The following is a 288,358-nucleotide window of genomic DNA, read 5'->3' on the forward strand; positions in this document are numbered from 1 at the left end:
TTTGACTGCATAGGGAGGCGAGCGTTGAGACCTCCTGAGGGTATTCCGAACACCTTCCAGTGCCCTGAAAATCATCGGCCTTTCCTGACTAATCTGAAACTAAGGAAGAAAAGAAGGGTGCTCAACTGAAAGAATCCACAGGCAACCTCCCCTCTTGACACCTCTGTGGAGAAAGTCAGGGATGGGCGGGGGTGAAGGGAGAAATTGTGGGGGCAGAATCCCACAAGGATTTGCTTTTGGCCCCTCACCTGCAACTGTCCCACATCTTTGCTGAATCCTAAGTGGGGGGGTCGAGGAGGCAGAGATTTGACATACAAAGTTATTAGGGGTGATTATTTGTGTAACCTGAAGATTTTATTCTTCAAAATAATCTATAAAGGGTTCTTAGAAACCTGAAGCGCTAACATATTTTAATTGCCAGTTTATAGAATGAGGACATTAAGGGATAGAAAACTTGCAGACCGGTATGAACCGACTAACCTTTTTTTTTGTTTTAAAAGAAGAGCATATGCATCCATATAGAGATGTGGGATATTTGAAAGGAATAGAAAGAGCTGGAAGGATACATGACAAATACAGTTAACTTCTGAGCAGTGAGTTGAAGAGAAGGCAATAAAGACACTCAGATTTTCACTTAATATATTTCTGTATTCTGCATTTCTTTTTTTTTTTTAAAGATTTTATTTATTTATTTGACAGAGAGAGAGACAGCCAGAGAGAGAGGGAACACAAGCAGGGGGAGTGAGAGAGGAAGAAGCAGGCTTCCAGCAGAGGAGCCTGATGTGGGGCTCGATCCCAGAGCGCTGGGATCACGCCCTGAGCCGAAGGCAAATGCTTAACGACTGAGCCACCCAGGCGCCCCTGTATTCTGCATTTCTTAACTAGTGTGTGTGTGTCTTTTACAATTAAAGGGAAGCCCACAGGCCCCTCTTGGTCTTCCTCTTCCACGGAAGTGCCCCCAAGCCTCACAAGTGTGCCGAAGGCCGAAACCCAGAGAAACTCTTTTTGGAGGAATCCGCCTTCTGATCGATTTCCACTGCGTCTGAGATGACAGGTGCCTCTGGCCTCTTCTCCCCACTGCTCCCTGAGAGAGTCCCGGTGTCCCGTCCCCTGGGATGGTCCCCAGTGCCATGCAGGACAGGCCTCTCACGGTATGTCGCTGATATGCAGCCTGTGCCTTGGCAGGCCCAGTTCTGCCCTTCACACTGCCACTCTCTGGTCTCCAGCAGGAAAGAAGGGAGCCGGCAGCATGGAGTGGGCTGGGAGCAGGTAGAGAGCTCCAGCCGTAGGCCCAGAACTCGGGTTCAGAGCCCAGCCCCTATCACGAGCTTTGGGAGCCAGGGCGAGCCACAGAAACTCTCCAAGCCCCAGTTCCTGCATTTACAGAGTGGGGGCCCTAGTACTAACATCAGAGAGTGGTTGTGAGGCCGAAATTGCACCTAAGTGCTCAAAAATAGTCACGGTTATCTCCTGGGCAGTTTCTATGCTTTGTACCTTGCATGTTATCTCATTTTAAAGCAGTTGCTTCCCAGGGCGCCTGGGTGGCTCAGTCGGTTAGGCATCTGACTCTTGATTTTGGCTCAGGTCCTGATCTCAGGATCCTGAGACTGAGACCCACATCGGGCTGCGCACTGTGTGGGGAGTCCGCTTGGGATTCTCTCACTCCCTCCCCCTCTGCCACCCCGCCCTCTCTAAAAAAAAATTATATACACATATATATGTGCAAATAAAGCAGTGGCTTTATTCTAGTTATTCTAGTGGTCTGCGGAGTACCCACGGACTTCAGAGTCTGATAGAGGAAGGTCCAGAGCTGAGGTATTTCATCACCGAGAATGGATCTGTTTGGAGGGAGGGATTTTGCCCGGTAAGGAACCAGCCACGCCCACTGGCCACTAGATGTCAGCGTTGTGCCACGTTGTGAAATAAGACTGGCCCTGCCGGCAGTGATGCTACCTTCCCCAGGGCTTACTAGCTCCTGGGCTGTTCTAGACGCCTGTTTCATCTCTCAGCTGCCCTCACAGGTAGGTACTGGTACCCCATTTGATATGTGAGGGAACAAGGTCACAGAGGTGAGAGGACTTGGTCCCAGAGCACAGAGATTAACATGCTGGGAAGTGGTGGAGCCCAGATCGGATTAGCCGCAGCCTGGCTTCCGAGCGCACGCCCTCAGCGTAGGTAAAATGGGGACATTTGCGGGCTTCCTGGATCCTTTTCAGCTGCGTTAAAAAGGGGGCCATGACTTAAACTTCAATAACGGTCATCATTTTTTTCCTCTAAAATTGCCCTGTAAAATGCTGATTCTAAACAATCAATCTCCCTTGGCTGTCGTGTGGATTCTGTCAGCTCCCGAGGTCAGGACTGCTGCCCTCCCCATGGACACGCCGTCCCTGGCCCAGCGCTCGGCACGTGGCAGGTGCTCCGGAAGCGTGCCGGTGGCCGAGCGGAGGCGTGGATTGTGCACGCGAGCAGGACGGCGGTGCAGGGGTCGAGTGCAGGGGCTCTGGCGGCCGTGTTCTGGTTACAGTGCGTCAGGGGTAACCAGACCATCCGTGTGCTTGGTTTGTACCCTGGGCGGAGTGACAGTACCTGCTTCAGAGGGCGTGGTGTTGATGGAGTTCACCTCCAACGGCGCCTGGCGCACAGTTATTATTCTATTCCTGTATGTGCCATTTATACAGTGGGAGACACTCAGGAAAACGCCCAAATAGGGCCAGAGGTCCTGACTCCTCCATGTCACAAATTGTCTTTTTCTGGGGAAGCATAGGTGACAGATACCGGCTCGAAAAATCGAGCCAATATCTCTTGACCCACGTGCTCCTCTAGAACGTGGCCCACGCTGCCATCGAGGGGTAGCGTCTCGTCCTCCACCCGTTGAATCTGGGGTGCTTATGACTTGCTTGTAACTGACGTAAAGTGGCGGAAATAACGCTGTGCGGCGCCCACGGTTCGGTCTTCAAAGGCAACGTCGTGCCTGCTTTGTTACCCGGAACACCCAGCTTGGGAGCCGAGCCCCCGGGGAAGAAGGTCGCCGCGCCGGAGGCTGCCATGCCGTGAGGCAGCCCGAGGCCACACGGCGAGGCCACATCTCAGCCCTAGCTGAGGTCCCCGCAGCCAGCATCGACCACCAGATGAATGAAGCGGACAGACCCCCTCCGAGTGACCGCAGCCACGGAGTGGTCCCGAGCTTTCAAGCCTTTGCTGAGGCCCAGATACTGTGGAACAGAGACAAGCTATGCCCCCGTGCCCTTCCAGCTCCCAAGCCACAGAATTAGGATAAAGATGGTTATTACCTGAGTTTAGGGCAGTTTCCTATACACCGCTCAGCGGTAACTGGAGCAACGTGCAGCGTTCCTGGACTGTGGACATGTTACGTATATACTAACATACGTGCTAAGAGAAGGACACCTGTCCTGAAGCCCCTCTGCCTCTCCTGAAAGGAGGGGCTCCACGTCGGCGTCGGTGAATGTCTAACACCTGTCAGTCCCCTGCCTGAAGTCCCCTTGCTGAGAAATCCTGTCTGCTCCCATGTCTGATGCATCGGTCTTTACCAACAACCTCTCTGTCCCAAATGAAGCAGAAGCTGTGGCTGAAGCCATTAGTGGGCCTAGGATTTCTGCCCAGAGAGGCCCTTTCCTGGAGTAGCCACCAGTCTGTCCCCGCATGGGCCAGAACCCCTGTGTGCTCACCTCCAGCACGTTCAGAGCTGCTGGCCCGCCACCTGGCACAGGAGCTGGTAAGTGACAGCCAACCCTGCAGAGCTGTCCCTGTGGGGCGGGCACTGATGTCGGCCTCAGAACAGCTCTGTGAGGGAGTCTCACCGCCCCTTCTGTGCAGACGAGAAAGTACACGGGCACAGAGGGGCAGCGATGTGCAGAGCAACGGAGAGGTCACGGCGGGGCTGACCTTCCAGGGGCGAACCGAGGTTTCACTGATCTGTTTTTCAGGTCCGTCCCAGGATGTAAAACTCAAACAGCACGAGCGCCTTTCTAGTAAAAACAGTCACCCCAGCAAGGGCCTCGGCAAAAGACTGTCACTTTCCTTAACAGGACAAACAGCTTCCTCTTATTGTGCCCTCGCTGTGTGCCGGGTGCTGTGCCAAGTACCTGTGTGATCTCACTCATCGCCCCGGTAACCTGGGGAAGTAGTTCCCAGCCCCGCTGTGCAGATGAAGAACTGGCAGGTGGAGGCCTTGGGCGCTGCTGCCGAGTCCACCTGTGCGCTCGGATCTTCTGTCTGGTCCGTGGCCCGCGTGGCATCGCCTGGGAGCCAGTTAGAAACGCCCAGTGCGGGGCCTTACCCCGTCCTGCTGAATCCGAATCTGCCCTTTTCCTCAAGACCCACCCCCGGCGCTAGGGGCTTGTGTAGTTTGAGAAGCTCCCCCGGCCTCCACCGCCCCCTGGAAGGCGTTTGTCCCAACTGCCACGCCCGGCCGTGTGGCACACGGAGGACGCCACCAGGACCGTCCTGAGGCTGGGCTTGCAGAGCGAACTCACCGCTGGGCGCTGAGACGTAAACTGGTGTCTAAACCGCAGAAGTCCCGCTGCTTCAGGGACAGGTGCGGCCTGCAGTGGCAATAACGCCACACAGAGGTGCTTATTACCTCCAGGCCCTGGCCTGTTCTTCACTCCATGAATGCACAAAACAGCCTTGAGGAGACAGGTACTATTATCCCGTCTTACAAATGAGAAAACTGGGAGCAGGGATGGTAAATAATTTGCCGAAAGCCCTACAGCTAGTGGGGGGGTTGCTGATCTGAGGCTTCATAGCTTCTGGATGCTGAGCAGAGCCTAGTTCTATTGCACGTGATCGGTAGGATTTCAGACGGTCCAGCTTTACATTCCACGCTTTCGACGCTTAGCCTCTCACCCCGCACTTCGCGTCTCTTCGGAGGAACGCGCTCTCCATCCTAGCAGCGCCTGTCCGCCTCAGAGCGAGTGGTCAGAGATCACCTGGGAGGAAAGCTGCATCGAGGGGTTCACATCCCTTAAAAAAAAAAAAAACCCTGTCGGGGTGCCTGGGTGGCTCAGCTGGTGAAGCGTCTGCCTTCGGCTCAGGTCACGATCCCAGGGTCCTGGGATCGAGTCCCAGGTCGGGCTCCCTGCTCAGCGAGGAGCCTGCTTCTTCCTCTGCTGGCCGCTCCCCTTGCTTGTGCTCTCTCCTTCCCTCTCTCTGACAAATAAAATCTTCAAAAGAAAAACAAAATGCTGTCTTGAGCAGTGACTCAGCACCTCTACTTGAAGGCGGGGGTGGGGAAGGGTGACAGAGCCACGTCCAGCTAAGTACTCACATCCAGGTTGAGAGCTTCAAAAGCTAAACATTTAATGAAAAGGATCGCCTCCCATGTCAGCTCTGCGAGCCCCTGCACTTTCCTGAAAGAGGTCAGAGGTCAGATTACACACCAGCTGTCAAAACAAGGAAGCCCTTTGCTCTATTCTAGGATACTCGCAGGACTTTGTAAGCATTCCAGAGAAATCTTCTGGAGTTAAGCTGCTGGAATAAAACAATTACCTGGCGCCAGGCCACACGACACTATCAGTAAGTACGCCAGCAGGACGTCTTAAGTAAACAAGATGGAGTGAAAAGGCCGGATTCAAGGAGTAGGCTTAGGTTGCTAACGTTCCCACCCCACGCCCCTGCGCCGGGCTTAGGGACGAACAGAAAGAGGCGGGCCCAGGAGGGGGAATGAGGCAGGGCACACTGAGCCCCCCGTGTCACTGAAATGTAGCTCCCTAAAACATTTCGTACGAAGCGTGGCACACAACACACAAAAGGCACGAAGACTGTGTCGGTGAACATCCGTGGACCCAGCGCCCAACCTGAGAAAACACTCGGGTCCCTGTGTCGCCTCCTCGTCCTTCCCGGCACAGTTCATCAGGATCCTAACTTTGGTGTTTCTCGTATTGTTCTGGAGGGGTTTTTGTTGTTGTTGTTGTTGTTGTTGTTTTAATGGAGAGGAAAAAGTGAACAAGGCTAGAAGGAAACAGGCTCCCATGTGCCGAAACGGGCCGCAGACCTTTCTGCCAGTGGGGAGAATGGCTCAGTGTGGCCGAGGGGAGATACAGAAGAGTCTAGAGAAGAAGCAGACATTGAAAGTACCTTTTATTAAGTAGAGAAAAATGGGGAATCTACGACGTGATACAAAGGTTCCAGTTTGAGCAAATCCCACAGAAGCCCTTCCCATCTGCGGGTGCCTCTAGCAGGGGAACCGCCCCGCCTCCCTCAGCACAGGGACGCGTGGAAAACGGCTCCCCGGAGCTGATTCACGCCAGCGCGCACATGCTCGCCTCCTGCTCGGCCCTGGGAGGCTAGGGCAGAGGGCACAGTGCTCCTTGCAGAGCTCCTTCACACGTGCGCGCACGGTGACTTTCAGGATCTCTTATGGGACTTTATCTTCTGAGGTCTGAGCAGAGGAGGGCGGAGGGCTGTGTAAGCAGTGTCGTGCGGCCAGTGGAATGTCCCAGTCCGGGGGATCGTGGCGGGGGACCGGCCTGATCAGGCATTGTAGGAAGAGGACGACACGCTGCCACCATGGCCTGTCCAGTTAGTGTGGATAAACTGTCCAGGTTTGGCTAAGAGTTCGTAAGTGTGAGCCCCGAAGTAATCCCGCTGAGCCTGGAAAACGAGAAGTCGGTTTGGTTGGAATAACGCGTGGACAGGCCGCCGTGAGGCACCAGCCGGGTTACCGTCCATCACCTGCTCGGAAAGCTCACCTGGATGAGGTTGGCCGGGAGCATCTCGTGTCTGTAGCCGTCATAGAAGGAAAGGGCCGTGGTGAAGCAGGGCATGGGGATGCCCGCCTGGACCCCGGTGCTCACCGCCCGCCGCCACGAGCCCTGAGCCAAAACAAGCCAAAGACGAGGGGTCAGCCCACGGAGACGAGAGCCGCTTCCTTTCTAAGCGACAGAACCCCATGTGCACCGAGGCAGGGAAGTGAAAAAACAAAATTCCCAGCACCCAGCTCTGCGCGGCCTACCTGGCAGTCTTCGACAGCTGACTTAAAGAAGTCGTCGAGTAGCAGATTCTGAAGTTGTGGGTTCCGATCAAATGCGTCCTTTATCTTTCCTAGGAACACGCTGAAATGATCAAGAGGGAAGAAATCATGAATCTTAACCTCCGCACGCTGAGTGCCCGGCAGAAAGCAGGGGGACAAACCGGAAGCGGACACGCACCCTAGCGACACACCAAGTTACTCCTCACCCCTCAGAGCCAGCTGTTCGCTCAGTGAAAACAGGGAGCCAGAGTCCCAAGACGCAAGGCCAGAGGGCGCGACGGTTCTCACAGAGCTACTTTAAAGGGTGTAGACAATGTAGTCAGAACGGCTGACATACAGGAAAAAAGTGGGACGTGACCACCTACACCTGTCCTGTCGCCAGTTAGGGGACTCACGGCGCCAGTCCCAGGGCCACCGTCCACACAGATGCAGAGACCACCACTCTCAGCACGGTGGCGTGGTGTGTGGCCCGCACTCACCTCCTGATGATGCAGCCCCCTCTCCACATCAGGGCGATGCCACCGTAGTTGAGGGTCCAGCCAAATTCCGTGGCCGCCTGTCTTAGCAGCATAAAGCCTTGTGCATACGAGATGATCTTGGAAGCGTAGAGGGCCTGAAGAAGGACGGACACCCCAGAGCTGGAGTTAGCCACGTCCTCCCCGCCGGCAGTGCGGGTCCTAGCGTGGACAGTGGTACCAGGACAGGGCAGGACTCTGCCACCCCCGCCCGGGCCTCCCGCGTCCTCCCATCCCCACTGCCACCCGAGGCACCCACGACCACCGCGGAACGGACTGGGCCCCACCTTCCGAATATCCTCCAGGAATGCTTTCTTATCGCCTTCAAACTGAATCTTTTGGGGACCCTTCAGCTTTTTGCTAGCTTGAATCCTCTCATCCTTCAGAGACGATAAGCATCGAGCAAACACTGCTTCTCCTGCGTAGGGGAGGGGATCGAAGGTCACTCGTAAAACCGGAGAGAAAAGAGTACACGCAAGCCAGAGAGGATGAGGAAAATTAGAAAAAGAGCTGGATTTCCAATTGTACAAAGAGCTGGAAGTGTCAGTGTTAGGCCACAAAATTTAACCTGGCTCAGAAAGAACTTTTAAACTTATAAAAAGTTTTGAACTTATAAAAACCTCTAGACAGTTAATTTGGTAACTAAAACTCCAAACAAGTCAATCTTCCAACATAAATGTAGATATCAATCCCAAAGACCAACATGAAATTCAAAAGGGGAGTTCCGAGAGCCTGGCAGGCTCGGTCGTGGCTCCTGTGACTCATCATCTCGGGGCTGTAAGTTCGAGTCCCACGCTGGGTGTGGAGATCACTTAAAAATAAAATCTTTAAAAAAAAAATAAAAGGGAGGAGTTCTGGGGAAAAAACAAGGAAGCAAAACCACTATTATTCAGAATTACTCTGTTGGGCCACACGTAAAATTATAATTTCACTTGACAGGACTTTAATTTTTAAATGCTCACCAAAGACTCTTCTTGAGAAGCACTCACTACCCCTTGAAAACTAGTTAGTAACAGGCAGCCTTGGAATTCGGCCAGATGCTCAACGACGGTGGCCCTGCCTTGACATGGGGTTGTCTGAAACTGCAGGACACTGAGAAATAACAGACTCGCCCCTCAAAAACTCCATTTTCTTTTTTTAAAAGATTTTATTAATTTTTGACAGAAAAAGAGAGAGAGAGCATGAGCAGGAGGGGAGGGGTGGAGGTAGAGGGAGAAGCAGGCTCTCTGCCGAGCAGGGAGCCCGACGCGGGGCTCGATCCTAGGACCCCAGGATCATGACCTGAGCCGAAGGCAGACACTTAACCGACTGAGCCACCCAGGTGCCCCAAAAGCTCCATTTTCTAATTATTGAAGTTTAGTTTCCAGTACACCGATGACCACAATTTTGTTTCATTTGAGTAAGCATTTCAATGCAGTACTTTAATGTCAAGACACTTAACATCTTCAAAAATTAGCCTTTGGAAAAGGCGACCTGCTCAACTGATAATTTATAGAATCAGAGTAAATTACTCTAACTAATCCTTCCCCTGCACAAAATGAAGTAAAACCTCCGGACTTCGGTTTCGAGGAACGGGGACGGCCATCCACTTGACAGCACTGCCCACACTCGGAACCCACGAGCCACCATCGCTGTCCTCGGGCAGCACCCCCCCCCCCGGCCGTGCACACTCACGATGACTGGGCGCCGGGGCCGGAAGCGTCGCTGTCACACAGCTGGTGCAAGGAGGCCGGGGTGGCGCAACCCTCCCGGTTACCCAAGCGTCAGCTCGAAGACGTGCTTCCCCATGAGTTCAACGAACACGAAGGGCGCCCCCCCGGGGATGAAGCCTGGCCTGCCTTCCACTGGGGGAAGGGGTGCGGAGCCCCTCACACGAACCTACCATACTCTCCAGAGCAGTCAGCGGACACTCCTGCCACTGTCGTGCCCTCGGTCCCCTGCCCGCGGCCCAGAGCTGCCTCAGCAACGCGCGCCTCCTCACGGCGCCCTGGCCGCAGGGAGCCCCACCGCACGAGGGCAGCAGGGAGGGCAGCAGGGAGGGCAGCAGGGAGACAAAGGCAACTGTAACCGGACGAGCAGGGAGGAAAACCTCTGTTTTATGGGCGGGGGAGCCGTTCTGCCAGGAGCAAGGATGAGCCTTTCACTCAGCACGCGAGGCACCTTGTTTCACTGTCCGTTTTCGATCCTGCCAGAAGTGCACCTATTTTATTCCTAAAGGACCAACTCGTGGTTTTATAAATCCTCTTATTATTTGTTCTCTGTTTATTTCTACTTTCTAGGATTTCCTTCGCCCCACGTCTTCTTGAGTTTACTGCTTAGCTCGCTCCTCTAAAAGAATCGTGTGAAAAGGACACACACCAATGGTCAGGATAGTGGCTTTCTTCTAAACAAAGGGGAAGGAGGGGCGCCGGGGTGGCTCAGTGGTTAAGCGTCTGCCTTCGGCTCAGGGCGTGATCCCAGGATCCTGGGATCGAGCCCCGCATCGGGCTCCCTGCTCCCTGCTCCGCTGTGAGCCTGCTTCTCCCTCTCCCACTCCCCCTGCTTGTGTTCCCTCTCTCGCTGGCTGTCTCTCTGTCAAATAAATAAAATCTTTAAAAAAAAAGGGGGGGGGGAAGGAAAGAAGGAAGAGAATATTAAAGGACCTGAAATGTATAGGTAATATTTTATTTTAAAAATATCTGGGGGAAGGGCGCCTGGCTGGCTCAGTAGGAAGAGCATGTGACTTTGATCTCAGGGTCATGAGTTCAAGCCCCATGTTGGGTATAGAGATTACTTAAAAATAAATAAATAACCTTTAAATAAAATAAAGTAATAAATAAATAAAATATTGGGGGGGAACCTAATGAAAATATTAACAATTAATGCTGAGGACGTGAGCTTATGTCATCTGGTGAACTCTGGTATGAAGAATTTCGTTACCGTGACCTTCCCCATTAGGAAGTCATGGAGGTCACTGACCACAGCTCAATCCTAAGACCACAGCTATCCCAAAGGTCGAAGTGGATGAGAAAGCCAGGAGCTCCCACCTGCATCTCAAAGCCCGCGTGACTGGGAGAAGCTTATCAGGAACAGATTCAAGAGGGTCGCCTCTCACGCCGCGGAGCAGAAGGCACCGCGCGCTGACGAAGGCTGCACACGTCCTCCCCAAGGCCCCGTCCTCGGCGGCCGGTCTACACCAACCCCCAGAAGGACAGCAAGAGCGAAACAGCGAGACGAGGGGCTTCGGCCGGAGGCCGCACGTTACCGATGAGGGTGACGGGAACGCCGTGCTCCAGGGCTGAGATGGCGGTCCACTTCCCCGTGCCCTTCTGCCCCGCGCTGTCCCTGATCTTCGGCAGCAGGTGCCCGCCGTCGCCGTCCCGGAACTTGAGAATGCTGGCCGTGATTTCAATGAGGAATGAGTCGAGCTCCGTCTCGTTCCACTCCTCGAACGCCTAGTGCAGGGCGTGAGACGCACAGCGTGAGCGGAGCCGGCCACGCGGAGGCCCGACCTGGCTCACCGCCCTCCCCTCGGGTGCTGGCCGGGGCTCACGGTCTGCTCCGCCCTCGAGGCTCACGGCTCTGAGCCCAGCTCCCCGGGTTGCGTTTTCTGCTCCCCACGAGTCGGTCTGATTTGATTTGAGCCTGGTGATGCTGGCTGCTGACCAGCACGGTTCTCCCCTCAGACCCACACCATCGCCTCCTCGGAGGCCTTCCCTGCTCACTGACCTACTCCTCACCCCCGTTTCCTCTTCTGTTTAACAGTCACTACCAGCTGGTGTTACATTGTCCGTGGAGTTACCACCATGTCTTCCCAGCTCCGTGCGGGCAGGGACTTGGGTTTTCTCGCTACCACATCCCCAACACTTAGGACAGTTCCTGGCATACAGAACAGCGCTTGTATATAAAAATACGTTACGTTTTAAGTAAATCAATTACATTTGAACACACAAAAAGAAAAGCACTGTTTCTATGAAAATAAAGTTAAACTGTTTTGGAAAGAAGAGTAAAGGCAAGCCAGTGAAATGAAGTGGGGACGACACGTTTGAAAGTTAGGAGGAGGGGCGCCCAGGGGGCTCCGTCAGTGGGGGGTACAACTCTTGATCTTGGGGTTGTGAGTTCAAGCCCCATGCTGGGTGTAGAGATTCCTAAAAAAATAATAAACTTTAAAACAAAAAAATAAGGAGGAAAAGCTGTAAAATACCAGGAAGGATTCTGCAGTGTGCACCTTGCAAACAAGTGTCCCTAAATCATGTTCCACTCAAAGTCACCGGAAGTGGAAATTCTAGATGATGAGAAAGAGGACGATGATGGCCAGCAGAGCCAAACTTCGAGGAAAGGACTGGACTGGCGATGAATGTGGCTTCCTCTATTTTCAGTTAAAATAAATGTTTACCTAGGAACGATGCTGAAGTCTTCAGAGAAAAGAGTACTGGTGTTTACCTTGAAATGTATTTTTAGAAGATCAACTGATAGAGGGAGGGACAGACATCCGATAAAGCACGAGTAGTAAAATGCTAGCCGGAGAATGTGGGGGCGTGTGCACCAGTGTCCACTACCAAGTTCTTTCAGCTTTGCTGTGTGTTTGAACATCGGGCTCATAATATGTTGGGGGGGAATGTTTGTTTCCCCCACTCTGACTAACTTTTGATTAACTGTCAAACAGCCAGTCCCAACCTGACCAGGAAAGCGAGCTTCTTTGCCACCTCCCCTACAGGACAATGGGGGGAACCAAACGAGGTAATGACCATAAAAGGACACAGGCCTGACACCGGAAGGGCCACTAAATGGTGGTTAATGATCACCGCCACGATTCTCTGGGGACTTCCGGCTCAGGGGCTCGCTATCCTATGGGACAGCTTCCCTTAAATCAGCTGGGTCCATCTTTTTTTATTTTTTTTTTAAATTTATTTACTTAAGAGAGTGAGAGTGAGAGGGAGAAGGAGGCTCTCACCTAAGCAGAGAGCCCGACGTAGGCCTCGATCCCAGGGCCCTGAGATCGCCACCTGAGCCGAAGGCTGACGCTTCACCCGCTGAGCCGCCCGCGCCCCTGGGGCCGAGTCCATCCTGCCACCAGCAGGACCACATAAAGGAGGTGGCGGAAGGCTTCACTGTCACCGGCAAACCCCTCTCACCTGAGCAGGGCTCGGCTGCTGCAGCCCGGAGGCAGGGCCCAGGACTCACCTTTGCCATCTCGTCGTGCCCCATGCCCAGCACGTCCCTCATCAGGTGGTACGCCTCGCAGATGAGCTGCATGTCCCCGTACTCGATCCCATTGTGCACCATCTTCACGAAATGCCCCGCTCCTTCGTCTCCCACCTGTCGGGGCGACGGGCACCAGGGGGCCTTCAGAGGCAGGGAACACCCCAGAAACACCCGCATCAAATTCTTTGGCGAGGCTCCCTCCCCATACAAAAAATAACAAATAGGAAGCAAATATCTGTAGTATTTTTAAAATTAAGCATCACTATGTAACAATTCAATACAAGCTTCACACCCGTCCAGTGTTCCTTCAAACTCACTCTGAATTCGTTCCTCCCAAGGCTTTTCCAAGCCTCCACGCCCACAGCTCGTCAGCCTGCATTTCCCACCCTCCCTCGTTATGAAGGCCCCTGGCTCCCAGCCCTGCCCTCAAGTGAAAGGCCTCCTCTTCCCGAGGTCAGCACTCTCCTAGCCACCGGGGGTTACGGTAAGTTGGCTAACTAAACCACTGGCACTGTTAAAAATATATAAATGTGTTGTAGTTGTTTCTAATGGCTACCAAGGGGTAAAATGACCTGAGACCCTGGTCTGGCCCGCAGCCTGGTAAGCCCAGAAACGTGTCCGTGCCAGCGTCTCACAGCTGACAAGATACGGATTTATAATAAAGTCGGCAAGATGTCTACAGTCAGAATGCCAGCTTATGAATTTAGGGTAAGAAACTTAACTATGGATTTTAGTAGTTACAAGTGTTAGCCCGACGGCACATTCTGTCCCTACAGACGAGCTGCGCGGGGAACCAAATCCTCTGAAAATCGCTTAGTGGGCCAGGAATCAGAACAAAGGGAGTATCGGGGTCAAATATTCGGCGGCAGCGGGCTCTGCATCAGCCACACCCATCTCCACGACAGGCGTCCACCCGCGCCGTGGACCCGGGCTCGGCTTGACCCGAGCGTCTCTGCTGTCACCGCCGGGGTCCACACGGTGGAGTTCACATCAGAGACTTCCGCCGTCCGAGCTTCCACACCGACCTGCCCCCTTCTGATTCTGACACCTCTGTGGCTGCTTAGCAACATGGCTAATAACATCTTACTTCACCCCATCCTTCCTGTAACTTCAAGAACGAACGAAGGAGTGCCTGCTTTCAGTATCTGTACCCGTTTTCTCAATATCCTGAGAGTGAGCCTTGAGGCCATGGAACGTCAACCCCCGACTCGATCAAGACACAGCAGGGCCAGTCCTGGTTTTCCTTCATGATTCTGTCCTAAGTGTGTCTACAAAGGAGTGACCGTGGCTGTCCTTTTACTGTAGTAAAATCGACTGTCGAGGCCTGAAAGTTCCCTTCCCAGTCCTTCATACTAATGAGAAAATCCTCAACCCTCCAAATCCAGCCCAGCCTCTCTCCACCCTAAGCAGACTTTGCCCGACTCAGGAACCACGGGTTAAGATGGAGGGACCAGCACCGGGGTCTACAGCTGCCATCACCGGGTGTGGTCAGGCCTCCCCTCATTCCTCATACGCCTCAGGACTTCTTCCATCTTTTACCCCCCTCATATGAAATAAAACTAATAAAGGGGATTAGGAGCTAAAGAGACCTCGGAGACCACCCAGCCCACCCCTCATATGCTACGGACAAGAACACTTTTCTGACTGACTCGCTAATGTCCCACAGTGAACAGAGAGCCAGAGTCACAGGTCAGGTCTCTCAGCCTAGTGCTCCTCCCGCCCACGGCCTGGACTGAGGCTGCAGTCGGGATGAAACTGGTTTCAGCAGCCACACAAAATGCAGGAAGGGAGGCCTACAGGAGTGAGCACAGGCCTCCCTCCCGTGTTGTGAAGGCAAAAGGCCATGCGCCGCATACTCTGTTCCAGCGCAGAATACCTGCGTCCCAAGCTACAGGAAAGAGATTTTCCACATCCGTGGCCAGGACATCGGACAGCACCAGCCATTCAGTCCTCCTTCCATGCAGGCCGTCAGAGCCCACCTTTGATTCTGACATTTTCTTCATTTTCATGAAGTCACGCTGCTAATAAAACAAGTCTCACTTCACCTCATCCCTGCTGTGCCTTCTTAAGAATTCCAACTCTTACATGAACTGAGGAGGGCTGTTTTTAATACCAACCTCAAGGCTCTGAAATAGTCAGATAAGACGCAAGGACACGTAAAACAGGCATGAATCTTAGGCCTCAGCTGTGCTAGCGACTTCAAGATTGAGAAGCTTGTCACAAAACTAACTGTTGGCACCAAGGTGGTCCTGGCTCTGCGCACTTTGTCATGTCTGTGCCTGTGTTACCGGCTGGCTTGAAAGAAGAGCCAGAACTTGCCCAGTCACAGCAGGGTTCCCCCGTTCCCACTTTCGCAGCGATGCCTTGGAAGATTGTCTTGATGTGGGGCCTGTGGGAAGGAACCGTGTAGTTTAGCTGCTGAAAAGAGGGACTGATATCTCAATTAAATACTCAAGGACCCCCCCCTAATCTTTTTCTTTCAAATGGGAGGTGCAAGTGCCCTCCCACCTTCAAAAAAGTAATGACTGTGCCAAGTGCCCGAGGTAAGCCCTCAGAGGCTGCAGACTATCTGGTTAGAGAAGACAGAAAGGCCAGCTGGAAGCATCAAAGCCAGGAGAAATTTCTTTTGCACTATAAAAGGAGCTGTGACTCCAAACAGCAAGCAACAGGGAAGTTCCTGTGGAGACGCCTTTCCTCGGTCTGCCAGCGTGTTATCAGGCTCAGCATGACTCCGCATGCGCAGAACCCAGCAAGACTTCCCAGAGAAAAAGCAGCTGCGCTCCACCCCCCCCACTGCCCCACGAGGCTTTCTGCTTCTGTTCTCCTCACTACTGACCAATACAGGCTTCTTCGCGAAAAGTTTTTGGTAAAGACACAGGCCTGCCGGGGTTGCTCAGGGTCAGAGCTAAGACAGCTGCGCGTGAAGCTTTAGAACTTCACTGAACTCGAACTGAGCATTTCAGGTAACGGCGCCACTTCTACTTCCGCTGGGGCTTGATCTCACCACCCTGAGACCGTCACCCGAGCCGAAATCGAGAGTTGGACGCTTAACCGACTCAGCTACCCAGGCGACCCCACATTAAGCACTGTACTAACCATCATTCCTGTTACTTTTAGCAAACGATTTGAATGAGTCTTATATATGCTCAAGTTTGCCAGACAGTCTGAGAAACTGAGTCAATGAGCACCTGGAGCACCTCTGCGTTGTCAAATATTTTCATGTGTATCGGCTGCGTGTCCACCCAAGATAAACGTTTGTAAACTTCTGAGAAGCAGGAAGGCCTCTATCTACTTCTAGATTTCACATACTGCAGGGGCGCCTGGGTGGCTCAGGGGGTTAGCCTCCGACTCGATGTCAGCTCAGGTCGTGATCTCTGGGTTGTGAGATTAAGACCGATGTTGGGCTCTGCACTCAACGGGGAGTCTGCTTGGGATCCCCCCCCCAGCTGACATGCACGCGCGCTCTCTCTCTCCCTCTCTCAAACAAACAAACAAATAAATAAAATCTTTAGATTTCACGTACTGCAGAGAATCCCCAGACTTACTCATCAGAGGTCATTTGAAGAATAACCTTCCCCGGGAAACCCTTCGCCTCTGGGAATTAGGTTTGACCACTCCTTACTTTAACACATACCACAGTTTTAGCGCATCTGGAAATCAAACTCCTCCAGAAAAGAATGGTACCTCTCCACATGTCCCTCTGAAGGATGCCTCCTTTTCTGTTTCTCTCTCTCCTGCTCACCCCCCTCCCTCCGTCCGGCCGCCCCCTCTGCAGTCTCAGCAGCGGCTTCCCCTCAGTCTGCACGTCGGCTGTGACTATTCCTTGCACCTTTCATTTTGATTCTGTCCCGCTCAGCCCCCTACCCTTATGCCTTATGCACCCCCGCTCTTACATCACCGCCACCCCCCCGTGACCAATACTTCCTCTTATGTACAGCACAGTGAACAGTATAAAACTTGTTTTCTCCCCAAGTCAGATACAAAACTTCCACCTCACTTTCCCAGGGACAAAACAGGCCCTGTCAGATTTTTCCATTACTCAGACGATTATTAAATAAACAGTTATTTTAGGGTTCTACATCACTGAGAGAGGCAGACTTGACTTCTAAGTCCAGACAGTGCCTAGGACATTATTCGAACGGCTTCCTTAAAGCCTCTGAACTCTGTAAGCCTGTGCAGAACTTCTAGTATCAGTCTTGGAGGGAATAACAGAGAACACACACATATATGATGTCAAAGCAGCAAAATGTATGGAGAAAGGAACAATTCCCATCCTCTCCACCGCTCCGGCCCACAGAGATCAGGGCGGCAGAGATGCCCACAGCCCCCCTCCCCCCGCCACAGCTCAGGCTCCCTTGTGCTGAAATGGGGGTGGCACCTTGATACTCACCAGGCTTCTTTGTCCCCTCCTGGCATAAGTGAGGGACCATACCGGGCCCCCTCCTCTCCACCACTGACTCCGCTCCCCACAAACAAGATTCCCTTGGCCTTGAGGCTGCGACATCGTCTCTACACGAGAGAAAAATAATTTCATTATGCTTCCATAAACAGTTTCTCCCAGGGGCACCTGGATGGCTCAGTCAGTTAAGTGTCTGCCTTCGGCTCAGGTCATGATCTCAGCGTCCTGGGATCGAGCCCCGCATTGGGCTCCCTGCTCAGCAGACAGTCTGCTTCTCCCTCTGCCTCTGCCCCTCCACCTGCTTGTGCTCTCTGTCAGATAAATAAATAAAATCTTTACAAATTAAAAAAACAAACAGAACAGTTTCTCCCAATGAATGAGAGGAGGTGTAAGACAGGTATGGAGAACCCACGCTGGACTTGAAATGACCCAAGGATCCAAGAATGACCTGATCATTCAGGGAACTTTATCCCGGGGCGCCTGGCTGGCTCAGTGGTAGAGCACGCAACTTTTGATCTCAGGGTCTTCACTTCAAGCCCCATACTGGGTGTGGAGCCTACTTAAAAAAATAAATAAATACTAAAATAAATAATTTTAAAAAGAAATTTAATCCTCTCAGTTGGGAGTTAGGAAAAAAAAAAAAAATCCAGGGAGCCTGGCTGGCTCAGTCAGTAAAGCATGTGACTCTTGATCTCGGGGTTGTGAGTTTGAGTCCCATGTTGGGTACAGAGATTACTTAATAAAAAGAAAAAATAAATCTATGGAAGTTTAAAATAGCTAACCTTCCCCCAAAGGGAAATAATAAATAAAGCCAAACATACATCCTCGTTTTCCTGGAAGATCTAGGACCATAGGACCCCATTAAGAGTTGGTGGATTTGGGGAAGGTGTTTTGGTTTTTAAGAGCTGGTTTCCTACGAGTATGACTTCCTGCCACTCAGCACTTGAGGTGGTACAGGGTCTCCCTCCAGCACACGAGGCCACTCAAGCCGTGGTTCTCAACCACGCTGTGCGCTGACGTGGCGTGGGCTGCTGGTGGAGGAGGGAAGAGCTAAGCACGAACCGCCTGCCTGCTGCATCTAAGCAGGAGTCCTTCCTAGGAGACCTCAGGTACGTCTCAGCAGAAGCAGAGGCTGAGGACAGCAGCGTCCGCACAAAGCCCCGGGATCAGCACTGCAGAAGGACAGTCCCCTCTTTCATCACGTGTGTTGATACTTTTTTCTAGAATGTTGTCAGAACTGGGAAGAATTTAGACTGAAGAATACTTACTGTGGTGTCTCTGTATTCAGAATTTCCTCCATCAATGATGATGTCACCAGTGTCCAACAATGGTACCTGTAACCAGACGCTAGCATTAAGTTGGGTCAAAGAAATGAAAGACAAAATAGAACGTATCTTGACCAATTAAAACAAACAAGACTGTCTCCCAGATAAATCCAATCTAAAAGCACATGTTGTTTTCATTTTCAGTAATCCTCCCTGTGGCTGCAGCTGAGCCTTAGGCGCCAGGTTGGGGCTAGCTACCCTGTCAGAACTCTCCACAACGAAGATGGTTCTCTTTAAAATTTTACGACAACCAAAACCTAGTTGAAAAATTTTGTATTTCCACTGTGTGCCACTGGCTGCTTTCCAGTCCCGAACACTGGGAACGGGACTCATTCTAAAGGATCCCATCATTTCCTATAAAATCTGACCAGAGCAGAGTAGGGCTCCAGAAGCAGCCATCAGCTGGTTTGGTGCCTGACTCGGTGACGTGATCAGCCCTGTCTGGAGATGGCAGGAGACCAGGCCACGAACAAGCACATCTTCCTGCAGTGCCCAACGAGGCTGACTTTATTAGTTATTATTCAGTCTCCCTGCACAAGGATCCGGTGAACATGACTTCATATTTTCTTATGCTTTAGAATAAGCTACCACCTTCCAGTCCCTTCCATCTATAGCTAATCGTGACCAGCTTACATGTCGCTACACAAAAAGCTTGGTACGTCCTTCCCTTATCACAGTGTTCTTCCTTTCTAGGTCATTTTTTCTTAATGGTAGGGCACTGGTTACAAATTCCTCTCCCTGCAGAGTCACGCGCACTGTTAACAGGACTCCCGTAGAAAAGGAATGTTCATCCCTTGGCTTTGTGTATTGTCACTACATTCTCACAGCGAAACGTTTCTTCCCATCAGCTAATGCTTTGGTTTTTCCGGAGCTATTACTGAGAATGGTTTTGCGTATCTCCGTAAGTTATTTCCACACGTTCCCCTTCACCCATATGCTGTGTGTGGTTTTGTGGGTTTTGCTGGAGGGAGAAGCACCCAAGGTCGCAGGGCACTGGCAGTGAGCTTGTCTCCACTGACGGCCTGTCAGTGAGGTGTGTTGAGGGAAGGGGCCCCAGAGGCGCCCCAGAAACCACGCGCAGCAACAGCGCTTCAACCAGACGCTGCCGGGCACATTCCCTTGGGAAGAACCTGTCATCGTCATTGGCTCCTCCTCTCCCACTGCCACCCCGGTGGGTGAGTGGCCATCGGCCCTTCTGTGAGAGGACAGCTTGGGGAAGACAGAGTGAGCCCACCACCCCCTAGCCCTAGGGCCGTGGGGGAGAGACTAAAGGAGGGGTCAGACTAAGATGTGTTAAAGAACCAGAATTAGCAGCTACACAAAGCACGGCCCCTTCAGCTAATGCTCAGGGTCAGAAGTGCAACAAAGGCCCGCTCTGGGGCACTCAGCCCCGGGTCACCCGCCTGCCCTAGCATGCCCACTGCAGCCCATACACATATGTTTTCTCTTCCAAAAAAGATATATTTTCTAGAGCCAACAAATCATTCAGAAATAAGTACCGAGCACGTAGTCCTAGGATTCCCTAAGGGGATCTCATCATTTATAAATATTAAATTATACAACGATTTACATACTGTTACTTCATACAAACGCTGAAAAAAGTGAAATCTACGCCTAAGTTTGGACACTAAGTTTATTAGTGAATAGCACTAAACATGCATAGTGCACACCCAAACAGTAAGTTTTTTGGAGTATCAAAGATAGACACCGAGGTTACTACTCTTCTGTTCCTACTGTTAATGAATTCTAATTGAAATGTCTCTTGGTGTCCCAGAAATTCATACATATGGCATTATTACCACCTGAGGATAATTAGTGGACTTACTTAGTGCCAATCAAGTTAACCAACACTGAGACACTGAAGCACTGTTGTGTCTGAACTAAGCAGTTCACATCCAGACATTGAAGAGAAAAAAAAAATCTCTTAAGGAAAAACTGGTGAAACAGCTGTAGGACTGAAGGAGAAAAGCTGCCCCACCAGCAGCAGCTGGGAGCAGAGCTGGCCTCACCAATCTGTCAATGAAATCGTCAACAGCCTGACCAGCCTTCACGAGCAGTATGATCCGCCGCGGGGTCTTCAGCTTGGAGACCATCTCCTCCAAGGAGTGAGCACCAACCACTTTAGTTCCCTTTGCCTCATTGGCCAAGAAATCATCAACTTTGGAGACTGTCCTATTGAAAGCACAAACCTAGAAGGACAAAAGGTCTGATTAGGAGATCCAGAACCCAGAACTTCAGATCCTGGATTAAGTGACAATGAAACTTCTACTCATACCCACGCAGAGAAATGACTATAAGCAAAGGTCAGCTGCCCGAGGAAAATCAGGCTGCAGTCTGTCACTAGCTGATTGGGACTCACTCAAATCAAGGAAGCAGCTGCTGCAAACTGTTATCTTTTGTCACCCATACTCTTTGTATCGAAACAAGCTCCGAGTTTATACTATTTAAACTTTCACTCACCCCAGTTCTCATTAGGCAATAAAGTTAGAGTTCTAGGAACCCAGTGTGGATTCCTCCTCCTTAAGATACGGGTAAGATGGGGCACCTGGTGGCTCAGTCAGTTAAGTGTCTGCCTTCGGCTCAGGTCATGATCCTGGGGTCCTGGGATGGAGCTCAGCAGGGAGTCTGCTTCTTCCTCTCCCTCTGCCCCTCCCCCGCTCGTGCTTTCTCTCTCCCTTTCTCTCAAATAAATTCTTAAAAAAAAAAAAAAAGATCTGGGTAACTTTATTCAGGCTGCAACCTTACAAAACTGTCAGATGTATTCAGCAAGACTGTCCTTCAGAGAACGGTGGAGCTGCACACACACACACACACACACACACACACCCCGTGAACTGGTGCTTCTCCTTCCTTTGCAAAAACCTCATGGGCAGCAACAGGGACTACATCAAGAGAAATAAGTTCAAGTTGTATAGGATCTTGGAGATCAGCAGCGGTGCTCCAATGCACACCAAGAACCCACAAGAGGAGTGTGTGTCCTCCTGACTTACCACGAAGCCATGGTCATTCATGTTCAAAATTAAGTTCTGGCCCATAACAGCCAGTCCAATCAGTGCAATGTCAGCTCTAAAAGACCAGGAAAGGAAACAAAGAAAAATGTATCAGTTCCACCTAATCCATTCCAACTCAGGGACCCAAGAGTGTCCTAGTTCTTGCTATGAATAATCTGCCTTCCTTTTCCCGTCCCCCTACTCCCTTTCACCTCTGAGAACCCAGGCACGCACCTCCCAGGCCACTACAGACAGGCCACCCTACACTCTGCCACTTCAAAGGACCTCAGGTTCTCTTGAGATCAACTAATCCTGCACGGAAGAGGGCACGCAATCTTTGCTGCGCTCCAGTCTACCCGGTAATGACTCATTGCGGGTGTCCTCGTCTCCCACACTGGGGAGAAGCCCCTGCAGGCACAGCCGCCGACCGTCCAGCCACTTCCCCTCCGGCTCGGGCCCTGGCTTCCCTCGGCCATGCCGGTCCCCTCCCCGCCGAGCCCTTTCTGGAAACGGGGATCCGCCCGGCGGCGCCGCGAGGGGCAGAGGGCCTGGGCCCGACGGGGCTGAGACCCTGAAGGTCCGGGGGTCCGGGCGCCACGAGGCCGGGCTCCCGCGACCCCCGTGGTCAAGGCGACGCCAGGGGTGGCTCCGCCCTCCGCGCCAGCCCTCGGAAAGTTCCCCAGCGGTCTGCAGGCCGTCACTCACTGGGCCATGGCTGCAGCAGCGGCGGCAGACTGGGAAAAAGCGTGCGGAGCCGAAGAACTGAGAGCGCGCGGAGCCGAAGAACTGAGAGCGCGCGGCGCGGCTACAGAGGCTGAGTTCCGCTCCCGCAAGGGCCCCCAGGCCCTGGCCGCGGCCTTCCGGCGCTGACCAATCGGAAGGAAGGGGCGGAGCTATGCAGCTACGCCATTGGCTCTCCCCAGCGCCTGTTAGCCCACCTGAGGCAAACGGGCCCGCCCACTCTCGGGGGGCCGGCTCAGAAGAGTGCCGAGCACATCGATGGCAACGCCGAGGCAGGGGGTGCGCGGGGGCGCCTGGGACCGGCACAGGGGGGCTGGGCGATGGGTTGGGATCCTGGGACAGGTGGAGGAGGCCGGGTAGGGAGAAGGGGGCACCCGGGACGGGCATAGGGTCCTGGGAAGGGCGAGGGCACCGGTGGAGGGACGGGGGGGGGGGGGGCGCCCAGGACAGGCACAGGGGGGCGGGGCCGGGGGTACCAGGGACATAGTGAGGCTGGGGGTGCTAGCCGAGAAGCACTGGGACAGAGGAGGGGGGCCGGGAGGAGAGCAGGGGACACCCGGGACAGGCACAGGGGCCTGGGCGGGGCACGGGCACCAGTGGAGGGACGGTGGGCGCCGGGACAGACACAGGGCCAGGGGCTGGGGCGCCGGGACAGGTGAGGGGGCCGGGTCGGGAGCGGGGACGCCCGGGACTGACCCAGGGGCGGAGTGGGGGGCTCCCGGGACAGGCAATGGGGACCGGGTAGGGCGTGGGCACAAATGGAGGGGGTGGGGGGCGCGAGCCTAAAGGCGCTGGGACAGAAGAGGGGGATGGGCACGGGGGGCCGGGGGTGCGGGGTGCAGGGGGCCGGGCGGGGGGGGCGCCCGGGACAGGCAGAGGGCGTCGGGGGTGCGGGGCGCAGGCGTAGCTGCCCGGGCGGCTTGGCGCCTCGCGATCACTGGTGGAGGGGGCGGGGGACGCGAGCCAGGAGGCGCTGGGACAGCGAAGGGGGTCGGGCGCAGATCCGGGAGCCGCGGCGGAGGCCGGGCGGGCGGCTCCACCCGGACCCGGGAGCAGAAGACACGGGGCTCGGTTGGAAGGATGGCAGCTCACTCCGGGCTGTGCTTTCCACTGTCCCGGCACTCAGACGCCCTTTGCCTGAGTGTCCCTCGTCCCTTCCTCCCAACGCTGCGGCGCACTGTGGGGTCAATCCCGTCGGGGACCCGGATTCGTTCTGGCATGTGGGTGTAATGAGTGCCAGGAAATGTGGCTCCTCACCCAAGACCCTGCGCGGGGAACGTGCGGCCCCTGCTTGCTGGAGAAGCAGCAGGCGCAGAGCGGGCGGTGAACGAACTTGTTGGGGTGTGATGGAGGCGTCACTGAACTTCCCGTACAGCTGAGGCACTAGAGGCGACCCCACAGCCCTCTCAGAAGCCCCCCCCCCCCCCGCACACTCCTCCCCCGCCCCGCGTTGCTCCAGGCATCTTCTCATCAGCACTGAACCCTCCTGCCTCTCACAGCAGATGCTGGTGAACCAGGATTGGCGCCTCCAGTCCATTTTAGGATTTTTTTTTTCTGTAAATGCTTCATATCTCTAACATGCCCCTTGCACATAGTAAGTGCTCGCCAGAAACAAAAGTCACACAGCTGTTTAATGGCTAGTTAGTGGCCCAGTTGTGCCCGATTCAAGGCCAAAGCTAGTTCCATCACACCAATTGCACAAGTTACTTTGTAATACAGGTTTTAACAGATACACTACAGTAACTTACATGTAAGCCTGTGTCCCACTATCCTGGTTTTTTCCTACTAGAAGTTGGGTATGAGTAAATCACAGTTAATATTTTTGAATCCAGTATGGAATCTCACTCTGAATATTTAAATGCTCACAATCTATCTTACATGTAAAAATGCTCCTGTATTGTTTCTGCACTAAAGGCATTCTGTTAATCTGTTCTTTTCCTTGAGTTGCTTCCCTTTTGCTGGTTTTGTACCCACCAGGGCTTACACTCCTGAAGGTCGACTTTTCCTTCCGCTGCTCTCCGGTGTGGAGCACGGTGTTCATGGGCTCTGTGGTTGACTCGCTGTACAATGTCCAGGTGGGGCCAAGATTAGAACAGAACTTCCTCCTGAAGAACAAAGTCCCTGTCCCATGAGGCCCTTCCCTTCATTCCTTCTTGCTTTTCCTGGATGCAGACATATACAACTGGAAGCAAGCCCAGAATTTATTCTGACTATTTATTGGTTCAACATTAGTCATTTTTTAAATTCCAGTATAGCGAACATGCAGTATTATAATATGTCTCAAGTATACAGCGTAGTGACTCAATAATTCTATACATTACTCAGTGCTCATCGTAATAAGCGTACCCTTTTTCTTAAAGTAATCTTTGCCCCCAAAGAGGGGTTTGAACTCATGACCCCAAGATCAAGAGTTACACGCTCTACCAACTAAGCCAGCCGGGCGCCCCACAATAAGTATGCTCTTAATCCCCTTCACCTATTTCACCAATCCCCCCACCCACCTCCCCTCTGGTGACTATTAGTTTATTCTCTATAGTTAAGAGTCTGTTTTTTGGTTTGTCTCTGTTTTTCATTTGTTTTGTTTCTTAAATTCCACATGAGTGAAATCATATGGTATTTGTCTTTCTCTGACTTATTTCACTTAGGATAATACTCTCTAGATCCATTCATGTTGCAAATGGCAAGATTTCGTTCTTTTTTATGGCTAAGTAATATTCATATATATATATATATATAACATATATTTACCACATTTTCTTTATCCATTCATCTATCGATGGCCACTTGGGCTGCTTCAGTGGTTTGGTTACTGGAAATGATACTGCTATAAACATAGGGGTGCATACATCTTTTCTAATTATTTTTTTCTTTCTTTTTTTTCAAGTAGTCTCCCTGCGCAGCATGGAGCCCAACTCAGGGCTTGAACTCATGACCCTGAGATCAAGACTGAGCTGAGATCAAGTGTCGGATGCTTAACCAACTGAGCCACCCAGGTACCCCTCGAATTAGTAATTTCTTATTCTTTGGGTAAATACCCAGTAGTGGAATTATTGGATCATAGGGTAGATCTATTTTTAATTTTTTGAGGAACCTCCATACTGTCTTCCAGAGTGGCCACACCAGTTTGCATTCCCACCAACAATGCACGAAGGTTCCTTTTCCTCCACATCCTCACCAACACCTGTTGTTTCTTGTGTTTTTGATTTTCGCCAGTAAACCCAGAATTTATATATTTATTTTAAAGACCTTATGTATTTATTTGACAGAGAGACAGTGAGAGAGGGAACACAAGCAGGGGGAGTGGGAGAGGGAGAAGCAGGCCTCCTGCCGAGCAGAGAACCCAACGTGGGGCTCGATCTGAGGACCCTGGGATCATGACCTGAGCCGAAGGCAGATGCTTAACGACTGAGCCCCCCAGACCCCCCAGCCCAGAATGTATTTTAAAGCTACACACGAGATGCCTGGCTGCTCTCAATACTTCCTTGAAAGGAGAAGGAAGTGAATATGGGAGGTGATGGAGCCAGGCAAAACCAGGGAGAGCAGAGCTGCTTCCGCCACTGGCCACTGGTCATTCTGAGGCATGGGGACCTAGGTCTTAACCCCAGTTTTGGCGACTTTATAGTTTTGGATGAACCAGGCTGGCAGGAATCTTGGGGCTCTCCCAACCAAGTGTCTCCACACTCCAGTTGTGCAAGGAAGCTTGATAAACGTGAACTCCGATTCCATAGATCTGGGGTAGGCCAGGAAGGCGTTTTATCACCCCTGGTGATTCTCACTGCAGATTGTCTCTGGGCCACCTTTTGAAATAGTTCTTAAAGGGTGGTCCACGACCCCTGGAGGTCCCTGGTATCCTTTCAGGGAGAAGTGGGCACAAAACTATTTCAATAGCACTAGCAAGATCTGACTTGCCTTTTTCATTCTCGTTTTCTTACAGGTGTCCAGTGGAGTTTTCTAGAGGCTCTGTGACACGTGATCTGGAAGAGATTAAATGCAGAAGCAAGAGAATCCAGCTGTCTTAAACTGTAGTAAGCCAGACATTAGAGAGACTTCAAAACTGTCAAACAATGACACATATCACTGAATTTCCTTTTGTTTGGGGAAATTGTTACTCAAAAGTTTCTCAGTTTCAATTTCTAAAATGGTAAATATTGATAAAACTCACAAAAATGAAAGCTCTTTGTCTCATCAGTCCTTTTTAAGAGTATAAAAGGGTCTGAGAGCAGTGGTTTGTGAACCACAGATCTAGCCCAACTTCTGTTTTAGAGAGGAGGAAATTGGGGTTCAGAGAGCTGAGGCTTGCTTAATCAGAGACGCACATCAGAGCTGCCCGTCTGGGGACAGATTAGATGCTCTCCGAGGTCCCTCTCAGTGGCCCCGGGGATTTGGAGCCGGATTCAGTGGTAGGACAGCACCATATCGCAGGAGTCAGATCAGACAGCTGCTTGATAGAGAAGGGGAGGAATGGGTCCTGGTGTCACTGTCCTTGGCGTGCTCTGGTTCCCCTTCTTTCGAGCTGTGCAATTTGGGGCAAGTTACTGATTCTCAAGAGTTTCATGTGTAAAACAGGAAGGACAAAACCTCAGGGGCACTCTAGGGTGAAATGACACAGACAAGGACTTGCATCTGGACTGAGTACCCAGATGCTAGCCTCTGTCTTTTTTATGGAAAGGACACAGAAGAGACACAAACTGTAGAGGAAAATAGGATTGAATCAAAACACTTCTCCCAGGCTTCGCTGTGCAACCTTCTGGGGACAGAAGCTGAAAAGCAACTCTGCAGCTTGCAGCAAAGCGTCTGAGCAGTTCTAACTCAGCTGGTGATAAAATGCTCCATTGAGTTGTTTGCTATGGAAAACCTTCCCCTTTGACAATGACTGACCCATGAATCTCGCAATACCTGTCTTCCTCGTCCAAATGCCTATTATCCCAAGCATCCTATCCTCTTCTCCATAGTCATTACCTCTGCTCTACATCCCTTTAGGGGGCCCTAAGTAGGGTGCGCCAGCATAGACACCATGTCTATCTTGCTCCTGTGTGTTTCTGCCACCTTCCTGTGCCTTTTACACAACAGATGGCCACTAACTGTTGCTGTCAGATGTCTGGTTTATACCAGTTTTTTTTGTTTTGTTAAGGGGTACGATTCATGCAGATAGTATGGTTCGGTTCTCATTCACCCCTGTTTTCCTGCATAGCTTTAGTAGCAATCCTTTTCACTCTCAAAATTGTTCTGTTTTGAGGGGCTCCTGGGTGGCTCAGTCAGTTAAGCATCTGCCTTTGGCTCAGGTCATGATCCCAGGGTCCTGGGATTGAGCCCCACATTGGGCTCGCTGCTCAGTGGGGAGTCTGCTTCTCTCTCTTCCTCTGCCTGCCACACCCCCTGCTTGCGCGCACTCTCTCTCTCTCTCTCTCTCTCTCTCTCTCGCTATCTCTTTCTCTGTCAAATAAATAAAATCTAAAAAAAAAAAAGAATTGTTCTGCTTTGAATGATAAATTCTATTGGCAACCTGCCTTAAAATCGTATGCTGGGGCGCCCGGCGGGCTCAGCTGGTGGCATGTGTGACTCCTGTTCTCGGGGTTGTGAGTTTGAGCCCCACGTTAGGCATAGAGCTTACTTAAAAAAAAAATATGTCACAACTTCTTCATAGTATTGTCCCTAAAAAAGAAATGATCTATTGAAGTCTAGGGGAGTGGGGGAAAATAAGAAGAGACCGGTAAAAGGATACCAACTTTCAGCTATGAGATGTTCAAGGTCTGAGGATCTAATGTTAACGTGGCTACTAAACTTGGTAACACTAAACTGTATAACTGACACTTGCTGAGAGAGTAGAACTTAAATGTTTTCCCAAAGATACATACATATACAAATAATATGAGATGACGGATGTGTTGACTAGCTGGGACGTATCCTTTCACAGCGTATGCGTATATCAAATCATCAGGAGTACACGGTACATTTCTCACTGTACCTCAATAAAGCCGAAACAAAGATTTCTGAGGTATAGTTTACGTGCTGTACAATCCCTAGACTGTAGGTGTACGGTCGACGACTTTTAGTTAATTTATGCAGTGGTGTGACACTCACCACAGTCTGTCACCCCCAGAATGTTCGCTTGTGCCTATCTGTAGTCAACCTCTGCTCCCAACCCCCAGCCTCAGGCAACCTCTGGTCTCTACAGTTTTGCCTGTCCTAGAAATTTCGTGTAATTGGACTATGTAATGTTTCTGTCTGGCTTCCTCCACTTGGCGTGTTTTTGAGGTTGTCCGTGATGCCACACAAATGAACGGTGCGTTGCTGCTTACTGCTGAGCGGTACTCCATTGTACATCATTTATCCACATCACTTGTTTGTCTGTTGATGGACACTTGGATTCTTTCTCCGTTGGGCAGTAAATAAAGAATAAATCTTGTTTTGAACAGTCACGTACAAATTGTTGTGTGGGCATGTTTTCTTCTCTCTTGGGTAGACCCTTAGGAGAAAGTGCCGGCTCCTGTGGTGTGTGGTTCACTACGGAGGAGCTGCTAAGCTACTTTCCCCTCCCGCGAGCAGTGCGTGAGGGTTCCCGTTTCTCCACATTCTCCACTCGCCGCACTTGACACTGTCCGTGTGATTAGAGCCATCCTAGTGGCTGTGAAGTGGTATCTCATGGTGGCTTCAATCTGCATCTCCCTAATGACTGATGGTGTTGAGCATGTTTCCAAATGCTCGCTTGCTATTCACATATTGTCTCTGGTGAAATATCCATTCAAATCTTTTCCGTGTGTGTGTGTGTGTGTGTGTGTGTGTGTGTGTGTGTGTGTGTTTAGAGAGAGGGAGGAAAGGAGGGAGGGAGAGGGAGAGAGAGAATCTGAAGCAGGCTCCACACCCAGTGCAGAGCCTGATGAGGGTCTCGATCTCATGACCCCGAGATCATGACCTGAGCCAAAACCAAGAGTCAGAGGCGCTTAACCATCTGAGCCACCCAGGTGCCCCTTCCTTCCTTGTTCATTTTTAATAAATTTTAGAATAGATTTATTAAAAAGTCGCAGAAATTCAGAGAGTAACCTTACAGGCTTTACCTAGTTCGCCCTGTGGTAAACATCTTGACATCACCATGGTATATTTCTCACAGTGAAGAAACCAACATTGGTATAATACTGTTAACCGAACTCCAGACTTCATTACAAGTGCGTTTTCTACAAATGCGCTTTTCCTGTTTGGGGCTATCCAGGATACATTATAGTTAGTTATCTTGTCTACTTAGTTTCCTCTGGACTGTGACAATTTCTTGGTCTTTTCTTGTTTTTAATGACCTTCATTTTTTTTTTTTTAAGATTTTATTCTTAAGTTATGTCTGCTCCCAACGTGGGGCTTGAACTTACAAACCCGAGATCAAGTCGCATGCTCCACCGACTTAGTCGGCCAGGTGCCCCTCGTGACCTTCGATTTTGAGGAATGCTGGTCAGGTATTTTATAGAATGTCCTTCAATTTGGACTTTTTGGGGGGGATGTTTTTTCCCCATGGTTATCCTGGGATTGTGGGTTTTGTGAAGAGTACCACGGAGGTCAAGCGCCATTCTCTAGACATCATATCAGAGGTACATGCTATCAATGGGGATGATACTACTCCTGACCACTAGCCAAGGCAGTTTGTCCAGCTTCCCCACTATAAAGTTATTTCTTTCCTCCTTTCCATGTTGTATTCTTTGCAAGCCATTCACTAAGTACAGCCTACTTCTGCCTGTTTCTTTCTTTCTTTTTTTTTTTTTTAAAGATTTTATTTATTTTTATTTGACAGAGATAGAGACAGCCAGTGAGAGAGGGAACACAAGCAGGGGGAGTAGGAGAGGAAGAAGCAGGCTCCTAGCAGAGAAGCCTGATGTGGGACTCGATCCCATAAACGCCGGGATCACGCCCTGAGCCGAAGGCAGACGCTTAACCGCGGTGCCACCCAGGCGCCCCTGCCTGTTTGTTTCTTAAATACACTTGTCTTACTGTTAAAAGTTTATGTGTATTCTATTTTTTGTTTTTTTACAATTTTATTTGACAGAGAGAAATAGTGAGAGAGGGAGCACAAGCAGGAGGAGTGGCAGGCAGAGGGAGAAGCAGGCTCAACGTGGGGCTCGATCCCAGGACCTGGGATCATGACAGTCGCTTAACCGACTGAGCCACCCAGGCACCCCTTTGTGTATTCTAAATACAAGTTCTTTATTAGATATATGATTTGCAAATATTTTCTCCCAGTTTGGGGCTTTTCATTTTCTCAGTGGTGTCTTCTGAAGAGTAAAGATTTCTGATTTTGATGAAGTCCAATTTATCATGCTTTCGGTGACATATCTAAAAAATCTTTGCCTAACCCAAGGTCACAAAGATTTTCTCCTAGGTTCTCATCGAGAATTCTTAGTTTTAGCTCTTACATGAAGATCCGTGATCCATTTTGAGTTAATTTTTGTATAACATGTAAGGTAAGGGTCTAAGTTCATATTTTTTGCATATGGATAGCCAATCGTTCAAGCAACACTTGTCGGAAAGACTTTTATTGAATTGCCTTGGCATCTTTGTAAAAAATCCGTTGACCTCAAACGGGAATTTGTGTTTCTGGATTTTCTATTGTGTTCCACTGATTTGATGCCAGCACCACACTGCCTTGATTACTGTAGCGTACGGTAAGTTGTATGATCAGGTAATTTAAGTTCTTCAACTGAGTTTTTCTTCTCCAATTTTTTTTGGGGGGGGGCTATTCTAGCTCTTTTGCCATTTCCATATAAATTTCAGGATAAGCTTGTCAATTTCTACAGAGAAGCGCCCTGGGAGTTTCTGGGGGAGTGTGCTGCATCTATAAGTTAATTTGGGGAGAATGGCCATCTTCAGGATATCAAGTCTTCCAAGCCGTGAACGTGTTATAATGTTTCCATGTATTCAGATCTTAATTTGCTTCAGCAATGTGTGTAGTTTCAGGGCAGGGGCTTTGCCCTTTCGTTAACTGAATTCCAAATACTCCTTTTGGTTTTATTGTGAATGGGACTTTCCCATGTGCAGTATTAGACTGTTTTCATTATTGGTACATAGAAACACAACTAATTGTTGTTCGTTGATCTTGTGTCCCGACGCCTTGTCATCTGTGATCACGTTATCTGTGAATGAACACAATTTTAACTCTTCCTTTCCAATCTGACCGCCTTTTATTTTCCTTGCTTTTTGCACTGGAGACCACCTCGAGTATAATGTCATGTTGATGCAGTAAAAGGAGATACATTTGCCTTGTTCCCAATCTCAGGAGGAAAGCTTCCATTTTTCACTACTGAGTATGATGTTTTAGGTTTTTCGTAGGTGCCTTTCACTATGTTGAGAAATTTCTCTTCTATTTCTAATTTGCTGAGAATTATTACCATGAATTTTCAGTTGCCCGTTCCTCTTTTCGCTTGTCTTTGCCTCACGTATTACGCCCCTGATGCTAGATGCACATAATGGTTATAATGGATATAATCGATGGATACATCGATCCCTCACCATCATGAAATGTTCCTCTTTGGATCTGTTAAGTAACAGAAATTCAACCAAGTACTTTTATTTATTTATTAAGATCTTATTTATTTATTTAGTGATCTCTCCACCCAAAGTGGGGCTTGAATTTACAACCCCAAGAACAGCAGTTGCACGATCTGCTGACTGAGCCAGCAAGCCGCCCCCAAGTACATTTTTTTTTTAAAGATTTTATTTATTTATATATCTCAGAGAGAGAGCACAAGGAGGGGGGTTGGCAGGCAGAGGGAGAAGCAGGCTCGCTGCTGAGCAGGGAGCCCGGCACGGGACTCGATCCCTGGGCCCTCGGATCATGACCTGAGCTGAAGGCAGATGCTTAACTGACTGAGCCACCCAGGCACCCTTATTTATTTTAAAGATGTTTATTTGAGAGAGCACGCGCGCACCAGAGAGAGAGCAAGCATGAGTGGGGAGAGAGGAGCAGAGAGAGAGGGAGTAGATGACTCCCAGCTGAGCAGGGAGCCTGACGTGGGACTCGATCCTAGGACCCTGAGACTGTGACCTGAGCCAAAATGAAGTCGGCTACTCAATCATCTGAGCCACCCAGGCACCCCCCAAAATAAACTTAATAAATAAATTAAATAAACAAAAAAACCCACCCATGTTTATTAGCGACCCAAACTTATCTGTAGTTTCTCTGTAATAAGGAAGCCAGAAGTAGATAAACCTATGTTTAGTAACTAGTATTTTAGTATTATGTCTTATTTGGAAACGATCTACATATTTAATGAATTTAACTTATTTCATCATTTAACCTAACTCAGCAAAACTTCAAGATTTTAGATTACCAAAATCTCTATGGGGACATAGAAACGTTAGGAGACATCAAAGTTCATCATTCTTTTGAGCTATTTAAAAAATACACAAAAACCATTTTGTGTAAGAGATCATGATATCAACCTATTTGAGTTTCCATAAACCCAGGCAGAATGAAAGCTCTAATTTTAATGCTGGTAACTCTAGAGACAAGTCTATTTTAATTAAACCAACTGAATATTTTCCCAGGTCACGTGAACTTGAAAAAGCATTTGGACTAGCTTTCGTGTGTCTGAGAGTTTTAGAATGCCCCATCCTTACAAGCACCTGTCCAACTAAATAGAGCTCTTCGACAAACTAATTTTAGCAATACTATCGGAGGTGGAAAAATCTAGTTCTAATATTGGCGAAGAAGATTTTCAAGACTTGTCTTTGTTCTTGGAATTGATGGTAAGGAAGAAGTGCTGGAGTCTGGGCAGGAGAACCCTTTTAGCAGTTTATATTATAAAAAGGCCTCTTTCCCTCTTTTCCCCCCTCAATCTCAGGTGATTGTGGGCTATGTTTACATTTCAAAGTCCTGACAGGATGTGCTAAGTTTGAGGGACAGAGAAAGAATGCACGTTCCTCTAGAAGGACTTTGGTTTCCTAAAGCCAATAGTTTACAAGGGGTTTAAGATAGTTAGGAGAAGTTTGGGGATTGGGAAAGGAATAGGGGAACTTTGAATTGCCTCTAGAGCTGCATTTCTAGTTCTGTGAAGATTTGAAAGATAAGGATAGTTGCTTTCAGTTCCTCAAACAATCGGATTATAACTTAAATGATATCATGGGTCATCCACCTACCCAACTACAGTATCTCAATTTGCTTGTTTCCCTCTGGGTACAGAGTTCTTTTTTTTTTTTTTTTTAAAGATTTTATTCATTTATTTGAGAGAGGGAGAGAGCATTGTGGGGGGGGGCAGAGGGGCAGAGGGAGCGGGAGAAGCAGACTCCCCACTGACAGCAAGGAGCCCCATACGATCGAGGCTCTATCCCAGGACCCTGAGATCATGACCTGAGCCAAAGGCAGCCGCTTAACCAACTGAGCCACCCAGGCTCCCCTGGGTACATAGTTCTAATTTTAAATATTTCTGGCAGTATTCAGTAATCGCCCCTTTGGTGTAAGACGGTCCACAAAGAGGGTGCAAAGGATAGTAGCTTTCCAAGCTCCAGAGTTACTCCCAATGAGAGCCAAAAGAAAGAAACACAACCACAAAGTCCCGGGCAGACAGAAAGCCAAGCCCGGCTGTGCCAACAAGAGGAACAAGGCGCCGGCAGCTGGGACACGAAGGATCAATGACCAATGGGTCTGGATTTGGAAAGGGACAACGTGAAATTTTCCCCTCACAACTGGGCACTGCAGACAGAGACGCAGGAGAGCTGATTCCGGTAAGAACTTCCACCCTTTGCTGGCTTCTGCCAGTTTTTCCAGGATCCCCTCTGCTGGCTCTGGGATCTACCAGAGTTTCCCCTTGGCTGTTTACCTAGAAAACCCCTCCGTTTGGTCAACTCTGGAGGGACCCATGTGGCAGGCCTTCTTTGAAGGTGGATATGGGGGCGTGTGTAAGGCCCTTCACTTGGTGGACTTCTGTTTACGGTTCTGTAGTCCTTTCCAAGTGTTAAAACAATTCAGAGGATGAGTACAGTGAGCACTGAAAGGATGACAGGAGCAGAGGAGTGGGGGCTTTATCAGTCTTCCAGGCTTTTGTTTTAGGCCCCTCTTACATCTGCAATTTTTCATTAGCCTCTTGCAATGAAATCTTTTAAAGAAACCACGTTGGGGTTTTGAAACCTTTTAGAGGCTTCTGTTTGCCAATTAAAACAGGTATCCCATTTGGCTTAATTGGGGAACCTTTGCTTCCAAGGGTGCTTCCTAAATGATCTTTTCTAATTGGAATGTTCCCCATGGGACCATTGTATTTTTAGGCTGTAATTCTGACAGCTTGCAGCAGCTCCCTAGGACCCTGGCTGCAAATGGAGTTAACTCCCATTTTTGCACAGCCATATCCAACCGCCCAAGGGGGGCAACTCACATTTCTGTCTGGCCTTGTTTTGGGGCCTCCAGCCTGATGGTTACAGAACCAAATTCCACAGCACACAAAAGAAGCCCAGTAAGATTTTGCTGTTTTTGCTAGCCATCTGCAACTTCTAAGAAAACCTTCTGTTTTTCTTAGACATAAAATAAGCAGGTGTGCTGGAAGGTTGAGCACATGACTCTTTAGAATTTAAGGATCCCATTAGCTAAGACTTTGGGTTTCTCGGAGCCAAAATGATGCCTAAATGGGGTGTGCGGCAAGGCTGAGGACTGTGTGTGTTTGACAGTGTACCTCGTTGCACGGAAGTTTTCTTGAGGCTGGTGGGTGACCTGATGTCAATCTAACCTGGTCTGTGACCAACTTATCCTACCACGGGAGTCTTTTGAAGGTGGCAAGTACTCTAACTGTCTTCAAATGTTCACCTTGGGCCCACTGATTTTTGTGGCTTTTTGGGCCCCTTCTGAGAACCCCACTAGTAAGCCTGTATCTATATAAAACCAGATAAACAAACATGTGCATCTTAATGCATCGGCAGTAAGAGACGTTACAGTACCCTGGCCGCAAGATGGCCCCGTGCACGCCACCACCACTACCTGTGGTCACTTGCTGAGGTTTCCATCCACAAATCCATAGGGCGATTTGTGACCGGAAAGGCTAGGGGGCTTGGCTCTGGGCATAACTCTCCGCCACTCAAACGGACCTGCCCTGTAAAGAAAAGCTGATTAGATCAGGAGCCTGAACACAAAAAGGGCAGAGCTTAGATCCGGGAGGAACTCACCAACAGCCCTCAGAAACAGCGAGAAAGGCAGTGAACTCAAACGGTTCACAGGTATCACACTAGTTTTTCGTTGTCCCCAAATGCTGCTGGAAGTTTGCTTGGATCCCACTGCTGCCACCAAATCTGTTAAATAACAAAAATTCAACCAAATACATTTTAAAGATCTAACTGGCTCTCTTAATTGATTCATGAATCGGCAGCATCCTGTCTAGCAAGTACAGGGGAGCTCCAAAGGGCTACAGGAGAGGAAAGGCTTTTAAAGGTAGAGAGGAGAGTGGAAAAAAAGGAAATTGTTAGCAAAGAATTTGTTATTTTAGGCAAGGTCGCCCTCCCAAGGGGAACTCAAGGGTCCACCAGTACCTTTCGTCATGCTGACCAGGAAATTCCCACGTTTACTGGTTAACAGATACATTTCTAGGGGGTTTCAGGTTAGGTACTGAGGGTTGGTTTACTGATTTGTGCAGGTCCCTGGCAGCCTGGGAGGTGCTGAGCGCTTACCCATTCCTACAGCACTCTCACTTCCATGGTCTCCCCGATAAATTTCTGACTCCTCGGCTGCCTAGACCTCAGGCTAGCAAGCCTCGGGTTTTTCCCCATTCATTTCTCACCGCCTTTGCTGCTTTGGGCTGATAAAAAACCTACAGCTCTCCTCCGTGACCCTCAAACAACACATGATCAAGTATGCCCCCTTCAGAGCAGAGCCCTGATCTGGTAAAACTGCTTCCCTTACCAAGAGAGAGAGGGCAGGGGTGGGCAGCAGCCCCAGGCAAGAGGGCTGCAGGCCTCCACTGCTCTTACATGAGACTCAGTAGGTTTTCCCAAGAATAAATGTTTTTTAATTTGTCTACATTTGGTTGATTTCCAGAGCCTGGAAACATTTTTTTTTTAAGACTGATTTATTTAGAGAGAGAGAGAGAGCGAGCACACAAGCGGGAGGGGCAGAGGGAGAGGGAGAGAGAATCTGAAGCAGATTCCGTGGTGAGCATTAAGCCTGATGTGGGGCTCGATCTCATAACCCTGAGGTCACGACCCAAGCTGAAACCAAGAGTCGGCTGCTTAACCAACTGAGTCACCCAGGCACCCCACCTTGAAACATTTTTAATACTTCTTCCAAATGTTATGCTTTTTAAATTTTTTTGCAGAGAGCACTGCCTATCCTCTCCACACCGCCAGAGCCCACAGTCCCTCCACAGCACTGTCCTTCTGTCTGCGGTGAGGGTCTTCACCGTGAGTCTGCCAGAGAGTGGTCCGGGCCTGGGACTTTCCAGACACGGATCTGGGGGCAAACTGAGACAAACAGACTCTGTGCTGGGGCTGCCTCCACTGGTATTCCTCTCTTGCAAGCTGCATTCAGCACCTCAGCCTCATAGCAGAGGAGGAGGGCCACCAAGAAGCAGAACATGCAGGGAGAAGCTTCGAACCTCCCCCAATTCTGGTTATTCTCCAGGGGCTAACAAGAGCTTGCAGGGTCCTTCGGGTGCCTGGCTGGCTCAGTCAGTAGAGCATGCAACTCTTGATCTTGGGGTTGTGAGTTTGAGCCCCACGCTGGGCAGAGTTTATTTAAAAAAAAAAAAAAAAAGCTTGTAGGGTCCTTGACTGCAGGGGTACCACCTCCTGTCTGTCCTGCCTCCTTCCCAGGGTGGGCAGATCAAAGTGAGCTAATATATAGGAAAGTTCCTTGCAAACTTCAAATTGCTACAGGGTTTGTTTTGGGTTTGAGAAAGAGCATGGGGGGCAGGGTAGAGACAGAGAGAGAGAGAGCAGCAGACTCCTCACTGAGGGCAGCGGAGCCCAACATCAGGCTCCATCTCACAACCCTGAGATCATGACCTGAGCAGAAATCAACAGTCGGACACTTAACTGACTGAGCCACCCAGGCGGCCCTCAAGATGCCGTTATTATCTAACGTGACAAGGAGACTCAGCGCGGGGAAGCTGACTTCCTCAGCCAGTTAGACGCAGAATGGAACTTAGGCCAAGTCGGCTAAGGCAGAGCCCAGCACTCCGTCCTCATGGGAGTAGCAGGCCATCGTCAGGCAGGCTCACAGAGATACGTTTCCCCGGCGAAACTGGGTTTAGCTGCATATTAGTGACCTTTAGTTGACTTTAAAAGGAAAGCCAAATCAAAACGGCCTTTCTGTGACTAGTTTTGGAGAACAAACCACCCTTCTGGAAATTGTACAGGTAGGACTTGACACGGTGGCTCCCTCCAAGAGGGCCTCGGTGCCCGCACACCTCTCAGCTTTGTTGCAAGGATTCCCCCTTTCTGTGGGGCTCGGCTGCAAGGAAAGCTGACCACCAGGTTTCGTTGCAGGAACAAATTGATTGCTCTAGTCTGAGATTTGGCAAGCGAGAGAAATTATGCTGAGTCAATGTGACTCAACATCTGGACACACCCAAGTTATTACTGAATAGGCGTTGCTTTAGGCAAACATGTTTAAATATCTAATCCAACAGCCCCCATCTGCTTCCTTCTATTACTAATGTTACATGCGGCATAGCCGTCCCATTTCTTTGCTAAGGTGCTAATAACCAGCAAAACACGCTGTTTCCCAGGACTGTTGGCAAACTACCGCAAACCCGTTTAGGAGAGGGCAGGTGTCAGGACAGTGACAATTGGGGTTTCTCTTTTTTCTAAGTGCCTGACACTTAAGCTTTGATGGCGCTCTCAAAAATAATGCTTTACCAGCCAGGCCACTAGATAAAGAGCCAGTCCCCCCGACCCCACCCGACTCCCCGGGCTCCTCTGTTTTAGAGATCTTGGTTAACTGACCATTCGGGCCACTTGTTTTTTCTTCCCCCTTTAAATTCCTGCTTTTGTTTTAAATTCACCAATAAAGAGTGAGCCCAGCTAAACCCTGGATCCCCTCCACCCCTAATAAAAGCAGAACCCCAGGCCTGGGTGTTCTAACTATAACCTTGCTGGGTGGCCCCAGGAGTGCCAGGTAATTTCCAGGTCCTGTAAAAATAATGAACCTTTTTTGTTGTTGTTCCCCAGTTTCCTGATTGTTACTGCTGAAGGGCACCTTGCAATCAAAATAACCCCAGGGCTGGTCTAGCCACAACATTGGTTATTGATAGGCTGAGACCAGCACACGACTGCAGGGCTGGGACAAAGGCAAGTCTCTCCCAGAGACGAGTGGAGTAGAGCCAAGGCTTCCCAGAGCCAGGGCAAGCTGACCTTTAATTTTTAGAAAATCCTCAAATGCTTGGCTTACAATGCTTAAGGAAATCAACTCACGTTATTATTCACCTTAACTTTTCGCCTTGCCCTAAAATCCCCAAATCCCAAATCAAAACATGGGCATGAATTCTACAAAAACAGCCCTTCTGTGCAACTCTCCCAGGACAGAATCCTTTGTTGGACTTACGTAAGAGGGTGTCTAAGTTAACAAACATACTAGTTGGGGCAGATTTGATAATCTCAGCTCTGCCACTCACTCGCTGTAATTCGTGCAACGAACTCAAAGGACTCGTTCGCTGCCAGGTAGAAGGAGCAACTATGGAAAAAACCAGGAGACCATATATTCAAACGCCAGAGGAGCAAGCAGGTGATGTCCTCAGAAAAGCTAAATTAGAGGGACTGTGCAGAGACAAAGAGTTCCTAAGGGACGTGAAGAATCTCCCCCCCTCCCCGCCCTGACCACAAGTGGAATGACAAGAAATACCAGGTAGAAAGTAATGCATTCAGTGTGCACCGTTCCGGGGGACCTCGTGATGTTCCGTGCCGTCAGCTTTGTGAGAGACACGGCGACTCTCAAGAGAGCGACCTTGGTGAGGGACCAAGCCTACGCGAGCTTGGGTGAGGTCTGGTTGCAGGAGACCCCCAACTCTGTAAGACTAAGTCAGTGTCGGCGCAAATCCAGTGGAGTCCGGGAAGGCACGGCCCGACATGACCCCCCGAGGGGACTTACCTTCTAAGGCTGAGGAGTCCCACGGAGGGAAACTGTAGCCGTCAGAAGAGGCCCGGGCGTGTAGCACTGCCGCCCACCGCGCCTTGCCTCCGGGGGCCCCCCAGGGGACCTGAGACCCAGTGCGCCACCGCACCAGCCTACAGGGTAGGGATCTAGCAAAGCGCTCCACGCTGGTCTCTTCCCCGTGCCAGGTTTCCCTTCCTGCTCACTCATCCAGTCTGCGCGCACACACGTTCATATGGAAAGCTTTCCTTTCTTTAAACAAAAACGTCTCCTTGACTCCATATCCTCATCCTTCTCCCCTGTATGGTACAAATCTCGGAAAGAATCATCTGTACTATTTCAACCTCCTCTCCTCCCCCTTCCCCTGGAACCTACCCCAGGTATGCTTTCTGTGGCACCACTCAAGAAAATGCCACTCTAGCCACCAATGACCTTGCTAGGGCAGAGACACTCCTAATGTCTCCTCCCATGTGAAGAGGGCTCCATTACTGGAAACTTCCTGCTCCTGCCAGCCCCTCACAGACCCCCGGGAGAGAAGTGATAACTGCGAGTTTGGAAAGCATGGACAGCCTGGCCGCGTCCTCCCCTTTAAAAAGACTCACCTGCCTCCCGAGAACAGTCTGTTCTTCCTCTATCCTTTGGCTCCTCAGAGGAGACCCACGACAGCAGCACTGATGTCCCCCTTGGAAGCTGATAAGAAATGCAGAATTTCGGGCCACACCTCAGACTGCTCGGCCAGAATCCATGTTCAGCGTGACCGCAGGCGAGTCTGGCGCACCAACGCTCTAATCGTCATGTTCTCGAACCTTTAATAGTAATCAAGGAGACTATTTTGATCTGCCATGCGCCTTATTGTTTCTCGGTTGGCTCTGAAACTCAGAAAATGTGATGGTATTCTCTGGCTCCCTTAAACTTCCTAGACCTCCCTGTTGCCAAAACCTGTGGTCGCTGCCCAGTTCTGACCTTAACCTGTCACGGCTGCACTGGACACAGTTCTCACTGCCTCCATCTTCAAACAGGTCCTCAACCTGGTTGCCAAATGTCCCTCTCTCTCCACGGCCCTTCCTTCATGTTCGTCTTCTCCCTCCTGACTTGTCCTGGTGGCGGTGTTCTGGGACCTGAGCCTTGGTTCTCACCAGCTACTCATTCCCAAGCCTCGTCGCCTCCTGCCTTTCTCTGTCACCCTCACAGTGACAACTCCCAAACGTGCGTCTCCGGCCCCACCTCTCTCCCCTGAATCCAGCTGCCTCGGCAGCTGTTAAGTCAGGTGGAAAGGTCGGGGTCGGGGTCTCCAAGTGAACATGACCAGAACCAAATCCTTCACTGAGCCCCCCCCCCATTCTCCCAATCTTCATTTCAGGCAATTGCCACGCGTTCTTCACGCTCAGGCACATGTCCCGAGTTACCTCTCTCCCTGACTGCACGCAGTGGCTGAGCCAATCTGTTAGCTGACGTTAGAATGTCCTGACTCTGACCACATCTCCCGCCTTCACTGCTGCTACTTGGGTCCCAGCTGCCACCGTCCCCCGGGGACATTGGGAAACAATTTATTTTGTCTCCCTTCCTTCATTGGTCCCCCATCTGTTGCCCCCACAGGCTGTTTTTCACTCAGCAGTCAGAATGGTCTTTTGAAAACACAACTAGGACCATGTGACTCATGTCCCCCAAACCCTTCACTGGCTTCCTGCTTCACACTAACGAAATTAGAGTTACCTAAGCCTTAAACCACCAGATCTTTGGCTACTTGCTGCCGCCAAGGCTCTAGCGCTCTCCTCCTTACCCAGCAGGGCCTCTCTGCCATCTTTGGAACCCACAGAGGACACTGCTGCCCCAAGGGCTTAGCTTCTCTGCCTGGAGACCTCCTTGCCCAGGGCTTTGCATGCAGATGCGTTCCCTCATTCAAAAGTCCTCTGGCAACACAGGCCTTCCCTGACGACAAGATCTAGAAGGATGCCTCCCTCCCATCCCTTCCCACCTCCCATTCAGCTGCCATTTGCTGTCACCGACCGCTTGACATGACACATTCCACATTCATGACACAAAAGTCTTTCCTCAAGGGGACAGGAAAGCTGGGGCACGTTCTGTTTGCTGCTGAGTTATCACAACCTGGGTGCGGGCATGGGATGGGCGCTCAGATGGGCACTGACCCAATCACTGACCTTTGCCTGAACGCTGCTTCCCCCTCCCTTCTTGTCTCCCCCCAAACAACCAGGTCAGTGGTCCCTGCTCATGCTCTGCTCACAATGGGAACTTGTTAAATGAAGCAGATAGTGTGAACGATTCAACCTTTCCACCCAGAAAAACCACCACCGGAGAATCACTGGTAGGTATATAAGGAGAGGCTTCAGGAGAACCCAGACAACACTCGAGAGGAAAACACTGTCAAAGAAACAGCACAAAGAAACAGCACCTGACATTGTAATAACCCTACTGTGAATGATCAGAAAAGAACAGGTAGGTCACACCACAGTAATACCTTTGCAAGTCAAGAAAAGAAATCTTGTGTAACTGCCTTTCAAAGGATGCAAGAATAAATGCACATCAAGAGCCTTCTGATGCACTGGCTGTACCTTTATTATGTTTACCTCGTTCACTAAGAGTTCCGTGATGCAAGGTTACCATACACAGTTAGATAATGTCCGCATTGCACATCTAAGGCTATACAGCAAAAGAACCAGAATTAGTACAAATACAAGAACTATATTTACATTCTGTATACTCAAGCTCCAAACATCAGATAATATTTACATAATAAAACATGAAAATGAAAATCCGAAATTAATAATGTACATTGTTGCTAATGTGCTCAACTCCTTACTGGGGAGAGATCAGTTTGCAAAGTCTTGGTTCAAAAAGGCCACATGTGCTCCACGGGTTCCGTGGCAGCACACATGGGTGGTGAGAAGAGACCCGAAATCCCGCCGGGTGGCGCCTTGCACGCGAGAAGGCTGATGGAGTCCTCAGGCAAACCGATGCCAGAATGTGCAGCCTGGAAAAAGGGAACTTGAAGACATGAAGACGACACGCAACAGCCAGGGTTTGGCAAGAGACCAACCTCAGCTCGGACTTTCTGAGCACAGCTTTTAACATGACATTTGTATCAACTCTCATTCTTTCCTTTAAATGATCAGAGAAGCTTTCCTAAGATCTCTTGGGGCTCAAATCCGAATTTCATGAATGGCCTTTTGAACAACTGTAGATAATCTCTCAGCTGACATTTCCATTTCCTAAGGAAGCACTATCAGTACAGCCCTGCTACCCAGTCCTGGTTTGGCCGCACACTGGGCTGAGTGGTTACTGGCCGTGCCGGGCAGCGCAGTGCACACGAGTCAGAGTCCTCTTACAAACACATTCAGCAAACCTTCTGAGAGCAGCAGATTCCAGAATTAGTGTCTTCTTTTTAAGGAGCAGGTTAATAATCACATTTTAGAAAGGGAACCCAAGCGAAAACGAAGGACCCAAGTCACACAGACAGACAAGCCCTGACCCCATCCTGGACGACCCGAGTGGACGCAGCGTGAGGAAATGGGAGCGTACCGGAGCTGCTATGCACTCGGTCATCCGTTCTTTCCCAGTCCAATGTGCAATTAATTACAGCTGTATAAATATACAAATACCTTACAAAATTAAATATCCCTGTAAATCACAACAAGCAGCAGGCAACAAAGTCTTTGCTTTGAAATATGTGCCAGGAGAAGTCATTTTATTTTTAGATCCCTAAAGATCTTTCACAATGATTTAACTTATTCCTTCATCTTAAAAGAGCTGAAAAACCCCACTGAAAATATGAGTAGTTGTAAAAATTCAATGCACTTAAGGGCAAAAAAATGTAAAACAATAGTAGTTTCTTAGCCGGGAAAAATCATTTTCCTTCCCCTCACAGTGAAGGCTCGGGGGTTTTAACGATGCACTAGAATTTGGGTGCCCACCCCGCTGCCCATAGCAGCCCTTCCCCACACCCCTGGCTGTGTGCACGGCTGCTCGGCCCTGCACAGCCTGGCCCAAGAGCTGGCTGACTCCCAGGCAGGCGCAGAGGTGAGGAGGCTGTGGGCACTGGTTTGCTGTGGGCTGAGGTCATGTTTTGCTTTGGCAGGAGACAGGAGGGCCAGGAAGGAGGGGAGGACATGATTACTTTCAGCTAGCACTCAGTTCTCCTTAATTTGTGTAAGAGCTTTTTCTTTCCTTTTGTTTTTTTGCTTGTTTTAAGGAGTGCTTTAGGAAAAAAAAAACACGTAAAAAACCCTCAAAAGGTAGTTTCCTTAAATACTAATATAATATTAATATTATATTAATATTAAATATCAACTTTCCTGCCACCATGGCTTCAGCTAAAGCCTAAGTAGTTCCTGCCATAAATACTCTCTCAGCTTCGAGGTGGGGATGGATCTGTCCAGAAAGGGACATTAATCCTGAAACTGTTCCAACTCCGACCTGGACATGAGCCACTAGAGGAAAAGGGGTGAACAAATAAGGGCTGTCCTCAGATGGTGGAAAGCATACCCGCCAGAGACCCCTGTAGGACGCAGACGTCCTGCTTCCTCAGGGGCCCTCTCACCCAGGGGCATTACCAACAGTCCAGTTCTACCCGTTCTAATCTCTGACACCTCCAAAGCAAAGACTTTCCAAGCCAGTTTTGAGTTAGAAGAAAAACCAAACGTTATTTCAGTGTATCACATGATTTTACTCCCCCTCAGCCCTCCCCACCTCCCTCTGTCACAGACATGGGTCCCTCTGTCAGACTTCGTGACAAACAGCAGTGGCACCCGTGACTTCATTCTAAAATGTAACCTTCGAATTTCATCTTCATTTCCCTGAAATCAGATTTCATTCCAGGCCAGGAGCAGTCTCGAAGCACCAACAGATCCTGGATTTGAGTCTACACCAGAAGGGCATATTGTGTCCATTAGACAATGAAGGAACCTCTAACTACATTAAAAATCTCACGCATCGCTTAGAAAACAAATAATATCACAGTTAATGACCTATGTTTTAAGGAGAGGAAGGAAGTTAAAAAAAAAAAAAACCTACTGTAGAATTTTTATTGATCACTTTTCAGCTAAGGTCACAGCCTGGGATTTCTATCCTTTTAAGTGCCACAATTCACTTTTCCTCCTCTTTGCAAGGCAACTCTACCGAAGCCAGGAGACCTCTTCTTAGAGAAGAGCCCAACCAGGAAGTCAGGAGCAAGGGTCTGCTGACACGCACCTGCCCAGCTCTGTTCCACAGCGTGCATGCGCCCCGCCCCCTGCTGCCTGAAGCAGAAAATCCGCAGGTCCCCACCTCCTAAGAGTCAGCAACTTCAAGGCTGGAGACCCTCAGTCTCTGCAAGGTGGGAGAGGGCAGACACTTTCCTAAATGCCCGAGGAATGGTCAAACAGAGGTGTGGTGAGGGAGGTAAAGGATGGTACAAAATACCCCAGGTCAACTGGCAAAGCAACTGAATTAACCTGCAGGACTTCTTTTCCCCAGGCCATTCCTATAAAACTAACGGGCAGCTCAAGGAGAAAGAGTATCTTCTTCCATGATGGTGTCTGCATGCAGATGACCCTGTTCTGTCAGAGAAGGAGACTGTCAGCAGCGAGCTTCCTCCTTCCTCCTCTGGCAGTATTTCCACATCCCATGAAGATAACCAAGCTCTGAGGCAAGGCGGAGGCGGCAGCAAGCCACTGGGGCCCGGGCTTAGGTGCTTAGGTGCGGCTCTTCTCTGCCCCCAGGTGTCCTTTTGGTTTTTTTAGTGGTGGGAGGGGATTCTTTTAATCCCAGGATCCAGAAGGCAAAGCCTGCCGTGTCTGCTGATTTACGATTATAGGGGGAGAAGCATTACTGAAAGTATTTTCAATTTGACAAGGATCATTGGAAATGACCACTGGATTCAGGAGACTTCCAAGACTCTCCTTGAAAGTCACATTTCTTTGTGCAAAGGGAGCTACAACAATGACAAGGTCACTACTCAGCATTACCATAATTATAATGACAGCAAGGACCATCAAGTTCAATACCGGAAAGTGAGTCACTCCCCCCTTGTGGGACCTTTGTGTATGACAGAGCGCTAATTCCAAACTGTACCACCATCACTAATGCCGAGAAGAGAAATGAGAAACGGAGAGAAAAGCAGTTCACGGAGTGCTGCTGTGAGGAACTACCCTCATCCCAGCGTCCGCCCGCCTTCATGACCCACTGTCAAATCCCACGGTCCTCTCAAATCCAATGGCAATATCCTTGGCTCTTCCCTTTCTTACAAGGTCAGCAGCAGCCACAGTTCCAGGCCCACTAAGAAGTCCTCCCTTCTCTCTTCCACTAAAAGAAAACTGCATAACTATATTCTACATAAGCTTTCAGAGAACACACCTGTGCCATTTGTAAGCTCACCACAACCTCTTCCCTGAATGGAAAATGCAGGGATTAGCAATGGTAAAAAGAGATGGAAAGGGAAAAGGTAAGTTTTTTCCTTTTAAGGTTCTAAAAAAAGCCAGATGTTTCCTCCCGTAGTCTCTAAGCCACCCCCCACCCAAAATTAAAGTGATATCACAAATACAGAAAAGGAAAAAAATATTATGTTGTCTTAAAAAACAGACAAAGATATCCAAAGACAGCAGTACAGACATCACAGGTGGTCACAATGGGGACCTATCATACAGAAGGAAGCCAAAAGATGGAAAAATAACTTGGGAGATTCACTGGGTCCCCTCTGGGTTGTGTTTGTTTTTCTTCCTTTTGTTAGGCCACATGCTACTACCAAGATTCTCAGCACAGGAAAAAAGAGAAGGGTACACAGCAATGGAGACGGGGACCAGGAGAGCTAGAAAGAATGCTGACAGGAGGGAAAGCAGTTACTCCACAGGCTTACACACGAGAGGGGCCATCAAGAATCACAGAGAGAAGTGAGAGGCAACACTTTCTTTATCTCTCGAAGGCGAGCGAGGGTGCTCAGCAGTCACTTAGTACTTCGGTTCGCTGGGGCATCTGCGGGACAGTTTTGACCTACAGGTGACAGAGGAAGAGGACGGATTAGAAAGCTGGGTGCAGATGTCCCCCCCTCACAGGTCTCTCTCCTGTGCGGTTCTCTTGGGCTTCTTCCCCTTCAGCACTCCAGGCCCAGGTCTCTAGGCTCCCTGAAGAAGCAGGCTTAGCTGTGGGGGCCCCTGGGACAAAAGCCCCTCACAAGAGCAGAGGCTGGATCACAGAGTGGAATACTGGGAGACCACGAAGGTTCTCACCACCTTCCCCTGACTCAGTCAAAAAATAAAAAAGTAAAATAAAATCTTGGGAAAAAAAAAAATCAAAGCAGGACATTAACTGAATGCAAATGTGACCAGGTTCCCTTAGTCATTCAGGACACCAGGTGACACCTTATGAGAAGTGGAGGCCTCATCATCACCTTACAACCACACTTACACCGCTGTCCTTCCTCTATCCTCAACCCACCTTTTGGGAACAAGACTTCCTTCTCGATTAACACTGACCAAAAGCCAAGAGGAAGAAGGAAACACGAGGACAACTTCTTACCGTATCGTGCCAGCAAGGAGTGGGTTAAAGGCATATAACCAGTCGTTCATGTCTTTGTCATTGAGAGCCTGTAAAAGGACCCCACGATGCTTTGTGCATACAGCAAAGATGTTAGGTGTCTGAAAGAGACACAGGGAGACAGGAAAGTTACGATGGCTCCTGACAACGGGGACCACCCTGCCATATTCCCAGGCACACAGCACTGCACACTGAAGGGTCAGGGAGACCAGACACATAGGAAGTATGCCATACCACACAACGGAGAATTTAGAACTCAGAAGGGAAGGGTGCAGGTGGCAATTAGTAGCCAAGAGAGCAAGACTGACCTTCACCATGGCCTGCTGGTCCTCACTGTATTCCACCTGTGCTGTGGACAGGTTAATGATGCCACGCTCCACTGGGTCTTTGTCACTGTTATAGATGAAGACATAAGGGCGACGGACCACGACAAAATGTTTCGCCCAGGTGCTGTAAAGTGGCTCCTTGAAATGCAGGTATCCTTTCTTAGAGACCACGGAGCTAAAAAGGACAGCATGAGAGACGTTAGTTTCTCACAAAAAGAAGTGATCATGGCCTGAGGAACGTGAAAATACGTCTCACCTAGGCCCAGCCCCTAGGATGAACAAAACAGGCAAAAGATCTGTTTGGCCTAGAATCTTCTCTGCTAAAATAACACAGCAAAAGAACACAAAGTCCCACCCCCACAGCATACTGTGGTGTGGTGGAGATGCCTGACAGGACACAAGCGGGGCAGGAACCCGGCCTGGCTCTTCCCTCCAGATTCCATTGGCATTAGACAGTAACAGTCACCGCAAGTACAAGAGCAGAGAGTAAATTACCGCGATTTGTCTTTTATACCTGGCATCTCTGGTCAATACAGTACTCACCCTGGTCTAATTTCTTCAATATCTGGAACAAGATTGAGAAATTCATTTTTTCCTGCTCGGGCCAAATAGGGTGTTTCCACAGTTGGGACAATCTGAAACTGTTCAAATTCTGGGCAGGGACTAGAGGCCCGGGAATTGGCTTCTGGGGTCCTTTAAAAGAGAAAGGTTAGGGGTAACAGGAGCTTCAGCAAGGTCAACGCGTAATGTGTACAACCCTCTCACCGGGAGGAACAAGCCCTCCCCTTAAGAGCAGGGGCCTTGCAAACATCAGTTTCAGAGAGCTCGGCTGAGAAGACAAGCTGGTGTCAGAAAGTTAATTCCAACTTCAACTGGGGTCATCCTTTAGAAGTTACAGAAGTCACCAAGTCACGCAGTCCCTCTTCCTAATCTGAAGCCCTCTGAACGGAAGTGTCTGGGGCAGGAACTCCATTTCCTTACGTGTTTCTATTTCGTTCCAAGGCCATAACTAGGGCAGTGGTTCTCAAAGTGTAATCCCTGACCAGCAGCACCTGGGAACTTGCTAGAAATTCAAATTCTCAGGCTCCAACCCAGACCTACAGAATCAGGGACGATGAGTGGAGTTCAGCCACCTGTACTTTAACAAGCCTCCCAGGTGACACTGGTGTGTGCTGACATCCGAGAACCACCGCCAGAAGGGGCTGGCAGGGAAGAAGCTGGCTTCCCGAACGACCAGGGACCAAAAGCAGTCCGGACCCTGACGTGAGAAGGAGCTCCTTCCTCCACTCTGCACTATGAGTTATCATAGAGCAGCTTAGCCTGATGAATTGTATCTCCCCAATTCTAAAAAGCCCGTTTTTTAATACTTCACCATTTCTTGAGTTGGGATGCAGCTTACAATTGATGACAGGTCCCATTTTGGTTGGCAGTGCTTTTTTCTTTCTTAGTGGCACATAAAATAATGTTATGGTTGATGACATCCCAAATTAATTAAATTACCTGGTTGCGTTATTTTCTCAGCCACACTCAACTGTGCCCATGTTGGTACAGTAAGACAGACAGCTGGACAATACCCAGGTGGGCTCTGACAGGGGAGCACAGTGAACAGAGATGGGCACAGGAATGTGATGGTGGGTCACAAACAAGTGATTATGGTGATGAATTCATGGGCTCTAGACTAAATTTGTCTCTATTATTCTTACCAATATGTTTCGTTGTGCCATCAAAATATTTTTTCCAAATGAGTTTTACACCGTTTTCCCCAAGATGGGGCTTGTTCTGTCTGGTATGACCGGGGAACCAAGCAGGAGTGGGGACAGAAGGCCAAAATGGGCAGGGGAGGGATTCGGAAGAGGAACCAAGGGTTTTCATGCAGAAAGCTGGTCAGACGTGGTGTCAGAAGGTACAGGAGCATCTCCCTGGGGCTGTGATATCCAGAAAAGGCCCCCACATATTTCTGAGTGCTGCCGAGAGGGACAGTCCTGCTCTCAGAGGAGAACCACTGAGCAAGAGGAAGCCTGGTGTTTCTTTGGTTCTTAGACTTGCTTCTCTCAGTGAAGTCTGGGTACTCGTGGCTTCTTTTGTCCCCCAAGTTTTTTATCGATTGATCGATCAATTGATTGTAATCATTACCACCAACGTGGGGCTTGAACTCAAGACCCCAAGATGAAGAGTTGCATCCTCCACCAACTGGGCCAGCCAGGCGCCTCTTTTATTTTACTTTTTTTAAGTAAACTAGGGTACTTACTTCTGATCCAGAGAGTTGCTCCTAGCCTCTACCAGAGAAGGGCAGGTGGAGGAGGGAGTGAGGGTCGCACTGCTGAAACTGGACACAGAGGGATCCCGTCCAATAGGAGAGATATCAGACAACTGGAGGCAAACAGAAGACAGCAAGTGAGATTCAGCTGAAAGCCCAAAATGCCTCTGCAACGAGGAGCTTTGACACCCAGTGACCTCACGTTCATAAATCTGCTGCAGGTCATTCAAGAAGGTGACTTATGGCCTGAGTGTCACAGCAGGAATCATTTACAAAAGAGGGAAGACTGGCTTTTTATTTTGTGACTGTCCTGCATTAATTAAATGAGCCTATCTCTATGAGCCCACTATTTAGAACAACAGGCACTAGTCTAAGAATATGGCACAAGCCCTGCCCTCCTGGAGCTTACGTTCTACGTGGAGAAGGCAGGCAAACAAATCAACACTTCGAGCAGTATCAGGTAGTCCTTTGATCCAGTAATTCTACTACTGGGTATTTACCCAAAGAAAACGAGAACACTAACTCAAAAAGACATACGCACATGATGTTCATTGCAGCATTATCTACAATAGCTAAGATGTGAAAGCAACTCAAGTGCATCAATAGATGAATGTATAAAGAAGATGTGGTCTACACACATGATGGAATATCATTCAGCCATAAAAATGAACGAGACCTTGTCATTTGTGACAAGATGGATGGACCGACGGGGTATTATGGTAAGTGTATTAGAGAAAGACAAATACCATATGATTTTACTTATATGTGGAACCTAAAAACCAAACCAAACCAAAACAAAAAAAGCAAAAAACCAGACTTTTAAATACAGAAAACAAACTGAGGGGAGATTAGTGAGGGGATGGGGAAACAGATGAAGGGGATGAAGAGGTACAGACTTCCAGTTATAAAATAAATAAGTCATGGGGACGAAGTACAGCATCGGGAATATAGCCAGTAATACTGTAATAACATCGCGTAGTGCCAGATGGGGACCACACTTACCGTGGGGTGAGCACTGGGTAATGTACACAATTGTTCAATCACTATGTTGTATGCCTAAAGCTAATTTAACACCTCATTCTTCGTTGAAGGCAACAACATTTAATGCCACCAAGAACTTCGGAACCTCTGGTGTCCTGCCACGCAGTGACATACCAGCCTCTACAGGATTTTCTCCGTGGGATTCGGGGAAAAGCCAAAATGTTTCCCATCTAATAACACTCTAAGAGACACAGGGTGATACCTTTATCTGCAGAAGTCAGTGTTCTGACTCTGAAAAGTTGAATACATACAAGAGCCGTACACTCGTCTGAAGCCACCTCAAAGCAGGGAACCTGGGACGGGAAATCCGAGCTGCTCACCTTACAGTCACTGACGCTGCCGTGCACCTGGCTGAACTCTCGGTTGAAAGTGTGGGTGAGAAGTTGCAGGCACTAGGGAAGAGAGGAATTATGTGAGTTTCGATGGTTAAATGAAGCCCTGGATGCAAGAGAGGAAGAGAAAACAACAGGCTAACATCCACAGTGGGGCTCAGGTGCTGCCCCAACAGCTCCAGAATTAAGAATTCAGCAAGGGGAGCCTGGCGTACGCCTAAGAAAGACAAATTAAGTGGATAAAAAAGCCATTCTCAAGACGACAAAAGCTGCCAACACCACAGTTTAGAAGTGCTCAAGAACACAGCAGTGTCCCTTCCGATTCACCTTGGTACTAAAAGCCATGGAGACTTCTGGATGGACACATTTTTCTAAACTGACTAGAAGACTGTTCGGTTATTGAAACAACACGACACGAAAGCCCTCTCACCTCTATATTCCATGTGAGCCAGTTGCCCAGACACCATATGCCTGGGAGTCATCCTCGGCGACACCTCTGTCTCCCCCACCCTCTCCAGGCAACAAGGAGTACCGACTCTACCTCCCCAATGTCTCTTCTGTGACGACTCCTCCTCTTCACCCTGCAGCCTCCCGCCTCCGATGAGACCCACACCATTCAACTGGATCACCGCAGCGAAGAGCTCTTTGTGCCTCCAGTCTTTGTCACCCCAAACCCACCCTCTTTCTTGCTGCCACAACAGCCTTCCTAAAACATGAACACCTGTTTAAAATATTTCCACATCAACCCCAGGACACGCTACAATCTAGTCCAGTCCTCAGATCCTGCAAGAGCTGCTCCTGCCCCATGTCTCAGACTCCATCTCCTGCCTCTCCCCACGTCCCCCGTGTGATTCCCTAGCGCGGAAGGTGTAGCCCACGTGGCTCCTGCTGGTGCAGCCTTCTGAGCTCAGCTCACCAGCACCAGCCCATGGAGGCCTCTCCTCTGGCTCCCCCAGACTCCAGACACATAGCTCCACTATATGCTTGTCACCAAGTCACCTGTGAGTTCAGTAAGGGTAGAAATGGAGTCTTCTTTATTTCTACTTTCACAGCTAGTACAGGCCTTGAAACAGAGGCCCTCAAAGAAAGATGAAAATGAAAAATCCAACCAGCTCACAGGGCTCTCACGGTGGGAAAGTGCTCAGCAAATAGGAAGGGAGTCACACCTTGGTAGCTAGCTCCTTCTCTCGATCCACCAGGCTTTCAATGTCTGCCGAGTCGTAGCCGCTGCTCTCGCTGGGGGTGATGGCGCTTTCAAAGGTGGTGGTAGAGATCTGAGAGGAGATGCTGGTGGAGGTGCTGAGGGTTCCACTGCTGAGGCTGGGGGACAACGAGTCACTCAGGGATTTGGGGATGCTGTCACCAAGTCTCTCACGCAGCAGCAGGAAGTGGCGAGTTTTCTCCACCTAAGAAAATCAACACAACCGCCTCAGCAAACATAAAGCTTGTTAAGATTCTTTTTTTTTTTTAAGATTTATTTGAGAAAGAGAGAGAGAGTGCACGCACATGTGAGCAGGGTGGAGGGGCAGAGGGAGACTGGAAGGGACAGAGAATTTTCAGCAGACTCCCTGCTAAGCAAGGACCCTGACATGGGGCTCGATCTCACAACCCCAAGATCATGACCTGAGCCGGAATCAAGAGTTGGACACTCAACTAATGAGCCACCCAGGTGCCCCAAAGCTCATTAGGATCCTAATAAGCAATATATGCCTCCATCATGACTGAAAGCTGAAAAGCCAAGATCACAAAGAGAAAGTGAGTGTGTGTCTGATACTTCGGGAGTTGTGCTCAAGAGTTCATCTGAGCGTTTCCTGCCCTTGGATACCTCGTGAAGGAGCTCCAGCTTCTCTAACTCCCACTGGTGCTCAAGGATGAGACTGTCCCCTCGGGGCCGCCAGCCTGCTAAGTTCTCTTCTCCCCGCACATACGCCACTGATGTATCCAAGATTTTTCTTCTCCTCCTCTGCATGCCTGAGACAAGAGGAATTTTTTTTTTAAGAGAAAAATCTGATTGCATTTTTAGCTCAAAACAAATAAATAATTCATATACACAGCAAACCGAGACACTTAGTCAAGATACATGGGATTTTGTTTAATAAAAATTCACCCCTTTTCCCCCAAAGCAATTCTCTGAACTTCTTTTAAAACTGAGTTTTATATTTTTTGATAACTATGAAGATGCAACTTGAGAAGATGCCCAAGTTATTGTGTTAAGTGAAAATATAGAAAGACTGAATAGTCTATACCCTATGGTTCCAAATATATGGAAATACACCCATATGAAAAAAGTAGGAAAGGACCATTCTCCATCCTCCCCACCCCCCGCACACACCCCACATTCAGGAGCACAGGACTGCAGATGACAGAAGGTTTCAGCCCCATCATTTCCCATTAATTTAAAAAAATGTTATACCGTTTTTACATATCAAAGACACAAATTTATGTTAATTAAGAAAGTTTCTCAAGGAAGTATCTGGACACTATAATTAGCTGCTATTGAGACTTGGATTCATACTCAAATTCTTTTTTTAATCTAAATCTTACCTGTTGGACCTGACCTTCTTCTGTATGTGTTCTCTAAAATGATTTAAACTCACCTTAATCAAATGTGTTTTAAAAACCCTGACTTTTGTCCACGTTCTGGTTTACAAACATAGAAATGCAAAGGGCTGCTCAAGACCACCAAGCTAGAGGAACAGCAGCAGTCCAAAGTGACATCAAAAAGGACCAGCACAAATTCAACTTAATAATTTGTCTTCCTAGAGCACAGGAAGTTTGAATTCTAGCTTGACAGCACCTGTAAAGTTACCCTGCCAAGGTATCTTTGGCGCTAACGTGGAAAGGGAAAGGGTTATGAAGTTTGCCAAGCCAAATTTTTTATAATATGTTGCAACCTCGTGACATTTTGTTCACTACAGTTTTTATAACAGTTTCGCAGGTCACAAACCAAACGGTGTTGTAACTCAGAAAAAGGTAACTCTCACTGCCACCAAAAAACTGGCTTATAAAATATATCTGGTTTCTAAAGAATTTTCTATCTATCCCACATGGGTAGGAGAGATTTTTGACATAATATACTCCAAACACAGGCAAAGATAATTATCACCTCCCCAATCCATAAGCGCTTACCTGGACTACCCGTGTCTGCCATTTTGCATAAACTGAGTTCATAAATTCCAGTGACTCGATTGCTATTCAAATTAAAACAAACAACTGTTTAACTTCTTATAGCACAAAAACAGGAAAATCTCAATTCCTTCTACTTAAAACACTGTCTCCTGTGTAGGGACTGCAGCCCACCCTCAAATATAATTACAGACATTTCTTGTTTCATTTCTTATTCTGAACTTAAGAAGCATATTTTTCCTAGAAGGAGTTTGTTTTCATCCCAATCTTTTGAATTACTTCAACAGGAGGAATAAAATTGAATGATAAACCAAAACCTTATAATACAAATATAAAAATTAAAAATCTGCCTTACCACAAGAGAAGAGATGAGGGGGAAAGTCTGACTAGAATGAAATGAGGAGCATCGAATTGGGCGCATGTGATTGTGAAGGGTACTGAACCTTCCACGTATTAGTAACACTTATTGTTTAGGCTGGGTAGCGAGGCACAGGTAATCTGTGTTAGTCTTGACATATTTTGATATATCTTAAATAGGAATAAATCTTTAAAAGAAGAAAATCCCAGTGGTAATCAGTTAGAATTAATGACATCTGAAAGAACATTTAGTCCCTGCAAAACTGTTCTGCGAGTGTTCACAATGTAATACTCCTTCCTTCCTTCACACACTCATGTATCCGTCAGGATTTTGGTAAATGCCAACACCTCCAAGTTACCGCACTCCCGGTAGCAGGTGGCAAGCCAACCCGGAAAGAGCAAGCCAGGGACCCCGAGGACTCTGCTGATTCTATAGTGGGCAAACCAACCGGAAGCTACACACAAATGTAGCTCAGAAACTTACGAGTCTGGGGACTTTGAGTAGCCGCTGCCAAAGAGGCTGCGCAGAGAGCGTGGCGGCGAGATCTTGGCATCCCGGGAGTAGAAGACCATGCACACGTCCTTAGTGATGACCGCTGGCTGGATGCAATGATCCAACTGAAAGCACAAGGCAGTGGCCTCCAGTTAAATGCAGACAGAGCATCTGCGGCAGGACTCTGAGCACCAGCATAGTCGGAAAGCTGGTTGCAGAGGTGCGGGCTGGACGGTTTCAGCTCTACCAATGACTTCAACAGCAGCTCAGCAGATAGTACGCGCAAGATCAGGTTGTAGTCCTTGCAGCTGCTTTATTTTCCCCAACTTTTTAAAAAAACTTTCTTTTGAAATAATGGCTAATAGTTATTATTTGTTATGTGCCAAGCACTGTTCTAATGCTTTTGTATATGACCTCTGAGGTAAATGCCATCATTATCACTCCTATTTAAGAGATGAGGGAACTGAGGCACAGAGAGAGTCCCTGTGGAGGGACACGCTGGCAGTAAGTGGCAGCACAGGGACCCGAACTCAGACAGGCTGGTTCCAGGGTCTGTGCTGTTAATCACTACAGGCTCTGCTCACAGCCGTGAAAACAAGAGGCCAAGTTTTCTTAAAATTGTACCTTCTTTGAAGAAGGTGATTAGGTTACTAAAACTGAAGTTATAATAGAAGCCATATGACTTTCTTGAAGTTTATTTTTTTTTTTTAGTAATCTCTACACCCAACATGGTGCTCGAACTCACAACCCCAAGATCAAGAGTCGCTCACTCTTCTGACTGAGCCAGCCAGGCGCCCTGTTGTAGGACTTCGTGATTACACAGAGACTAGGAACAGAAGCTAATACAATCAGAACAGTAGCAAACAGCTGACCAAAAAAATCAGTCGAATCTTTCCTCCTCCTTTCTTGGGGTAACCTGCCCACTGCCCAGGCCTAGCCATTTGTGGTGATGTAGGCGCAGAGTCTCCTCACCTCTAGGTACGCTGACAAGGTCATGTAGATCTTTTCCCCGTAGGGCGTCACTCGGTTCAGAAGGAGAGAGTTATGGAGGGAGCTGTCCCACACGGCCTCGAAACGGTAGAAGGTCCTGAGGTCAGAAAGGCAAGAGGGAGTCATCAAGAAGCGAAGCCACCTTAGTCCAGGTACTCTGTCGATAACACTACCGAATTCTACACCAACGAAAACTTGCAACATATCAAAGTCTAACGACACAGTGGAGCCCTTATCCTCTGGAAGGAAAAGGCAGGCCCCCAGTCTCTGGCCCCACCCACCATCCAGGAGCACTTAGCTATGTTTTTTTTTTTCTCGACAAGCCTGCTTCTCTGCCTATAAACATAAAAATAGATCAATCAAAGAGATTAAGATGAAAAAGATAAGTGCCTGTGGATAGAAACTAAAGGAAGAAAGCCTAAGTAAGCACCTCTGTCAGTCAACAAAGAGCAGAAAGCAAATCCTCAGGAGCCTGCAAGCCTATCTTCACATCCCAGTCCAGCTTCACTGGGCCCTCGAGATGTCACCAACACCTGTGAGGCCTGACGGAGGAAACACGCAGAACAATTTAAGTACAGAGAATCTAATTTTAAATAAAGGAACAAGAGGCTATTCTCAGCTGATGTTACAGTAAAAGAATGATTTTATTATTTTTTTAAAAGATTTTTTTATTTATTTATGTGACAGAGAGACAGCCAGCGAGAGAGGGAACACAGCAGGGGAGTGGGAGAGGAAGAAGCAGGCTCCCAGGGGAGGAGCCCGATGTGGGGCTCGATCCCGGAACGCCAGGATCACGCCCTGAGCCGAAGGCAGACGCTTAAAGACTGCGCTACCCAGGCGCCCCAAGAATGATTTTAATACGAAAGCTGGCTAACTACTATTTTTCACTTTTCAAAAAAAAATCCACATGAAAACCAATCTTACGCTTCCATAACAACTAGAAGCTTGACTTGGTAAGTACCCAGAAACTGTTTAAGTTGTTCTAATATCTTCCTTTCTTCCTACTGGTAAAGCCCTGCAGACCTGACCTGACCTGACATCCGTTGTGCAGCCTCGTCCAAAGCGCTGCACTGAGTGACAGCCCAGCTTCCAGCTCTGCCCGCGGTCCCCACCCGCCCCGGGGCCCCATGAGAAGTGTCTACTCTGCACATGTTCCATCACTACTGGCTCTCACCCGGTTCAGAGAGAAAGACTTCCTGCACACTTTGCCTCCTTCCACATTCCTCCTCGCTCCTTCCCAAATGGTAGCCTTGTTATTGCTGTCTTTTCTAGATTTCCTATGACAAATAACTTCCCTCGATGATGAGAGATGGGAAAAGACTTCCTTCACTACTGAACCAGGATCTTTTTTCTACCCCGAAAGAAGAAAATAAATAGAGACTAGCAGCTCTGACAGCAGAAAGAGAAATGTTTAAAAATAAACAAGCTATTTCTCATAGACTCAGCTGCCCAAATAGCCAAACTGGTCTCTACTACCTCACAGACAAAACCAAGAAAACAGTGAATAATTATGCAAAGCTACAGAGCAACAAAACTTCAAGCCTGTGACAGAGAGAGGACAGACAAAGAGAAGAACAGAAGACTCAGCCTGAGATTCCATATGAAAGGAGGGAGGAACACTCTAATTCGTTATCTTGCAGAGGAAAACCTGAAGGTGCTTAAGAATGAAATGGACAAGTTTAGTCCATGGAACGAGAAAAGGAGAGCTCTACCAATCACTAAAAAAGCTGTATGTGAAATTGTACACGCATCAGGAAAAGCCAGGGCACAGAGGGTACAGGATAAGGTGGGGCTGCTCTATCCTAGGTCTGCATGGGGAAAAACTACTAAATTAAAACAGTAGTCTAAGCAACATAAGACATAAAGCATTTGATAAACTAGAATCTTTATGTGCAAAAAAGCAAACAGAAAATACCTAGGAATATCCTTATCAAGAAAGAGCCTGCAAAAACATAGAAAAGGCTTTCGTTAGTGCAGTAGCAGAAAAAAAAGCAAAGGAAAAAGGAAAGAAAAGCAAAAGAGAAAACAGTATATAAAAGAAGACAAATTTGCTGTTAAGCAAAGTGAATCCAACTGGACAATTAACAGAGAACTCCATGGGGCACAATTTGATAGACAGCTTACAATGACATGGGTCCCTCTCCTGAGACATTTACTTAAGGAACATGCTGGGCATAGAAGGGATGGTGGACACCACCTCTATTAACACCCTGTCTGCAGGCGACTCAGTACTGGAAACGGTAGGAAGCTGCTGTGGAGTGAAGGGAAAACCAAGTCAATCAGGTAACACAGAAGCAGGACTGGGAAGAAAAGCAGCAGTGGACCCCTGTGGGCTACACACCACTATCAGGATGCCGGAAGAGCTCTCATAGGTAAATGTGCGTCGCACACCCACACTGGAGTTTTTTTTTTTTTTTTTAAGATTTTATTTATTTATTCGACAGAGATAGAAACAGCCAGCAAGAGAGGGAACACAAGCAGGGGGAGTGGGAGAGGAAGAAGCAGGCTCATAGCGGAGGAGCCTGATGTGGGGCTCGATCCCATAACGCCGGGATCACACCCTGAGCCGGAGGCAGATGCTTAACCGCTGTGCCACCCAGGCGCCCCCACACTGGAGTTCTTTAAGGTCAACTTTCAACATTACACCTTAGGCAAACAGAACAAAAGCTCTCTTAACCAAATTCCACTTAGCAACTTGCCAAATTAACTTATGCTCTCCGTATTCCTAAAATGTAAAGCAGGATGTCCATTTCGCCCTGAGCATCCTAAACTAGTGGTATCTCATATGCCAGACAGTTTGCTTCCAAGAGCTGAGTGGTGCGCTTATCAAGTATTAATAGTATTTGGTCCTGAACCTGTTTATAAAATCGTACTTACTATAATCATCTAATTTAATCAAATATTAGGCAAATCCATGAAACACGAGGGCAAAAGGAATTTTTGTTTAGTGCGAAACAAAACTAAGTTGAATGTTTTTTGTTTGTTTGTTTGTTTTTTGAGAGCAAGACAGCATGAGCGAGCAGGGGGAGGGGCAGAGAGAGAGAATCCCACGCAGGCTCCAGGGTCAGAACGGAGCCAGACGCAAGGCTTGATCTCATGACCCTGAGCTCATGACCTGATCTAAAATCAAGAGTCAGACACCCAACCAACTGAGCCACCCGGGCGCCCCAAGTTCAACGTTTTTTAAAAGATGTGATAACGCTGAGTTGTTTAAAAAACAATTGTTTTTTAAGTCTGGGTGCAATCAATATAAAAAAAGGGGGGGCAAATAATAAAATTTTAATGATAAATGAGAAAAAGTTTAAAGGATTTTGCATTTAGATTCTTTATAGGTTTCTAGTTCTTGTTCTACCAAATTAAAAATCAGATGATGAATTATGGGCATGGTCTTGCAAGAAAGACAATCAGAAGTTCAGTAAGTAAGGCTACAATTTAAGGAAAGGCCTTGGCCCTACACTAAGAGCTTCACAAATTAGTGCACATTTATATAGCTTAAATTAAAATGTTTAAAGTGCATATCCTTTTATTATACTTGACTTTAGCTAAGTTTTTTGATTAATTAACTCTCAACTTCTTCTGTGAAAGAAGCTGCTTCTAACAAAGGCCAAATTAATCTCCTACAGCATCTGATCCATGGCTGGGTATGAATCAAAGGACTTCTGAAGGTTACTCGAATGTAGGCAACCAAACATCATTGTTCTGTGTATTTTGCTAAGTATTCTAGGGAAATTAAAGATCTATTTCTCAGAGTTGCAAAGAAAACATGGTGAATGCCGGCTGAATATCTGCTATTGGTGTCCAGCTGGAGAAAATACCCTGTGGGGTTAGTGCTGACTTCAGAGAAACGGGTTTGTTCACAATTCTGCCCAGGAAGAGACCGGGCAGGGCCACAGCATGCCTCTTGACCTCTGCCCCCCTCCATGCAGGCACACTCTCAGATTCCTTCCCTCCCTCTCACAGTGCCTGCAGCTCCTCCTACAGGCAAAAAGCAGACATTTGCTTTTTTTCCTCTTCTCTATGTAAAACTGTCACACAAGGAAACAATGGGGAAAAAATGAATCCTGGCCCAAACTTTTTTTTTTTTTTTACGATTTTATTTATTTATTTGACAGAGAGAGAGACAGCCAGCGAGAAAGGGAACACAAGCAGGGGGAGTGGGAGAGGAAGAAGCAGGATCCCAGCAGAGTAGGGAGCCTGATGTGGGGCTCGATCCCAGCACCCTGGGATCAGGCCCTGGGCTGAAAGCAGATGCTTAACAACTGAGCCACCCAGGCGCCCCCTTGGCCCAAACTTTTAATCCTGTTTCTGCTTTTTGTCTCATTTTTCTCCTCTCTCTAACACAGATGTGAGCACATTTTTCAGGAACAGACAGAGGTATAAAGAAGTCCTAATGTAACACAGAGGCCACCCCACTTCCCAGCCCTTGCCACATACTGGACTGGGGTCTGCGCACAATGACATATCTTCTTTCCTGGGGAAGGAGTGGGGGCCCCAGTAGATTTATCTCCAGTCGGACATGGGAAAGCAGACTGGCTAGGTACTTTACGCACTGTCATCACTTGATTATAAAATGGAATTTTAAGGGAAACTAATTTAAAATTAAAAATAAAATTCCTTATTTATAGCAGACAACCTTGTTCAGAAGAGTTTATATATATTAATTTATCATCTTTATGAGTAAATGAAAATGAAAAGCAAACACTGAGACTCCTGGAGTCTCTGCTGGCAGCAGCCAAGGCTAAACACAAGAGGGTTTGCTATGCTGGGGAGAGCACGTTTCCATGACACTCAGGACCAACAGACCTTTCTCCACAGCAACCCCTTCACAGGAAAACACTCAGTCTCAGCAATGATTAATTTGTACTTTTAAACCCTTGGGTAGCATGCTGCATTTTCTTTTTCTGTTCTTGTCTCTCAGACTGTGTTACATCTACTCAAACTCCACACACGACAGAACGTTTTCATTCTATACGGGTAGCTGACCCACATCCCCGATCTCTATTGACTTATTTACTTTTGGAGAGCAGGGCAGCAGGGAGGAAAGGGATGTCTGAAGTAAGAAAGAAATTTGTTTCTGCACCTGAAGCACAGTCACTGGTGAACAAGGAATCTGATGGAGGAGCCACCAACTCCCCCAGGGCGGACTCATCGGGCTGCACGGGGGCCCTACCTGCTGGAGTTGTGGGAGGACTTCAGGTACTTGGCAGAGATAATATTTAGAGAGAGGATGGCATCAACCGCAGCCTCATCCACCTCAGCCTTATTCCTGATCCGGCCTACAAGGAAGAATAAAGAAACTAGGACACGGTACACTTAGAAACACAACAGAAATTCATTCAGCCAAAGAGAGACTTTTAAACTCTGGTACCTTTGGGTGTTGGAAGGGTCACGTGGCTCACCACCGAGTGGTCTCCCACGATTCTCCGTGTCCCCTGCCACTTAATTCCCACCTTTAGTCCACTGTGAAACCTGGCTGATTCTCTGTTCAAAAAGTTTCTCATATTCATCTCAACTTTTATTTCCAATACCACCACCCGCTCACAAAGGCCATCCCCTTCCTGTCCAGAACACTGCGGTGGCCATAGCACTGGTCTCCTGGCTGCGCACCTCTCCCCCTCTCCAATCCACGCTATGCTCCAGTTACATAAACTTCTTAAGCCCCTGCCTTCATTATACCGCCTTCTTGTTCAAAACCGTTTTCAAATGAACACTAAGGGAACCCCAGGGGATGTACGGCACAGAGGTCAAGAGCACAGCCTATGGAGCTGGACTGCCTGGGTTCACATCTCAGCTTCAACACTTTCTGGCTGTGAGGCTTGGGCATATTGCTCAACCTCTCTGAGCCTCATCTGTGAGGTGGGATTAACAATTCTCGGGGCGCCTGGGTGGCTCAGTCGTTAAGTGTCTGCCTTCAGCCCGGGGCGTGATCCCAGGGTCCTGGGATCGAGCCCCACATCCGGCTCCCTGCCTGGCGGGAAGCCTGCTTCTTCCTCTCCCACTCCCCCTGCTTGTGTTCCCTCTCTTGCTGGCTGTCTCTCTCTGTCAAATAAATAAATAAAATCTTAAAAAAAAAAACAAAATAATTCTGCCCTCACATGATTCTTACACCCATGTTATATGTTTGCTATGTTATATGAAATAAACTAATATTTTCAGAGCATTCAGAAATGTACCTGCTACGGAGAAAGCACTATACTAAGTGTTCATTAAAAAAAAAGCTTGAAAACAACTACCCTAGACAGAAGAGAGTACAATCTCCCTTCTAGCAGTTCTTAATCTGGTCCATAGATACTCAGAGTCTATGTATAGAATTCAGGAGGTCCATGTGCTTAAATGGGAAAAAAAATTACAACTTTATTTTCATGAACCTCTGACTGAAATTTCGCATTTCCTTCAATTATGAAGGGAGGGGTCAATCCACAGGAAAATCAGCAGTACCTGTGACTCTGTCCACAGTAGAAATCACAGAAGGTTTCATATCACACTAAGGTAAAATATCCTGACATTCATCACACCCTGAATGATAGAAATTAGACCCACTGCTTCTTTAATGCACTTAATGCATTAATATAAGGAGCAGTTTATATTATAAATCTGTTTCGTATTTGAACAATTTCAGTACCATTAGTTCCCTGTGCAATCCTGTATACAGCTCACCCTTGAACAACATGGGCGTGAACTGCAGGGGTCCACTTACACACAGATTTCTTTCGATAAATACACTCAGCATTGTACATGTATTTTCTCTTCCTTCCTTTTCTTTTTTTTTAGAGAGAGTGCAATTGCCTGAGCTGAGGGGAGCAGAGGAAGAGGGAGAGAAAGAATTTTAAGCAGGCCCCAAGCCCACCACAGAGCCCGACACGGGGCCTGATCTCATGATCCTGAGCCAAAATCAAGAGACATTTAACCGACTGAGCTACCCAGGCGCCCCCTTACAATTTTCTTAATAACATTTTCTTTTCTCTAGCTTACTTTAAGAATACAGTATATAACACATAATAACATACAAAATATGCGTTAATTGACTAAGTTATCAGGAAGGCTCTGGTCAATAGCTGGCTGTTAGCAGTTAAGTCCTGGGGAGTCAAAAGTTACAAGTGAATACTCAACTGTGCTTCAACCCTCGTGTTGTTTAGGGGTCAACGGTACTTTGTTTTCTACGCTTAAAAACATAATTCTGAGGATTCGCCACTGCCAAAGGGGTTCAGGGCAATAAAAGATTCAGAACCCTGCCTTAGACTCTAAAGCTTATATGGTTTAGTCAATTTTTTCTTTTCATCATGTGACCTGGGCCATGGGTTTCTAGCCATTTGCATGCTAGAGACATTCCTGACTCTCTTACTCTAGATGTTTCTGTGTGTGGAAAACAAAACAAAACAGATGAAAACACTCTCATTCCTCCTGCATCTATTCAGACCCTCCTGGATCCTTTTTGTTGTTTGCTCTCAGCACAGATCTTTCTCACTTGCCCTCATTTTGCCACTTACTCATCAGACTGCTTTATTTATTTGCTATTTTTTTGAAAGTATATATATTTAAGTACTCTCTACACCCAGGATGGGGCTTGAACTCATGACGCTGAAAGGAAGAGTCTCACACTCCACCAACTGAGCCAGCCAGGTACCCTGAACTGTTTTAAACATACATACGTTGTCTCCTCAACAAAACTGCAAGCTCACAATAAGCAGAAACTTCTCTTATGCCCTCTCCAAACCTCTAGCACAGAACCAGTCCCACAGTAACTGAGTAAAATAACGGCTGATTGAATAACATACCCCCAAGGCTGGGGGCTGAGAAACAAGAGTAGTTTCAAACTCAAGGCCACATGTTCTCCACACTCTGTGTTCTCCAGTACTCTTTCCCCACATTCCCTGCGTTCCTCGAAAAAGCCTGGCTCCAACCTCAGCCGATGGAATGTACTCACCTACCACCAGCTCACGAACATCCTTCCAATGGAGTTCACTCCCCTTCTCATGGATGATGGTCACCGTGACCCTTCGCTGGATGCCCTAGGTAACGGAGCAAGGCTGCAATTTAGCTGGGACAATCTAAGATTTCCTCTTGTGTGTTGTTTTCTGGATTGTATGGTGTAGGGCTGGGCAAGAGGAGAGGTCTGGAGAGAGGGGGAAATGCTGTCCCCACTGTTACTCTAAACAAGGGATATAGGTCAGGGGCTGAGGAAGAACCAGGTTCTGACATGGCTTTAAGAACAGATGACCAGTTCGTATGACCCAGAATGTGAGAACCTCAGCTCCTACGCCCGCCTGGGTCATAAGCATTTTCTTTAAAGATTTTATTTTTAAGTAATCTCTACACCCAATGTGGGGCCTCCACTCAGAACCCTGAGATCAAGAGTCCCATGCTCCACAGACTGAGCCAGCCAGGCGCCCTAGTCAAGCATTTTTGAGCACTGACTGAATCTACTTTTGATTTACCAAAGGAGGACCTACATTTCATGGCCAGATTTTTAGTCCATTGCAACTTCAATCCTCTACCTCCATTAAGAACTTTTAACTGTGAAAGAACAGTTTCCAAACATGAAAACCGTATACAAGAAAACAGAATTGTATAAAATGACATTGGGACATGCACAAATTATAGTAATTGAATAAAACAAAAATATATTTACATATATAAGCAAGGGTATAATATAAGCCAAGGTCTGAGAAAGAAACATTAAAAAACAAACATACAAAAAAAGAAAAAAAAAAAAAAGGACAAGGTCTCTTCAATCCCCAAATCCACTTAAAGTGGAGAGGAAAAGCAGAGAAACAGAAAGAGCTCTGTGCCCGTCCTCTCCTAGGCCCTCTCTGGCTCCCTCATTAGTACCTGATGAAGCAAAAACGTCCCCTGGCAGGGCAAGCCTGCTGTGTGGTCAACCACAGCCGGGATGTACCTATAAAAACAGAAACGCACGAGAAAGCAGTTAGATGGGAAGCTTGTGCTGAGTGCCACCTCATCCACAAGGTCCTCCCTGTCGCTACAGCCCCCGTGGTCTCTGCTTCCCCTGTCCTCCTCGCCATCTGGGCACTTCACCACACAGTCATTTGCATTTAATGAATTTTTTCGCTTATCCATGCCACACCACCCTCACTAGACCGAAGGGCTCACAGCACAGTAACATCCTTCGGCTCCATCCCATCCTCTTGCGTAACAGATATTCCATAAATAAATGTACAAGTGCAACAGGAGGTGTCAAGAGGGAAGAAAGGGGTCGTTTCAGATTTTAGGTAGTTTTTAAGAATCAGAACGCAATGCACTCAGTAAATTACCATAACTATGTCTCCCTCATAATGCAAGTTATAATCACATTATAGATCTGTCTATGAAAAGTACAATTTCTTAAAGTAATGTCACTACTGACAATTAAATATAGGACTGATACGGCCATATCTCACACAGAGTAGGAACTCAAAAAATATTCCATGGAGATGATCGTGACGGCGGTACTCAGCATTATCATCAGGGTAACATTTATTCCCTACCCTTTATATGAACTGATAAAGCCCCTTGCCTCCGTTTCGGAATGGGATCTTTTCTGTGTGTTTTTCCAAGAGTATTTTCAAGACAACTGTGAACAACAATTACATTCACCCCTTACTCTAACACAGCTCACTCAGAGAAAGCAAGCTGATGTTGATTATTCTGATATAGGTTAACAATCCTCAACTGGGGGTGATTTGCAATGTCTGAAGACATCTGTGGTTGTCACACTGGAGGGGAGGTGCTACCAGCATCTTGTGGGTAGAGGCCAGGGATGCGGCTCAATGTCCTACAGGACAGTCCCCCCTGACAAAGGTTATTATCCAGACCAAAACGGTGCCAAGGTTGAGAAGCCCTGGTCTAAAGAAACATTCTGCCCCCAATCCTCTCACTGAGATTATTAAGGTAAGTCCTGACTATATTATGTGCAATATGCTTCTGACCCCCTTTACTTTGATGCTGATGGAATCCGCTCTGTACGTTTTCTTTCCCCATACGGAGTGCCAGTCTCTGTGTCCTTGCTGTTGCTAATACTAAGGCAAATTCTTACTCTGGACGGTCATTTCTTTGACAAACATCTAATTCAAAGAATAATACCAACACCACCAAAAATTCAATTCAAAACTGGAATTCAACAGTGACAATGATTCTTTAACCTGAATATGAGGAAACTCAAAATTACGTTTTCTAACTTTGAAAAACTTAGCCTTTGTTTAAAAATTTAGAAAGTTGGACTTACTCTCCTGTAGGCTCCAGTTCACTGATCTCAAACCAAACCAGAAGATCATACTTGCTCATGCTCTGGCCAAGGCTGGTTTTGCTCATGGTGTTTAACTTAGTAGCTGGAACTTTAAAAAGTTTTTAGAAAATGTCAAAATATGGTCCAAGTCTACTTAGTAAAAGCATAAGCTCTTTAAGGACACACTTGGGAAAGGTAACAAGAGTAGAAGACCCAGATAAACGTCACCATCTACGACATTAGTGCCTCTAAATTCAGAGAACTGGGAAAATGGAGAGTTGGTATCTTTCTCCCTCTGAGCAAACAGTATCTATTGACAAGAAAACAGGTTTTGCACAGAGTAAATGTGCTCACAAAACCATTCAAAAACCTTCCTTAGACTCTCCTATTTTTGGGCATGCTGAGCATGGAAATGATGTGGGAGAGACAATGTGGGCAGAGCCTCACACCTCACGGGGTCTCCTCAAAGCTGGAGTGCATGAGGGAAGACCTGTGCTCCAGCCCGGTGGTTCCCAAACCTGCAAAAGGGATCTTAAACCGAAGCCCAGGCAATTAAATGACAATCTCCATGGGTGGGACCCAGTCTGCTGAGAGGACTGAAATCCCTCCAGGTGATTCTAATGTGCACGTTCTCTGCTCAGAACCTGGGAGCACTGGAGTGAGAGTCCAGTGACTTGGGATCTACTACTATTCAACTGCAACCATAAGGCGACTTTGGTTGAGTCGCTTAATCTCTGGAAGTACGTCTCCTCATCTACAAAAAGTAGATTCGAATATTTAGCCTGCCATCTTAAAAAGGTATCGTGATGACCCACTGACACGAGGTACCTAAAGGGACCTTATGACCCATATAGTATAGTCAAATATTAGCCTATCTGCACTATTCACTCCAGCTGAATTCCACATGAGTTGGTGCTGCTAGTCAAGAAAAAAATTAGTGTCACTGACTCTGGTAGTTATCGGAGGGCCAAAAAGCAAAATCTGAAGCATTAAAAAAACCCACCTACTAGTAAAAATCTTTAAAATTAAAGAACCATTGCCAAGAATCCAAGTGAACAAACATATGGGAGATTCCCGCCAGCACCCTCGGGTGATGTGAAAAAGGCACAAGCAGACAAGGTGTGTCCTCACATCTCTCCAAAGGAAACGTATTCTGGACAATGTGCTAGACCCTAGATGCGGTTCAAGCAGCAAACAGCAGTGCCAGTGTTTCCTACACAGAGAGCCAGGCTTCAGAGTAAGTCCCTGAGGACGGTTCTACATCTAAGGCAGAGCTCAGTCAGCTACTAACCATCTCGTTTGGGTGCCCTCTCACTCTGGCAGCCTGGAACTGGCAGAGAGAGAAAAGGCAGCCCTGGGTCCGCCCCCTCCTGGAAGGTGGCAACAGCGCTGGAAGCAAGTGCATTGGCGTGCTCAGAAAATGCGTCCAACACATGCGCATTCACATAGTCCGCTATGAGAAACCGAACCAGTTCAATCTTTCTCTCATGGTCTGAAGGCAGGATGGAGAGCGGGAGTACGGAGGTGGAGAACAAGTACAGGGTGGGGGCGGGGGGGAAGGTGGCAAGTGGGCAATGAGGAAAAAGGATGAAAATAAAGAAAAAGCAAAACAAGATGAATGAACATGCAGAATACATATGATAAGCAAAGAAATGCCCAATCACCCAACAGTTAGGAGGAGCTGCATATAAAGCAGAGAGATTTAGGAAGAGGGAGTTTATCAAAATCTCCAATAAGAAGACCAGAGAGTTGGCAGGGAAGGAGCCCTATCGTTTCTTAACTTATTTAAATCAGGAACCAAGAATTCCAGTTCCTGCTAGACACAGGAATATGTAAGGATACACGGGAGTGGAACGGGCATGTAAAAATGATTTCTGTCTGAAAAGCCATCAGAATAAGAGCCGTGTCACCCAGAGAAGGGCTCACCTGGCTTGGAGAGCGGCATGGGCGGAGGGAAGAAGCGACGAGATGGCTGAGGTGGGCTGCAAAGTAAGGAAACAAAGTTCAAGGCTGAGAAAGGGTCCCATGTTGACATTAATGGCATGTTTAAAACCCCTCTAGAAACAGATCATTTGCACTTTCAGATAAGGCATGATATCAGACATCAGACATAATCCCACAAAGTGAAACTGAGGCTCAGATATTTTAATAAAAGTCCCCTGTGGATCTTAGCTAGTAAGTGCAATATGAGAAATGTTCTGTTAACACCAACACTCTGCCACCACCCAAAGGCCCCACTGTTGCTCTCCTCACCAACTGTGATGTCTCCACCTATCTCATGCTCCCTAAAGTTCTGGGTAGTGACAAATAATTACACACAAGCCTCATGTTTTATCCCCACACTTTCTAAGCTGTTTGAAGTCTCTTCCTACAGAAGAGATGGTACTCCAGATCAGCTGGGCAAAATTCAATGTGCTTTACCTATAATGAGTGGTTCAGTGGGTTACAAAAAAGGTGGTGATGTTTCTAAAGAGGAAACACCAGGTAACATAGAAAACTGTTCTTCGGTTATCTTAATTCCTTAAAAGATTTCTTCCTTCCCGGCAAGCGGGGATAGGAGTAACAACAAGACGAACAACAAGAATCTTTGCTTCTCTGGTTCAAACCTGTTAAGCTCCTGTCCTTGCAGATGAAGTGGGTGCTGCTGATAATGCCCAAAGACTTCAAATACTATCGGCTTGGTTTTGATATATTCCACAAATGATTCAGTGACCTCCACTGCAATCTAGTAAGGAAGAAAGCCAAGATAGATTAAGCAAAGAATGATTGTAACAAACACACACGTTTGGTGCAATCAGAATTTTAGCACTTTTGAGTAGCCAGTATGTGCTGGGTATTTGACTCTGCAGGCCTCCCACACCAAGACAGGGGCTCCTCCCCGGTTTTTCTTCTAAAGCAAATTTACCGAGTTCTAGGCCTTCAAGACCCTCCATCATCTGCCCCTTCACACACTTACTGTTTAGGCACAAACTCACCCGCTGCTCCTCCTGCCTGCGCTTCGCTCCCCTGTGGTGCCTGAGGACTGGCCCAGGCTACAGCTCTGCCTGGAAGGCCTGCCCCCGTCTCTGTGCCTCTAAGTCATTCCCATACTTCAAGTCCCGGATTTAATAGTAACAACAGTGAGAAAAACATGACTATTGACCAGGCACCAGGTACAATACCAAGTTCAACCACCTTTACTATTACACCATATCCTTCAGGAAGTTCCCCACCTCCTTTTTCCACCCAACATAACTCAAAGTATCCTTCTATTAATGGAAATAACCTTCCCTTCTTTCTACTCCCTTTGCATTTAAGGAATACCTTTCTAGATCGTGCGCTACTGCTGTTCACATATGCATTTTATTTCCCCTAAGCTCTTGGGGGCATAGTCCTCTGTGATTCATCCTCACTCCCCAGCCGGGCCAGGCACAGTCCTTATGCACACTATCCCAATGAATATTTATCAGATACATGCATGCTTATATTCATGCAATTAAACGTTAAAAAAGAAAACAGGGTGTTTTGTGTTTGCTGTTCCATTTTCAGTGTTGTCCTTTCTGCTCGTACTTTAGAGAGTGGATATGGTTAGCAAGATAATGAGAGTGTTTCCTGTCGTGGTGAAGATCCTGGACACCAGAGCCACACTGCTCTGGGCTTAAACCCTAACTCTGCCTCTTCCTAGCTCTGTCACCGTAGTGAGTGACTTTAACTGCTCTGTGCCTGTTATCTCAGCTGTCATACGGGGGTTATGATGGTCTATGGTATAAAGGTGAGGATTAAATGAATGAAGACACACAAAAGGCATTCAGAACAGTGACTGACACGAAATAAGCTCTCAAAGAATGTTAGCTATTGTGATGAGGACCATGACTTTGAACAGAGTCTCGGTGACCCTTCCTAGAAGAGACGGAAGGCCTGTTGTCTTACTCCACAAATGAAAGCTATAAGGGGCACTAATGGATTCATCATACCATCAGCTGCAAGGAAAAGAGACTGCATCTTAATTTAGCTACGAAAGATAATTTAATTTTTTCTACAGCTAAGCAATCTAAGAATCTTATAGTTTAAAGGACAACACGTTAAATTTAACAAAACTCACTAAATGCACTTATTTTTCTAGGAAGGAAACACTAGAAACAACTCACTACGTTCAAACTGATGGAACATTTTATTGGCAGCCCAACCCCCACACCACTCATGGGGCCCATTGTAACTCGGAGAAGGCTGGCCACTCAGTCCACTGAGGATTACCTCACTGCTTGGGCCACTCCCTCCATTGTCTATTCTCACCACAAAGCAGCTTGGATAATCCTCCTTCCAGGGCTGAGAAAGCCAACGGCCACCCACACAGGATGACTGCCTAACACCAGCCTCTCAAACAACCCCCAGACCTGCAGTGCATTTGGCAAAAATGTCCATGTCACTTACATTCTGCACGTGATAAAAGCCCAGAGGACTTCCTCTGCCGTTGTTTTTGAGGGGCTCAGTGGAGAATGCTTCATCATGGCGATGCAAAAAGCTTAATAAAAAAATAAGACACACGAATTTCGCATTACACAGTTTCATCAAGATCCATGTTTTAAGAACCTGACTTGCCGGGGTGCTTGGGTGGCTCAGTCGGTTAAACATCCGACTCTTGATTTCAGCTCAGGTCATGATCTCGGGGTCGTGAGATAGAGCCCCGAGTTGGGCAGGGAGCCTGCTTAAGATTCTCTCTTTCTCTCCCTCTGCCCCCTCCGACCACCCCCCTAAAAAAAAAAACAACAAAAAAAAGAACTTGACTTGGATCCTATGGAAAGCAGCAGACTACTTAAGCAGAGTCTTTAACTGAGTCAAGTAATTTGCAGTTTCTTGTAATATACATTTTCCATTATCACTCAGATACCATTTTAGATTTTATTTCAAAAATGGCTGAAATATTAACTGACCCTGACCGACATGACATGGACACATATGCAAGAATATCTGAGAGAGCATCAAGAGCGAATTCAGTGAATTCCTATCTCTTTGTAGGAACATTTTTTTTACTGAGAATAAAAATTATGAAATCATTTCGTGAAGAAAAGATCTGGCAGATTCAAGCTTCCATAAGGTAGTACTAAAGCCTGTGTTTGGTGTTCTTGCCTAGGAAGAGTCTCTGATGACCTGCAAAGATTAAAATGTCACCTCTTCCTGGAAGCCTTCCCTGACTCACCCAAACAGTCATGTCTTCCCACAGCACTAGGGACCCATTTTTCTTCAACAGCAATGGTTTCACTCTTTGTCATAATGTATTTATATTCCTGTCTCCCTGAAAGACAGTGAGTATCTCCTATAGTGCTCCAGATATAGAAATAGTCCTGAAATATTTGTGAAGCAGTAAACTACGTTTATTTATTCTCACAGAAAGTGAGTTTTTTACTTCTCTCTCCCTCCCTATTAGTCTGAAATAAACAGAGTAGAGAATTAAAGAATACTGAATACAAAGATTTACTCCCAGAGAGAAGTATCTGTCAGAAGGGCATCCCACACCCCACAAGAAAAAAGGGGGAAAAGGGAATACTTTGAATAGGGTAGAGAAACCAGGATTATGAACTCCCTGTCTTCCACATCAGTTCACTGAGTCTGAGGACAGCAGTGTGCTTTTGTCCCGCACTCCCTGTCCCATGCCACCTGTTACTAGCACTGAAGCAGTCCGTACTACAGGTACCTCCTTCTATTTGCTTTCTTTCCTCTCACTCTTCTTACGCCTCTCTCTCCTTTTTGTACTTTTTTTAAAAAAGATTTTATTTATTTGAGAGAGAGAAAGAGAGCTCATGAGAGAGCACAAGCAAGGGGAGGGATTCAGGGAGAGGAAGAAGCAGACTCCCCGCTAAGCAGGGAACCTGACTTAGGGCTCGATCCCAGGACCCCAGGATCATGACCTGAGCCAAAGGCCGACGCTCAACCGACTGAGCCGCCCAGGTGCCCCTCTCCTTCTTGTACTTCTTACTCTCTTTTTTTCCTTCCAATTCTTTCCTCTCCAGACCATAAGCTGTATGTGCCAGGGGCATTACTTGATTTGTGATCCTCACTCCTCAATGCTCTGATTAGAGCAGGTAAAACATCCTGGGGCTCCACACTGGTGACGCATGAAATCATTCATACTGCTCGACAGCTGTGTCTTCTCTATATGGGCCAGACGAGAGTTTGTAAAAGCTCGAGAAGAATCTGAGCCTTCTTTCAGTATACAATGCCCTCTTCTCCAGAGCTGACACCAGGTGGAGATGGTGCTCCCTTGCTGGAGATTTTAGGACAAAAGATCGACATAACATTACTGGCATTTCAGATGCCAGTTAACCAAATGGGTCTTTTCCATAAAATATTGCAGTTGCAGGGCACCTGGGTGGCTCAGTCAGTTAAGTGTCTGCCTTCGGTCCAGGTAATCATCTTGGGGTCCCGGGACTGAGCCCCACGTCGGGCTCCCCGTGCAGTGGGGAGTCTGCTTCTCCCTTTCCTTCTGCCCCGCCCCCCTGCTCATTCCCTCTCTCTCTCAAATAAAATCTTAAAAAAAATATTTCAGTTGCCTAACTAGTATAATAATGAAAGCTCAAAGCAAATGGATCATCTAGCCAACTCCACCCCCCCATGTTAATTTAGGGCTACTAGTGAAAACACACTGAATGGGCAAAATCAACACTGGATAATCGATAATACTTCAACAACTGTGAGTTATAGAAAATGATATTAGTGGCTTACTATGCAGTAATCACATTTGATTGGGGACTTGGCAAAAATCTCCATAAAGGCAGTGCTTTGTCAACTGTATTAGGACCCCTAGGAAGGCAGAGGGACACATTCTGAGAAAGAGGGATGGCAGAACTCAAGAGCAGCCTCCTGGTGGCGCCAGGGGCCAAATGCGGACTTGAGGAACGAGCCGAGTGAGACAGCACTCTGGACTGTGGCCCTTCACAAGGCCTGAAAAGATATACTGATGTCTGGAGATATTAAAACTGAAGACTGTCAAAAAAAGTGTTTTCCAAGGGGGCTCATGAGAAGAAAAACTCCAGAGTTCCAGACGGTTATAGGATAGAAAGAGCTTGTAAATGGCTAAGGAATGAAACCTGTCACATCTTCTCTACATACCAGTTACTTTTCAGTTGACCTGGAATTTTACTGCTGTTTATATTATATAAATTTTTCCCCCCAAGTATTGAACAGGCATAACTGGTGCCTAGATAATTCATGGCCTTCAGATTTGTTTATTAGTAAGATATTTGCCCATGAAGAGCATTAAAAAGACAAATAAACAGGCCTATCTACACAGATCCTATATTTCCAGCAGAAGGGGACAGGCCACAGTGGAACCCTCTTAGCGGGATGCATGGTCACACTCCTCTCCACAGTGAACTCTATTTCGTACCATTCTAGGTTTCTGGTTCTTACTCCCCCCTGGAGTAAAGAAAGCCGTTTTATTTCAGAAACTGGTAGTTGTTTCCCTCTTGAGAGTGTTAACACCTCACATATGTCAAGTAGAGCACTGGGTGGTGCACAAAGGATGTCCCCTGGGTCAAGAGCTAGGTAGGCAGGCAGAGGGGGGCTTACTTGAACTGACAGAAGATGTCTGCATACTCGGGGAGGATCCCACTGGCCTGCAGCACAGTTACTCGGAAAGTGAAGGCACTGCCCAGTTTCAGGTGGTTGCCGATCTCTTCAGAAAACCCTTCCATGACCATCTTACCGTCCAGCAAAGTGCCTGACTTCAAATCTAAAGAGGGTCAAATGAACACACATATGGTTCAAATATGGCACAGACCACCTTTCAAAGAGGAGAGGAGGGCATTCTTTCCATTCCTAGTCAATGACAGCAACGACTCCCTTGACGGTGGTCAATGTTTTGCCCCCTTTGAGAATGTCCCCAGTCACAGTAAACTGTCTACATACCCAAGTCATTCATTCGATTGACTTCTTCTGGAGGAGTGATGACCTCAGAACTCTGACCCTGTCCTTCCACAATCCTCAGTTCCTCCATGGACAGCCCAGAACGAGTCATTGCAACTGAAGAAAAGTCACTCTGAAACCAAGGCAGGGGCAGGTAGACGATCCAGCAGCACAACAGCGCGTTCCCCGCAACCTCCCAACTTATGTCTATTTGCCCGACAAGTAACGGTGACTGGAAAGTTATGTGGAGTAAGAGGTGCCTGAGAAAAGGCAATACGATGAAACAGAAGTAGCTTTACCTCTGTAATTGTTAGACACGTCCTGTGCCCTACGGAACAAACCCGTGGTTACCTATCTCTTGTGGTTCTAGGCAGAAGAACTGTTTTCCAGTGCACGTCCTCCTTACAAACCTGTCTTCTACTTTTTCCTTCTATGAGTTTTTCTCTCCCTGGAAGGCTTCTCACCTGATTAAAGTACTCGTTATCAAAAGATATTTTGGCTGTTCCTGATTGGCGAATTCCGGAGCCATAATCAGGAGCTTCTTCATCCGCTAAGTAGAAAAACAACAACAAAGAGAAGGATCAAATGAGACTACTAATGTGGGCCAGAGGAATGGCTCTTGTTGGATCATGAAATGAACAGGAAAGTAGCGGAGCCTTCAGGGTTCGAGGACTTTAGTACGAGGAGATGCTAAAGAACAATCTTGTGCCAAGACAGGAAGGAAGAGCTGGAGGCAGGAAAGTCACAGGGGCTGCTTCCAACTCTGCTCAGGTATCCTTACCAACCTGCTTAGCTCAGACTCGTTAATAAAGAACCGGTTTTATTCTTGATATGGTTCAAATGTCACACCTAGAAACACCGATCCTTCACTTGGCAAGATGACGTTCAATACTACCCAGCAAATATTTGAAGGTATTCGACTGTACTTGTGGAAACTTTCATAAACTCAACCCTGGTGACCGTGCCACAGATTTCCATGGGGAAAAGCTGCAATGTCACTCCACACCGCATGGCATTTGGAAATTAAAAGAGAAAAATTACAGGAAATGGCCACATTCTTTCCCCAGAATGTAGGCTGGATCATGGAGAAGTGTAAAATATCAGAATCTTGATCCATAAACAACAAAATAGTAGTCAAAGGACCGACGTGTCTGGTACAAGTACCGTGAGAGAAAATTAAGCAAGAAAAAGTTCTGAATATCCTTTGTTGCTTCTGAGGCAGTTTTATAAATGACTTTTATAAAGTTAATCCAAGAGTTGTTCCTTATGTTAAAGGAAATCCCTTCATCCCATTACTCCAAAATAGCTGTGGCCCAGACTAAACAGAATCTATTTATGATACTGGGGAATAATAACTAAAAGGAAGCGATAAAAGCTTTCTCCAAGACAGATAAGCCATCATGCAACTGAAGTGTGGCCCACACAGAACCGGCCTGCTTTGTGTCTAGGCAAAGAACCCACAGCTCTCACCCAGAAGAGGGTCACCTACCTGCAATGGCTTGCACAGCCACACGCAGAAACCCCCGCACTTCACCTTTCTCACTGACAATGGCCACCCTATGAATCAGGGGCACAGGATACAGCAGGTTGCTCAGGTAAACAAATGCCCTAGAGACAGAAACCGGGAGACAAACATCTGAGCACCCCGCAGACAGAGAAGCTGGCGTTCAGATTTCCCGAGAGTATCTTCAGGGCTTCTGGGCCCTGTCTTAAGGTCACCTTTCTGTTCTGTACTACCAGACTGCCTCCCATTGCTTTTTCAGCACAGATAATACAGCAAGAAATGCAAATGCTTGGTAAAGCAGTTGACAAAGACCAACTTACACCAAATTACTCTGTATAAAAATGAGTAGTTAAAAAAAAATGACTGGTGTAGGTAGAAGAGTAACAATTGGAAATAGACTTTCAAGATGACTGTCCTATGGATACTGCTAAGGGTGGAGAAAAGGGAACCCACTGAAGAGCTTAACCTTTTAACATAAAGGTGTTTTATTTCTCCCAAGAGATAAAACAGAAATCAGGAGACAATAAAGGCAGGAAATGTGCCTGAAATATAGTTATAATAACTCTAAAATTTCAAGTCACAGCATTATGGAAATGCTCTAGGAAATGACTACTATTTTCAGGCAGGTGACTGACACATACAGAGAGGCTTTATAGCCAGAAGTTTCTGAGTAGCAGGCTTATAGGAGACTCTAGCTGGACATGGGGACAAATATCCAGTGAGAAGACAGCTCATCCCTAAAGGACTGCTTTTGTTCCTGGAGTCCAAAACTTAACTCAAAAATGGAAACATAAAAGGGAAGTTATAGACCTGATATTGTCTATTTCAGACAAACCAGCAGAGTCCCATCCCATTTGTACTCTTTTTACTTCTTTCATTATTTTGTAGTAATTGATTTTTTTTAACAATAAAAATGTGATCACAAAGCTTGGGCGTGTTCATTTCAACTGGTGGATCTGATACAGAATCTAGTTCCTACTGTTACTCTTGCCTTTCCACTGGGTATATGCTGATCTTTGAACACAAGGCAAGACAAAGAGTAAACATCTGCACCAAGAAATCAAACATAACTGAGTGTGACACGTATGCCTGTCTGCTGCTTTTCCTGCTCTGTATCTACATTAGAACAAAGAGAAACAGAAGGCGGAGTGAATTTGCAGGATTTCAACTCAAAGTAATGAAAAAAATACTGAAAACAGACAAAATACGCCACAGAAAAACATACGTTAATAAAACTTTAAGAGCATAAATGAAATGTGAATGAAAAGTAAAACAAAAACAACTGTAAGTAAAACACTGAATCAGATCAAATGAAGTCTACTTCCCTTTCAGTCTGCTCCAAAGGTGGGGAAGGAAAGGCTAAGAAACAGAGGTTAAAGCTTTGTTGTATAAAAATTAAAAAATGAAAAGTCTTCTAAAAAAGATTACAAACCAGACTCTCAAATATCAGCTACTGTGACAGAGTTTAAAGACTAAGAATTTGGCATACGGTACCAAATGGACTGCTTCACTTCCCCAGTCAGCACCATACAGACCACCTTTGTCTCTTAATGGCATTCCAGCCACACTTGCTCGCTTTCAATGCCTCGCTATTACAGAGTCACAGCACAGACTTGTCCCCTGCGCGAGTCCTCCCTGAACTCTACTACCCACCTCACTTCCTTTGATTTCACATCTGCAGGTCTTATTCTGAACACCGCTCTCATGACAGGTTCCCCCAGTGCTAAGTGATCTCAGTAACACACATGATTCCATCATTGCTATGATTTACATTTATGTGACTGTTTGTCTTGTCTCACCCACCAGACTGCAAACCGGTGAGAGCAGGAATCATGCCTGATTTTGCTTGCCACTGTCTACAGAGGGTCTGGCATATTTATTAAGTACACGTGACATTCAATCAACATGACTGAACATTCTATGTACATAAGTGAACAGAAAATGATTTGTCCTGTAAGTAGAAGTGGAACATTTTCCAGAAAAATGGGTTACAGCAGAAGTAGAGAAGCAAAGCCATCCAACTTTATATACTAGGCTGATTTTTCTAAGATATTCTCAAGATGGATATTAACTGTAGAAAACATGTTTAGGTTCCTAACTATGTTTAATTTGTAATAGCTGTTTTTACACTTACATCAGGAACGCCTGTTTCTAATTCTCAAAAACCTTCCCACTTGAAGGCGCTGAACGTCATGTTCACACACACATTACAACAAAGTACTGTTTGACCACACATTTAAGACAGGAACCTCCTTTCCACCTACGGCAATGGTTATTCCAAAGGTGAAAGGACAGAAAGTATTCTTGTGTATTTCCCATTTTAGAAAAGACTTCTGAAATTCTCTGGCACTGGCACGGGGGCTACACAACTGCATGGTCACTAGCCAGCTCTTCCTGTCCTATTATCAGAAGACAGTCCTTAGCCCAAAGTCAATGCCGTAGAAGCTCTCCTCTGAAGTTTTTTAATAAGCTGGAATTTTTATAAATACTCTGCATTCTTGAGAGTCCTTATACTTTGACCTAGCAGACTGAAGGAGAACAGGGATGAGAGAGGGGAAGATGTAAAGGGTATATTAGCATAAGTTCTGTGAAGTTACATCAAAAAGGGAAACAAATTTGGTCAACATAAAGATAAGACAAATCAGCATAATTATGGTTCTAGTTACAGAACACAATGTCAGTTCAGGCTTAGGTGTCAGAATAACCATCTCATATCTGCCCCCTCTTAACCCAGAAAACTAGCTTAAATATTTTACATTTCATCCCAAATTACACTGGATGGTTCATAACATCCCAGCATGCCATAAGAGAATAGCTAAAGGGACAAGCTCTTTTCATTTTCATACAAAAATTCACCAGAGGCAGCCAAGGCCAAGAAACATAACCTACAAATGGAATTTCATAAGAAACTGAAAATTTTTTCAAGTGAATTGTATTTGCAATTATGCGCCAATATGGGAAATCCAATCCTGTGAATCACAAAAACAGGAAAGAAGTTACTTCCCTTACGCACACAATGCCCACTACATGTCTGGGTGATGTTGCACAGTTATCAGTTCTGATTGTAGATGAGAGATGTAGTCAAGGGTGGAAAGTAAAGAGCTATCCTTCACTTTACTGATGGCCAGGATTTCACCTCCTCCACTAACCTCTTCCTTGAAAGTTAAACTTAGTTTTAGAACCTGGGAAGCCAAACATATATATGGAAATTACTTGAAAATCAAAGCAGACCTGATTGCTTTATACCTACACTTAAATCTGATATGATTAAAATGAATAAAACAACAGAGAAAATAATGCATATATTTTAAGCCAGTGAATGTGCATATTAAGTGGGATTCTGACTTAAGTTCTCCATACAAGTGACTCAAAATACAAATGCTTTGGAGAACTCTTAACCAGGATAGGCACTTTGCTAGCTTGGATGACAGAATCTGAAAGACAAAAAAGATCTTTAAGGATCTCTGTTTTCCTAACTCCTCATTTATACTTGAGAACCCGACGAGCCTCGGTTTAAGTTAAGCTGACGTTAGGCCCCAGACATCTCTTCGCCTCAGCGTTCTTCCTGATGTGCCATGGCAGATGAAGCTGCATCTTCCTCCCTGTGCGATGGTGCACAGCACAGACGAGCAGCATTGGAAACTGCACAACTGGCACCAGGACCAAGCAGTTTATGAACAGAAACTTGGTTCTAACTTCCAACCCTTTTAGAACACACACAGCCATAAAATAAGAAAAAGCACTATGGTCCCATTATTTGCACAAAGAACTCTGTTCTCAGTTTTAATATAAATCAGCTTCTCCGAAATTCTAAGCCTCTATTCCTGGCAATACACCAATAGAAAACAATACTCATGGCTGCATAATCCCTTAATGTTTATTCATGGAAAAACTGAAGAGATGCCCCCTCCGCTATCATAAAACCCCGAGATGGTCTAATATTAAATTACAACCCATGGTCACAATCGAGGTTTTCATGTCTACCAGAGAGCTGGTCTTTCCTTCTTTCCACTACAGTGATCCTAGGCTACAGTAGCTACTTAGTGCTTGTCAGGTGCTCAGTGTTAGAACCTTACCTCCCTACTGGGTAGGATACTTGCTGCGCTTTAATTTTTAGAGAACTGCGCTTATCTGTTTAACACTGGCATAATTCCCTATTTTTAAAGGATTCAGCAATATGTGGTTCTAACACACTGTTAAGATTCAATTTCATACCTTAAAACCTGGACATACCTTTGGTTAATCCAGCAAGTGCTGCACTGTTGATTTTGTAATAAAATTACTTCAGCATGAAGATTGGGTGTAGACAAAGACTCCAGTATGAGGAGTGTGTGCGTGAGAGCCCTGCATCACTGACAGATGGAGTCAGAGACAAGGCCTCAGTTTGGAAAACCAGACTTAACACAAAGCAGTTTCATGGAGTGCTGAACAAATATCCATTGTTGATGGTGTCAATAGATAATTTCATGAGATTCATCATTACAAAACCTATAGGTAAAATTCTGGCAGAAGCCAACGATCTACAGAGAGGCTCAGTGAAACTGGCCAAAGAAAAGCATCCATTTCAGACAAAAGGAAACTTCATGTTCCTGATTCTTTTTCTGACTCAAAGTAAAAAATAAACCTAACACTACTCCTTTATATTTACTTATTTTTTAAGATTTTTAAGTAATCTCTACGCCCAACTTGGGGTTTGGACTCAAAACCCCAAGATCAAGAGTCGCACACTCTACTGAGCCAGCCAGGCGCCCCCTATCTATCTATCTATCTATCTATCTATCTATCTATCTATCTATCTACATCTTATTTTTAAGCACCCTAACACTACTCCTGATTCCACTTTTGTCCTCTTGAGTCCTGCTGGTGTCACACATCCTTTACTCGAACCTTGGCTTTGCTCTGCTCTCCTTCTCACGTCATCCCCATATGCTTCTTCACTCATTCCTAACAAAAAGGAAGCATCAGAACATAGTAATATTCTTTGACCTTGTAATATTAGACTCTTAGCTTTAATTACTTTCTCTTCTGGGGTTTTCTCCTTCAGAAGAAATTACTGGGCAGTTTAAGACAAGGGTCCTCCACATAGAGCCTTCACACATTGCCACATGCTGTACCAAGCAGACTGCGTACCTCACAAACACTGCCTCAGGGCTCTCCCTAGCCAGATCGGCATGTCACAAATTGAATCTGCTAAGGAAAGATCATCCAAAATTGCACAAGGAGCCTCTTTAAAGCAAGAGCTGGTCCCTTTTCGCCCTTCTCACAATAACCTCACCAACCTTCCCACTAAAATGAACCATGGGGATCGGTCGTAAAACGGGTCATGCCCGTCACTGAAGAGATCTGATCCCTCCTCCGTCCCTGCGTCAGAGCCGGTGTCATCCACGAATGCCTCATCATCAAAATCCTCCATTTCATCTTGCTGCTCGTCAGCCAGCTCAGTGATGTCGGAATCGGCCGTGGAAAAAGTGGGGGAGGGTGTGCGGTCAGCAAGGCGCTCATTCACACAGCCGTGGAAAATGGGGGAGCTAGACACCAGGGAAGACGCCAAGGGACACAGCCAAGGAAGGAGAGAGGAATAGTTGGTTAAACAGGAAGCTATAGGTGTCAACAGGACAGAACCCACTGGGGAATCAACACAATAAAAGCAAGTGGAAAAGCAAAAGGATAAAATGAGCATAAATCATCTGGTTCAGGTGAAAGGGAACAAGGACTCGTCCTTAGAATAAGAAAAGCAAAGGAAATACATGAGTAGAAGATCCCAGGTAAATAGTGTGCTGTAAAAATGTTTGTATTTTCCAGTTCACACAAAAAGATCAGCAGCCAGGCCTCAAAGGAGCCATTCAACATTTGGTGAAATAAAAAGGTTTAGATCTTTATTCCAATCCCCACTTCATCTCGGAGCAGAAAACAAAATGGATGGAATGGTATATGGCAAAGCAAGTATGTGCCTTGCTTGGATAAGATGTGTTTGGCCAATTCAACTCTTTAGAAACACCCCACTATCAGAGTGGAATGGAACAGAGTAACTTCATTTCTACAAAATACTATGACTTCAGCTCTTCCTTTCCTCCTAGTTCCTTTAAAACTGCCAGAAAAATTTTGCAACTGAAAAACAATTCAAATTCCGAAATTAAGCTCAAAACCTACATCTCTCTGCTTTTTAAATTCTAAACCTCTAAGAACTTGGACTCAGTATGGATTCACAGGGGCACTACTTGTTTTCATTACATGTTGAAATTTATGTATACACAAAAGAGGCTCAGGCAGATGACCAAGAAATGCAGTTGGCTCACCCTTGGCAAAGACTAATGTGAGATAAATTGCCTTAAAAAAAAAAAAAATGAGGACATGTCGGGTCAAGGAGAGGTTGCAGGCTGGTAAGCTGTAAGTCATACTATGATTTTAAACTGTGCGGGATACAGACACAGGTTTTCTTTTTCTTTTAAATCTATCCTCTTCAACTGTAAGAGGCAGGGAAGGCTGTCAATTACTCTGGATGAAAGATGAGACTTAAGTACACACACTGAATGAAACGAAGGGAAGTATACCAGATGACACAGTGGCTGTGTCTGAGTGGATAAGATTATACATGGAGCATTTTTGCACACTTTTCTTTTAACTTTCTGTAATATCTGCTGAGGTTTTTAACAAGCTCATTCACTATTTAAAAAGAAGACATTGATGCAATCATTACGTACCTTCCTACTAGTTTGAACCAATGGAACCGATCATAAAACGGATCGCTGCCAGTCACGGTGGCTTCGCTTTCATCCTGGGCACCGGAGGCCATCTCGCCTGCCCTGTCATACATCTCTCGCATCAAATCCAGCCTCTGCCTGCATAAGCATAAAGTGCACAGGCTTAATATCATGAGGTTGCAGTCAAATTTCACTTTGGAAGTATTTTCCATGCAAGATTAAAAACAAAAAAGCTGCTCCCACCACTTAATGATATTAAAAAAGAAAAAGGCCAAAAGTACAGAAACTCAAAACACTCAATATCCAAAGTGTCTGAGTCTAGAGACAAGCCACCAAAAGTAAAAAAATGGACACCTAACCTCTACCGAACCATAATCTCAAATATACTGTAACAGTAGAAAATACCTCACCATGTTAAAAGCAAAGGAAAGCACATTATAACTTCCCTGGTTATGACTGATCATCAGATCCAGAACAAAAAAGATAAATAATCACTAGACCCAAGACAGAAATAGGTATCTTGAGACTGGAACATTTAAAATGTAAGAGGTTCTATGGAGGGTAAATTTAAATCCTATCTACAAATGACAACGGTGCTAGCAGAGTGGGATTCATTCACTTGGAAGAAGATCGACGGACAGTAGTATCACTGGTGAGCAACAGCATTTAGCACCACAGAAAAGGAAGCAACAGTGACATCAAACAGCAAAGAGCTCGGGAGAGCCCACCTGAGCAATTCATTATTATTTCCTAAATAAACAACTGGCTTTATGAGGAATGTTTTCATACTTGAGTTTCTCCAAAGACCAATAATGTGTCGCTCCATTCTTCAGATCCTGGACTTCTACTGCCACGACAGTGCGAGGGAAAGGCCTGTCTTCATGAGTTTTTTCCATCTCAGTGGGAAGTAATTCCGGAGGCAAAGGGGAGTACAACGTGTCCGTCAGCAGGACAAACTGAAACTGCACCTGTGTGGAAAGAAGAAACCATCCAAATGGCCTTTATATTTTCAGCAAGTCAGCTTCAGACATGAGGCGATATAATCATGCCCCACGGGACAGAGGTCAAATGTGTAGTATGTGCTCAATGAACAGCTTGTGATTAACTGGGGGAAAAATGGCCACTTGTATACTAGTTGTAGTGAATAATCCTAATTTCAAATTAAGCTATTTACAGACTTTGTGCTTCTGGTGTGGTGCAGTGTTTTTACACAAACTAAAATCTCAGTACATATATTTTGGTTGACTGAATTTACACAAGAGAACAAAAGTCGGACCCATGAGGACATCTCTAGCTGCTCACGGAGCGGGGGAGGAAATGTCACAGTTGGTTTTCTGTCCTAAATTCAAGAATCACAAGTGCTGCTCCTGAAAGTGCTTACCACACGGTAAGTGCTTCGCGTGCACCATGTCACTGATTTCTTGCTACCACCTCATATTTTCACCCACAAATATTAAGCAAATGCTAAGTACAGCAGCAAGAAGAAAACACATAGTCCCCTGCCTGCATTTCGTCTACCTGAAGAGAGGGGTAAAAATGAAATGGGTTGCTGAGATTTAATGAAGAAGGTATCTTACCCTATTTTACAGACCAGAATATAGCCCTACGGGAAGAGAATGAATCTCCCCAAGGTTGAGCAGTCTGTGCTCTTTCCTGCCATGTGATACTGCCCCCCGCTGTCATCCTGTAGCCTCCAGACCACTCAACAGTGGGACGTACAGAACAATCAATCTAAGATGTGGCATGACGTTCTGGTAATGAGGAAAATCAGTGACATTTACTGCCTTTTACCATGTCCAAGAGCTATTTCAGCTCTTTACATCTACTCCTTCTTTCACGCCTCATAGAACCGTAGGTGGCAGGGGCCGCTGCCAAGCCCATCCTGAGGGAATGAGGGAATGGAGGCACAGGGCCCTTAGGGTCAACACACGAGGAGCACTGGAACTGGAGCCTGGCTGAGTGCAGAGGGCCTGTCCACTGCATACACCTGCCTCTCAGACCCTAGAGCAGGAAGGGAACTTAGGACTTACAGGTGCAAATGTAATGGTAGAAAACTAAAAGAAAATTGAGATTTTCAGGAAGGCAAGACTAGCATTCTCCTATTAATATGTTTCCTAGCTCTTGTCAGAATACAGTTTCCTCAGTTGTAAATAAGATAGAAAACACATTATTTTTTAAATGTTGTGTAATAAATATTTAATGAGTACCTACTATGTTCCAGGCATGTATGGTAAATAAAGGCGTATAACACCCTGTTTCACAGCAAACCGCCACTGAGTTCACCCAAGGGAAAGGCTAGCTCAAGATGAGAGCCATGAGCCCCCCGAGAGTCATCTGCAGTCCAGATGACCCACGGCCTCCCGCCCTGCATACCTTCTTCTTCAGTTCCACACTGATGGCGTTGGCCTCCTTCAAGTAAACAGCATTGCCCCAGAGTAAGTCCCTTAGTGAAGTAAACTGGTGAGACTTCCACTTCCGGAAGGCCCACTGGGCCAGCTCAAATTCATGTTGTGTCCAAGGAGCTGAAGGAGCAAATGGAGCGTAACAAATGGTGACCTCATAACTATGCAGAAATTACACCTCCCCTCCACCTCATCTCTCTAATAAGGTTAGAGTATTTCCCATGTTTCTCCATTCAGCTGCTTTTGTTTTCTGCTTTTCAGTAAAGCTCACTAAATTCTGTTGATATTATGAAGATAGTATATACATTTTAGAAAACCTAAAAAAATCCTATTTAAAACAGTGCATGAAAGAAAAAGACTTCTCTTTTTAAATAAACATATACATTTAATACATGGCTTATAATAAAGAAGAACCCTCCAGTATATTGTACAACTTCATATATATCTATTTTTCTTGCTAGTACAAGAAATAAAAAGGTCATATTTTACTTTGATATTAAAAATAATGAATTTAGTACATAAATTAGAGCTTCTCCAAAGTTAATCTAAAGACTTGAGGTTACTGGGAGGTTGGGTAGAGAAACAAAATGTGATCAATATTCATACTGTATTATAAGGCAATAGCAAACAATTAAAGTCCTGATTCAGCTAAGAAATTCTGAAAAACTTACGGCAGGTAGGCATGACTAAGCAGTATGATTAGAAATCTGCCAGAAATGGCTTTAATATACATTAATATATTCCAAAGTCCTTTCTGGGTAATCCTGGGCATAAATCATAGATCAGCAAATAAAAGAGTATCTTAACAAAGATTAAGGTCTGTATTTATCTGCAACGCATACACGAGCTTCACATGTACAGTAATTTGAGACAGTGTATGTAAACTGCCCAAGAGATCTCTATAAAGACCAAGCTAAGAAATCTTGTATTCTAAGGAACACAATCAGCCCCCACTCCCACCTCAGAGAGCACAGCCTGTGTTCTCAGCATTGAGAATCTTTTGAATCACCTTTAAACTGGCTCGGTAAAAAAATCAATAAATGGTAGTAGGGTCAACTATGATCAAATGCAGCTTTGATCACAGGTGAAAGGCTAATCTGATAGTACAGAACCAAAAGCTATACAGAAGGAAGTTTCCATCTCCAGATTTCACCTTCTTCCTCTTCTTCCTCCTCTTCCGTTGTCTCTGCAGCAAGGGAGCGGGTCTCAACCTGCTTCTGCAAGGCCTGCAACTTACTCTCATAGTCCTGGATGAAAAGAGAGGAGAGGACATGTGGGAGAGGGAGGAAGTGGACGGAGGGGAGGAGGAATGAGAGCAGTGTTGGGGAAAGCAGAGAAAGCAAAAGATAAAAAAGAAGACAGAGGCAGGAAACAACAATAAAGAGACATACAGAGAAATTTGGGAAAAACCCACAAAGCACACAAAATAGTCTGTAAGGGGTAAATGCTGAGGAAAGCGAACTGCAGTCTCTTTCTACTCCCTCAGACTCAAGAGTTCTTTATTTAGGGTTGAGTTCCAGACAGGGGGGCTCTGAGGGGAAAAACACATGTATCCCTTAAATTTATTTAATAGTAGTATTTAAGTAGTATCTTCACACATCAGGGAATTCCAGAAAAAAACCCAATACTGGAAAATTCACCAATACCACCAACAGTTCTGATTATCTAGCTGTCTGGATGGGAACCGTGGACTCTGAACTCTCTGTGGATGAAATGTTACTATTTTTGCAGCTATAGGATACAGCCTTCAGGTAACTGAAAGATCACAGTGCTATTAGGGCCAAAATAATCTATAGATTGTATTTAGTTATTCAAGAAAGATATTTTAAAACATACTATCATAATACAAAATGTGTTATTATAATACAATCAGATGTATCCTTCATTTCTCCAGCTACGCACTCCACACATTCTCAGTCAGGGGGCTATCACCTTGAAGAGGGCAAAAAAATGGTTCTCGAAGGATACAAACAATCTTATTCTTTTCATACATAAAGCACAAATATACATACAGTATGTAAACAGATATACTATATATCTGAGGTATTAAAATTTCATGGTGGGGAGATTAAGGAAAAAATATCTAAAAAGTTTCCTTGGGGGCGCCTGGGTGGCTCAGTGGGGCGCATGGGTAGCTCAGTCGTTAAGCGTCTGCCTTTGGCTCAGGGCCTGATCCCAGAGTCCTGGGATCGAGCCCCACATCAGGCTCCTCCGCTGGGAGCCTGCTTCTTCCTTTCCCACTCCGCCTGCCTGTGTTCCCTCTCTCTCTGGCCGTCTCGCTCTCTGTCAAATAAATAAATAAAATCTTAAAAAAAAAAAAAAGGTTTCCTTGGAGTGGTAATTTTAAAAAGCTTGTATTATTTGGAAATAAATCAAGTAAAGTTAAGAACAGAGACCTTCACATAATAAAATACCAAATCACAGCATAAGCAGAGTATTTTAAGATATACTGCCTGGGTGTCCTGCTTCATTGGAGTGACCCAATTAGAGGCTGTCGTGAGACAGAGGGATTAGGTATGGCCAAGTACTGTTTTCAAACAGAGCTCTCCCCAAGTCGTAAGTCAAATATTCTTTTCATTACAAAGGACCACTGAAAGCCTCCTAGCGAACTCTATTGAAAGGAGCTCCCAATGGCAAAGCTAACTAAGACGGATGCAAACATTCTCAAGGCTCCTCATTTATCACTTAGTCTCACAGAGAAGCTCTCTCTCTTCAGTGGAGCTGGCCCTGAGCAGGAGCCAGTGACACCGCTTCGGTGATATCGAAACACACTTTTTAGGAGACTATGTACTGTGTCCAAAAAAAAAAAAAATTTTTTTTTTTTGACTTGCAGGTAAAAGTTTTACCCCTGCTCTTACTGGTCTTATGATTTTGGGAAAGTTAAATCCTTTCTACACTTCATTTGTGTCATCTTTAAAATGAGCACTCTAGTATCTGACCTGCCTCCCACACAGGACAGAAGGAAGAACAAAATGATGAACCATTCAGGGGCGCCTGGGTGGCACAGCGGTTAAGCGTCTGCCTTCGGCTCAGGGCGTGATCCCGGCGTTCTGGGATCGAGCCCCACATCAGGCTCCTCCACTATGAGCCTGCTTCTTCCTCTCCCACTCCCCCTGCTTGTGTTCCCTCTCTCGCTGGCTGTCTCTATCTCTGTCAAATAAATAAATAAAATCTTAAAAAAAAAAAAAAAAGATGAACCATTCAAAAGCGCATGGGAAAGTCCTCTTAATTGGTAATGACAATGTCAAAGTGACACGCCATGTTTTAAAAAGTTTATTTTCTGGGGCGCCTGGGTGGCTCAGTCGGTTAGGCATCTCACATCGGTTCAGGTCATGATCCTGGGGTTCTGGGATCCAGCCCCACACTGGGCTCCGAGCTCAGTGGGGCGTCTGCTTGTCCCTCTCCCTCTCCCACTGCCCCTCCCTCCGTTCATGCTCTTGAGCTCTCTCAAATAAATAAAAATCTTAAAAATAAATAAATAAAAATAAAAAGTTTATTTCCTACGTATACCCAGCACCCAGATCTTGGTTTCTAAATACTATTCCTCACTAAAAGGAACCAGGGCTCCCTGGGAAAACCGATTCCAGGTCTGAAGCAAGGAAAGTACAAGGTGAGGTCAGAATATCTTGTGCCAAAAAAGCACAGAAGTGCTCCAACACTGAGGGGGCCATTTCCAAAGTGCACAGAATCGCAATAGCCAGTAAATTAGAATGATAACAGAAACACGATACAGCACACTGGGTATCAAAAGGATACCCAGGAGTCCACAGGGCTGCTAAAAGGGGGGGGGAGAAGAAGCTCTTCTTAGCTCCCCTGCAAAAGCCAGCTAATAAACAAATGCAAAGGAATGGAGATTAGAAAAACTACACTGCAGCCCCAGATGTAATGACTGAATCAAGCAAGAATCATTAATAAATGCAAAACAACCGAATGAAAGGTGGATGGAGAATAGAATAGTCACACAATCCCAAGAGCCGCCCTAGATACCTGTTAAGACAGAAAGAGCTGGGAAACGTCACATTAAATTTATAAACTTTAACATTACTGATAACAGGACAACTGGACATTTTGTCTGCCAGTGTGACAGGAGGGAAGTATACCAATGTCACCTTGACAGCTTTCTTATCAAACATGCTTAACCTAAATCTAATCTTGAGGAAATAATCAGACTAATCAAAATGTAGCCAAGACTATTCAAAAGTACCTATGTAATAAAAGAGAAAAGAAACATCATAACCAAATGTAATACACAAACTTCGCTTGGAACTGGGATTAAAACACACACACACATATTTCTAAACCATTGCATTTTTTAGACAATTAGGAAAATTTGAAAATGGACAGTATATTATATAATACTGAATCAGTACTGAATTTTTTGGATAGATTAATGGTATTAAGAGAATATCCTTGATTTTAGGAGATACACAGGGCAGTATTTAGGAGTAAGCTGCATGATGCCTGCAACTTACCTTCAAATGATTCAGAAAAAATACATAAATATGGGTATACGAAAGTTCATTATACTATCTTTTTAGCTTGGTATGCTTGAAATACTTAAAAATAAAAGGTTGGGGAAGGGGTACTTTTTTCCCCTTAGAAAACCTATATGTTCTATGGGATCCTTTCAGTAAATAAGAGAAAGATGGCTGGTTTACCTAAAAATCCTCAGGTGGGAAAATGTTAATATTTTATCTTGAGGATTTTTTCTGTTTTTCATTTCCCCCCAATTTTTTATTATAGTAAAATGCATGTAACATAAAATTTACCATCTGAGCCATTTTCAAGTGCACCATTCAGTGGTGGAAATACATTCACACTGTTGGGCCACCACCACCACCATCCACCTGCAACACTCTTCCCATCTTGCAAAACTGAAACTCCATACCCATTAAACACTAACTCTCCATTCTCCCTTTCCCCCTCCCCTGGCAACTACCATTCTACTTTCTGTCTATGATTTTAACTACTCTAAGTATCCCATATAAGTGGAATCACGTAATTTTAGTTTTATTTTATTTTATTTTATTTTATTTTATTTATTTGAGAGGGAAAGAGAAAGATGACCAGGGGCAGAGGGAGAGGGAGAAGGCAGACTCCTCGCCGAGCCCGACGTGGGGCTCGATCCCAAGACCCCGGGATCATGACCTGAGCAGAAGACAGACGCTTAACCAACTGAGCCACTCAGGCGCCCCAATTTTAGCTTTTAGCGACTAGCTTTTTTTGAGGCTTTCTTCAAGAATAAGTTTACAAGCTGGTCAAACTACCAATAAAAACAAAATCCTTAGATTCTGAAAGTTAAGGTATGAAGATGACCTTCCCTTTAAAGGCTCTGGTTCTGCTTTAGTGGCTGTAAAGCTGACATAAAAAGATTTCCTGTAATACTATGGACCTAGAATTTTAACTGCATTTTGACTCAGGAAAATTTCTATCAGCAGTTGACAGTCCAAATATCAACACTATAACCTGAATTGGTCCTCCTCTTCCCCGAACCAGGCTGTATACCAACCTCCAACAAGGACATTTTGTATGTCTAAAAACTCTAGGTATTGGGTTTTCCTACAACAAATGGATAAATAGATTTAAATACTATTGTTCTGTTGATTTCATGGTGGAAACTAGGATAATTACGGAAAGCACACCAAATAACAACATATTTATCAGTAGCCTTTTGTGTTTATAAGAAGTCCCAACTGGTTAGATAAATCCCCATATTTTAAAGATACCACACTGGCTGTTCCCGCTTCTAGATGTTCTCTCTCTCCCGTCCATCCTTGTTTTTAAGCTTACTCTGTGCCAGGAACTGTTCTTAATATCTTGTATAGATTAACCTAAGAACCCTATGAAGATGGTACTAGTGTTACATCCTGATGTTAAAGAAAAAGACTTAAAGAAATTAAGCAATTTTACAAAGATCAGAGTTAGTAAGCATGGATATGGGATTTGAACTCAGACAACTGGACTCCAGAGCATGCTCTTTTAACCACTATCACTCCTACTACATGCAGGTGTTAGGGGCACAGTGGTCAATAAGACAAAAGTCTCACTGGTGAAAGAGAGAGAGATGATCAATAGTAAACAGACACAAGACACACCATGATTTCAGTAGCAAGAAGTACTACGAAGGAAAATGAAGGTTGGTAGGTATGGGGGCTGACAGGGAGGTGAGAGGAACGGGAGGAACTCTTAGATTAGGTACTCAGGAAAGGTCTGTCTGCAGAGAGGACATTTAATCAGAGATCTAAGCAGGCATGTTGAGAGATCTCGGGGGGGGGGGGAGGGGTGGCAGTGGTGATGATTCCAATCGAAACAGAATTAACAGCAAGTACAATGGTCCTGAGAGGGAAAGGAGCCTGGTGTGTTTTAAAAAAAAACAACAAGAAAACTTGTGTGGGTTGAATGAGGAACGAGAAGGCTCGGAGATGCAGCTGTGAAGGAGGCAGACAGGGACTGGGTTATGGACGGCCTTATGGGACATGGTTAAGACTGGATTTCATTTTAAGGGAAGCCACTGGCCAGTTTAGAGCTGAGAAGTAATATGGGTCTAGTACATTTTTTTTTTAATTTATAAAGATTTTATTTATTTGACAGAGTGAGAGAGAGCGCAAGCGGGGGGAGCAGCAGGCAGAGGGAGAAGCAGCCCCGCCAGGACCCTGGGATCATGACCCGAGCCAAAGGCAGTCACTTAACTGACTGAGCCACCCAGGTGCCCTAGTAAATGTTTTAAAAACATTAAAAACATCTATGGAGGAAAGCCTGGGGACAGCAGTCATGATGCTGTCACAGCAGTGCTGAGGGAGATGGTAGTAGGTGGCCTAGGGTATCAGTAGTAAAGGTGGTGAACTGAGAATGGAGCTGGTGTATGCTTTATAGGTAAAGAAAATACAACTCACTGATGATGTGGTCATGGGGTATGAGAAAAAAAGGGGAAACTGAGGCTGGCTCTTGGATTTTGGGCCTGAGCTGGTTGCCAGTCAGCTATACGGCTGTCAGGTCATAGCTGCGTGTCAGCGTCTTGAAGACAGGGCAGAGGACTGAGAAAACACTACTGGGTTTGTCACCGTGGAGATCTCTGGTGGCCCTGAGAAGAGTGGCTTCAGTGTGGTGATGTGGAATAGGAGTCTGACTAGAGTGAGTTCAAGCAAGAATGGGGAAAAGAAACAACAGAAGAACAATAAAAAAAAATAATGGGGGTGGATGAGTGGGAAATAATAGAGCAAACTCTTTCAAGGAGCATTTCTATAAAAAACAACAGAGAAATGGAATGGTGGCTCTCGGGCAACATGGGAGTGTTTTGAAAGTGGTAAAACAAAGCCATGCTCGAATGGAAGTGTTCAAGAGGAGGGTAAATGCACGGTGAGTTCTTGAGAGGGAGCTGGAAGATGGAATGCAGGGAAAATGGGCGGGGCTCAGGTAGGAGCAAGGCCAGGCCAACCACCACCAGAAGGGAAGGATGCATGATGGATGCACAAACTATTAGTGGGTAGAAAAGGAGGTTTTCTTAGGATCACTTCTTTTCCCTCAGTGCGGCAAAATGGAGGTCATCAGCTGAGAGCAAGGAAAGGCCACCTTTCATTCCCAGAGTCTCCTGGTTGTAAACTTTCAGAGCATCTCGCATTTTTCCCTGACAGCATTTGTCACAAATATATCCTAAAGCTATTGGTGTGACTATTCGTCTAATGGCTATCTTGTCCACAGCTGTGAACTTCCCGAGGCTACGGATCTGCCAATCACCAGGGAATCATCAGCAGCTGGTGCGTATCTGTCTTCCAGATCAGATACACAAAAACACACTAAGCTCCTAGTGGAAATTCTCAAAAGTGACCATCTTGTAGATCGGGGTTGGCACACTACAGGCTATGCAACAAATCCAGCCCCCTATTTTTTGTAAATGAAGTTTTTACTGGAACATAGCCACACCCATGCCTTTGCACACTGCTGCTATTTAGCTGTGACAGTGGGGTTGAGCAGTTGCAGCAGAGACCATGGGACCCGCGGAGCCGGAAATATTCACTATCTGGTCCTTTACATAAAAGGTTTGCCAACCCCCATTCTAGATCAGTGGCTCTCAGAGGTGGGTGCTGGTCCAGCAAAATCAGCATCACCTGGGAACTTATCATAAATGCAAATTACAGGGTATCTGGGTGGCTCAGATGGTTAAGCGTCCCAGTCCTGATTTCAGCTCAGCTCATGATCTCAGGGTCCTGAGATCAAGCCCCACGTCAGGCTCTGTGCTGCTTAGAATTCTCTGTCCCTATGCCCCTCTGCCTCTGCCCTCCCCCATCTCTCTCTGTCTCTCTCTCTCTCTCTCTCTCTCTCTCTCTCGAAAGAAAAGAAAAGAAAAGAAAAGAAAAGAAAAGAAAAGAAAAAAGAAAAATGCAAATGATCAGGCCCTTCCCCAGACCTCCTGAACCAGAAACTCTGGAGGCGGGCCCAGCAAGCTCTGTTCTCATGCACCCCCAGGGAATTCTGATGCACATCAGTTTTAGACCACTCTTCTGGGTAATGCGTAGGGAACGGTGGAGCTAACAAGACAGGTAAGGCATTTATTCTAGGTGAGTTTACGTTCCCACGGAAGAACCAAACAGGCACAAACACAACTACAGACTGTCATTATTAACCTGTGAGAGCTGGCCTGGCGTGGGCGGGGGCAGAAGCGCCTATGAGCGCAGGTCTGAAGGAGTCACACACGACGAGGAAGGACTCCGGTGTTGGGAAAGTGCAAAAGCCCAGAGGTGGGGACACACTTGGCATGTTCAAGGAACAAAAAGTTCAAAACGCTTGCAGTGTGGGAATGTTAAGAGATGAAGTCAGAGAGGCAGGCAAGCAGCCAGCACACGGAACACTCTGGAGGCTATGGTAAGAAGGTTAGAGCTGAAAGCACCACGGGAAGAAACCACAGGCCACTGACAGGATCTGACTTTTGTTTTTACAAGATGATGCTGGTTGCTATGCGGACAGCGGCTTACGGTCCAGGACAGAAGCGAAGAGACAAGGTAGGAAGCCCAAGAGAGGCTGGTGCCACACTGGAGCATCTCCAAGGTGATGCTGGGATTTAAGGTGAAATCAACGTCACCATTCTTGTTTCTTGTTAGGTCTGTTTTTGACATTAGAGACGGCTCCTTTTGCTAATATTGCCTTCCTCTTGTAAGGGCAGATTATAATTAGCAAGCAATAGCCAGAAGGGAGGTAGCCACACCCTGGTTCTTGTCAGCACCTAACCTTGCTCCCCACCTGCTGCAATGTGAAGATGCAGCCTCAGACCTCTCCCCCCAAGGATCCCACAACACCTCTTCACACAGCTGAGTGTCTCCTATTTTCTCGCAGTCCCCCAGGGCCTTCTTGGTCTCGCTTTCCAACCATGATCCACGTGAGAGCATTCATCACCTTTCGGGCGTACACACAGGGTTTATCCCACCACAAACTGATTTGTTGATTCTACCTCCAATCAGAGTCTTTTCCTCTCTCCTTTGTCCCTGCCTTTGGAAAGTATAGTTTCTAATTTAGTCCATACAGCAACTTCTCAACTGGGTCACTGGGCTTTGAACTTGCCTCCTTCCAACTCAAACTTTAACCATTTCTAAAAGGTGAATCTAATCATGCAATCCTCCTGTATGAAATCATTTGGTAGCTTCCCATCACACTCAGGATAAAATCCCAACTCCTTAGCATGCCATCATGTGGCCCTGATTCCCCCAGTCCTCCTCGTCTGTCACCTCTCCCTGGCACACAGCTGCTGTTCTGACCACCTCGGGTTACTCACAGGTACTCACAGTTCGTGGGACCTGACATGCCGCTTCTCTCACCCTGCCCTTCTTCACTTGATAAATTCCCAGTTGTACTCTGGGACTCTGCCCTTGGTTCAGGGCCGCCTCCTTCAAACACCCTTCCCCACCCTCCCCCTGGGAACACGACTATCACCGCACACCTCATACTACACTGGAATCGTCTGTGTCACCCTAGAAATGGTCAGTCAGATCTTGGCAACTTTTCTACCAGTTTCTCCAAAAGCACAGAAATACAAAGCACCCTGAGGGACAGAGTATAAGCCCCGAAGCATACCAATCCAAGTATAACATTTCTCTCAAGTTCCAAATTTCATATCATAAACTCACAGGGGGGAAAAAAGAGACTCGTGTAGATTTTGTATTCTACTCCATAATACACAATTGTGTCATTTTTCAGTATAAAAAATGTCATGTCCAAATGACCATTAAGACTGATAGCCCACTCCAGAAAACTCTTCTGCTTTATCCTGTGTCACCTCTAGCACACCACGAATACTCTGGGTGGAGAAGAGCAGCAATCCAGGGAAAAAGAGTAGCTTCTCTTTTTGTTACTGAAAGCTTTGTAGAAATTCAGTTTCTATCCATATGAAGGGAACTATACTATTTCATTTTAAAAACCGTCAGATTATATGATAAAAAGACTGAAAACACAGCTAAGGTAAACTCAACTTATACTAGACAAGTCTTTATTTAAATAAAATGTGGCATAAAGTAGGGGGTAAAGATCCTGTTTAAGATAGAATTTTGATAAACAGAAAAGGGAACAGAAGCAAAAGCTTTAAATGAATCAAGTTCATGCAGAAATACATTAAAAAAAAAGATTTGGTTTGCAAACATCTTCCGATGAAAAAGTAATAAATAAAAGTCAAGACCAGACTTAATTAGCACCACCCTGTTTCACTTTTCCTCCTTCCCACATCAGAGAGAAATCACACTCTTAAAAGATGGTTTCAGCTTTTATTGAACAAGGACTTTATTATCTAACATTACAAACTAACTCTCCCTTTCTGAAAAGGTAGATCTCACACTCAAGGACAATCTTCAAGCATTTAATTTTAGAAATTGGGGGAGAAATCCATAGTTCATGAACAAGATTCACAACTTCTTTTTACAGTAATGATGGCAGGAAACCAATACATTTCACAACCTAGAGTGGTTCAAACTAAGTTATCGAGAGCAGATTTCGAAATCTTGGAAAGATGAGATAAACTGGACGATTATGAATACTGCTCCTAATGCAGACTCTGGCTCTAACAGTTTCAGACAAACATTGGCTCTACACTGCACCTGAGAAGGTGTCTTCACTACGGGACATTTCCACACCAGGACACGGCAGCTTCCCCTCCTCCCAGGCTTCTGAACAAATCATTAAGGCAAGTCTACAACGGACCAGTCGGGCACAGGGGTACAGCAGCTGACCAGAGGAAATCTGTAACTTCCTGTAGTCTGACAGCCTTTAATGCAGACATCAGTGTGGCAAACTGTGCTGTGTTGTGTTTGTTTTCAGCACCAACCTGCACCTAAAGCACAAGAGGTCACTTCAAGTCACTTCAACGGAATAAACGATCCCCATTCATTGCACTTCCAGTGAATGGAGAAAACAATCTGAAGCGCTAGAAAGGATTAGAGGCAAAAATAAAGGAAAAGCCCTTTGGTTTAGACTTATTAGATGAACAGAATGTCTTTAACTCTTCAGGGAATACCATTGTGGTATACAAAATTATTCTAATTAAGTAGCACTCCTTCACATTTTCATAATTTTCAGATCATTATATAATTTCAGTAGCACACCTTCTCCATTTTTCTATGATAATAGCTATGAATACTTCAATCATATAATAATGACCATTTCTCTTTGGTCACATAGTATTTAGGCTTAGGGAGAGATCCTGTTAAATTTAAAAACAAACAAAATAATATAAGCTATACCAATAGCTCAAAAAAGCATGGCACTAGTAGCTTATTTAGTAAAAAAGTCAATGAAGTCACTTTATTCACCCAAAGTTATTTTCTAAGATAAGCATCTGCTCTGAAACGCAGGAGGGCACATATGTGGCAATCAATCCAACCTTGGTTCATTTCTTTCAGGTCATCTGACATTAAGGGCTCCTTTAGAGATCTTAACATTTTAGCAGTTTGGGGGCACCTAGATCAGCGGATGAAGCACAAACACAAACCTAATTCTTTGGAATATCAGTGTGGGCACAGTGCTTACCACAACCCACATCTGTAAATGAAAATGCTGCATTACTTTTCATTCTATAATGTCACCTGATCACCAGCAGAAACTCATTCCCATTGTTTAGTGGAAAAGAAGATTAAAAGGCCACCATAAAAATGAAAATATGTAGGCCCATCCTATGGTATTTCAAGTTAGGGAAGCAAGACCCCACTTTTGCTACGGAGTTGAAAGCTGAGTCAATTATTACTAGTATTAATACAGGTATCCCCTGCATTTTGAAAGTGTGTTAAGCCACACTGCTTCTATGAAAGACCCTATGTTAGTACCTGTTTTACTAACCGCAGTGAGCCAGTGTAGAGCTAGTGGGCACACCCCGAGCAGCTAGTGGTCCCGCCCAGCTCTTTCCCCGGGAAAGACACACAGCAGCTCAGCATCCAGCCACGAGAGCTCTGAACCGTGTCTGTAGGCATTTGTGCTTTATCTCAATTTATTTTGCACATCCATCAGCAAGATGTGTCATAAGGTATCAGAAGAGCCTAAGAGAGGTTATTTTTTTGAGTCTGAGAACCCTCAAAAATTTTTTCCATATAAATTAATGGTAATGGCTTCTGCACTTTACACCATTTTCAGCTTATGAAAGGTTTCACAGAAACAAACACTCTACTTTCAGATAGCAGGATAAACCTGTCATAGAGAATGAATTTTTTGCAGGAAAGGAACAATTAATATATCTGTTTCTAAGAATCATAAAGAAGAACAACTGGGGGCTTACACAAGATGCACTGAAGTGACTGAAGTAGCCTAGTGAGTTCATTCAAACCACATGGTACAGGATTGTCTCAATTAAGTCCACCCATTATAACATCATTCACCCTAATCTGTCTAATCTATCTAATCTGCCATAAAACCTCAGCTGAAGACTAGAACCATTCTAGCTACGAAAGCAAAAATATTCCCGAAGTTAATCAGAAGCAACTTTCTGTGCATTAAGAAAGCATTTTCTTAGAAGCAAAAACACTAAAAATAAAAAAAAAAACTATGATTAAAAATAATGTGTTCTAATTAGGCATAGAGCCCACACGCAAAGGAAAAGAAAACCATATCATCACGATCTTTAAGGCTTCCTTGAACGCTACTCGCTATGTTGGCTGCAATTCCACACTGTCTGGAAGACAAGTGTTGGGCAGGTGACTCCGTGACTGACAGGAGTCGTCAAAATGACGTCCATCAGGCAGTATCACAGACATCTCTGGATCTTCACACCGCCTCTAAAAAAAGTGGCTGATAAGTTCAAGAGATGAGGAAGGATGTAGAAAACTATTCTTTTCTTCCCATTAATATCCATCTTTTTCAGTGGATTCTCCAGTGAGGCAAACTGAGACCACGACATGGTAAAATGAGGTATTGATACAATAAACGTTCATCAGGACTTCTCTCCTTGCTTGAGCATCTGCGAGCATTACTACTGTTACGCAAAGACTCGTTCATTATACATCATCTCCTTTATTCTCAATCCAGCCAAAGTTAACTTATTTCATGATGTCATCAATCTACTGAAAATAAACAGCACAGAGCCATATGCTGTGGCCTTCTCCCCACGTCCCACCTCGTCCCTCTCCACCAAATAACCTCCCTGTGAACTCACACACACCGCTCAAAGCGCCATACAAGTATTCTGTTGGCATTTATGTTGGCATGGTTTTGGTGAATGGTTCAGAGTGTGTGTGTGCGTGTGCATCTGTGCACGTGTGTGTCTGTGTATGTGAGAAATGATAATTTAAACTTCAAAAAGCAAACTACAAACAAATCCAGAAACGGTGCCAATTTAAAGATTTCAGTATTATGACAAATTTCATACACATACATTCAGAAGAAAAACACAAACAAACCTACTGAAACAGTTCTATGTAAAATATGGTAGAAGAAGAAGATGGGGAAATTCTGCGGAAGGATGCAAAGCTGTGTACTATAAACTCTGTCCGAAGACATTTAGTTTTGGCTTATGAAAATTCCAATTATATTTAAAGATGGAACAGACATGGATGAGAAATCCAAAGCTGTGTCCACATAGTCGAATGTTATTAAACTAATGTCTAACATTTATGGGGAACTAATAGACACTTAATTCTGTATATCAAATTCCCCTTTTGAATGTCTGCATAAACCAAGAGGCAGGGCTTTCTGGGTATCAGATCAGTTTACAGGCATTATAAAAACATAACAAACTTACACCAAACCAAGACCAGTCTGTGTAAGTGTATTATCTAGGCACCAAGAAAGGAGGAAAGTCTCAGAAAAATAAGGGAGGTCTCAGTGTTTTGTCCAAAATTCCAGAAACTGCCCATTTATGGCATACAAACAAAAGGGAGGTGCTGAAATGTCTACCAGTGTTTTATGTTTTAACAATATTAAAATCAGTTAGGATTTGTAGGAACGCAACATTAAAACCATAATGTAAAGAGTAGGAACTCAAGGCCAAGGCTAGAACCAACTCAAATCATGAGCTAACATTGCCTGTTTCCTCCACCAAGATTTCAAGTTTGTCCAGTAATTTACACTGTGGTTTCTCGACCAGCTTTGAGATTGGGTGCCGAGAACTGGCGCCTCATCCTTGGAGGTGTCACAAACTGGCTACAGTGGTTGGGCTTGTCCGTCTGCTTCTGAAAGGAACTGGCTGCACTGCCCTCTAACTGACCTCCAGTGTTATAATTACAGTAAGACTGACGGTGCTGGTGAATATGGCGCTTCGCCTGGAAAGTCTGCAGATCAGCAGTGGGCTGACCACTGTGGGAATTTAATGATTCTGAGGAGGCAGATGCCTGGCAGCGCGTACTTTTCGGTTGGCCATTATTGAGAGAATTGCTTCTCCAGCGTAACTGAGGTGGCTGTTGTTGAGTGTTAATATGCTGCTTGCTAACTTGGATGTGATCTTGACTTCGCATGCCCTGAGCGCCCCATGGTAACTGGGGATCCTTAGAAGTTGCTCTACCCCCTTTTTCTTGGCTCTCCTCTTTATTTCCTTTCCTTCCGTCTTCATCTTTTGGGATTCTAAGCTCTATGACCTCATCTTCTGTTATGATGATATGCGTCCCAGGGCTCCAAGAGTTTCTGTGTTTAGGGTTGCTCTTAAAGGGGAACCGGGGCTTGCGGTTCTCAGGAGGGATGAACCTATGAGGTACGTTCTGCCTACGAAGCTGCTTTGCTATCTCCTGCTGTTGCAGATTCTTAAAGCGGATTTGCTCTTGCCTCATCCAGCGCAGACGTCCACGTCTGAAAGCTGGATCCCCATTCATCAGCTGGGAAACACGCTCTTCTTTCCCAAGTTCTCCACTGTCCCCTCTGCTTCCGTCATTTTCAGACTTGCTACTGACACCAGCACCAACAGGCTCCTTTGCTCGGTGGTTTCCTTGGCTTTTCTGTTCCTGAGATCCAATCAGTGGCAAGACTTTCTCCATTTTGAGCATTTTGTTTCTTAGGACTTTTATTTCCTCATCTTTCATGTTATTTTGCTTTTTGACTTCTTGCAAAATATCTTCCAGCTTGTCAATATGAACCTTGAGGTCATCTACATCAGTTCCACCTTTACCACTGGCCATCACGTCCTCAATCTTCTCATCCCCTACACCAACAGTGTCCCAGACATCCCTGGCCACTGCCCTCCAGGAGTCCCGCTCATTGGGATCTTTCTTCCCATACATGGCACAAAGCTCCTTCATCTTAACAATGGCCAAGGCTTCAATCTCCTGCCGACTGTGCCTAAAATCGTTGAGCGCAACCTCATAGCATATCTCTTTTACAGCCTGAATCTTAAGATCTGAGATGGTGACCCACTTGGAATCTTTACTCAGGCGCCTTCTTTGGGGGATTTGATACATTTTAATTGGCTCTCGTTTCTTCCCACTGCTAGGGAGGCCACATTTTTTAACAATCGTTTGCAACTTGCTGGGAGGTAGCTTTTCTCTCAGAGAAGTAATCAGTTTCCAGCTCTCTTCACAGGACCTCTTGTCAGAATCGTCCCCGCTATCAGAATCCGCGTCCTTTGGAAAAACAAAATCAAAAAATGGCCCCAAAATAACCAAAATTAAAATGTAAAAAAGGAAAATCAAATTGAAGAAAAAAACAAGCAAAAAAGCCTTAACCAAATTTAAAGCCAAAACCAAAAAAATAAGTAAATAAATAAAACTAAAAAAAAAAAAAAAAAAAAGATAAAACAAAAAACCCCCTAAGTGGTGTGTAAGTTTATCAAGACTTATGTAATATATATATATGGCATTAATATAAAGATTTGCTTTTTTAGTAACACTAACGTGAATTCCCACTTTCTGGCTTAGGTGATGAAATCTGCAATCCAATTTCTTAGGAGGATTGATAGAGTGACCTTTCCCTCTAAGGTCATGTGAAGTTATTAACAAAATGCTGTGAAGTAACACCTCCACCATCCTGTGGAAATGCAGTAAAACCTACGCCCCACACATGCTAACACCGCATGCAGCCATGTCCCCACATTTGCCTTGGTTATTGCTGTTGCTTCTTCCAGAAACTCTTTCCCCCATGAGTGAGCACAGATGCCATACAAGATGTGACGAGCAGGCGGATTAACAAAGGTTAGTAAGGCTGTAGGATGCCACGTTTTGTTTAGCTTTACTAAAAAGAGCAGCCCTAGAAAAAAGTTAGAAGAGGAGAAGGTAGAAAAAGAAGCAGTCAAACAGGGATGATGTTAAAAATGAATCCCTATTACAGAATACATGGGGTTCTTACCAACCAAACTGTGTTTTCTAGAAGACAAGTGAGTTTTGAAACTAGTCCTTCCAGGAGCATACACTGGATTTACTATTTTCTTGTCATGCTAAATCGATGCGCTACATTTGTACAATTAACGTTTGTGATCCAGAGAACAAGGAAGCATAAAAAAAGGATCCTCATAATGGCTCTGCTTTTTTGTTTTCACACACTGTAAACCAATATACACTTCACCTCCAAAATTTTAAGAGGTTTCCAGAACATAAATTAAGCTAGGCAAATATACTTTCATTAATCATCATTTAAAATTCCCCAAGCAACATTTTAATAAAGATGACCTAAAGATGTTTTCTATCTACGAAAACCCCTGGCATTTCTAGCTATTTGAGGAGTATCACTTTAAGTGACAACTCTTCCTATTAGCACATAAAACAGAAAGATTATATTCTGCTTATGTAAAATAGATCTACTCTAATACGCTGTCTCTAATTCTGTCTTTCCGGCTATGTTTGCACTTAACCATTTTTTAAAAACTTAAGTTGGGCAGTCAGGCTGCTGTTTTACTTCTGTTTTAGGCCCAAGTAAAACAGTAGCCCAGGGGCGCCTGGGTGGCCCAGTCAGTTAAGCTCCTGCCTTTGGCTCAGGTCATGATCCCAGGGTCCTGGGATTGAGACCTGAGTTGGGCTCCCTGCTCAGCAGGCAGCCTGCTTTTCCCTTTCCCTCTGCCGCTCTCTCACTCTCTCAAATAAATCAATAAAATCTTAAAAACAAAAACAAAACAGCAGCCTGACTGTCCAACTAACGGGCTATCTGGATAATAATCAGTTGTTCTTAAATAACACAAGCGCATCTTTATAACATGAAAGCAATGCTGGATCTACACGAAAACAATGTTAGATTTAGAATTCCCTGTGGAATTAAGGAAGGCTTAAGAAAGAATTTCTATTCAGGAAACAAGTTCCTTGGAAAAGAAACTATTCACTTAGAAGAGTAGTTCAGGATAGTCTAGCTAAAAAAAAAAAAAAAAAATCTAATACTCTCTTTTACTTGGCTGTGATCACCAAAATTATCTCTAGTAAATGGTATCTTGCTTTCTAGGCCAAAGATTCCTATGTACAGTTACTTTCTATGAACAGTTATTTCTAAATAATAAATTTTAACAATAATGACAATAAATTGATCCCTGAATTTGGAGGTGTTGATCTGTATTATTTCTGTTGGTCTATAAATGGGTACTAAGTCCATTTATAAGCCCTACCTAGTTGGAAATTTAATAAAAAGCAGAAAGAGTTTAATTTATAGACTCTACTACACTATTATTTTCATTTTTAGTTTAAACCTCAGAATGTCTAATCTGAAGTGATAAAAGAGAACATTAATAGGGACGCCTGGGTGGCTCAGTCGTTAAGTGTCTGCCTTCGGCTCAGGTCATGATCCCAGGGTCCTGGGATCGAGCCCCACATCGGGCTCCCTGCTCAGCAGGAAGCCTGCTTCTCCCTCTCCCACTCCCTCTGCTGGTGTTCCCTCTCTTGCTGTCTCTCTCTCTGTCAAATAAATAAATAAAATCTTAAAAAAAAAGAAAAGGAGGACATAAATAAACATTAGAGGAAAAAATGTGTCTGACTCCTAAAAAAGGTCGTCTTACCAGTACGTATAAACTAAGTTTTACATAACATAATATACTCTGACTGTTCTGACGTAACTGACAACTATCACTGTATCCCCACCCAGCTTCTTTTCTTTTCAAGATTGCTCAAGGATGAAATGAATACTACCTAATCTACAAAATAGCAAATATTCTAGTCACTGCTTTCATATCATGCTTGAGAGACAGAGATTAGGTCTTTAAACTCTAAAATAAAACATAAATAAATAAGAAAGTCTAATTAAATTAAGTGGCCATAATTTTCACTCTTTTTAAAATACTGTCACATTGGGGGCGCCTCGGTGGCTCAGTCAGTTAAGCATCCAACTCTTGATTTTGGCTCAGGTTATGATCTCAGGGTTGTGAGATTAAGCCCCACATCAGGCTCCACGCTGGGCGTGGAACCTGCTTAACATTCTCTCTCTCTCCTCTGCTCCTCCCGAACCCCCCCAATAAAGAAAATAAAGTAAGATAAAATAAAATACTACTATATTGTCTTTATAGAATAGGTTCTCCTTATAGCCCCCATATCACATACTGACTACGATATTAAAAATTCTGTATGCAAAATCTATGTGCCAAGACGTACACCCTATCTCATGGCAAAAAAGATTTAAAGATATTTAGATTCACTTATTACAGGGTTGGAAAAACTACTCAGGTCTGGCCAATTCAAGTCACTAAATGATGCTTCGGTTTTCATTAAATCCCAATGCAAAGGCCTCCTGAAGAGACTCTGCAAGAAGCTTGTGCAGATAGAAGAAAGAAGGTACCTAAAAGACACAGGTGAAAAAGCAGGCACAGAAAGGACCAGGTGTGTAATAGAGCACTAACTAGAAGAGAATGTGCAGCAGTGCGACAATATGACGCATTCGGGGAACTATCATAATCGAAAAGTCATGAGCCTGAATTCCATTTTTTAATGTTGTCATTATGCAAAAATGATTACATAAAATATTAAATACATATTTACTGAGTAATTACGCCTTTGTATCCTCTCAGTGTTATTTTCATAGGGTGCATTCAAAATGTATCTGTTGTTGGTCGACCAATACAGGGTCATAAAAATACATTTTCCATTCAGTATTGTTACTGCTAGATATTCTTCAGGCTAAGGCATTAGAAATCAATTCCTCTGGAGGACAAGAAATCTGAGTGGAACAGACAGTTCGACTTAGGGGAGGAAAGAAACCTTCTTACTTTAAGTAGCTGCTCTTGAAATCCTAGCTTGCTTTCAGATACACAGAACATAGGACATCCAGAACCTTATCACTTGCAGACTAACTATGTCCCCTGGAAACTCAGTATGTCTTAGAGACATTTACTTTCTCTTTATTTGATGGTCATCATCTTTATTTCAGAGCAAAGAATGATCATCAGCTCTTGGTTATGGAGAGCACCAGCCATCATCAGTCTTTCTCACCTGGTTATTCAAAGGCTGGTCTTGGGAGCAGCAGCACTGGCACCACCTGGGAGCTTGTTAGAAATGAAGACTCTCAGGTCCCACCCCAGACCCACCGAATCAGCATCTGCATTTTAATAGGACTCCCAGCTGGTGAAGAAACACTGCTCATACTGAACAGAAAAAAAACTGAAGCAATTCAGAAGCCCCAAGATTAAGCCTCAGACCCATGACTTAACAGGTGTTTAAGAGTGAGCAAGACAGCATTTTTTAGCCTTGGTTTCCTCAACTATAAATTGGAGGTAATATTACTCATTTTATTTACACACACACCTATCAAGGAGGGCTGTTCTGGGAATTAAAAAAAAAAAAAAAGATGATGTTAAAGCTCCCTGTAAATTATAAAGCACTCTACAAATACAAGGCACTACTGTTAATGATATATACACTTAATGATACCTGTCCTCATCTGATCTGTCACAGACCATCAGAGACATGTTATTAGATTGTACATTATTAAGATAAAAGGCTCCTCATGTGTCACAAACCTTTCAAGCTCCTAATCACACTGTAGTCAAATCCTTCTGTTTTCATTAAAAACTAAATGTCAACTAGGCCTCGTAAAGGGATTTGAACACTGCTATTATCTTGCCCCAAATACTTGATTTATTCTTTCTTGGACTTCACTATAGCTTCCAAGATAACAAACTGACTGGTTTAACCCACTGCCAGGCCTAAGAAATGAGTGGCCCTGGAAAAGGTAGCTTTTGCTCAAGCCCTTGGCATTTCTGGCCCATTTAGCACCAGCCTTTCTTCTCCAAAGCAGAGCATGACCAGAAGGCTGCAGTTTACACACAGTATTTTAGATGCTATGTTTTATGCTAAGGGAAGAAATCAGTATCCCAGCTTTCTCCCTAATACCCCCTTATCTTACAAGAAGTCTTTGAGTCTTAAAAAATCCTAAACTGTATCCACAGTACCCAAAGGTTTATTATATCTTTTTCTTACACATCGAATGAATGCCAAGAAGCAGCTTTTTATAACCAGGGCTTTGTTAACCAAAGCTGGATGGCTTTATAAATGAAAATCTAACTAATGGGTCAACTTATTTATTCATGAGATTCAGTTTCTATCAAACTTAGAGAATCAATTTACATCATAAAATGCTAAACCCATTAGCATTATAAGCTGCAACCTTAAACCAACTTTTCAGCTGCTCACTCACATCTCTCTCAGCCTGGAGAAACCAGGCTTCTTTCTACTAACTGAGTTGGTTGTGTAGACCCTGCTTCCACTGTCATCCCACACGCCACGGAGACCCTTACTGAGAATTCAGACTCCATGCAGGGAACAGAAAAGGATTAACACATGCAACTGTGCAGCAACACTTTTAGACACAGTTTAACTAAAAAAAGAAAAAGAAAAAGAAAAAAAAAAAAAAAAAGTCTGCCCAGCACAAGAAAAATCCCCAAGTCAGCCCAAGAGCAGAGAATTAGTACTATCAGGTGATCAGAAACAAAACCAAGGCAAACACCCACCAAATTCAATATTCAATATAATTATCATTAAAAGAATCATCACTGATGCATTCTCAAAAACCACGATCAAGAGGCAAAGCCTACCAGAAAGGCTCCCACTAGTTCCTCAAAAAGCACTTGGTTTTGCTAGAACTAAAGATTTAACTTTAAGACATAAAAGGCACAAAACTGTACCTTTATGGATACTTTTTCAGGCTAAGGTTACCAGGAGACATAAGTTCATTCTCCATTAAGGAAATGAGAGAATAGCATATGGTATCAGTGAAAGCTGGACCAGCCATTGGGCGAGTGCTCATCTGTGGAACAGGGAAGGTATGAGAGCAAGCTGCCCTTTTCCTAACAGAGGATTCAGGATGGACTCCTACCAGTCTCTGCTGCTCCAAGAGAAGATCTGCTTCTTCCTTCTCCTTTTTGTATAGGATCTCCATCTCCTGTAGTCTAGAAGGAAAAGGAAAACAAGAGAGGAAAGAATGAATTGTGAAATCACTGGGCTGTTCCATGAGTGTTATATACTGTATGTTTAAGAGGTGGTGGTCATGGGGGCCACAGTGTACTTGTGCATTACCTTTTCTCCATCTCCTGCTTCATATCAATCCCTTGTTTTTCCAGAAGCTCTCTCTGGGCAAACGTCCAGTCCACAGGCTCAGAGGGGGTCTCAGCAGAAGGAGTCTTCTCCCGCTCTGCCCGTGCTTGCTCCGGGTGGTTGAAACGAAACACGTGATTTTTACCCATGATGATACGGTTTCCTAGCACAAAACAGAAAGAGTTAAGAAGCCATTTATACATTTAAAAAATGTATACCTATCTAGGTTAATAATCTCACTCTCCCTCCCTTTCCCTGAGGCAAAAAGACAGCTTTTGGAGTTTTACAAGAACAGAAATCCTAATACTATCATACTTCAGTCTTTAAACAAGCAGTCAAAAATTAAAGAGTTGCTCTCACAAACCACGTGTTCTTTACTGAAGACTTCAAACCTTTCCCAGTCTCAGGGGCACCTGGTTGTCTCAGGCTCAGTTGGTTAAGCATTCTTGATTTCAGCTCTGGTCACAATCTCAGGGTCCTGAGATTGAGCCCCATGTGGGGCTCCCCACTCAACAGGGAGTCTGCTTCGTCCTTCTCCCTTTGTCCCTCCCCCAACTTGCATGCACTCTCTCTCAAATAAATGAATAAAATCTTAAAAAAAAGGGGGGGGGAAGCAAAGGACTTTAAAAAAACAAAACAAAACAACTTTCCCAGTCTCACCTGAGCGCAGCTGAACAGGCTGGGCCACCCTCTTGCCATTTACGTAGGTTTCTGAGCGTTCACAGGGCTCTAGGGTCACAATAACTAAGAGGAACAAATTAGTATTAGCATCACAAACCACTAGAATAAAACAACGGGAAGAAGATGACCGTGAGGATTCGAGTAACTAGAATACAGTCCTGCAACCAACCAAGTGGCAGAGGGTCTACATGACAGTTCATTTCAGGGCATCAAAACCAGGGGCGTGGCTAAGAGAAACATTTAAATGAATTTGACAAACCTCAGAAGTAGATGGGAAATGTTAGTTTTGGTGATATCTGACAGCTCAGTCCATAAAACTGAAAACCATCAGAAATCTTAAGATACAGGTACTAACCAGAAACGTAAGATCAAAAGCAGCTAATATTTTGATTACAGGAATGAGTCATATAGCACAAAAATACCATTAGATTATTGTTTTGTTAGTAACCCAGGCAAAAATCAAGATTGACTATTTCTTCCCTTTTAGATAAAAATAAGTTCTGGGTTAAGATTAGAGGTCCTTCAAATCTCCCACTACCCAGGATATTTGTTCTTTTCTTACTTGTCTATTAAATAATTAACATTCAAGACCAAGCCTAATTGCCTATGTCCCGCTCAGTTCTTGGCAGTTACAAAAGGGCTCCTTTTGTCCAGGCTATTTTCATGTAAAATAGCTATGTCTGTCCCTGCATTTGTAAGCAGGCCAGGTTTCTCCATTTTCAAATATTAGATTGTACAAGAAAGTATCACTGAGAGAGACGGGGGACAGCAAGCCCTGGGGATTTCTAGTAATATAGAATGAAAAGGTTGTTGGAAAAGCTACGCCAGGAACTCTCACCGTCGCCACTGTTGTTTCTCTCACTCCGGAAGATACAATGCTCTTCTTGAATGTGAGCCCCACTCAGCACGATGTCCTGGCGCCGCTCAGCATCTGCTTGGCCAACCCTGAACACAAGGGAAAGTGTTTCCCAGGGAAATTCAGACACAAAAAGCACTGAAAACAATGAACCTCTTTCTCCCAAAGAATATTCTTTGGTATGTACAAAAAAGGTATCGCTTCTTTCTATTAGAGGCTTTCAACTGCAAATTTTATTTTCACATATGATCAACCTCCCTACATTAGAATAAGAAACCAAGGAGCAAGGACACATCAATGTAACTCACTCAGCTTTATAAAAAGACACAAGTGAACTAATCTCCCTAATGAATTCATATAAGAAGTTAGAAAAAAAATTTTTTACTTAGGGTTTTTAGGGAAAACTACATGTTAACTGGTTCAGATGGCTAAAGCACTTACGTAATTTGGGAAGACAGACAGGATAGTTGTAGTTATTTCAGACACGGAAAACAGCAAATCATTATAACAAATTTTTCAACAAGCAACTTCCCTGGAGTTATTCAATCATTTAAGAGAACAGAAAACAGTAAGTGACCAAAATAAACAAATATACCTTGTAATTCCATCTTTGATGTAATAAAGCAGGCATTCGGACATTAGTGGGTCCTCATTGAGGTTAACAAGATGTGGGGTCTGAAAAAGGGTACAGATGATCAATTTGGAGCACGTACCACTGAGCGGGTGGTGACAGTAACAGTGACCTACAGGAGCCCAATGGCTTCCTGGATTATCCACAGTCCCTAGAAGAGGGATGTCTTTTATTCCTAGTTCCTAGCTGCAATTCCACTACAAAAAGAAAACACTCTCTTCAGGCCTTCGCTAACTGTACTAATATATTCTATTTAAAAACATGAGTTCAGGGATAAAGAACAAGATCCGATTCTTGATTAAGGTCAAAGCATGAAGAATACAAAAGAAAAATAAGGACAGGACGATTCTCTGGATGGGTTAATCATAATTTTTGTAACTATCTGGACAAAAATCTTGAAGGGTAACAAAATATCCCACCCCAACATTTGCCACTTTGACATATTATTTTGAGCTGAAGGCACCTGAAAAACAGCAAACACAGGGAGATGCTTTTTTTGAACCCCCTCTCCTGCCTGAAGACAGGTCCTCCTAAATGGCCTCGGCTGTCATGCCCCCTTGGGAGTCCATCAACCAGGGAGGAGGGACTCATATCCCGGGAAAGGAAACCAGAAGTCGACACCACACTCAGACAGACTTTGTCACAAACGATCACACCTCCCATCTATTCTCCCAAGGGCCCCTTCATCTTTCCTGAAAATCATTTATTGCCACCTGAGAGGCCTACATCCCCACTCCCCATACTAGGATGGTATTTGAGTCTGAATTCTAAGCCATCTTGGGGAGTCACTCACTTTCCCTTGGGTAGCTCCCACACATACAAGAGGCAGACAAGTTAATAAGCTTATTTTTCTTTTTCTCTTATTAACCTTTTATTACAGGGCTCTCAGCCAAGAACTCAAAATAGTAGAGGGAAAATTATCTTCCTACAATCTCCAGAAATACTTAATTTTTCATTTACTTTATAAAAATGCTTTATTTTTAAAAATTTTTCAAGATTTTATTTATTCATGAGAGAGAGAGAGATAGTGATAGAGAGAGCACAAGCAGGGGGAGAGGCACAGAGGGAGAAGCAGACTCCCTGGCAAGGAGGGAGCCCAATGCGGGGGGGGGGGGGGGGCGCACCTCCATCCCAGGATCCTGAGATCATGACCTGAGCTGAAGGCAGACACTTAACCCACTAAGCCACCCAGGCACCCCTATAAAAATGCTTTTAAAAATGGGGTGACTGGGTGGCACAGTCAGTTGAGCATCCAACTCTTGGTTTTGGTTCGGGTCATGATCTCAGAGTTGAGGGATCGAGCCCCGCATTGGGCTCGGTGTTCGGTATGGAGTCTGCTTGAGATTCTCTCACGTCCTCCACCTAAAATAAATACATCTTAAAAAAAAAAAAAATGTCCCCACATCCCCTGGTATTTCCCTCTAAAATTTTTATCGCTTCTTCCATGGTCCCAGTTATTGTCTTTAGTTTATTAGTCTTTACCTTAAAGAAGAAATTAAAATTACTGACATTCAACAATATACACTTCTTGTAAAAATCCTCTTCATCTAACTCTAATATTTCTAAAATCTTTGAAAAACCAACCTTCTTTGGTGAGAATACCCCACTGGAATCCAAAAATAAGTCACATGGTCTTGGGGTCAAAATCTACTCAAGACAGTGCCAGCAAATGTGGAAAAATGAAAGAAGAATCAGATGAGAGGGTTAAGAACAGGTAATGAGAAAGACGATTAAACAAATTAGAAAAAATCCTACATCAGCATCTGTGTCTGTAGTTTAAGAGCTCTGCTGGTTTGAGAAAGTCAAGGCCCTCTGTGGGCAATGTTCTTTAAAGCCCATCATGACGCCTCAGAAAAAGGGAATATTGGAAACAGAGTTTGCCTGTTTACCCCCTGCCTTAAAAGTATTTCCCTCCAACCAGGTTTTATGGAGATATGATTGACAAGTAAAGACTGTATACAATTAGGTTGTACAACATGATTTTTTTAAGGTGTCGAATGTGTCAATTTAATATACATATACATCATGCAATGATTACCACAATCAAGTTAACACATCAGAAACAGGTTCTAAAACTGAATTTAGGTGTAGCCAGTGGTGTATCCCTTCCTTTCCTGAGGAAGTCTAGAAAGTTAAAACAAGATGCATAAAATTAAAGTAAGAAAATGCTTTGAAACAGAGATCTCAGTGTGGAATTCCATGCTGTTTCTATCACAACACTTACATAAATTATTTATGACTTGTGTTAAATGCCATAGTTTTACAAGTCGTTACAAAAATTTTCCATATAGTTCTTAACACTCAAAGATGTTGTAAAATCTCAATATACACAAAGGCACAAACCTGATCAAACCTATAACTGCTAAAATCCTAAGTATGCTACAATCCTAAGTATGCTATCTCAATAAATAATGCCTCCCTGAAGGAAACACTATTAAACTGAAAATCACAGACCGCTGGTAATACAGGCATACAAAATACTGTTTTTATGATTCTAGCTCTACAGTGTGTACCGAAAATGTCTTTAAAACAATCTTCTTTGTTGAAAATAATGCAATGGAATTCTTAAAAAAAAAGTTATGTGACCTTGACAGAAAAAGCAAACCTAAAGAATCCTAGTAAAAACCATGAATATTTCCTATCCCATAAAAACAAAAATGGAAGCCCCCGCGCCCATCTATGCCAACCTAGAGAGATCACCATCAGACCCTGCAGAACACTGTAAGTCTTTGACAGCCAAGCTGGGGTCACCCGAAACGAAGAACTCTTTATTACCAGCATGAATATATTTGCTTTGTAAATCAATGTATGTTTTCTTATTGTCATATAAGAAGCACACAAAAATAATTACCTTATAATAGTTTTCCAATATCTAAGAATAACTAGGAAGCAACTTAGTAAAACAAAACAAAACCAAAAACCCCCAAAAAACAAAACCTACCTTACTATTCTAATTAGCTACAAGGTATCTACTACCTAACAACTAAGATTACGTAAGTGTGAGGGTAACTACTGGAGTCATTAAAAAAAAAAAAAAAAAAAAAACAAAACGAAGAAAGGAGCAGAGGAGGCTAGAAGGGTGAGGACAGGAATTGCTTTTACTCAGTTATAATGGTTGTCTGTAACACAAACTACAGAGACAAACTTGCGTGGTATTTTTCTACACAAACCTGAACAGCTGAAATTGCTTCCAAAGAGTTATAAATCAGGGCTGCGGGCATCTGTGGGAAAATCTACATGGAAAGAGTAGCCAAACTGAAGCAAGGTGTGCTAGGAGAGAGGCTGGGAATTTAAGAGAAAGCAACACTGCAGACGAGTAAACATACTGAATCGTGACCGAAAGTTAGATTTACTGCCGTGGGTTTTATTCTGTAAAAAGCAAACACGATAGGCATTTTAGAAATAGGCTGCCCCTGTACTTTACGATGAAACCAGAAACGTCTGAAATTAAGCCAAATCTCAAGATAAAATGAAGGGAGGAGGGGCCAGCCCCGAAAAGACCAGAAGTGCCTCAGTGACCAAGACAAATAGGAAGTGCTTCTGTTGGGTTGAGTTTCACAACAGTTTCCTACCTTCTTAGGTGAAAAAACTCCCAGGGTTCCTCCGTCTTCACGAATGGCCACTCCCATCTCAGCCAACAAGGCCTCTCTAGAAAAACAACAAGCACATCAGAATACCAATACCAAAATGTCAATTAAATCAGTCTCCTATGAACTGGAAAGTAAAGCATGCAGAGCAAAACTACTGTCTGCGTCAGTAATACAAATGTGAAAAATCTGTCTATCCCATCATTCGTGAGAATTCAAGGGAAACAGCACATTCAAAATAAGTTCTGTTCCCATGTTAGGTGAAGTTGTATTCACCCAAATAAGAACTTTGTCTCATCTGACTTTGGAGGCAGACAGTAATTCATAAATAATAGGTCTATTAATGTAAAAAAAGGAAGACAGGGATATTCCTTAAGCCCATTCCTTAAGCTCAAGAACGATTTCTTCAAAATCTAAGAAAGCAATCAGAAAGTAACTTGGATATATGAAGACTGTCTATAAACATGATGTTCCCGTGCCCAACATATTGATTCAACAATCCCTATAATAAGAGTATTCTAATTGTCTGATCCATCCACTGCATCAATACACCAGCACTCACTTCCACTTCATCTTCCATGAAGGGGGAAGACAGGCCTGACCTTTTTTTAAGGTATATTCATCCCCTGCTTGGGATTCTCTCTCCCCCTCTGCCCCTCCCCCACTCTAAAAAAATAAAATGTTTTTAAAAAAACCCAAAACCCTCTATCCTTTGATGTCTTCCATTTGACATGGACACCGAACACCGTGCAGTATGGTAATGAGCACAGGACTCCCTAGAGAACATCTGACTGTGTAAGCTCCGCTGGGGGAAGGCCCAAAGCAGGCTGAGTTCTGTTCTGTTCTGTGGTTGGTGAGGGGGCCCTTCATTTTTACTTCCAGCTCAACTTCTCCTTCTATAAAAGGAATCCCAGTTCCCCTGAGAATGTGCAGACAACCCGAGAGCTTAACTTGCTGACCTCTCCATTCTGATGGCCTCTGTTTTACGCAGCTTCTCTTCCCAGGTCTCATTCAGCTCAGCAATGATCTTCTCCGATTCCTAAGAGGAAGTCCAGAGTTAAAGTGGAGAAGAGCCTTATGATGTAACATGCTATGTCTAGGAAGGACAGCAAAAAGCACACGATGCCCTTTGTGGGTATGAGGCAGAATCTAACACAAAGGGATTTTTTTCCTTTCTTAATATTATGTGCAATAAAGGTCTAACATTAAATCAGCCCTATATATATAAAGTCTCCTAAGTCCTAATAAAAATACCTACTAATGAGGGAGCGTGTATATGTATGTGTAAGAAAGTGTATGCAAGACACTATTTCTGACAGCCACTTCTATGAAAGAATAAAGCCACCAAAGGTATTTATTGCTTTTGTTTCACTCTAATTTGACCACAGCAACTGATGGCGCTCAGAGCATGTTCCCCTAAAATGTGGCATCTTGGCACACTGACTATTGTTAAGCTGAAGTAATTTGAGAAATGGCATCTGCAGGAAGGACTCTGAGCTCCTCAAGCAAGTTTTAAGACCCTCATGAGAGGAGCCTCCCTACACCTGGAGGAAAGGAACATCTTCACCTCCAAAGATGGAGGAACACCAAGAGGAATCTGAACAAACAGGCCGTGATAAGCTTCCCCCAGGTCCTACCATAATTTCCCACGACTCTTCCCTCTTTATCAAACTTAGCAAAAAAATGCTCAGGTTTAACACTTCTTTTGGACTTTATTTCCTTATGAAGGCTCCTGTGTCACATAAAACTTATATTAAATAAATTTGTATACCTTTCTCTTAATAACCTGTCTTTTGTTTGTAGAAGTCCCAGCCAAGAACCCGAAGGGTAAATGAATATTTTAATTTCTCTACAACACAATACCCTTCTGAACACAACCCCAGTACCTAATATAGAAAGGGTTAGTATTAATCTCAGCCGAAGGCATATAGCCACTGAAATGACAGTTTTCCAGTCTCCCGCTGGGTTTTTATGAATGCCAGGAATATAAGAACTAAAACATGTTTCTTGCTCTCAAGGAGTTTACTGTATACGAGGGAGAGAGAAGTAACTGATGATTCATTCATTCAATAATTATACATAACTACATTACACGTCAAGCCCTGTTTTGGGCAACTAGGGATGTGCCAGGGAACAAAATCCCTGATTTTATGAGACTTACGTTCTAGTAAAGAGACTGAGGTAATCGATTTTAATCAGTAATTCAAATATACAGTACATCAGATGCGGCAAGCGCCTTGGAGGAAAAGCAAGAAAGGGACGGGGTAAACGAGGGAGCGCTCTGGAGTAGTCAGAAGTCTGGGGTTGTCAGAACACGGCTCGCTGACGAGGCTCTGTGTGAGCAGAGACAAAGAGCAGGCGCTACCGCATGGACATGTGAGGGAAGAGGGAAGAAATGCCTGGCTTTTTCCAGGAACCACAGTGTGGCCAGCGCAGCGTGCTCGCAGACTGAATGGGCAGGGCAGGAGACAACAACAGAACACTGCGCCACGTGCTAGAACTGAAGTGTTCACAGGTCGCTGGGGAAGGGGTGAGCATGAGAATGATGCTCAGACGGAGGAGTGAAGGACAAGCAGGGATCAATTCGGTGAAAAATGGAGGGAGGAGGACGAGCTGAAAGGGTGACGAACACATGCAAGAAGCAGAAGAAGATCTAGTCATGGAGACGAAATTAGAAAGTCAAATGATGATGCCGAGGAGCAAAAACAGTGATGAGCTGACAGTTCTGATGACAGCAGTGCGAGTGATTCAGGATGAAAACCCTGCACAGTTTACACAACAGCTCACTGCTTGATTCATTTAACAGGCCATTGTAAGAAGCCTCTGGGATCTGAAAACATAATTATCTACACAGAAAGAAACAGTGAGCATGTAATACAATCAATCCTAAGGTGTCTGCCATTCGGGTTTCCGGAAGGAGGCACGGGAGCATGTAGAAAAGCCACGAGTGAAAACTCCAGGCGGCAGCTGCAAAAGCGAGGAGTACAGGAGTCAGGAGAAACAAACCGCAGACCATCACGATGACGACGGTGAAGAACAACTAGCAAAGCGGGCGAAGAGCTAAACTGATGACCGAGTTAGGAAAGTTAGAAACAGCATGGGCATCAGGGCGGTCCACATAAAGGGGGCCACCGAAAAGGTACTCGTTCAGAAAAGGGTCAGTCACAAAGTGGGAGATGCTAGAACAAGTCTGCAGAGGGAGTGGGGAGCGTGGAGAGGGAGAGACAAAACCAGGTGAACTGGCTATCCTGAACCCTCCAAACGCCCAGAGGCTGAAAGACTGAAACAGCTACCTGAAGGGCATCTCTCCCGCGGCCTCCAAGAGGACTGATCTAGCATGCGGCGCACGCATCCCTCCCAAGCTAAGAGAGGAAACAGCGTGCTGCGCTAGAGGGCCAGCAGCCGAAAACAGCCATACGATTTCAGCAAGGCGGGAGATGGCCAGGAACCAAGTGGTCAGGAAGCACCACAAAAGTTATTCCAACAACGCTAACAGAGTAGTACTGAATGCTTTTGCATGGGACCGTGAGAGGGCAAATACAAGACAAGCCGGCAGCATATCCTATATGATAGTAAGGCTTACTAAAGACAGCTGTTAGAAACCTTTACAACCTCAAAATGGTAACTTCAAAAGAAAGGACTAGGACAATAGGCTGCCCAAACCCGAGCATCTAGACTAGTGCTTATCATACAGAGAGTGGCCCATGAGCCTCTGATGCTGGTGATGGAATACAAACTAACCCAGGAGAAACTTCAATATTTTTTTTCTCCTGGTTGGTTATTTTCAGGAAAAGATCATGTCTGATAAGAGATTTATCTGACTGTATGAAAGCTATTCTATTTGGGGCAACTGTAAACTCACCCCAAGGGAGCAAAATCACTGTCTAGGGATCCTGCTGTCACTCTGATGCCAAGTCTAATGTGAACTCTCTAATGTTACTTCCCACCTGGAGGGTAAATTAGGGCATGATCTCTTGTAAAAAAGAGATTTAATGAGTTAGCTGAATATGGTACTACTTTTATTTTTCATTACAGCTTCACGCTGCAATTTTTATGTTGGCTAAAAAGCTATTTTTTAGGGGCGCCTGGGTGGCTCAGTCAGTTAAGCGTCTGCCTTCAGCTCAGATCATGATCCCCAGCTCCTGGCATGGAGCCCGCATCATCGAGAATCCCTGCTCAGCACAGAGTCTGTTTCTCTCTCTCTGCACCCCCCGCCCCACCGCCCTTGTTCTCTCTCCCTCAAATAAATAAATAAAATCTTTTTTTAAAAAAGCTCTTTTTTAAAAAAAAAACTGAAAAAAGGTTAAAGAAAATGATATTAAGCAAAAGTTCAGTGCTAGAAAAAGCCATGTACTCCAGAAGCATTCTAGAGATAAAGACACTGGGGACCAGAGAAGCTAAGAGACTAACCTGAGACCACACTACACCCTGAGCCACTAAACCCTACAGTGGGGTTTCCTGACTCGTGATGCTCTTTCTTCAATTAAAGCAGAATCACTAGGCTTTAAAGAAAATATTCTACAAAACAGCTCACCATCAATTAAGAAAGAGTGAAGGATATTATTTCTTCAAGCCTGAATAGCAAACTTAGCATAAATAAAACTGAGATGCCAACAGGAGATAACTACTGATCTCTGAGTTGTCAACTTACTCTGTGGGCAGGCCTGGCACACTGGTGCCCAGTGCTGCCCATAACGCACTCTAGAAACCCAACTTACAAGATTAAATTGAAATTGGGATGCATGCTTCAGAAATGAGGAGTCCAGACAATCTGTAAGGGTCCTTCCTTCCCACAGGTAGTACACACACAAATTCTTATAAAGTGACATCAGGAAACTTTTTTTAAAGCTCCAAGAAATGTTGGGCTCAGGCACCATTCAACTTTGGTCTCACATCACAAATGTCTAGTTATCTATGCAGCACTCATTACTAATTATGTTCACACAGCTAAACACATTTAATTTCTTTGTCATGATTCGGTTAAGGTGGCAGAGGAATCCACAGAACAAGTCAGAAATATTTCCATGAAAAAAATTACAGTTTCAACTGTCATATTTAAAAGGTTAAATGCTTACTACATGGAACATTCCCTGAAGCCATCAGATAGCCAAGGTTTTACTGTACTGAACACAGTATGCTCCACAAGTGTGTTCCAAGTGTGGGGCCCTCGGCCGCCTAGCACAGCATCTGCCCTTGCGTGCTTCTGTAACGGATACTTGCGGGTATTTATAGCCCAGGCCTAGGCGATGGCACTCATAGTACTGACTCTGATGCCAGACTAATAAACAAACGCCAGAGCCACCACACAGTAGCTACAGTTAGGAATTTCAAACCTTACTGAATAAGAATCCAAATCAAGGATACATACATCCCAACTCAGTTTGAGTTGTGATTAAAAAATGAAAGCAATTACATTTCACTCTCATTTGCCAGAGAGGTTTGTGGAGAAGTCGAGATCCTTTATGATGGGGTACCCGAGTCTCTTCCATATGGAAAAAAGCTATTCAAAAAACGAAGCAGTAGCAACACGCTGTGCAAAAGTATTTTACCAACATATCATATTTTTGAAGTCAAAAGTAAAGCAAAGCAAAGGGAAATGAAATGTTAGGAAAGTGAATGAATCTCCTCTGCTACGGCAGTTTTCTCCCGCAGCAGTATCATGTCTCAGGACCGCAGCTCCTAAACACTCAACAACGAAGGAGTCCAAAAACGAAGAATTCTCAAGCATTTCTGTTGTATAACCACGGCCTTGCGCTGGGCCTGCGAGACGCAGTCTGCCTGAGGCATGACAATGCAGGTCTGCTGGACTGAATTCTCACCATTCACAAAACAGGAGCAGAACGAAGGCACTTATGCCTCAGTGGACTGCCGTGCTGCATTAAAAACCCAAGATCCAATGCAAAACTATCAAAAAACAATTTTCTAAAGGTAGGGAAAATGGACAATTTCACTTATGTTGACTTAAAGGAAAACTAAAGCAGAGAAATTTATTTTCTGATGAAAGTAATATAGTTTTGTTTTGGTCTTGGTGCGAAGTAGGAAGGTTGGGGGGAGGGTTCCCTGAATAATGGCAGTGTTATTCCCCAGAAGCTACTTGGAAGACATTGGGTGACCTAATTCTTAAAAGAGTCTGGTTAGTATCTTGACTCCTAACATTCAACGTTATTTTCGGTTGGTCCCACTTGGCAGTTAGGAAAATTTTTTCTTTTACACCAAGATGTAAGTTAATGAAAATTATAATCTTATTTGTACACCAAGGCTTTAATAGGAGATATAGTAAGATTCAAAATCCCTAAAGAAAAAGAACATTTTATATTAAATAGTAAGTAGGCAATTTCACTTCCTTCCCCCGGAACCCCTGCATTTCCCCCACTGGCCCAAACAGAACCCTGTACAACAACTTTGTCACCAATGCCCATCGTGAAAACACACACACATAAAGCTGTCCTGCACAGGCTTCACTAATGTCTTTATTACAATTTCAAAGGCAATTTTACAAAGGCAGGAATTACCCTCTGATCTGCAACAATCAATGAAATGAATATATTTGTCACCCTTCTCCCTTTGCTAGGTATTTCAGAACTTTACCCGCTTCCTACAAACATATTCTGAAGGAAGGAACAAGATCATTACTTTTGTTTCTGAAGCACCTTAGGTTAGAAGTGAGTAAAAAAATGCCAAGGGAAAAAGTAGGCTGAAGAAGAAGCAGAGGCCCATTCTTCATATAAAATCTTTCCTGGCCTCACCTGAAAACTGAAATGAAAGCATCTGCCATCTTCAACTATTAAGCTTCACTCCCTTTTAGTGGTGAAAAGCTCAGCAAACCTCCTCCATCATTCATTCGTCAAAGCGTGTCCCTGTTCTCAGCAGCGCTCGAGCAAGCGGCGGCCGTGGAGCGCGGTGTGTGCAACACAGACAGGCCTGCTGGCTGCAAGCACAACGGCAATTTCCCAGCTCCTAGAACACTTCTCTGCCCTCCCAGTTTTCCCTGCCCTGGCACTTGAGAATACAAAGGCCCAAAGGTGTGGATGAAAAGATCACCCTGGAGGCAATGAGCAGGCAAAGACAAAGCATCTGGGATACTGTCACAGCGATCTGATGGATGGATGCACCGTCTGTTCTCGCTGCAGTCAGTCGCTGAGGGGAAGTCGGGGGGTGCCGCTACCGCTCACTTTCTCATTCACGAAGAGAGACAAGAATGTCCCCCCCGGAGCCAACCACAGACTGGGAAAGCGAAGCCAGGGGCCATGGCAGGTCGACCCGCACATGCAGGATCCGAGCGCACAGCACAGCACGGAGGCCCCTGGTCCCATGGCACAGGCACAGGAGGAGGCAGCCCTCCCATGGCAGAGAGAACAGGGTCCAAGACTTCCTATGAGCTCCCACAAATTATCATTTCACATGTCTCTGAATAAACCTGGTACAGCTACTCGCATGCTCAAACCTTCTTTTGGTTGTCTATATATTTTACTAACACAAACATGGCTCTATACAGAATTCCATCTTCAAATGAATCCAAGTGCTTCTAACAAATTAGTTTCCAACTCAATGTCTAACAATTTCCCTGTGACTTATAAACTACCTCGGAATTAAAGGACATTATCTATTTATCAGTTATTTTCGTGGCCAACCTGTGATCTGGCCACACATCTCTCTAATCTCTGCCTGGCCACGTCAGACTCAAGCATTCTGGTAAAAAGAAATTAATTATCTTAGAAAGCAGCAAATTCCATTTTCAGAACACCTCTAAGAGTTCGAAAGTTGTTCCGTATCCTGAACAAAAATCTCAGTGATTTTTAAGACCAGCTCTGCTTTGTGGAGCTACACAGAACACCTCCCTTCCATTTGAATTATTACTTACCTTCAGACGTTCAATGGCTTCTTCTCCTCCAGGCGTAGACATGATCCTCTCCTGAATACTGGTCACAGATGTCAAGCCCACCTGACTATTGAGTGAGCAGGAAGATGGAGATGAAGTAAGGGACCCCATGGATGCTGTGGAAAAATTGCCAGGGCGTTGATTCTCAGAGGCTAGCAAGTACCTATGCTTATTGTTCTGAAAATCTTTCAGATCTGGGAGACAGAAAGAAGGGAAGGCAGAAAAAGTGGAAAAGAGGGAAAGGAGCAGAGGGAGAAAAAAGACAGGAAGGAACACCAGCGTAAGAAAGGATAGCATTAAAGCGCCAAGACAAAGACGTGTTATAATACAAAGACGAGTTATAATTGTTCTAGATGGCAGTTCTAAAACACGTCTGTCTTTAACACTGGTATCCTAGAGGTTAAGAACCACTTCTGAAACTAAAAAATTTAGAAACTAAAAAATTTCAGGGTGGGTTAACATGGTATTTGGTGGGGGGTAACCAGAGCCTCAAAGGATAACGCTCAGGCACTCTCCGTAAACAGGACATGCTACATCCTTTCTATTCCTTCTACAGCTCCAATACTACAATGTTTTAGATTTTCACTACTCTTAAATCCCAGTAGTTTGTAATGGTACAGGAAAAAAGATGAACATTTATTTATCAGTAGTATCAACCTGGCCCAGTATTTTATGGCATTCAGCAAAAATTCCCAAGAAGATACTACGGTTAACACAGAAACCCGTAGTGTCCTTCGTAGAACAACATGTCAACACGCCAAACAGCGTCTTTAAACAGTAGAGGTCCATGTAGAAATCACAAGAATTTTGTGTAAGTTCTGGTTGAGAACTCAGGGCCAATTACCTCAACAGGGAAGAACAATTAGCAAATTAATGAAGTTGGTATAGTTTACACTCATCTATCAGAGCAAACAAAAATCAAGGCTGATTATTTGCTAATTATTGCAAAATAAGGCTCTTACTCTGCCCAACAGTACTACCAAGAGTCACTGGTAAGCTGAGTTCCTAGTATGAATTTCAAGTTTCAAGGACATACTTTCACTTACTAAGGTCTTTAATAGAACTGTAAGTTTTGTTTTTTAAATTTAGTTTTGATAAAAAGAGCCACAAACAACAAAATTCATTAATTTGCTGTTGTACTTTCCTTCATTAGTCATCCTTGTCAGACACCAGAGAAAAACCATAGGTATTGATGGATTTCTATTTTAAAATTAGCTCATGTTTAAAAATTTGGGAAAACCTACATTGCTTAAAATTCATACCAAAACTAAGTTAAGTTTTCCTTAAATGATACGAGTTAATGCAGAGTTAATGCTCTCTCTGGGTCTACTCATCTCTACTTCATCAAAGCCAGTTCTTGAAACCCCTTAAAACCAGTGGATGCTTCAAGACAGTTTGAAAACCACCATCTGCAAATATAGAACATAGGAAAACAAGCAAGTTTTAAAAGGGGGATAGGAACTGGAGCAAAAAATCAGCCATCAGGAGACGGCAGCAAGGTAGGAAAGAATAGAATGGGTGGAGTTTAGAAGGTCCGATGGACACATGCAAGCCCTAAAAGAAATTAAGAGTAGTAGATTGAAATGGAAATTCAGAAGTAGCCAGGGCTGCTTTCCTGCATGGAGACAAAATTAAAACTTAGTCATGCATAGCTTTTTGGGAGATGCCAAAACTGCTCAGAAAAGAGTGAGGCAACAAGCTGATAGCAGCACCACCTGGAGCACAAAAGCAACAACAAGATGGTGTCTTTCTCACATCAGTATCGGTCAGCTTTGGAAATCTCAGACAGAGCCGTTCCAGTCCAAGAGTCACTCCGTATTGGAGTGTTAATGTGTCTTCAAGGCCTAGCCTCATCACAGCGGCCGGGGCTACATTTGCTCTCTCCTATGTATTTCCTCCCTTCAAGCCCTATTAACATGCCTCATTAAATGAACAAGCAAATCAATTAAAATCTAAAACTTAACCAAAAGGTCAAGATTCTTCATTTCTTCTAAGATAAAAATCCCCTAGTGAATTATCTTAGAAGGGTAAGAAATCATGTCCTCACCAACTTAATGGTATCTGGAGAGAACAACGAGGTGTGATCCTTCATAAAAATGTCCTCATTTCGAACATACATTTTAGACACCCAAGTTTTTAAAATTTAATTTGTAACTCCAGAAAAGGAGAAAAAAAATTTCCTAACCACCATGTAAGCTGAGGCCCAAGTTACGGAGGAAACTAACTTAGCCTAAGCACAGGTGAGTGCTAGCCCGGTACTCACAGAACTACTCAGCAACGGATAGTTTAGCCAACTGGAAGTAATTGTTTTTAATTGTACATACACCAAGGCTCAGAATTACACAGCTAATTTAAAAGGATTTTTCTATTAAATAATCAGACCCTTGAAAGATCTCAAGAGGCCAAAAAGGTATAGTAATGATTTTAAAAGCCGGGGCTCTGAGTTACACTATCCAATCTTAAGTACACAGAAACCATGGGATCTCAGTAGCAAATTAACCACCCCAGGCAAGTAGAGTCCTCATGGGTAAAATGGGCATAAAAGAACCTTTTCCAGAATCAGTGACAGGGTTAAATGAGATAATACATTCAAGGTCCCTAGAATGGGGCCCAGTACACTATAAACACTCAGGAAATGTGACCTGCTGTCATCGCTATCATCATCCTCTACGACTTTGGATTCAGTTTAATCACATAAGTGGAAAAACTGAAGCGCAGAAGCATCAAGAGACTCTTAAGCCTCTAGACTACTTAATTCACAAACTGAAATTCAGCAGTGTTTGCTAAATAGAGAAGGGCAAAAACAGGATCATTTCTGAATCTATAGTATGCTCTGTCTGGGATTTCCCTGCTAGGATTGCTGGCATGCAAAGCTCATTTTAAAGCTGATCCAGCAGAGGCAGATTAGCAAATCAGAGTACTGGAAATAACCAATACATGAAATACACACATTTGCCTCCACTTCCAGAGTAATCATCGATCAATGGATCAACTGAAGGTAAGCAGGAGGGAAAATACAAGAAAGGTCAAAGATCAGGTTCAGCAATGACACAGAGAGGGAACAGAGCAGCACGTGGCATTTGGGAAGATGGAAAAAATTAACACTTAGAATATATTGTAATTTTGTATACTGTAGTCACTTAAACTCAGGTGCTAATCAGTAAGAAGAACTAGACTTTGAAAATCTTATTAGAATTTCAAACAATATTAATTTTTCACTCAAAAATAAAAATATGCTTTATCAAATAAACCCATATAGTATTCTACCTGAATCATTCAGTTAACCTCTGACTAGACATTATGCGGGCAGATCACAGAGGTTAAAAAAAAGATACATTTTAAGACAACATAGTAAAATAATATTCCCTGTAAGGATTGACAGGAAATGGTATTTTTCCCTTCGTGTGTTCATAGGGAGCCAGGTGGGGAGTGTTCTTCAATTATTTTGCAGGGGGGGAAGATACCACTCAAAGGTAAATCCTTCCTGAAAGGGGACTAGAATAGCGGGTTTGTTACACATATATTACCACTACTACATTAATCAAGAGAAGCCCCTAATACAAAAACAAAAATTTTAAGTAACAATTTTATAAAGTGATTAATTTCTCAGTGAGAATAAACTCAACATTCCAAATAAACTTCACTGCTGATCTAAAATGAAAATCTAATAAAAATACAAGCAGTGACATATTGACATTTTAAAAACTAATTTCATGAGTTCAGTTCGATAGCCTGGTACATACTACATAAAGATTCTGATACCATTTTTGTTGGATTTTTTTAAAAGAAAAAACAAAACCCAAAAAAAACCCTTTTCTACCATCTAACTTCATCATGTTCTTTGAATCTAAGTTGAAATAGAAGAACCCTGAAGAGGAAAAGATTAGAATTCATGTTGATCCTTAATTCACTTACTATCAATAATATCTCCCAGCCCCTGAGCACGAAGAAGGTCCTTCAGCCGTGTCACCTCCTCCTTTAATTCACGAACCAGTTTGGCATTGGGGTCCTCATTGATAACAGCATTGCACTTAATCTGCTTTGCACGATCTGCATATCTATATCCAAAAGGAACACGCATTTTTGCCATTCCTCAGACACTCTACTTCTCATAAGTCACATACCATTATTTCTCTCTCTAAATCAAACAGCTTGAGTATTTACACATTTTATGAGCCTTACTAATAACATACGCATAGCAAGTTTTATAGTATCTTTTCAAGATGAGGAAAAAGGCTCAGATGAATTTTAGTGATTTACCCAAAATCATAAAAGAAATAAATACCAGAAAGGGGACTCAAAATGCATTTATCAGACTGTATAGGGTTCCTTCCATCACTGGGAGAAGAGTAGAAAGTTCCACATTAAAGTGATGAAAACTATTCATATATAGAAATACAGCTGACCCTTGAACAACATAGGTTAAAACAAATGGCATGGGTCCACTTAGAATCATATTTTTTTCGATAAATACAGTCCAGTACTGTAAATGTATTTTCTCTTCCTTACAATTTTCTTAATAACATGTTCTCTCACTTTGTTATAAGAACACAGTATGGCATTTGTATATGTATATACATATGTATATGTATATACAAAATATTTTGTAACATACAAAATAAGTGTTAATCAAATGTTTATGTTATCAGTAAGGCTTCTGGTCAACAGTAGGCTGTTAATAGTTGAGTTTTTGGGGAGTCAAGTTGTATGTGGACTTTTGACTGTGCAGAGGGTTGGCACCCCTAACCACTGTGTTGTTCAACAGTCAACTATATTTTACTAATGAATATTCTGTAATTTTTTTAACACTATGTGTACTCATAATTGTATTACTCGTTAAGAGTTGAGCATCTCTATAATGACAAACCATAAGGGAACTTCTTTTTACAGAAATGAAAATCATAACAAAGTGAAACTGAAAACCATAAACAGGTAAATTCTATTACAATAAAAATCTCCCCTGCCCAAAACAAATAAAATAAATAAAAATAAAAATCTCCCCCAACCCATGTTTTCCCTGTTATGAGAGGAATGGATCATTATCTACATAAAAAATTATCCATACAGCATAAGAAAACCAATGGCATAACAAAATGACTTATGGTGGCACAGTATTCTATTTAGCAATCAAGATCAACTGGAGTACCTCAGAGTGCTCAAAGTTTCGTCATAGTTGATATCTGCTGGGCTCAGAGCAGCAACCATCGCAGTCCGAGAATTGCCACCTAAGAAGATGAATCATGGTTATCGCAAATCATACTTCTTTTAGAAAGAAGAATTTTATTAAATTTATGTCAAATTAGATAACACCATCTCAGATCCTAAGATTTAATCAAGAGTCAACAAACGTCTTGAATGTCTCCATGCACTGTTATACTGTTAATCTTGGTGTTTGGATCTACTGGGACCAGTTTCCCTCTCCCCACTCAAGACCTCAGCCACTACACCAAAGTGCTCTTAGTGAGTCAAAGCACAGTGATGTGGACAGTCCAGCAGGCCATTCTCAGTCTTTCCCTTCTATCAGCGACATTTGATATAGCTGATCACTCCCTTCTCATAGGAAGGAGAGAAAGAGGCTAACAGAACAGAGAATAAAGAGAATGACCTGAAGGTCCAAAACCATCAGCAAAAAGGTAACATGGAGTTTCCAAAGAGGTGTGAAGAAGGAGTGATAGTTTGAAGCAGGTGTGGTTAGGAAGAAAACCACACCACAGTCCATGTCCCGAGGTCAACAAGATAGGGGAGAAAACCCTGATTAAAAAGTGAGCAAATCCAACCAGTTTAAATCAAGAGTAACACGGATGTCTGGAGATTATTCTTCTCCAAAACAAACATACAAGACAATTAACCACAAAAGATAATCAGTAAACAGCTTTAAAAAGATAACTTCACACCAGTGATCAACGTACCTAGATTTTCTCGAAGAAGCCAAGTAAGAACAGAATCCCTGTAAGGAATAAAATCAGTCTTCTTCTTCTTCTTACTCTATTAAACAAAAAGAAATGGTCTTAGCATTAGTAGGGAGGAAAAATTCACATGAAAAGCAAATCAGTCTAAAATTCCTAAGTAAACTATAGAACCCCATCACTGTTGAAATTTAACATTTACGGCTTCAACTTGTCACAATACCCAAAATTCATGCAGTAATTTTTTCTTTTTATATTTTATTTTGAAAAATTTACAACACACACATAACAGTTTAGAAAGTAGCATAGTAAGTCATTTAGTTAACAAATTTACCTGGCCAATCACCAAATCATCAAGTGGACTGCTGCATCTCTAACAACTCTTGTAAAAGTATACATTTGGTTTCTTTAGAAGGAAATTACACCCCAAATAAATCCAACCAACAGAGTTAGTACTCAGACTGAAAAGGTCTAAGACAGTGACGTGATTTGCTAATCTGGAGATCCGTAAAGACTGCAAGATGAATTGTCTGTGTATATATATGTATCAAGCATTTACTTATACAGCTGTGACCCTTCTCATTATCATGGGATAGACCAAAAGACACCAGTACAAAGCCAGTACTAAAGTGGAGGAAATTATATCCTTTGAAAGTAAAAATTAATGCAAACCCTTTGGAGATAACAGCCACTGCAGTACGTCCTGGCTGACGACTAGGTGGTGATAATTTAAGAAGCCATCAAGGGGAAGCCAGGGTTCACTGATACACATCTCTCCCCAGTCCTGGTATAATCTGAGGTTAAACTAAGGACCACCTAGTTCTTGTGAAGGCATGAGTATTCAGAAAAAGAGTACTAAGTAGCTGACCTCTGGTCTGTTGAAGAGGAAAGGAAGTAGGCAAGTAGCACTTCAATTCTATCTCTTACCAAAAACGTCCCCTCCGATTCATCCTATTCCACCCACAGACACACTTTCCACCAATGAGAAAGTCATTTCCCATAGCAGGATCTATTTCTAAATGACACAGACCTGTGGGAAGAATTAACCCTCTCAGTCTTTCACAGCTTAGTGGGACTATTAGTCCACTGCAAAATTCTTGAGGCCTGAGACTTCAATTCTTCCTTCTCTAGCCCCTCACCACACCTGAACACTTCACTTTGCCTACAGTTAGTACCGAAAATGCTGCAAGATCTAAAGTGCGTCAGTTACAAGGACTGCAAATAGTACTACAAAAATAAGCGTGGTCTCTTTGCCAAAAAATGTTCTATTTTCATTTTGGTCAATTATACTAAATTAAGAAGGAGTAGCTAAATAAAGAAGCATAAATAGAACTTCCATCTTTTCCATTTGAAAATATCTCAGAATTTTAGCCACTTCTTTTCTATTTGCTCTCTTACACAAATTAATCTCATCTATTCTCACAAATAAGGGCCTAGTAACTACCTAAAAAGGTTTACTTACTTACATCACTAGTCCCTCTAAAAAGCAGTACTATCAAATATAGACAGTAATAATCCTGTTTCTCTCCCCAGTGGGAATAAAGTACATTTTAATTCACCAAAAATTATGCTTATTACATAAAAACTAAAATTTGTCTTTGACCTGTTATAGTTACGGCATAGATGCAAAGTTCTAAACTGGATTTTCCAAAACCAGTTCTTAAAAAAGTCATTTGCAAATTATTGTGGCACGGAGCAATATGGGAAAAATGCAGATAAATACTTTGTAAACTCTTCCTTTGGGTGATAATGAGCGTTAAAATGAGCAAATGGACAGGACAAGTTAGAAAAACCACTAAATTTTAACAGCTTTCATGGTTCTGGGACTTAGATATCTGAAGAATATCCACACATGCATAATATCAAATAACAGACTTTTTAAATCTAAGGCAGCTTCTTCCAATAAGCCAAAAGAAACAGAAAAAAAGCATTATTTTTTATTAAGTAATTTTTGTACAAGTAGATAATCTATATATTTTAAAATACGAGTATAAAAGATTTCATTGCAGGGACACCTGGGTAGCTCAGTCAGTGAAGCATCTGCCTTCGGCTCAGGTCATGATCTCAGGGTCCTAGGATCAAGCCCTGTGTCGGGTTCCCTGCTCACTGGGGAGTCTGCTTATCCCATTCCCTTTGCCTCTGTCCCTCCCCTCTGCTCATTCTCTGTCTCTCTTGCTCTCAAATAAATACATAAAAATCTTAAAAAAATAAAATTCATTGTAGATACTGCCTTTTCTCCAATGTTACTCATGTGATCCAGAACTGCTGAGTGCTCTATTATTAACGCAAAATAGTACCAAGAAATTTTAGAGTATTTGTATAGAAATATAAGGAAAAGTCTACTGTATTTGGATTAGAAGGATGCAAAGAGCATGTGCTCTAGATAGAGAGTTTAACTTGATTCTATAGCCTTCACTTTATGTACAACCAAAGAGTAGGAAAAAAAATTTTTTTAACAATTTAAATGATCATGACTTTTCATGACAAGAAACAAGATTACATAAAGAGGTTTAAGAAAAATACCCTAATAATTTCAAGAAGGCAGCTATGTTTTAGAATAGTACCCATAAGAAATATCTTTATTGCCCTTTCAAAAGGTTTATAGGTGACTTCTTCAAGTGACAGTCCTACAGATCACTAGGAGAAACATCATTAAAATAACACAACATAGAAGCTTCCTCAATTTCTCTCTTGTTCCTTTATTCTGAATTCCTTCTCCAAAGCACATCATGTTCCCTAAATAGGGTTTGGTGTGCAGTCTCACGATTCATGGTCACTCTAAACAGCAATTCTAAATTCCAGAGCCAGAAAGCAAGTAACAAAAAGCTATTTTTCATGGTTCCGTTCCTACTTATGCCTCCACACATCCTGCTGAGGATTTACAATCATCACAACTGATTCTACAGCTAGTTCGTTCCTACCAAAGCCCACCGTACCTTGCTGGTGCAGTTATCCTACAGATGAAGCATTGAAAAGAAAGAATGAGAACACAGGATAAGCCTTCAAACAAAAAGTACTTTAAAGTAATAAACTGAGTATGACTTTTCAGAAACAAGCAAGAAAGCATTTGATTCTTTTTAGGGATTTAAATGACATACTAAACTAGATTGCACAATGACTAGTACTTCCGTAGCCTTGAAACTAAAAAATGCAGCCCCTGATACAAAACTGTTTCAGATTTAGTGTCCCACTGTTAAAGAATAGGAAAGAATAGCACAATTAAAAAAAATATATTATTGGGAGTGCCTGGGTGGCTCAGCCATTAAATGTCTGCCTTCAGCTCAGGGTGATCCCAGAGTCCTGGGATCGAGCCCCGCATCGGGCTCCTCTGCTGGGAGCCTGCTTCTTCCTCTCCCACTCCCCCTGCTTGTGTTCCCTCTCTCGCTGGCTGTCTCTCTGTCAAATAAATGGATAAAATCTTTAAAAAAAAATATATATATATATATATATATATACATATATATATAATTGGCCCCCAAATCAACAGCATTCACCAAGGCGAATGCTTAAAAAACTCCAAAAGCATCCTACTTAAAAAAGATTGTACAGGAAAAGAATATGCAACAAAGCCCCTGGGTTTTGATGAGAGATCTGAAGTAAGGCTCAAAAAAGCAATCAAACCCTAGGTCTTTGTAAAGAGCGAGTTTTCAGTCTAGCCTTTACAGATCCATGTTCACTTTCACTCTCCTTAATCTCTTTTACGTTCAGTAGAAAGTCAAAGTATGTTATACCTAGTATCTTATCTGAAAAGCTCTAAAAGAAGAAAAGCAAGATTACACAAAAGGGCCAAAAAGGTCAGTCTTCATAAACACATAAAACGTCATCAAGTGCATTTGCTGAACAGACAAGTTTTCCCGTGTAACCAAGTATATAATACTTACCACCTCTGCCAAGGCTGAAATGACTTTGCCCAGAGTTGTGAGAGACTTATTAATATTCGCTCCTTCCTGAAATCAATACCAAACATGAAAGAATTATGATGAAGAATTTCTTCTACTGCCACATCATCTATAATGCATAGGATACAACTAAGCCTTGTGCTAGCACTTTTGTTTACTTATGACCACAAGTTCTAAAAACATTTTTTAGTTCTTAGTCTCTCCCCTGTTCATTTAATGCCATGCCAGGACCACACGCCTAACTCACAGTCCCAAGTATCGGCAAGACGGCTTGCCCCAAAAGCTTACAGACAGCCTTCTTCCCCCAACTCACCAACATGTAATTTCTGCTCTTGTTAAGTAAGTGTCCCTCTGGAGAGGGCTATGTGTGTTCTCACATTTGGATCTTATGTATCCCTGTCCCATTAGTGTCGCTTCCATCTAGCCCGTTCCTCAAAACACCTTTCAGCTCTCACCTTGACCATCAAGTCCTCCTTAATTATTACGTTACGTTACTTATCTTTCATTGAACTTATAGATCAGGCATCAACAAAATGTTTCTGTAAAGGTTTTGCAGGCCATGTGGCCTCTGTCACAAGCTCTTAGCCTTACTGTTGTGGACAACACATGAACAAATAGAGGTGGCTGTGTCCCAGTAAAATTTTATTTACAACAACAGGTGGTGGGTCAGATTTGACCTACTGGCCATAGTTTGTTGACCTATGTTACAGAACATTTATTGACTAGGTCAACTGTTTGATAATATAAATACCTTTAATCGAGTCCCTTTGGCACCAGTTGAATCAGCTCGTTCACTTCCTGCCAGGTCCACCAAGCTGATTTTACTGACCTGGTCAAGAACATTGGGGCAATTCAAAATAAGCAAAGTAGAACCAGAAAACATTAAGAAGCAGGAAATTTAAAATTAGGCATGAAGAAGACTATAAATATTAGTTAGGGCTCTTACATATGGCACGAGAAGACACAGCATGCACAAAAGTTCACAGCAATTATCTTGGTTCAAAATAAGTAATTTTAAGATACACATGACATATTTTGTAACAGTGTGTCATAAAAATATAAAACTCATTAACCCATTAAATGGCATATTAAATATGAAGCCTCCAGCACCTGGAACTCTCACACACTGCTGGTGGGAGTATAAAATGATACAATTACTCTGGAAGACAGTTTAGCAGAGTTGCAGACCTACAGAGCTAAACATATACCCACCTACCATAAGACTCAACCATTCTACTCCCAGGTATTTACCAAGCGAAACAAAAGCAAATATCCACATAAAGACTTATACACAAATGTTCACTGCATCATCATTTTCATGATCAAAATCTGGAAACAATTCCACTGCCCACCAACAGGCGAGTTAATGCACTAATTGTGATACATCTGTATGATGGAATACTAATCAGCAATGAAAACAAGTGAACAACTGATGCACGAGACAACACAGATGAATTTCAAAATTATGCTAGGTGAAAGAAGCAAGAAAATAGTACATACTATGTAATTCCATTCATATAAAATTCTGGAAAATGTAAACTAATCTGTAGTGACAAAAAGCAGATCAGAACTGCCTAAGTGCCAGGGTGGAAGAAGTGATACTTCAGATTATAAAGCGGCATGAGGCAACTTTCCCAGATAATGGAAGCGGTTATGACCTGGACTATGATACTGGTTTTATAGATGCATATGCAGTAACTCAATTTTATACTTTAAATATGTGCGGTCTCTTGTACTTCAACAAATCAATAAAGTTGTTAAAAAAAAAAAAGCTTCAGGGAAATTAGACAAAAGTATCCAAAATGGATTATCAAAGAAGCTATGGTTACAGGATTAACATCATTATTTTTGTAGATGTGACATCTTAGAAAAAAGGAAAAAATGCTTTCACACAAGATGTACTAAACAGCATTAATACTGTAACCAGCTAAGCAGTGTCAGGTTATTTGATCATCTATATGAAAGGTATTTTTTTTTAAATAATTTTCAGCTAGGGAGACAAACCATAAGAGACTCTGAACTACAGGAAACAAACTGAGGGTTGCTGGAGGGGAGGGGAGTGGGGGAATGGGGTAACTGGGTGATGGGCATTAAGCAGGGGACTTGATATGATGAGCACTGGGTGTTACATGCAACTGATGAATCACTAAATTCTACCTCTGAAACTAATAATATAGTATATGTTAACTAAATTGAATTTAAATCAAAAATTTAAAAATTAAAATAATTTTCAGCTAAAAACAAGTCACCAAGTAAAACGTGATCCTAGTTTTTAGTGATGTCAGTATCACAAACTACTCAGTTTAATAAGGCAAAGGATCTTTTATCACTGCAGTATAATAAAGCTAACTTTAGGCTTAAAAATCCAGCTGCATGCTACTTAGGTATGTAGGCAGAGAAGAATTCAACATAAATGTATTACTAACGATAATAACACTAAAATTCACATTTATTGAATGGTTACTCTGAGGCAGGCACTATTACAAGCACTAACCTGTATCAATATTTAATCATCTTAACAATCCAATGAGGTTGGGAAAACTGAGGCACAAAGAGGTTAAGTAACTTGCCCAAGGTAATAGTGCAGTAAAGTGGCAGAGGCAGGATCTAAAGCCAAGCAGTTTAACTCCAAAGTCTACTATATTTAACTACTGTAGAAAAGGAGACATTAGCAAGCTATTCGAAAAGCATCAGGACTGCTCTGCAGTCCTTTACTTTCCAAGGAAAAACACATCTTGTCTGCTTAATTGTTTGCTTAAATATTTAATCCCACAATAACATTATCAGAGCTCAAAACAAACAAAAAGACCTACATACCAAACAAGCAATTAAGAGGTTCTAGTCAAGAAGAAAAAAAGGTTAAGATTTTCTCCCCACAGAACTGCTTAACTCTATTGCACAGAGTAGTTTCTGAGACCCAAAGGCTTTGTTTTTTCTTAACCCTATTTTCTACCTTGCAATTTCACTCAAAAACACATATACTCAAAACTGGTTTTGAGTGGGAATAAAAACGACAAGCAAAAAATAAAAAATATTCCCTGTTAAGTAAAAGGGCAACTTTCTCCCCTCCATAAAATGCAGAGGGTAGCAAGAGGGACTTCTGAAAATCCCCATTCTATACAACTCAAGCTTGGACACTGAAGTTGTCCTACCTTCTCAGTGGAAAGGTTGGTCTCAGTATCATGTTTCTTCTGGGTGAAAACAATGGTAAACACAGCATGGGAACGGCTACTTGTTTCATTCATGTTGGTAGCCGCCACCGTCCTAAATAAACATAAAGGTGACATGTGACAATGGAATTCTTGGATGAAAGTTCAAACGGACAGCAGGCTCCACGTAACTATAACAATCACAGGCAACAGCTTTATTCATAGATCATGAGATTGTCACTTACACAAATTGTTCTCAATACGCCTTATTTGTGAGCCTATCAAGTGATGCCCAACTCCAAAGGTTCTGCATCAGAATCATTTTTCATACCTCAGTTGTCCCTTTAGAAGCCAGCGAGGCATTTAATCTGTACTCTTTATTCTGCAATTACTTCCATAGGCATGTGATTATCCAACATTTTACATGACTTAATCAAAACCTGATATTAAAACTTAACCAAAGTTCTGATATGTTTCAGCACTGCATTGTTTTGATGAGAAGACGCTGAATATGCTGAAGCCCTTACTTTTTACCCCAGCACAGCCACAGGGTCAGAGGATCTACAATTAAAGCAACCTTCATAAGAATAAATGTGGTCTCAAATCCTTAACTGGGAACAAAGGAACTGAAAATGTGCCAAAGCCTTCAGTCATTAGTCTATTTCTACCATACCTGGCTTTGTTCCCAGCATCCATGAGGTCAGCAATGTCTGTGTAGGAAGTGACTGCCAGCTTGGACAGATCCTCCACATATGGGCCAAGAAGTGGGTGTTCACGCACACGCAAATGACCCTTGTTTTTTGGATTTAGCAGGTCTCGTACTCTTTCACAGTAAATTTCCATGTAGCTCACCTAGGAACAAATTATTAAAGTGAACTGGAGGACTTTGAAAAAGAAATCCTACACATTAAAAAAAATTTTTTTTACAGCTTTTACTAAAAGCTCTACAACTGGGGGGCGCCTGAGTGGCACAGTCGTTAAGCGTCTGCCTTTGGCTCAGGGCGTGATCCCGGCGTTCTGGGATCGAGCCCCACATCAGGCTTCTGCGCTAGGAGCCTGCTTCTTCCTCTCCCACTCCCCCTGCTTGTGTTCCCTCTCTCGCTGGCTGTCTCTGTCAAATAAATAAATAAAATCTTTAAAAAAAAAAAAAAAAGCTCTACAATTGGGGTGCCTACAATTGGGTGGCTCAGTCAGTTAAGTGTCTGCCTTCGGCTCAGGTCATGATCTCAGGTTCCTGCGAATGAGCCCCTCATCAGGCTCCCTGCTCAGTGGCGAGCCCGCTTCTCCCTCTCCCTCTGTGGCTCCCCCTGCTTGTGCGCTCTCTCTCTCTCTCTGCCAAATAAATAAAATCTTTAAAAAAAAAAAAAAACAACAACAACAAACTCTACAATTAGGGGTGCCTGGCTGGCTCAGCCAGTAGAACACACAACTCTTGATCTTGGGGTCTGGAGTTCGAGATCTACACGGGGCGCAGAGATTACTTTAAATAAAAACTCTACAATGAGAGATCAGCAATCTTTACAAAGGGAAATGCCACAGGTCTAGTCCATTTTATTCTATTAATATTTGCAAAGACATCACTGACTAGCTTAGAACCAGCCTTCTGACGGTCTCAGGAAAGAAAAGGAGGTAAGAAGGCTACCTTGGCAGTTGGTAGCTGCTACTTGTCTAAGTCAGAAAAAATACCATTTTTAGTAGCAACTTACCAGTAACTAATACACTTCTAAAAATGTATGCTGTTGTCAATAATTGAGGATTACAGTGAGGTTACTCTAAAAGCTTGGAAATAAAAATTCTATTAGTGTTAAAACCATGAAACACTATCAATATTCCGGGGCAGGGAAGACAAAAGAGAGCAGCAACCCTAGTACTGTAAGACTGACCACACACAAACCATGTATCTGCCACAAGGAGAGAGCACTGGTCAGCATGGAGCCTGACGGCATGGCAGGACCCGTCCCCGACTTGTGAGGGAAGAGGAAGCCTCAGCTAACACACTGCCGGAACTCTCGTCCCACCAGCAGGACCGTTCCTACCTATCGTGGAGATGAAGGTCTCAGACTATCCTTTCTTTACCTGAGGCAAGCAAACATCTCAGTCATCTAGTCATCTCCTCCCTCTCTAATTCCATGCTCACTAAAAAACCAACAGGATTCCAACAGACGTCTGTCCACAGGAAGGCAAGAAGATAATGTACCAGGCTTGCTAATGTTGAGTGTTCTGATCTAGAGAAAAATTTTCCTCAAGGGAAAGTAACAAAAATAGTGGCTTCATAACATAAGTTAAATGAGCTTCACTCAAGAGTCTGGCTTTGAAGGATGCTTCTGGTCCTGACTGATCTATAAAATCAGACTTCTAAGCAAATAAGGCTCTGGACTGGGGGAAATTCACCACGGGAAGCCTCATTATGGTCTTCCCTTGCATACACCGAGCTACTCAAGCACACAAAATTTCGGCACTTGTCAACTTTAAATTTCAATAGACACATTTCGGAGCGTCTGAAACAACAGAATCTCCTTTTCTATTGCTTTTTTCTTTCACTCAGTCTCAGATCTGACTGAATATTTATACTGTATTTTTAAATCAGTTTTTTAAATATTGAGAACCCTTGAAGTAATGGATCCCTTATGAGATTAAAACAACAGGATAACAAGTATTCCTTCTTAAAGCAGGTCTTCATACAAAGTGAAATAGTACTTTAATCATTCTTGAAACTTGGACATACACTCCAGAATCCCAGAAAGATGCCATATCTTCTTGGAAAACTTGTCTCTTTTCACACAGGTGTGGGAGCATGAGGACCCAAGTAACCTAGGTAAAGGCTGCTGTGCTCTGCTACTTATTCTCGAACATGCAAACCCACCTCAAGCCAGCACTAGCTCTTTTCCTTCTGAGCCAACCATTACAGACCCCACTTGGCAAATTCAATTCACTGAGCAGCATTATCGTCCAGACACTTTCTAGGCACGTGGCATACGTCAGTAAATAAAACAGACAAAAATCCCTGCCCCAGCGAGCTTATGACTCTAAATAAAATAAACAACAAATACATAAATAAACAGAATTATAAAGTAGGTTAGAACACGATGAGTACTATGGGGGAAAAAAGAACAAGACAAGAGAGACCAGGAGTGCTGGAGTGGAGGACAAGTTGCAGTATTAAATAAGGTGGTCAAAGTAAGCTTTGTTGAGAGGTTAAGACTTGAGCAAATGACCTGAAGGAGCTGAAACACTTCGAAAAAAAGATATTCAAGGGAAGAAAATTTCAGGTAGAAAAAAAAAGTAAATGTAAAGGTCCTGAGGTAGGAAAGTTCCTATTGTTCCAGAAACAGCTTAGCCAGTGTGGCTGAAGCAAATGAAGGAGGGAGGCAGGAGAGGAGGCAAAGGCCCCACAAACCTAAGGAACCACAGTATCAACTAGGGATCTACACTGCACTCCAAGCAAGCCTGTGAACTCCAATACGAAAGGAAATGGCATCTTCTTTTATTATCTATAAGCTCAAAAAATTGTCACATTCTGTCACTCTCTCTATCCTCTGAATTCATTTAAAATATGTGCTATTTTAGTAAGAATAAAAATCTACTGAATTTTCATTCAGTATACATTTAGTCTTCAAAAAGAATAGTTATAGGATGAGACAAGTTATTTAGAGAATTAATTTTAACAAAAAAATATTTTTAGAGCAGCACATTCCCCTCTTGGTATATGATAGTCACAAGGCAGAATTCTCTAAAGTTTATAAATGTATGCAACACTTTATAGGTAAAGAAAAAAACCCAAACCAGCTAAGTGGGTCAACTAGGAATTGTGTAAGTCCTATAGAAAATCACAATACATACATTAAAAAAAAAGTTTGCTTAAAAAACAGCTTCATGTCTCAGAACAACAGGCTCATGTAAACAGAACATTTTAGTAATTTCAGTTACCACAGAACTGAGTATCAAAACTGGAGGTAAGTGAAACAACAGCTTCAAAAAGCACATATCAACGAGTAGAAATGTTTATCAAATAAATTAATGTATATAATGTGATTCTATAGGTCTCTTAGAGTATACACTGGATGAAGAATAAGACTATAAGCAATTATAAAAGGGGGGGAGAGATCTGTTTATATAGATTTTAAAAACCAATGCCTGTCAAAAATCACTATTAATAAATATGAAAGGGGAAAAGAGTTCACACAAATGATTAAGATAAACACTGCAATCCCAAAATGTAAACAAGCATACGCATAATTTACAAGATGTTCAATTACACTAATCATCAAAGAAACTCTAATTTAAATAAGTGAGAAAGAGTGCCCTTATCAAGTTGGCAGAGAAAAAACAAAAATACTAGAAGTTGGGAAGGACACAATGGGTGCTTATACCCTACTGATGGGACTGGAAGTTGGTACAGTGTTTCTTTCTAAAAAGCCATTGCTAATTTACATGTATTGTTTGACAACTGGATACATAAAGGAAACAACTAAAAAATAAAGCTTATGAACAAGCTGCTGACTTACCAACAAGGATTTAATTGCAACATTATTCATGATGAACCAAAACGTAGAAGAATACAAAACTGGGGGAGTGGTTAAGTGATCTACAGCACAGTCCTCATCTGCGACCACTGAAAAGTAACATTGGAGGGAATGGAGTCCAGAGGCCTGTGGCTTTAACCCACGGTTGTACTCACCTCTACAGAGTAAGACATTTCTTCATTACAGTTGTCATTGATTTTCTCGAATAGTTCTTCACATAACTACAGAAGCAGAAGGAGAGAGGTGTGGACAGCATAAATGAGAGAAGTACAAAGATACCCATGAGTGCTAAACAAATTAGTGAGATCCCTTTTCTCTTTCTCAAAATATTAATGGCAACAACATCAAAGGAGAATGCTCTGAATGAAATAAAAGGGCAGTTGTGAATGCATTCTCCTCCTCTCATCTTTATTCTCCCTTGATGACAGCATCTCAGAAATGTTTCCTTAGAAAGCAAGCCACATTTAGGGGATGAGGAGGAGTTCTGTCTCTTCCTGTGTTAGGTCCCTGGCACATTAAATTTATGTGAATTCAATTCTTCACACTATCCTAGAGTAACTGTGACTCTACTATTAGTATTATTATGTAGCAAGCTACTATTAAACTACATTTGGGGATCCTGGGTGGCTCTTTCAGTTAAGTGTCTGCCTTCGACTGCAGTCATGATCCCAGGGTCCTGGGATCAAGTCCTGCATCGGGTCCTTGCTTAGTGGGGAGCCTGCTTCTCCCTCTGCCTGCTGCTCCCCCTGCTTGTGCGCACAAGTGCGCGCGCTCGCTCTCTGACAAAAACAAAACAAAAAGGGGCGCCTGGGTGGCATAGCGGTTAAGCGTCTGCCTTCGGCTCAGGGCGTGATCCCGGCGATCTGGGATCGAGCCCCACATCAGGCTCTTCTGCTGTAAGCCTGCTTCTTCCTCTCCCACTCCCCCTGCTTGTGTTCCCTCTCTTGCTGGCTGTCTCTATCTCTGTCGAATAAATAAATAAAATCTTTAAAAAAAACAAAACAAAACAAAACAAAAAACAACAAAAAACCCTACATTTTGCACGCATTTTATTTATCATGCTACATAAATTTTATCTTACATTGTCAGTTACTATATACATTCCAAATCATACATACATATGTATAAAGACAGAATGCGTACTATTTCAAGGGAGTAAATGAAGGTATTTAAGAGTAACTTTGACTGTATGGGGGCGCCTGGCTGGCTCAATCAGTGGAACATGCAACTCTTGATCTCAAGGTTGTGAGTTCAAGCCCCTCATTGGGTGTAGAGATTACTTAAAAATAAAATCTTAAAAAAAAAAAAAGAAGAAGAAGAAGAATTTTGACTGTTTAAAATTTTACCCTTTACCTGTGTCTTAGGATTCCAAGCCCTTTATAAGAGGCTACTCATCACACAGCGACATTTCCAATAGAAAACATTAATTTTTCTAGATCAGGAAAATCATAAAATTTCACTCTCCCCATCCTTTGAATTTATTCAAACTATGTGATAGTTTAATAGGAATACTTACTAAAATCCTATTGAATTTTCATTTGCTATACATTCAATGTTTAGGAAATCAATAAAGCTTTGGAAAATGAACTATATGTGATTCCCTAGAAGTCTAAAGAGAATTCAAAATTTATTATAAATGGCACTTTCTAAATGATAATCCTGTTTTAAAAAATTATGCTTTTGCATTAAAATAAAATGTTTCAAAATTCTACCAGGAAAGAGATACATATGTAATTATACAAAAACAAATTAAGGAGAAGGAAGGAGAAACTAAGTATAATGATGGAATAAACAGGATTGTTTAATGTAACTTGCTATAGTCTACAAAAAATTATCTCACTGCTAAAGAAGGATTACACAGTAGTAAGAGCAAAGCCTCCAGAACCACCTTGCCTGCATTTGGATTATGGCTCTGCCACTCCCTTGGGCAAGTGACATGACCTCTCTGTGCCTTGTTTCCTCTTCTTTAAAATGAGGGAAACAAATAAAATAAAAGTAACAACTGCATCTACTTCTTAGGGTCAAACTAGGAGGATTAGCAGAGTGAATATCTGTAAAACACTTAGACCAGTGCTTGCACATGGTGAATGCACACAGTATTTTCTCTAATTATAATTACTGCTATTCCTATATATAAAGGACAATTCCCAAGTATATGTCTTAATATTGACATATATTTTTTACAGAAGAAAATATTCTAGAAGAAAATTCTTCATCTTTACTGATAGTTAAGCATTTCAATTATACAGTTGAATTTAAAATTATAGTCCAACAATCCATTAGAAAAAGTAGCTATTGGGGCGCCTGGGTGGCACAGCGGTTAAGCATCAGCCTTCGGCTCAGGGCGTGATCCCGGTGTTCTGGGATCGAGCCCCGCATCAGGCTCCTCTGCTGTGAGCCTGCTTCTTCCTCTCCCACTCCCCCTGCTTGTGTTCCCTCTCTCGCTGGCTGTCTCTATCTCTGTCGAATAAATAAATAAAATCTTTAAAAAAAAAAAAAAAAGAAAAAGTAGCTATTGCTCTCTTATGTATTTTATTCTCAGAATACAGAGAGGTCATACTAGACCTATAGTAAAAAAACAAAAACAAAAAACAAAAAAACACTTTAAAATTAATTCTAAATAACACCAATAACAGCAAACCACATTTCTGTTATTAATGAGAGAAGTTCCTTCTAAATACCTATGCCACAACTTTTCTCCATTCCAAACAATACAAGGTCAAAAGATACTGCTCTTAAGAATTCTCAGACTGTTCAAGCTTAACACGATAGTATTAAATTAATAAGATAAAAGGAAAATATCTCTGATAAGGCAATCGAAAAACTAAAAAATAATCACATGCTTAAAAGGTGATCTATAAATGGGACTTGGGAAAAAAATCTGACCAACAACATGGGTTAGGTGTTCCCAGGATTCAGAACAAAGCCTGGTACATACGACCATCTTTTTTAAGGAGTCGGTAACACTGTTCAAACCCAGACAGGGGTATACAGGAAAACCTTTACAGAATGGCAACTTGCCCACCTTTAAAAACAGACATGTATACAAGTCAGTCTTTTCCATTAGACTATTAACTCCTTTGAGGGAAAGGAACAAGTGATTTATTTTTGTGCCTTGCATATGATAGTCCCTGAACAAATGTTTGCTAAATAAAAACAACTCTTACGGCAGTCAAAGACTAAGAGTAATATTAAACAGAGGTCTTTTGTTGTTTTTTGTTTTTTTACCTGTGGAATGATGCCAGCCTGACTTTCTTCTTGTTTACCCATCATTGTATAAGATTTCCCAGCACCAGTCTGCCCATAGGCAAAAATACAGACATTATATCCCTCAAAGGCATGTAAGAGCATTTCCTTTCCAATGTCATTGTACACACGGTTTTGAGATGCAAAACAGGGATCTTCAGGCTGTAAAGATTAAAAGGAAAAACAAATGGCATTTTATTCGTATTCTTTCCTATGCTTATTTGATTACTACTATAATAAATTTAAGTGTTTGGAATCTCAACAGTCACCTATTAAAATACATTATAAAGTTTTTAAGTCCCTCCTACACATAGCTTATTTTTCTCTTATTAAACACACACACACACACACACACACACACACACACACACACAGTCATCCAGCTCAGCCATACACAAAAACATCTACATGACATTATCTCAGTTGATTACATGTCACTTTCCATAACCTTAAAAGTATCACTCTTCCATTCATAGAAAGGTGCAAGACAATTTTCTTAATGGAAAATGGTACTAAAAGCTCAAAGGTCAAGTCCACGTATAAAAATACTTCTCTGCACTCACTCCAGGTAGTATGGCTATTTCTCAATAAACCTAGCTTTCAGTGACAAATGTTGTCCAATCCCCTTCACAGGCCCTTCTGTTGGCCATCAGGCTCTGTCAATAGTTTAAAACCTCTCCTACCTACTCCAGCACAAAACAGAAAAACAAACAAACAAACAAAAAACATGTAATGAAGAGAAGCAGTGCAAACTGTAGTTCAGGAACAATCCCTAGAAGCCAGCAAGATTTGGGGTTCTTTACTAAGAAGGGTACTGCAAAGGTACTCTCCATTTTCCTAGGTGTTGGTCATCTCGGTACTCCTGGACCTTCAAGCTCTTTCAAAACTATTCACAACCTGCACTGTTGTATTACACTACACCTTAGTAAGTATACTCACCGAGGTGTGAGACCAGTAGGAGTAGTCGAAACTAAAGGACTTTGGAGCTTCCTTTGGGTTCTTTGGGTTAATAATACCTAGAGAATGAAAATGATTTGATTTTATAAGTCACACAGTTACATGTTCTTTAGTTCAACATGATATTATATTGTAAGTTGAAAACATCCAAATCAGTAAATTCATCCCACTGAATCTGAAGAAGGCAATCAAAAAACAAAAATAATCACATTTTTAATAGGCAGGATCTGTATACAGAACTTAAAAGAATCAGACCATCAACATTCATTGGGTGCCACCAGGATTCAGAACACAGCCTGGCACATAGCAGGTGCTCAGTAAATATTTTATGGCTGAACCATAGGTAAATAAGCAGCCAAAATTCAGAAACGGGCCACATAACTATTTGCATAAATATTTCAATATATTAGAAATAAAAATTAGAGAATTACTGAATACAACTACTGCCTGCAATAAACCCTTTTTAAAGATCTTTTTCATCAGAAAGACAGTCTTTTTTCTGAAATCCACATTTGATAAAAACATGTTATATATATATGTATGTATACATGTACATGTGTGTATTATGTGTGTATACAGTGGAATCACAGACCACAAATCATCTGCAGAATGTTGTAGGCGACAAAATTACTTTTTCTTTAAAGATTTTATTTATTTGAGAGAGAGAGAGACAGAGACAGAGACAGAGAGCATGTGCAAGTACGAGCAGGGGGGAGGGACAAAGGGGAGCAGCAGACTCCTCGCTGAGCAGGGAATCTGACTTGGGCTTGATCCCAGAACCCCGGGATCATGACCTGAGCTGAAGTCAGACGCTTAACAAACTGAGCCACACAGGCGCCCCTAGACAGCAAAATTACTTTTTGACTGAAAAGCACGAAGCCTTACTGCCCCTAATGAAAGTATTTCTTGTGTGATTAATCCAGTCACACTATACTTCAGGGACTGTCTGAATGCTGAGGCTTAGCCTCTCTTACTTTCTCATACACACAAAGCGTTAGCGCCTCATATTTCATATTCTATAAAGAACAGAATCTTTATAACATATGGTCATGGAATCTCCTCAAAGACCAGACATCTCCACCCATCCACTTCTCTAAGGCACGGCCACATCCCAGGCTATCAGTGAGATCAGGATTAAAAAATAAATCTGTCCAGGGCAGCTGCTGCTCAGGACACAAATAGCAACAGTTGCTATGGTGCTTAGTTCTCGCTCTTGCTGGATTCCACCGGGTATGGCCACACACGTACGTTCAAACCTCAACTGCTGACGGAGTATGAATAAGGTTTGCATTGCACATCATCATGTGACAAGGAGACACGGTTCCAGAAAGAACATCTCCCCACACGCAAACAGCAACCTAAGCAACGAAGTGTGCTTCTAACCAAAAGGCACTAGGGACAAGATTTAAATAATAGCCAACACTCGTGGAGCACTGTAAGCACTCTAAGCGCTGAGCTCTTAAGAACTTCCTCTGTACTAATCCTCCCTACCACTAAGGCAGATAGAAGTTTTATTACCACTGCTGTATAGAGACACCATCACAAAGAGGTTAAGTAACTTAACCAAGGCTACAGAGCTAGCTAGTGGAATCCAGGATGTGGACTTGGACAGTTTAGTCCCAGAGCCACCACTCTTAGCCAAGACAGCCATCATCTATAGGCTTATTCTCTGCCTGTATGTAACGACTGCCAAGGCAAACACGGCAAGGCATTTGTATGCATATGCATATATATGTGTGCATGTATGCACATGCATATGATCACCCCGCTAAAATTTCACCACGGGCATTGTTTAAAACTCTCCTTACCCATTTAAAACTAAGAACTATGAGGATTACAGCTCCTCAAAGATGAATGACTACACACAAACTCTACCAAGCAAATGAAAATTAGTGCCACACTACGTGCACCAGATTCAGGTTTCAGTGGCTCAGCAATAAAGACAATGACAAGACATCAGATATGACCCCTAAAGTAGTCTTCACTACTCAAAAACAGGGTTAATATGAACACTTTCTAACCTCTAGGAAATCTGCTGTCATACAACTTTGAAGCCATATTTCACTCAGTCTTTTAGCTACTCACTGGTGGTACAATTCCGCCAAGAACAACTTAAGAAAGGCTAGTTTTCAGTTTTCCCACCTCTTTGTTCTCTTTTCCCTAGTACTAAGAAGCAGAAACACTACACCAGCGAGCAATTTTCTTGATTCACAGGAAATCCTTTTCCTCTTCCTCAAGACTCCCACCTTCCAGATCTTCACAACTTCTGAATCTAATAAAGTCTCTTAACTTACAGATTTGAAACCAAGCCGCCTTTCAAGTAATTGCCTGTATGTAGACAAAACCCTTTTTATTTTAACATAGATAAGCAAATCAGAATATAATTCTGAAGAGCTATTTTCGTAATAGTTATGTCAAACAAGATGAGATTTACCCACAATATTTAAAAGATTTTAATTCCTAAATGAAAGATATTGACAGAAAACACCTTAGAACAATGTAACTCAATACTGTTGTTACCTGTTTGAGGGGGTAGTGTAAGCCCCAGAAGGCATGGATAATTTCTATGTTAGCTGGGGAGTACTGAATAGGATAGTCTGTTCTATATGATTCTTTGTATTTATACATGCATTGTACTATCTTGAATATATGAAATGTTTCCTAATAAAAATTTTCAAAACTTCCCAACTCTGCAAATGAAAACACTGTTATAAAAGTATCAGTAATAGCCCTTGACCTCATCAGAAGCCCATGAACTTCATCATTATTTCCAAGGACAACAAACTAATGTTTTCTAATGTGCCAAAGGTTTTCTCTTTCTGACTTAGTAACAGTTGAAGTCTAACTTACTTCCTTTAACCCAACTAAGAAACAGGATGTTTCCAACTATGAATAAAAGGGGGGAGAGGGACACAGTACATGTAATGGAAAGGGCATGGGATTTGGATCAAAGAACCATTGACAATACGTTAATATTCTAAACATATGATGAACACTTAATATATTTAGAATTTTTTGTTACCTTAGGTATCACTGCACTTTTGAGTCCTCCCTAAAACTGAGATAATACCTAGTTCACAGGAGTGAATGAGTAAAGCACTACACAAATGCTAATTTTCAAAAATAGGTATTTCATCTTGTTTTTAACTCTCTGTGTTTTGGTGGATATGTTAACCTTATTCCATGGTCCTTAAACCAAAGTGAGGAAAGTTCATCCACTAACTGATAAAATAAGAATTCTATTTCTTGGCAAGAATCAAAAGTACTACATTGGGGTCCTACAGCTGGGTCACCAAATCTCTGGTGTTCCTACCACATTACAAATCCCTTCAGTATAGGGACCATATCTTGTGGATCCTTGCAATGCCCTACACCAAACAGGCCCTCAGATGCATGTCCTTCTTTTGTTGTGTATAATTTTAATTTCATTAAATCCTATACCATTTTCAGGAGCATAAAAAGAAAAATAAAAACAGTGCATACCTATGCAATATACACATAAAATACCTGTTCATTCCATCAACTTTCACAGAAAGAATATAGAGAGAATTGTAGTACTGCAAGATTAGGCAATACTTAAAACGATGGTTCTCTGTTTCCAAGTCTACTGAGCTAAGAAAGCACGTAAGAATGCAATAATAGTAATTAATGAATATCTTCAACATATAAACTATTTTCACCAATATAAAAGCTGTTACAAATGCAGCATGCCTCCCAGGGCCACATGTCATCAGTGCGCAGGCTTTGTTTAGGATAAATCACCACTTTTTCTGCAATGAATGGACTCCAGGAGTACTTTGAGGACTAGAGTCAGAACATAACTCTATTTTAAGTATTGTACCCCTCATACTGCTTTATTTCCTACAAAAACACCTTTCATGCCACTTGTCAAGGTCCCTTTTAAGGAACTTCCACACTTGAGGCCTCCCCTCCTATTGAGACTTCTCTGGACACAGTATACTCCAGACCTAGACCCATCTCCACAAGTAACTTTTCATAGATGATCATAAGAGTCACCTCTAACTTTCTTATTTCATACCCCACATCTGATCTATCCTCTCAGCTCTACTTTCAAAATGCACCTAGAATCCCATGGCTTCTCACCACACCATCATTACCACCCTGGTCCAAGCCACCCCTCTCTCACCTGGAGCCACCCCTCTCTCACCTGGAAGATAACAATAACTCCTAACTGGGCTCCCGGCTTCCCCCTGGGCCCCTGGAGAGTCTTATCTCCACACTGCAAACAGTGGTCCTTTTCTTATACTAACCCAGACCATATCTACATCATGCCTCTGGTGAACACTCCAACAGCTTCCCAACATACACTGAAGAAAACTCTACTCCCTCTCTGACTGATTCATCCCCTATTCCAGCCCCGCTGCCCTTCTCATTGAAGATATACTCTCATCTTGGGGCCTTTGCACTTTGGCCCTACCAGGAATGCTACTCTCCCAGGTATTTGAACAGCCCACTCCCAAACTTCATACAGGTCTCTGCTCAAACATCACCATATCAGATGGTCCTTTTCTTTCTTTCTTTCTTTTTTAAAGATTTTACTTATTTATTTGACAGAGATAGAGACAGCCAGTGAGAGAGGGAACACAAGCAGGGGGAGTGGGAGAGGAAGAAGCAGGCTTCCAGCAGAGGACCCTGACATGGGGCTCGATCCCAGAACACCGGGATCACGCCCTGAGCCGAAGGCAGATGCTTAACGATTGAGCTACCCAGGCGCCCCCAGATGGTCCTTTTCTGATCATCCTACTTAAACAGCATGCCTTCACTCTCCATCTGCTTACCCTGCTTTATTTGTCTTCACTGCACTCCTGACTACCTGACTTATTATGTGAGTCACTGGAATGTAGGTTCCATGACAGAAGAACTTCTGTTTCATCTACTGCTATATCCCAGCTCCAAGGAGACCACCTGCCACATGGTAGATACTCAATATATACCCAAAGAACCAATGACCATGTTAGTTTTATCTTTCCTTACAGATTGTTACTTCCTTGTAGCTGGAAACCATGACTCCTCTTTCTGCATCACTCACAGTGTTGACTTCATAAACAGGTGATGCTTATTTGTGGACTGGTACATAGCTCTCCCAACACAACTTGCTTCCTGAGTCTTTTCTCCCTGAGCAGCCAACTCACTCAACTTCTGGCAAGAAAGTTCATCTCTGGGAGAAGAGGAATCTAAATTTCTATTTCAGGAGTAGAAACATAACTTCTAGGAAACAGCAGTAATGGGTAAACAGAGGACAGAAGGAAAGATGTCCAGGTTTTAAATAGGAAGATGTGCTGATATGGGTTACCAGGAAAGACAAGGGTAAAGGAAAATATAATGGGAAGCAGAAGAGTGGGGAGGTACTGGAAATCCCTCTTCTTCCCCAGGTCTTTAGAACTGTCTCTTATAGTATGCTTTTCACAGGAAATATGGAATCTCAGATCAGACACACAAACCTTACCACTCAAATTTATTGCTGTAAAGTTTTCTCCAGTGTTCTAGATATGACAAGCTTGACCTGCATAAGGATTCTCGCATGGGTGGGAAACAGATTCTTGACCTCACACTCAAGAAACACACCCAAGAGGCCGTGCCATATGATAAACACCAACAGACATAAATAAATGCTAATATTCTCAGCATTCATCTTCCCAAGCAGTTCCTCTGAGACATACAGTCAATTAGAAGGGTGAGGTGCAGGGACTCAGTAAGTACTGTTTGAGTCACTGCTGAATACAATTGTATCTAGGATGGTGCATCAATCAAAGATCTTCAACAAAAATACTTTGTTGGATGCCATTCAACTGAATAAGTCCATTTTCCTGATCCTTCTGCCTGTCTTCCAACGGACCCTGCCCCTTTGCCTTCTGTACTTTTACTCACTGTGCTCAGCTTTCCAAGTCTCCCAAGTTGGAAATAATGCTAGCTTCCATGCTAACATTCACCATTCTCAAAAGAAGCATTATTGGGGCACCTGGGTGGCTCAGTCAGTTAAGCATCCAACTTTTGATTTTGGCTCAGGTCATGACTCATTGTCGTGAGATCAAGCCTCACGTTGGGCTCCGCAATGGGAATGGAGATTCTCTCTCCCTCTCTTCCTCTGGCCCCTCCTCCCCCTAAAAAAAAAAAGCAGCAGCAGCACTATTGCAAAAGATCCCAAGATTCTATTTTAAGAAAGGAAAAGTTAAACAGCACTTTCATTCTCTGGGCACATTTATTAAGCACAAACTATGTGCCAGGCAATGTGCTGGAGATACAATTGCAAGCAAACAAGTTATTTCTGCCCTTCTAGGGCTAACAGCCAATGGAGGATACAGACATATAATCACACAAAATAAATAAACACTTTCAAATTATGATAAGAGCCATGCGAGATAAGCATGGAGTCCTGGAAGAACACAGAAACAGGTATGTATAAAAAGAAACTTTTAAGAGAGATGATTTTTGAGTCAGTAAACTCTGATTTGATAAAACAGAAAAGGCTGGGGTGAGGATAAATATGAGACAGCCAGGGAAAGTGGAGAGATAACCACAGCTAACACTTATTCAATGCTTACTATGTTCCAAGCACTGGGCTAAAGCATTACATTACATTACATTACATTACATTACATTACATTACATTACATTACATTACATTACATTAAATGTTCACTCACTTAGTCCTTATAATAACCTTATAAGACAGGTACTATTATCATCTTCATTTTACATTTGAGGCACCAAAGAAGAAGGCACTTGCCCAAGGCCAGAGGCTGGACTAGAGTTTGGAACATGTGGCTCCAAGGCTCCAAACCACTGGGCCGTTCGCATCCCAAGCCAGGAAGGAAGCCCTGGGGCAAAAAGACACATGTGGCATCTAGACACTGGTTTGGCAGGTGTGGCTCAAGTACAAGGAACACAAAGGGTTAGAAAGGCACTAAAATCTCAAGGTCAAATCATCAATGGACCTCAAGGAGTTGGTGAACCCCTGGTACAATAAGAAGCCACTGGAATGACTTGATTACATTTATAGACTACAGTTTGGAGAGTGGACTGGAGGAAGGCATGAATGAAAGTATAGAGACCAATTATACAGAACACAGCAACCACTGCAGAATGTTTGAGAAATTTTGCCTGCCATTTATAGAATGACTCCCATGAGAATGCATTTGGCATCAGAAATCCATGAGTTCCACTATGTAGCATCTGTGGGGGCAGGGAGAAAGAAAGGTCCATTCCTATAACAAAAACATTGTGACTCTTGATCCAAAACTGAATTTTGTCTTACAGTATGACTCAATAGTCAATGATCAAAATACAAGTTGACCTAGAAACAGAAAATATTTTTAGAAGACATTTTCAAGGACTTTAGCAATGAAGGAAATAGAATACTACAGAGGCTTTAATCTACCCTCCCCCAAGTATCCAGTATTTATCCTAGTGTCCAACTATAACTTGGGCATATAACAAAGTCTTTAAGCCTCAATTTTCTTATCTGTAAAATGGGTACAATAATAATAATACCTAACTTTTTAGAATTGTTGTAGGCATTAATGACTAGTCCATGTCAAGAATTCTAACGCAAAGCAAATGTTCAAAATATTCTTTCATTTAACAAATATTTGAGTGCCTACCATTGCCCCAGACCTGAAGTAGCTAGTGAAAAACAGTCTCTTATCTTCAAGGAGCCTAATGACTGAGCCACCCAGGTGCCCCGGCAGAGGTGGCTTTTAAAAGTGAGCCGATTGCTACCTCTGGGGCAGTGTAGTCGGTTGAGCATCCCAATTCTTGGTTTTGGCTCAACGTCATGTACTCAGGGTCATGAGATCGAGCCCCACTTAGGGCTCCACACTAAGTATGGAGTCTGCTTCAGCCTCTCTCTCCCCCACTCCCACCTAAAATCTATCTATCATCTATCTATCTATCTATCTATCTATCTATCTATCTATCTATCTATCATCTTTTTCTTCTTTTAAAGGTAAGCAGACTGTCACCTCTGAGAAGGTAATATTTAAGCAGTGTCCTTAGTAACATTTAAAGAAAAGTAAGACCACCACTGTAGCCAGAAAAAAGTAAATAATGATGAGATGTAGGGTGCCTGGGTGGCTCAGCCAGTTAAACGTCTGCTTCAGCTCAGGTTATGATCCCAGAGTCCCAGGATGGAGTCCCTGCTCAGTAGGGAGTCGTCTTCTCCCTCTGCCCCTCACCCTGCTCTCGTGCTCTCTCTAATAAATAAATAAAATCTTTAAAAAAAAATAATGATGAGATGTCTAATCAGATAACTAGCCAGATGACAAATTCTGTGGGGCCCTGTGACCAAAGTAAGGATTTTCAGTTTTATTCTAAAAGTGACAAGAAGTCAACAAAGGATTTGAAGCACAGAGGTGACATAATCTGATTTACACTCCAAATAGGTCTCCAGCTACTCTATAGGAATCAAGGCAGAAGCTACTGCTGCACTGACTCAGGCTAGAGTAGGAATGGTAAAAAGTAACTGGATTCGGGACACACTGTGAAGGCAGAGAGGACAGGCCTTACTGATGGGCGGTAGGCAGCCTGTAAGAGAGAGAGATGGCCAGAGTGACTCCGATATTTGGTTTGAGAAACTAAAAAGAATGGGTGAGAATGATGGAAGGGCCACTTGAGGTACACAGGGAGGAGAAAACAACAGTTCTATTGAGGACATATTAAGTTTAAGACAGTTCTTAGGCTTTTAAGTAGGGTTAGGTTAGCAGCTGGGTGGACAATTCTTGAGATCTACAGAGAGGTCAATCCAGGCTGGAGAAATGAATCTGGGAGTTACTGTCACCTCATGACCCTTAAAGCCTTGAGCCTGAATGAAATCACCTAGGGGGTCTGTCTTCTCTGGAGACATAGGAGAGATCAAAGAAAAGAGACAAAATCCTGGTACACTTTTAACCTAGGAGGTGAGGAAGAATGGAGGGAGAAGGGCCTGTGAGGGAGGAAGGCAATAGGGAGAGCACAGGGACCTGAGAGCGAAGGGAGGAGAAGGAAATGTTTCATGGAGGAAGTCAAGCTATGCTACCTATTATTATGACAATGCTGATTAGCACAAGCTTCTCTGGCCCCCTGGAGGAATGAGTCTTTGTTCCAGGGATCTCCTAACTTCCTGATGAACAACTCCATTCTGCTCGCCCTCACCTCTGTGCCTTGGTTCCCATCATCATCCAGATCTCATTCGGCTTCAAGGCTCTTTTCTTAAGGCCCCTTCACAAATCAGAAAAGCAGCTTCAGCACTGAAGGTCTGACTGGATCTTTTCCCCAGTCCAGGGAAGAGGATCTTGTGTTTCCCTCTCCCTATGCCCTACACACCTTTCCCCTTTGTCTCCAAAGGTTTTATTCCTCATGCTGTAGCTGACACTCCTTACCTCTGGAGAGCTAAAGAAGAGTGAAGAACAGGACAGCCTCTTTCATGGGAAGGTTTACCTGAAGACCCTTATCCAAGAAAAATGGAAATGCTTTTAAAATGATTATCACAAAATGTTCTATAGGTATTAGTTTATTGATGAACCATAAGACAGACCATCTTCTCTTTCTTAGAGACCCTTCCAGTCAAAATTGGCCTTACAAAGTCTGTTAAGTGCCCTAACTTTACCCCTTTTTTCTTTGCCTTCTTCCCAACTTTACTTCAGCATAAAGATGCAGACATAATGTTTTAATTACTAAGCCCTAGAAAACAAGGCAGTCAAAACAAGATTTATACTTAAAACCCTTTTTATTCTCCAGAATGAATTTGTTTATCTAATTTCTCAAAGTCTCTATGTAGCAATTATACTGTTGTTGGCAAACTATGAAAGATTTTGCCCACAACTACAATTAACTTATCATTGTGCAACACTGTAACTTTATATTAACTTTTCTAACAGCAATGTTTGGGGCTTGTTAAAAATCCCAGTGACATCTTCAGTACAAACTTCCTCTTCCAAAACCTTCTATACCCAAAATTTTTTAAAAACTGTACACAATAAAGCCATTTTGTACACCTGTTCCAAAACCATAAAACCAAAACCCATAAGCAGTTCTCTCCCCTACTCAGAAAAACATATTTCTGGAAACATATTAAAATGACAGAAAAGCATATTGCCATAAAGTATAACTGAGCAGAAGAACTATAATCTAAAGTTCCTTCATCATTTAAAGTAACAAACTTAGCTTCCAAATCCTATAAACAATATAAATGTACTATAGGCATTCACTATGTACTTAATCCCAGAGTATTAAACATAAATACAAAGTAGGGGGGAAAAAAACCCTACCAACTCTGTAATGTCACAATGTCATCAACCGGATATAAAATAAATATGCTAGCTATAATAAACATTTTGTTTTAAAGATTTTTTTTAAAGTAATCTCTACACCCAACATGGGGCTAGAACTCACAACCCCAAGATCAAGAGTCATATATACTCTACCAACTGAGCCAGCCAGGTGTCCCAAGCTATAATAAACACTGAACAAACCCCCAGTTAACAACTATTCCCAAGCAAACATTGAATGATTGGGAAGGGAGATGCTCTAGAAGGCCTAGCTCTCCCTCAGTCCAAGTGGCACAAAGATGGTGGAACTAATAACCATGCTCTTGTTATTCATAATTACCCTGCATCAAGAAGGGTCATCAAAATACATTTTAACCTAACAGTTAAGTTCAAATAGTAAAACTTACTATTTTGAGAGGCACTATGTACTGGACAGAGGTTAAGAGAGAGGTTCTGGAGCCAGACAGCACAAGTTCATTTTCTAGTTCTCCCAATTCTTAAGACACGTGACCCCAGACAAGTCATCAGGGAAATGGGGAAAATAGGAGTATCAGCCCTAGAATTATTGTGAGGACTAAATGAGTTAAAATCTGTAAGTGCCTGACTATGGCTGGCAGAGCTTAAGTGTTTATTACAGTTTTTGTTGTTGTTAATTACTAATCATGGTTTGGTTTTTCCCCCACTAACAGGCATTTAAAAAGCTGCTTTTGTTTCTTCCTTTACCCATTTTAGCTCCTCACGTTTATTCAGAGTTACAAAATGAACTCTTGGCATCAGAGCAGAACAATGTCATAAGGAGACAGTAAATGTAGTTCAGTCGTTCACATAGCTTCTGCTAATTCTAGCCATACGGTTTTCTGTTCTGCCAAAACAAAAAGTCTCCCCAGACATTCCCTACCTTTCCTGGTCCTATCCCTCAATTATTCAGATGTGTCTCCTCAATGTTTTCGTGAGTCATCACACTGCTGTGATTATTTCTCTCTCAGGCTCTGAGAGCCTGGTGGCCTAGTGGCCTCCCAGCCTATGCTTGCTGAGTAACAAAAACCTAATGTCATATTTCTTATTCTTACCATCTGTATGTACAGAACATTCATTCCCAAGCAATGCAGCTAAGAACTGGGTTTTTTTTAGCTCACTGGAAATGATTTTGACAAAATAAGCAATTGTTAATATACTACCAAAAATTAAATCTAAATACCTACCTTGCCTACCATACAAGCAAATGTGGCAGGCCCTTTCCTGGTCTCACTAGCAGCTCTCCACACCTTGCTAGCTCCCATTACAGCACTTCACCGGGCAACTACCAAAAGCAATCAGCATCATGTTATCAGCATGGACTTTTAAAAATGAACTCCAAAACATCTCTTAAGAATTGCAAGGAAGGAAGGAAGGGAAGCCTGGGGATGGTTGCTTTCCCTTTTGGAAAAAACAACAACAATAACAAATGAATATATTAAGGCCACATGAAGTACAGTTTGGATTTAATGAAGGCAACCTCAAAAGACTAGAACAGAAAGATGCTAACTGGCACAGAAAAAGGACTAGTTTTCCTACAAGATTTCAGCTAGTCTTCTCTTCACTGTTTTGGAATCTAGGTGGCAGATTTTTTTAGGCAATTGAAGAAATTTAAATTATAAAATGTAATACAAAGCAGTTGCAAATACACAATACCAAAGGCCTCCTCCAACTTGGGGACAGGTACCATTGTTTCTGCCTTTAAATTTATATTCCCGTTGAAAATAACAATTTAGGTACCAAAACTAACCACAAAAAAACAAGTTAACAAGTAACTTTTTAAATACCATCTTATGCAGTATAGCTGATTCCATCTGATCCTCACAGCAACCCTGGGATATTAGGCTAGATAGGCACCAGCAACATTCTCACTGAATAAACTAAAGACTTAAGGTTCAAGCGTCTGATCACAGAGGAGGAGCTAAGTAAGGTATTCTTCATAAATACAACAGAAGACCATGTAGCCACTAAATCACATTCTTAAAGAATACATGGGGAAATGTACCCAATACACTATTAAGTAAAAGACCAAGGAGGCTACAGGGGCTTTAAGGGAGAGGAGAGGCCAATGAACAAACTTTAGCTTTTATTCTGAGTGAAATGGGAACCATCTTAAGAGTTTTGTGGAAAAAAAAAACAAAAAACAATCGGACTTCCATTCTAAAAGGACTGCTCTAGCTGCTCTGTCAAGAAGAGAGTCCTAGAAAACAAGGGTTGAAGCCCGAAGACTTGCTGTGAGGTGACTGCGGTTGGTGGCAGTAGGGAGAAGAGTGGTCAGATCCTGAATATCTTCTGAGGCAGAGCCCACAGGCCTTTCTGACACAGGGAGAATAGGAGAGAAGTCAAGGACAATTACATGATTTTTGCCCTGAGCAACCACAAAGACAGAATTTCCACTGAGCTGAAGGAGAGTGCAGGGGAGCAGGACTGGAAGAGGACTACTAGGAATTCAGTTTTGAATATGTTGAGTTCAACATGTTTATCAGGCAGAGAGAGAAGCCAGGTAGACAGCTGCATATAAACTGCCTTCTAGAAACAATTCCCTTCCCTACCTGTGTGGGCTTACACTCTTCTTTACAGCAGGCCTAAGAAGCGGTTTTAAAGCTCAATTGTTTGATAATAGGGGATTAGCTAAATAAATTATGGCTTATTAATACAATAAAGAGGGTACAATACAGGGATACATTCCAGGATGTCAGCTTAGTAAGTTGCCACATGAGAAGTCATCGTGTCAGATGTAGAAGAAAATACAAAGTCTGTTTTGGACCTGAGGAAAGGGAGGCAAAAGCTGCTTTAAAGGCTGACAGGGGGCAGCAGACGGTCAGGGTGTGAAAAGGTACACAGCAAAGCCAGCGGCCAGCGGCCAGTGCTATGCTGAGAAGGCTAGCTTCAAAAGTCATCTAAAGGTCATTCTAAAGAACAAACTCATTCTCAGTCAACTCCAACGGAGTAAATGTAGTCTCATTTCTGGGGCACCTCTGTTCCCCAACCCCAGCACACACCTCCCTTCCCCACCCCCCTCACTGCTGTAGCTCTAAGTCCTGACTACAGGAAAAGTGTTTCATTTCAAATTTTTAAAAAAGTTTAATGCCACTGGTACCCAAGTTGATTTCAGTAGATTTTACTCAGCTCTTCTCCCAGTGCCATAGAGGCCCCTTGTTGCTGCTTACCTTCTTCCACTCCAGTGACCAAATGAGTGTCATTTAAAAAATATGGACATGCCACTTAAAGAGTGAAAAAGTGTCTTAAAGGAGTGAAAAGTGTCTAGAAGGATTCAGAGAGAGGGGCAGAGGAAAAATTTCATGGGCTTGTGCCATCACATGAGAAGCCCTGGTCACTGATGTAAAAAGGCACGGTACATAGCAGCTCTATTTGCAAGGTAAGGACCTTGTTTTTTCCCTTTGTTTGTATACTTTTCAAATTAAGTACTTAGTATACAAACAGTAGATTCATAAAATTTGTAATTTATAGGGGCGCCTGGGTAGCTCAGTTGGTTGAGCGTCCAACTCTTGCTTTCGACTCAGGTCATGATCTCAGGGTCGTGAGATTAAGCCCCACGTTGGGGTCTATGCTCAGCGCAGAGTTTGCGTGGGACTCTCCCTCTCCCTCTGCCCCCCGCCAAGTCCCCCACTCGTGCACGTGCACGCTCTCTCTCTTAAAATAAATAAATCTTAATATATATTTATTTTTTTAATAAAATGCACAAGCTGTGACAATAGGACAAACCCAGGTACCCACCAGACAGTTACAGAATAGGATTCGTACCTCTGCAGCTCTGTCTGACCCTCCCAGATCTCTCTGCCCGCCATCTCATCTCGGAAGCATGCTGAATTTTGTCATTATTGCCTTACTTTTCTTCATAGTTTTATCCGTGTGTTTGTACAGCACGGATGTAGAGAGAACAGCTCCGCATGCTTTGAAATTTATATAAATACACCAATTTCTTTTTTGAGTTGCTTGTATAGTTACAGTTTATTATTTGCGTGTGTGCATATAGTAATTCTTCTCTGCTCTATTTTATTTTATGTAAATCTACCATGATTTTTTCATCCATTCCCCTGCTGATGGATATTGGGGTTGTTTCCAGTTTTTTGCTCTAAGAAAAAATCGTGCTGCTGAGTTTAAATGCCCAAGTGGCGCCTGAGTGGCTCAGTCAGTTAAGCACCTGACTCTTGATCTCAGCTCAGGTCTTGATCTCAGGGTCGTGAGTTCAAGGCCCACGTTGGGCTCCATGCCAGGTATGCAGCTTACATGCCAGGAAAAAAAAAAAAAGTCTAAACGCCCAAATCTTCAGCAGTAGTTTTAGTGATTCAGTGAAATGGTAGCAGGTTACAGAGACAGATGACTGGGCATGAATGAGATAAGCAGCTCAGAGAATGCACCCTGAGAAAGGGTAGGTTAAGAACTACTGAGCATTCCATCTCTAAGGTTAGAGCACATGGGGTGGAGGTGGAGAAGCACTGCTGAAGAACTGGCCTTACCCACATCTCCAGCCACACTGGAAAGCACGCTGGTTGCTGTGTTACGGAGTTTACACCTCAGTCTGATCTAACTGATTACGGCTTATCCCAGAAAAGACTTAAAGAGACCTCATTCTGATTGTCGCCTAGAAAACACAGAGTTAAAAGAATTCCTTTCAAAAGTCTTTCTTTCCAAACCTCCACTTTGTTCCTTCCTCCATCCCAAATTTTCATTAATGGACATGAAGTCATTCTTTGTACCAGTTGTGATGTGCAGCATTTCATTTAGAAATGTACACGTGTGGGGGCGCCTGGGTGGCACAGCGGTTAAGCGTCTGCCTTCGGCTCAGGGCGTGATCCCGGCGTTATGGGATCGAGCCCCACATCAGACTCCTCCGCTGGGAGCCTGCTTCTTCCTCTCCCACTCCCCTGCTGTGTTCCCTCTCTCGCTGGCTGTGTCTATCTCTGTCGAATAAATAAATAAAATCTTTAAAAAAAAAATGTACATGTGTGAATGAAAAAGCCCTTAAAAATGTACCATGTTAGTAATGAACAGGGGGTTAAACAGGTCCTTCTATACTACTAAGATTTGGGCACTAAAAAACAAAAAGGCCCCGGGCAAAAGAAGATTGATAAATACATGAAGGAGACTTACCAAAGGGCCAGCTAGAGACAGATTCCTGTGGTTGAAGACAAAGCAAATGTTCACAATGTAATCACCTAGCGGACGGTGTCCAAGCTGGCCTTACCCACCCTCCTGTTTTTCAGAGGTTTATTCATGCAGTTTCAAAGTCTCCAGATCTACCATAAATGTGAGCAGTTCAGCCCTTAATTCCGCCCCACTTGCCTTTCATAGAGTAATTAGACAATAAAAGAATGCTTCCAAAGTGGGAGAACCTTGGAATATAATGGGGTATTTTTAAACAAAGCCATTTGTACGCACTTGGATCTACAAAATGTCAAGGCAGTAACATTTATCTGTGCCACGGAAAATATTCTCTCTGAGACCAGAAAGCGCTTAAATAAAACTGCTACTACTCAGTTTTCAGATTTGGCACGTTCCCTAAAGTACTCTTCACCCTCTTCTACTTTTTCATAGGAGACCTTATGGCAGGAACATTCCACTGCATTCCATGTGCAATCAGCTATAATCCCTGTGAGCAACAGTCCAGGCCAGCTTGCCAGCACAGCGGTCTCTTAATGCAGCTAACACATGTGGCTATCACAAATTCATTTCATTTTTTGCAACAGAATGCATGCTTTCTCCCAATCTTAGGCCCAGCCTTTTTTTTTTAATAAGCCATTAATATTTTCTAACAGAGCAAATAGTTTGCTTAAAATCTCTCATATAAAATTATCTGGATTATATTTTAGTCAAATTACTAAAATTGCCATATAAAATTGAAGAGAAAAAGAAAACATTAGTAGAAAACTGAAGCCACCAAAAATTCTAGAGGAGAAAGTCTCTCATACAATTAATTAGTTTTCCAAGAACAAATACCTTTCAAAGGAACCAAAATTACCCCAAAATTTCTGAGCTATAACAAAGTAAGTATTTAGTTAGAAAACCAACCCTACTTTTTCCAAAGCTAATTCATCAAATGAGGATTTTTGTTTTAGTAGACTAATGTTAATTTAAGAGTCACACATTTCTGGGGGTGCCTGGCTGGCTCAGTTGGTAAAGCGTGTGACTCTTGGTCTTGGGGTTGTGAGTTCAAGCTGGGGGTGGAGCCTACTTTCAAACAAATGTTAAATAAATAAATAAATAAATAAATAAATAAATGTCACAAATTTCTCCTGCTAAATGTTTATGTGCAGAAAGGCAAAGTGGTGCAGCCAGATGAAGGTCAGGAATACCATATCTAGTCATAACACTAACAAGTTCTAAAAAGCGAAATTTTCTCCAAACATCCTGGACGAAAGTTTAGTTTAAACCCTCCTTACTCCACAAGGTCCAGCTGAAATGCCCTATCATACATGTGTCCTTTGCCAAGCTCACATCTGCACTTTTTAAAAACCCTTGTTTATGGCAATTATCACTTTGATCACTTTTACTTTGTACTGAGTTTATTTCAATACGTCCTGTGTCTTCTACTACACACGTTTAGAACTCCTGAAAGGCAGGGTCCTATAGTACATACAACTCTGTGATTCCTATAGATTCACATTAGAGCAAACTCGCAAGAGGGAAAAAAAAAAGGTAAGGCAGAACAGAGCCACCCAGCCTGTTGTCTACAACAGTTTTAAACAAAGTATGATGGAAAAACCATTTGGTAGTTCAGCACCGTGCTTAACATGGTCCAAAGACTGGTTCTCATATGACCAGTACAAGATGCCCATGCCTACTATAACCAAACTATTACTTTTGATAAAAACTAGGCATTTCTTCATGAATATTTCATAAAAAGGTAAATCAATATGTCCAATAATTCTGGAGAGATTTTTGTAGGAGAGAAGCAAGACTGGTGAACAGAACTTACATCCTCATGAACTATAAGATATACGGCCCTATCCTCAAAAGGTGTACAACTAGGGATCTTATTTTCCCCTTCAGTTTGCTACCTACTACAAGTGAAAACATTTGACATTTTTCAACCAGAGTGAAAATCATATTTGGATAATTTTATTTTTTCCCGTAAACCGACAGTACTTTCTATACAATCAAAACAACAAGGTCAAAAAGAAATCTATGTATCTTAGAAACAATGAGCTCTAACACCTTTTTTGTAATCCATTAATAATTTCTTAGTGCGCTTTTAGTCTGTATGATCAAACAAACAACAAAGTCAGAAAACCTAGCACACCCAGATCCATTTCTCAAACTATGCAGAACTACAGAAAAACTTTAAATTTTACTGCATACGGTAATAGTTTTCTTCTCCTAGATGGTCAGTTGATTATTTTTTTTTGATACTCTATTTAGTATTCATTCCGTTACATATATAGTCGATATAAAACCCTACTAACTTACATGGATATTCTTTCATGCTAAAATCTCAAAGGAAACAACTATTACAAATTATAAACATGAACTGTATTATTCAGGTATTTAAAACATATGCTGCTGGGGGAAGGGGTAATAAAATAAATAAATAAAACATACAAATCAGTCAAGACTGAAAAGTAAGCTAAAATTATAACTTGTCACTAATTAAAATGGTAAAAAAAAAAAACTATCTTAGAAAAAGATATTGTGCTGCTTACACTATCTCTGGAAGGAAATGAAACACAAGTTGCTTCTGGGGAGAGAAACAGGTTGGCTACATGATAAGTGAGAGGAAGTGTTTTAACTGTATATTCTTTATACCTTTTGAATTTTATACCATGTGAATGAAGGTTTCACCTAATCACAAAAATAAAACTGTGGGAAAATGAACACAATGTATTTGACTTTGACAATGAATATAAACATAAGTTTATAATTGGCTATAAAGCCAATTTAAGATGTGGGCATTCTAAAACAATTTGTCATCCAGGAAAAAACCACTAGTATCATTATGTATATTAATAAGACTTTTCCATTTGTTTTTGTTATATAATAAATTGATTTTTGCATTTCATGAATATGGCCTTTTAATACTCATTTTCTACTTACAAGTTTTTAGTAAGATTTGCAACCCTATAAGGAAAGTAGCAACAGATACCCGTGACACTGGGATTTCTCCTGGATAGCTTAGTATGCAAAACATCACAGAGAAAAGTAGTTCTTTTTAGGATTAATTCTGGCTCCTGATCCAGGATTTCCTAAAGTCTACGTTTTAAAGGAACTTGTGATATGCACCAGCATTTTTAGAGGCAATGCCAACAGCCAAAAATGCCTCCAAACTAAGTTATAATTAAATACATTTTGCAGAGAGAAACAAGAGCTCAATAATAAGGATTTAGTGGGTTCACTTCAGCAGCACATATACTAAAATTGGACTGCTACAAATTAGCATGGCCCCTGAGCAAAGATTCAGTTATCTACTGTGTAAAATTTAACTCTTAAAATGAAGCACAAATAATAACATAGCTTAAATGAGTGACATTTAAGACCAGAAACATTTGTTCTCAGGCACCTGGGTGGCTCAGTTGGTTAAGCGTCTAACTTCAGCTCAGGTAATGATCTCGGGGACTCCAGGAGGCAGTCTGCTTGTCCCTCTGCCCCTCCCCACCCCTCCCCCATTCCGTTCGTGCTCTCTCAAATAAATAAAATTGTTTATAAGTAAATAAACAAACAAACATACATTTGTTCTCTAGTTCAATTACTAATCTAGCTCAAACTTTAAGGAGCAAATGATCAATACTGCCCTTTCTTAAAAAACTTAAAATTTCATACCCTACAAAGTTCACCTTTCACCCATTTAAAGTGTACAATTCAATACTACATTTTGCATCTTTTTCTTCTACAATTACTCATAGGATATAATTCATGGACTCAGGGGCGCCTGGGTGGCTCAGTGGTTAAGTGTCTGCCTTTGGCTTGGGGCGTGATCCCAGGGTCCTGGGATCGAGCCCCACATCGGGGTCCCTGCTCTGCTGGGAGCCTGCTGCTTCGTCTCCCACTCCCCTGCTTGTGTTGCCTCTCTCGCTGGCTGTCTCTCTCTCTGTCAAAAAATGGATAAAATCTTTAAATAATAATAATAATAAATTATTAATTAATAATTTATTGTTATTATTATTATTATTCATGGACTCATATCTTTTTAAAAAATCAAATAAAGAGGCAAACTCATAGTAACAGAGAACAGAATGGTGGTTACCAGAGGGTAGGGATGGGGGCAAAGGGGAGATATTGATCAAAGGATACAAACTTTTAGTCCTGAGATGATAAGTCCTGGAGACCTAATGTGCAGCACAGTGACTACAGTTAATAATAAAGTATTGTATACTTAAAATTTGCTGAGAAATAGATCTCCAGTGTTTTTATTTTAAGATTTATTTATTTATCTATTTAATAGAGAGAGAGAGCGCACACACAAGCATGGGGAGCAGCAGGCAGAGGAAGAAGCGGGTGCCCCGCTGAGCAAGGAGCTCGATGTGGGACTTAATCCCAGGACCCTGGGATCATGACCTGTGCCAAAGGCAGATACTTAACTGGCTGAGCCACCAAGGCATCTCAGATCTCCAGTGTTGTCACCATGCACACACACAAAAAGGGCAACTATCAGAGGTGGTGGATACATTAATTACTGTGGATTGTGGTAATCATTTTGCAATGTGTACCTATATCAGAACATCACATTGCACACCTTAAATATATACAATTTTATTTTCCACTGATAGAATCCTCTACAGAGAACACTGGCAAATGGCCCACAAATAGATGAAATCAGAGTGGTTTCCCTAACAACTCAGTATTAACGTGTGTCTGGAAGAGCAATGATTCTGCTTTATCAAAAAGTTGTAGGTTTCAAGACAGCAGAACCTATCACTACTTTAATAATTTGCCTACAAATCCATTTCAAGGCATTATTAATTCAAGTACAAAATAAACTAGCTTAAGTCATTTTTCACTTAAGCAATAAATATGAAGAAAGAAGCTAAAAAGCAATGACTCAAATTTCATTAATAAATCATCTTAATTGTAAAAAAATTATAAGCAAATTATTACTTATAACTTTAGTAATAAATTTACAAGTTTATTATCGATTGCAGCTATATCTGTTGTTCAACTCAAAGAACTACTGTAAGGAAGGAGAGTAAGTTAAGACCATCTTGGCAAGCTCAAGTACCATTTAAAATCAAGAAAGAAAAATAATTTTAGAGCCTCAATAGATACATTTCATATCATGATTTAGTAAAAAATCACTGCTTACACCTTTATTATCATAAAGATTTCAACGTAGTAACTTTAGCTAAATTAGGGTAGTTCTCCAGGGATTTCTCTATTGTGAAGAACAAAATAAACAGTCCATACTTAAATATACTATCACAAATACCACAGGGGGAAGCATTTAGTGGATCAGAGTAGCAAAGTTCGAAGTGTTACTACACAAATGTTCGTTTATTCTGTTCACAGTAAGGGAACAGAGAAAGGACAGGAAGATGAGATATAATTAATAGAAAATAGCATGTACTCACTGGTCGAGTTGCCTTGCATCTGAATGATGCACTTGGACTCTTTGCTGGTCTCCCGAGAATTGAAGGGCCGAACCCGCACAGCCACTTTCACTGAGGCTCCCGACATTCTGATGGTCTTATTATATATATGCAGTCCAGGAATAAAGAATCAAATCTTCTTTTGAAGTTATGTTCAAGTTTCCTCTAAAAAGAAAGCAATCCACACAGGTAGTCAGAATTTAAAAAAGCATGGGCTAACACGAGCATAAAGGCTACTCCCCTACGTCTCTGGACTATTTCTATTTCCGTTTCTAAAAATCTCGTCCCTTTTCTTCCCATAGATCTTATATTCTCAAAAATTTCCAAATAGAAAATTAAAGACTGAGACTTATTTTCCTATTCCATTATCTCTTTCCCATACCTAAAAAGTCCCTAAACTTAATAATAATAAAATAATAACAACAACAATAATAAATATAACTGCAGTAACAGGCATCTTTCTTGTTCTCTGTTTTTCTGGATCAATCTTCAGTAATATATGAAAAGTACCAAATGCTTATCTGTTACACAGAGTTCCTTACACAAGTAACTTCCTATCTGCAAAACTCATCACCTTCCTTTAAAGAAATGCTCTGAACTTCTATACTTCAATTGCAGTTTGAAACATTCAGTTACATGATATATAATTAAACAGCAAAGGACAAAGATAAACTCCAGCATCTCCTTCCACTTCTAAGTACCCAGGGATTCCTTTAATTTCCACATGTACCTCATGTGACCCTTACAAACATCCTTTACAATGAGCAGAGAAGTTTCCAGAGAAGGTTCTACCCTTGGATGTGCCACTGACTCATGGCAAAATCAAATCACTACATTTCACTATTAAATGAAGCCAGAGGAAAAAATGTGAATATTTTTCAGGGGAATAGTTTCCCTCCCAACAGAACAAAACAAACACTATTCTGTGAAAAAAAACCCACGTAAGTAACCTCCACAAGAAACGACAGATCTCAATCTGCACTCTATCCATTATATAAACGTCTTCAAGAGGAACCAAACAAAAGAAAAAACTGAAAAAGAAAACCACATATAAGTCCAATTATCAGGGAACCCCAATAAAACTTCAATCTCATTTTCCCCACATAATTAAGTAGAGATTAGCAATCCTAAACTACAGCAGCACAACTACTACTGCTTTCCAATAAGAAAAGTAAAAAATCAATCAAAACAAAACAAAACAAAATAAAAACCAAAAAGCCACTCTCTACCTCACTACCCTCTCTTATTTTCTAACGGCACTATTTGAAATTCTTGTTTTTTTTGGAACACATCTATTGTCCATCTCTCATGCCTCCATCTGAATCCTCAGAGATCTTGTTTGCTACCACTTAGACCAGTGCCTGATGAAAGAGCGCAGTAAATGTTTGTTGAAGGAGTGAATTAATGAATTGCACTTGACCAATGAACAATATGGGCTTGAAATGCGCAGGTCCACTTGCACGTGGATTTTTTTCGACAAACACTGTAAGGTATTGTAAATATATTTTCTCTTCGTTATAATTTTCTTAACATTTTCTTCTCTTTTTTCTAAGAATATAGTACATAACACATGTATCACACAAAATATCTGTTCATCAACTCGTTATATTGGGCTCTGGTCAACAGTGGGCTGTTAGCAGTTAAATTTTGGGGAGTCACAAGTTATATATGTATTTTCCCCTACACTGGGGGGGGGGAGCACCCCTAACCCCTACGTTGTTCAAGGGTTAACTGTATATTTCCCAGTTGTGAGAATTACCTGTTCAAGTCCTTTGCCTGGTTTGCTGACATTTTTTTGGTTTTGTTTCAAATAATTGTAGTATTTATTGATATTAAGGTTTTTTATATTTGCTGTGATGTTTTTCCAGTCTGTTTCCCATTTTATTTAACATTAAACAGATGGTTCTTGCTTAATATATCAAACCTTTATTGTAATCACATTTATCAAATGAAAGTTTAGAGTTATTAACTCTCCCAGTCAATAGAGCATCACCTATAGTCACTAGCTGAGTACTCTGCCAAAAGAGCGAATGAAGTATTCAGAAAAAGCAAGACACAGAACACACTTCAATCCCCACCCAAAGTTCACTGTGATATACAGCCACATCTGAACTCTCAACACGCCTCATTATCTTCTCCCCCAAACTATCAATCTCTGTCAATCTTCCCACTTTTATCTGACCCCATATCATAAACCTTGCCGTCATCTTTGTTTCTTTCTCTTTGAATCCTTTTATTAGTGTTAACATTATTAATGATATAGCATAGCAAAACTTTAAAAACATAAGTTTGCATATTTCTATCAATTCCTTCCTCTCATTCCCATTGCCATTACCCCCCCCCCCCCACTGCCACTGCCTAATCTAGTCCTCACTACCTCATGCCTACCATACTTGGAATAGTGGAACTGATCTTTGAGCTTTTCATTTTAATCCAATAGTCCTTACACAGGGTTGCACAAAACTGAACCACACAGCGGTCTTATGAAAAACAAATGAGCCTGGTATTCAACAGCTCTGAAATTGGAGTTTTTGTTTTTCATTTTCCAAAGATTATGTTGTACATTCTTAACCTCGCTGCAAGTTAACCTTTCTAAAGCATGACTTTCAAATTCACTTTCAAACTCAAGAACCTTCTCTTATTCCCCATGCTTACAACATCAAGACCAAAGTCGAGGTACTCGGTGTTCTAGTCAAGCTCCTTTACCATCCCCTACACATGCTCTTTCACATTTCCTAACAATTTCTCCCCTACATTGGGGACATGAATTTTCATTCTTCTATTTGTTGGGCAGCTTTAGTCTTACCTCTTACTAAATGACTACCCAAATATTCCAGGAATCACTGGTATTTCCTACAGCACTTATAGCCCCAAACACATTATGAGAACCCTGCTATCATTTCATGTGACTGCATTCTATCTCAAACTGTTCTTTAATAGCTTCCCAAAGTGAAACTCCTATTGCCTCAAGAAACTCTTTGAACTTGGGCTCCTTGAAAAAACGGCTAATTCCAAGGCTGGGCAAGAAATTTCAAGATGGGGGCGCCTGGGTGGCTCAGTTGTTGAGCGTCTGCCTTCGACTCAGGGCGTGATCCTGGCGTTATGGGATCGAGCCCCACATCAGGCTCCTCTGCTGGGAGACTGCCTCTTCCTCTCCCACTCCCCCTGCTTCTGTTCCCTCTCTCGCTGGCTGTCTCTCTCTCTGTCAAATAAATAATAAATAAAATCTTAAAAAAAAAAAAAAAAGAAATTTCAAGATGATCCTGGGACATTGTATTGTGATCACAAGCACGAAATCTATCAAAGATGAACAGTCATGGCAAAAGGACACAAGTGCCAACTCAAAGGGGCTCCCAAACACGGAATAATTAGAGCATAAAAATAAATACGTTCATACAAACCACAAATGGACTGAAGAACATCAAATATATAAATTCACAAGTTCATATTTTAAAAAGCCTCATTATTCTGAAAACTGGCAAATAAAAAAGTAAGCATACACCCAGTCTGTATATCCTGTATAAACTATACTCCAGGACAGCCAAATAGTCAATGAGGACAAGTTCTTTTCACAAAAAAAAAAAGTCCGGCTAATAACTGCAGAAGAGATGACAGAATTGGAATGTCACCATTTTCCAACCCTACTGATATAAAGGCTCTCTGCAACAACTGTCACTAGCTACAAAAAAAAAAAAAAAAAAAAGCCTTAGATGAATGGCTGGTTGATGTGGGAACATTTTATTGCTTGGATTAGGGTGACAGTAACTAAGCCAAACAATCAATCTGAACATCCCTAAAAATGGGACACCTGGGTGGTCTATGCTTCCACATGTATTATAATGGGAAACACACAGCACCACCTAGGAAGTACTCTTATCCTACCCCTTTAAAAAAAAAAAAATGAAGAGAATGAGCCTCAGCTCAGACTACCAGTTACAGGACACTTAGGGGAGCAAATGAAAAATTTAAATGACACCTGAAAGATACAATCAGCCAAACCCAGAATATGGAAAAATCTACAGGTCATGTCACCCAGTTTCTTAAAATAAATAGCATGGGGGAGGGGGTGTAATAAAAGAGACTTGTGTTAGTTACCAACCAAATGCAATGATTTTTTTAATCAAGAAACTCCTCAAAAAAAAACATTTCTTAGATATCAGATTAGTCTGAACATAGACTGGGTATCAGATAATGTTAAGAAATTTGTAAGGGAAGATAGAATAAACAAGTTTGCCAAAATGACAATTATTGAATACTGTAGATATTTAAGTTAAAAAAACCAAAAACTTCTTCTTTTGTATGCTATCCAAGGCCTGCCAAAGTGTTGAATGCTTCTGACTGATTTACAAACAGACAACAAAGGCTGAAACGTTGCGGGGATTTAGATAGCAAGAACCATGCATTTGTGACTAGGAACCAAACCACTAACATCTCCAACACCTGCTTGCTTCTTCTATTTGTCTAATCAACTGCCAAATTACATAGCTTCTACCTATAAAATTTCTTTCCATTTCTATCCCTGCCATCCCTTTTAGATCTTCAACATTTCTTACCCAAGACTGTTAACCTTACCACTTTCTCTTGCTTCCTTCTACCCCAACCATACTGCACAACACTGCCACATTCATCGACTCCATTCACACCACGCAGCACTGACAAACTGGCCTTCCTGAAGCACAGGTCTGTTCATATCAGTGTCCACTTAAAAATCCTCAAAGTTCCTCTACTGTCTCCCAAGCAATGACTGCACTTCCCACATGGCGTTCAATGTGTCCTGCGACATAAACCACCTATCTTTACAAGCCCACAAAACACTGCCTTCCATCCACATTCCTTAACAACCACCCACCACGGGCTTCCTGAAATTATCTCATGCTTTTCTGTCCCTCTGCCTTTGCTCCAACGTTCCAGAAGGAACACTGTGCCCTTCGTCGTCTACCATTCTTCTCAAAATCCAATTTATTCTTCTAAGGACCGCTCGTATGTCACCTATTTCTAAAGCCTTCACAGAATCTCCCCACTTTCCAAACCAAATGCTAATGCCTCTCCATTTATTACTACTCAGCTCACCAACCTGAGGCCAAGGAAGTTATTTACTTTTCTTATCTCTACTATATATTTTAAGTTCCTCGTGGACAAGAACTGAATTTTAGTCATGTTTCTAATCCCCTAGATACAGGGTCTTGAATATACTAGTTAAAATATTTTAGTTGAATTCCTGGTTATTGTGTCAATAGGCTCATGCCTGAATGGCATTAATAAAAACCGTAAGTCGTTCCAAAATAGAGACAAGTCATTTGATCAAAGGAAAAAGGATAAAATTGATTTTGAATTCCTTCCTAATTAAAAAAGCTAACAGTCATTCTTTTTTGGAAGTGATAAGTACATAGGCTGGTGATGGGTAGTAAGGAGGGCACGTATTGCATGGTGCACTGGGTGTTATACGCAAGTAATGAATCATGGAACTTTACATCAAAAACGTGAAATGTACTGTATGGTGACTAACATAATAAAAAATTATTATTAAAAAAATTTTTTTAATTACTTCCCCCAAATAAATTACTTTTCTCAAACAATTTGAATCTATATATATATATATATATATTTTTTTTTTTTTTTCTGATTTAACTGTCTTGAGGTAAACCTGCAAACATCTTCACAAGTAAGTTAAAATTTTACACAGTAGGGGCACGTGGGTGGCTCAGTCAGTTAAGCGCTGCCTTCTGCTCAGATCATGATCCTGGGATCCTGGGACGGAGCCTGGCATGGCATCAGGCTTCCTGCTTGGTGGGGAGTCGGCTTCTCCCTCTGCCCCTCACCCCTGCTCATTCTCTCTCTCTCTCTCAAATAAATAAAATGTTTAAAAAAATTTTTTACACAGTAATAGGAAACTACAGTTAAATAAACCACAGAAAGTGTTACTTTGTTACTTCTCTACTACTATAAACAGTATAATAGAATTACAGCAAAGAATTACAGCTTCAAAATTCCCTGGCTCTTTAAGAAAAATTACCAATTATATAAGTCTGAAATCAGGCTTAAGTTCCAGTTGGAAACAATAATTACAGAATACTTTTAGGAAGTTATAGGAAAACAATACTTGTTTTAATTAGCATAAAAACTATTCTCCGAGCTTTGAGCAGCCAAAGGAAGAAAGGAAGGTAGGAAAGATAATCACACATACTCTAAATCACTTACACAGCCTCAGTTCTAGACTGTTCCTCTGACCAGTTTTCCTTCCTATGACACAATTAGAAGCATCAGGAAAGTGGAATGGAGCAAAAATTCCAGAAGCATTCACACAATGAAGGGATAATAAAACAGGCCCAAATGTATTTGAATTTTTCTGAATTTTTGCCCAATTGCTTAACTTTGATCTTGTGCAATTGAACTTGCCCTGAGGTTCCCTGGACAATTAGGAGCCTAAGGAGAAGATTAATTCTCAAACTGACCTTTCAGCAGTGAAGAAACAGAAATGAAATAATACTAGTTTTTGGTTGGTTTGCTTTTGTAATATTCCTTTTCTATAGAAAACAGCCAGAATTATATTCCTAAAACAGAAGTCAGTTCATGTCATTTCCTCTACTTAAAAACCTTCCATTGGTTTCCGTGGCCTCAAAACATAACCTAAAAACTCAAGGGCCTCCACAATCCAAACTCTTCCCCAGCCTCCGTTTTCATTGCCCAGCTTCAAGCCTTCTCCACCAAGCACCCTCTTACTGCACCAAACACACTACTCCTGGAAGCTCAATCTCGCTTCTCAACCTATTACAAGTCCGTATCTTTTGAGGACAAGGTCAAATATCACCACGAAGCAGGAAGCGTTAAGTCACATGTTCCTTAATGTGCCCCTTTCTGAGGCAAAAGTGATACCTTCTTTCTCTTTGCTCCTTAAAAACGTGTTGATTCATTTTCCTACTTACTCCATCTGCCCTATGTTGCAGCCAGTAGTTCACTTAACTCTCATGCACTGATAACAGTATTCAGTACATGTTTGTCACAAATGAAAATAGAATTTAACCAAGAAACTCAGTCTTTTAAATTCAATATTCACACAATTTACTATACAGTATCAAATTTACAATAGCAACAAGCAGTCTATTTAAAAGATCTTTTCCAATGAATTATGGCTTAAAAAATGAACTATAACTTAAAGAATGAATGGGTCCCCACAAGTAAATATCTGTAGCCAGTGAGCCCATTTTGAGATGCTATGAAAACTTCGTTATTGTAAGTTTTGCATCTCTCAGGCCAATAATTTCCACGAGGACCAAGCAGATTTTAGGACTCTTGTCACTGGCCATGGTTATTCTGATAAAATGCCCCCCTCAAAAGTAAAAAATTATTTTTCTATGTGTATGAATTACCTGTCTATTCTTGGTCTTCGACTCTATGAATAAAAATCAGCCATGAGCCAAACTGTGAAAGCTCAAAATGAGTCACATGTTGGAAAAGCTTCCTTCTGCATTTTAACCCAATGCCAAGAATCAGACTGCACAGGAAAAGTCTCCTGACAGATCAGATTTTCAATCTCAAATGGGGTTAAACTAGCTCACCCAGACTCTCCAACTGCTTTCTTTAAACCACTATCTAAAATAAGTCTTTGGACTTATTAGACACACGTCATCCTGTCACTGAAATTAATAAACCAAGGATCTTCCTTTTCACCAATAACATGATTTTATTCATAAACCAAGAGGTGCATCAAGAGACAACAGCTCCTAGGGGCACTTGGCTGGCTCAGTCGGTAAAGCATGTGACTCCTGATCTCAGGGCCATGAGTTCAAACCCCACACTGAGCATACAGCTTAAAAAATAAAAATAAATTAAAAAGAGACAACAGCTATTCTAAATGAAAGTGATTTTTTTTTCTTCCAAAGTCTAGTTGGTTAATACTAAACTCGATCTAGTAAGTCAATTCGTTCTAATATCTGAAGCTGTCTCATAATTTTATTTTAGCAGCTCTGCTGGGAATTCTGCCACTCAAATCCCACATTCCACTGAAGCTCTTCTATTGTCAAAGTGCATCGATGACAGACAACACCTTCTCCTGGAATTGTCCAGTCTAAAATGAAGTCAGCTCAGCTATAGTGTAGAAAGGGTAAGTTTCAATCAGAGGTTAATTCAAATTTGGTATGAGCTGAGCCCCTGCCCTTAAAGAGACGGCATGACCAAAAAAAAAAAAAAAAAGTAAAGAAAAAATCTGGTATGAGCCAAGGTTCCCTCCTTCTAAAACTTCCCCATGACCACACCTCTGCAGCTACCAGCCTGGGAGGTAGCTCACCAACTGGGCAAGAAAGCAGGTCAGACTTTTCCATGTGTCAACAATGTGTCAATCTTTCCACATGATAAACAGATACAGAAAGTTTAATAGGCATGTTTTCATTTAGATGACAATACAAGTATTCCAGACTCTCACAAGGGATAAATAATGAGTTTTCTGCAGGGAAATTCAGGTTTATCTTTATACAGAGTTAATATCTGAATCATACTAGTCATACCCTTCACAAAAAAGACTCTGTTTATAGTTTAGTGTTGTATCTTCAGTTTGGAAAGCAGGTGGATTACTTTTTTTAAAAAGGTCTTTGAAGAACATTTTTTCCTTTTACTTAAAGACCTGTTGAAAACACTTCGTATGTACATCGTTATATCAGGATGTAACACTTTCCTCTTACAGTTTTAGAATTTATTACCAAAAAAAAAAAAAGTTTCTCCTGATGAACCATTATATATATATACATACATATATATGTATATTTTCTTTCCCTTTCTACCTTGACTTCTAAAAGTTTCAAAACTAAATTATAATAACCACGTTACGCAAATTGCTGTAATTTATTTATTTAGTTTTTCCTCCTGTTACACAGAGTTTTCTTTCTTATCAATACTTTAACAGCCCCCTTGTATTTATGGATTTGTGGTAGGCTGCTTAAAACCTTTTTAGAAGCTGTAAGCAGTAGAAATTATACACAAAAAAGTTCCTGCAATAAACCTATTCTGCTACTTAACATCAGAAATATGTCAAAGTTCTAGTTCCTAAAAACAAAAGACTTTAAAAATTACACAAAAATTTGTGTTGAATGAATTTGGTAACAGTGTGAGTGGCCAGAAAAGCAGGCCAAGATCTGAAACCAGATCCACCAAACAGAAGCAGACAAAAGTTCAATGAAGGAGGGAGTGTGAAGTAAGCAATGCTTCCAGTGCAGCAAAGGCATGAAGTGTGTCGCCTGGTTTCAGCAATAACAGGCTAGAAACCCGGGCAAGAGCAGGTGTTGGTGAAGGGAGGGCCACTGAAGCCCATCGATGGTGGGCTGGGGAGTAATTAGGAGGCTAGAAATGGAAATACAAGAACCCTCTTGCTTCCAGAACTTGGCTATGAGGGGCAGGAGAGTGACAGCTAGGAGGGAACAGGAACAAGGGAAGGATTTTTCTTCCTGCTTCCCCATTTTTATTCGGAGAGATCTGCATGTTTCTATACTTTATTCAACAGCTACTTATTAGGTACCTACCATGTGATAGGCAGCTCCAGGAGTCTGGGATAAATCAATGAATGAAACAGATAAATATCCCTGCCATGGAGGAGCTTACATTCTAATTCTAGTAGGCGAAGTGGGGACATTAAAACAATAATTTCTACAGAATGCTGTGTGATAATAAGCATTACCAGGGAGAGAAAGTACAGCAAAGGCAGGCGGCTCAGGAGGATGGTGGGGAGGAACACTGTGCACGTGCATAAATGAGGTTAGGGTAGGCCTGTTGAGGTGGTGGGCTTTAAGCAAAAACTTGAAGAAGGTGAAGGAGTTAGCCAAGCGACTTTCAGGGGAGGAGTACTAAACTTCTGTAACTACCTTTATCCATAAAATTCCTTGACTTCAGCTCAAGCAAACGTTAGCTTCATGCTGTTCCAGTAACTCAGTATTGTGGCCCCGTCTTCTACCTTGTCATCACCTTTGGATCTGTCTTAATGTCAGGTTCTAGATAGAAGAGTCAGAGCAAAGGCCCTACGGTGGGAGTACAGGGAAACAGCAAAAGGGGAAAAGAGTAACCAAATACATCAAGTCCCTAAAGATTACAAGACAATGACATCCAGAACACAGGCCAAGGGATTAGTTGAAGTCTGGAGAGTAACCTTTTCTCTAAGACTGGAGGAAAGAAGGTAAGAAAGAAGCCAGAGAATTCTTTACGTAGAGAAGAGGAAGGGGGGGGGCTTGCCTTTTTTCCCCAATGAGATGTTAGGTAAGGTTTTAAGCCAAGCATGGGGCAGCAGTGGGGAGGCTTGAGTAAAGCAGTCAAAATTTTGACGTCACTGTGGAGAACAGGGGAGGGAACTGAACAGAATTACTTCAACAAACACCAAAGACAGATTTAGAGGAGACCTAAGATTACACATTAATTGTGGCACTAACCCCCAGCACCGTGTGAGATTTCTCCACGGCAGACTAAAAACAGAAGGTACGGGTAGTAGGAAGGATGTAAGGCTGCCATCTGCATAACGGGTCTTGCAGAATAATAAAGAATTAAAGATTGCCAGTGCTGGCAAGAAAAGAGCTGAAGCAGTGCACTCCAGAAGTCACAGCGTACTAAAGGAAGACAAGTAAAATGTGGAAGAGGCTGATGGACCAGGAGACGATGTGGGAGAGCACACGGGAGACTACAAAAGTGAGAACTATAAATGATCGGAGCTTCAGATCTGAAGAACAACCTGACATTACGACAGATCCAGAGGTGATGACAAGGCAGAAGACGGGGCCACAATACTGAGTTACTGGAACAGCATGAGGCTAACGTTTGCTTGAGCTGAAGTCAAGGAATTTTATGGATAAAGGTAGTTACAGAAGTTTAGTACAGTAGTTACGTACTCATTTCCAGTGACCTGGGGGAAGTCATTTACTAACTGTTTCTTCATTTGTAAAATAGGGGGTAAGAGCATGTATTTCATATGGTTGTTAAAAGGATTAAATTAGCGAACAATGTAAAGTGCTTGGAAAAGAGCCTAGCACACAGAAAGGGCTCAATATGAGTGAGCTATTTTGTCACTATTGTTGTTGTTATTGTTTATACAGTCATTGACATCTGCCAGGATGATGTCAGAAATTCAGACCGAGGGAGAACTAAGTCAAGTATCAAAGACATCACACAGAGCAATGGTAGAGGATGGTATTAAAAAATTTCTTTAATCCATCAGACATTTACAATCTTCTGACTTCAAACACATACACAAACAACCACAAAGCAATCATAAAAGTACCGAATGACCGTTAGGTAAGTATTATATGGCAATACAAAAGGGAAAAGGCTCTAGGGGCGCCTGGGTGGCACAGCGGTTAAGCGTCTGCCTTCGGCTCAGGGCGTGATCCCGGCGTTCTGGGATCGAGCCCCACATCAGGCTCCTCCGCTGGGAACCTGCTTCTTCCTCTCCCACTCCCCCTGCTTGTGTTCCCTCTCTCGCTGGCTGTCTCTATCTCTGTTGAATAAATAAATAAAATCTTTAAAAAAAAAAAAAAAAAGGGAAAAGGCTCTGACTATAAAAACCATGGAAACTACCGCGGTATGGACTAAATTGTACTCAACCACTAAACTGTACTGAAACGGAAAACACCTTGAGTTAACTTTATCTTACCATGTCTGCATACGAATGGTAAAGTGTAAATTCCTTGAGAGTGAAGAACTAAATCTCTATATGCACTGTCAATAAACTGGTAATGCAGATCATAAAAGTGAGCGTAAATGAATCACTGGGCCATTAACCAGAAAGCCCACCTCAAAGGGAAGTCCCAGGACCCTTCTGTATGGTTTTTCTTGTCACAGTCACATCCGCTTCATTTATCTTCTATTCTAACGAGCTGCACGCAGAAACGTTCTGAAAGCATGTATATTTACCCACACTTTTATGAACTCCAGAAATTCATTAGTTTGTTCCAACAAGGCCATCTTTCAAAGAGAACTACATGAAGTAGACAGGCTACACCTTTCACATCAGAGCCTTGTAAAATTATATCCTATCAGTTTACAAGTTCAAAAGGATATGCTTCACTCCTGGAAAAGTCCTGCTGTGATTAGCAGCCCGAGAAGGGGTTTACAAACTAGAAGGCAGGGGCCCATTGTTGTCCTTTACTTTGTACCCAGAACAAGACCATGGCAGGGAAGCGGGCTAGAAAGCTTTGGCCTGGGAGAGACTATTGGCACTCTTCTTGAGAGTTTATTCCCTGAACAAATTCAAAGTGGGAAAGAGAAAAAAGGAAAGCTGCATTCATATCTGGTCTTGGAAGGAAAAATGGTCTGTTTAAAGCCTTCGAAGCTGTACTTAATTGGATAAATTTTGGAAAAACATTCATCAGAGCAGAGCTGCAGGGATTCGTAAGACTCTGCCACCAAATCAGATTCACAATCAGGTCTGATTTTACCAAATGCTGAAATTATATTTAACCACAATTCTTCAGATCTTTTTTTGCTAATCAAGTAACTGTAAAAATTTAAAACTTAGAAATAGTTTTTAATTGGGGCATGAAATTTTAAAACAGACATTCTGGATTTCTCTCATGTTAAAGTAATACAAAAAGCACTAGTTTCTACTGACACCATTTTTCATTCAACTAAGTTTTAAAAGGAAAGCTTAACGGTAGAAATACAAAAATAGGGTATTAAGACTCTTCTTAGAAAACCCTGACTGAAAATTTTTAGCTAGTTCAACTTAAGTTACAGGAATTTGTTCATTAAGAAATGGAGTTTGAAAGCAAAGGGCACAAAGACAGGCATGCCACTCTCCAGGTCCTATAAACATCAAGCATGTAGGAGAAGGCAGATTTACAGGCTCACACTGAATTCGGTTATTGATCATTTCCAGATCTGCTTTACAACCCCAAGGTGTGTGCAGTCCTCATACTCCATCCTTACACAGTACATTTAACTCCACCTGCCTCATAATCCAACAGCCACACCAAGTTAATTAGAAAGCACCACCTCAAAAGAACACAAGCTAAGATTTTATTATGACTAAGCTGACAAAATGCCAGCCTTTAAATAAAATATCCACCATGATATCACTTAAGAGCTATTCGAATCCAATCACCACACTTTCATGGGGCTCAGACAGACCCATCTATGACACAAAGCGACATATTCAATGTCGGCAGAACAGCTGCCTAGAACAGTAAGATATGTGAGCAAGGGATCTGTTGACAATCTAATTTCAGCTACCTCCAGATTCCACAAAGATGACAACCTGCATCCTCAGAAATACTGCTGCATGCCTCTCCCACTGTCAGAATATGCCAGGTTACTAAATCTCTGCATGGTGAGCTACTCTGAAAATCTACCCATCCAATGCAATATACTAACTCGAAGCCTCCCTACTGGTAAACTGGCCTTAGCAATCCTCAGATCTGCCTGTGTACATGTAAGGTATGATCATCAGGCCTCCACGTCCACAGCACTGGTCATACAAGATGAACAGAGAAACACAGTATTTCACCCCAACAAGAATGGAATCCTCACGGCACTTGAGCACAGAAGCTCATTTAGCAATTCACCAAGGAGAAAAAGTGATTTGGGAGTTCAATTCTGGTTTTAGGGCCGGTATGTGTTGTGTTGCATGAACAATGACTAGCTTGCTCGAGCAGGCTCCCAACCCCCACAACTTGGCTTCTGGCGCGGCCAGTCACCCTGAAAGCTGCCAGGGCTGTCACTCGGTGCCTTCCAGCAACCGGACTTGGCTACTAAAGGATTTGTCAGATCATCCTCCCAATATGGCTGCCAGAGTGATCCTGAGCTGCTGAACGCCGAGACCACACCAGCCTTCCTCGCGGCTGGCCGGCATCCCACACGCCCCCTCCCTTTCCATCGCGCCCCTCTCTCCGGTCCTCGCGCCATCGGCTTCCCCTGCGCCACGCCAAGCCCCCTCCTACCTTCATCTGGCAAAAGGGCATAATCCCATTCCCAGGCTCAGCTCCGACGCCAACCATAATGGGGGAGAGGGGATGGGGGGGAAACGAGCACCGGCGCTTCCAAACGGCGCGGCGCCCGCTCCACAGGGATGCAGTGTGCGCAGAGAACACAGGCAGCCGACAGCGGCGGGCCGGCGGACCGCTGGGCACAGCCCGAGTCCGGCGGCTCAGGGGCAGCCGAGGGCTGGTGTGGGACACTGCGGGCGACCCAGCAGGCCGCTGGACCCGAAGCCGGGGCTCGCCAGCCAGGGAGGGTCCCCCGCCCCGCCCCACCCCGCGCCCCGGTGCGCGGCGCGGCTCCCGCCCGGCCCGGCGTTTCCTCCGCTCGGACCCCGCCCGGCCCCGGCCCGGCCTCCTCTCCCCCGAGAGGGCCCCCTCCCCAGCCCTGGCGGCCGCGGCGCCAACCGCCGCCCGCCCCCCGCCTTACCTCAGCCGCGCTGCGGACGGACGGGCGGACGGACGGGCCGGGTCAGCAGGCGCCGCGGCGCGCGGGGGCGCGGGGGGCCCGGCACCGACGCTCCTCAGAGAGAGCAGCGGCCGCCGCGAGCCGCAGGGCGCCGCTCCGGAGCCCCATCACGCAGCGGCCCGGCCCCGCATCTAGGGCCGCGGCGCGGGGAGGGCGGGAGTGCGGGAGGCCGGGGCGCGGCGACGAGCCGGCGGTGGCAGCTGCGGCGGACGGGAGCGGCTCGGACTCGCGCTGGCGCCTCCCAAGGCGGCCGCCGTCTGACTGCCCCGCGTCGGTCCTCGCGAAGCTCCGCCCGCAGCCGCCCGCGCCGGACACCGCCCCGAGCCCGGCCGCGGTGCGTCACCTCGGCCCGTCCCGACGTCCGCGACTGACGCGGGAGGCGGCCAATCGGGACTTAGAGCTCGGGGCGGCCGGCCAATCGCAGGGAGAGCCAGAGAGGGGTTGGGGCGAGGAGCTGCAGAGATGCCCGGGCGCCTCCTGGTGGCCCGGGCGCCCGCGCGGGTGTGGGGGTGCGGAGCTGCGGGGTTGGGGAGGCCCGCGGCCAGAGTCCCCTCCCGGGTGACCCGCGAAGGACGTTATTCGGCAGCAGTCGCGCCTGGCCCACCTGATGATCCGCCTTGTAAGGGAACAAAGCTTGGCCAAGTGGAGCGGGGCGGGACTGTGGAGGCCAGGCGCCTGCGGAGGGGCTGAGATGAATATGGGAGGCGGCCGAGTGTGCAGTCATAGTCGGTTTGGAAAGCTTCTCGCTGGGTGAAGCCGCCAAACACGGCGCAGTCGGAATTGAAACACGCAAAGGGATGAGTGTATTATCCCGCAGCAAGCTTCCCGGCCTATTCTTATCGAGCCCGATCACAACACCTCCCACACGCCACCTTGGGAGAAAAGGCGGAATGAGTAATGGAAAAGCATGACTTAGTGGGCATTCAACTTGTCTCCTTGGGAGACCGGGTAAGGGCCGTGAGTAAAAGAACAAAACGCTTTGTATGTCCCTGAGCTAATGACCCGAGCTCCCTTCCGGGAGGATGCCCTTGAAGGAGGGTTGTTGGAATTCAGCAACCCGGACAACGCGAGCACTCTAGTAGCGATTTTCTAAAAATCAGATTTAGATACGGCTCGAAAGGGGAAAAGCCCACGACTGTTCATGAGTGGTCCAATTCAGTACCTAATGAAATAAAATATTCAACGGCATATATGTGCAATTATCGTGCCAAGCACCGTTATTTTATAAGGTGTGAAATGTTTTTTTATTTACTAACAAAGTAAAATTGGATTTTCCCCCTGAATTCAGTACAGGTTTGGGTGTTTTACTTATAAGCAGACACTAAAACATCAAAATTAATTTCCTACACTAATGAGTTTGGAGAATCTGCATCCCCACTAAAGTCGTCATACTCTCCATCCGGTCAACATTTATCGAACATTTCTCATTTTATGTAGAATTTAAACTCCACCTACCCACAAAAGGATTTGAAGTAACTTCCATGGAAGCATATAAGGAATAAAACTATAACATTAACATAGGAGTAAAATTAATAATTTAAAAAAACACAAATAATAAGAGTCTATATGGTGGGAGAGAAAGGCTATATGAATAAGCCCAGTGCATAGAAAGAAAAGTCATATTAAAGGGGCGCCTGGGTGGCTCAGTCCTTAAGCGTCTGCCTTCGGCTCAGGGCGTGATCCCAGAGTCCTGGGATGGAGCCCCACATCAGGCTCATCCGCTGGGAGTCTGCTTCTTCCTCTCCAGCTCCCCCTGTCTGTGTTCCCTCTCGCACTGGCTGTCTATCTCTCTCTGTCAAATAAATAAAATCTTTAAAAATAAAAATAAAAAGCAGAGTCAGGGAATGTGCTACCACTGAGGACAAAACTCAGCTCTTAGCTTCCTGAAAGTCAGAACAAAAATGATATTCCAATGGGTTAATGAACAGAAGGTCATCAATTCATCAGTAGACCCCGAGTGTTTCCTAGGTTGGAGCTCTTTGTGTAAGTACTATGATAAGCACCATGGAGAGTTACAAAAACCTGGATGTTAGTTAATATTGTTTGAGCTCTCAATGGAGCTCATTCTAAAAAGAATCTAAAACGAAGTGAAGGTTATGTGGTGGTAATCATCACTGAAATTAGGCAAAAGCACAATGAGAAGGGTCAACAGAGGCAGGTAAGGCTGTTCAAGTTTTCAAGTCCAAAATGGCCCGCTCTACATAAGCCTTTTGCCCTTTTGATAGATGAAGTTACTCTGCAGGGCCATTCAATTTCTCTGTCATCTAAAAGATTACAGATTTTGTCCAAAGGCACCTTTTAAAACTTGTCAGGTTCTAGAAAATTGAATTTAGCCATGGCCCCATTGGGTTATCCCTGGAATGCAAGAAAATAACATTAAAAGATCTAGTAATGGGATGCACACACCCATACTACTATAACTAATAAGATTTCTGGATACGAGATCAATATACAAAAATCCAAAATCAATAGAAATAGACAATTAGAAAATGTGATTTTAAAAGATCTCATTAAATCATTAAATATGGCAGTAAAACTATTAAATATGTAAGGTTAGGTTGACAAAAGATGATCAAGACCCGTATGGAAAAAAATATACGGCTGTATTGATGAAACACTTAAAGAATACCTATTGTAGCAATATTATCCTAGATCTGTCTCCTCAGGCAAGGGAAATAAAAGTAAAAATAAACTATTGGGACAACATCAAAATAAAAAGCTTCTGCACAGCAAAGGAAACAATCAACAAAACTAAAAGACAACCTCTGATTGGGAGAGATATATCCGATGAAGAGTCAGTATCCAAAATACATTAAGAACTTACACAAAATGGGCAGAAGACATGAACAGACATTTCTCCAAAGAAGATATACAGGGGCACCCGGCTGGCTCAACTGGTGGAGCTTTTGAGTCTTGATCTCGGTGTTGTGAGTTCAAGCCCCATGTTGGGTGTGGAGATTGCTTAAAAATTAAATCTTTTAAAAATTTTAGAAAAAGACATCCGGATGGCCAACAGACACATGGGAAGATGCTCAACATCATTCGTTATCAGGGAAATGCAACTAAAAACCACAATGAGATATTACCTCACACCTATCAGACTGGTTCAAATCAAAAACACAAGAAACAAAAAGTATTGGCAAGGACATAGAGAAAAAGGAACCCTCATGAAATGTTGGTGGGAATGCAAACTGGTGCAGCCACTGTGGAAGACAGCATGAAGTTTCCCCCAAAAATTGAAAATAGAATTACCATACGATCCAGTTATTCCACTACTGGGTATTTACCCAAAGAATACAAAAACACTAATTCAAAAGAATATATACACCCCTATGTTTATTGCAGCATTATTTATAAGAGCCAAATTATGGACGCAGCCCACGTGTCTATCAACTGATGAATGAATAACGAAAAGTGTGTGTGTGTGTGTACATATATACACATATACACACATATGTATGTATATATGCGTATGTATATGTATATATACACATATATGTGTATATATACAATGGAATATTACTCAGCCATAAAAAACAGTGAAATCTTGCCATTTATAACAACATGGATAGAACTAGAGAATATAATGCTAAGTGACAGAAGTCAGTCAGAGAAAGACAAATCCCATATGATTTCACTCATATGTGGAATTCAAGAAACAAACAGTGGCACCTGGCTGGCTCAGTCAGTAGAGCATACAGCTCTTGATCTTGGGGTCATGAGTTCAAGCCCTATGTTGGGGGTAGAGCTTACAAAAAAGAAAGGAAAGGAAGGAAAGGAAGGAAGGAAGGAAGGGAGGAAGGAAAAAGGAAAGAAAAGAAAAAAAGAAAGAAAGAGGAAAAAACAGGCTCTTAACCATAGAGAACAAACGGATAGTTACCAGAGGGGAGGTGGGTTGAGGGATGGGTGAAATAGGAGAAGGGGATTAAGAGTACATTTATTGTGATGAGCATTGAGTAATGTATAGAATTGTTGAATCACTACATTGTACACTGAAGAAAATCTAACAGTGTATGTGAATTATACTGGAATTAAAATAAAATAAAATAAAAATAAAATCAGGGCACCTGGGTGGTTCAGTTGGTTGAGCAACTACCTTCGGCTCTGGTCATGATCCCTGGGTCCTGGGATCGAGCCCCACATCGGGGGCCCTGCTTCTCCCTCTCCTTCTGCACCTCCCCCACTACTTGCGTTTTCTCTCTCTCTCTCTCAAATAAATAAATCTTTTAAAAAATTAATTAATTAAAATAAAAATTCATCTTATCACCAAAAAGTAGAGGGAGAGATAGTCCTTATTTTTGGACAGGAAGAAAATATTATGAAGTTGTCAATCCTCTCCAGGATTAATTTACAAAGTTAATTTAATTTCAATGAATACTTCAATAGGATTTTTCATGGAATTGGACAAGGTAATGGTAAAATTAAATAATAAATCTCTCCCATGTCCATTTAAAAAAATTCATATGTTAGAATGAAGCCAAGATTATCCATGACAATGTTTAAGAACGAGATGCGGGGGGGTGCCTGGGTGGCGCAGTCTTTAAGCGTCTGCCTTCAGCTCAGGGCGTGATCCCTGCGTTCTGAAATCGAGCCCCACATCAGGCTCCTTCGCTAGGAGCGTGCTTCTTCCTCTCCCACTCCCTCTGCTTGTGTTCCCTCTCTCGCTGGCTGTCTCTGTCAAATAAATAAAATAAAATCTTTAAAAAGAAAAAAAAGAACGAGATGTGGGGACTTGCCCATAAGTTAGCAAGATTTTCTGTAACATCATTCTAATTAGAATTCTGTTGCATTGGCACATGAATATACGAGTCCAGAAATGGAACAAAGTCCAGACCACACGCATATGGTAACACAACATATGACAGCACTGGCATCACAAATCAGTGGGAAAATGGTAAACTATACATTGTAATAAATGATGCTGGAATAATTGTTTACCTATACAGTTAAAAATGTGCTCCTTATACTGTATAAAAAATAAATTCCAGGCAGAATGCACACCTGAATCAGAAAAACAAAGCTTTAAATATTTTAGTAGAAAATAGAAAATATTTTATGATGTTGAGATAAAGAAAAATATATCTTTCTAAATTTTTATTTATTTACTTTATTTTTTTAAATAAACTTTACACCCAACTTGGGGCTCGAATTCACGACCCCAAGATCCAGAGTTGCATGCTCCACCAACTGAGCCAGCCAGGTGGCCCCGATAAAGAAAAATATTTTAAGCAAGAAACAAAAACCACTAAACAAAAAAGACTGATGAACTTGACTATAATTTTAAAACAAACACACACATACCATGAAACAAAGCAAACAACAAACCATAGATTGGACAAATATATTTGCAACACCTATTAACCAGGGTTCAGAATATATAAAGAAATCCAATCAATTTATAATAATATAAACCAATATGAAAAATACAAGCAACTTAACAGAAAAACAATGTGCGAAAGGATGAGTAGGCAATCCCCGGAGGAAAGAATAGAAAGACACGTAAATCATGGAAATGAGATACCGTGCCAAATCCATCAGATTGCCAGCAATGGCAAGCGTAACAGTACCCAGTGAGGGAAGGGAAGGCAATGGGACAGCTATTTTGGAAAACCTGTTAGCAGCCAGGCAAGTGGAAGATGGGCACAGCCCTGTAACCAGGGACTCCAGGAGATACTCTAGGGAAACTCTTGCACAGGTTAAGTGAGGAAACAGGTCCGAGAATGCGGTCTTTCCATTGTTTGCGATAAGGAAAAATCGAAATGCCCATCAACAAGAGAACGGATGAATAAATTGTGCCGGAGCCACAGGAGGGAATACCGTGCTGCAACTACAATTAATGGTCCAGCAGCTAAAGGTAATGGAGCAGTCAGCGCCCAGTTAGAAACCACAGTAGTCATGACAAACGCAGGAGATTAGAGGAACTGGTTATGCAGATGTTGCAAGCTTGAAGAGGAAAAAAAAAAAAAAAGGAGAAGGGATGGTAATTGGGAGACTAGAGCAGGAAGGTGCTACAGTCCTAGCACTGGGAGAAAAAATGAGGAGGGAGTGTTCCGGAAGCTAGGAGACTGGGGGAGGAGCCAGGACTGGAGCTGGGGGAGGGGGGTGGGGGGGAAGAGGCGGCAGCATCAGGAAAAATCACCAGAAGGAGAAGGGAAAGAGCAAAAGAGAAAGGAAAACTAAGACTTCTGTCCACCTCTCAACACCTCCTACTGGCAGAACCCAAAAGGAAACCAACTGGCAAAGAAGCTTGAGGAATACAAACAATATGGAAGGTTGGGCACAGGGCTGAGAAAGAATAAGCAAACAGCCAGTGCAATGAGTAAATCTCAAAAACGTAAAGCTGAGCAGAAAAAATAGAGTTTCAGAATAATGTGTGCGGTATAATGCCATTTATGCATAAAGTTTGAAAACATACGAGGCAGAACGCTAGCGCCCAGGACTACATTCCTGGGAAAATTCCTACATTCCAAGTAGGAAAACCTGCACGGGAAACGGTCGTCAACAAATTCAGGATAGAGGTTACCCTAGGAGAGAAGAAAGAAAGGAAGCAGGAAGCAAGACACAGGAAGCTTCAAGGTCTCTGTAATATTTTATTTCTTGGGGGGAAAAAAAAAGACACAGACACAGGATGGAAATGTTCAGAGAGGGGGGCGGTGGGATGGGTACATGGGTGGGTGCCGTTTCGTTAGTCTCTACACTGCGTGTTAGAAAATATTTCATCGTTTAAACATGGTATTTGTCCAAAGGCATCCCAGCTGCGATCCCACCAGTAATCTTCTGCCCGCTGGGTCAGCAGCTGGATCAGAGGGGCCAGGACTCACCCGTGGCAGCTGGGCGAGCCTGGGGGGCTGAGTGGGCGGGAGGCTATAAGCCATAATCCTCTCTCTGACCTGGTTTTAAGGTGCCCTAGTCCCACAGCCTGCCCTGCGAAAGGTCACTGCATCTTGGCCAAACAGGAGGCCTTCCTGACTCAGAGTCCATATTCATTCAAAACCGCCACAGGCCGCCACTTGCACTGATGACAGTGTAGGGAGAATTAAGACCCCAGTCCTCTGCAGGACTGTCTGTGCCCATAAAGAGAATTATCTTCCGGTTATTTTAACCAAGGTCAGGTAACACATGTACTTAAGTCCTGGATCATGCTGCATACTTAAAAATAGGAATTGCTGGAAAAAAATAAAAAAAGAATTGCTTATATATTTGAACATATAAGGAGGCTACTGGGTTGACGCTGGAACGTATCTGTTTTTTAAGACAAAAGTCCTTGTAAATATTAATTAATGTCTATTTGATAGAAGTATGTGTGTACAGATTTATTGAACACTGTATTAAGTAACAAAAACACAGAGCTGGAGATACATCAATAAAGCCTCTGTTTTTTTCCGTGAATACTTAGGATGCGATCTGATCTAATTCATTAATATTAACATACAGTGGCACGACTTCTCCTGAGGTTATTTGGAATCAGAGAATCAAAACGGGAAGACGCTTTAGCACGGGACTGGCCCTCCCGGTCAGGAAATTGATGAGCACAGCAAGCCTCCAGTTTGCTGAGGACTGATCTTTATTTGGTCGCTTCAACTACCCAGAATCCAGAAGGAAAGAAAAGAAAATCAGCCAAGATAGATGTCATAAAACTCATGCTTCTTACTCACTGCAAAGTTCCTCAAGCCTGCATTCAGTGTCACTTAAACTTATCTTTTCACCACTGATTCTAACAAGCTCTGGGCTGCCTGAATTCTTTGCTAATGAGATTGGTAGGAACAAATAGGAAACGGGAAATAGGGGAGTGAGCTGCTGGAAGAAGTGAGTCTTATTCCAACAAAGATTAAACATGTAAAAAGCATGTGTAAGATCTCAGAAGACGTAGCTACCTGACAACGTTTGGATCTACATGACTCCTGGCTATCTCCAAAAGCCAGATTAATACAAAAAGTGAATTCTGGTACTGCCTAGAATAGTCAAAATCCTGCTGCAGGATACAAACACAAATCTAGAAAGGTAATTTCAAAAATATGTGGAGTAGGACAAAACGTACGCCTTTGAAAATAAGTTTCTAGTCTTCTTGGGAAGCCTTGAAGAAAAAAAAAGTTCTCTGCCTCGCCCACGTTTTCTCAAGTCCTAAAGGCAGTAGCAAAATCCATTGATGTCATTTATTTTCTTTGCCTGCAGTGTTTAATTATATTGAAATGAGTATCAGTTTCTAAGGAATCCGTAGATCACAAGGCAGATTAGCACAATTGCTGAGACCCCACGGCCCGAGGACCCCACGGCCCGAGGACCCCACGGCCCGAGGACCCCACGGTAAGTACCAACATGGTATTTACCGTGCGGGAGTAATGAGTCAAGAACCAAACACTGATATTTGATATTTTTGTGAAGACCCAGAGAATGGGGAATTTTAATTTGGTGTGTTCCCTTAGTTCCCCGCGAATAGTGCGAGGTTTTGTTTTAACCAGCTGTTGGCTCTTTGCAAACACAGTCAGCTATAATCAGCGTGTCTGGCTGTTTCCCCTGGTCACGACTGGGGAGCTATCATTTCAGCCAGATAAGAATACTCTGCATAGATTCCCCTCTTCTGAATTGTAGTTTATGTATACATCATTTTTCTGTAACAGGCATTTTTTACTAATTAGGAACAACCTTGTATCAATTAACTTTGGTCTTAAAGCCATGATTAAAGAAACCAAATTGTTGTTTCTGGGAATTGCCATGCCAGTGACAGATGGCCCCGGAACACACGGGCAGAATATGGTGCCTGAAATGGGCTTCCTACGGCTCCAGGGAGTCCAGCCGTCAGGAACGGTGCCTGGGACACGAGAATAGGGAGGACCTGGGCAGAATGCAGAGCTGGGAGCACAATGTCCACAGCTGAACAGTGCTCAGCAGGGTCAGGATATCTCAAATAACCCTGCCTTTTCCACCATTCCCAAATCCCCAGTCCAAGGAGACTACCCTAAAGACATAGCCCTCTCCAAAGCCCCGGCTCTCAGACAGTGTCTCCTGGAAATTGCATTTTCTTACTCTCGCTTACAGCATAAGCACTTGAGATGAACACATAACTCATGCTGAGAAAGCATCTACTGGGAAGACGGAGTATGGAGGGTCGAGAGCACCCAGTCTTTACAGTCCAACTGTTTGGATTCTCTCACTTGCTATGTGCCCTTGAGCATGTAACCCCCGGTGTCCTCATCTCTAAAACGGGAATGAAGATACTACCTAATTCTCTCTTCACGTTGAATCTTTATTTTCTCTCTCCTTCTCTTTCCCTAAGTGATCCCCTACCATCCCTTTCCTTCAGTTTCCCTCTCTGCCGATTATAGAGTCATAGTATCTAATATGTTACAATGGAGGCACCTGCGATAAGCATGTCAGATAAGTGTCTGCCTTTGGCTCAGGTCATGATCTGAGGGTCCTGGGATCAAGCCCCGGATTGGGTTCCCCACTCACTGGGGAATCTGCTTCTCCGTCTCCCATGGCCCCACCCCCTGCTTGTGCTGTCTGTCTCTCTTTCAAATAAATAAATAAAATCTTTTTAAAAATTAAAAATAAAATAAAATGTTACAACTAAAGACACCTGGGTGGCTCAGTTGGTTGGACATCCCAACTCTTGATCTCGGCTCAGGTCTTGATCTCAGGGTCATGAGCTCAAGGCCCGCACTGGGCTCCATGCTGGGCGTGGAGCCTACTTTAAATGAATGAATGAATGAATGAATGAATGAATGAATGAATGAATAAAATATTACAATGAAATAAATCTGCTTCATTCTAGCTGTGGGATCCTGGGCAAGTCAATGCCTCTAGACTTCAGTTTTTAATCTATATGTCAGAGGAGATGAATTCTAAAGTGTGTCCGGGTTCAACTCTCTCAGCATTCTGTGCTTACTGGATTTGTCTGATCCTCTCCAAGTGAGGGGAAGAATTTAAGTAGATGATGGTGATGACGATGTAGGGGAAGGGATGATGGCAGCTGGTATTTATCGAGCATGGACTCTAAACCAAGAACTACGTTAAGCACCCCACATTCATTGTCTTGTTTAATCCTCGCCACAGTCCTATAAAACGGGCACTCTTACTGTTCCCATATGAGGAAACTCAGAAAGGTTGTGGGGGGCTGAAAAATGGCCCCCCAGTGATACCAGGTCCTCATCCCTGGGACCTGCCAATATCACCTTATAAGGAAACAGGGTCTTTGTAGATCCGTTAAGGATTTTAAGATGCAGAGATTATCCTGAGCTATCATGATCGGCCCTCACTGCAATCCTATGTATCCTTATAAAAGGGAGGCAGGCGGACATTTGATGGCACACATAGACGTGCAGATAGCAGTGTGACCACGGGAAGCAGAGCCTGGAGGGATGCAACCCCGAGCCTAGGAACACCAGCAGCCCCCAGAAGCTGGAAGAGGCAAGAAACACATTTTCCCCTAGAGTCTCTGGAAGGAGCACAGCCCAGTCAACACTTAGGATTTTTCGGCCCCAGTGATACCGATTTTGGGCTTCTGGCCTCCAGAAATGTGAAAGGATATAAAATTTCTGTTGTTTTAAGTCACGTGGTTTATAATTTTTTTAAAGAAGTGTTTATTTATTTTTGAGAGAGAGAGAAAGAGAGAGATTGCACACAAGAGTTGGGGAGGGGGAAGAGGGAGAGGGAGAAAAAGAGAGAAAATCCCAAGCAGATTCCCCACTGAGCGTGGAGCCCGACACGGGGTTCCATCCCAGGACCCTGAGATCATGACCTGAGTTGAAATCAAGAGTTGGGCACTTAACCGACTGAGCCACCCAGACACCATGTAAGTGACCCGGTTTATTGTTACAGCAGCCCCAGGAAACTCACACCGAGATGAAGTAATTTACTCAAGGTCACAGCCAGTAAGTGGTGGTAGAGTCAGGATTCAAATCCGTGAACATCTGACTCCAAACCTCACGCTCTTCAGCACAGCACTGTATGCCCCTTAGAACACCTAAAACAAACAGAAAATGCACTAACTATGAACTAAGAAAAAAGAAGGAAAAAGCCCTGGAATTCTATCAGTAGCAAGGCAGCATTCTAAGTGCTGGATTCAACCACATTCATTCTGCGACTGCGAACATCTCGGCTTTGGAAGCACTGCTTTAAAAGTTGATTCTCCCACACACTTGACATCGGAATTAGGTCATACCGGCATCCCAGCCAAGAATGTGTGTGCTTCAACGAGAAGATACACTTTGTGAAAAGAGAAAAGGTGATATATTTAGTTTATAGCCGAAGAGGTTACTTGGCAGCAATTTGGGACCCGGTCCACTCTGGGCAATCAGAGAAGCAGAAGCCGCTTATCTTTTTAAAGAGTTTTTTTCCTTTTTCCCCCCCTTACAATTGGGACTCTGTCTTCGATTTTCTCAAAAGGAAAGGGAGTAAGAAGTAAGAACTTGATTTTTATTCCCCTCACTTTCTACCTTTCCGACTGTTTGAGTTCCCAGGCAAATCAACTCATGGGAGAGTCGGGATTTGGGGTTTGAATTTAATCCTAATCTACAAATGAGCCCACATTTTTCTCTATAGGAACGGGACCTTCAGTTCATACTCCTAACACTCATTAAACCTTCTAGTTTATACTCGGAGCCTGGAGTAGTCAGCAGTCCACTGACTTTATTCATTTTATCCACTCCCCCTCCCCCTTTGGCCATTTAAATGGACATGCACAACGTTTGAAGATGAATGGTCATAATAAGTTGGTCTGCAGTGCTCTAAATTAGAAGTTCTCCTCCCAAAAGTAAGGCCCTAAAGCAGTGAGCGGGCAGAGAACTGAGGGTGGGACCCTCTTGGCTGCCGCAGTATTTCTCAATCATCCTAGAGAAATGAGCTGGAAAAGAAAAATGTTTCCGCATCACTGACGGCCTCAGCAGGTTGTGGTTTGAAAGGACAATAAAGCACAGCCTTCTAAGACAAGGAGCCAGCCTCTAAGGAAGAAGCATTTAGATCTATCATATTTATATAAAGAGCTGACTCCATGGTTTTGGCTAGAAATTAACCCTATTTATGTATAATGTGCTTTTCTTTATAGGGCTCAAATTTTTTTTTTTTTTTGCTTTAAAAAAAGGTCCATTACATCAGCAATTTCCTTCCAACCATATAATGTTGATAGGTAACATGCTCATTTTACAAAGAAACTGAAAGGTACAGAAATAGTCTCCAAAGGCTATAAACCCAGCTGTGACAACCAACCAACTCTCTCCTTCTCTCTCCCTTTCTCTCGTTCTATCCTTCTCTCTCTCTCTCATACACACACACACACACACACACACACACACACACACACACACACACACACAGCTTGCTCGAAAAGAACCTCAAGGTACCAGGGTCGGAGATACTATGTTTCGTTTTTTTCTAAATCACAGTCCAGTCGGCCTATCCACTTTCTACCCTCCGACGAGTGGCAATTTACCCAACATGCTTAGCTTTCAACAAAACAGTATAAATAATTTAAACCTCCATAAAAAGTGATACATGAGACAAAAGGGCAAAAGATTCAAAGGGGACCGTCTCCTGGAAATCAGCAACAACACTGTTCCTTTGTCCATCCCAGGATCCCACGGGGTTTGGAAATGGCTGAAGCAAAGCTCTCGTCCACATTTCTTTATTTTGGGGACAGACGACTCCAAAGAGTGGGTGACAGCCTTCGCAGGCAGAGAGGAAGCGATGAGCCTCAGATCTGCACTTAGCAGCCGTGCGGTTGCAGGCAAATACTGTAAGCCCTCTGCAGTTCGGTTTCAACCTGGAGAAAGACGTGGATAATAGGATCCGCCACGAGGGTTCTTGGGCGATGGGATGAGGCTGTCACGTACGCCACGGAACCCTGCCATGGAGAGGCCAGAGTCGAGAGGGGGCAGGTGATGCCGAGAAACCAGAAATGGAGAAATGCAAGAGGGAGAGAAGGGGGTTGGGCTTGAGGAGCGAGGGTGATGGCGGCAGGGAGCAGACCGGGATGTGGGCCCGGGGGGAGGGGAGGCTGGGGAAGGGCTGTTGTGCTCCTCTCCCTCCCCGTGTTGTCTCTGCTGGCTCTGCTTGGGGTGCAGGAGCAGTTTGCGGGAGGCACAGATGCCCGGCTGTGGGGGGCAGCAGGTGGCTCAAGGCAGAGGATGGCCACATCCCAACTGTTCCCCTCTCCTCCTCCATTCCCTCAGGACCACGTGAGGACTGAAGAGACCCCTAGAGAAGAACTGCCCGTTGGGACACCTGGCTGGCTCAGTTGGTAAAGCATATGACTCTTCATGTTGGGGTCGTGAGTTCAAGCCCCATGTTGGGCTTGGAGCCTATTTAAAACAAAAAAACTGCTTGAAAGAGATATAGGAAGGTTTCTTGAAGGGCACAGTGACCTGGAGGGAAGGTCCATGGGGACTTATGAGACCTGTAATTTAATGCCACCAACTCTACCCTCTGACAGCCCCCCAACACACACGCACATCGCACCAGGAGGGCAGAAACTGGGGCCCAGCTTTAGCCTTGCTCACTACACATGACCACTACCATCCTGGTCGTTTCTGACGCCCACGGGAAGACGAGCTCATGTGAAAATAATTGTACATCTAAGGAGCAAAACAGCCATATTCTAAATCAGAGACAATAAACTAAAAAGCTTATATCTGCGGAGGCAGGATTAATGGAGTAGACCCAACAAGGACTTCAAATACCTTCAAAGAGGTGGGCTGAGTGGCTCCGTCAGTTAAGCATCTGACACCTGATCTCAGCTCAGGTCTTGATCTCACGGTCGTGAGTTCAAGCCCTGCACTGGGCTCCACGTTGCGTGTGGAACCTACTTAAAAAAAAAAAATCGAAGAATAGGCTATTGGTAACAGGTCATGAAATAAGCAGTTATTAAAAAACCAAACAGCTAATTGGAAAGAAAGGGTTCGATCAGAAAATGCGTACAAAGAAGGAATTAGTGACCTAGAAAACCAGACTGAGAAACTCCGTCAGAAGATACCAAGAAGGGGGGCGCCTGGGTGGCACAGCAGTTCAGCGCCTGCCTTCGGCTCAAGGCGTGATCCCGGCGTTGCGGGATCGAGCCCCACATCAGGCTCCTCTGCTGGGAGCCTGCTCTTCCTCTCCCACTCCCCCTGCTTGTGTTCCCTCTCTCACTGGCTGTCTCTATCTCTGTCAAATAAATAAATAAAATCTTTAAAAAAAAAAAGAAGAAGATACCAAGAAGGGAACCATTAATATATGTGTAGAAATGGCGTCGTAGGTTATAATGCTGAATCATGCGTTATGCAATGTAGTGATCTGAAAATTGGCATCTCCCATGTGAGAAAAAGTAAGTGGGGAAGCTACTAAAACCAGAAAGAGATACTACAAGAAAAGAAAACTATAAATCAATATCCCTTATGACACAAATGGTGGATATAGAGAAATGCAAAAATCTTTTAAAAGTTTTAGCAAATTGAGGGCGTCTGGGCGGCTCAGTCTGTTGAGCTTCTGCCTTGGGCTCAGATCGTGATCCTGGGGTCCTGGGATCAAGTCCCATGTCCAGCTCCCTGCTCCACGGGGAGTCTGCTTCTCCCTCTGCCCCTCTCCCATTCGTTCTCTCCATTTCTCTCTCTCAAATAAATATTCCTAAATATTTTAGCAAATTGAATCCAACAATATATAAATAGAATAATATATGATATTCTAGTGAGATTCCTCCTAGAATGGCAAGGTTTGTTTAACTTTCAAAAATTAATTGGTGTTACGTCACCATATTAGCCTAAAATTTAAAAACCATATTACCATTTAAACAGATGCAGAAAATGTATTTGACAAAAATCCAAAATCCAACATCAAATGGACCCTGAAACATATTCAAGAATGTTCGCAGCCACATTAGCTGTCATAGTCCCAAACTGGTAACAACCCAGCGTTCCTCAACAGTAAAATGGATACAAAATATTTTGGTATATTTAAACAATGAAGTGTATATAGCAACGAAAGTGCATGAGTCACAGGTAATGCAGCAACCCTGATTATACTTACTCGTATGATATAAGATCAAAACAAGAAAAGCCAGGTTTAAACATATTACCTTCAAATATGTATATATTTTTTTAAAGTTTCTATTTAAGTAATCTCTACAATGTTGGCCTCGAACTCACAACCCCAAGATCAAGAGTTGCACGCCCTTCCAACTGAGCCAGCCAAGTGCGCCACCTTTAAATATATTAATATAACATTTCAAAAAAGGCAAAATTAAACTATAGTGTTTAGGAATATATACCTAAGTGACCAAACCATACCGAAAAGTGAGGAAATGATTACCATGAAAATCAGGATAATGCTTACCTGTGGATGGGGTTGGGCCTGGGAAGAGCAGTAAATGGGCTTCTGGGATACTGGAAATGTTCTGTTTCTTGCCTAAGTGGTAATTACACCAGTATAAGCTTTATATTAGTTAATAAATTTGTGTATCTATGTTTTAGGCATTTTCTAAATAGGTGTAATATTTCATAACAAACAGGTAGGGGGAAAACAAGGGAAAAGAAATATATACTAGGCAGGGGCACCTGGGTGGCACAGCCGTTAAGCGTCTGCCTTCAGCTCAGGTCATGACCCCAGGGTCCCGGGATTGAGCCCCGCATCAGGCTCCCTGCTCAGTGGGGAGGCTGCTTCTCCCTCTCCCATTCCCCCTGCTGTGTTCCCTCTCTCGCTGTCTCTCTCTCTGTTAAATAAATAAATAAAATTTTTAAAAAATACATATATATGTATATACTAGGCAAACATCAACCAAAGCAACACCAAAGTAACAATCTTTTTTTAAAAAAATATTTTATTTATTTATTCGACAGAGATAGAGACAGCCAGCGAGAGAGGGAACACAAGCAGGGGGAGTGGGAGAGGAAGAAGCAGGCTCATAGCAGAGGAGCCTGATGTGGGGCTCGATCCCAGAACACCGGGATCACGCCCTGAGCCGAAGGCAGACGCTTAACCGCTGTGCCACCCAGGCGCCCCCCAAAGTAACAATCTTAATATGAAAATCTTCGTAACAGACAGAGAGATGGCAAAAGGAAAGATAATCAAGAAAATATTATGAGTATATCTCTCTTATAACATAAACTCAGAAGATACAAAGCCATTAGTGATAAAACCACAGAGAGAAAGAGATAAGTCAACAGCTGGAATGGAGATTTTCTCATATAGTCCGGAAATAAATAGATCGAGCAGAAGCCAGACAAAAGGTCAGCAAAAATAGAGAGGGTTTCAATAATACAATCAATAAGCTATAAACAATAAACACAAGTAAAATTCTGTACCTCATAGACAGAGAAGACACACGGAGATCCAGGAAGGGTCACGAAACTTTATCATGAGCAAGGCCACAAAGGAAGCCTCAGAGATTCCCAAGGGTCAACACCGTTTTGACAGTTGTTATCAGAGCATGGTGCAATAAAATGACAAATAAATTTTAAATCGACTTAAATATAAGCATAGATGTGTGTATAGACATTTTTAGTTTTTTACTTTTATTTATTTATTTATTATTCAAGCCCAACATGGGGCTTGAACTCAGAACTCTGAGATCAAAACATCAGAGGCTTAACTGACTGAGCCACCCGGCATCCCTGTATAGCAGTTTTTATTTTTATTACTTCTTTTAGTTTTTCTTTTTAAAGATTTTTTGTTTATTTATTTGACAGAGAGAGAGGGAGAGAGAGAGAGCACAAGCAGGGGGAGCTGCAGAGGGAGAGGGAGAAGCAGGCTCACCACCAAGCAGGGAGCCTGACGTGGGGCTCAATCCCAGGACCACGGGATCATGACCCGAGCCAAAGGCAGATGCTTAATTGACTGAGCCATCCAGGCACTCCTAGTTTTTATTTTTTTTTAAGATTTTATTTATTTATTTGAGAGAGAAAGAGAGAGTGAGTGAGAGCATGAACAGCCAGGAGAGGGAGAAACAAGCTCAACGTTGGGTGTAGAGCTTACTTAAAACAAAACAAAATAAAATATTTACTATGTTCATAGATAAGACTATTTAGGCTCCTGGCTGGCTCAGTCGGTAGAGCATGCGGCCCTTGAACTCGGGGCTGTGAATTTGAGCCCCACACTGGGCGTAGAGTGTAGTTCAAAAGAAAGTGAGAATTACTTAAAAAAAAAAAAAGAATTTAATAACATCTGTGAAATACAGGGATGGTTCCCAAGTTCATCTCTCTAATCTGTACTTCTGCCATGAACTCCAGGCTCAACTCTGCCACTGCCTGTTTGACACGGCCACTTGGATGATTCGAGTCGTCTTCAGTAGAGAATGAACTAAGTGAAGGGGCACCTGGGAGCCAGGGTGGCTTAGTCGGTTAAGCATCTGACTTTGGCTGGGGTCATGATCCCGGGGTCCTGGGATCGAGCCCCACACCGGGCTCCCTGCTCATCAGGGAGTCTGCTTCTCTCTCTCTCCCTCTGCCCCCCACCTGCTTGTGCTCTTTCTCTCTTTCAAATAAATAAATAATATCTTTTAAAAAATGAAACAAAAAATAAATAAAATGAAATAAGTGCAGCAACTGACTTCTCCTACCCCCAAATTACTCTTCTAACTCTCAAGTTGTGCAAGCAAAAACTTTTAGAACCAAATTTAATACCTTTCCTCTCTCGTTCTCCATATCCAGTCCATCGGCAAATCCTCTGGACTCCATCCTCAAATTATATCAGCATCTGCACGCTTCACTACCTCTGCCAGCACTGCCCTGACCTGAGCTTCCTCCGACCTTTCCCGAATTGCTGCACTCGTCTTCTGGGTCGTCTCATGTCTGTGCTTCCGCTCCGGCCCACTCTCTGTTCCCCACGGCAGCCAGAGTTGGAACATCAGAGGACTGCGGCGGGTCCCGTCACTCCTCTGCTCACACCTTCTAATCGCAACGGTTCTCACTCAAGGTAAAAGCACGGTCTTCACAATGGCTACCATGTGTAGCCATCATCTCTCCACCCCCTCTCCTTAAACAAACCGGGAGAACACCTGAGGGAGCTGCTTCTTTTTTTTGAGAGGGATGAGGAGGGGCAGAGGGAGAGGGAGAGACTTACGCAGGCTCCACGCCCGGCACAGAGCCTGACGCGGGGCTCAATCTCACGAACCCGAGACCATGCCCTGAGCTGAAATCGAGAGTCAGATGCTCAACTGACCGAGCCACCCAGGCACCCTTGTGGGAGTTTCTGAGTTTGCTGTTTCCGTGCCCATGGACTACTCTTCCCACAGATCTTTACAGGCCTCTCACCATTACTTTCTCCACGTTTATTTATTTATTTATGATTTTATTTATTTATTTAAGATTTTATTTATTTATTTGAGAGAGACAGCCAGTGAGAGGGAACACAAGCAGGGGGAGTGGGAGAGGGAGAAGCAGGCTCCCAGAGGAGGAGCCCGACGTGGGGCTCGATCCCAGAACGCTGGGATCACGCCCTGAGCTGAAGGCAGACGCGTAACGACTGCGCCACCCAGGCGCCCCACTTTCTCCACATTTAAATGATAGTTTTTCAGAGACCCTGTCCCTGACTTCCTCCCAAAAGAGTTTCTCGTATGTTGCTGGTAAGAAAATAAACGGTACAACCCAGTGGAGGGCGATTTGGCAATCTGTAGCAGAATTAAAATCCTATGTGTTCTTTGATCCTCCAATTCCACTCCTAGGAATTTACCTTCACGTATGTTTGCACACGTGCAAACGTGGTGTATTTATAAGGTTGTTCACCGCAGAGCTGTTGGAGGCAATCCAGATTGCAATCAGCTAACGTGCTATCAGTAATAATAGGATATAGGGGCTGCTGGAAGAGTGGATCCCGAGGCATGTTTTACGTGAAAAAAGCAAGGTGTAGCATAGCGTAGGACTGCCATTTCCACTGAGAAAGAAAACTGGTAAAAAAAAAAAAAAAGAAAAAAGAAAAAGAAAGAAAGAAAGAAAGAGAGGAAAGAAAGAAGAAAGAGAAAGAAGAAAAGAAAGAAAGAGAAAGAAGAAAAGAAAGAAAAAAGAGAAAGAAGAAAAGGAAGGAAGGAAGGAAGGAAGGAAGGAAGGAAGGAAGGAAGGAAGGAAGGAAGGAAGGAAGGAAGGACGAACCAGTATCAGTGCAAGGGTCATGGGAGGCTGGGGGAAGGAGGTGGAGAAGAGGAGGCAGTCCTTTTCCTCCATATTCTTTGGGTTTTGTTTTGTTTTTTTTTTTCATCTTGAACCATGTGTACCTATTTCCTAGTCAAAATATTAAATTAAAAAAACACAGCCCTAAAACCACATCTATAGTTTTGAAACTAGAGAGAGCTGGTCATTGCCCAGCACTGTGGATACACTAAACACCACTGAATTGTACACTGAATTAAATTAAAATGGCTAATTCTACCTCAAAAAATATATAAACAGAAGTATAAATATAACAATACTAACATTCAGAATTTCTGTTTCAAAAAAGAGATCACAACAAAGGTATCAAAGATAACAGACGGCAAGAACACATCCCCAACAACTAAAACGGACTAGGGAGTAAGTCCAAGAAAAATACATAAGAATGCCTGCAAAATATCAAGAAAAGGGGCAGGAAAACAAAAAGGTAAGAACTGACCGTTTACAGAAGGGGGAAACGCTGTGGCTGATTCTATTTTCTAAGATGGCTGTGACAGGATCTCCCATCCACGTGCTATTCTTGAAATGTGACACTGACATTCCTCCCACGGAGAGCTGGGGTCTCCACTCCCTCCCCTGGAACCCGGGCGGGCCTGTGTCTGCAGCAGAAGAGACGCTCTGCGACTCCCGAGGCCGCTAGGTTGTCAAGACCAGTTTCTGCCTGGACCTCTTGGAGTGCTCGCTCTTAGAACCTGGTCACCATGCTGCGTCTGGAAGCCCCGGAGCCCCAGAGAGGCCACGTGTAGGTGTTACAGCCGACGGTCAGAGGGAGGGAGGTGTTTCAGGTGACTTCATCCTGATTGCCACTGTACGGAGTCCCAGAGCGAGAACTGAACTCAGTTCACCCCAGAACCATGACAGATGATAATAAATTAATAGCTGCTGTTTTAAGCCATTAAATGCGGGCGATCTGTTTAGCAGCAGGATTTAGGTCCTGGAAGTGGGTGTGGGTGTAACAAGCCGAAAACACAGGCTTTGGCTTTGGGACTGAATGGTGGACAGAAGACAACTTGAGGATGCTGTTAGCCTAAAGGGCATCAGAAAGGCTTTAAAGGAACATGAGTAAATGTTATTGGGAGCCGAGGGAAAGAGGCCCCTTGTCACGTGGTGGCGGAAATTTTGGTAATGCTGTCATCCGGGCTAGAGGAACAGTAACTGTGGAGGAGTGAACTCAGTGATCGAGGCCGGGAGATTGCGAGGCAAAGTGTCACTTGGCTTCTTCTCGTTGCCTCCGGAAGCCATTTAGAACTTTAGGAACCATCTATAAAACGAGGCCAAGAACGTGACCACAAACCCTTTTAAGATCTCAGAAAGATTTAAGGATTTCACAAGAAATCCCAAGTAGGGAAGAGTTTATCTGGAAGAGCTTTGTGGGTGTAGCTTTTGTTTGATAGAGTCAAGCCCAAGAAGATTCATGGAAAACCCACAAAGTTCCAAGGGAATTGTTCTGGGGAAAGTACCTCTGGCTTAGAGGGAAGGCGACAGAGAAAGCACGACGTGGAAGGACCTCTGAGCCCAACCTCTTTTTATGAACAGGAAACAGACTGAGATGCCTAGTTTCTTGCCATTTGGTTTTGTCATGGAAGAGGGAGGAAGGATTCCGGGGCAAAACTCAAGACCCCCGAGGGTGGAGCTGAGAATCTTGGTGAACAATTAGTGGCTGTAGAAGGAACTGGCAACACGTGCCAGGCGGGATTTCAGAATTACTACGGGCCGGTGACTCCTGTGTGTCCCCATTTTCCAACGTTTGGAATAGGAGCACCTATGATTTTTCCATAGCTGTCCCATCATTGTACGTTGTGTGTGTGTGTGTGCCTGTGTGTAGATAACTTGTATCTTTGGTTCACAGAGCTTTAAATCAGAAGTGGCACTGCAGGGACCGAACCTGAAGAATCACGTCAGAGGAGCCTCCCCTGCGCCTAGCCTTGTTTTGGATGATGAGACACTGGACTTCAAGCTGAAGCCGTAATGGGATGAAATTTGGGAGTCTTTGGGGGAAGAGATGTATTTTGCATACAGGGAGACTGTAGATTGTTGGCAGAAGGGGCACGTGGCAGATCTTAGTTTGCAAGGCGACCAAAACGGTATCTCCCATCTCAGAAGCTGTTCTTACAGGGCGATGCTCACATCCTTCCTGCCGTGAAGTGGCTTCTACATTCCTTCCCCTTACATCCAGGCAGACTTATGACTAAGACAGAAGTCACAGCGTGTGACTTCCAAGCCTCAATTGTAAGAAGTGATACAGCTTCGGTCTGGCCGTCTTGGATGCTTGCTCTTGGAACCTCCAGGACCAAGGAGATAAAATCACCGTTACTGTATCAAGCCACTAAATTTTGGGGTGATCTGGTTCTGCAGCAAGAGATAACTGATCCACCTGGAACGACAAATGCATGGGGAGATCGTTCATTCAGCAAATAGATCGAGCATTCACCCTGTGCCAGGCACCCTTCCCGGTGCTAGGGCTGCACGACAGATTCGAGTCCCGCCCTCCTGGGGCCACACATTCTAGTGGGGGAAACAGACTGTAAATAAGCAATATTGTAAGTTAGCTAATGATAAATGCTAAGGAGAAAATGCAAAGAAAGGGAATCACAAGGGACAGCAAATAGTGCCATTTTAAACAGCAAATAGGAGGACAAGGAAGGACTCATGGAGGTGAGAGTTGAGTAGAGACCTAAAGCCATGAGGGAGTTGTGTTCCAGGTGGATATCTGTGGGAAGAGGATTCCTTGCAGAGGGAGCAATTACAAGGGCCCTAGCAGTGTGGGGAGCAGGTGTGCGGGTTAAGGAGGGCAAGGAGGCCAGGGAGGCTTGGTGGCTGGAGGAAGGGGCAACTGTAGGATTAAGTTCAGAGAGATCACGGAGAGGGACCGTACTGCCTTCTAGGCTGCTGTAAAATCTTTTTTGTTCCTACAAGGATTGGGAAGCCATGGAAGGTTTGAGCGTAGAAACGATGTGATCTTAGTCAAGTGGTTTTTTGTTTCTTGGTTTTTGTAATCTCCACGCCCATTGTGGGGCTTGAACTCATGACCCCGAGATCAAGAGTTGCATGCTCTGACTGAGCCAGCCAGGCACCCCTGATCTTAGGCAAGTTTTAACAAGACCAGTCCAGCTGCTGTTACGAGAGAGAACAAGGAGGGAAACAGGGAGAGCAGTCGGGAAGCTATTGCAATAAGCCAGGTCACTGCTAATGATTCAGACCAGTCATACCAGTGGGCCTGGTGAAAAGTGGCTGAATTCTGGGTACATTCTGCAGGTCGAGCTGAGAAATCTGTGTGCCAACTGGCTAGGAGGAGAGCACAAGAGAGGAATCAAGGATGACTCTCAAGTTTTTGGTCCAAGTGACCTAGCAAGGATGGAGTTGCCATTTACCATGATGGAGAGACAAAGAGTTGCAGGTCAGGGGTGAAACAGAAGGAACTTAACTCAGAACTCTGAAGGCATTGGAGGTGACTAGTGTGTGCAGCGTGGGAGAGAGGCCTGGGCTGGAGATACAAACTTGGGACTTGACAGTGAGTGGCCGGCAAGCAAAGCCCTGAGATTAAAGTTATTTCACCATTTCCCACGAGGGTTGGGTCTGGAGCTGACCCCAAGGCCAAAGCCCCTTCCAGAATCATATGCTGCTTCTATGTATGCCCTCGGGCATTCCGAAGCTGGGCCATTCTGGAATACTGCCGTACAGCAGGAACGGTGGAGGGACCAGACTCTGAAGCCCGTGTGGCTTGGATTCCCATGCCCATCTCACTACACTATCTCCTTCAGACGGCTGCCGAGGACTAAGTGAATTACTCCAGGAAAGAGTGTCTTGCACACAGAACATGCCCACGAAAGACAAGTTATCTACAACCAACGTGGTTTCCTTCAGCCCAACACTCGTGGATATCAAGGCCAAGCTCAGAGGCCACCGTGGAGGTCTCTTTGCCACAAAAACTTAACCTAGTCAGACCAGGCCTCTTTATGTCTTTTCCACTCCAACCAAAACCCGGCGAAATTCACTACTTTCTGCACCAAATCCAAAGGTTAACAAACGTGCACAAAATAATGTGCTCAGCTATCTTTTCAGAAGATATTTTATCAACTCCTTTTAAAAACCCACACAGGAGTGAGTCACAAAACAAGAAGCTATTTTAATCATCTGTCAAGGATTATTTCTCTTCTGCTCATCTGATACTCAGATCCTCCTTGTCTGACCATCTTTCTTGTAGCCAAGACCTACTTTTAAAATATTTTGGAACTTATCTTACTATCCGTAATTAACAGATTGCATCAAACAGAAGCTTCTATGAAACAGTAACCCCGAGACTCTTAACAAATGGAAACACGAATGATCTTGCCCCTAGAGACAGTACAGACAAGAGCCATGTCCTACCCAGCAGATGATCCTTGAAACCTCTGAATTCTGAATGTTCAAAACGCTGAGGGCGTTCAGAGGGATATGGCAGCATCCTATCACGTTCACGGGGACACGCGGACAACACGACAGCTGTGCCTGTGAAGACTTTATAATCTGGTTAAAGAGGAGATAATAATACATATTCATAAGGTAGATAAACAATTAGGCATAGAAGCCCCAAGACATAATGTTATAGGCATACACATATGCAAGCTTAGTAAAAAGTGAACTAGATTAATGGAATTATCTGCATGGTGGGATAATGAATGCATTATATTTTTGGGGGGAGGGGAAGTGATTTAGTACAAATTTGGTCAAGAGAAGTAGTGCATATGGCGGTTGGGGGCATGGGCTTCAGAGCCCGATACTTGATCTTCCACTGACCGACCAGGTGACCTTGAGCAAGATGCCTAAACTCTCCTCACCTCCCACCCTGATGTGTTTAAAAAAAAAAACCTAAGACAATAGCATTGTCTTCTTTATTTTTAAAAGATTTATTTTAGAGAGAGAGAGAGAGAGAGCGTGTGCATGTGTGAGTGTGAGCAGGGGAGGGGCAGAGGGACAGGGAGAGAGAATCTTCAAGCAGACTCCCTGCTCAGTGCGGAGCCCGACGCGGGTCTCGACGCCAGGACCCTGAGATGAGGACCTGAGCTGAAATCAAGAGTCGGCTGCTCAACCCACTGAGCCACCCAGGCGCCCCAAGAGTATCGCCTTCTTAGAGGATGAAGTCATGAATGTGCAAAGCCCCTTGGCGCAGTACCCAGCACACAGCGAATGCTCTGTCGGTGCTCGCTCTTATCATCGCTCGATGACACGGGCCGGCCTTGAGGAAGCACTGGAAGAGTCAGGGAGAAGGTACTGGAGATGGGGAACAAGTTGAGAATCGCAGAGACCGAACGTGACAAAGCTCAACCCCCTCACACACGCCAACAGCGAAATCAGAACCAAATGGAGCGCGGAGACGGATACAAACGGGAAAGTTTTATTTTAAAAATAGCAACTCTTCATTGGCTGCAGACAGGAGGGTTCACACGCAAACTCATTTGGCCCTTGTTCTTCACCCACCCCTTTGCTTTCCGCAAAAAGAAGAGACTCAAAGAAGGTTCCTTCTGAATGTGTATCACCATTTATTGTAGTTTGCGTTAGGAATCGAACAGAGGACATGGTCTGTGGAGAGGGGGGAAAAAGGAAAAGAAAAAGGATGTTCTCGTAGCTTAATTTCTTCAAAACACTTTATGGTTTCAGATCCTTTTTTACCCCAAAGGAAATTCAAGAATTCAAGTATGTTAAGTCGGGAGCAGTAATACAAGAAGTCTTACGTTTCCGTGCATGTGTGGGTGTGTTTGTGTGTGTGTGTTTACAAGCAGACACACGTCCACGTTTCCTGCGCCCCGTTTTTGCTTTGGTAAGGCCAAGCCCCAAGGGACACGTCCTGCAGATGACCCCCTGCCTCGCACTCACAGACCCCAGAGTTGTGGAATTTCTTTTCCCTCCTAGGACAACTGCAATGATTTTGCACTGCTCCCCCCGCCCCCCGCCCCCCCCCCAAAAACCGCGGTGACGTAAACCCTGACACACGTGAACACTCCCTTTGCCGCAGCTGTTCCTCAGGGTCCTAACAGCGGCCTTACGACAAGGGCCAGAGCAGCACGTTCTCTTCACTTTGTTCAGGATAAAAAAACTTCAAAGGGACATTTCAAAAGAAAAAAAAAATAAAAACTGAAATTCGAATTCTGAAAATATCTTGCCTTTTTTATTAATCATGTCATCTAACACCAATTAAAAAAAACAAATATGTGAATATGATATAAAAATACGATCCCAGGATTAACACTTTGTTGCAGGCACAGTTATCTCACAGAGTATATGTTTGGAGGGCCGGGGGAAGGAGTTTATTTTTGTTTTTGCTTCTCTTAAAAAAATCCACAGCAGTGCAAGTAGGGTCAGGAAGGGGCCGGGGGGGGGGGGGCGAGGATTCTTTAGCAGCAAAATGTCCAAGGTTTTCTAATCACAATCAAATCAACGGATATTGGACTGGGGGGGGGGGGGGGAAGATGAACGGGATGCTGCCCAGAGCCGTTTGTCATCAATCACTAAAAGACTTCCATTGCAAAAGCCCCAAAGGGTGACATAGGAAGGACGAGCTTTATTACTCGAGCAATCGTAAAGTGTGTCCCTCAAGCTTTTGACCATGTGTGTCACTTAAATATATGTACAGGAAGGGGGCTCCTCTTCTCATCCACGTCCTTGCAGGTCTCCACCGTCCGGTCACTCTGGGGGGGCTCTCGGCGTCTTCTGCCGTGCGGGGCCTCCAACATTTGAACGGCGTCTCCACCGCCGCCGAGCCTCCGCCTGCCTGGCTGGCCTTGGCTGTGTCGAGCAGAGGGTGGGCGCGGGGGACGGTTTAATGATCACTGTTTTGCTTCTCTCTCATCCAGGCGTGAATCTGTTCTTTCAGTTCCGGCACTGGGAAAAGAAAAGGAGAGGATTAATGGCCCCGGGCGGGAGGGCTCTTCCTAGGAGATGCGGCTTGCGGGTCGGTACGAAGGGAAAGAAAAGGCCATTCACTGCCTCCCTGATACGAAGACTGAGGAAGCAGCAAGACAGAAGGACTGGACTCCCGCAGTGGATCACAGCAAAGACTGTTGCGTGTCTTTTCCATTAAGTGCCGTAAGCCAGGGAGCTTCGGGATCTGATAAATGGCCCCCTTCGGATGCCTGACACAGGACTCGGCGCGGGGCCTCAGGCCGCGCCGTCCTCTACCTGGCTCCAGCATGCTCTCGGTCAGCATCTGTCGGTTGAAGGGGTCCGTGGGGGAGTTCAGCAAGTGCCGCAGGATGATGGAGCGGTCCATGATGGTGCCGGAGGGCAGCCGCACGGGGTCGGTCATCAGGGTGTCCATCAGAGGGTCTACGGAGACAAAGCAAAGCAGACTCATCACAGCGCCCAAAACTGAAACGGAAAACGAAGCAAGGCCCTTCTATCAGTGAAAGGTCCGTCCGCAGACACAACACTCGTACGATCCAACCAGGCCTCCACGTGTAGCCGCAAGTCAGCATGAGATAAACGTGCACACGGTCCCTTTGGGGGAAGCTACAGCTGGGAGGGGGAACAGAGGAAAAGGACCCGGGCTCTGCAAGAAAGACACTGGCCCGAGCCCTTCATCTGAGCCTTTCCAGGACTCTTCTTTGGAAATGCAAATCCCCTCTTGCAAAGGGAAGGCTTGGCGTTTTCACGGTTGTTACTTGGTTTGAAATCAAGATAAGGACTTTTTCCCCCCTTTTAATTTATAACAGGAACTAAAAGTAGGCAAAAGTAATTTTAGGCAATGCGTCTCAAGGGGTGACTCCGGCACACCGGACAATAGTTAAAAGCACAGAACGCCGTCTTTTCATGTTACGCGTCTCCAGGTCACTCAAATCAAAGAATGTGGCACGAAAACAGCGGCCCGCTTGCCTCTGAACTCGTCGGGGGCGTCGCTGTAGTCGATCTCTGCGCGCGCGTTCTTGGCCACGATCTCCTCCACCTTCTCGGCGAGGAGCTTAAACTTCTCGATCGCGATGGTGGATTTGATCCCTGCCTTCCGCATCTTCGAGATCACTTCTTCAAACAACTCTTTGCTGTAGGACCTCTGTGAATGAGGAAAGACAATGTGAGACATCGATATACTTAAAGTGGAAAAAAGCAAGCTGCAGAAAATGCCTGTGTCTTTCTAAAACAAGCCGTAAAATGATAATGTGTATGCAAATACTGTCACCTGGCTATAAACACACACACCGGAAGGACACATACCCAACTGCACGAGGTCGTTAACTCCGAGGAGGGCTTCAGGGTCCAGGCGAGTGAGGGGAATTTTTAAGTTTTGGAATTATTTTTACAGCAAACATGCATCTCCTTTATTAACATTTTTATTTATTTATTTATTTGAGAGAGCGAGCGGGGGAGGGGCACGGGGAGAGGGAGAATCTCAAGCAGACGCCCCGCTGAGCACGGAGCGCGACGCGGGCGGATCCCAGGACCGTGAGATCATGACCCGAGCCAAAATCAAGAGTCAGACACTTAGCTGACCGAGCCACCCAGGCGTCCCGGAAATTTAAATATTAAAGAGAGAATGAAAATCGCGTCTGTTTGAGGCTTTGAAAGGCACTGTGCCCTGCAATAAATGTCAGCTCTTTTCCCTAAAGGTCAACATGGTGAAAACAACGAATATGGTTCGTAATCAAAAGGCGCTTTATCCTGTTCACGGTCAATCTTTCTTCCAGAGCTCTCAGCTCGACACTGGTAAATGCCAGGTGCTCTGCTGAGAGGCGCACGAGGGATGGTGCAGCAGACAAGTGCCCACCACAGACCCAGATGAACTTGGACTTGAGTCCTGGCTCCTCCGTCAGCCCGCTGGGTGGTCCTAGGCAAACCCCTCTGGGCCCCAGTTTCCTCCGGCGTAAAGTGGGGACCGTAACACCCACCTCACATGTGCCTAATCCACAAACATCACAGGCGTTTCAAATACCACAGCATATCCTCATCTGCATTACGGAAAAACACTGGCCACTTGTCGGTTCAGTGACAGTGATGTAAACAGAGGAGAAGACTGATCAAGCCTGAGGCCTGAGACTCCGAATGCTGGCCCTGTCACCCCTGAGCGGTGCTTCCCAGCCAAGGACTCAGGTGAACTTCTATGGGAAGAATTCCTGTCAATACCTGTATTCTCGCAGAGCACGGGGTTGAGATTCCTCAACCTTTCTTCTTAACTTCGGTTTCTACGTAAGTGCACACACTCGCTTCCTCTCTGCATGCACCCATGTGGAAGAGAGAGGGAAGGGCACGAGCTAGCCTCGGCCTGGCAAAAATCCTGAAAGCCATCTTGCACAATCCTGAAAAGTTCAGAGAGCCTCCAGTATAGTTTGCTGAAACTAAATTACTACACGGATCCAGCAAATACCTTATTTGACATCTCCTCCTTAGAAGTCAGGAAGCCACGGTCTCTGTCCCGTTGGGGAGGGGCATGGGGTAAGTGGCCAAAAGATTATAGTAAGATGGTGGAAAGGCAAAGTTAAAATATTGTGCACAGGGACTTATTACGGGTTGGGCATTGCTGGACACGACGAGATGATTCCACCTTGAACTTCTCTTTGTAACAAGGAGCCACTTGCGATCCTCATGAAACATCACCCACCCTATTTCTCAAACGGTGATGAGTTTTTAACCAATTGACTTGTGCTTATTTATAAGTCAACTTCTAAGAGCAGTGTGGTGGGCATTATCAGAAATCAAAGGCAACTTGTGATAAGGGGATGTCGCATTTGGCCTCATGGAGCAATGGCATCAATGCATGGAGCAAAGGCACATCACTGAGCTGCTGCCTCGACTCCGATGTGGGTTGGGTCAGAGACACACAGCAAAGACGCTGTTCTTGTCCTCAAGGATCTTTTTTTTTTTTTAAGATTTTATTTATTTATTCGACAGAGATAGAGACAGCCAGCAAGAGAGGGAACACAAGCAGGGGGAGTGGGAGAGGAAGAAGCAGGCTCCCAGCAGAGGAACCCGATGTGGGGCTCGATCCCAGAACCCTGGGATCACGCCCTGAGCCGAAGGCAGACGCTTAACCGCTGTGCCATCCAGGCGCCCCAAATCATCAAGGATCTTACACAGTCATTCTAAAATTAAACATGGAAATATCTATAAATCATCTATCTGATAAAGGTCTTGGATCCAGAATATATAAAGAACTCCTGCAACTGAACAACATAATACAAAAAAATCCATTAAAAAAAAAAAAAACAAAATGGTGAAGGACCTCAAAAGCCATTTCTCCAAAAAAGACAGACAGATGGCTGAGCAGCCCATGAAACTTGTCATTATGAAAATGTAAATCAGAACCGCAGCAAAGTACCACTTCACTCCCACTAGGGTGGCTATGGAAAAAAATGAAAAAAATAACAAGTGTTGGTGAGGATGTGAAGAAACTGAAATGAGAACCCTTGTCCACTGCTGAGGGGAATGGAAAATGGTGCAGCCACTGTGGGACACAGTGGGTAGGTCCTCGAAAAGTTCAACATCGAATTACCGTAAGATTCAGCAATTCTACTCCTGAGTATATGCCCCCCAAAATTAAAAACAGGTATTCAATACTTGGTCACAAATGCTCAGCGCAGCACCGATTTTAAGCCAAAAGGTAGAAATGACTCAAAGGTCCACCAGTGGGTGAACAGATGAATGCATCATGGTAGACCCATGTAATGAGGTATTATTCAGCCGTAGGAAAGGAATAGATACTGTACATGGGTAAACCTCAAAAACATTATGCTAAATGAAGAAGCCAGACACAAAAGGTAACACAGTGTGCTGTTCCATTTACATGAAATCTCCAGAAGAGGCAAACAGGTAAATCCAAAATTCGGTAAAATGAAGACAGAAAGCAGATCAGTAGTTGCCCACGGCTGGGGTGATGGGGGCGGGGGGGATGGACAGTGCCTGCTTAATGAACATGGCATTTCCTTCTGGGGGTGATGTGTGGATAAGACGTTAGAACTCGAGAGAGGTGGAGGTTGCGTAACACTGGGAACGCACTAAACGCCACCGAATTACACGCTTTAAAATGGTGAATCTTATGTGAATTTCACCTCGATTAAAAAAAAAAACAAACAGGAAAGATGGAAGGGAGAACTGTGACTTCAGATGGGCTCTTTATTCTTTATTTTCATTTTATTTTACTTTTTGAAGATTTTATTTATTTATTTCAGAGAGAGAGAGAGCACTCCAGTGGAAGCAGGGGGAGGGACAGGGGGGAAGGGAGAGAATCTTAAGCTGACTCCACACCCAAGTGTGGAACCCAACGTGGGGCTTGATCTCATGACTGGGAGATCACGACTTGAGCTGATATCCAGAGTCAGACGCTCAACCGACCGAGCCATCCAGGTGCCCCTCTCTGTTCTGTATTTTTTTTTTTAAAGATTTTTTAAAATTTATTTGACAGAGATAGAGACAGCCAGCGAGAGAGGGAACACAAGCAGGGGGAGTGGGAGAGGAAGAAGCAGGCTCACAGCGGAGGAGCCTGATGCGGGGCTCGATCCCATAACGCTGGGATCACGCCCTGAGCCGAAGGCAGACGCTTAACCGCTGGGCCACCCAGGTGCCCCTCTGTTCTGTATTTTTGAACAGACCCCAGTGCTAACAGACAGTGTTTCAGGAACATCAGACCTGCAGTCCATGCACGGAGTCTGTCCACAAGAGCTAGTCCTGCATGGCCGTCAGTGTGGCACACAGAGTCCCCTAGGGCCTCCCTGTCCTGGGCTCCCTCAGCTCCAGGACAACTGTTCTCCTCTGATGAGGGGCTCTCTCCTCCAGTCTGTGAGCATGAAGCTCAGTGGCTCTTTGTGCTGGTCCTCCTGTCACCTCCTCCGGACACTTGTCTTTAGCCCGCTCTTGGCTGACGGGGAGAGATGCTTCTGAGTTTACTTCCTTGCATGGCCACCATTTTCTTCTTCCTTGGTCTTCCCAGATATACCAGACCAAACCAAGACCGCTGCTCCCAAAGGAGAAAACAAAATTCCCCTACTGTTCCTCTGGAGCTTTCTAAGACTTCCAACCTTCCTTCCCCAGCCCCCAAAGCCCTCTTCCGAGACGACCATCAGGGCCCTAACCAGTTTACAGCCACTATAAACGGAAAACGCCTAACACTCAGAACAAACGTCACACTGTAAAAGGAAGCCAAAAGCCCACTTAAAATGGTTTTCTGTCCATGCGGACACTGGCACTTGTGTGTGTTTGCTTCATGAGTCTGCAAGGGCAGGGCCACTTAGACATTCAAGGAAACCCATGTGCCACAGTGTAGAAACTACGGTCCGAGGCTCAAGCCCGGTGCCCCCTCAGGCCCCCGCCACACCCCAGAGGGATACCAGGCGTTCCCCCACTCGGTCTTCGCCATCTCACGGGGTGTGCTGTGTTTATTCACACCGCAAGTCGGTTATGTTCACACTCGTGACGGGGCAGCCACAGCAAGGCCTACCTGCAAGACCCCGCTACGTGACCCTTCCAAGTCCCTCACGGTAAAGAGCGGAAGAGTCTCTGGGGGCTTCTCACGCCCCGATCTCTGGCCGGGCTACAGCAGCCTGGCCGCAGGGCACCTGCTACCCAGGCAGACGCCCCGCCCGGACGGGGCCGCATCTTCGGTTCCTTCGTCTGACTGCAGGCTGCCACTTACCGTCCGTAGGTAAGGATGCGCGGTACTACAGAGCTGGAGGCTAGAAAAACATCTGCGCCCCTCCCCACGATAACTGCAAACTCTTAACCCCTTCCTATACCACCACTTTGTAAAAACTGCTTTAGACATATGTGTTGTCTCCCCTTGTAGGCACTCTGTCAAGACCGATTCTTTTGCTTACATTCAAAAGTACCCATATATGTGAATTGGATCTCAGTAAAACTGTTATTAAAAAAAAATAGCACCTACAATTCCCCTATTTTACTATCATTCCTTTGGATGAGATATGGGTGAAGAATCTTCTAGAACCCCTACTGCTGGTTAACCTGAAACGTGAGCGATATTTGGACAGACAGTATGAACAAAGACAGAAAGACAGATGAGCATGGAACTTTCGGGGTATTTTAAGTAGACGGCAGAGGGGCTGGGAGTACAGGCTCGGGGCCAGACTGCCTGGGTGTGAATCCTGCCTCTATCCCATACTCCCTGTGCCACCTACAGCAAGCTGCTCCGACTCTCTGTGCCTCAGTTTCCTCACGTAAAAACGAGGACTCTAACAGAACGTACGCCCCAGGATTTTGTGAGGATTACGTCAACGAAAACAAGCCAAGTGGCTAACACTTGGTATTCAATTGATAAACGCCAGCTCTTAGGACGCTGCCATGATACAGGACAGAAGACCCAGGGGGTGGGGGAAGCCCTTTATGAGACTGCCGGAGAGTCAGGGGGTGGCAGTGCTTGGACTAAACTGGCGGCTGTGGAAATGACACGGAACCAGTGTCATCACAGTGGACACAAGGAACAGAGCAGAGAGAAGACTGTGAAGGTAACCACAGGAGGTTTGAAACTGGAAGTCCCAGTAACAGCAGCACCAATGTGGGGGGCTTGGGAAGCAGACCTGGACCCGGGAAGGGGGATCTTGGTGGGAAGGTCGTGCATCTGTTGCTTGACGCCCTTGGCAGGATGGGCTAGGAACCATCTGCAGAAGGATCTGGGAGCCAAATCGGCTCTTTTATACCCCAAGGAAAAGAGCTGATTCATCTTCATTTATATCGGACAAGTACCCCTGGCCCGTGCGGTGATTATTCCCATTTATGTACTAAAAACTTCCCAAAGCACAAGTTGAAGAGTATCGCCTTTTCTGATTCCAAGCGGGGAAAATCCAGGGACAGATGGGTCCGCCAGGAAGTCCAGAGAGATGTGAGCTCTGGCCAGCCAGTTGGCAGCCTGAGGCCCAGCGTCCCCCTGAAACGGCCTGCTCCCCTGGGCACTGACCTGGTCGTCAGCAATGGCTTTGGCGAACCGGGCACAGTCCAGCTGCAGGTAAATATCCGTCAGTTGGTCCAACAGCTTCTTTGGTTCAAAGCCGTATTTCTCAGGGTTTTCAACTTTCAGGTCACGGCACTTGGGGCCACAGAGTTGCTGAAGATTAAAGTTCAGCATTGCAGCCAATCGGGGTCCAAGTTCCTAGGAAATCACAGGGTAAGAGGACAATTCATGCTGTTGAGACAAGCAAGAAGGATCAGAACTCCCATCTCAGTGGAGGAACAGGAACTGGCTGGACTGATATTCAAAGAATCCCTTAGCTGTACTGTGAGTCATAAGCCGAAGAAGGACATTTATATTCAACATTTTCTTTATTCTCCATCTCGAATCCAGTAATTCTAACACATAATAAAGTTACAGGTTGGTGGAATATTTATAAATAGGAACAGAAGGCAACCTTTTCTTTAAATTCGCACTTTCAAGGATAAAAACGAGCACCACTCCAAATTCACTGAGAAGCAGGTGAAGAGGAAAAATCATTCATAATTACACCTCAAATAATTTACTATAGTTTCCTAACAATCAAGGACTTGCTGAATTGGGAGTTCCTGAACATAAAATATGTTTTTAGTGCAGGGATTGGCCAACTCTGGCCCGATCCTTGTTTCTATAAAGTTTTATTGAAACTTTTATTGAAAGTTTTACTGAAACAGCCACACTTACTTGTCCATGTATTTTTTCTGCAACCGCTTTCATGCTACAACAGCCAAGTTAAGCAGCTGTGCCAGACTGTGCGGCCCACAACGCCTATTTACTATCTGGGCTTCGGAGGGAAAGTTTATTCCATTTGTAAGCCCCAGGGAAGCAAGGATCTGAACTGTCTCGTTTAAATTAGTTGTGGCGTCTGCGTGCTTTCAGTAGTGAGCTCGGTTTTGTTTCACGATCCTCTGTTCTTTCATGAAGAGATGTGACATGGCAAACGGACAGAGGAGGAGACTCATTGCTGAGAGGCACCCAGGCCAGGGTGTGGCGAGAGTGCTGAGAGGAATGGTGAGCACGGACACTGGAGGAAATGAGCAATAAAATTACGTTCCATCGTAAACTTGTCTCCGTATCTCCAGGCAATTTACGACCAGCTCCCCAGGCCCCTTCCTTGCCTTCCTCACCACGCTTGTCCAGGCCGCACCATAAAGCCTGTGTGCTGTGTGGCACTGGGAGGGCAGGGGGTCAACGCAAAGCAGCGACCTTCAGTTAGGTCGCCTGGTTTCCATTTCAGAAGCAGGACCCAGGTCTTATTGATGGTATCAAGGCCAAATTTCAGACCAGCTTCAATCTATCATAAACCCCAATTACGGCTCTTGTTACCCTTTGGCTTCTTGAGTGTAACAAAGCTTCAACCAGGAGAACCAAAGATCTTACCTGTTATCAATGATTTCTACTTACTATACTCTAATTTCCAACTGACGCTACTTTCTACTTACCCTATAAATAAAATACAGGAATCAATAACGATAGAAAATATGTCACAGCTTCAGCATTAATAATCCCACGTGCTATGTAAGCAGAAAGCGAACTACGTTATCTAGGAAGAGACTGTTCGCAGACGTCGGTCTCTCCCCAGCGCGCTAGATCACTCAGCAGAACCGGGGACAACATCAGCAGCAGGCTTCACTTAGCAGCAACTCCGAGCTGAAATGGCCGGGATCTCAACGACTGCCTTTAGGGACAGGTGCTGGAACCTGACTGTGGAACCCGACGCACAAAAGAAGCGCCCCGAAGTTTCTACTCACCGGTCTGAGGAACGGCTTCTGGACCTGCTTGGTGAGGATATGGAACATGTCCACGGTTTCTGTCGCCAGGGCAAGATAGGAGCGGGACACGCGCTCGTCCTGAGCGAGCTGGGACTGACGGGCTTGCTGCTGATCCTAGGGGACACGGAGCAGAGGCCAAGCAAAGTCAGCACCGGCCGCGAGCTCCCCGGCACGCCGAGCGCGAAGGAAAATGGGACAAGCGCTCAAAAAGCCCACACGCTGAGGGGATGCGAACAACCCACACCAGAGCATCGGCCAGTAACTGAAGTTTATTCTTTTCAGCATGAGAACTCTCTGGGACTGAGTAAGGTGACCGTGGCACGTTGTTTAACTTCCGTGAGACCTGGTTTCCTCGATGATAAAAGAAGTCTTCAACTTCTGCGTGGCATGAAGTAAGTGAATCTCCCATCACGCCAATACCCGTGGCTGCCGATCAAGGACAGTCAGTTTCCCATAATAGCAACTTGTAGTCACCATTAGTTTAAAAGCATGTGTTGTGCTATGCTACGATACTGGGGCCTAGAGGTTTTGCCCCTACACCAAGTGCCTACAGATTGCTAAGGTTCTGAGTTTTCGTCTCGCCACACTGTCAGGCCGTCGCCCCTGACAACTGTCAGCATGCTTGCCTCTGGCCCCGTCCTCCTCCTTCAATTCTGCCAGCGGCTGGGAAACAAGATAATAAGGTGTGTTTGACTCGTGGGTAGAGCAAGGTGGAGCACTGAAGGCTCTGGGATGGAGAAAGCACCCAGAAACAGCAGTAAAGATGGAAATTCTTCCATTTTGGCTCAGAGGCTGTTTTACTTTATGTTGAGGGCAGGGGCTGATGCCGCTGCACGAGGGCCCCCCGGCGCAGTGCCCTCTGAGTTGGTGCTTGGGGGAGGTTTGTGCAGGGGTGCTGGGTACCCTGCTCGCTGCCCCCCCGGCCAAGAATGTGCCTACAGAACACACGCTGAAGCAGGAAGACATAGGACCGAGGTGAGGACCAGTACAATGTGTGTCTGTGTGTCACACGCATCCTCCGCTCACGGTACCCGGGCCCTCGTCCAGGCCAGGCCCACCATCAGGCACTGGGGCGCAGAACACGACCAAGAGGCTCGCAGGCCTCGTGGAGCTTAGGCGGCAGGCAGGGAGGCAAGCAATAAACACCCACACAGATCCATCCCAAGTCTGGTAGTGACGGAGAAAAAGAAAGCAGAAGAAGAAGAGAGAAAGAGTGGTCAGGGACAGCCCCTGAGGAGGTGACATGTAAGTGGACGTCTGAAGGAAGAGAGTCAGCAGAAATCTGGGGCAACAGTGCTCCCGGTCGAGGGAACAGCAAGCGTGTCAGGAGAAGGGCGAGGAGGCCCGTGTGGTTCGGGGAGAGTGAGTGATGGGGAAAATGGTGGGCCAGGGGCCCACTCTAATTCAGGACTGGATGTTGAGTGAGAAGGGAAGCCTGGACCAGTTCTGAGTCAAGTGGTGATAATGAGCAAACGGGTTTTAACAGCATCCGTCTGGTATGGACCCGGACAAGAGTGGAGGCTAAGAGATGGGTCAGAAAGGACACAGCACACCAGGCGAGAGAGGGTTGTGACCTGGAGGTGGGGCAAGAAGTCAGATACGGGCATTTGAAGGTAGAGTCTTGAGGTGTTTGTTGAGGGAGAAGAATCAAGGAAGACTCCAAAGTGTTGAGTCAGAGCTACTAACAGAATGCAGCTGTCACTCACTGAGGCTGGGCAGACCCGGAGCAGAGATGTGGAGGACCCCATCATGGGATACTATTAGACCACCAGGCAGAGGGCCAAGTCAACAGCTGGGTGGTAGGCAGGAGAGAGGAGCTGAGGAGACACATTCTGGAATCTTTTTTTTTTCTAAGATTTTATTTATTTATTTGAGAGACAGAAAATGAGAGAGAAAGAATGGAGAGGGTCAGAAGGAGAAGCAGACTCCCTGCTGAGCAGGAAGCCCGATGCAGGACTCGATCCCGGGACTCCAGGATCATGACCCGAGCCAAAGGCAGTTGCTTAACCAACTGAGCCACCCAGGCACCCTACATTCTGGAGTCTTTAGAATACAGACCGTTAAACCAATGAGATCACCTAGCAGTGATTCTGAGCTAGGGGCTTCAGGCCACGTGTGGGAGTGTTTCTAGCTGCCTGACGACTCGGGGTAGGGGTAGGAGGGTACATCGCTGGCCAGAGATGTTCAGTGTCCTGCCACATACGGTGCAGTGTCTCATAATAATGAATTATTGCTACAGCAAAATTCCGCTGCACTCACAATTGCAACCAGCACCCTCACCGAGAGACACCGACCTCAGCAGCGAGCGTGGGGAGAAGGGAAGTCTGAGGGCCGAGCAGCCCCTCCAGCGTTCAGAGGACGGGGCGGGGAGCAGCAGCAGGCAGGGAGGTGGATGGCAGAAAGGGACTGCAAGGTCAAACAGACATGACTTTGGGAACAGCACCTGTTTGCGATTATTTATGCCGTCTTCTCACCCACGAACATGGAAAAGTCAACAGGAATTGTTCGCTTGTCTCATAAGCAAATGCTAGTAAGCACTGACCGTGAATGAGGCAATGTGCCACAGACCTGTTTCCCCACACCTGCGCCATTATCTGGTCTGAGATGAGCGTCCCAAGCGAGAGGAAGCGGGCGCTACAGAAGCGCAGAGAAAGGGGAGGATGTGCAGCCGCACCAACCGGGGGAGCCCAACCACGAGGGCCTATGTGGACAAGACCTCACTCAAAGAATGGGTAGGATTTTAATACCCAAGAATGGAAAGTCGAGAACTGCGGACAGAAGGAATGTCTCAAGGCACACAGAACAACAGGAGCTACACGGTCCGGAACTACGTTTGTGACATCTACCATTCCTCCTCGTTGCTTTTCTGCAAAGCAGGGATCGTCTCTGGTTCACGAGCAAGGAAACAGAGATTCAAGAACTCTGAAGGCATGGCATGTCCGTTCTCAAACACAGGTGCCCCCCACTCCAAAGCCAGAGCTCTTTCAACCGGCCTCATCTGCTTCCCAGCCTGCTCTGCAAGGGCCTGGGGACCGGTCCCGACTGGAGCCAGCGGACGGGAACAGGAGGTAAGTTTGGAAGGACCTCTTAGAGCTACCGCAGGGGGGGCATGGAGCATCAAGTCCGGGCTGCCTCCCACCTGTGGGACATGGCGAGGTGCGGGAGGGAAGTTTTGCAGGCACAGTAGCAAAACAGTTTAACGGGTGTTCAGACATGAATACGAGGGTAGAGGGTAGGACTTGGGCAGCTGCCAGTGCAGTGCCAAGGACAACCGCCGCATCATCTCGAGAATACGATGAGGGGGTTCCAGCAGTGTGGCAACCCAGCATTCACGGGCCCTGGGGAAAGACGGGACGTTTCCGTCTGTGGTGTAAGCATGTCAGCTCCAGCAAGATGGAGACTTCTCATCAAAGCTGCAGGAATACTGGGAATGCAAACCTTTCCTAAGTGTGCTTTCACACGTGCTCACCTTATCTTAAGATACTTAAGACTCTACAGCATTAGAAGCTCGACAGCAGTTTTGTTTTGAGGATGCTCCCACTAGTCCAGAAAAAGCAGTCCTCCCCACTTTTCCATGAGAACTCTTGTTGGAAAGTGTTCTGACTCTGAGCCCGAGGCCACCAGGCACAGAACGAACCAATGTATGAAGCTACCAGTAGCTGTCGAGGGCTAAGTAACTGATCAGAGAACCATCTACACGGCTGCAACAAACGTCAGAAAAGCGTGTCAGTATGCCGTCACTGGCGCAGCGTGAATTTCTCATGAAACCTGCCAAAACAACCCTCTCTTCCATTAATAACTGAACATAAAAACCAGGATCAACTGGAAGGAAAAAAACCCACCAGAATCCTGCGTGAGTCACATAGTTGTCTAAAGATCACATGAGCAAATCGAACGCCTGTCTGGCACCGCGTTCTAGAGACTGACTTGCTACTTTCGTAAATTGACATCAACACATTCAGACAGTAAAAGTTCTTCTTCAAAAACGCCCTTTAAAATTAAGAAGGCAAGAAAGTTTTCAGGACACATTCTGAACGAGTTCTCAACTCATTTCTTGGCGTTAGAGCAGGTGTCTAAGCTCTCTCCTACCCCAGACCTGGGATCTAACTTTGTGGAAGCCACAGGTGGGAGGTGACAAGAGTGACAAGTCCGTCAGCGCTACGTCGGCAGGGCCCGCGAACGCAGCCCCGAAGCAGAGCTCTGCGCGGGGCCGAAGGCAGCTTCCCGGCCAAGCGGTCCCGGCATCGGCACTGTGTCCTCACCCGGGGCAGCTGGTCCCACTGTTCTTTGTTCTTCATTTCTTCCTGCACTTCGTGGATTCGCTTCAGAGACTCCAGACTTTCATCGAGCAAAAACGTCGTGTCATTTATCAGCATGTTTATATAGCGAACAAACTGCTTCCCCGAACTGAAACGGCAATTACATTGGACACGGTCATACAGCTCCCTGAGGCAAGACGCCGCAGCAGATCCCAAAGACAATGGGCCCCCGCCCGAAGTGCCAACCACGTCGCCCCGTAAGACTGCCCACCTTGGCACCGCTCAGGTACCGCGGAGGTCAAGGACTACGGAGTCTCTCCTTGGATTCTCTTACTCCTTTTAATTAAGTGTGATAAGCTCATTTCAGTGTGCGGTTCATGAGGGCCAATTGCTAATATTTCAGGATTCTATGAGCAGGGTCCTTTGACAGCTTAAATTTGGCAACAGTGGAAGTATTTACATCCCGGAAAACCAGCAAATGCTGAATTTCTCCCCCTTCTACAGAGAACAGGTTTAGCAACACGTCCCTAGCTTACTCTCTCAATGACTTAAAGCAGAAAAGACACTCTTCCAGACTAGAAGATATGCTTAAACTCACCGAGATACAAAGAAAGCACAATTATCCACATCAAAGAGACAAGAGAATTTCCAATACTGCCCTGCGTACCCTGTCCCAGTGGAGGGCTCGCTGGTGCACTGAGGTCCTGGAGCACCGTTAGGCTTTCTAACTACAAGGTTAGTAGAGCAAAGAGGAGCTACTTACACTTCGGATCTACTGGTGTGTAATCAGGGGGCAGTAAGCCCGGGCCTGGGGAAGAGAAGTTCCTGTGAACAAGGGTGGGAAGCTTGGATTTCAGGAACAAGGAAAGTTCAGGGCGAGCACTCCCACTCAGCACCACACAGATCAAGCCACGGGCCTGTCTGGTCTAAGCTCGTGCCAGGCTTTGTGGGAACATAATTCCGACCACAAGAGCAACTCTCAGAAAGTGAATTAACTTGATGAGTTTACTCCGCAGAAACCTGTCTAGCAAACGGTTATTCCACTGGTAATACGAAATCCTACTGACTAGTCATTCAGCTAACAAGTGACAGCTAGACTTGATCATTGATCTAACACGGGTTGCAAAAGATCCAAGCGGATGGGATACATTTTCTCCTGAAGAATAATTCAAGAGTTCAATATTTTCATCTACCTTCTTTTTAAAGCACCTTTCTTTTTAAAATAACTTAGATGAAATGACTAACGTCCAGATTTAAGTAGCCACTAAAATTTCAGGTAGGTAACAAAAAGTCCTTAATCAAGTCCTTATTACAAAGAATGACATTTGAAATGACAACCCCAACCTAATCACTTCCAAATCTAAGTCTTCCTAACATTTCACATCTAAACCTTGACATCATGTTCCAGAACACTCTACGATCTCATTCCAGTCATTCCGACAACTTCACTTAACACTGTAATCGCAGAAACAACAAAAAACCCTTCACGAATCATCTCAGAATATTTATAGATTCTTTATGTACACATACCATCCCCAAAGTGCCTTGACAAATCTAAAGTTTAGCAGTATCTCGCAAGCACAGACATTTAGTTACCTCTGCTCACGTGTAGCAGAACCATATAGAAAACTTAAAGGAGGCTGAGACCAAGCCGACAGTCCAGAAGAACCAGCTTGGAAAGATTTCAGCAGTCACCCTACCTGTGTAATTGCAAGAGAGCAAGCTGTGACAACGGGTGCCCGATACTCACTTGAACTCCTCCATGAAGGTGCCATGGTGAGCTATGTTTTGCCAAAGGCTTTTAAAAATGGTGCTAATGTGATAGCGAATGGTGAACTTGTCGTAGAATTCACTGGTGGCTCCGGTGTGCTCAACATCTAGAGAAGAGAGACAGAGGGACTGAAGGATGGGTACGGTCTTACCTTCCTAAAAGCAGTTACTGAGCCCACAACGTTATTGAGTGTGTACAAATCTGTAAGTTCAGAGATGTGGTAAGACTGTGCACCTATCTCTCACATGTAAGGCAGGAGAGAAATCAGCAGGTGGTTCTGAAGACACAAGCTTTGCAGTGAAGGTCTGGCAATGACACAACGCCGAATGAATCGGGCTTGGAAAGCGGGTTGGCATCACCGACACAGCACCCACTCGCCAATGACCAGAAAAAAAAACTGGGCTGAATTCTCTTAAGGGCCACATACCTATTAAATGTGACGACAGGCCTACCTCATTTTATTGCGCTTTGTAGATACTGTGGTTTTGTTTTTGTTTAACAAATTAAAGGTTTGTGGCAACCATGCATCGAGCAAGTCTATCAGCCCCATTTTTCCAAAAGCATTTGCTCACTTCGTGTCTCTGTATCACATTTTGGTAATTCTCACAATATTTCAAATTTGTTCATTATTATTGTATTTGTTATAGGTGATCTGTGATAATGATTATGACTTGCTGTCCAAAAGACAAACAGCTTATGCATGAGAAGTTCCTGAGTTTATGACAAGTTTTAAAGAGAGGGAAGATTGTCAGGTAAAGACAATAAGGCCCAAGGAAAAAATACAAATGTAAATTAAAATAAGATACCATTTTTACCGACCAACTTAGTGGATATTACAAAAATGACAAAACCCAGCGTGAGAATCTGGGCAAGCGGTACCTTCTGTCTGCTGGTGAGAATAAACAGTGACACAACCTCTTGAAGGCAACGTGACAACTTGTGTCACAAACCATCAACGAGCCCATCTCTCTGACCCGCCAATTCTATTCCAGAAAACGCATGCAGGCAGGTTCAAAGACTGATCTCCCAGGGTACTCTCTACGGTACTATTCGTATTAGAGAAAAAATATAAATGCAAATGCTCAACAGAGAACATGAAAAAATATCTGATAGAGAAGTGAAAAACAGAGGTTACCAAATGAGGCCAATCATATTTAAAGCCACACACACACACACACACAGGCTAAAAAAACACAGCAAAATGTTAACAGAGATTCTGAGTGCAGAGACTATCAATAACTTTTATTTTCTCCCTGGTATTTCCTATATTTTGCAAAGAACATACTTTTTTGGTGACAAGAAAGGTTATTTAAAAATGAGAGGAATAAGATAATTAACACTTACCACACAAAGACTTATGCATATTCATTAAGTCAACCTTTCTTTACAATGAACTAAGTGTCATTTTGTTAACTGTAGAAAAGTGCGAACTGGGGCGTCTGGGTGATCAGTCCTTTAAACGTCCGACGTGGTTTCGGCTCAGGTCGTGATCTCTTGGGTGGTGGGACAGCCCTGCGTAGGGCTCTGCGCTCAGTGGGGAGTCTGCTTGAAGATTCGCTCCCTCTGCCCCGCTCCCTGCTCATGTGCGCTCTTTCGCTCTCTCAAATAAAAAAATAAATCTTTTTTTTTTAAGTGTGAACTACAGTACGGAGAGCTGATTTAAACAGAGTCTACTTGAGAAAGATGCTGGGGGACTGATACAGAGCCTCTCATATCCTCAAAATCACCCATAATACCCGTACCACTTCCTGTGCACAGCAGAAACCAAATAATGCCAACGTTTCAAAAATTTCACTGCTCATGCTCCCTCAAAACTGCAGCAGCCCGAGTTCTACTTTCCAAGTCCGAGTTCTAAGAGGCCTGAGAAGAACCAGATCCTGGCTGGCCTCACTCCCCAGCTACTCACTGTGCTCCATCCCACAGGTCTTCTTGTTCGATTCACTAAGCCGCCCAGGCCTCAGGGCCTTTACACTTGCCGTCCCGGTTGCCTGCCACACTGTGGTGTGATCCGCTCTTTTGTCTCATTTCCAACATTACTCCAAAGTCACCATCCCAGAGACCTTCCCTGCCTGCGCTCCTTAAAGCAGCATCATGCCCTCCACCCACACCCACCATCTGAAAGTATTTTATTTATTGGTTCCGTGTCTATCTCCCAACTAGAACGCATGGTTCACAAGAGCAGTGACTTTGCCGTCTTCACCACTAGGCCTTGGCATCAAAACCAGTGCCGACACAGAGCAGAAACTGCATCAACATTTGTAGAATTAGAGACTGAATCTACTTGGGCTAATGCTGGCTTTGCTGATTCAGATCTGCCTGCGGAAGAGAACAGTCTGGAAGTAAGTCTTAGTTATCAGGGTTTTCTTCTAAGTGCTGAGTAGCCAGCTTGGGAAAGCTGGTCCTTAAGGAACTGACTGCTGGTACAAATAAAATACTCTGATTTTGCTACTTCATTTTATTTCTGAAACAAAAATTTGATCTTAAGCATTTCCAAAGCTAGGATATTCTCTGGGGGTAGAAAACAGGAGCCTGTTCCACATGCCCATCTCTAGTTCACGTCTGAGAGTCAGGACCTAAGTCAGCAGGTCTCAGTATGGGGTTGATGCACGAGTCGGGGGCTGTCTGCAGTGTCCCACTGGAAGGCTCTCCGGGCACCGGTCCCCCTGTTACCACAGCAGTAACAGTGAAGCAGTCAGGAGCACCTGTGCTAAGGTCCACCTGCTAAAGTTGCTGCCACTCACTAGCTGTTGACCTTCAGCAAGCTTCTGGACCTTTCTAAGCTTCAGGTTCCTCATTTAGAAGACGGAGATATTTACAGCACCCATCTTGACGATGGCTGTGCAGATTAAGTGAAAGGATTAGTGAGGATTCGATAAGTGGTGGCTATTATTAGTATGGGTACCATCTCTCTAGGACTACAGACGTGGTCCACGGCCAGAGGGCACACCGCTTGGTGGCAAAGGGGAAAAGGAGCTCCAGGGACCTTACCAGTGGGGCTCTGCTAGGCCCAGAGCTGGTCTCCCAGGAAGAGGCCCACCCCTTGCATGCCTATATCCCACCCCCATGCTTTATTCCAAAGCCACATTGACAGGCCCAGGGCACGCACTTAGTATAAAATACATTTAACTGATCCTTTTTTGCTTTTAATACTAACAATATGTGTTTACTGCAGAATAATTAAGTTCAGATAATTTTTTAAAAAGAGAAAGAAAGAAACCCATTCACAGCTTTACCATTCGAAACTAACCAACTCACTGTTAATATTTTGGTACATATGTCCTTCCGTGCTGTTCTCTATCGTACAGATGTGTACCGACACGTGGTCATGTTGTACATACTGGTTCATTACTTGACATTTTCTTTACTTCTTATTACTCAACCATTTAATGTAAATAACATTATTTTTTTACAGCTCATATAGACCCGCTTTATGGGTAAACTGTAATTTACTTAATTTATCCACAGCTGGAGGAAATTTAGGCTGTTTTTAGTATTTTCCTTACACTGCCTTACAAATGGTGCTGCAGTGAAGATCATTGTCAACACGCACACACATTTATAATTATCCCCACAGAACAGATTGCGAGAAATTAAGTTTACATGCAAAAGGGTGAGCTGTTTATTTAGCTGCTGTCTCTCAGCCTCCAATCCACCCTTTATACTTGGCTTTGCCGGGCTGGGGCTAGGACTCGGCAAGTTTCCCCTTGCCAGCTGGCCCTCTGTTGAGTTTGCCAATAGGGGGCGCTGCAGGAGAAGTGGAAACTACAGGAGAGCAGGGACTTGGTCCCAAGCGGTCGGCTGGCTGCTCCTGTCAACAATGGCTCTTCCTCCCAGCAGCAGACACTTCCAGTTTCCAGCTCAGTTCCACAGTCGCAGAACTAGTAAGTCTGTGTCCAGCCTCAGAGACACGAGCTGGCCGGTGTCCTTCCTCAGAGACCTAGGTCCCAGCTCTGTCCTGGCCCTCATTCGAGTTGCCAGATTTTACTAACTCCAGCCTCTTCCCTGGGTTCCCCCGGCTCTGGAGACAGATGATGGCTGCTTCCTGAACCTATAATCTGCCTTACGCCAAAGCTCTTATTTGCCTTTCTTTTTTTTTTTTTTTTTTTTTAAGATTTTATTTATGTATTTGACAGAGAGAGAGAGACAGCCAGCAAGAGAGGGAACACAAACGGGGAGTGGGAGAGGAAGAAGCAGGTCCCCAGCAGAGCAGGGAGCCCGATGTGGGGCTCGATCCCAGGACCCCGGGATCGTGGCCTGAGCCAACGGCAGACACTTAACGACTGAGCCACCCAGGCGCCCCCTTATTTGCCTTTCTGTCCTCCAGTATCTATTTGACCAGTTCCTTATAGAGTTGCTCCTTGAACAACACGGGTGTGAACTGCATGGGCCCACTTACACATTTTTTTCAATAAACATATATACAGGACTGTAAATGTATTTTCTCTTTCTTATGATTTTCTTTCTTTTTTTAAAAAAGATTTTATTTTTATTTATTTGAGAGACAGCGAGACAGAGAGAGCACGAGCAGGAGCAGAGGGAGAGGGAGAAGCAGACTCCCCGCTCAGCAGGGAGCCAGATGTAGGGCTCGATCCCAGGACTCCGGGATCATGATCTGAGCTGAAGGCAGACATTTAACCGACTGAGCCACCCAGGTGCCCCTCTTCCTTATCATTTTCTTAATAACATTTTCTTTCCTCTAGCTTATTTTCTCATAAGAATATAGTGGTATGATACACATAACATACAAAAGATGTGTTAATTGTTTATGTTACTGATAAGACTTCTGGTCAAGAGTAGGCTGTTAATAATCTGGGGGAGTCAAAAGGTAAAAGTGGGCTTTGGCTGCGTGTGGGGCGTCTCTTAACTCCTACGTTGTTCAAGGGTCAACTGTATTTAAATTCTATTAAGATAACTGGTATATTTCTGTTTTCCTTACTGGACCTTGACTGATACAGAGAATATACACATTTTCGTGGCCGTACTCATGGGCAGCCAGTGTTTCTCCCAAAAGATACAGAGGATATACACATTTAAAGACCAAACTGCCTTCCAAAAATGTTTTACCAATTTACATTCTCATAGGTTCATAGCACGGATTCCGCACACCAGCTACCAGGGAGGTGAAATAGGCACTTGCAGGTTAGTGTAGCTCTCTACAACCACCTTATAAGCACTGGGTGTTCTCATCTTAAAAAATAAATTTAAAAATAAAGAAATGGGTGAAAGGAGATACCTTATTGTTATTTTAAGAAATGTAAAATTATCTTCAACTGAGTCTGATATGTGCAAGACGCTGAATGAGGTTCTGTCCCGTACACATGTAACTCATCATTTGTACCTGAATGGCCCTCTCTACCGGGGAGGGAGGTCCTCCCTACCAGGACTAAGGAATGAAAGAGGACTGCGGAGCTAAGAAGAGGCTTTTTACCCAGGAGTGTTCTCTGCTGTAGCCAAAGTGAAGGAGTTAATACTCTAAGGTGCCTATCCACTTGCTTTAGGTTTAAGAGGGTATCGGTAGGCTGGGAAGAAAAGAAACTCTTTTTTCTTTTCTTTTCTATTTTTTTTTTAAGCAATCTCTATACCCAATGTGGGGCTCGAACTCACAACCCAGAGATTAAGGGTTGCATGCTCTACCAATGGAGTCAGCCAGGCGCCCCAGAGAAACTCTTATTAGATGTTACAAAGCAATGGTGACAAAGGAGAAAGGAGCTAGACGGACTGCCGGAACCCTCAGAAGTAAAGAGAGAGGTGACAGCAGCAAATCCAGATGAACAGGAGCAGGTCCTGGTCAACAGGGAAGGGATGGTTATCACTGATGGCTGTCACACAGATGAGTCCGGCTTCGGTGGCTGCAGTGCACAGCAAGTGGCTGTGCTCATGGACGGCCAGTGTTTCTCCCAAAAGTATGGCAAGTACATTCTACTAAGTGCTAAAGACACATACTGAGTGCCCAGAATGTGCTAGATTCAACACAGGAGAAGACAGACAAGACACACTTCCTTTCCTGCAACATGCAGAAACTGGAAGGAAAATGTGCCATTAGTACAATCCTATGCCTTTGCTGGCAGACAGGTAACAGGTCCCAAGGTAATCAGCTTTATGAAAACACATTTGTAGTTCAAGAGCCAAATTAAGCATAAAAATTCAGAATCCAGTTCTTCCAGAAGTGGAGGACCACCCTGCAGAGTGTCTGACGTGCTCTCTGTCTGCTCACCAGTGTGACCCAGCACCTGGAACGGTGCCTGGCTGTTAGCAGGCACCCGATAAATATGTGTAGATCTAGTGAATGAGAGACGACTCCCTGATATCCAGATTCCATTGATGTGAGTGGGGTTCAAAAATAAACATTTTTAATAAGCTCCTTGTTTTACCCATGCTCTAGAAACTCTGAGTTAGACGACAGATTCATAAAAGTAGCTAGAAGTTCATCTGACTCACAGTGGATCCTGCCGCATCATCAGGGACTAGTGCGCAGAATGGTCAATGGGTCCCACTCTCAGGGAAAGGTGAGCAACAGTACGTGCGCTGCCAGTGATGGCGTTAGTAGCTTCTACTTGTAAGCGGCCATCAGACTATTAGCTACCAGATTTAGAGTAACTCCGTCCACCGGCTTTACGCGACCTTGCCTACCCGATACTCGGAACCTACCTGTATAAAACTTCATCAGCGAAGGGACCAACAATTTGGTGGAGAGAGGATGGTTTTCAATCATTTCAAAAAACTTCTGGGTTCGTGGCTGAACAGCAGGGTTGGTCATGAACATGACTTCTACCAGTTTGGCCACCAAATACGGATTTCGGATGTAGTTCTGGTTACACAACATCACAACGAGGAACATCACAATATCCTGAGTACAGGGCTCATAAAGCACCTGAGGAGAGTATCTGGAGGGAGGCAAGAAGAGCAAGAAATAAAGGTCCCGGAAACTCGAGCTGGGTGGGTGCTGGGGTCTTCAAGCAGGGAACGGGCCAAGAGGTCTAGGAGCCAAGCTACTGAATTCCTTTGAACTTGCTGAGTTTCCAATGACTGTTTACTTTATCACCAGACAGATTTAAAATCTATTGTGTCTGTTGGCTGAAGCATGTTATATTAACTTCTATTATTTTAGGAAATAAACCAAAGCCTCCTTAAATTATGAGGTAAGTTTCATAAAAGAGCTTTGCTACCAGAAAAACTTTAAAAAAATTTTTTTTTAAATTTTATTTTTAAGTAATCTCTATACCCAATGTGGGGCTCAGACTCATAAACCCCGAGATCAAGAGTCACGTGTTCCACTGACTGAGCCAGCCAGGTATCCCTAAAAACTTTTTCTGGTAGTTGTTTTAATTAAAAGAGAAACAAAAACAAAAACAAAACTTCAAACGTCAATTATAAACTCAAACCATTTCTATGTAAGCTTTCTCCAATATTATAATTATATATATATAATTACATATATATATATATAAATATAGATGCAGGTATTTCTGGCTTTTGAATGTTCACTTAGATATTTATAAACTGTTTGCTCCTGTTTCTCAGAAACACACACTCAATTATTAGAAATTCAACTCAATTTTCAGAGAGTACATTCTTATCAGCATTGTTAATCCCGCTTCTGTCTTGAAGATATTATTGGAACTGGCTTGGTGCCATAGTTGGATTTATTTTTCCAGTCTCCAGGCAGCGTTCGGTTACAGCGGTTGCATAAAATTTCAGGCATAAGATGGGGGGCTGCAATATAGTTCATGATACAACGTACACACTAAGTATAAAAACAAACTAGAACCATGTAGTACGTCAAAGGCACTTACTGTACAATAAAAAATAAAAATTCAGCAACATCTTCTACATAAAACTCAGGCAATGCTGCAAATACCTTGGGGACATCTGAGTTTAAAGGCAGTGTTATACTGTCAAAGAGAATAAAAGCGTAAGTTACAAAACAAAATCATGGCACTTGGAAAAAAAACAATAACAGCACCCCGCCCCCAGCCCCAAAAAACCAACCAACCAAACGAACGATAAAACCAAAACCATGGCACCTCAAACTGTAAGGACTATGATATGGCCATTACAAGTAAGTATTTTATTGGGGGAAAAACCTTCTATAACACAAATACAGAAACATACACAAGCCAGGAGACCAGAACCTGAAACGAGCAGGGAAGGATGAAGACAGTGAATGTATTAGGGTGTATAGGAGATGTTTCTCCTTTTATCGATTTTCTGTTAAGGTTAAGGTAGTCAAATAGGAAGGAAACAGGAGGGTCATATTTGGTCATTTTACGCAATTCGAACTGTTTTGTGACAACATATATACTTCAAATAATATTTTCTACTCCTGCAGAGGGCCTTGGGCCAACCTCACCAACATCAGTTGATCCAGAGATCCCGTAGTAACAACAAACTAACAATACCTGGCTGGGTATTTTCCTGGACCCAGTGCTTAAAAGGGCCTAATATCCTGTTATCTCCAGGTTTTAGTTTCCAATTTACAGATTCCCTTTTCTATCAATCTATAGCCAATTTGGAAAAAGGACTAGGTCAAAATTAAACTAATAGGTGCTGACATTCCTTCTTCTTACTCTAATCACTGGGAAAACACATTAATATTACTGATTTTGTAGTCTACACAGGTACAATCTAGAAATTGAAGAATGGTTTGTTGCTAAAGTAACGGTTTGGGTTTTAGCTATCGACTGAAGGACGGTGAACACAACATAGCCTGGGCGAGGAGAGAGGAGGTGAGGAGGAAGGGGCGCACTCACTCGGGATAGGCGGGGTCCAGGATGCGGAGCAGCAGCTGGATGAGAAGGCCATAAAAATTCAGACATCTTCTCAGAAAGCTCTCATCAAGTAAACCAGCGTCAGCACAGGCCTTGCACCGTACCAGTTTCTGTGGAAGGAGGTACACCCCCACCCAGAGATTAGTTGGTAGCCAAGTGCCTGCAGCGATGACTGGCCAGGGAATGAGCCAGGAGCTGGGAATTCAAGGTTCTAGGGTTTTCACCGAGCTTCATCTCTAACTAGCTATAATACACTGGTCACGTCCCAAAAGCTTTCCTTGTTCTGAGAAAAACAAAAGTATGCCACGCAAACCACAGGGTGGAAAGCTGAGCACATAGTTAAGGCTCAAAGAGGTAGTTATTATTGTTACATTTGAATAGCTTGACTGGGGGACAGGGCTGATGGGCATCAGAGATGGCTAGTGGAAAGAAGCCAGACAAATCTGCATCTGAATTCCAGGTCACCACTTATGAGCTTGTCCTGGACAAAATGCTTGTCCACTGAGGGTCCCACACCCGCCTCAGAGGACAGCTGTGAGAAGGAAACCCACGCATGCATGCGCATTGGCACGTCAGTTTAAAGTTTCCAGGCTCCTTCTAACATGTCTGTGGGGTGCTTACGGGGGTCTACAGATGCCAGAAAAGGGCCCCTGGTGTATTTTGCATCTCGAGCAGGTCTAGTCTATTAAATAAAACAAATCTATTTTAACTTGCACCAGAAATCGAAGTTAAAATGTCCACATATCCTCCTACTAATCAACAGAAAGCAGAACCCACTAACATTGTTTTATAATTTATAATTTGAACAAAAACACAAGATAAATGCTTAACTAAGCTGTCTACACTCCCTTGTACAGCCTTTGCCTGGCATCCGTCTTCAGCTGTGTCTCACCGGCTGAAATCTTCCTGTCTACAGTCAGATTCTGTGCAGTGGATCATTTTTAATGACAAATGAAGGAGGAGGGACAAAGGAACAAGGAGGGACAAAGGAACGGGGAGGGTCTTCCCATTGCCACAAATCCATTTGGTCACACAACAAGAAAATGCATGGCTGGCACACTGGGTCACAGGGCCGGGAGGCAGCGGAGGGGGGAGAACCTTGCAGAAGGTTAAGAAAGGCAGGTGATGTCAAACTGAGGACAAGCAAACCAGGAAGAATTCCTTTTGTCACTGGCGTAAGCACCTGCAGGGTCTGTCCTGATTTAAATACTGTATGTAGACCCAGGTGAGATTGTCGACTAGTTTGAAAGTGCCGTGTTTCATCTTCAGGGGAAAGAACAATGAAGGCAAAAGGACACTACGTGGCTCACTCAAAGCACACGTTCTGGCAGGAAAAATCACTACTGTGAGGCTGATCTAGAATGACTCCAATTAACTTTACAAACCTTCAGCTGAGTTTTGCAGCGTTTCAGCATTTCACGGTGTCTTGTTGCCAGTGGGGAATCCTTCCATTGGCTTTCGTTATTTTTCAAATCTTCCACAGTTCTGAAACCAAGGACCAACAGTCAAACACAAGAGGACACGCGGCTCCATCGTATTTATTCATTTTGACCATTTTAATGACTGCCGGATACACACTTCCTCCCACATTTTAGCATCTTTATTTTATTTTTTTTAAAGATTTTATTTATTTATTCGACAGAGATAGAGACAGCCAGCGAGAGAGGGAACACAAGCAGTGGGAGTGGGAGAGGAAGAAGCAGGCTCACAGCGGAGGAGCCTGATGTGGGGCTCGATCCCAGAACGCGGGGATCACGCCCTGAGCCGAAGGCTGATGCTTAACCGCTGTGCCACCCAGGCGCCCCCATTTTAGCATCTTTAAAGTCAGAGTATTTCTTATCATCCATTGGCAGAACTTTTCTTTCTTATTGGTTCCTAATTTAATGAATGTCTTAAAATCGATGGTATTTTAGATTTAGTGAAATATAATAATTTCTTCTGGAAAGAAATGCATTGTTCCCTTATTTTCCTGGGAGGGAGAAAAAGAAGTCCCTCATGAAAATTCAAGGTAGTAACCTTGCCTGGTCAGTTACCCCAAACCAAAGTCTAGTTCAACAATGGCAGTTCCTTTTTCTCTTCTGCAACCGTTCCCTCCGCATGGAATGCTCTTCTCTGAGATTATCTCCGTGGCTGGTTTGCTCCTTCACTTCCTTCGGATGCCCGCCCCAATACCACCTGCCAGTCAGGCCATATGCTGCACACTTTAAAGACTGGCTCACTAAATGCTGTATCAACCCCTCTCTATCAAGACAACGTACAGAAAACTGGAGGTTGGTAAATTTTTTGGAACTACGCTTTCCCAGACTCCCTTGCTGCCAGCGAATCTGCTCATGACCTAGTTTCCATCAAGAGGTGAACCCTCGTTGGAGGCAGACATGAATCCTGGGGAATGGCAGCCACATAGTGTTTCTGGAAGCACAGCGGTGGAGGAGTTCTGCCAGGAGCAGTGACAGAGGCTCTACGGTCAGGATGAACCCTGAAGCAGCTTCCTGCCAGGTCAGGTTCAAAGGTGAACTCTCGGTACGTACCTCACTCCCCAAAACCGATGGCGATCTGACAGACTGATTGCAGCCACTGAGACCACTGCATGGCACCTGTCTCTGCAGCTTATGGGGAGGAGACGGCACTGGAAGATGCTGAGAAGCCCTGAGGGATGGCAGACTGGCCTGAAAGCCCACCTCTAGGGAGCCACACAGGACAGGCTCGTGGAACAATGAGGCAAAGGGCAAGGCAGCCTTGTTCAGCTTCCAAATGGGTGGTCATGACAACAAATGTGGCGACAAATTTGTTTTTCAAACTGCTGTAGATTTCAAAGCACTTGGACTTACTACTTCCCTTCCACATCCCTGGGTCCTTACCATGGAAGGTGACAGAGCTACAGGTTTTATGGGCTGGGACATGAGCATCTTTGGAACATCGTTATTCTACCTACCACATCTGTGGTGAGAGAACATAGGAGTGTGTGTGTGGAATGGATCCTGGAGATGCCTGATCAGCAAGAGTAAACCACGCGAACATCCTTCTAGGACTAAATTCATCGACAAGGTTATACCTACCAGAGATCCTGGATTCAAGATTATCCTGAGCAGCTGGGAGGGGTTTGAAATATGCACCCAGCTAGTGGACTCAAACTTGGAATTCACAGTTACCTATGCTGAGTGAAGATCTGGTATCCCTTGAGAGAATCCAGAGGAAGGAATCTAAAGTTTACGAAGCTGAGAATATTAATATAGATATACCATGTGTGACTGGCTCATTCAACCCCTCCTCTTAAAATATGCCCTCTCAGGGGCGCCTGGGTGGCGCAGTCGTTAAAGCGTCTGCCTTCAGCTCAGGGCGTGATCCTGGCGATCCGGGATCGAGTCCCACATCAGGCTCTTCCGCTGTGAGCCTGCTTCTTCCTCTCCCACTCCCCCTGCTGTGTTCCCTCTCTCGCTGGCTGTCTCTCTGTCACATAAATAAATAAAATCTTTAAAAAAATAAATAAATAAAATAAAATAAAATATGCCCTCTCGTCCCCCATATCCTAGAGGACATCTCTTGTATCACAGCTCTGGAAAGTACACAGGTGAGGGGAACACTGACATCTTTGAGAAGCACAATAGTGACCGTCCACAGTAGGCTGGGAGTGAAAGCATTGATGGTACCATCGAAATGGATCATCCAACGTTAGTAAAAGAGATGGGATCCCAGGGCTCCAACATGAAGAAACAGACAAATTCAAATCACAGTTTGAAACTGTATAAGCCTCTCTCAATAACTGATATTATAAGCTGATAAAATCAGCAGATAGGAGAACAATATGAATAAAAGATGAACAAACCTGACCTAACCGACAAATATGAGACCGTGCAACAAGCAACACCGAAAGCTCATTCTTTTCAGGCCTTTATGGAACATTCACTCATGTACATGTTAGGCTATAAAGCAAATTTCAATACAGTTCAAAGGACACAAATCAGAACATGTCCTCTGACCACAGTGAAATTTAGCTAGGAATCAATAACAAAAGATAAACAGACAAATCCCCCAAGAATCCAGAATTTCAACAACACATTTTTTCAATAACCCACAGGTCAAATAAGAAATAATAAAAATTAGAAAATATTTTGAACTGAAGAGTAAAATGTGACATATCAAAAATGAGGGATGCAGCTAAAACCAGGCTTCGAGGGAAAGAAACAGTCTTAAATGAGTACATAAGGGCTGAAAACGAATGATATAAGTACCAATCTTAACAGGCAATAGAAATATCAACAAAAAAGCAAATTTAAACTAAAAGAAAGTAGAAGGAAATAATGAAGACCCTGCAGACATTAAAATAATAAAAACAAGATATTAAGAACAACTTCAGGCCTAGAAATTTTGAAACTTTAGATGTCATAGAAATACTGACACAAGATGAAATAAAAGTGTAAATAGTCATATATCTAATACTTGAGTAAAACACATAATTAAAAGCTTTTCCATAAAGAAAAAATCTAAGTCCACCTTCATCAATGAATGTTTCCAAACATTTAAGAAAGAAATAACGTTAACTGTTATAGAATAAACTCTTCCAAAGAGAATAAAAAGAAGGAATACTCCCCAACTCGTTCTAAATGGCAAGCATGATACCAAAATCTGAGGAAGACTTAACAAGAAATGAAAGTTAGAAAGTCAATCTGTCTTTTGAACACAGACTCAAAAATCCTAAACACAAGTATTAGTAAACTGAACATCCAATGAGTTATAAAAGCAATAATATAAAAGCTGAGTTTACTCCAGGAATGAAAGACTAGTTTAATATCGGAAAACTAGTTGATGCAGAGGCGCCTGGGTGGCACAGCGGTTGAGCGTCTGCCTTCAGCTCAGGGCCTGATCCCGGCGTTATGGGTTCGAGCCCCACATCAGGCTCCTCTGCTATGAGCCTGCTTCTTCCTCTCCCACTCCCCCTGCTTGTGTTCCCTCTCTTGCTGGCTGTCTCTATCTCTGTCGAATAAATAAATAAAATCTTTAAAAAAAAAAAAAAAGAAAACTAGTTGATGTAAAAAAGAATATAAAAAACTAGTTGGTGTAATTCAACCACATTAACAGAATAGAGGAGAAAAAAATTTCTGCTCTCTCTAACAGCTACGGAAAAAGCATATAACAAAATGCAACTTCTTTTAGGAATAAAACATTTTAAAATACTAGAAATAATGGGAAATGTTCTTCATCTGGTAATAGAAGATATAAAAAACAACTTTCCCCTATTGAATTGGAACAACAGAAAAATTTCAAGAAAGCTGCCTCTATTCCAGATTGCAGAAATTATAGCCAGCATATTAAGGCACAGAAAAAAAAGTATAAGAAAACTGACATCATTTACCAACAACATGAATATGTCTAGCAAGAAAATCTTAAAGCATCTACAGAGTAACTACTGGCATTAAGAGGTGATCAGCAAGATAAATACCCAGAGATATAGAGTTAAGGATGCAGATACGACATACTTTTTCTCATAGCCAGACATGTACATAGGTCCTGGACCAAATGCAGTGGCCACACTATTATTATTCCAGAGGACCTGTTCAAAATGTGTTTGCTTCCTGTTCCCGTGACTTGTTTATTTGGAGGTGCTGGTACATGGGGGGAAAATGCTTAGATTAAGAAACACAACAACGGGGGCGCCTGGGTGGCACAGCGGTTAGGCGTCTGCCTTCGGCTCAGGGCGTGATCCCAGCGTTATGGGATCGAGCCCCACATCAGGCTCCTCCGCTATGAGCCTGCTTCTTCCTCTCCCACTCCCCCTGCTTGTGTTCCCTCTCTCGCTGGCTGTCTCTATCTCTGTCGAATAAATAAAAATCTTTAAAAAAAAAAAAAAAAAGAAACACAACAACGGTGCTAATGAATTGGAAACTGAGGTGCTATCTGGCCATTCTGGGTTCTTTATGTCACAGGACAACATGCAAAAAAGGGAATGCCATGGTGGCAGAACTTAATGATCTCGTTTATCAAGGGAAACTAGAGTTACTGTTTCAGAGTCCAGGGAAGAAGGAGGAAGTCTGGAACCCAGGAGATCCTTTAAAGGGCCTCCTGGTCAATACCATGCTCAGTGAAAAAAGTGAATGGAAGTCTAGTAACCACATACCGAGGGCTGAGAACTCTCAGAAACCAAGGTCAGGTTACTCCGCCACATAAAGAACTCGGGTCAACTGAGGACCGTGGACATGGAAGCAGAAGCAGATGGTTCACTGTAACACATTTACTCCCCGCCTTCAAATCCACTGGTCACACTGGGACTGCGTGTTTTGTGAGAACAAGCGGTACCTCAGGCAATCCCGGGACATGGAGTCACGCACATACCTATTGAGCTCCCGGATGGCCCGGAGTCTGCGGATGTAGCGACGGCAGCTTGGCAGAATGGAGAGGTGGTGGGCGTGCAGGGTAAGAAAAAAGCATTCTGTAGGGAATTTCGGCTCAGAAAATGGAGGCTGATCTCCATCTAGGAAAAATAACATGACTCCCTAAATAAAGTCTCGAACAAGACTAAATCAGGGGAAAAGCACAATTAAGACAGAATTACACTTGAATTTTCAAGAAGTTTACAGATGGTTCTTAAAAAACACTGACTAGTTATAAGCAGCACAGAATTCCTACGAGCTCCATTTAATAACTAGGTCTTCTGCCCCATCTGACTAAATGTTTGTGTGGACGTAATCAACAATCTGTCGTTATGTGCCTTCCTGATGTATTTTATATAACCAGTCCTATAACTCAACACAGGTCATGAAATGTCACCTTGAAACTCAAAACGTTATTAGACTATGTTAATAATCTACAGATTCCATAGCCATTTCCCTACTGTGGGCATGTCTGTCATTTCTAATTTTTCTCTATTATAAATAGTGCTTAGAAGACCTATGTATGAAATATTACTCCCTCACCTCCCCCCTGGAATTGGGAGTCTATTCTAAAATGTAAAATTATTGAGAATGACAGTGTTATAATTTTTGGTATAAATCAGAATTCATTAAATAAATTGATTAAATGCCATCTATTTCTTCACAAACTTACATTCTATCTTATCACTTTGTTTTTGGATTATCTATCTATTTACTTATTTATTTATTTTTAAAGATTTTATTTTTAAGTAATCTCCACACCCAACGTGAGGCTCAAACTCACAACCCTGAGATCAAGAGTCACAAGCCCCACTGACTGAGACAACCAGGTGCCCCCGTTTTCCTATAATTTACAGATATACAACAATAGCCTGAATTTCTTTCAATATGTATCTAATTCGTATTAGTATGTATATTTTTCCAACAAATATATTTTATTTTCTATGATATATACTGCTTACCTTTTTCCCCCCAAAACAAAACTATCTTTCAGTAGAATTTAATTTGGGCTTTATACATAACAGTTCTACATTTTGAAAGGCATGATTCTATCCAACATATGACACATATTTTGCCCCATTTTTAAATTTTACATACTCATTTTGTCTCACTCTACAAAAAGTATATTTATGTATTAAGATACTCTATATCCATATTGTCTCTGATGATATGCTTCATTTCTTTCACCATTATAAATTTGTTTCCTTCAGGGTGGGTCAAATCCTCTGTTTGCTTTTTTCATGTTTTATTTTTATTATATATATGTATATATAAATAAAAGAACATATATAAGGAATACATATATAAAGAATAAATAATATATATAAAGAATATATAAAGATTATATATATAAAGAATATATAAAGATTATATGTATAAAGAATATATATACATGAATATATTTTTTAAAATGTTTAACCCTTTGATTCTTCTGGAATTTACTACTCCATGATATGATTCCAAGATGATACCAGCAATCACTCACTCAAAATGACACTAGTCAAATACTAACTTTATTGTTCATCAGATACTTAGTTCTTATTAAAGTTTACATGTTTCTCTGTAATGTGTGCATGCATCCGATCATGACGCTGCCAGGTAGGCATGGAATCTCTATCCTGTTCCATGAACGACTTTATAATATTAAGAAATACATGCCATACGGTTTTGACGCCTGTCAATAACATGTTCTATAACACAGAAAGGAAAAAGATCAACAATTGTAACACCGTTAAAATATTCATATTTTAATACCAACAATGAATCAAGATCTATGAAATATGTCATGAGAACTTTAATTGGTATATATAAAATCTATATCATAATTAAGTCTCTGCTATCATTTTTATTATATTTCTTTTTCTTCCTTTTTTTTTTTTTTTGGTTTTACTCTGCATAGTGTATTTCCTTCCACTTGTTCTATGTACATGTACCTATTTGACTTTGGCTAAACCAAATAAGAACATTTTACTGCGCTGTTTAGTGTGTATCTCTGGCTTATAAATTCATTTTCTGAGGAGAAAATAATAATTTGTGAGGAATCACTGGCATCCAAATAAAATAAGTTTACAGAAAGTTTTTAAATAAAAGGGCTGCGTTTTGATGACCTCACAATGAACAACGTCACTCACAAAGTTCAGCCAGCCAGTCGTTCACGTCCTCCATCGTCGCGTTCACTCTCGTCTCGTCATTAGGAAGAGTAATCCGACACCTGGGGTGGAATATATACGTGGGATCCACTGTCTCTAACTTGATCTTTGTACTTAGCTGCTGCAGCACCCAAAGGAAATTCAGCATGAATCCGTCTGTAGATACCAATCTGTCATCTGTCTGTGGAAGATGAAAAAAAGGTACTTAAAATAATGATCTAAATGGAAATTCTGGCATGACTTTGTAAGAAAGGAAACCAGACATTCGTCCCAAAGTCAGTGAGAGGACATACACGTCACCGTCGTCGTTTTATCAGGAGGCGCTCTCTGTGGAGTATTAATCCTATGGGAAGCGTTTTACAGGCACTGAACCTTCAGAAGAGCCCTTGGAAGTCAGTGACACTGTCATTCACATTTTACAGAAGGGGAAACGAAGGCTCAGGGAGTTAAGTGACTCGCCCAAGATCTTCAAAATTAAGTAAGTAGAAACACAATAAATGTTGCTTCCTTTCTTTATTTCCCCTCAAGAGCACCAAAACCCTAGTTTCACTCAGCACGATATGACTAACAGTTTCTCTGGCTGACATCATTAGCGAAGTCCTGTATTAATAACATAACAATTACAATAATGGTAGTTAACACCAGTTGTGTGTCCACGGTGCACCAGGCACTGTTCTAACAGCTTTATGGATAATAAGCCACAGTCGGGAACCATTATTACCCACATTTAGCACTTAGGAAACTGAGGCACAGAGAAATAAATGTCAATAAATGTCAAGTACTAACGGTGGGACCACAGCAGGAAACCCAGGCAGTCTCATGCAGGCCCACACTCTTCTCGATACCTTTTTTCTTCCTCTTAGTAGAAACGTCACATCATTCATTCATTACTTATTAGTAATATAGGAAAGATGCCCTTTTAACTTCTCTATCCTTGCAAGGCAGTCCAGGCCACCAGGCTCCTCACCAGATCTGATACACTAATAACCTCTTAACTGGTCTCCTCGGGTCTGTTTCTGTCCCTCCTCCTACTTTCGTCCATTTTCCACACAGCACATTTGGTGGTTTCCTTCCTGCAAAACCCCCAGGGGTGTCCTATTACAGCTCTTACGGCGTCGGCCCCAGCCTGATGGAGCCTCTGCCCGCCCCGCTAGCCATGACCCGCCATTCTCCTCCCTGTACAGTTTTCCCCAGCCACTGAAGTCTGCATGTGGGGCTTGTTCCAAAGCTAGATCATTCCCACCTTGGTGCCTTACACGTGTCTAGAAAAGTCATTACCCAGTCTTGTAATGGCTGACTTTCACATCGGTCTGGTCTCTGACCAAACATCACCTCCTTAAAGGTGTCTTCCCTACCACTTGATCGAAACTCGCCCCCAAGGTTACTCTCATTTCCGCCTTGCTTTATTTGCTTCACAGATTCTACAACTGCCTGAAATAATACGTTTATATGCCGCCTCACTTAGCCTATGGAACAGAAGCTGCACAGAGGTAAGAAGTTTTTCTATCCGGCTCAACACCGTGTCTCCATTTCCTAGAACGATGGCTGGCAGGTACTGAGTGTAGACAAATGAGATGAATGAATTTAGCGAATCAGTAAAGTGGTCTTTAGGAATCTTACCTGCATCTGTGCTTTCTTCATATTGGCATTGACGACAGCTGCCATGTAACTGAGAGCAGCCTCACGGGTCTCACCGTTTAAAAGAATACTATGCAGAATCTTGAAAAGCTCTTGCTGGAATTTATTTTAGAAAGGAAGAAAAAAAATGAAGACTTGACTTTAAAAATGATTCCTTTCGACTTCAAGAACAGCTGGGCTTCATCCCCCTTTCTCTCCTCTCCTTCTGCTCATTTTAACAGAACCTGACTACAAGAGGAACACAAGCGTCCAAATTCAACGGTGTCAAGACAATTCGCATGACAGCAGATGGTGTTGGAGGCAAGTAGTTATCATTCTAATAAAATGGCCTTTGCTACTGCCTTTTCGGGACAGGATCAGACTTACCTTAATCATGCCATCATTAGTCTCTAACTTTGCTGCCAAAAAGTCTCAGAACTGAAGACATACCAATCTACACTTGAGACACATGAGCCACCGAGGAGCACGTGCAAACTAACAGCGCTCGCTCACGCTCGTGTTTTAAAGGCCTACGAGCAGCCTGGAGAGCGAGCACGGCCACTAACCTCAGAACCAGTCCCCAGTGATCCCACATACCACCGTTGTGGCAGTGATTACTCAAGACACAGATTACCTATATCCAGCCTCTCTCTTACTCGTCCTTTGAATTCGTTTTCCAACACCTACCCTTCCCAGCTCCAAGTAATGCTGCAGTGATTGGCTGACCACGCGAGTGTTTTCCAGGGTAATGGCAGGCCCTGAGAAATATTTTTCAACCACTTTAGCCTGCGAAGAGAAGGGGAAAATTCCATCGATATATAATGTACATTTAGGAACGAATCTGAACACTAGAGCAGCAAAGTACAAATGGACACTGTACTTACATCATCTTCTGCAAAGACCGAGAAGCTAAAGAAAGCCCCCAAATAGGAGAGTCTCTGCAGCTCCCTCCCAGAGCCAGGGCTTAAGGATTTAGGCAACCACAACGGCAAAGAAGCCACCTACGCAGAAAAATGGAAGAGGCAAGTCAAGCTGCTGAGTCAGCAAGTGAGGGGAAAATGTAATGCACAGAGTTCTCAGCAGCCGACCTGTTCAGCTGGGGCTCAGCCACCAGTACAACGGCTGACAGTTATCGCACAAAAACCCAAAGCTCACGAACGTGCTAGGATCCCCGCTGGTATTTTCTCATCTCAGATGGAGGCGCAAAAGCCTCCATCTCCGCCACATTTTCACAAGATAGTCTTTTGATTTTTATGTTTCGAGAAGTTCTTTGATAGAGTTCAGACAAACTCTTTTTACACTATCAAAGGCCTCAAGTAAATTTTTCCATAGGGCGTGTTTTCCTACTTGCACAATACTTATACAAAAATCATGGAAGAAAATAAATAGCTTCATCCCAAGCAATAACATACAGGGTTAACCAATTTAACTACTGAGAGTCACCCAGACGTGTAACCTACATCTAATCTAATGTCCTCTAAGAGATGTTTTTTTCACATAATGTCACTTAAGGGATATCTTCCGAGTTACAAGTCCACTGAGTATGCGCAAGTCCACCAGGGAGGCACTCACCAAATTGCACACAGGGTGTGTCTTCCCAAACTTGGTTTCACAAAGCTCACCTAAAGCCTAGAAATAAGATCAGAAAGTGTCACTTAAAAAAAAAAAAAGATTTTATTTATTTATTTGAGACAGAGAGAACGAGCAGGGGGAGGGGCAGAAGGAGAGAGAGAAACAGACTCCTCGCTGAGTGGGGAGCCTAACATGGGCTTGATTCCAGGAACCCAAGATCATGACCTGAGCTGAAGGCACTTGCTTCACCGACTGAGCCACCCAGGTGCCCCGCAGAAAGTGTCATTTAAATGTATTCCATCTTAAACTGATTGCCATGAGTAATATCAAGGAATAGCTCTAAAGCTGTTATAGATATATCCTCATTCCTTCCGAGACAATGAGTTCCACTGTTTTTCTGATGAGTAGCTAATACCTGCACATTGTAAAATAATTTCACATGAAACAGAAATACAAAATGAAACTAAGAATCACTCAAAAACTTTACCCTGATAACCTCTATTGATATCTCAGGTAACAGCTTTCTAGCCATATTTTTGTGCCTATACACACTGAAATAAATGTGTATGTATGTATATATATATTTTAAGATTTTATTTATTTATTTGAGAGAACGCACGAGTGAGAGAGCAGAAGAAGTGGGAGAGGGACAGGGAGAAGCAGGCGATCCCAGGACCCTGGAATCATGACCTGAGCTGAAGGCAGTTGCTTAACCAACTGAGCCACCCATAAATGTGAGTATTTTTACAAAAAATGATTTTTTTCACTTAACATCTTTCCATGTCAAAAAAAAGCTATGCTTCATAAACTTGAGATGGCTACTCTTGCCAGTGCTGAACAGGACTTTAAATCATTACAGTCTAATAAGCTACCAAATTCAGAACATATTTAAAAGCATTACTTGGTTTCAAGATCTCAGATATTTTTGAGAACTCCAACATTTTCCTTTGGAGCTGCAATCATTCTCACATTAGAGAATCAGGAAAAGTAGGTTTTAGGGACATAAACACAGCTTAACACAGCCGGCGTGTTCCAGTCGAACACTATTTTAACACTGAACTTCATTTTCTGTGATTTGAACGTAGCTACCAAAGCTCCCAAGCCGGCCGGCGGAAGCTGCTTCTGAGTCAATGCACGTAGGCTCTGACAGGTCTCGGAGGTGCCGCTGAGAAGGAAGAGTTCTCCCTGCACAGGGCAGGGGTTCCCAAACGGTACCACACGTTAGGAAACACCCAACGCCAGGCCCCATCCTCACCATACCCGCGACCAGCAGAATCACAATGTGTGGGAGCCAGGCATCAGGTGTTTTTAAAGATCCCCAGGTGATTCCAGGGTACAGCAATGTTGGGAGGCACGGAGCCAGAGAACAATCGCGATTGTTTCTGATTCCAGCTCTGGTGGTCTTCCTCTTCCTGCTCCCATTGTCCTTCCTCACACCGCACTCTCTCGGCCGTACAAGCAGCAATAATGGTATAAAATAAAGCTATTGTCTGTCGTAACGGAGGCCTTTGTCTTTTGACCAAGAAGAACATTTTGTTGCTATCTGACACTGAAAGCTCCTCACTGAAACGTCGAGCCAGTTCAGATCACAACAGAAACGCTAACAATTCTGTGAGGGAACATTTACATCATCCGCTGAGAATGAATGTGCACTCGAATATTTCATCACTGGACTCAAACAATCAGATGGTTTCACTTCCTTTTATCTGGCACAGACAGAATAATGCATAAAGATTAACAGAATTTTATCAGAAACCCGAACGGCATGGGCAGTAGGAAGAGTCCTGACATAATCCATTCAAAGTTATTTTTAAAAGTAAGAATTCCCATTTCGCATGCTAATTTCCCCAGCACTATCTTCACCTCTGAGCTCCATTTTGAGTGATTAAACTGGAGACATGCACCGTTCATGTAACCCATGTTGGCATTTATCATGGTGTGATTATCTGCGCTGTTGCAGACTTGAGTTTTGCAGTGGGTCAGGAGCAAGTCGTAGAGAGGTGCCCCAGTGTCTGGCACGGAAGAGGTCCTCGGTGAGTACTGACTTAATGCTAAGGTGTAATTAAGTCAGTAGAATGAGTACAAGGAACAACTATAGTCAAAAGATCGATTTAACCAGGACCTCAAGTTATACGATTGTATTTATTCACAGAGTTAGCGAATTTCGTATTTTGATATCTTTCCCTTCATATCCTAGAGTGAAAAATATTTAGTCATACGTCAAAGTATTTTTCTCCTCAAATTTCCAAGAAGCCAATTCGGAAACAAAAGGGCCCTTTCTTTTCTTTCTGGTTCCAGTGTGTTCACAGCAGTCAAGGCCCTTCGTGAGAGTCTAGGGGATAAAGTCTGCCCACAACTGATGCTTGCTGTAGGTGCCTGAAGGAGCTAAGCAGGTCTGTTTCCCACAGCAAGCTTGAAGGAAACGGGGAAGGGGAATGAGAAAACTACTCCGAGGTTTTGCTGTAGAAAGTCACTGCGTAAAGCTGGATTACTTTTCCTAGTACAACGCTTCCTTTTTACTTGCATCTGTAATAGCTCCTTTGTTAAAAAAATAAATAACAAATTTCATTCCAAGTACGGTATGCCAGTTGCCAGGAGGATCAGAAGGATGCCACCAAGAGTCACGGTTTTGGTAAGCTACACGGTCACACTTCAGCGCCCGCGTCACTGACTCCTGCCTAGGGCTCGCACGCGCGGACTGCGTCCCGGGCTGCCACCTCCCTCGCTTCGCTCGTGCAGCTCACTGCCCACCACACTGCGTGGCCAACACAATGCTTTCAGGTTTTAAGTGTGAAAACAAGGTTGGTCACCTGGAAGAAAAGTGCATGTTAACATCGTCTGCAAGTAAGCGTCTACGGAATGGCTTAAACAAAAAGAACAAAGGTTTACCATGAGGGGGTACTTAAAGTAGTCACTATCGAGGGAGCACTCTTTGGCAGCGAGAGCCAGGCCTTGTAAAATGGGGATAAAGATCTGTAAGAAAAAAGAAAATCGGAAACATGAGTTTAGGAAAACTTAAGAACGGGAGGCATGTTAAAATAAAGTGCTGAATCTGAATTTCTAAGCAGTTCCACCTTCCCCCAGGAAAAGCTGTTTTGTTCATAAAGGAGTCTAGTATCCGGCCACGGAGTGCGGCTCTGTCCTCCGACGAGACTCACCATAAGGGAATACAGCTGAATTTTCCAGAGGTAACAGGATCTGGTGGGCCCTAATTCTCTGGCAGGACTCCGAGTGACTCCATAAAACTCACAGTTTTGAGCCCGCTACAGGAGTCCCCAGGGGTCCTCGTGCTAGGCAACTACGTTCTCTACATCGCGACAGTGAGTAAGTTTCTGATGACCAAGCACCTACAACCTGTAAAGAAACTGGACTAAACGTTCCACTATTTTCTCAACTCTCAGTATTTTAAAAAAGTCTTCATAGCCACTCTCTCACCTCCATCTCATTCTTTCAGTCCTTCCCTGTTTATTTGGAAGAGAACAAAAAAAACCCACCAGCAATGGGTATTATCATTACGTTAACTTTAATTACATAGAGCAGACAGCTGGTAAATGTGGACTATGCAAAAGAAAACTTGACTAGAATGACCGACCTCCATTCCGGGTACGATGAACACACTAACACGACGCTGGAGCTCGAGGACGCCCGCGTCTGTTTCTACAAGTTTACCATCAACACCAGGGCATGCTGTCACCGAACGAGATCTGCTCAGCACAGCTCAGCTACAAATGTCCCAGTGCACTCACTGACCGACTCGTTGAGGGAGTTGGTTGAGATTCAAGACTAATCACATTCAGTAGACGATGGTATAAACAACAGCTGACAATCCGAATGTCAGCAAGCTGAAACGGGAGTGCTCTAGAAAGCTGCTAGAAAATCTGAAAAATTCCCTTTCTGACTAATTTCATCCCATTGTATTGAGCAGCTTGGTCATTTAAGGAGCACAGGATTTTTTTAAAAAGGTGCCCTGGATTATAAAGTTGCCTGTGGAGTGTCTTGAGATAACAAGACAGCTCGGGGAGAGATCACTCCAGTTTTTGCAACTCAGACCAACAGGGTGGAGTAACGTGTTGCAGACGCTAGCTAAAAATGGACAGGGAAAGCTCACGTGCGGGGGTGGGGGAGTGACAACATTACAATCGAGAAAAACAAAATAAATTTCTCAACTGGTCGTCTAGAATAATCTCAACATTTTCTTCCAGAATGCTATAAAGAAAACATCTTTATGTTTTCTAGTAGACTTACCCTCTTTTGCAGGTAGGATTTAATTTATGATAGACAAGGTATTACTAGCTATAATATTTTTCAAATAGTCAAGCATTGTAATACTTGTGTGACTTACATATTTTTTTAAAAGACTTTACTTATTTATTTGAAACAGAGAGAGAACGAGCAGGGGGTAGGGGCAGAGGGAGAGGGAGAAGCAGACTCCTTGCTGAGCAGGGAGCCAGACGCAGGGCTCGATCCCCGGACCCTGAGATCATGACCTGAGCTGAATGCAGATGCTTAACCAACTGAGCCACCCAGGCGCCCCTATTTGGGTGACACGTATTTTAAATGATTCTATTGTTTTCAAATGAATACCTTCAAGCAATGACCAAAAAAATACAAGTATTCATCTCCGATCCTAAATTCTAGCTGTTATTATTTATTTATCTGCGAATATCTCAAACATTAAAAGGAGACTGAAGTTTCAGTCAAAAGATTTAAATAATTCAAATCTGCCAAACTCTTCAGACAAAAAAGTGAAGTGCTGTTTTCCATTCATTCGTCATTTCTCTCTAGAAAAAACACATGGTAACATGAAGATGGAGTGTTCAGGACCGAGTGGCAGAAAAGGCACCAGAATGCTATGATTAAAAAGAAATAGTGGGGGGCACCTGGGTGGTTTAGTTGGTGAAGCGTCCAACTCTGATTTTGGCTCAGGGCATGATCTCAGGGTTGCGTGATTGAGCCCCACGTCGGACTCCACACGCTGCGCGGAGCCTGCTTAAGAGTCTCTTTGCCCCTCCCCGCATTTCTCCCTCTCTGTCTCTGTCCCTAGGGAGAAAAAAAAAAAAAGAACTAGTGGGTGCACAACACTGTGAATATACTAAATGCCACTGTATTGGTTCATTTTATGTTATGTGGATTTCACCTCAATTTAAAAAAAAAAGAGGTTACTTCATAACGTCTGTGCTTCTTCATGAAAAAGACAGACTAACACAGCCCTTTCCGCTGATCGCCGGGCTGATCTCACAGAGCTAAAGCTACTCCGGGGTGCTCAAATGCTATCTTGTAAAACAGGAAAAGTGTTCTCACTTTTTTTTTAAAGATTTTATTTTTTAAGTTCTTTCCCACTCAATGTGGGGCCCGAATGCACAACCCCAAGATCAAGAGTCACACGCTCCACCAACTGAGCCAGCTGGGCACCCCGGGAAAATATTCTAATTAATGTACATCATATACACAACAGAGGGCACCACTTAAACCTTCCATGATGGTTACTTATTCTTTTTTTTTTTTTTTAAGTAGGCTCCATGCTCAGCGTGGAGCCCGACATGGGGCTTGATCCCACGACCCTGAGATCAAGCCGTGAGCCGAGATCCAGTCAGACGCTTAACTGACTGAGCCACCCAGGCGCCCTGACAGTTATTTATTTTCATCAGAGTGCACCTCTCTCTCTAGAGAGGAAAAGCTCTTGAGTATTCCTGCAAGTCAACAAGACCATCATCTAAGAAAAGCAGTCGATGAATTCCTAACACAGTCATGATACTAACTAGGAGTTTTGCTTCTGGATTCTTCTTTTACTAATATCTTGGAAACTGCTAAAAATACAATTCCTGAGATTTCAAATTATTAGTTACAAATAATATTAGGTATAAAAACAAACAAAAAGGAAACTTATCACTTACAGCTACTGCCTCTGTTCTGTGTCGAAAGAAACGATCCTACAGTAAATTGTAAGAAAGTGTCATAAAAATCCTTCCACCACAGCTTACGTGAGAGTTGCTGTGGCCAAGTGCTCACGTACAACACGGGCCGGGATACGGCAACCAAACGTGATGCCGGAGTGTCACCTCACAAGAAACCCGCAAGGCTAAATAAGCAGCTTTATTACTAAATATCCCGTATCTGCATTTTCACTTGACTTCACACAGTGAGATATAAAAATTGTATGAATACTTAATGAAAGAAGCAATTAGCAAGATATGAGACATCGTTCCCAGTTGAGTGGCGAGAAGACAAAAGATTCTGTGTGGTACGCAGACTGCACTGAGCTAATTTCGTCTCGGGTTTACTAATCTCCTTTTTGTAAACTCGGAGAACTAATTTTCAACACGACTCAACTGGCAATGCACGTCGTGTCTTATGCCATCTCTCAGTATTCTTGTGTTAAAGCACCTTGAAATCACGGACAGGGCCTTACACTTCTTCCCTCTCAAGGCACTTAGCACCGTTTAAAATACTAGATGCTTGACTGCTTGAAATGGACAAATGAGCTGAACAATGCAGCTGTGAATCTGATTATCTCAAGAAAGAAATCTCAGGTAGGTCTCTCTGAGCAATTAACACGTGCATGTTCCAATTCTGAAACAGAAGTTTTCAATATATGGTGTCTTTAGAAATCGGCCTTGGCACAGAAGCTCCTAGGGTAAAGGTTCCGGTAGCAAATTCACAAAACCTCACCTGCTTGAACACTTCTTCATCCTGGTGAGTGGTCCTCACCAGCTCCTGCATGAAGCCATACGGGAGATTCCTGCAGAGCATATACGGCACCAGGAAGGACGGCTGCTGCATGGACCTGCAAACCCACAAAAGTCAAGGACCGCGATGGCTCAGCTCATCAGTGTGTGACAACACGGCACACGGGCTGTCACGTCGGCAGAAGTGTCCAGTCAAATACCACACTTCAAATCTCCCAAATATTCTACACAACAGTTTGAGGCAAAAGACCAACCTTCTTAAATTGTTCATAATCACTTTTTGGTCTTTTTAATGACAGACTATAGAAAGTTTCAAAGAATCCATCTCTTCCTACATTCAAGCCCTTTAATAATAAATCATTACCCAAAAAATGAAGCATTATTTATCTGTTTTACTCATTTGTTTATGGTGTATCCAACTGAAAACAAAAGATCAGTGGTGGCTGAGGACTTTAATTCTTGTTAATTTTAACCACAGAATATTTTTTTAGGTTTTGGTCCACGTTTAGCCTTTTCCTTCTTCTTCCTCTTCTTTTTTTTTTTTTTTTTTCCTTTTTAAGGTTCCTTTATTTATGTAATCTCTATACCCAATGTGGGACCTGAACTCACAACCCTGGGAGATCAAGAGTCCCTCGCTCCCAACTAAGCCAGCCAGGCGCCCCATCTTTTCCTTCTTTTTGACAAGTTTCAAAAACAGATGGTTCTGGTACAGAAAATAATAGAAGAACACCCAGAACGAAAAAATGTTGTAACTTTGTCATTTCTTCCTTGGATATTTTTGCATCACTTTTCCTTCAGATATTTTCATAAAAGAAATGAAATATAGAAACACTCTTTATCGAACTGGAAAGCTTGATGGGACCCTCCGAAACAATCCATAATGTAGTATACTTTGGGTGATTCCCAAACTAACTGCTCTCCCACTGTTATTTATCACTGAATAACAGATATTGACTGTATGATACATGGAAAGTGATAACCTGCACTTTTTTTCAAAGATCTCCCCTGATTTCAAGGAGCTGCTTTTGAACTCAATACTAATTTCCTGCCTTGACGTTGACATATTTCAACAGTGGTCTAGAAGTAAAGCAGGGAGTGTTTTATTTTCGGAGTGTTTCAGGAAAAGCGACCTCCTGGGTCATCCACTTTGGTCTTCCAGGTGAGAAAGTGCATTATCCCAGGTGATGCAGGTCGGCTGGACAGCCTGAGGTCCGCCGATGGATCGGGTCCTCTCCCTGCTAACATGAGCGCACACGGTTTTTCCTACCTTGGTTGTGTGAGGGAACCTTGCAGGACTAACGCAGTATGGGATATGCACTGTGAGCGGACATTGCTCAGAAGCTGGCTGACTGCTGGCTGGCTGCACATCTGAAAGAAAAAGGCGGAGGTCAGGACCACAAAAACAAACAAAATAAGCCCGAACTGTTGAAAACTGGTGAGAGTCAGGAGACACCAATCTCCAGGAAATGGCACGCTTTTCTCTTGCTTGAGTCATAATGAACAAACCAGGGTAACTGCATCGTCCACGTATGCTGCGTCCGCTGGAGTCTACAGTCAGAGAATGAGGTGACCAAGTGGGACTCTCAGAGCTGTGTGCTCACTCTCCGCTTTTGCTGCGGTTCAGGGCAACAAACCCCAGAGAGGCCCTTCACAGATATATAACTAACAGGTGGACGAGTGGACTAGTTTGGAAAACTAGAAGCGGACAATGAAGTGGGGATGAAATAATAATAAAGTCAGCATGAAACAGGAGAAAAAGCATAGCTTCTGGAGTTTAAACATGTTTTTGTAACTTTTACGTGATTACAGACAATTACACCGTGTGTCTGAGGTGCATTTGCTTATCCATACAATAAAAACAACGCCTATCTTACACTAGAGTGACTGAGCCACCGTGAGACTCTGAGGTCCTGTAGACAGAGCACAGGGTCGGCCATCTGCAGGCACTCCACCAATGTGGGTTATTACTACACTTGTCACAGACTACCAGAAATTGTCAGGGCCATGTAAGTCTTTGGTGGCAACTGCACTTGCCCCGTCACCTCTTCCTTCCACTAGAATGTGAGTTCCGTGACGGCGGGGATCTTTGTTTTGTTCCCTGATACGCCTTGAGCTCCTAGCACGGTGCCTGGCACATAATACGCGCTGGAGAACCATTTTCCTGATTGAATAAAGGAAGGAATGTTCCTTAAGGGGGCACATGATTATTTATCAAAAAATAACCAGGTTCCTATGGGTTTTTAAAATGGATCTATTTCATGTTACCTTTGGTGCTTTTTTTTCCTCTATTCCAACTCGGTCAAAACACTCGATGAGGTAGTTCAGCATGTCTGTCTCCTTGCAGGTCTCAATGGTGAAATGGTCACTGTAGGAATCCCAAGTACTTGCCCCACCAGAGGCTCCCAAACTTTGGAGAAGAGAAAAGAAAATTGATGATTCTTACCTCTTCTCAGTGAATTATTTCTGACAGAGTTTGCATCTCCGCAGCAGAAAGCCTGTTAGGATCCCTGCACCCACGACAAAGCGCAGACACCCATGCAGCCAAGGTCGGAGCTGACTGCTCGCTGCACCTGCTCACTGCACCTGCTCCAAGTTCAACAACAGTAACTCTTAGCAAACATTTTATTGACCTAAGAAGACAGCTGGATCAGAAACTCAACATCTTATCTTATCGGGAATGGCAACTTACAAAGCCAGGAGGACTAAGAACTGCTACTGTGCTGGGCATTTGAAGGGATAGCACGTGTACTTAACCAAACCGGCCAGCTTCACTCAAGCCAACTTGCAGGTTGAAACCAGCCTATACTACTGCTGTCATCGAAGTCTGCAGGAGTGAAGTTATAAAGGCTAACAAAAAACCCCTTCTCATGACTTCTGGCATAATCTCAAAAGCCTTTATCTAGCATTTGGCAATAGGACCAGAAACGGAAAATTGTCCAGTTATAGAAAAATATAAAACTCTGTCATTAACGAAAGATTTCCAAAACTTTCAGTGAAAAAGGCAAAGTTGTATAGTAAATACAAACCAAACAACATTCCTGCGTAGGGGTATCCAAACTTGGGTTCTATTCCAACTGTACTGCTTGCTTGTTACCTGAACCTAGAGCCTCATCTCCTCTGGAGTGAGGCTTAAAGGAAACCAAACGGAAGTGCTTTGTAAAATATAAGCAGGACACAACATGAAGCACTGTTATGATTAGTGATAACTACTCACCGAGACCAAAGCCAATCATTATCTCAAGGGTTAGGTGTGAGGAAATTAAAGTTTAGATCAACCATCAACAAGTCACGTACCTAATCTGATGTTTAACTCACAAATTTATTTGATATACACAAAAGATACAAAGAGAGTAATCATGGCACAGGGAGAGGCCAGGAATTTTGAAATGAAAAGGAAATGAGAAAACATAAACTTAGCAAAACAATTACATATGAAAGATGATAAAGAATGGGAAGAATATCACAATCTCGAAAGACCCATCCCTACTTCAACTGGGGCAGACAATTAAAGTCTAGAAGCCAACAGGCTAACAGGGATTGAGCTACGAACAATACGTTATGCAGGTAGATGCACAGATACACGTAACTGATTCTGGAATATACGCATGACTGACCTTACTTAGAATTTTAGAAAAATACAGTTGACCCTTGAACAATACAGGGATTCGGGGTGTCACCTCCATGCAACTGAAAATTGCATTTAACTTCTGACTCCCCAAAAACTTAATGACCGATAGCCTACTGTTGACCAGAAGCCTTACTAATAACGTAACAGTCGATTAACACATATTTTTATATGTATTATGTACTGTATTCTTACAGTGTATTCTTAAGTATTATTCTTAAGCTAGAGAAAACAAAATATTATCAAGAAAATCATAAGAAAGAGAAAATACATTTACGGTACTTCACCGTATTTATAAAAAAAAAAAAATCCCCAAATATGTGATTGAACTGCGCAGTTCAAACCCATATTGTTCAGGGGTCAACTGGATATATAATTGACCTTGGAATGAAAGTATATTAAAATTAAAAAGATGAAAACAATACCAGTTTTAAATCCAAGGCTTTCAGGCCAGAGTCTAGTAAATCTGAATCCCTACGACCTGCTCTATAGATCTGACAGAAGGGAAGAGAGAAGAAAGCAGAGGGGGAAGGAAAAAAGCAACCATCAGAACAGAATAGAAAAACCCACCCACAAATATGAGAAGTGTGGTGAATCTCCAAAAGTAGAAAGGGGAAAGGGAGATACCTTCCTACTGCACCATCTCCGTTCCAAGCTATCTGCGACTTTCTCCTCTTCTGTCTGACGTCAGTGACCCAGTGACTCTCCTATTCACTGCGCTGCCGAAGATGAACTTGACCAACACAGGCTTTCCCTACACACAGCTAAGGTTAATTTTCCTTTGAGTGGCTCTGATAGAAGACAACGAAAACCAATCTGCCTCATGTTTAAACTGAAAATTTCAACTATACATTTCCTTGATAATAAAGCCCAAATTTTTCACATTTATACATTTCTGATGAAAAGCATCTTACATCTGATGCCGACAGGTCCTTGCCAGCTGTAAGGGGTCAGTACCCACAGCCAGCAGGCGAAAATCCACATAAAGTCAGCGTGCTTACATGGTGGCTGCTCACACCCTGAAACCAGGCTCCGTTCTTAGCTGACACATCCCACTGAGTCTCCGATGAAATGCGAACACCTCAAAGCCAACCGAGGTACCTTCACAGCTATTTCACTGAGACATGAAAAGTGACAATGTATGTAGAAGACTGCGTGTCTAGTGCCAGGCAATGCAATGAACGGCACCCAGAATATACTAGAGAATTTTCAAAGCCAAAAGAAGTTGGTATATTTTGGTGATCATCTGTCAGACGCCTAACAACATGTCAGCTGACTCTCAAGACAGAATTTAACCCAACAGGAAACGCAGAATAAACTCCAGTATTTGTCCACAGATTACAAATTTTAGGTTGGTCTTAAAGGTGCTACAGTAAACCATGATCTCCTAGCACGAAAAGCGGCCCGTCTCGACAACACTACACACAGGTCTCAATGGTCAAAACACACAATGATCTGTAGGTTCGAAGTGAAAGCGTTGGACTCAAATTTTGAACGCGACACTGAAGGAGAAAGTGGTGTCGTGTTTGTGTGCGTATGTCCATGCTATCAATAAATATTTTTAAAGTTTTAAAATAACATTTCATTTTTCCCTAAACAAGTTATTCCAAAATTCATGAGGCTTTTACAACTGTGACACATGGAGTACCACACTGGAAATATGTCCTATTCAAGTCCTACGAGTATCTACAAACTCATACCTCCTTCTGGGAGAACGCCTGAACCGTTTTCTGGTAACTACATCTCCAGTCCAATTTAATAAAGTGATTACTTCGCCTAACAGAAATACACCTGAATCCTTCTGAAAACACAATGCAAATCTTCCTGGGGAGCCGGCCGTGCATTAGATCTGTGCGAACCGAATCCCATTTGAAATGCACCAAGAGAATGTGTTCCTTGACAACCTCTTCTATAATGGTATGAATAATCTCCCCCCGTATTTAACTCATTTTTTTGAATGCAGACTTTTAGAACATTGTGTTTTCTCAGGGCTGTGCGAGTTCGAGCAACATGAATTCACAAACAAATGTTTGCAGTGTGCTGTGTATCCCAGGCGCTGTTGTAGGCTCTGGGGGCAGCACACTGAATGGAACAGACCCTGCTGGTGTGGCGATTACACTCTAGAGGGGCGGAGAGTCCATAACAATATAGGAATGCTATGAAGAACACTGAAAGCGGGGCGTGGTGACAGACACGGGCAGTAAGCGTGCGTGTGTGCTTTACATAATGTGTAACACAACCCTCTGGGAAGATGGCACGTAGGTGGAGACCCAAGGGCGTTAGGGGAGAAGCCATGCAGCCATCTTGGGGACGGCTGTCCAAAGAGAGGAAGTACGTGTGAAGGCCTAGGGCAGCAGGGAATATACCAGGTGAGGTCAAGAACAGGGTCATGAGCTGCGGAGGGTGTAGGCAAGGGGAGGCACGTGAGGTCAGAAGAGGAATGCATGCGTGTGTGTGTGTGTGTGTGTGTGTGTGTGCGTGCGCACACGTGTATGTGAGATGAAGGGTCTCATGCGCCAGGGCAAGGCTTTGGGTTTTACTCTGTGTGAGTAGGGACATCGGTGGAGGGTTTGGAGACACACATGGTGGGACAGTTTCCAGGTTTCATTTCCAAGTAGTGACGAGCAGCAGAAACGAAGAGTAAATGTTAACATTTTTCACCATTTGCTAATTTTCCCTTTCTCTATTCACACAGGCTCACGACATTCTTGAAGATTCTACCTCCTTCACTGAAATATCTAAGCAGTTACAGATTTCTTTCCTACGAAACGCTTGGAAAAATTTTCCTCAGAGCAAATGCTACGTTATCTTTATTATAAGAGGATTCTCTCACTTCACTCACTCTGCTCCTGCAACAGGTCGATCCTTAATAATTCATAAAACTCTTTTCACAGAGGGCTACAGAACATCACAGAAGGAATGTTCTACCTTTCTTAAATTAATCCTTCTAGTCCCCACTATAGATAATTAACACATGAACGCACGTCCCAGCTATTTCCAAAAACATTCATAATGTATCGACTCCACCAGGCGAGCAGGAGGGGGGCAGGAGGGGGACAGACGTGGCCCCTGCTGATCTTCCACACCAATCTTACTGGGCAAGGAGTAGGTGTTGAAATTGTTGACTTGAAAGTAAATAAAATTCTGGGAAGATCAGCTGGCAAGAAAATAACTTATTTCCTGATCACTCAAATTAACAAGGTTTTTTTGTGACCTCTTCTTGGTTCTGGCCCTATGTGCATTCTTGAGTTCCTCTCTATTTGCTTAATCAGTTATATATTTTTACACATCCTCTCACATTCTGCTTGACAGCTATTCAAAAGCTGTACGTTGCCAAAATCTGGATAGATCAGATTCTGTTTTAACAGCCAGCAAAGGACCTGCCAACTGAATGGAATTTTGTAATTACCGAGTAAAATGCTGGCACTTCCTTGCCAAGGAACAGAGTAGATGCATAAACACTCGGCAGCGAAATAACTAGTAAGGAACGAGAACAACATGAGTCCTGTTGGGGGCACAGCGTGGTGGTGAAGCAGGTGAGTTCTGGACTCAGGCCCTGCCACGTACTTGGTATGTGACTGACCTCCTGTCCCCCAGGTTCCTTCCAGTAACTGGGCGGGCCGCTGTGAGGATAGAGGGATGATGCGTGCAGACTGCTGGCACAGGATCTGGCCCACGATGCTCAGTAAGTATTTGGAGCTATTATGACACAGTTCTCTCTCCTTGCAGCTACAGAATCTCGATCAGAGACAAGGCTGGGATGCTAGGAGTCTAGTGCTAGTGAAAGCAGCACACAATCTGGTATCTTTGTGAGAGCAAGTTGGAATTAAACAGGCCAGGGAGAGAGAGCATTTCTCTCCCAATTTACAGTAGAACAGATAACAGAGCACTTTCATCATGTATGGAAACGGATTCCTAAAAAGGATGCCTGCTGTGTTACTCTAATCGTGCAGTAGGATTGTATCCACGTGAAAAAGACACTTCTACCTTTGGGAAATTTACTTGAGAAACAGTAACACAATGTGCAACCTAATACAAATATCAACCTTCCTGAATCAATATTCAACCTTGCACCAACATTCCTTTCTCTCTTTATGTACTCTAATGATTCTTCTGAACACTGTCAAATTTAATGAAGTGTACCTAACTCCTACTGCCATCTCTATTTATAGCCTAGAGTTATTTTTGAACAGTGCTGAGCACAAATACCAAATCAGTCCAGTGGAAACTTCGATTTAAGAGCAAAATCGTAAGACAATGAGTCAGAGGTTCAGAAAAGAAGGTGCTATTATGTTTTCTTGCCCAAAGTCACCTAGAACACCCAAGCAATCTTTTTTCACACGGTTTTCAGGGGGGAACATTCAGCAGCATCATGAACTAAGTTTTAGCCTCTGCTGTCATTCCAGAGGCTATCTAAACGAGGGTCTAGCTTCACGGAGGTCAAGGAGGTGATCAGGGAAATTTAAGGTTAGAAGTGAAAGCAGAATCAGTTATACCAGACAGGATGGCCCAATATGCTCTTGAACAGATTGTCGGACTGAGCTGGGGGGGAAGGGTGGGGAAACACACACATACACGCACACACGATCCCAGCCCCTCTGCCATTCCCAAGTAGCAGCAATCCATGCACCAGTACGTAAGGAATCATGCCCCACCGAGTACGTGTTGCTCCCATCTGGCAGCTCACGAGAACACTCGCGACAGATAAATGAAGGGTCCCTCATTTCAGAGCTTGGGGTGGGTGAGCTTGATGACTCATCTTTCATCTGTTGTTTGTGTTTCTGACAAATGATTACACGTAAGTTTTCCTCCAAACTTACCATCGGCAACAACGATGAAGATTTTCCTACGTGCCACTTTCCCCCAGGATAAGGTCCTAAAGCCGCGGTACATGCAAGTTGCCCACATCTTGACTCTCCAGGCTGTCTCACTTGACCCTACTCTGCTTAGATTTAAAGCACGCCCCTCATGAGGGCTTATGGAAGTTAGTTCCTAAGCACCTGTGCACATGCAGGGGTAAGACTCCATTCCTCTGATACCTGGACCCAAACTGGACACAAGAAAACTCATCACCACCACCACCACCTTCATCATCACCATCATCACCATCATCATCATCTTCTTCATCTTCATCACTACTGTCGCCAGAAAGTGCGAGGAAGAGGAAGGAGAAAGGATTGTCGTACATACTACCACAACAAAAGCAAAAAAGGTCATCAGGGAACAAAGGAAAAACGAGAGGTGGAAAGCTTTTGCAACTGCTCTCCCTTTTTAATTAAATGTTATGCTAAAAGTTCTGATTACTGACATGCAGAAAAATAATTCACCTCAATGACATAAACGCACAGGTAACACTGGATTAGTGGAATTCTGATATGGCTTCTTTCTAAGAGGCTCATATCAAAGGGTCAAGGCACAAAGACCGGCCCAGCCCAGTGATGAGAGGTAAGGGACACGGGCCCAGACCTGCTCCCACCGCCCCTCGGGCTGACTGTATTTGAGCTACGACCGACAACGGTACAAAGAGCTGAAAAGTGCTCCTGCGAGCCCCAAGTCTCAAATACAAACTGCCCACAGCCTCTAGAATTCATTTGTCATGAGGAATGACACATGAACTACATTGCAAAAAATGAAGTGATTTCTTTTGGTTTTTTTTTTTTTTTGGGCAGGAAGGAAGGAAGAGTGAGGGGTAAGAACAGACCACGGGACGCACAATGGAACACCCACACCTTCTACGGCTATCAAAGCCTGGCAGAAGCATGGACTCCGGGCGCGAGGCCTCCAAACTAGTTAGACACGCAGGTTAATAACCCCAAACAGAAAACCACATGGAACTGAGGTCAGCGTCACACACCAGTTCTTCCAAACCGAGTTAATCGCCTCTGCCTGCACTGCAAACACGCACCCAGCTCTCCTGCTGAATAAATACCTAGGAGAGATCCTTAGGGATGAGGGACGTCTGCTCACGGCACTGGGTGAGGCGGCCAGGGAAGGTGGCCCCAGGCTGCTGGGTCTCGGTCTGGGAGAGCTGGCAGGCACTGCTTGAGGGCTACTAGCGAGGGCAGGGAGGCTGGGCGAGCTGGACAGAATGGAGATGCTGGGGGACCGCGGGCTGGGAGAAGCTGACGATCCCCACGGGTGGGTGACAGTGTAGGGGCGATACCGCGGAGATGAGGGCTGGCTTCCTGCGGCAGTTCCAGAAGCCGCGCCGTGAGGGCTGAGGGAAATGGAAGGCACAGCCGTCGGGCCGGCTGCGCGGGAAGGGGAGGAGGCAAAGGATGGACTCGTCATTGGCACCGAGCTCCAGAAACTTGTAGTGGGAGCTGGGCTAGTTTCATAGAGGCTAAATCAGTTGAGAAAAAGAGGAAAAGAGGAAAGAAGAGAAAATTGAAGAAAAACTTGAAGTAAACAACTAAAATGGAAAATAGCAAGCTTTTAAAGAATAATACAATGACACTTTGTATCTCTAAGCATTCGAGTGTACAGATCTCTCAGACACTCTTCTGAACGGTTATAATCGAATTCTGTACTCCTCAAGAGGCTACATTTACAGTATGATAAAGCGCTCTTTTCAAAGGATAATGTACTATACACAGCCATTTGCTTCTAAAATTTACCGATAGCCTACCCATGGGAAGCCAAACAAACCAATCTGGAAGAGACAAGACCTCCAGCCATGACTACACGCACCCCCCCCACGTACAACACACGCCACAAGACCGGCAAAGGCCCGTGAGTGAGCAGCCCCTTCCCTTACGTACTTCATGGCCCTTTTACAACCAAACTAGATGTGCAAAAGGAACCGCACTGACCTAGAGAAAGAGCTGGCACCGAAGGAACCCACACTGCAGAACATGGGGCTCGTTCCTGGGTTGGAGCCAGTAGTGAGCATGAGATTTCTGTCTGGTGACCGAGCTGCCGCGGCAATTGGCTGTGACGTGGCCGTCAGACTGGCAAATGGATTTTCATCTCTAGTCTGAGTAGACATCATTAGCACTTCCATTAAAATCTGGCCAATCAAGTCCTTAAAATCAGAGAACACTGTTGGAAAGGCAGAATAAAGAAGAGGTTACACACACTTCTTCATATGTGAATGAATCCGCCAAGCTGAACCAGAGGTTTAATGTGGTATCTGGACTGGATTCTGGAAGAGTAAAAGGACATGAGGAGAAAACCCGGTGAAATCCAAATGAAGCCTGAGTTCAGATAATAGTAGTGTCTTAGTTCTGACAGACTATGGTTACATAAGATGTTGACATTAGGGAAACTGGGAGAAGGGTATACGGGAACTTCCTGCATGATCTCCAAAACTTTTCTGTCAGTCTAAAATTATTCCAAAATACAAAACTTATTTAAAAAAAAAGAGAAAGAAAATTGGAGTGCACCCAATGAGAATCACTGCTGATATTAACCATATAGCTATGGTCTTGCTACTCCCAGCTGCAGACATTCATTTATCATACTAGAAATAAAGCTGGGTTAACATCTCTACCTAAGTTTTACATACAGTAAAACTATTTAATGCAAGGTTCAACATATTTTCTGAAGGGTCTAATAAATTAGTCACCATCTGGCTTTCTGGAGCAAATTCTATTTTCAAACTGCTTCCTTTATTCTTTGAAGCTCCCAAATGCTTTACTGTGGGTCTTTATTTTTTTATAGGTTTTTTATTTTTTTAAGATTTTATTTATTTGACAGAGAGAGACACAGCAAGAGAGGGAACACAAGCAGGGGGAGTGGGAGAAGGACAAGCAGGCTTCTTGCCGAGCAGCGAGCATGATGCGGGGCCCGATCCCAGGACCCCGGGATCATAACCTGAGCCAAAGGCAGACGCTTAACGACTGAACCACCCAGGCGCCCCTACTGTAGGTCTTTAGATACATTTTAAATATCACTAAATAAATGAGAGCTGTAACACATGTAAACCTCATCTGATTCAGCTATTAAAAATTACCACTTATATATGTACAAGACAGATTTAAGAATCTTAAGGTTTACAGTAAGAATAACAACAAGGGGGCACCTGGGTGGCTCAGTCAGTTAAGTGTCTGACTCTTGATTTTGGCTCAGGTCATGATCTCAGGGTCATGAGATCAAGCCCCATGTCATGCTCCACGCTGAGCGTGTAGCCTGCTAGAGATTTTCTCTCTCCTCTTCCCTCTTCCCCTCCCCCAGCTCTCTCTCTCTCTCTCTGGAACAAATATATATTTTTTTAAAAAGTAGCTATTACTTAAAAAAAAAAAAAACAAGTGACAGACTTTTGAAACACATGGGTGCTAGGCTCATACCTACAACCAGTTTATCTGAAGATCCCAGTAAAATCAGAAGTACACTATCCATCTGCCAGGAACATAGGAGAGTTTTCCTGCCAGGGAAGATGGGCAACACAAAAAAGGAAAAAATGATCTCCTTTTCATTCACTCATTTAAAGTGCATCTACTGAGGGATTAAGTGCAAGGTGGCGCCCTTCTAGGCACCAGGAATGCAGCACGGAGCAAAACAGACAAAAGCCCCTGACATCAGGGTTGTATTCTAGTGATATGCAAAGGAACCCTACAGCACAACACCCCTGTCTCTTCTGCATTCCGGATGACTCCTGTAAAGAAGAGTGTCAGTGCCCCAAATGCTGGTATCTCGCTAGAAGCTTTACTACTTTGTTATAAAAGTGTGGTTTAGGGTAGCCTCTGAAAATAGAATCCTGGAAACACAGCAAAATATCAATGTTTTATCCTGCTAAGCACTTTAATCAAGGATTTACTCCACTGTCTGCACATGACCTGATAGGCACTTAAAGCAAGTATAGGTCATACAGAGCACCTCTCCCAGGATCCCTGGAGACTGTCCAGTAACTCCTATTTATTAGAGACATTAATAACATCAACTCTGAAACAATGGAGACCATTTACAGTTTTCTTCCAGAGAAATCATGAATGTAAAAAAAAATAATAATTCATCAATAAGATCAGTGGCAAGTGGCCAAGCAGCAGTGACCTCATGAAGGGCTATCGCTGTATTCAATAGAACCCCAAAGCAAGAGAAGGTGAATGTGGGTAACAGAAGGGCAAAGATCTTACATTCAGCCAAGCTAGATTCCTACCTTCTTTTGGGTTCTGCTTAAATTGTGCAGAAAGAGAAGAAAGAAAGATGACATCTCTGTCCCGGTCCTTCCAGGAGACACGAAAGATCTTACAGACCAGCTGTAAGGCCTGTTCTTCAGACACTTCAGAACCCGAGGAAGGCTCCTTGTGAGGAAGAAGATTTGGGGGTTAACTTCGAGTAATTCCTTTATTAATGAGGATATTTTAGAAATACATACAGCCATTCGTTCCCCCACTAAGGGGAAAATAAACTTGTTACTATGACTTTGAAGTACCAACATGGAGGTTTCATGAGCTTACGATGATCTACAGGGGGAGGGTAAACGAGCAGGAACACCACCTGTACTGTGATAAAGAATGTACACACACCCTATTTGTTTACTTTCCCGAACGCCAAAGGATCAGTTTAACATCAGCACAGAACTAATTTTCATCCAAAAACTTTTCCAGAATTTAATGTTACTCACTAGTTTCTGTCACAGAGAAAAATCATATATATAAAAGAATTTTGGAAACACACAAGAACTCTACCGAATAAAGCATCGTGCCACCAGAAGGCCGTAGTCCAACAGATGACCATCACTATGTGCTGCTCACTGCACAGGAAGTGATGCAATTGTGTCTACCAGTTCTACCCCATGACACTCACCAAAATAAACCTCTCTTTGGCCAACTACAGGGAACTGAGCTCCGATGATAACAAAATATAAAGACCTCATGTTTTAAATGAGCGTCTACGTCCTACTGGATTTCATGTATTCTTTTTTTTTTTTTCCATTTGAGAACCTATTTGCATTTCCATCTCATTTATCTTTTCTTTTCTTTTTTTTTTTTTTTTTTTTTTTGTATTCTTGCTTCAATTCCCAGCCACTTTCCTCAGAATCCTACGGAAGATGTGATGACCTACTTGCGTAAACGAAAGACCAACACTAAAAGTTCAAATTAGCGCTAAATTCTTTTTCATTACAAGCTCAATGTGGATCTGAAACCAAGGTAAGTGAAGGATTTGACCAGATGAAAAGATGTGAGCTCTCCTTCCACTAGGGCCTAGGCTACCCATTTCTCCTCAAAAGAAAAAAAAGGTTCACCTAAATAGGACCTGCTGATTTGGGGTGGGGCACTCTAATCGACTCTGCAGGTGCGCAGAGCTGAAAGGGTGTTTGTTCATATTACCTGTGCTAAAAACAGAAGCAAGGGCTTCATCTCTTACCAACCTTATCGCTGAGGCTCCTCTTTTCTCTTCGATCGTTTTCATCAACCTCCATATTTTCAATTCCTGAATCCACATCCACCTGGGACATGCTTTAAGTATAAAAGACAAATAAGGCTTTTACGTTTTATAAATCCACCCAATGTCAGAGCTCCTGGTTGAGGAAAAGTTCTTAAGTATCAGTCAAAATCAGTCAGGAAAGCAAAATAATAAAGATTCATCTTTTTTTCTGATTGACTTCTAAGAGCTCTTCACATATGAGGACATTCTATCGTATTTGCTGGAAATATTTTCCCTAAGTTGGCATTTTCTTAAGCTCACTTTCAAAAGCAAATTAGAGCATATCTCCTATACGTATTATTTTTAAATGGTATACATACAATCAGAGCCTGATTACAAAAATCTGGTTAAGCACGTTTATTTTTTTTCCCCCACATTAAATAATTTTCCCAGCACCATTTATTGAAAAGACCATCTTTTTTATGGTAATATGAGATCACCTCTCATAGGTCCAATGGCCAGGTATGTACGGGTCTTTTTCTGGATATTCATTTCTGTTCCAGCAGATAATCTGCCTGTCTCCAAACAAAAACCACTCTACCTTACTAAAACTTTACAATAAATCTTGATATCTGCTAGGTCAATGTCTCCACCTTACTTTCCTACTTCAAAGGAGTCTTGGCCATTCTTGGCCTTCGGCTCTTCCACACATACTTAAGAATCAGCTTCACAGATTCCTTAAAAATCCTACTGGCATTTTCAACAGAATTTCATTGACTCTGGAGATCAAATTGGGGAGAAAGGACATCATTATGTTATTGAGTCCATAGAAAAGTATCTCTCTCCTAGTATTTAGGTCTTCTTCACGGTCTTTTGATAAGCCTTTTTTTTTTTTTTTTTTAAGTAGGCTCCACAGTCAGCACAGAGCCCAGTGTGGGGCTTGAACTCAAGACCCTGAGATCAAGACCTGAGCAGAGATCAAGAGTTGGACATTCAACTGACTGAGCTGAGCCACCCAGGTGCCCCTGGTCTTTCAATAAACTTTTATAGTTTTCTCTGTAAGTCTTTCACTTCTTTTGCTAAATTTATACCTAGGTACCATATGTTTTTAAACGAAACTGTGAATGGTACCTTTTTAAAAATTAAGTTTTCTAATTTCTTGTTGCTAGTCCATAGTCATGTAACTGATATAGACCCCTTAGAAGCATCTTCTTTACTTATACGTAGGATTTACTAGGTAGAAAATATTTTCATCTCCAAATAATAACTGTTTTATTTCTTCCACTCTAATCCTTATTTGTTTTACTGCACTAGGTAGGATCCCCATGTCGACCAGACGTAGAAATAGCAGCCATCTTTGTTCTTTTTCCTGATCCTAAAGAGAGTGTTTCTAATTTCTCACCCCTGAGTATGAGAGTTGCTGTAGTTTCTTGAGAGACGTCCTTTATATTAGAATAAGGCAGGCTACACTGAGGTTACACACACACACTTGGAAATCTTAGAGGCTTAACACTATAAGGGTTATTTCTTGCTTACGCAAAGTCTGGTGAGAGTGAAGCATCCTTACTCCATCTTTAATCTATGCCATCTGCAATACACAGCCTCCAAGGTCACTGGAGCAAGAGAAGAGAGGGATGGAGGAGGAACATCGGCTCAACTGCCTTCGCCTAGAAGTGACACATGTCACTTCCACTCACAGTCTACTGGACAAAACCAGTTAGTTGGCCCCCATCTAACTGCAAAAGAAACCGTAAATGCCGGGGAGCATGTGCAATATTCGCTGAACTCTGTCTCTGCTATTTGTCAATTTAGGGTGCATCTTTCTGTTTCCTGTTTGCGAAGATTCTTATCATGAACTCATGCTGAATTTTACCAAACTTCCCCAACTACCAAGATTATATGGCTCTTCTCTTTAATATAGAATGTGGCAAATGATATTTATGGATTCACTAATGCTGTACCCTTGCATTCCTGAGATAAACCCAAGTGGCTCACCTTAGGTTATATTATTACTTTTAACTAAACTTACAATTGAAATATCTGTACGGACCTATCCATACATGATCACGTGTGTTTGGCTGAATAAAGCTTCACAGAAGAAATACACTGAGGTAAACAGCACCACATCAAGAAACAGAGCATTACCAGCACCCCAAGAGCACCCTGATGACCCTTGCACAACCGCGCTAGCCCACAGTAGCCACGACCCTGGCATCCAAGCCCACACGAGTTTTGTCTGCTGTTTACGTGTTACAGTGTTTGATTTGTCAGTATCTCAAGATTTCTGCAAATACGTTCATGAGCATGATTACCATCTAATCTTTCTCTTTCATGTTATTCTTGTCTGGTTTTGATATTAAGGTCTTACTAGCTTTGTAAATTGAGCTGGTAAGTAGTCCCTATTTTTTAAAATTCTCTGGAAAAATTTGTGTATAACTGGAATGGTAGAATTTACCCATAAAATCATTTGAGTGAGGGGCTTCCTTTGGAAAATTTTAAAATACTGATTCAATGTATTTCGTGGTTTTTGATCATTCAGGTTTTCGCTCTCCTCTTGAGTCGATTTTGGGAGAATCATGTTTTTCTAGGAGTTTGATTTTCATCCAGATTTTCATGTTTATTTCATGTTGCGTATTTACTTTGTTTTTTCATGGAATTCTCTTTTTTAATAACAAACATTACTGAGATTCCCCTTTCTATGCAGGCATTGCTCTAGTTGTCAGAGAGGTCGATGAACAAACAAAAGGGACAAAACGATCCCTGTGTCAGGGAGGCTACCTTCTAGTTAAGAGGGAGAAAGACACCACTAAACATAATAAACAAGTAAAACCTACCGTATAAGGATAACTGCTACGGAAAAACTAACGAAAAGGCAATTGAGAGTGAGGGCCTTTCCATTTTAAATGGGTGAGCCTCACTGAGAAACATCACATGAACACAAATAGGAGGGGGGTTGGCCGTGCACATATCCAGGGAAAGAGTCTTCCCAGAAAAGGGTTTTTATTTCCAATACTTATTTATCTTCTCCTTTTCCTTGTTTCATTTATAATATATTATAGCTTTACAGTTTCTTCTGAGGACCATTTTACGACATGCAGCTCGCAAAGTGGAGTATTTCTTGTTCAGTTCTAGATCCTTTCAAATTCCTATTACAATTTCTTTGTTGATCTATATTTAGAAGCGTGCTCTGTTTTAAAAATTGCCAAATGTATGACAGAGTTTTTTTAAGTTTTTTTTCTTCTATTAATTACCTAACCTCATGTCCTCGTCGGAAAACATGATCTGTGTGACTCTGCCTCCCGAAACGCACTGGTCGTCGGGTATTAAGAGAGAATGTGCAAAGTTCTGTATCTGTCCATTAGATTCAGCTTTTAGCTGTGTTGTTTAATTTGTTCACATGCTTACTGATGCTCATTCTCTCCGATTTGTCGATGGAGGAAAGGGATGTGTTAAAATCTCCCATTAACGATGTGTCACTTTCTTCTAGTTCTACTGTTACGTGCTTTACTGCTCTTGCCGTCCTCATAGAAACTGTTCAGTGCTGATTTCTAATAATACTTTGTGCCTTAAAGTCTAATTTACGAATATGTTTACCCCGGTTTTCTTTTGTTTAGTACTGTGTGGGGTATCTTTTCCCTTTCTTTCGCTTTCAACGAAAGGTTGAAGATCTAACCTAATGTTTCAGGTGCGCCTTCTGTAAACAAGGATAATAAAGCTGAGTTCTGTTTTGTTTTTTCCCCCAATCTAGGCCTTTTCACTGTGATTCATTGTGATTACTGACCAATTTTCACTTTTTTTGACCTTCTTATTTTGTGCTATTTGTCCCTTTTCTAAAACTTGTGTTTCTTTCTTCCCTCCTTTTGAATTGACTTAAATCCCCCCAAGCTCCCAACTCCCGTTCCATAGTTTCCCTTTACTGGTTAGGAAGATAGACTCCATTCCCATTCTTTTAGTGGCCACCCCTGAAATTTTATCGAGTACCCTTAACTCAAAATCTAAAAGTTGGCCAGTATCTTCACCCCTCTCCCAAGTAAACAGGGACCTTAGAGCTTGCTCTAATCACCCCGCTTCTGGCTTCCCTGCTGCGCTGTCCATCATGCTACATCTAACTCATTGCTTTCCTTCTCTTCCCCAATATCACCTTATATACCATTACAGCTGTTTTGTGCCGCCAGCGTTTGTTTAGATGTACCACATTTATTATTTTCTCCACTCATCCTTCCAGCTTGCACCTCAGACATCAGTCCTGGGACCACTGTCCTCCTTCTTCAACTACATCTGCTAAAATGTGGGGTCCTCTCGTGGCAGACTACCAGGTTGTGTTTGGTTGATTGTTTTCTGAATCGTTAAATGTCTTCATTTCACTCTTGCCCCTGAAAGACAGGCGCATGAGGGTACAAAATTCCCAGTGGGCAGTTCAGCGTTTTCACAAACCCAGGGAAAGAGTCTTCCCAGAAAAGGGTTTGACACTATTTTGACACTGCCTCCATGTGACTTCCGTCATTCAAACATCTAACTATAGTTCTTTGCTAGATAATCTCTTTTCTCTCTCTGGCCACTTTAAAGGTCTTTTGTCTTCAATGTTTGGAAACTTTACTATAAAATGTCCAGACACGAAATTCTGTTCGTTTAATCAGCATGTGAGTTGCTGGGCTTTTTGAACCAGAGGATTCGTATCATTTATCAACTCTACAAAAATTCGTAGCCATTTATCTTTTTGATAATGGCTTCCAAACCAGTAGAGGAAAAAGCAGAGAATAAAGAGGAGTGTGGGGAATTGCTCTAAGTCTCTCTAGTCTCTCCTTTTGAATTTCCATTAGGTGTATATGGGCTCTATGTCCGTTATATCTCTAAATGCACTGCGTAGTTTTCGTCTCTTTTTCTCTTTGTGGAACACTCTGGGTAATTTCTTCAGCTCTACCATTTGATACGTTAACTTCTCTAGCTATGTCTAATCGACGGTCTTAACTCTCACGTCAAGTTTTCAATTTGAATTATCTTTTCATTTCTTGAAATTCTATTTGGTTCTTTTTCAAATGTGCTTGGTTGTTTTTATAGTTGCTTTCCCCATTCATGTTTTCAATTCCCTTTGTAATTTATTTAAACTTATGTATTTTGTATTCTGTATCTGGTAATTCCAAAACCCCAAAATCTCTAGGTGAATAATTCTGTTGTTTCTGATTCTTACTCATGGTGGCTTTTATCTAGTGTGTTCTGTGATTTTTGACCATGAGCTCACACCTCTTGGGAATTTTTCTAAGGAAATCTCTGAAGACATGGATGATTTATGCTGGCTTCTGCTAGAGGCCTTACAGGCATAATAGGCCTGGCTCCAATATATATGGTAGTTCTCAGCTTGACACTTTCAGACTATACCAATAGTATAAATCTAGGTCCTAAACCAATGAAGTCACCCACTGGCCATGAAATTGCAGAGATGACTTGATTTTTTAAAAATATATCTACTCAGAGCTAAGCTAATAAGAACACAATTATTTTTACTCCGCAGGGTTGATTTTTTTTCTACCTGATCTTTTTCCTGAGAATGTAGTCCTTTCTGAATTCTTACCTAATGTGAGGTGATCTCTGATCTGGCTCCTCACCCCAATCCCAAGTGCTGAAGCTCTATGCCAATGCTTCTTAGCCTTTTCCACATCATAACACACATCGAAAATAGTATTTGTCTGGTCCACTGACATAAACTGTGGGAGCTGCTTCAGGGCAGAGAAGACAGGTACTGGGGTGGCAGATGGGGGGAGGGGTTCTGGCCTGCCTAAGCAATAAAGTAATCAGTACCTCAGCCACTCTGTCACCCACTCATGGCACCCTGACAGCACAGGCCGACTCTGCTCTAGGACATCCTGACCTTTATGGAGCTCCTAAGGCATGTGGCTTACCTGTCTGTACCGTTCCAAACTTTCCAATTTCACTGATCAGTAAAATTTTGAAGAAATATTTAGGGACTGACATATGCTTGTCAACATGGGATGTACAAAACAAGGACATTAGAAAAAATTTAAAACAATTTTTTTTACCACTTATACAATTATTTCATTAAAGACATTTCCATACCAAAACCAAAAAAACTTATAAAGAATATTTCAGAATAATACAAAGACCTAAATCTCATCTCGCATTAATTTGCTAAGGACTGGCATGAATCTCTGGGCTGGCACTTGGGACTAGTGGACTAGACTCTTTCCCTTTCCATAATCCCAACAGCTTATTGGAAAACTGGCTTACTTTACCTTTTTTCACAAGAGACACCGTCGATATCCATGCTCTGGGAACGTGAGAGAGACTGAGATTGGGTTTCAAGGCTATTGGAGGGCGAGCTGCTGAGAGAACTGACTCCTTCACTGCTCTGGCTTCGATGAGCTACTCCTAACCAGAAAAGACACGAAAAATTCAGTTTCCTGTGAAGTAACATTAAAGCCATCTGTAACGGCGACAGTCAACACACACAATCAGTATTCAGACCATCATGACAGTCAGCAAATGAGGAATCTCTATCAGGAGACCATGCTAAATGTTTAATATTAAAATCACAGAAACAGCAAGAAATCACAGTTTATCCATATAGGTCATATGAGGTCAGTGACACAGCTATATCTGACAGCCCAAACTGACTCCTCATCATTCGTCTTTCACCAATTCAAATATGGTCCCTGAATACAAATTAGCTTCCATGATGGTCCAGAAAAATCCTTGAAATGTATCAATAATAAGATAAATTAATAAATGGCTACAGAAATATAAAGATGGATAGATCTGTGACACAGCAAATATACCAAAACGTTAATGGTAGGATCTAGATGGTGTATAGATAGATGGTGCCCATTGCAAAATTCTTTCCACTTTGGTTTAGGCTTAAGATTTTCACAACAAAATGCTGAAAACATGCCAATAGAGCCATCTAAGCCATGTCCTTAAATACAGATCAACTCATTTATTGATTGAACGTCTCACTGGATGATAGTTTGGGGAAAATAAAAACCCTGATGCTGCCCTTGCCCTCACGGAGCCTACAGTACAGTGAGCCACAGCGATGAGTACCGGGCAGATTCTTTCTTTCTTTCTTTCTTTCTTTTTTTAAAAGATTTTATTTATTTATTTGACAGAGACAGAGACAGCCAGCGAGAGAGGGAACACAAGCAGGGGGAGTGGGAGAGGAAGAAGCAGGCTCCCAGCAGAGGAGCCCGATGTGGGGCTCGATCCCAGAACGCGGGGATCACGCCCTGAGCCGAAGGCAGCCGCCTAATGACTGAGCCACCCAGGCGCCCCCAAGGCAGATTATTTCTTACCAATGGCTTTAAAACCATGTTTTTCTCATAGAAATAAAAAACTACTCTAACTCTACAAATATCTTTCCACGAAAAACAAAACAAAACAAATTTTACCCAGGCATTTGCAAGTACTTTAAAAAATACATACATATGCTGCTGAAAAGAAAATGAGACTGACACTAATAATACATTATATGTTAATTAACTGAATTTAAATTTTAAAAAATGAGACATTAAAAAAAAACCCAACACAACAACAACTTGAATTACCATTTATAGCTGAAACAAGTACCAAGTGGATAAACTTGAACACTCCCAGCATTACAAGAAAGTAAACTTGCCACCCTTCCCTGTCTCTCGTTGAAGATCAGAAAACATTCATCCATTCCTGATAGCGGGTTTTAACCTGTTTATTAAAGCTTCTGCAGGACTTGTGAAAGAGAAACTAAATCCTCTATTCCTAAGTAGACTCAAGGAGAATACAGAAAAGTACCTAATGTGGTAAAAACACTGAAATAAGCCTGGAGAAGACAGAAAAACTCCAATTCCTGAATTCAAGAATGTCACCCAAAGTAAGTTCTCACTAACTATTTACTGAAGGAATAAATAATACAGCCTCAACAAGGTCCTCAGGAGAATAATATTTTACCTAGCACAATGAGAGGTCTAACAATTTTTTTAAAGGATTTATTTATTTACTTATTTACAGAGACAGTGCACGCATGAGTGAGCGAGTGTGAGCAGGGGGAGGGGCAAAGGGACAGAGATAGAGAGAATCTCAAGTAGACTCCACACTGAACTCAGAGCCCTATGTGGGACTCGATCTCACAACCCTGAGATCATGACCTGAGCTGAAATCAAGGGTTGGACGCTTAACTGACTGAGCCACCCAGGTGCCCCTACTAGCTTTAAATAAAATTAATCAATAATAATAAAGTTCAACAATTTTTACGGAATAGCAATTAAGCAGCTTTAAAATTTCTAGCTTATAAATAAAACCAGTTCTAAAATTAAACAGGGTAAGTTGTTTTAAAAAACCTGTATTGCTAGGGGCACCTGGGTGGCGCAGCGGTTAAGCGTCTGCCTTCGGCTCAGGGCATGATCCCGGCGTTGTGGGATCGAGCCCCACATCAGGCTCCTCTGCTATGAGCCTGCTTCTTCCTCTCCCGCTCCCCCTGCTTGTGTTCCCTCTCTCGCTGGCTGTCTCTGTCTCTGTCAAATAAATAAATAAAATCTTTAAAAAAAAACCAAACCTGTACCGCTAACACAGCACACTGCGCTACGCTATGCGTACAATGACCCTATGGTAATACAACACCGGGTACACCAGACAGTACAGAACACTGTGTTTGCAATATTTTAACACCAAGCATATCATCTGAATTCTTTTTTTCCTGAACCCTCCATGTAATCTTCATGTTCTGGGTCCAGCGGGGCAATTCTCCCCAGAATTTATGATGTATCACAGGGCTCCTCAATCCCACCTAGAAGCTGGCGTGACCCCACTGTTTCCTTAAACTTAAAAAATGGAATGGTGTCTTTGACTTTATTTAGAATCAATATAAATTAAATATTGTGGCTAAAACCAAATCAAAGCAACAGCACAAAATCCTGCTTTGTTTCCAAAGCGCGCGTGCGCACACGCACACACACACACGCACACGCACAGGTGGCTTCTGTGGTGCTCACTCTCTCCCGCTCCTAACTTGGGAAACTGCTGTCAGGAGGCCAAATTTCAAGGAACAGAGATTTCCCCCCTTTCTTCATCTTCATAAAGGCAGGTATTAAAGAATTAAAACAGACATAATCTCCTCCAATTCTCCTTTACAAGATGAGAAATTCTCTGCATTATCAACTTAAAAACAAGTCTTCAAAAAGTGAAGGTGTGTGTAACAAAGAATGGAGAAAGCCATGCCTGCCAAATAAAAGATGAACTACAAACTTTCAAGATGGCAGCTGTCCAAACTTTTATTACTAATAAGAGCTTGTTAAAGGAAAATTATACATTCTGGGTGGGAAGGCCATAATTTTAAAGGAAATAAAGAGGGTTTCGCTTCTCTAAGATTTTCCTCCCAGTACTACAGTATTTCCTGAATGCTATTCCCTTTCAGGTATAAACCAGACCAAATGCCCATTTAAGCTGTAACACTAGATCTAGTCGAGTATTTTACACACACACACACACACACACACACACACACACACACACACACACAGGTTAAGCTGTTAAAAAGGTATGTGTGTGGTGGGGGGTGACTTGGAAGGTCTTGGCCAATCCTCTTCCTTTACTGATGAGAATACTGAGATCTATGAAGTCTAAGAACTTCCCTTATTAGCAAGTTAGAAACAGAGGCAGGATTAAACTACATGTCTCCTGACTGTAAAGAAACTGCTGCTATTTCTGCTGCCCCAAATTGCTGAATACTTCTCTGATCACAGCTATTTTAAACCAAAGCTATATGCTTCATGCATTCTAAAATTACAAAAGCAAAACTTAAAAAGATATTAGTGTTATAAAAAGAACCATCACTCTACTACTGATCAAAATTCTAAGGCTACTTTACATAGGTCTTGACAATGAACTAAGCTAAAGGGTTAACATTCATGGAAAACACAAAGAACGCTCATAGTTTGGCCAATACCTAACCTCACCCCTCGACAGTACTTATAAGGAGTATATTCTATTCCATAAAGCTGACTGATACATTCAGTCAGCAGCTAACTTTCTCTGAAAACATTTTGTTCTTGTGAACTAACACAAACAGAATGAAATTTCAAACCTGAAAAGAAAGAGAGTGGTACCTAAAATATTAAGAGAAGAAAACCAACAACTCAAATTAGAAAGATGATTTAATCGTATTTATGAGGTAGAGTTTCCCTTCTTTCGTGTCAGAAGGGCGAATCATGCAAAGAATCATACACCTGGAATCAAAAGACCTTGACTGCTCCTTAGAGAACTGGCTGAGTGGAGGGCTAGTGCACAGGAAGGACAGGATGAGCCTGCAGCGCCTTACGGTGCCAACGAGACAGTACTCAAAAAAATAAAAAGACGAGCATATCAAACAGAGGAGTCAACCCAAAAGAGCACCCAACGGCCAAAGCTAGAACAATCTGTGTAAAATAATAATGCAAAGATAATTACAGCACTTTGAATTAGAACTCAAAGTACAGGGGCGCCTGGGTGGCTCAGCCTTTAAGCGTCTGCCTTCAGCTCGGGTCATGATCCCAGGGTTCTAGGATCGAGTCCCGCATTGGGCTCCCTACTCAGCAGGAGGCCTGCTTCTCCCTCTCACACTCCCCTTGCTTATGTTCCCTCTCTTGCTGTCTCTGTCAAGTAAATAAACAAAAAATCTTAAAAAAAAAAAAAAAAGAACTCCAAGTAACAAAATAAATATACATGAGTTCATACTGATGTAAGGGAGAAGGGACAAATGTCCCTTACAGAAGAATTCCACACGACATATCTACACGCAGACATTCCCCGCTCCAGAAGGTGAAGCTTAATTCCCACTGCCCGAGTGGGGTAGGCTGGACTTAGGAACTCGATTCCAAAGAATTGAGTGTGGAAAGGGAAAAAACATCCTGACTTCATAGTGGAGAGACGTGGCGATCACCAGCTTAACCAGGTGAAGGTGAACATCACCAGGGGTGTGGTATAGACAGTGTGCACCCGAAGAGGAAGTGATGAGAGGGGCCCTTCGCATGTGTGATTCTCTTCCCTCAAAACCCCAACCCCCAGTCTAATCACAGGAAAAACATCAGACAAAGCCAAATTAAGAGATACTCTACAAAGCTCTTCAAAACTGTCAAGATAATGAAAACCACGGAAAGACTAAGAAACTGTCACAGACCAAAGGAGACTCATCTTTAGTTAACAGCAGTACCCCGAAGATTTTTATGGTTTCAGGCCTCACAGTTAGGGCTAGTTCTTCATATATTTTAAATATTAACCACTTATGAGATATATGATTTGCAAATTATCTTCTCCCATTCTGTAGGTTGCCTTTTCGTTTTGTTGATGGTTTCCTTTACTATGCAGAAGCTTTTTATTTGATGTGGTCCCACTTGTTAATTTTTGCTTTTGCTGCCTTTGCTTTTAGTCAGATCCAAAACACCATCTCCAAGACTGACATCAGGGAACTTACTGCCTGTGTTTTCTGCTAGAAGTTTCACGGTTTCCAGTCTTACAATCAAGTCCTTATCCATTTTGAGCTTTTAATGTATGGTGTAAGGTAGTCTAGTTTCATTCTTTTGCATGTGGCTGTCCAGTTTTCCCAACACCATTTACTGAAGAGACTGTCCTTTCCCCGTTGTACATTCTTGGCTCCTTCACTGTAAATTAATTGACCATATATGGGTGGGTTTACTTCTGGGCTCTCTATTCTGTTCCATTGATCTACGTGAATGTCTTTATGCCAGGCCACACGGTTTTGATTTCTATAGCTTTATAATAGTTTGAAATCAGGTAGTGTGATGCCTCCAGCTTTGTTCTTCCTCAGGATTGTTTTGGCTATTAGGGGTCTTCTGTGGTTCCACACAAATTTTAGGATTCTTTGTTCTGTGGAAAATGCCATTGGAATTTTCATAGGAATTGCGCTGAATCTATAGATTGCTTTAGCTTAGTATGGACATTTTATCAATATTAATTCTTCCAATCCATGAGCACAGATCTTCCCATTTATTTACATCTTCTTTAAATTCTTTCATCAACATCTCGTAGTTTGCAGCGTACAGACCTCCTACCTCCTTGGTTAAATTTATTCCTCAGTATTTTGTTCTTTTTGATGCAACTGTAAATGGGATTTTTTCCCCCCATAGTTTGTTATAACTGTTTAGAAACACAAGAGATTTTTGTAGGGGTGGCTCAGTTGGTTAAGCTTAGGTCATGATTCCGGGTCCAGGGATCGAGCCCCATGTCAGGCTCCCTGCTTAGTGGAGAGTCTGCTTCTCCCCTTCCTTCTGCCCCTTCCCCCTGCTTGTGTGCTCCCTCTCTCAAAAACAAATAAATAAAATCTTTAAAAAACCCAACAAACAAGAAATTTTTATATAGTAAGTTCGTATCCTGCAACCTTACTGAATTCATTCATCAGTTCTAACATTATTTCGGTGGAGTCCTTAGGGTTTTGTACATAGAGTATCAAGTCATCTGCAAATCTGACAATAGTGACAGTTCTACTTTTTCCTTTCCTTTTAGGATGCTTTTTCCCCCCCAATTGCTTTGGTTAGGACTTCCAAAACTATACTGAATAAAAGCAGCAACCACGGGCAACCTTCTTTTGTTCACAATCTTGGAGGAGAAGCTTTTGGCTTTTCATCGCTGAGTTTAACAGCAGCTGTGGACTTATCATACGTGGTCTTTCTTATATTGAGGTACATGTCCTCTATACTCCCTTTTGTTGAAAGTTTTTCTCATAAGTGGATGTTGAGCCCTTATTCTGCAAGCTCACATAATTTTTATCCTGTTTTGTTAATGTGATTCATCGCCCTGACTGATGTGTAGATGTTGAACCCTCCCTGGATCCCTGAAATAAATCTCACATGATGACCACATACGTAAGATCCTTTAATGTACTGTTGGTTTGGGTTAGCTAATATTTTGTCGAGGATTTCTGCACCAATATTCATTGGGGATACTGGTCTACAATTTTCTTTTCCTGTGGTATCCTTTTCTGATTTTGGCACCAGGCTAGTGGCTGGCCTCATAAAATAAGTTTGGAAGTGTTCCCTCCGCCCTTTTTTTTTTTTTTTTTTTTTTTTGGAAGAGTTTGAGAAGGGTCAGTATTAATTCTTTGAATCCGCTAGCGAAGCTGTCTGGTCCTGGACTTTTATTTGTTGGGAGGTTTTTGATTAATGACTCGATCTCCTCACTAGCAATCCGTCTCTTCTGATTTTCTATTTTTTCCATGATTCAGTCTTAGAAGGCTGTATGTCAAAACACTAATTTTTCTTAAATGCACTCCCTCAGACTCCAATTGGGAGACTGGAGACAGATGGCAAGAAAAAGTGCCAGCATATTCCCAAATCAAAAGCAGAGAATTACTTCCTGGACACATACCTACTATAAGCTCAACAGATAGAGAAATACAAGACAGCTTTATTCAGAGTTTTCAATCCAGTCAGGAAAACAAGATAAATGCACACAGAACTACGAACGGCTTGTGCAGCACGATTCCTAAGGGTTATCAGTGTCTGGAGTGAGTATGATGGTGACTAGAATAGGAGCAGAGATGCTCTGAAAACAGAACATGGAGTTAAATGAAGGGGGGCCTGATCAGAGAAGACCCTCAAAGCTCTTGGACTACATTACAGCTGCAAACACGGAGACAAGGAAGACTTCTGAGCAGGTGACATGTCTGATCTCTCCTACTAAGCCATAAATTCCCCAAGAGACAGGAAGTACATTTCATGGAAACCACTCTCACACATTACTGACTTCTGTGCTCTTCCTGGACTTGAAGGCATGACCTAAGCAGTGAAAGTAGTAGTGTCATAATGTTCACATCCCACTGTGTGGGCAGAGTGCTAGTGGGTAGGTTTGGAGTCAGATGCAACAGAAGTTCAAGGACCATGGGGCGCCTGGGTGGCTCAGTTGTTAAGCTTCTGCCTTCGGCTCAGGGCGTGATCCTGGAGTCCTGGGATCGAGCCCCACATCGGGCTCCTCCGCTGGGAGCCTGCCTCTTCCTCTCCCACTCCCCCTGCTTGTGTTCCCTCTCTCGCTGGCTGTCTCTCTGTCATATGAATAAAATAAAATCTTAAAAAAAAAAAAAGAAGTTCAAGGACAAGGTTAGCCTAAATGGGGATAGAGGAGGTGAAGAAAGGGACCAACCCCAGGTCGAAACAGGAAGCTGGTTCCCAGACCTACATCCCTCTAACAAGCTGTCAGCACTCTGCCCAGACTCCCAAAGTAAGTACCACGACCCTAGGAATGACACTCTATAATCCAGCCCGTTATAATAATGCAGCCAGCCCAACAGACAGAACATCCTGCCCCTTTGGGGGCCAAAATACATGTAAAATACAACCCCGTTGGGTGACCAAAAAGCCACTCCTGTGAGATGAAATACCCGCACCAGCAGAGGATACACCGGTCACAACTACAGCGAAAAGGATTTCAACCACCACCAGGAGCCTCCCAAGCCCTGCAGTCTGCAAGGGGTCCCACTGCAGCCCGGGGCTTGGAACTTCTGCCTGAGCCTCTGCCTCCGGCTTGCTTCTGACTCACCCTGGAGCCCTCTTTCCTGCCCTCTCCCAAGCTGCAGACCAAGTGGAAACAATAGGGCTTCTTTCTGAAGAAGAAGAAGAAGAAAAGATTTAAATACCGGATTAGCAATCAAGGGTAGGATGAAAGGTTATAATTTTGTCATTGCTAATAGCATTCTTAGCCAAAGACAATTAACTATGAAAGTGTGGTTTTGTTGAAATTTCTATAAATTGCTGCTTTTTAATAATGATGTTCAGTATCAGAACTAGAGAAGGAAGTTGAGGAGAACTAAAGATGACTGTGCCGTCCCAGGCCTTGCATCAATCATCACCAAGCCCATTTCTGCCCCAGGACCTTTGCATCTGTTGTTCCTTCTTTCAGAAAAGAATGCCCAACAGATAACCACTTGGTTTGCTCCCCAGCTTCATTCAGGCTTCTTTTGAAATGTCATCTTCTTAATGAGGACTACGTCAACTCTCTAACGAAAATAGCAATGCCGGGGCGCCTGGGTGGCACAGCGGTTAAAGCGTCTGCCTTCGGCTCAGGGCGTGATCCCGGCGTTCCGGGTTCGAGCCCCATGTCAGGCTCCTCCTCTATGAGCCTGCTTCTTCCTCTCCCACTCCCCCTGCTTGTGTTCCCTCTCTCACTGGCTGTCTCTATCTCTGTCAAATAAATAAATCTTTAAAAAAAAAAAAAAAAAAAAAAAAAAAAAAAAAAGAAAATAGCAATGCCTTCCTCCCCTGGCAACATAATTCTCTGGTTTCTCCACAATAATTCTCACCACTTGACAGATTTTATGGTTTTTAAAACCTGTTTGTCTTCTCTCACTAGACTAGACCTAGAACAGAACCGAACAGACACACGAAAGCATTTATTTATTTATTTTTATTATTTTTTTTAAAGATTTTATTTATTTATTCCACAGAGATAGAAACAGCCAGCAAGAGAGGGGAACACAAGCAGGGGGAGTGGGAGAGGAAGAAGCAGGCTCATAGCGGAGGAGTCTGATGTGGGGCTCGATCCCATAACGCCGGGATCACGCCCTGAGCCGAAGGCAGAGACCCAACCGCTGTGCCACCCAGGTGCCCCATACGAGAACATTTAAATCAACAGGCAATAAAAGAGGGCAGCATGAGTTCACAGCGTTCAGTAGATCACTGGTACCAACCGGTACAAAATGAAATGTAAAACAGATCATAAAACATGTCAAACGAATCTGGAGGGTTTAGAATAACAAATGTAATGGGATATGGAAGGATGTTCCTTATTTTTAGAAGTAATAATAATCCTAAGTTGTTGACTCCTGCCCGACGAGGGGCCCTCTGACACCCCCACCGAGGCCCGCCCATCTTGGCTTGCAGCCCTGGCTCCTAACACAGTGCCTAGCACACAGAAGGCATTAAACACGTGTTTAAATGTATAAATGGAAGCAGGACGAAGACCATTTTCAAACATAAGAAGAATTTAGGTTAAATTATTATTAAGTATATTAAAGACTAGCAGTCAGACAGAGGAAATGGCTTCTGCGTTTCTAATCCAAACCCTGGAACTAGCCCAGAGGCCAAACATATCATTTGGCTTCTTACTCATTCCAAACAGGCCCCGCCGTTCATTTCTGCTCCCAGAGTAGAGGTTCTTTACAACAGATGGAAACAGAATTCAGGGGGTCGATATTATAGTAGCTGTTCGATTAGCTGCTAGATCTTTTATTTAGAGCATTTAACACAGAAACACAAATTACTATGTCACAATCTTTAAACATATTGTGATAACTATATTTCTATATAATTGGTTTCCTTTGTAATCCTACATTTTATTATCTGCATTTAAAAATATACCTTGAGATGCCGATCACAGGCTTCCCCAGTTTGCCAAAAGAACTCAAGAAAAGACAACAGTCTTTCAAGAACTCCGGCTGGAGAGGGTAGAAAAGGCATCCAGGAAACTTGCTCCACTAGACCTAAGAATTCTGTCAAGATAAAACCAGCTGATAAAGGATTCACTGGGGAACTCTTGTGCAAGAATGGCCACATCTTCAGAGAGGTCACAACAGCCAGGAAGGGTAGGGCTTTAGTCGGATATATGCAAGATGTCCGAGGGGTGGACATCAAAGGGAACAGAAGGAAGAGAAGCATAATTTCAAAACAAGACTGTAAAATAAAAATCGTCCAAGGGGGTTAAGAATCTCTGAAGGCTGGGCAATCACGACCCGATCTAAAGACGGGGGAAGGAACTAAGAAAACCAGTTCGTCCTCCCAGGAATTTATTAAGCATAGGTTCTTAAAAGGAAATGAAAGAACACCTTCTCCCATACTGGATGGTAAGCTCTTCCAAGAAAGAAACTGAGCCTCACTCGTCTTCGCATTCCCGTGACCTAGCACTGGGTCTGGCCTGCCGTAGGCCCTAAATCAACAGGCTGAACTGAAACGTAAAAGCAACATAATCAATGATGACTGTAAAAAAGAGGCAATCAGCTGTAGGAAAAATATCACCCATACTTTTAAAGTTTTCAGACAGGCAAAAGCAATGTCATATTAACAATGAAGCAAAAAAAAAAAAAAAAAGAAGAAATATCTGAGGAAGATAAATGCAAAATTCAGGATAGCAATGGCCTGCTGGTGTGGAAGAGAGGTGCAGAGAGCCAGAGATTCCCCCAGGGGTTCACAGGCGGTGCTGTCTCATGGATGTTATCTATCACGTATGTCCAGAATATTCTATAATAACTTTTTAGTAAAACTCTAGAAAAAAATAGGCTTAGGGATTTTAAAAATTCTTCTTCAGAGTGCCAGGAAAAGCAAAGAGACAGCTGCAGCTAGTCATGGTGAAAGAGTAATGTTCTCTAGAACTCAAGGGGCGCCAGTCTGGCTCAGTCAACGGAGCGTGCAACTCTTGATCTCAGGGTTTTAAATTCGAGCCCCACATTGGGTGTAGAGATTACTTAAAAATAAAATCAATCGATCAATAGAACTGGAGTCTTATTTTGCATCTAACATTCCCAACAAAAAATATTTTTTCATTCATTCAGTTATTTAACTAGTGACACCGACAGAGTACCTACCATGTGCCAGCATGGTACTGGGGAGTGGTTCTGGGGATGGTTCTGGGGATAAGGGAATGAACAGCACTGACGAGGTCCCTGTTCTAACCTTATGTTCTAAGCGGGGGGGGGGGGGTGATTAAAAAAAAAAAAAAAGTCCATAAATGATATTTCCACTGGAAGCAGGGTCTTTGCAGACGTCATGAAGTTAAGATGAGGTCATGCTGCTTAGAGTGGTCCCTAATCCAATAATTGGTGTCCTTGTAAGAACAGGGAAACTTGAACACAGATACACACAGAGGGATGGCCATGAAAAGACAGAGGACATTGGAGTGGTGTGGCCACAAGCTGAGAAACGCCAAGGATGGCCAGCAACCAAGAGAAGCTGGAAGAGGCCAGGGGTCTTCATTGGAGCCTTCTGAGGAAGCACAGCCCCGCCGACACCTTGACTTTCAACTTCCACCCTTCAGAATTGGAGAGAATACCCTGTCGTTCCAAGCCATCAGGTGTGCGATACTTTGCTATGGCAGCCCTAGGAAAGGGGGCATTGCAAGAAGCTGGGACCACCGATGGGAGAAGCAAGTAGCAGGACTCACTGCAGCCTCCCCACCCTTGCTCTAGTGACCTGTAGCAGAAAGCATCTCAACTAAGGAGGCTGCCAAGTGCCCGCCACGTCACTCCTGGATGAAGAACTCCTCCCCACGGGTGCCCGTCCACCCAGGATTTGTGTCTGTCAGAAAGCACTTCTTGATTCTGGAACAGGAGCCTCTCCTTCATATCCAGCAGACAATATATCTACCTATGGGCCTTCCATCTACCATCAAGGACCACAGAAAACAAGCACTCACCTTCAGCTTCCTCACAGCAACTCTTTGCATTTTTTTAATGGAAAGCTACCACATCCTCTTGAGATTTTCTTTTAAGTCATACATGCCATGTTGTTTTGGCCATTTTCTCTTGTGAGTCACTTATCAATTCTCTAGACGAACAGAGTTAACGCGCCCGGCACGGTTAAAGGCACTGGGATACAACGGCCGGTAAAATGGACCCAAGTCCCTGCCCTGTGGCTCACGCTTTAGTAGGGGAAGCTGAGAAAATGGGATCTACAAGTCACGTATGGGCTACGTCAGCTGGCGACAGAGCTCAAAGAAGCAGCATCCATGTCAGAGAGAGATAGCACCTTCACACGGTGTGGCCAAAGAAGGGGACCCTTGCAGAAACATCTGAAGAGCTGAATGAAAAAGCCACGTGGATTTTTAGGGCCCCAGCATTCCAGGCAGAGACAGCAAATAGGAAGGTCCCCAACAGGGGTCATGGCTGGAATGTCCCAGAAAGAGCAAGGAAGCCAGTATGGCTGGAGGAGAGGCAGCAAGGAGAAGGAGCGCAGTGGGAAAGGAGGTCAGAGCCAAAACAGGGCCAGGTCACACACAGCCCCAGGTCAAGGTGAGGACTGTGGCTTTCATTCTTGATGAGGCGGGGAGCCAATGGAGGGAGCCAACAGAAGACTGACGTGGCCCACCTTACAAGGTGCTTATTTTCTGTTTTGTTTAAACTTGTTTATTTAATAAATTGGTGAAAAGTTGTTTATCCGACCTGCCAGGCACACAGCTAATAATATCTGCCTAACCATGATTATGAATAATGGTGATTTGGTGATTATGTGAGAAACATAATCAGGACTGCAGAGCGTAGAGTGCGCGGGCCAGAACTAGCCATCTAGAGCTGCCCAAGTCTTCCAGGAGTTTGTGATGGCAGCGTCACGAGCTTGCTGTGAACAATAACCCTGCGGTTACACGAGATTGTACTTGTGCTTTAGTGCGACCCAGTCCGGGCTACCCTAAGAGACTCAAGTGAAGCGAGGGTAGGCACGGAGACAGCAGTTAGGAGGCCACTCCGATAATCCAGGCAAGACATGCTGGTGCCTTGGACCCCGCTTCTGGCCCACTATTTGTTTTTGTAAATAAAGTTTTACTGAAGCACAGCCACGCTCATCATGCATTGCCTGTGGCCACTTTTGTGCTACAGGGGCTGAAACAAATAGCTGTGACAGAGATTACACAGCCTGCAAAACCAAAAATATTTACTACCTGGTCCTTTACAGAAAGTTTACTGACCCCTGATCTAGACTAGGAGGAAAAAAGAAGAGGTGATGTTTTAGGCTTAAGCAACTAGAAAGAAATCAGCTGCCATTTGTTGAGATGGGATTCTAGGAGAAGACGAGATGTGAGGAAATACCAGGAGCTCAATCTTGGACGTGTAAACTGTGAGATGCTTCTTAGACGATGTAGGAGTCTGAGGTTCAAGGAACAGTTCTGGGCTGGGGAAATCAACCTAGGGGCCAGCAGCTTAGAGATAATAATTAAACCTGGAAAACCAGATAAAATCAGTAAGAGAACCGACACAGATGGAGAGGACAACAGGTTAAATATTGAGCCCTAGACCCCTGACATTTACAGGTCAGAAAAATGAAAAAGAACCATACAGAGCAGCAAGAAGAAACAGAGACAGGATGAAAGCCACGAGAGTGCAGAGCTCTGGAAGCCAAAAGTGCTTCAAGAAGAGGGCCAAAGCCCCATCAACTGAGGCTGAGACGGTGACTCAGAGCAGACCGCAGGAGGCCTCACTCAGCTGGATTCGAATCAGCAGTGGGTGCAAGGACAGACGAAGGAGACAGAGGATAGGCAAGTCACTCCGGAAGTTTTGTTGTGATGCAGAGCCGGTGGGGTGGAAGCTGGCAGGGGAAATGAGATCAAGAGAGTTCCTTTTTATGTATTCCCACGATGGGAGAAGGAACAGCACGTATAATGACTGTTAAAAAAAATAAAAGTTTTCCACTTGAGATAGAAAACCTGACGAAGCAGGAAAGATGGGAAGCGCTGGGGCAGTGGCTCTGAATAGGACAGAGGAGGTGGGATCTGCGGACAGAATTCAGTAAGGGGTGGAGGTTCAAGCTTAACAAGAACCGGCCACGCGTACAGGCAGGTAGGAGGATGCGATGATGGGCAGCTTACGGAGATTCCCTTTCGCTGGTGTCTGTCTTCTCCATGCAATAGGAAGGCAGGCCATCAGGCCAGAGCTGCACAGAGAACGAGGTGCTGCCGACTGAAGGAGGAGGTCTGAGACAGACCTGTGGAGTCGGGGAGTGAAAAGGAAAAGAGTGTGTGACCACAAATCTGAAACGAGACAGATAGCATGGTTCTGAGTTCTTCTCTAGTCTTGTTCCACTGCAGGAGACAGAAAGGAGCCAGGAAATGGGATCTGAAACCAGGAGCACCGACTGGGGTGCCTGGCTGGCTCAGTCAGTAGAGCATGGAACTCTTGATCTCAGGGTTGTGAGTTCAAGCCCCACATTGGGTGTAGAGCTTACTTGAAAATAAAATCTTTAGGGCCGCCTGGGTGGCTCAGTTAAGCGTCCAACTCTTGATTTTGGCTCAGTCATGGTCTCAGGGTCGTGAGATGGAGACCTTCATCAGGCTCCACACCCAGCGAGGAATCCACTTGGGATTCTCTCTCTCCCTGCCTCTGCTCTCCCTCTGCCTATGTGCGCACCTGCTCTCTCCCCCTCTAAAATAAATAAATAAATCTTATAAATAAATAAATAAATAAATAAATAAGCTCTTTATGAAACAAACCAACCAGGAGCACGGTTTAACCAAGAAAATAAGACAAAGTGAGAGGGAGACAAGAGAAAGGAGTGACAATGAATGACTATGGAATTTAAATGGGACAAGGAGGGAAGTGGGGACCCCAGGGGAGTGAGTAGTGAAGACAGTGGCACAGAGGGGGTGAGCCAAAAAGCTGAAGGTGGTGGTCAGAAAGTCACTGAGATGGAAAGGTCTAGAGCATGACCACAGCCATGAGTGGCTGATGCTGGATGGAAGACAAGGTCACTAAGGGAAAGCATCTCAAAAAAGTGAAAGGGCAGAGTCCTGGAAGGTCATCCACGTGGCTACTGAAATCACCATGAATCATGACACGGGCTGTGCTGGGGAGACGGTGGACCAAACGAGGCAGGGGGAGCAGGCTCAGGGGACAGCTGCGACAAGGGCAGGAGTGGGGACTACAGTCTGACGACACAGGTTCAAATCGATGTGTTCTTAGGGAGGAGGAAGAGTGCTCTAGAAGAAATGAGAAAGCACCAGAGGAAGAGTGTGAATTCAGTGGGAGCCCCAGAGGAAGGGCTGTCCACAGAGAAGGATTCTGCCAGGGACTGACCGTGAGCATTTCAGAACTCGGGGTGGGGGGAGAGAGGTGTATAGAACAAGCCTTACAGAGATTAGAGACTGAGAGGTAAGGGTTAGGGTTAGGGAGACTCAGTGGGTGACATAAGCAGGACAGGGCACATGCCGTGATGATTCCTGGTGGTCCCAAAGAGGCACGGTGCCATGACCAGGTGCTACGACCAGAAGCATGCGGAGCTCCGGTCTCCTGCCAGCCCACCGCTGATGCGAAGAGATCTTAGACCCCTCCCCATCCCACTAGCTCTCCCCCAACAATCTCCAGCATTCCAGGTGGGACCTGGTCATGGTGGGACAAACAGCATTGTTGGTAGCACTGTCTCTAAGGAAAGGGTAAAAACCCAACTGGAGTCCCAAGCCTTTCCCCTACCAGAAGACCATCATGGCTTCTCAAAGGTGTACAGAGGAGACACTTCAGGCAAAGGCACTGTTTATTACTAACTGATGGTGCGGCCTAAGCATCTCTCACTTTTATAATCAACAGAAGGGTGTATAAGCAGTTATATTTACATGGGGAAGAGTCCACAACGATGCCTAACAAGAGCTATGGTAAAACTCTGCAAATACTCTTAACTGAGGAGTTACCTAGTTCAGAAAGACAGATTATGTGGAAGGCAACTAAGGGAGTGCATTACATGACTGCAGAACCAACAATCGTATTAAATTATTCAATGACATGATGACGAATGCAGGTCTGAATGCACCTGCTTTTTCAAATTAGAATCCTAATTATAATACTTATTATAATGGTAATAATTCTTATGTTCAATAGAAAAGTTCACTTGATAAAAGACAGATATTTTCAAATATACAGTATGTGTCAATATCACTGTTTCCCAACAAAGACAGTCGTGCATATCAACTGTGAGCCCGTTAATTATAAAGAAAGAAATTTTCACATTAGTTAAATAATTGTCAATGAGATAGCTATAAAACATCCCACCAGGCAAACTTTTATACCCTGAAAATTCAGAGAAAGAGTTACAAGACAGTGTAAAATGAAGATAAGGAAATCCATAATTAGAGGCTTATTTCGACCATTATTTCAATCTTGCATTTTCAGATGATTTTATCATAAAAGAAAAGCACCAACCAAACTCATAAAATCAGCTGAGCCAAATGAAGTCTTAATCGCTTTGCCATCAGAGTAATTAAGACATGACCCTGTTCGAAACAAAGGATGAAAGTTATGGAAAAGGAAAACAATTAGTTTTAACAGATCGCCATCAAAATGAATAGAGATGAACAAAACACAATATAATGATCTTAGTCTTTTAAACTACTGCTTGCAGGATTTTTTTTGTTTTGTTTTTTTGCTTGCAGAACGTTAGAAAGTTGCTGTCCAATTCATTTCACCCTGTCGTGAAAATGTCACAACCGGAAGCCTCCTGGAAAGCTACGACCGAAACGATAAGCGTCTGAAGGGAAGGCTTACCTGATGCACCTATCGGGGAGGTAGCTGGGGTCATGTTGTGGACATTGAGCCCAAGGCTCTGGGAGGGGCCTGGGGCTGACGCTGCTATAGGAGGCCCCAGAGGGTTCTCCCTCTGCGGCGAGGTGAGTGGGGTGGTCGGCTGGGAGGTCTGTCCACCAGCAAGTCGTGCAAGGCGCCTCCGTCGGATCTACAAGAGGAGAGAAAAGACATTCTGTAACTCAACCGCAGAAACACAATTCTGCCCAAGAACAACGTTCACGATGTCAGTAAGCATCGAAAACCACGCTGGAGCTGAACAACTGAATACGCCTTGAGAAAAAGGACTCATTCAAGACAAGTAATAACTTGGCATAGCAGTACTTTCACAAACTACCACCTCACTTTTTAAAAACTGCATCTTATTGCCTTACAATCCTGTTTATCACACTTCCTTAATAGATAGCATGAACATGCCAAGACATGCCACACTTTTAAACACACCGAAGCTTGTCATTTTAATGAAACTACGTAACTTGGTTATTTTAAATAGGTGAGTTGATTTGTTTTGTTTTTGTTTTTTTTGAGAGAGAGGGGGTGGGGGAAACGGCAGAGGGAGAAGGAGAGAGAGAATTCCAACAGGCTCCACACCAACGCAGAGCCCAGCGTGGGGCTCGATCTCACAACCCTTGAGATCATGACCTGAGCAGAAATCAAGAGTCAGATACTCAACCGACTGAGCCACCCAGGCACCCCTAAATAGGTGAGATTTTAAATAAATACTCAATTTAATTTACTAAAGCAAAAGTTTCAAAAGTAACAAACGTTACACTAAGACACAAATTTTGCCATCACTTTCAGGAGCAAAGCAATTCAATTTTTCTTACTTAATTTTCTTACTTAATATAATCTGCCACTTCTCCCTTATAATAACACCCCAGAGTTATCCAGTGATTACAAATATCCACCACAAAATCCCAGTGGATCACAGAAATGTCTCCCTCACATTGGATAATCATTAAATTATAAACAGGCGGTAAACTCTCACCGACCACCTGCTGTCCCAGGCAGTGAGGACATGAACTACTGTGATAAGGCTTCTGGCTCGACACAGGCAGCAAAGAAGCAAACCAACGAGGCTGCTTCACTCATTCCGTTACAAATAAGGACGATGAAAAAGCTAACCTGTGACAAATGCTAACTGGGATGGACCTCATCTGAGCTAAGAATCTGTCATTCCAACACTGCAGAAAATCTGCTCCTTTTATCATTCGAGACAACCAAGGACATCCTGATTCTTGACCCCGAAGCTGAGAAGCCCACTCCTATGCCCCTGCTGCAAATACATCTATCAACGAACTTACACAAAATCCTGATGTTGTCTGGTTGTTCATCGATCTCCTTCACTAGAATTAAATCCCTCAAAGGAAAGATCAGGTCTTAATTATTAAAAATAAACAGTGAGTGGTGCCCAGCTGGCTCAGTTGATTGGGCACGTGACTCCTGATTCTCGGGAGTTTTAAGTTCAAGCCCCAAATTCTGGGGCAGAGATTACAAATTAAAAAAATAAAAAATAAAAATAAATTAAAATTAAATTAATACCGACGCAGCACTTTGTCTTCTAGCAATGGTCTCAGCACCTTGTAAATCCATACTCAGTCCTTATAATGAGCCTTTGTGGGTACTTATGCCCATTTTATATATGAGCAAACTGAGGCACAGAGGTTACATCCTTGCCTGATCAGTAAGTGGCAGAGCTAGAATGTGAGCCCAGGCAATCTGGCTCCAGAGCCTATGCCCTCAGGACTAATCCAATTGTCTGGGATCTCTGGGGATCTCCAAGGCCCCTGCAGAGGGTATGCTGAGGCCAAAGCTACTTTTACAATATCACTAAGACATCTGCCTCTTTCGCTGTCATTCTCAAGTGTCCATATGGAGCTTTCCAGAGACTATGTGACATGTCATGTTGCAACAACTTAAATACAGAATTTAATATGAGAATTCAGCTGTATTCTAGTAAATCAGACATTTAAATGACTTGTAGGAAAAAGAAAAAGACTCGCAGAAGTGAAGATAATGTCACTTTTCTCACCAAATGTGTTTGTTTTGGAAAATGTAGTTTTTTTCATTAAAGATACATTATTTATATTAACATACAATGTTTTTATTATTTTTTTTAGGTTTCTCACTTTTTATTTCTACTACGGTAAATTATCAATGAATAGGACCCACGCAAACAAAAGCTCTTTGAGATCGTCACCATTTCATAAGAGTGTAAAGGAGTCCTGAGACCAAACTCTGAGAACCAGGCCGCTCTCTCTTACTCACCCTTATCTCCCTACTGCCAAGGCCCGCACCTGCTCCCTAACAGGTGCTCAGCGCTCCCTGTCCTGCGCTGAACACAGAATGGTGAAGGTCACCACAAATCATCCAAGGGAGAACTGGGACTGAGATGAAAAACCTCACTGAAAGAAATTATTGAAGTGTTTCTCTCATGAACACTTACCTGGGGTGGAGGGTAGGGAATGTGGACCAGAAATTCCTGATCCAATTATTCAAGCCAGAGACCCAGGATTTGTGTTCACTGCTTCCTCACTTCCCCTCACCTCCTCAAACATCCGGTTTACCACCAAGCTCTGCTCCTTCGACCTGGGTCTACCCTCTCCCCTCAGCTCCTCGGCCACGACCCTATCCAGGCCAGCACCCTCTCTCACCAGGCCCTCTGCCAAAGGTCCCAATGAATCTATCTGTGTCCACTCTAGCCTGGTAAAAGCAAAGGCTCCACATTCCTTTCTTCTAACACTTTCAAAGTTTTAGATTTCTGAAATGCAAATCAAACCACGATGAGATAACACCTCCTACCTCTTAAGATGGCTGCCATCGAAAATAACAAGTGTTCATGAGGACGTGGAGAAACTGAAGCCCTTGTGAACCAGTGGTAGGAATGTCAAATGGTACAGCCACCATTGTAAACAGGTGGGTGGTTCTTCAAAAAATTAAAAAGAATTACCACAGGATCCAGTAATTCCACTCCTAGGAAATACCCAAGAGAACTGAAAGCAGGGATACAAACAGCGAGCTGTTCACCCATGTTCACAACAGCATTATTAGAGCAACCCACGTGACCATCAGCAGATAAATGCATAAACAAAATGTGGCACACACGCACAATGGAACAGTATTCAGCCTTAAAAAGGATGTTCTGACACGTGCTGCAACACGGATGAACCTAGAGGACATGAGGCTAAGTGAGATCAGCCAGTCCCAGAAAGACAGACACTGCACTATTCCACTTACGTAAGGTCTCCAGAGTAGTCAAATTCATAGAGACAGAAAGTAGGAGAGTGGTTGCCAAGGGCTGGGGCGATTTTCAAAATCTAAGTATAGAATAAAATCTGAAGTGATAAGAAAGCATGTTATCCTACTTTCCCCTACAATCTATTCTCCACGCAGCGATCACAGTAATTCTTTAAAAACACAAACCACCCTCCCCTGCTCAAACCATTCAATAGCTTCCCACTGCACTTAGAATAAAAACCAAGTCCTCACCGTGTCCTATGGAGCCACCGGCTGTCTCTCCAAGCCCATGGAACACCACATTAGGTGGCAGCCACGCTGGCCCTCTGACACTTCCTAGAATACCCTAAGCTCTAGAGTACCCTAAGCTCTAGCTTACCTTCAGCCACTTGCAATTCCTTAAGCCTAGAAGCAATTTTTCTAATTCTCGGCATGGCTGATTCTTTCTCTTCCTTCCATTCTCAGCTAAAATGTCACCTCCTCCTGGAGGACTTCCCTGATCACTTTATCCAGCACGATCCTTCCCTCCACACTCATTGATACTGCAGCCCTCCAATCACGTTTCAAGCACTCTGCATGGTCTGTAATTACATTATCTATTTCTTTTGATTTTTTTAAAGATCTATTTATTCATTTCAGAGAGAGAGCGTGTACGCGCATGCACCCACGAGCGGGGGGGGGGGGCAGAGGGAGAGGGACAAGAAGACTCCACGCCGAGGACAGAGCCCCACGTGGGGCTCGATCCCACGACCCCGAGATCATGACCTGAGCTGAAACCAAGAGTCGGATGCTTAACCAACTGAGCCACCCAGGCACCCCTATAATCACATTATCTATTTCTTACTGTCTTGCTTACTGTTTCCCTAGTAGAACGCAAGCTCCATGAGAAAACCACATCTCTGCTGTTTTCACTGGTATCTCCAGCACTGAGTGTAGTGCCAGGCACGTAACAGCTCCGTACATACTGAACAACGGGAAAAAGTAATACATGGAATCAAGACAGGTGAAGACTGAAGCCACACAGAAGAATGTTTAACTGAATAGTCAAAGCCTAGATAGAGTTTCAGACTTCTGACATTAACTCCTCTTCAGATATCCACTCAATCAACAAATCCGCATCAAGTACGGGAAAGTAAACTGAATAGTTCCTGCTCTCGTGGTACACAGATTCCAGCGGAGGCCAAAAGAACAACAGCCCAATGGACAAAAAGAATGCCAGGTGGTCATGAGCACCATGAGAGAGAAATAAAGTAGGGGAGGGAGGGAGAGCAGGGCAGGCTGGGGAGAGGGTGCTGCGATTTTTATATAAGGTGGATGGAAAGGCCTCTCTGGAAAAGGGGGCGTCTGCAAACACGAAGGAAGAGAGGAAGGAAACCAGGTGGGTCTCTGGGAAGTATGGCGGGAGGGTGCTTGGCTCATGCTCAAGGTCAGCAAGCCTTGTGTGGCTAGAGCAAAATGAGCAAGAGAGAAACAGCAGATGATGAGATCAGATGCATGAAGGGGTCTTGTAGGCCGTGGTGAAAACACTGGGAAGCCGCCAGGGGGTTTTGACCAGAAAAGTGACATAACTCAACTCATATTTTTAAATTATTATCTTGGCTGCTATGGAGAAAGGGAATAGGCAGAGAGGCTACGTAGGAGGATGCTGACGACCCGCGCTCGGGTGGGTGGCCGTGAAGATCGTGGTGAGTGGTCACCTGGGATATACTCGGACGGTAGAGCGCAAGCTCACAGGATTTGCTGATGGACTGGGTGTAAGAAGGACAGAATGAAAGCAGGTAAAAAGGCTGACGCCAGCACCTTGGGCCCGAGCAACTTACTGAATCAGTTTCCTGAGACAAAGAAGATGGAGGGACAGAGGAGATAAAAGTTGTTTTAGACACATGATTATTAAACATGCAGCTGGAGTTGTCTTCATGTGAATTCCATGAGTTTTTAATTGAGCATAAGCTAGTAATTTGGGGGCGCCTGGGTGGCTCAGTCAGTGAAGCGTGTGCCTTCAGTTCAGGTCATGATCCCAGGGTCCTGGGATCGAGCCTCTGCTCAGAGGGGAGTCTGCTTCTCCCTCTGCCTCTGCCCCTCCCCGGCTTGTACTCTCTCTCTCTCTCTCGCTCTCGCTCTCAAATAAATGCAGTCTTTTAAAAATAAATAAATAAAATAGTAATTAAATAAATAGCAATTAAAATGAAAACATATGATCTGACACGCAGGACAGAGGGCAGGCTAGGGTGGCCCTTGGAGAGCTGTTAGCTTCCAGACAGCACGGAGAGCCGTGAGCCGGGATGAGGTCACCGAGGCAGTGTGCGCAGACAGTGATTCAGGGGTCTGAGGATGAAGCCCTACGACACCAACAACTGGAGTGGGGGAGGGGAGGCGACACCAATAAAGGAGACCGAGAACGGTGTTGGGAGGCCTCTGGGTTCGCTGGGAGAACGGACGCTGGCTTCCTAGAAACCAGTGAGAGACTTTCAACGGCGATTAACATCACCCTGTGGACAGGCTGAGCAACATGAAGACGGAGAGTTGCCCGTTGGACTTGGCAATGAGGTGGGAACTGAGGGCCTCATCATGACCAATTTTGATGGAATGAAGGGGCTTGAAAGCTTGACTGGAGCAGGTCCCACAAAGAATGGGAGACTGGAAGTACTGATTTCTGAGACTTATCACTGTAAAAAAAAAAAAAAGAAAAAACCAAAAAAGCGTAAGTGGGGGAGGGGAGGGGAGTGAGTCCACCGTGAGGAGGAAGAGAAGGAAAGATGAAAGTGTCTGAAGACAGATGGGCTGCAGACCCTCGTGGTGTCACATGCACAACGCGACAGGAAATGTGGTTGCAGCAGAGTGACATGAACCCAGGATCCGTCAGGAAACCTGCGTTCTGGTGCCGCCACAGACTGGCCACGCTTGCGGGCATCTTGGGTAACACACTTCACTCTTCCCCTAACTCAGCCCTGAACGGCTTTCCCAGGTAGCCATCACAATGAAACGGGGCCGTATATGTTAAAGTACTCTAAAAACTACAGGTGAGGCTAAGTGAACAGTGGTATTGTCCTACGCTGGAGTCCGGGGAGCCACCAGATGAAGGAGCTGGTGTCCTACGCACCAGCCCGGGTGACTCGCACAACAGTACTGAGCAGAAGCAGCGAGATGCGAAAAAGCGCACACTGCATGATTCCATTTGTATCAAGTTCACAAGCAAGAAAAAAGAGGTGCGAGCACGCTTTGAGGGGG

At 43.8% G+C, this 288,358-nt stretch overlaps 3 protein-coding genes and 1 long non-coding RNA gene across 12 annotated transcripts in view; 1 reads left to right on the top strand and 3 right to left on the bottom strand.

Annotated features, from left to right (window-relative positions):
* Nucleotides 1-6,082: 6,082 nt before the first annotated feature.
* Nucleotides 6,083-22,243, bottom strand: PGD (phosphogluconate dehydrogenase). The gene is made up of 13 exons (XM_045776842.2): nt 22,110-22,243; nt 21,405-21,480; nt 20,424-20,603; nt 18,358-18,423; nt 17,081-17,199; nt 15,010-15,079; nt 12,670-12,804; nt 10,751-10,940; nt 7,794-7,924; nt 7,471-7,604; nt 6,974-7,073; nt 6,711-6,833; nt 6,083-6,612 (listed from the first exon to the last, which is right to left on the bottom strand). Exons 1-13 carry the CDS (start codon nt 22,115-22,117, stop codon nt 6,493-6,495), a joined length of 1,452 nt encoding a protein of 483 aa, XP_045632798.2. The 5' UTR covers nt 22,118-22,243; the 3' UTR covers nt 6,083-6,492.
* Nucleotides 22,244-22,268: 25 nt separating this feature from the next.
* Nucleotides 22,269-26,317, top strand: LOC123779091 (uncharacterized). Its single transcript, XR_006776075.2, has 3 exons — nt 22,269-22,424; nt 25,033-25,138; nt 26,080-26,317. It is a non-coding gene; the product is annotated as an uncharacterized LOC123779091 (long non-coding RNA).
* Nucleotides 26,318-41,742: 15,425 nt separating this feature from the next.
* KIF1B (kinesin family member 1B) lies at nt 41,743-177,054 on the bottom strand. Of its 6 annotated transcripts, none has more exons than XM_045776836.2 (48): nt 176,726-177,054; nt 162,338-162,520; nt 141,517-141,593; nt 140,560-140,739; nt 137,487-137,552; nt 133,482-133,660; nt 132,812-132,923; nt 130,411-130,488; nt 129,642-129,707; nt 125,764-125,839; nt 125,001-125,079; nt 123,770-123,912; nt 122,805-122,846; nt 119,837-120,048; nt 112,935-113,014; nt 111,961-112,036; nt 108,353-108,432; nt 107,740-107,846; nt 106,881-106,964; nt 106,203-106,383; nt 106,003-106,075; nt 85,496-85,589; nt 84,314-84,462; nt 82,730-82,908; nt 81,941-82,078; nt 80,519-80,767; nt 75,225-75,343; nt 74,200-74,285; nt 73,739-73,868; nt 73,400-73,562; nt 70,265-70,355; nt 68,461-68,579; nt 67,781-67,836; nt 65,855-65,963; nt 64,462-64,528; nt 63,557-63,641; nt 60,803-60,908; nt 55,615-55,729; nt 54,634-54,767; nt 53,796-53,857; nt 52,492-52,637; nt 51,833-52,072; nt 50,655-50,726; nt 49,285-49,406; nt 47,580-47,729; nt 47,019-47,211; nt 46,693-46,811; nt 41,743-46,167 (listed from the first exon to the last, which is right to left on the bottom strand). In XM_045776836.2, exons 2-48 carry the CDS (start codon nt 162,441-162,443, stop codon nt 46,125-46,127), a joined length of 5,433 nt encoding a protein of 1,810 aa, XP_045632792.2. In that variant the 5' UTR covers nt 162,444-162,520; nt 176,726-177,054; the 3' UTR covers nt 41,743-46,124. The 6 variants fall into 6 exon arrangements, with proteins under 6 accessions (XP_045632792.2, XP_045632793.2, XP_045632794.2 ...); XM_045776837.2 differs by having other exon boundaries at nt 119,837-119,970; nt 176,726-177,053; XM_045776838.2 differs by lacking the exon at nt 122,805-122,846 and having other exon boundaries at nt 119,837-119,970; nt 176,726-177,053.
* Nucleotides 177,055-201,365: 24,311 nt separating this feature from the next.
* UBE4B (ubiquitination factor E4B) overlaps nt 201,366-288,358 on the bottom strand; it is a 119,325-nt gene continuing 32,332 nt past the window's right edge. The window contains exons 2-29 of one of the 4 annotated variants that reach the window (XM_087858306.1): nt 281,858-282,044; nt 264,909-265,044; nt 258,665-258,752; nt 257,450-257,594; nt 255,165-255,393; nt 254,282-254,695; nt 253,392-253,490; nt 246,993-247,134; nt 245,995-246,095; nt 244,711-244,825; nt 240,931-241,014; nt 238,042-238,098; nt 237,354-237,470; nt 237,157-237,255; nt 236,473-236,586; nt 234,835-235,033; nt 232,665-232,803; nt 227,723-227,822; nt 226,320-226,447; nt 225,363-225,461; nt 224,218-224,453; nt 217,549-217,675; nt 215,802-215,946; nt 211,519-211,653; nt 209,738-209,929; nt 203,719-203,893; nt 203,026-203,172; nt 201,366-202,728 (exon numbers count right to left, since the gene is read on the bottom strand). In XM_087858306.1, the coding sequence (XP_087714432.1) occupies nt 202,667-202,728; nt 203,026-203,172; nt 203,719-203,893; nt 209,738-209,929; nt 211,519-211,653; nt 215,802-215,946; nt 217,549-217,675; nt 224,218-224,453; nt 225,363-225,461; nt 226,320-226,447; nt 227,723-227,822; nt 232,665-232,803; nt 234,835-235,033; nt 236,473-236,586; nt 237,157-237,255; nt 237,354-237,470; nt 238,042-238,098; nt 240,931-241,014; nt 244,711-244,825; nt 245,995-246,095; nt 246,993-247,134; nt 253,392-253,490; nt 254,282-254,695; nt 255,165-255,393; nt 257,450-257,594; nt 258,665-258,752; nt 264,909-265,044; nt 281,858-282,044 (4,011 nt within the window). In that variant the 3' untranslated portion in view covers nt 201,366-202,666. Of the gene's footprint in view, nt 202,729-203,025; nt 203,173-203,718; nt 203,894-209,737; nt 209,930-211,518; nt 211,654-215,801; nt 215,947-217,548; nt 217,676-224,217; nt 224,454-225,362; nt 225,462-226,319; nt 226,448-227,722; nt 227,823-232,664; nt 232,804-234,834; nt 235,034-236,472; nt 236,587-237,156; nt 237,256-237,353; nt 237,471-238,041; nt 238,099-240,930; nt 241,015-244,710; nt 244,826-245,994; nt 246,096-246,992; nt 247,135-253,391; nt 253,542-254,281; nt 254,696-255,164; nt 255,394-257,449; nt 257,595-258,664; nt 258,753-260,196; nt 260,274-264,908; nt 265,047-281,857; nt 282,045-288,358 lie in introns of those variants that run through there. The other 3 variants (XM_045776882.2, XM_045776883.2, XM_045776884.2) reach the window with 3 other exon arrangements.

This window comes from Ursus americanus, chromosome 33 (genome assembly GCF_024610735.1).
Source record: "Ursus americanus isolate L20-20 chromosome 33, mUrsAme1.1.p, whole genome shotgun sequence".
Taxonomy (NCBI): Eukaryota; Metazoa; Chordata; class Mammalia; order Carnivora; family Ursidae; genus Ursus; species Ursus americanus.

Bases quoted from the DNA above. Each gene is read 5' to 3' on its own strand.
- PGD (XM_045776842.2), bottom strand. The intron at 17,200-18,357 runs GTAAGTATTCTT...TCTCTCGTGTAG, and splicing joins CTGAATACAGAGACACCACA to AGACGATGTCGCAGCCTCAA. The intron at 15,080-17,080 runs GTGAGTATCAAG...TCCTTCCCACAG, and splicing joins GGAGGGGACAAAGAAGCCTG to GCCCCACATCAAGACAATCT.
- KIF1B (XM_045776836.2), bottom strand. From the start codon at position 162,443: ATGTCGGGAGCCTCAGTGAAAGTGGCTGTGCGGGTTCGGCCCTTCAAT. The intron at 112,037-112,934 runs GTCAGCAAGTTA...TTGTTTTTCTAG, and splicing joins GAGGCCATCAGAATGGAGAG to AGAGGCCTTGTTGGCTGAGA. The intron at 74,286-75,224 runs GTAGGTGACCCT...TTTTCTACTTAG, and splicing joins GGCTGTGCAAGCCATTGCAG to CGGATGAAGAAGCTCCTGAT.